This window comes from Scatophagus argus, chromosome 13 (assembly GCF_020382885.2).
Source record: "Scatophagus argus isolate fScaArg1 chromosome 13, fScaArg1.pri, whole genome shotgun sequence".
In the NCBI taxonomy this organism is placed as follows: domain Eukaryota; kingdom Metazoa; phylum Chordata; class Actinopteri; family Scatophagidae; genus Scatophagus; species Scatophagus argus.
Genome location: NC_058505.1, coordinates 20,845,421 through 21,133,778, shown reverse-complemented (window position 1 = coordinate 21,133,778; position 288,358 = coordinate 20,845,421). Strand labels below are relative to the sequence as shown.

Sequence of the window (288,358 nt, the reverse complement as noted above, 5' to 3'; positions counted from 1 at the left end):
TCATGTAATCCATTGTTAGCCTAAAACTACTGATTATAACCACTTTAAGGCATGAAATTAAATAAAAACTTAAAACTAATATAGACATGTTTAAAGTTTTAGGTATTCAGTCCTCGGTTTTCGTGTTATATTCACCAGGTGGAGTTTGCTGTGGATGAGTCCGGCCTCTGGCTCCTGTACCCTGCTCTGGACACAGAGGGTTTCCATCAGGAAGTAATCCTGCTTGTACACCTCCATCCTCGAGACCTGCAGCCAATACGAAGCTTCCGCACAGGACTTCGGCTTGGTCGCTACGGAAACAGCTTCCTGGTTTGCGGTGTGCTTTATGCAGTGGACAGTATGGATCGTCACTATGCTAACGTGACATATGCCTTTGACACACACACGTTCACACACACTGTGCCCAGCCTGGCATTCACAAATATGCATGCACACACCTCCCAGTTGGCTTACTGCCCACTAGACAAGAAACTGTACGCATGGGACAATGGACATCAGATGATGTATGATGTTGTCTTTGCTTACTAGCACAATGAATGGGCACACAGATGGAGGACATTATGGTTAGACTTACAGTAAGCAATTAAGCATGAGGTCAGAACAAAGCAGAGGACAGAATAAATAAAATAAGAAATGAACAGATTTTTTAACAGTGTTTTGTTACCAAATGACTGTGGAGTGACATGATTAGTGAACATGTTTTTATGTTGACCTCAGCTGCTGTTTTGCTTCTCGTGCCAAAGTCTTTACCAGCAAGAACATCACTAAACTCACAAGAGAAGATGAGGTGGAAATATAAAGGACAAAACCCCACGGGTCATATGAATGAATGTACAGTAATTACATGTATACACATCTTACTCTGGTTCTCCAAATTGATGCTTCCTCTCTGATTTACGAGAAAGCATGTATGAGTTCAGCACTTGGCAATAGGAGTTATTAGTATCTTGTCACATGAAATTCATCTAGTTTGTACACAATATTTCATGTCCAACACTTTGAGATTGTTGCGAGACTTGAATTTGTCTTAAAGGGGAACTTCTCAGACTTAACAAAATCTGCTAGTCAGAGGGAGCATTATGTAGTTTGTACAAACAACCATATAAACTTTGTAAAGTGTGAGACAATAATGTCTATAACCCAACTCAAGGTCTGTTTATTAGCTTGTTAATAACTTCCAGGCTCAAATGGAGGTGTGAACTTCGAAAGATTTGGCCAGGCAGGGTGAGTCAGAAGAGAAGATGTTATTGGTTGTATTGTGGGATATGCAGGATCTAGTGTTTTTGGGACTAAAAGTTAATTTTTAGCCACCTTCTTTCCTCTAAGAATCCTGAACAACTATGCTGCTGTGTTTATTCATTAATTGTATATTCACAACATCAAATCACACGTGCCCAGAAAGGTTTATGCCACTAAAAATCATCTTCCCCTAACCCCTGGTCATTAAGCTACTGTGATGGTGCCATGTCAGAAATATAACGTCACGTAAAATCAGACTTGTGTCTAACATACTATGTTCAGCTCCAGAGTAAAAAGCGATCCTGATGATGATGACTGAAGATACAGATATTTAGATTTTAAGTGTTGTATCTAACCTCAGTATAATACCAGTATTTTCTTGTATGGTCTTTCTTATATGGTCACAGTCTGTACTGTATGTTTTTTTTACTGTATGTCTGCTTACTGTGTTGCATATTTACCTTCACTCCTGTCCAATAATGTTCCTATCATAGGCTTTTATTACATCTGGGAATAGAAGCTCTAACACTGGTACCATTAGTGCTTCATCTACCATTGAAATTGATTAATTTAAAACCATTTCAGACCAGCACATGCGTCATGGTGCTTTGCTTGTGGAAAAAGGATGAGGTTTATTTCAACTGTTTAATTACAAGTTTGCTTTTTTGTTTTGTTAATTTATAATAAAATATTTCCAAAAAAATGGATGTGAACAAGGTCTTCCCAGTCTTCTTTTTCTTTCTTTCTCCCCAGTTTGTCTTGTGCCAGTCCAGCCGGCTGTGGACAGGATTCTTGGGGTTGATTTAGTTTTCCTGGAAGCAGCAAAGCCACTGGAAGGATCCCAGGGTGGAAAATGAGCCCCAGCCAGATGCTGGTGAACCTCTGACTGGGAATGCTCAGGACACAGACCAGACCCTCTACTTGTTAGAGAGTCAAACGTAGGTTCATTAAAGACCATGGACTGGTGTTGGGTTAGTTAGATAAGGCTTCTTCACAGAGACCCAGTCCGGTGTGATTCAGCATGGATCAGTTCAGTCCTTATCAACACAGACTGAAACTGCAACAGTAACACGTTTTCTGAGCAGGCGAGTTCACAGTGAGTTAATAGTTCTGCTTCATGGACTAGTTTATGAGCCCTTTGCTCCAGCCCTGCAGCTTCTGACACATGGTTAGTAATGGACTCCCCAGAGAACTCAACCAACACACACAAACAAATGCTTTCCAGGGAAATATTAACTGCAAAATAACCTTATCTTAATAGTGCATCTTATGCGTGCTGTGGTTTTGCAGCAGCTGCAAATAATGGGATACAGTTCACATTAAGTAGGGCAACAATGAGACTATAGAAACACATATATAACATATAAACAGCATAAACAACACACTGACTGAATGCATTTCAGCAGGAATGTTCCAATAAAGCTGACTGGATCATCTGGAGATGACACCAAAAATTACATAACCATCATACTGTCATGTTTATGTGGTGGTGGTGTGTGTGTGGGTGGGTGTGTGTGCGTGTGCACGTGTGTGTGTGTGGTAAGTGACCACCTAGCAGGATGCAGAAGAAAGGTGCCCATTCACATCAACTGTATACTCCACTCACCAAGCTGTATGAAAGTGTGTATGTGTGTGTGTGTTCTCTAAAACCAAGTCTTTAAACCACTTGGTCTAAATGTCTGAAAGCATAGAGACCACACACACACACACACACACACACACGCATTCAAACCATCTATCTTTCCAAGTTCACAGAGAAGAGCATGTGGTTTATAACACACACACTCACGTACTGTAATGCATAATGTCTGGTTTAAAGATAGCAGTGGTATCTGCACTCACATTCCTGGCTGCCACTGAGCTAAAAATCTGAACAAAGAAAGAAAAAAAGGGAGAGAGGAAGGAGAGAGGTTATCGTGGAGATCAAGACCTTTGGTCCATAAATACACTCACTCAGAGGTAATTGTGTTTTTCTGTAGATGTAGAAGATCTGGAATGAAAAAAGGAAAAGAGAAAAAATGGTGGATGAAAAGAGCTTCAAAGAGAAAAAGAGGCGGGAAAGATAATGGGGGTAAGAGATACAGAGGCAAGACGGGAGAATGAGAAGGATGCATGAAGAGGTTAAACGTCAGAGGTCACAGTGAAGGTGCTGGAATGAAGAACAAACAAGATCATAAAACTCAGAATTCAAAGTGAGACCACAGAGAGCTTGAAGGGCTTTTATTGACACCAACCAACTGATCAGCCTGACTTTTAGATGGGATGTGAGAAATTCACTCAAAAAAGTCTCATCTCATATGTGTTTTTACATGACTGGACGTAAGTCCTGATATCAAAATTCACTGAAAGTACCAAAACCAGAAATGTTCATTTTTGCAGAACAGGCCATTTCAGAATAACTTTACTGTATATTGTGGGACTATGATTATTGGTGCATTCATGTGAACATCTCTAAAATATTACAGCTGGTAAATACAGGGCAATTTTTTAAATTTATATATACATGTATTCATAAAGGGCTGCGTGGTGATGTAGTGGTTAGTGCTGTCACCTCATAGCAAGAGGGTTTGGGGTTCGAATCCCGGTCTGGGCCCTTCTATGTGGAATTTGCATGTTCTCCCTGTGCCTACGTGGGTTTTCTCCGGGTACTCCTGCTTCCTCCTACAATACCATAAACACGTACATTAGGTTAATTGGCTACTCTACATTGCCCCTAGGTGTGTGCGTGTGTGATTGTCTGTCTTTGTGTGTCAGCCCTGTGACTGACTGGTGACCAGTCCATGGTGAACTCCGCCTCTCGCCTGTAGTCAGCTGGGATAGGCTCCAGTCCCACTGTGACACTAACGGATAAGTTGTGTAGAAAATGGATAGATTGAGGTAGATTTTAAAAATATTTTTTATTTTAGAACTATTTATGTATAAATATATGAAACCTGAACCTGAAAAGTAACTTATTATACATTATAACATATATATATATATATATATACCCACTGAACTGCAGTGGAGTAGAAATATAAAGTAGCAGAAAGTGGAAATACTCAAGAGGATTACAAGTGTCTTAAATTTGCACTTAAGTACAGTATTTGAGTAAATGTACTCAGTTACTTTCCACAACTGGATTCACTCAAATGCCAGACTCCTGCACGCAGCCAGGCATTTAGCTCAGTAATTTCTTGAAATAGCAGCTCACTGTAGTTTTTAGCAAACATTATTTAAGTTGGAGGAAATTATATATATTCTGAGGCAGAGTAATCCACTTTTGTACTCTAGGGGTACTCTCTTGGGGCAGTTAAGTCTTTTTTTTTTTTTAATCGAAAGTTGCACAGACAGGAAGAAACAGTGCATTTGTTGGAGAGTTTTTTTGCATAGCATCCACATTTGGTCCCCTTATGACTTTGTGGTAGCGGTATGACCACAAATGACTTTGTGATTTGTGGTAGCAGGATGGTGTAGGTGGGACACGAGAGTCAAAATAAACTACAGTGTGTGTTCATGGTGATGAAGTAACAGAGTGGCTTACCAGTGTGTTCTGTCATTTGTTGATGACAAGAAAACACTGAACGACGCGGCTTTGACTCAGTTATGGTTGGATGTATCTGAAAGAGTGATGAGACTGAGCACAGGGCTACTGTGGACAGCTTTGTCACTTGGTGTGAGCAAAGCCATCTGCAGCTAAATGCGACAAAGACTAAGGAACTGGTGGTGGACCTGAGGAAGACCGAGGCCCTGGTGACACCCATCCTCATCCAGGGGACTGCGGTGGACACTGTAGAGGAATACAGACACGTGGGAGTGTACAAAAAGGGCCAGAGCCGACTCTATTTCCTGAGGAGGCTGAGGTCGTTTAACATCTGCTGGATGATGCTGAGGAAGTTTTATGAGTCTGAGGTGGCCAGTGCTATCCTGTTTGTTCAATAAACTGATTCGGAAAGCTAGTGATGTCGTGGGGATAGGGCTGGACTCTCTGACGGTGGTGTCAGGAAGGAGGATGCTGTCTAAATTACACGCCATCTTGGACAGTGTCTCCCACCCACTCCACGAGTGCCACAGGAGGTCATTCCTGCTTGTGGCCATCAGACTTCACAATTCCTCCCTTGGATTGTTAGACACTCACTGTATTTTCTGTTCTATTTTGCACACATGCTTTTATATTATTTCATGTTTATTTTTAGATTCTAACTATATTTTTATTATAATTCTTTGGCCTGTTGATTTCTAATCTTGGTTGGAGCAACTGTGACAAACCCAATTTCCTTCAGAGATCAATAAAGTATTTCTGATTCTGATTACAATTCTGAATAACAACTCTGCAGAAAACCTGGCAGTCTTAGCTGGAATAAATCTGTTCGTGTTCACAACACAGATGCAGCAGCACCAGAGCCTGTAGGTCTTTGCCAGAGGCACTTAGCAGGTCGTGATCAACTTTTCCTACATAAGCACTGTGTCTGTGAGCAGGAACTGATCTCCAGTGCTCCCAGGGGAGCTGTACACTCGATGATAGACAAGCTGGATACGTCTGCAGGTTTGTGATTTGGTAAATCAAAAGTGTCATTTTTCTTTTTCTTATAATTGCCATCATTGGCCTCAAAACTTTTGTTTAGCTACTCCCAGATAACAGAAGATGATACACAAATTTGGTATTTATGTCTGAAAATATAAAATCCTAATTTTCAGTAGCATAGATCCTCATTTCAAATTAAAATCCTTTCTTAAGTCAACATGAAACTGTTGAAAAGCAGCTAGAACCTGTGGAATGTGAGACATGAGCCTTGATTTTGTTTTTGGAGCATTTTTTGTTTTGGAGCAGTGTTCTGGAGCAGGTGGCTGAGGCACGTGAAGGTGATATAACAGTCGAGGCATGATGGAATAAAAAACATCAGTGATTTTCCGCCAGTGATTTTCACCGGTGTTCAAACATAATGCCAAGTTCATTTTGCAGTTCACATTTGGAGTGAGCAAAACCCATCCAATCCAAAGCTCTCATCATTTCCATAACTGCACTGACAACAGCAGAGACATCCTGCAGCCTTGACTGCAGTCGTCCATCATTCTGAGCAGTGTGTGATGTAGATTTTCCTTGGATCCACGGGGAGAAGTAGCCACTTGTGCACATTACAGATACTGGAAGTGGAAGTAAGTGATAGATAGGAACATTTTAGATCATTTTTGGAACATCTCTGTGTACAACCAGGACTGTTTATATATCTTTATTCTGATTGTTTATATCTTTTATTCTGATTGTTTTTTATATTTATATAGTGTTGTTTTATATATTTACATATATATTTATATATATTATATTTATAGCAATAGGTATTTTTGTTTTTGGGCTTATACTGGGACCAGGGAAACTAATTTTCTTTCCACCTTATGTTTCAACATGTGTGAAATGACAATAAAGCTCCTTGAACAAGCTGTTGGTTGTTTGTCAGTCCTTCCCCCCAATAATATCTATCTATGTATGTTTGTAAGTATGCATGAATGCATCTATCGATCTATATCATATTTACATATGTATATATGTGTGTCTCAGAGCAGGTCCTCTTACACAGAGTCTGCCATGTTGCACCACAATAGCCCAGAATGGACAAACTGGCTTTAATGATGGCCTTTTGTTTTTTTCAATGCAATCTTATGGTGTGGTCTATAAATAGAACACCACTTTTATGGGGATTTTGCATGTCATTAATAATAAAAAATGGCTGCAAACAATACACAAAATGAATTAAGACTTTTACATGTTATTCACAGAGCATTTGGTTACAGCTGCTTTTTTCATGTTCTATGTTTCACATTTGTCACTATTCGGGAGGGTGAGGCACGGATCGTTCAGCTGGTTGCAGTCTGCAACAACACATCTAGATGCCACTAAATGCTATACACTGGAACTTTGAGAGAATGACCCCCCTGAGCAAACGGTGGAAGCCAAAATCTACAGTCCACATTCTTTGGAAAAATACATTCTGAAGTTTATATGACGCTTTAATGCTCTGCTGGTATGTTCAAAATGTGCAGTCTTTGGTACAAAATTAAATACTGTTTGTGTACAGATGTCATGTCATCAGGTAGATGTAGTTTGTATACATTTAAAGAATCTTACTCAGATAAGCCAGATTTGAAATTAAGAGGCCAAAGGTTTTATAGAGGTTAAATATTTTGGCTACATATGATATGAGATACAGAGGTTTTGCCTTAGCTTCCAGCCAGACCTTCAGTGCTGGTGGAGAGGAAATATTAGAAAGCAGAGGAGAACTGAGAGATGAAGAAAAGAGCAAGCAAAGGTGAAAAGAGGAAGAAAGTGGTGGAAAATAAGTGAAGGGAAAGGAAAAAGAAAAGCAGGGATGAGAAGAGGAGGAGAGGGAGACTGGAGAGAGAGCTAATGTGTCCTCCAGACACTGGATTTCAGCATCTGTTTTATTGCTCTGAGTGTCTCAGACAGACAAAGAAAAAAAACACAACTTAATTACTGACAGAAAAAAACATTTGTGTGGTCCATACAAAACGATGGAAATATCACAATAATAACAAGCAGTTCAGGTATCTTACAGAGATATAAGATTGTGAGGAACCGGACAAAATGCAGAAAATCATTGGTCACTGGAAGATGTTAAATCACAATCAGTCGCACACAATGGAAAATCCTTTAGTCTGCCTTGTCAGTCTGCAGCCAGAGTTTGAGAATGTAGTAAGAAATAGAAAGACTGTAAAAGCTTATTCTGGAAACTTGAGTTCTTGCATGATTCTGCAAATATTGCACTTTTGTCAGACTCCCACAGTGCACTGCCAAAAACCTCTTACGTTCTTTAGAATACTTGCTGAGACCACTGGTGGTGAAAATCACCTTTCCTGTAAGTCCAATCAGAGCAGCAGATCTTTTCTGAGTGCTTTTAATGTAGAAATCCTGCTCGGTCGTCCCATGAGCCCAAACAGAGAGACCACAGAGTCACAGGGTCGAGGGTTTGAATGTGACTCACATCCTCCATCGTGTCACTCCTTTGCTCTCCTGCCGTCGTTCCTGTAACTCTTCACTGGATCAGCTTACAGGAAGCAGGTTAATCAAAGTCACCTTTTAGTCTGATGCAGACAATAAGCAAAGCTAGAGTGTGATACATGCGCATGAAATCTCTGTTTATTTATGATGCTCCTAACCAGTCCAGGCTGCAGCTGGACACATCTGTTGTTTTCATCTGATCTCAGTTTTTACCCACACAAAGGCAGGTCCTCTCTGGTCTAAACTCACTGATGCTGCTTTTGTGCAGGAAAGTGAGAACAATAAGTTCAATATGAAGAAGTTTATAACCTAAAAATGTGCTTTAAAGTGGTCAAAAAACCAAAGTATAATCTAAACTCCCTTTCCAAAGGTTTGCTTTACTCACAACTCAAAACAATCATTGTGTAAGTCCTCACATTCAAAATATTGCAACCAGCCTTCTAACCTGACATTGTCATGGTGTCACAACAGCTGACAACAGGTGAGTTCTAAGATCCAATTGGTAACATCCTTGACAACTTCATATGTATGTCAGTGATCAATAGTTCTGTGTTTTCCTTTTAGTAAAAGTGTTCAGATGCAGTTTTATTAAGAAATAGGTGAAATGAAAGTAAAGCAGAGTTTACAGCAGAGCTGGGAGAGAAAGCTGAGCTGGTGGCTGGAAGGCTGGAAGGCAGACTGTCCACAGGAGAACAATGGACCACGCTGGCAAACTGACTGCAGAGTAGAGCTCTCCAGGACATTTAATTACAATGCATCACATGTCCAGTGCAGTTCAAAAATATTTACACTGAAACTATAGATGATATCTGACACATAAAGGAACACATGAGGTGGTGATTTATTAAAGGAACAGTTCACCCTGAAATCAAAGATACATATTTTTCTTCTTATTTGTAGTGCTATTTATTTATCTAGATTGTTGTGGTGTGAGTTGCCCTCTCTTGAATATAATAGAACCAGGTGGCACTTGACGACATTGCTGCAGAGTTTGAGCACCACAAGTAAAGGCAGGCATCTCTGTAAGGCAGGCATCTCTACATAACCAACTGCTAAAAAAATGTAGTTCTGTGCTAGAGTGAAACGACAATCAGTCTGTATGACCTGATCGCATGTCAGTAAACACCAGCTGCTTACATCAAAACTCTAATGTGTGTGTTTCCCGTTTTAAGGTGCTGTACTGTTGCCAAAAGAACAGATCAAACAGTGTACCAACATGCGTAAATGGTAGAATGATGCTATGTTTAGCTTAATTACTGATTTGCAAGTTGAACCACTTATGTCAGCAGACAAATCTAAAATTAATCACTCAACAGAGAGCTAATCACATCCTGGCTCTGTACTTGCACAGACATGAGAATAGAACAAAAACTGGAAACAGCTCATAACATGTGCAATGTTAAAGCATTATTAAGGCTATAAAGCTGGAGTTGAGTGAAAATACGGTGGCTGAACCCAGAAACTCGGCAGTCTGCACCGTCATAAAAATAATTATTTGCTTAACACGGTAATGCTACTTACCATCATTAGAAAATGTGAACTCTACACAGAATCTTGGGATGATTAAATCGTTTAAACACAGACTGTCAGCTGCCTAGAATAGGATACAGAGAAAGAAGTAAAAAAATAAAGAGCGAGAGACAACAGAGGTGAAGAACAGAAGGATTTGATCAACGTTAGCAACTTGGCACCTTTTCTACACATTTATCAGAAGAATTCTCAGCATGTCCATGAAAGGAAAAATCCAGGCATTGTGACAACACTTTGACAAAAAAAAAATAAAAAATAAATCAAATCACTGAACATTTTATATGTTTCCAGCAACATCTGGCATCTGCATCACTGCACTTACTTTTATAACTGCAATCGTTCAATGTCAGCTTTATTAGCAGACAAGCCATTAGAAATGTTCAGGAGCATTAAAGTGTGAGCGCTGGCCGTCCTGGGACTCCACCGACCCGTCTCTGTTCACCAGATCAGTGAGTGTAAACAGAACCATTCACTCCAGTTAATAAAGTGTGACATCTACATGTACAGTATTCGTCTTACTTAAAACACTTAGACAAGGATTTCTTAAATCCTGCACCTTTTTGTGTGCTTATAAGTTTCAAGTTAAACCAAACTATATTAGGACAAACGAGAAGGATACAGACAGTTAAACAATTTGTAGAAAAAAAGCAACTTGGAGTGTTTGAAGCAGCAGCATTGTCTGCCAGGAGGAGTCCAACGCCCACTAAAATGCCCACTTTAGCTATCAAGCTCCTTCCCTAAGGAACCAGCTTCCGGTTTCGGTTCCAGAGGCAGACAGCCTCTCTACGTTTAAAAGTAGATCTAAAACTTTCCCATTTGATAAAAGTTACAGTCAGCGCTGGCCTAGACTGGCTTCTGTTTATGTTGCTATTGGCTTAGACTGCCAGGGGATCTCCCATGATGCACTGAGTCTCTCTCTCCTCCTCTTACTCACCTTCTCTCCCTCTCTCTCTCTCTATCTCACAACCCAGCCAGTCAAGGCAGATGGCCGCCCACCTTGAGTCGGGGTCTGCCCTGAGCTCTCTGCCTTCTAAATGAAAGATTTTCTTTGCCACTTTTGCCAAGTGCTTGCTTGTGGGTGTCTTGTTGGAAAGTGTGAAAGTGAAAGTTGAACTGAATTAAAAGACCTGTAAAAATCACAAATTGAACCCATGTTCTGCAAAACGACTTTAGGTTTAGCCTCTGTCTCAGAGAATATACAAGTGTAAACTGTCAGACAGAGAGTGTCACACAACTATTAACCGAGCTTTCACATCACATCCTACTACTTGTGTAAGTCTGGTGATATTCTATATTTTCCCCACTGTCAACACCCTAACAGGTATTGTTTGTGTATCATAGCATGTGCTTCTGTGCCACAGAGCTCCATTGTTGTCCAGAAACTGTTAAAAACACATCCGGGAGCTCCAATGTTGCACTGGGGGACAGTAGGTTATTCTGACTCAGTGCCAGGCACAAATACTCACAACAGCACCAAATGTGTATCAGTCCACCACTGAAAAGAGTCGCCAACAAATGCACCGTTTCCTCCTGTTTGAGTTACGTTTGACAAAAATACAGTGCCCAACGTGCCTTGCCCTGTTTTTGATGATTTGCATTTTCGGTATGAACTAGTGGCCTTGGAGATGATAGATGATTGCAAACAATTCAGAGGTGTGAAACCAGGCTTACATGAAAGTGCAAATGAGTATGAGAGGACTTTTTCTAGTTATTTTCATCTGAGACTTTGTAAAAGCAACTTGAGCTACACACACATGCTATCTAATCACTATTAACCAGACTACATTCTTCTCGTACTGACTGAGAACATAAACTCCTTAGGAAACTGTTTACTGAGGGAATAAATCAACTGAGAAGTCATTTTCCCTAAGCTTACAAACAATCAGAGTTCTTTCTGAAACCAGTGAAATAACCCCCTGCTGGACATTAGAATTAGTTTAAGGCTCATTGATTACATTGGCTTCAGTTTTCAGATCCAGTTGCTTTGTCATCTTATTGTAACATGTAAGGTTTGTCTTTGATCAGCTTCGTTGTTGAGATACAGCAATTATCAACAGTCAAGGTCTATGACAGTGTATTCTAACCACATTGTAGTTTGTTACTGTTTAATGGCAGATTTATGTTGACATCTCAAAACATTAGGCATTTACAAATACGGTATATAACATACTGTAATTATTTATGTATATGACAATTTTTCAGTCATTAGAAGTGGACATTCAAATGCTGCAGCCTGTCAAGAGCACGTCAAAGACGAGAGGTCTTTCAGAACATTTCTCTTCCCTCTCTTCCTAAAGGGAGATCATTGCTGATGTGGTTAAATGGCAGTTTTCACTCTTCCTTGCAGTATCAGAGCATCCTGAGTAGCTGCACATATCCCAGTTATGGTCTCAGGTCTCTCTCTCTCTCTAATGTTGGAAGTCCCCTTTGATTGATTCCTAATTTCAGTACTTATGAGAGCATGGAAAACTCAGAGCACATTCCCACTCTCACTTTCCTCTCTCCTCTTTTCATTTTCACACATTTTTGCCTTACCTTATTTAAACCCTTTTCCCACTTCTTTTACATAATCCTCTCTTTTTGTTGGTGGTTTTCAGCCCCTCCTCCTCCTCTCTGCAGCACATTTCCAGTTTGTATGCTCCAGTTTTCCAGGCTTGTGTTGGACAGGACATTTGAGTTACAGTCCAGCGCTGGTGGAACAACCTCATTTATTACCACTAACTGTAACAATCCTCATACTGTGCTTTGATGCTCATTCAGATTTGTTGGCACCTGCTGACACTGTCATGCCCAAATAAGAATCTGCACGGCAGTTGCACTTGTGTTTTAAATCAAAATGCTTAGACGATGTGAGAGCTCATAAAAAAGATTCTGTGCATGGCATGTTGTTAAAAACTGTCAGGATACGGCTTAGTTGACACTGTGGGGGGTGTCAACTGATGGTCTAACTAGAGTAATATATATATATATATATATATATATATATATATTTATCATGATTCTGTTATCTAACATTGACTATATCTAAAGTTTTATCATTAACACAATTCACAACTCTGCAAAGTATAAAAGTATTTCAAAGCATAAAGAGTTGCTTAAAAAAAGTACAAGTCAACTGAACAGGTCTTAATTCAAATCAGAACATAATTTCTAATTGTTTTATATTCTATAATACTTTACTAAGAAGCCTCCATATGTTGTTGTTGTTGTTGTTGTTGTTCCCATATTTGTTTGCTGATGCTGCTGCTGTTGTCTGTTGTTACAAGCTCAATACTTCCTGCTTCGGGGGGCAGAACCTTCTCTGCTGAAAAGTAGTTCTCAGGAAGCCACAGAGGGTGTAGATGTTTACTTTGGAGATGACCTGCCATCTTGTGGCAACCATATGTTATTATAAGTAATTCAGCAGGGCCTTAAAGCTGGAGAAAACGACTTATTCATCAGACTTGGTCTTGTCCATGCATTACTTTTTCTAAAACCATACAACTGCAAACTTAAAAAAAACATTAAGCCATCATCTGATTTAGGGTGATAACTCTGATGCCTGTTTGTTCCATATTTGACAGGCAAGCTGAGTCACATCAGTCACCAAATCATCAACAAAAACATGAAGTGGACCCACTGATGGGTCACAAATGGTCCTGTATTTAAAATCCTTCATGAATAAAAGTACAGCAGGATCATCACCAAAATGTACTTCAAGTATCAAAGTAAAAGCATTTATGCAGGAACATGTCCACTGTGAAGTATAAAAACTCTGAATGATAGTGATTCATCAGTGTGCAAGCGGAATTTGATTGTTTTAGCTGGTTCAGGTGGAGCAATTTTGATACACTTCAGTAGTGTCTAGTGGTTCTCAACCTGGGGGTCAGGGACCTTCAAAAGGCCATGAGATGAATAATGGGACAGGAAACAAGGTTTGGTTTTGACTTCATTCTTTGGACTTCCTGTCGATAAAGGGTCACAAGTTAAAAAAAAACAAAAAAACAAAAAAAAAACCCCAAAAACAAACAAAACAAAAGTGGAAACTACTTGTTTAATCTTGTATTTTATAAGCTCATCCATGTTTTTGTTCATTGTGCTAAGAACTAGTGACTCCAGCTGCTGGATAAATGTATTAAAGCATTTGGATGTGAAAAGGTACCTTAAAACTATACTTAAGTAGAGTACTTGAGTAAATGTACTTCATTATTTTCCACCACTGGTCACTATAATTTTGTATTGAGCATCTTCCTCCCCACACTGCCCTCACATATGCTGGATGATGGATATACAGTAATAATATGATATGAAATATTGACAGTAGAGGACCAGCTTCTTATGGTTTGTTTTTATTGTTTTGTCCCTCTCTGTAAAGAGGGACGTTACCTTTTTATATCACAGCACTAAGAATTTTCTTTTAGATGAATTCCACTATTGAGCTTCGGCTAAAATAGAACTCACACTCCTCTAAAATTATCAGTAAAACCCATTTGACATCGAGAGATTCTGATCGTAGGATAGTTAGTCTGCAGCTGTTGCAGTTCTGCCTCTTTACAAACCAAAGCAATATAATAAATCACAGTGAATGTGAAGGAACATGATGGATTCAACATAAGAACTATTAACAATTCATAAAAATTCTGTGGAACTTTGTGGAACTCTTTTTGTATTAATCACCGTGACTGACAGATTCAAGTGACTTTATCTGTGCTGCACTTGTAGAAAACATTATGTAATTTGAATTATGAGTGAGGAATGTGGTCTGGGTTTAAAACATCTGCTTGTCAGCATCCGGAGTCCAGAACAAATAAATCTGTTGAAATTCATCCTGATGCGATCTTTGCATTGGATCTGCTGTCTGTCTGTCTGTCTGGATCTGAACCCAACTAAACTATCAGCTGGAGCGAACCAACAGTCCCTGCTGGATGTGAGGAGGAAATATGGGAACAAGAGAGCAAGAAAGACAACCAGCAATGACAAGTCAGCTGTCTCACTTGAGTTTGGACAGAGACAGACAGAGACAGCATGCACACACCAATGCAACAAGACATAAATGTTACTTAATCTCACACACATCTGTAAGATCTGTAGGACTAATTTGCAGAATGGTAGGAACAAATTAGGCTTATTGATACATACAAATGCTTTTATTTTTCATTTATTTACATCGTGTGTGTTACTGAACAGCCATCAGGCATACTTACAGACTTAGAAACAGGTTGTGTTAATTGGATCATCCTTGTATTGGGATATTACTGGTATAAAATACCTTTGCTCTAATGCGTTCAGTATGGACCCCGACAACCTTCAGTAAGCTGTTACCCCATTGCTGTTAGGGCAGCAACTCTTAACATATCAGCAACCATTCAGAGATGTCTTTAAATTGTCTTATTGTCTAAGCAACGGTCCCGATTCCATGGATACATAATGTACACTGATAGGACAAGTGCTTTCTCAATTGAGATGATGTAAGCAATGTGGTATTTTGCAAGCAAATGTGTGTAATGTGAAGGTTGATGACTCTTTTGGAGCTTTATTACTTCCTTTAGCTAAAAACAGAGCTGAAGGAGAGTACATATTGGACTTATATCTGGCCACTTGAGGGCAGTGGAAACAAGCTGCAAACACAAAATTGAAATATTATCACCATGATAACATTTATTCCAAGTGAACTTGTTGATTATTTACACATCCAGCAGTTACTAAGCGACATCCTCATTCATATGGAGTCATGTTTGTGTCCATTTAAGTTCAATATTCACTCTCTTTTAAGCTCTGATTTTGGTCTGCACCAACTCCTGAGTAAAAGATCTGTCTCTCCAGCTGCTAAATACTTCCCTATGTTCATCACCTCATCTCTAACTGTGTCTGTCTGCTGTTTGGTGCTGAGCAGCTAGTGTCCAATGGGACACTTCGAGCTTTTTATGGAAAAACGTCTGCCTGTTGTGGCTGAAGATGACACTGTGAGAGCAGTGAGAGTGATCAAAATCAGCAAAGTGGTGGGCCAGACAGCTAAACAATGAGCTGGAAGTAACTATAAAACAAAGAATTTTAGAGTTGCAATTCTTTTTTTGTCAACTTCCAACATGTCCTCTTGTGATTTTTTCAGGGCCCATACTTTTCCTAAATAAAAAAAAGTTCTTCTCATCACTTCATTTGTTGTTGTCACACTGTGTGTGTGTGTGTGTGTGTAGCACTATTTCTGTATTTTCAGCTGTCGGATCTCGTCCACTCTGTTGCGATGCAGCTGGAAGGCGGGAGTGACCCAGCGACCACACGAACACTGATCACCGCACCAGCTGAATGAGCCCAGCTTAGAGCTACACTTAGGACACAGCAGCTACAAACACACACACACACACACATACACACACACACACACACAGGAAGAGAGAAGAAGGTACCTTAAGTGCAGATAAAGAGACCAGTATGTTTTCAGTAGCATGTGCAGCATTAGCAGGCAGTGACAGGAAGATGATGATTCTCTACCTGTGTCTGCATGTGTGTGTCTGTGTGTGTATAGTACAAACATCTGTTTACATAATCACGTTGTATCACATGTCAACAAAATGCAAATCCCCACAATGTAAATCATTAAATATCAGGGTGTACACTTGCTTTAAGGTTAGGCTGAGGTTATGGTTTGGTTAAGGTAAGGGTTAGGATTAGGCAAGTAATGTTTATTGTTATGGTTAGGTGGTGGCTAAGCCTCCAGGAAATAAATGTAAGTCTATGTAACATCCCCAAAAGTGATGGCAACACAACTGTGTGTGTGTGTGTGTGTGTGTGTGTGTGTATTACCTGACCATCCATCACTCCAAGTAAAGCTTGTTCCATCCACTGCACCGGTTCAATGAAGTAAGACGTACACTGGACGTCTCCTAGACAGTAACATATTTCATGTCATCACTTACGATAAACTGTACATCCACTGTGGGTGATTATCACAATTTTCACAGCAGACATTTTCATTTACAAGAGTAGAAAAGGTACACAGCTTCTAATACCATCAACAATGGCTCTGTTCCATTCAAGTGTCCTCGTAAGTCATGGCAGCGTGACAGCGAGCCAGCATGAACGCTAACAGAACCCCGAAGCTAACGGTTCGGTGTAGCCGTGAATGAACTCGGACGCTTGCCCTTCATTTGGAGACTAAAATCCTCAAGTTGACACAGAAGGGCATCAAGTTCAAATTCAAGTTGATTACATCGCAAACCACAGCTCCGACCATCTGTTTACTGTTGTAGCCATACCGAAGACAGCATTTTCTTGAATTCTTTCCAAGAATATTTATTAGTTTAGTTATTTAAATTACCTCTGATCCTCTAAAACATTGTAATTGTATGTGTGTGCTAACTTTATGTTTGGGAAAGTACCCTGGCGAGGAATACATCAAATCTGCACCTGTTGCAGCCTGCCTCATTCAGTTTTTTCTGTCCTTCCAAGAGGAATAATCTTGTAATCAGAGCGCCTGGTCTGAGATCAGCTGTGTAGTCTGTGCACCATTGCGTAAACATCACAACAGGCCAGGACAAAAATGTCCTGCCGAGTGAGCAGCAAAAGCAACTCACACATTTCCAAAGTCTTGTATTCAACATGTGCTTACAATCATTTTATTACTTGCAACTGTGATTTTCCTGGACACGTCAAAATGCCTCCTGAGGCACTCCAAAAAGGTCTTTTGCAGACAAGTTTGAAAAACAACAATGCTGATTTTTAATATTTTGTGTCAAATGAAAAGAAACTGACTTAAACTGTCTAACTTGAGTGGCTTATTCGAATAATCTGAGTGTGCAGAGATTTTTTTTTTCTTCATGACACGTCTGCCATGAAGGCACATGAAAATAGGATGCAGCTGTTATTTGTGATTTGTGCCACTTCTCCCTGCAGTGTGAACACAGGCATAGTAGCTCTTTTGGAGCTTTCGTTCACATGGATGGAAGTTTGCTGTGTCCATATTTTAGCATGTCACTTTTGCAAATGATTACCTTGTTGATAGGTGGGACAAATCAGTAGGTCAAACTACAATAACTAACTTGCTTTCAGCACCCACCTTGCCTGCCTGCTCCCCCCGCGCCCCCCGCGTTAATAGGGTGCAGGTGAGTTTGAAATCCTTTTGGCCGGATGAACAGACAGTCGTCACGATTGTGCTCTTACCAGAGAGGTTATTGGTCTTCTTGTGACCAAAGGCTGACGCTCCTTCTCCAACTGGGTGACTGAGAATGCTGGAGTCACGAAACAGAGTTCTTCTGCAGAGGACAAGGCGAAGCTGGAGTCACAATGTGTACTTCTTAAAATGTTAAATTATTCCTTTAACCATAGTGAAAACAATGTTTAATGAGGTTTAATGAAGAGGGTTCTTTTGAAACAAATGCATCATTGTTGGCACTCAGCAACGGGTGTTTCCTTGTACCTGACATCAAAATTCAAGAAGAAAATGGCAAGGGCAACAAAAAATTCAAACTTGGACATTTTCGACTGCTCCCATGTGGGGTAAATACGATATCATCTATTCAGCCACTGTATAGACTTTTCCACCTTTCACCTGCACTTCCTGCAGCGGTAGGACACTTCAGAGGAACTGGAGTGGGCAGGGTCAACGGCAAACAGCTCCCTCGGAACATGCTGCAACTCTGCTCACACGCACGCATGTACAGATGCATGCACACACACACACACATACATATATATATACATACAAACAGAAAAATGATCAATAAATAAAATTATGAGTTGTGTAAGAAAAGAGTGTGTTGGCTGGACGTGTTTTGATCAAACAGAATTATTTTGTGTGTGCGGTTACCAGGGTACTTCTCAGTAACTTTGGTCAGTCTGTACTGTTTGTACAGAGGACTGGAGGCATCCACTTTACAATGCATGGCTTCATACAGACACAACTGCTCCTCAAAACCGCTGTTGACCCTGAAAACACATCAAGGCACTGACATTTACCTCTTCTGTGTACAACAATAATGTCAACCATTCCAACAACATACTCTTAAAAGGTATGACAAATTACAAAACAAACTATAATCTTCATTATAGATAAAGTAAAAACTGCAAAAACACTTTGATCATACTTTCCTCAAACTTGCAGTCATTATTTACTTGTATAATGTGTTATTGTTGGGCCTATTGAAAGATGAGCAGAAGAGGGGAGACAACAGTCATTTCCATACCCACCACTAGAGTGTGTGTTCCGTGTTGAGCAGCTGTGAGTATTCTTCACAAGACCACATTGGTGAATGCAGAACAAATATTCTCTTTGTGCTTTTCCGGTTCCAGATAGTGTGTATCACGTGTGTGTACAGTAGTGTATCACGTATGACAGCTGGTTGTTAAACTAACCACCATAGACAATCTCAGTTTCTCAGTCTTCGTCACTCTCTGCCTCTTTGAAAAAACCCCCAAAGCATTTGAAAACTGATTTGGCTGTGGATTACTTTGGCAATGCTAGAAGCATTTAGGTCAGCCCCAACACACAGACACACACGCACACACTTACTGCACATCCTGTTTGACTCTCTTGAGTCTGCAGTAAGCCTCGGTGAAGCCCAGCTGGTATCTCTTCATTAGATAAGCAGTAACGATGGTGGCACTGCGACTCCGACCAGCCTGGCTGACAGACGCATGCACACACACACACAAATGAAAAATTTGAAAGTCTTTCAAAATACGAAATAAAATCAAAATGTATGTATTCGTTCATAACTTAAAGGTCCAGTGTGTAGGATTTAGTGGCATCAACTAAACATTCCTTCACCTCTTCCTCCCCTCACGGTACCTGTTAAAAACGTGAAAGGCCTTCTTTAGAGCCAGTGTTCGTTTTGTCCATTATGGGCTACTGTAGAAACATGGCAGTGCTACATGGCGGACTGTGAAAGAGAACCTGCTTCCTTTGAAGATATAAAAGACTCAATCTAAGGTAACAAAAACACAACAATTTTTAGTTTCAGGTGGTTGTACACCAATGAAAACATAACTATGAATATTATATTCCATTTCTGTCAACCGATCCTCCTAAATCTTACACACTGGACGTTTAAAGACTAACTAAAACACGACACTATTGCCAGCTGATTATCTTTCATCTCCAAAACATCCCACTGAGCACATGTCAAATGATCAGCGCATCAGTCAAGTGGGCTGATGGAAGGAAACAAGCGAAAGACAAAAACAGAGTAGTGAAGAGCACACTTTGACTCTTACCAGTGGACAAGTGCAGCTCCGCCTCCATCCACAGCCTCCTGAATGAACAGGAAGCATTCGTCCATGTGACTCAGGAGGTCAGAGGTCACCTCATCCAAAACATTAATCCATTTCCTGTGGAGGTCCCCATTGGCAGGAAGCACAGGAGTGGGGTCCGTGGAGTCCACTGACAGGATGTGAGTGACGGCTGCATCAGCCAATGCCTTGCTGTCATTGAGGTCTGCCGCAGTGCCAATGTACAGACCGGGGTCCACCAGGAGCATGACTACAGAGAGAGACCCAGAGCTGAGGTTAATATCCTGTTATACACTTATGGTTTTAAAAAAGCTTCTTAACTTTTCTTCTGATCACATTTTTACACATGACTGTTACAACAGCTGTTATCTACTTAACGAACATTAAACCTTCTACCCAAAGAGGAGAAGTCTCAAGTATCTTTACTGAACTTTAGAGGTGTGTCTGTTTAGTTTTTTTTTTTTTTTTTACAATTTTATACAACATTTGTTAGATATTTAAGTGAAAAATGTGAAAGCAAAAGGATTTCATTTATTTGATAGAGATGAGCTCTATGCATAGCTTCATTTATAGTCTGTGCGCTTCATTTAAGATGATGAGATATGAATATACTTTCATTAATATCGTGGTTCTTTGATATGTTGATGCAGGAAGTGTGCAGACATAAATTGTATATTATGTCTTTATTTTTCTTAATTGATCTTTCTAGTGTATCGTGTAGGCCTCTTCCCATATGTCATATAGGCTATATAATTATTTCTATTGTACAAGTTTATGTTTTTACACAATCATCTAATATTTGTAAACTAGAGGTTTCACTGTCAGTCAAAGCTTCCTGACCTGCCGCGTCATATCCGTTTCACTTCTGATCCATCCTCACGCTGACTGTATGAATACAGGTTGAGAATGACTTAACTACTACTTACCAGAGTTTCGACGTGGCTTCTTAATGCACTATGAACCTACAGACATGTCCTCCGTAAACCTTACAGAACCGATCAAGATAAAACAAGGCCATCCAAAACACTGCGTAAAGCGCTCTACCTTGACTTTCTAATGAAGCCTGTATGAACTGAACCGATGTATCAGCATTTAGTGCATGGTGCTCCATGTTGCCAGCCTGTACACAGTGTCAATGTGTGGATACGACAGTTCGCTCACCTCGTCGGGTAACTCAGCTCTCAGTTGTTGTCACCCTCCCAATAAAACGCTCGGTTATTTCAGTTGCTAACTACCTTTACTCTGTCGTGGACTGAATAATGAGCCGACTATACTCACACAGTGTTAAATAAAAAAAAAGAGAGAAAAGAAAAGGAAAACGTGTGGTTTCAGAGGTGTTTGGTTCGTCTTTCATACTGTCCGGGCGGCAACACACGGTAGGACGCTTTTGTTCCGGTGTTAACCCGAATTACAGTGCATCCGGAAAGTATTCACACCCCTTCGCTTATAAAATTTTTTGTTATGTTACAGTTTCATTCGAAAATTGATTCAATTAATTTTCCCCCCTCAAAATTCTACACAAAATACCCCATAATGACAAAGTGCAACAAGTTAGCTTGATTTTTTTATTGACACCCTGTGAAAAACACTTTGAAGTCCCTTTGGCAGCAATTACAGTGTCAAATCTCTGAGTATGAGAGCGACCATTGGGTTCTTGGTCACCTCCCTGACTAAGGACCTTCTAACCTGATCACTCAGTTGGGCAGCCAGCTCTAGGAAGAGTCCTGGTGGTTCCAAACTTCTTCCACTTACAGATTAGGGAGGCCAGTGTACTCTTTGGGACCTTTAATGCGGCAGAAACCTTTCAATCAATCCTGTCCAAACTGTTTGTCTCACAGTTTGGATCTTGCAAATGTTTGTTCTTGTGCATCCTTGTTCTTCACCTTCACAACTCCCACTATCGACCTGTTACCCAGATACGATTAACAATCAATTTGCACTTACAGTTTATAGACTTTGTCAGTTCCTGGTTCACCTCTAATGGACAGTTAGAGAAAATTCAGTGCTCCTCACATTCACATTAGCAACATATTTGTGTCTACCTCATACTTGCACACACTTGCACATGCATGCTGCTATATATGTTAAAACCGGCTTCTTATTTAAGGTTTAGCTTATTTAAATGTGTAGTTTTATATTCTTTTATGTTCTATTTTCTGTTTAGCTTATATTCTATTCGTACTTTATATTTTTATATTTTTTATAGTCACTCACTGCTCCCGGGACCTGAGTCCTAACCATAAACATGTGAATGTGAGCTGGTATGACAATAAAGTTCCTTGAATCCTTGAATCCTTGAATCCTTAGAAGTGACATTTGGGTAAAGTTGAATATATTTGAACATGGAAGACAATCTGGAAGTTTTTCACATGAACATTACGTTACACCATTCTAATAGCAATATTGATGACAATTGTATTACATCCGAGGAAGAAATTGGTAGTCATTGTATGTGGGGATGTCAAAAGCTCCAGATGTTCTGGAGAAGGTCCTTGGAATGATTTGTAGAAAGTACTGAATGGGATGTGTAGAAATATTCTGTTTATTAGAAAGAAACAAAGGCCAATAAACAGTTTTGAAAAATAAAAAAGTGAGAAAGATAGAAACAAGATAGAAGAGAGAGAGACAAGCATGGTTTATACTCACAGATCTCAATCAAGAAATCCGGGAAAAACAGAATTTCACTTTACTTTTCGTAATTACTGTTCAAGCTATCTCTGTTGAACAAGATGAACTAACTCCTCCAAGTAAGATATCTGATTGATTTATTTTAATCTATCTGCATAGTCCTACATTGTCAAACATGTTGAGATAAACGCTGACCTCACATTTTCCTATTTGGATCAGGCCCATGTGAAAACTGAGAGTAAACACAAAGAGAACATTCCTTATCCACAAGGAAAACTAACTCCACCATAAAATTGGCTGCGGCTATAAAGCTGAAATAATGAAAAGGAACGAGTGAGGACATTGAGGGGAAGATACCAGGAGGATGAGGTAATGCAAGCAGACACCGGTCAGCAACCCACTGTCTCATCGGAGAGTAATTACAAGTGTCAACTGAGGAAAGTAGGAGCAGTAAAACTGCATAAAGTACATGTGGATCATGTCAGCACCCCACTTGATGGATTTAAAGGGATAGTTCACCCCAGAATTAAAACTAAACAATATTCCTCTTAGCTGTAGCACTTTTTATCCATCTAGGTTATTTTGGTGTGAGTTACAGATATTTTGTGATATTGGCTGTAGAGATGTTTGCATGCTCTTGAATATAATGAAACTGCTTTGCTTGTGGTGCTCCAGGAGAAAAGAGGAGTCTCATATCGGAGCTATTTTCTTTCTACTGAACTACACTGTATCAGCATGTAGAATGAAACCTGTGTCTACTCACTGACAAGATGCCTGTGCTTGTGACAGAGCAGGATGAAAACATTAAGGGCGTCTTTCTCGGCTGAACTGTAACATTAGCTAGCTTAGCTTGAATCTCATCCATGAGATTCTGCCTGGTGATATTTAAAAGAAAATAGTTGAAACTGCTCATAACAAGGTCTGTGGATTATTTTGAGTAACCAGGTTATGATGTTATTGTTCTTAGAGCACCACAAATGAAGTACCATCCAGTTCCATTACACTGAAAAGAAGGCAGACATCTCTACAGCAAATATCTCAAAGACTCTACAACGCACATCAGAACAATCTAGATGGATAAATGACTCTACAGGTAAGAGGAAAAAAAGATATTTTTGATTTTAGGGTGAACTGTCCTTTTAAGGACTAAACTCCCAATCACATCGTCAGGTTGAATGAATCGCTTTCAGTTGTGTTACGTTTGCCAGACGCTCTTTAAATATATGTTTCATAAAGTCTGTCTGGCCTCATGTTTCTCAACACCTACTAAGAGTGTGAATGTGTGTGTGAGGGGGCTCTCAACTGCCCGCCAGCATGCATCCCACAGTCTGTACATGGTCATAGTGTGGGGTGCTAATAAAGTTTTATGAGCTCCTTTAATCTGACCTTCTGACCAATCACAATACCTCAGTGTGACCACACCCCTCCCTGAGGGCTCATTAGAGGGCTGCTCATACGAATAATTGACTGTTAGAAATGAAGCACATGAAAATAGCAAAGCACATATAGTCAGCCAGACCAGCAGGTGAATGGGAACAGAGTGGGTGTGTTGATGTGTTTGTGTCTGCTGCGGTGACTCATTCACAATCTCTCTAGCAGATGGCCTGTAAGAATATCAACAAACTCATTTATAACACACCTTCTTTTAGACTAATACAAATACTTTCTATATACTACTTAAATAAAGTTAGATCTATAGACCTAATAGTGGTCTTTCATTCAAATGAAATGTCATATAGTTAGTATTGCGCACCTATAATAGGATAGGATTCAGTTCATTTGATTGCCATTTAGATTGCACAGCTGACTGATAAAACATTACAAATGTTTTAAAAATTTTGTATTATAAATGGGAACACATTCAGCTGCCTCTCTCCACACCTCTGTATCCACTTTCTACATTTTTTACCCCCCCACAAATTAATTAATGCAACAATACAGCAGCAACAAAAACCTGCACAAAAAAGAGCATCTTACATGTTGCATAATACATGCATTGCATTTTGTGCATTCAAAATGTTTTTCAGATGATTCCTAGTTCTATGTGAGCACCTCCATTGTAAAAAGTTAAAAGATCCACATGTTTGAGGCTATCTTTTGTATTTCATCCTTTGGGAGGTTTAACCCTGTCAGTTTCTACAACATTCTGGTTTTATTTGCTACTATTGACCTCCTGAAACTCATCAGTAATGCACTGTACTGTTGTAGCTGCCAAAAGTAATGTTCCATTCATTATTCCATACGTATGTCTTGAGAATAATGTGACATTTTTATGTCTCATCTGAGTCAATGCCATAAGGTGAATTAACATAAGATTAAAAGCCTTTGTGATACAGTCAGAAAGTTATGTAATGTTAACATCTGGTCTTTCAGATGAACTTATAAATTAGACCATCCATCCATCCATCCATCCATACATCCTCTTTATCCATGCACAGGTGCGGCGGGGTTGGAGCCTTTCCCAGCTGAAAACGGGCGAGGGGTGGGGTTCACCCTGGACTGGTCGCCAAGCCAACACACAAAGACATACAATCACACACACTGACAGGGGCAATGGAAAGAGGCCAGTAAACCTAAACTGTGCCACACAGGCACAAGGAGAACATGCAAACTCCACACAGAAGGACCTAGACCCAGATTCAAACCTGGAACCCTCTTGCTTTAAGATGAAAGCGCAAACCGCCTCACAGACTAAATCCTCTGCATAATTTTACGCAAAAGTTAGAAAGGTGACCAACACTAGTTTAAAAATATCTTATTATTTAAGTTAAGTTTATTATTTTATTCATGTTAACCTATGGCTGATGTTGACACACATTATGAACCACTTCACCAGAGAATATTACCAGCACTGTTCATGTTCATGGTTCTCATTCTTTTCTGTTTTCAATATTTAAAGAAACAGAGAGAGGTGCATCATATAAAGTAAATCAGTAATTGTTCCAAAAGATATTTGATTCACTCAAATTACAAAAGATGGAAACTTAAACAAATTACAATGTGTTCAAGCTGTACACAACAATTTCAGTTCAATGCGATGTGCTTTGACATAGCTCAGTTGAAGCTGAGTCTGAGAGTTCATTCTTGACCTTGGAAATTATAGTTTGAGAAATAATCCTACCTCAAGGTACACTTGTTAGCTTTTCCAGAGCTTTCTACTGCTTGTCATATTAATCAGTGGATGGAGTGTGCTCTGTTGTCATGGAAATGGTTGAGCCACAATCACATATGGAACTTCACTCATGTGAAAACAGGTGGTTGATTTGTATTGATCGATACCTCCACCCATATATGATAAAGCTTGTGTACTTTGCAATATTAGTCACTTTGGAAGTAAAATTACCCAGTCTCCTTAGATGACTGCTCTGGTCTTTACTAGTTTTGATGTCGAGAAGAGATAAATAAATCTCCAAATTGAAATAAAGTAAATGCCTCACCGAATTGACCCCTCTTATTCATTTACTCTCTTTGGCTCTTTCTGCTTATCCCATGTAGACACTTTTTATGAGCTGAACAATTGAAACTCCACCGCAGAACTGTCAAAAACCACATGACATCAGCTTTGGTTGGCTTAAGCAATTCATTCCACAAATTGGCTGGCATAGAAAATGTGTCCAAGAAGCAACAGGTAGGAGTGATATCATATGCTGAAAAAACACTTATGTATTGTACTTGAGTATTATAATGTTGTAGGTTAATTTGCCTATGACTTCATAGCAGCTTCCTATTCACAATTCCAGTGTTGCTTTCTGTAAAGCTTTCTAGACAGCGATCATTTATACTGAGGATTCATGTCCTGAGATTTTTGTTGATTTAGTGGTTCATGATTTTCAAGTGTCTGCACTAAGCAAGTAAAATGTAAAATATTACAAGCATTCTAAAATGAAGAGAAAGTCCTACTCTGCTGCACTAACATATAAATGCTGTTAAAGTAACTGGAGTGATTTGTCATAAGTTACTTTCCTTTGCGACTCTTGAAAGAGACTCCTGTGCGTAGGAGTTCGTTTACCAAGTGTAGCAAGTTTAAAGACAATCCGTCTTTGTGGTTTTTAATTAGACTGTGGGTGTAGTATGAGTGTGCTTGTGTGTGTGATGCTAATTAAAAACGTCCTGTCTCAGTGGCTTTGTCTCATATATAAGACCAACGGACTGACCGACTGATAGAAGAAGACAGAGAGGCGACACACAGAGAAGGTGACCACTGACGCTCCTTTTGTCTATCGCAGTTGTTGTTTGTTTCAGATTCTGTTCAGGCAGAGTGTTGGATGAAGATGATGATGAAGAGGATGATGATGAAAATGTCACTGTGGTTTCTATTTCTTGGCCTTGCCGTGACCAACACTGCTGCTGGGCCAGGTACTGTATTTATATATTTAAAATCCATAGTCTGGCACCTTGTGGTAACAAAACAATGTGCACAGGTTGTGTTTTAATTTACCCTTTAATATGTTCATAATGCCTTATAGCATATACCTTAGCTTGCATCTAATAATGTATTATCATAGAACTATTGTTCTTACGATATCCAATAACATCCCTCATATTTTGTTAGATGATATAGTAAAGCATCTTTATTGCAGCTGTAATATCATCTGATTATTTACTTTACTTTACTTTACTTTATATTATTTGTTACAGTTATAATACTTTGCAGTCAGCACACGGGCCAACTCTTCCAATGATGGTTCTATGGTCGCATCTAGCCAAACATATAATATTGTACTCATAATACCTTGGGATGTCTTGCAGTCCATCTGATAATACCTTACCTTAATAATGTTATGACACCATTTAATACACATGCAATTTTACATCAATGAAAACTAATTAAAATTCTACACCGACGTGCCGTCTCTCTACAGGCAGCTGTGTGGGTCGCTGTGGTGAGAATTTCTCCAGAGGCCAGCAGTGTAAGTGCGACTTTGACTGCCAGCAACATAACGAGTGCTGCCCAGACTTTCAGGCCATTTGCACCAATGGTAAGCTGCTCAGTACAAGACACACAAGATAAGATTACATAGACTTTATGATACATGGCAGCAACTGTGACTTCCTTCTATTGTACAAGTGTCCATGTCATGACAGCCTGACAGTGAGCCAACACCGAAACTGAAACAACATCATTTTTATTATTTTCAGCTGTGCTTTTCCTAATGCTTCTTTGAAGCTTATTTAATTCTTTCAAAGCATTAAAGCCTTTAAATTATGCCAAATGCTGTTTTAGCTCATATGATCCTCTTTTGTGTTTGTTGCAAATGTTTTTTGATTTGGGTGACTTTTTTTTAGATTCTTTTAGCTTGTTGTTTTGGTTTCTAAGGAACAATTCTCCAGGTTCCTGGTATTTTGACACATTTAGGTTTAGTACGTTCTCAATAGCTTCATCAAACCTGGTTTCCAACAGTCAGCTGCTTTTGAGGAAAATAAAAGGTCTGCTAAACCCACTCTACACAATTTGCCCAGCTCTAAAAGGTAGGCAGACTAAGTAAGCAATTAACAGATGAACTCAGAGCATTTAGCAGCTAAAGCGTTCATCATGTGGACAGAAACGTGAAACATCTGCAAAAGAATGCAAATGTTTGTTACTGGATGTTTATTTAGTCACACGTTAGCAGGAGTTATCTGCTTCCTGATGGCCAGAGATGGACAAACGCAGCTAATTTCCGACAGTTTTGACAGGTTGATAATGTTTGTCTGTGTTGCTCTCAGCTCAGTCCTGTCAGGGTCGCTGTGGTGAGGCCTTCAGGCGCGGTCAGCTGTGTGACTGTGACCCACAGTGCATCAGCCATAGCACCTGCTGTCAAGACTACCAACTACACTGCTGTAAGGGCACAATTACACATTATCATATATATTATATATTTAACACAAATTAGATTTAAATTATATACTAAACATGATTATACACAATGGCTAATTGTGCCTTAGCAACACATGCTCAATTGCAGTCAAGTTTAAAGACATCTAATAAAGTTTTAAGAAGCTTGGGTATGGACAAGATATCCTGATTTGAATGTGTGACACAGTTTCAGTGGTGTAACACGAAATAAACCCTGAGTACTTTTGACCACCTTGTCTCTGTTCACAGACGCCAGTCAATCAGTTTCACACCCCAGGACTTTACAGCCTCTGAGGGCTGCAGCTTCAGGTTAGCAGCAGAGCCTCCTTTTCACTGCCGTTGTTGCTTTTAAATTTTGTGTTACTGCACCAGATATCCATGCAGAAAAAAATATTTCTAACGTGCTCAATTTGTGCACATGTACGCGGACTAAGAGGCAATGCAGTAGGATTGGACAGGGAATTCAATGCATTTTTAAAATTCACAGTCTTTAGAAAAGCTTGGAACATGTTGTAATTTTTGATTAATTCTGTTCAAGCCTTCCTGTGTTCCTTGTTATTCTCTATGCTAAACTGATGTTAGATAACAGGTGTGTCCTCACAGTCTCCATATGACTGATATCATTCTCTTTTTTTCTTATTTTCTCCTCCGTTTTCTCCTTAGGAAATCGTAAATCAGAGAAGAGCAAGAAAAGGTCCAACAGTGAGAGCGAGGAAATCTACACAGGTAGGTGTTGTTCTGATACTGAATTTGTTATTGATGCAGAATGAGGGGGGGGGGGGGGGCAGTGTATCCAAATGAGATTTATTAAAAACACAGTCAAAGCCTTTTCTCCTATCTGTGCATTCAGAAATGTGTTTTTAACAAGCAAAGGAAAAAGACAGGATACCAACTGCACAAAGCAGCCTGCTCTGATGGCCCTGACCCACAAGGACAAACTCTGGGCTCACTGTATATTTTGAGATTGCTTTTTTGATAGTTTGAATAATTTTACATTTGTTGAGAAACTTGCACCACAAAAGCACAATATCAGCTAAGGTGGGTGCTGCATCGTTCAGTATATGGACGTCTTTAATGGAGGAGCGCCTTCAAAGTCTTGTTTCAAGACCTTAAAGGAAGCGTTAAACAGTCACTTTTCTTGCCGAGAGTTAGGTGAGAATTCTGATATCACTCTTTGGAAGAAGCTATGCACAGCTATGCTCACGCGAAAAGACTTGATATTGGGAGAAAGAGCTAGTCTAGTCATAAAATCCACCAAGCAGCACCTCTAAAGATCACAGATTAACATTAGTCAATTAATGTTGTGTCTCATTTGTTTAATTTCCACAAAAGTATTGAAAGGACATCCTGCGGTTTTAAGGAGGGTTTTGTGCTCGTGCATTTTGTGGCCATAAAATCGAGGGAGGCTTCATGGGTAGTGGCGGAAATTTATTGTAGACATGTGAGTGGTAAACAGATTTTTTTTTCACTTTTTATTATGCTCACACTATACTACAGAAAAGCAACAGAATGTTTCATCAAATGAATACCTATGAATACCACAGATGGAAGAAGGTCCGGCTGGCCAATAGGGTTGCAACGGCAAACTGCTGCAACCTGACTCGGGTTCAGCGAACAGCTTAACACAGCCATCTGACAAAGCCATGGCTAATTAGGTTTTATCTTCACACCCCAAAGCTGACATGTCTGACTTTCTGTTGTTTTGTTGTTTGCATTTTGCTAATTGCTTTATCACTCACATTATATGCCACTCTGCTTAATTTGTACTCACTAACACATCAGACTATAAGAACACCTGTACTTTTCTACTTTGTCTACTAAAAGATAAATGCTGTTACATTATGGTAAATATAATCATTATGTTTTATGTAGCAAGGGCTCCCTGCCTGCAGCACCCTGGGGCTCAGTGTCCAGATTCATTAGGTCTTCTCAACCCAATGACTGGCAGCTCCACTGGCACCGGCCCTCTGGTTGTACCAGCCAACACACCACAACGTGGTTAGGAATATCTCTATTTCTTATTTTCAAATTTCATTTTTTACACAAAAGATGATATTGTTTTGTCTAATTGGATAACGACAGAAAACCTTCTTCCCTTCTTTTTTTCGTAACAGGTATGAGTGACATACCTGTTGGTCTACTGCCAATGTCCAGTGCTTCCTCTTATGGTGGTTCTCCAGACTCACCAGCCCCTGGCTCCTCTCTGCCCCTCTATAGTGCTCCATCTCTGGGCAGCAGGCCCTCTGGTCCTGAAGCCGCTGGTGGAAAACTTAACATCCAACTGGTGCTGTCACCTGGGGGAGCGGCCCCGCCGGTGGCAAGTCAAGGTTAACTAAACAGAGATCATTTTGAAATAGAACATTTTTTTCTCTTTTCAATTGTATGTATGTATATATATATATATATATATATACCGTATGTGTGTGTGTGTGTGTGTGTGTGTGTATACTAACTTAACTTGCATTTGACCACACAAAAATGTAACTGTATTTTGGCCTCAGGAGGCCCAGCAGGCTCCAGGCCCAACACCCTGCAGGATGTAGCACAGGGACTGGGTCTCTCTGTGATGGAAGCAGGTTCTGAGGGACCAGGGACAGGTAGGACAAGTGGTCCTGTATATGTGTGTGTCTATGTGTGTCTAAAATGTTCCACGTTTATTTTTACATATAACATCTAAACAAATGCTTTGACCAGATCTGAATGATGTTCTCGGGTGAGGTAGAAGGCAAAGTGTTTTGGTTTTTTTTTTGGTTTTTCTTTTATCCAGTGACCAAACAAAAGTATTAAAAATAAAACAATGGCACACTGAGTCTGTTTTAACAAAGTGATTTTAAGTGTATGTGTTTGCAGGAGTCTTGGCCGATGTTGACCTCTGCAGTGACTCCCCCATCAATGGACTGACAGCTCTCAGCAATGGGACCATACTGATATTCAAAGGTCAGTATCAATGTGTTGTTGTATTGTAATATTTTGACATGTATTACCAATGTGTGATCACTCTGGGATAAAAGGTTATTCTACAAATACAGAACTTGGAAGAAATACGTCTTTAAACATACTGTGTCGGTTTGGTGTTGATATATGTTGCGTGTGTGTTTCAGGTGAGCTTTTCTGGTCAGTGGACCCAGTCAGTCGCTCAGTTGGTCATCCACAGAGGATCACAGACACTCTAGGTGTCTCCTCTCCCATTGATACTGTCTTCACACGCCCCAACTGCCATGGAAACACCTACATCATCAAGGTACAAATATTACTACAGGCTATTATTACTACTGCTGTCACCTCAACCACTGTGTCACTGCGTTATTTCCCTCACACACTGTCTCATTTGCTTTGGCGCATGTGTTAAAATAGTCTCACCATTCTTTATAGTTCTATTGTATGTCTGCACAAGGATTTCACTCAACCAAAACCATTCATTAATGTTTCAAAACCTCATTATTGTGTCAGTAAACCAGCCAACAAAATAAATAGCCGTTTTGTCATCATCCAGTCTGTTGACACCGACTGCTTACTGTGTTATACATTGAGGTCAGTTTTGTCCATCTGAATGCTTTTGGGTATTGCAGTGTACAGTGGGTAAAAGTTTACTGGGAAATTTCATTACTTTACAATACTGTAGTACACAGAAAGAGATGTGCATGTTTGTAGGTATACAGTAAATTCATGTGTGTAGCGATGTGTGCCAAGTTTGTTATTCCATTTAAAGTCATATCCAGTATTCTGTAAATTTGTGGTGAACACCAAACTAAGAGTTCAGAGATATGCTGTACACACAGACGAATTGCACCACCTGATCTTTACAAAAATGAAAAGCACATACAGATTATTTTGTAGTGGATCTCTACTTTTTGAAAGCTTATTTGTTGTACAAGCACATCTTTTGTCACACAAACTGTCTCTAATATCTGGTAAATAATACTTTAGATAATGAGGGAAAACAGTGTGGGTGAAAGTTATTTCTGAAAAACACTATGCCATCTATGAAAATATGATGTGTTATCACCACACAAGATCTCTTCCCAAAGCTCCCCGTGTTGATGGAGGTCTGAGTGCAGTAAGTAATTGTCCTCTTTGTCACTGCTCCAGGGAGACCAGTATTGGCGTCTAGACGGCAACATGGTGATGGAGCCGGGCTACCCCAAGCCTCTGGCAACTGAGTTCCCAGGTCTGACGGGAAGCATCAGCGCTGCACTGGCAATCCCAGCCACCAGAAGCAGCCCGGAGACTGTGTTCTTCTTTAAGAACGGTGAGAAATGTGTTTTTTTTTTTCATTTTCAGAGGTCATACTTCAATAAATATCTCCATCCACTTTAAACTTTGTCAACATATGTAAAACAAACAAACAGCTTGGCTGTGGGGAGGCATTGCTCCCAGTGTCTAAAACTGCCTTTCACCCCAACGCGCATTGGTGTGCAACAGCCCTAATGCTCCTTGCAGCTTTAATTATGTAATGAATGCGGTTTCATTGTATGACCTCAATGTTATTGTCCAATTACAATGGAGTAGAAGCTGTGGCCAGTTGGTCTCGACTCCTGAGCCAGCTACAGCTAGTGGTTTGTTGTATTGGTCAGCTCTTATTTTTGAATGTGTGAAACTTAAAAAGCAAAGAGCTCTCTTGTCTCTTTCCATTTATAAATGAACAGAAAGAGCTCACAGAGACAGTCTCCTTGTTGCTGTTTGAGTTAATGGACATGGCCTCGCTCTCCCTGTTTGTCCTCTAGGAGACATTATGCAGAGGTTCACCTTCCCACCAGGAAGTACTCCACCCTGCAGCAAGACTTCAAGAAGCTCTTCTCAGGGGCGTTTGACTCGCCAGGCTGGTTAGTAGTCATTAAAAAATTAACAAAGCAGTATCCCCAAAATGTTGGACTATGCCTTTAAAAGGTACAACATTGGTTGAGAGAACGTTTCAGCCAAAGCTACACCATATGGACATGGTTTCTGTACAGTAAAGAACATCCACAACAAGGCCCTAACAGCTTGGTTCTCATAACAAACTAACCACTTCTAGTATTATAATTTTACCATTTGTCATGGGATAAAAAGTAGACTGCAAAAAAATAAATAAATAAAAATAATAATAATCATGTCATATGGCCTTAAGTTTATTTAGTCAAATTAATCAAATAACTGTCAAAGTGGCCTCTTTTTTTTCCTCACTAAATTTACTTGTACTTAAATGTTGCCGTTTTCCTTTCTAACATCCAGAGGTTCTTCTAAGTGGAGAGATCAACATCAAAGTGTCCCTGAAAGGATTCCCCACCCCAGTTACCTCCGCTTTGTCCATGCCCAGCCGTCAGAGGAGAAACCAGTACGAGCTCTACATCTTCTCTGGACGTAAGAACCACCCAGACCGCGTTTTTCAGTTATTCTCATTAGAAAGCAACAGCATTGAGAGCATAGTTTGCTAACTGTGGCTGAGCTCAAAGTATGTCAATCTCTGTCTATTCTGCAGCCCTCTACTTCAGAGTCCAGATTTCAGGCAACCTGCCAGCGCTTGCCAAACCTGACCCATCTGCAGCCATCACACCCCAACCCATCCTCAGCCCTGCTGACATGGCAACCGACTCCGCCAACATGGCTCAGAATGCGAACCAACCTCAGCCAGCTCCAGCCAACTCCATCCTAGTTTGGCTGCGCTGCCCATAGAAGCAATCTGAAAAGGCAATCTGGGGCCCTCTGCTGGTATTTTCTGCATTTCTCCTCAGTAAATATGTCTAAGAAAGAAAATCAATCAAATACTTTTTCTGATATACTGATGTCATGATCTTTGTCAACTACCAGTAGAAAAAAAAAGCACACAAAAAGGTAATTTTTATTCCCTTGGATTTAAATGTTTTTTCCTTAAGTCAAAATATGGAAACAAGATACAATGAAATTACTACATGATTGCATTGCTGTGTAAAGCCACAGCCATGTTCAATGGCTCTCTATCCACTCAAACCCACTACACTCCCACACTGATTATGAAAAAAAAGAAAAAGAAAAAGAAAAGAAACCATGATATCACTGCTATCATTCTATCATTATTCGACTTTATTATTAAAACAAGTGTAATAACAACCCAAACACAGAGTGGAATAAAGATACTAACAAAATTACAAAACAACTAAAAGCTGACTGGATTTGACAATCAATGTGTATATCAGACAAAGGACCAGAAACATAACAAATCTCTCCCTGTAATAGTGCGATTATAGATTTTGATCAGACAGGATATTTACTGACATACTGAGTGTCTCAACATTCTGCTAGAAACAATGTGTGGAACTAAGTGTCATCTTGTTATTTCCTCGTTGGGTGAGATGACTGAGAAATGCCACCCGTGACATTATAATTAGGCGAAGCCCCCTCTGCCCACGGCTCCTCCCCTTCCTGCTCGGGAGAAAGTTCCTGAAAACAAACAAGCAGTTAAAGACAGACAACATTCATTTGATTATTCCCGTAATTTCTATATCCATGTGTATGCTGCTCTCTGCTCACTGCACTTCAATAAACAGCTTCATCATTACCCTTTGAGCGACTCGAGTTTATTCTTTGTGCGGGTACAGTATCAGTGATTATCAAGCAGAAGCTAAGAACCCTGCAATGTGCTACATCACCTTTACTGAGACGGTAACGGCTCAGGCCTCCAGGACTGTTCACATGTCTTACCTCTGCGGCTAAGTAGGGTCCCCCTGCCTCCTCTGGTTCCTCTGCTTGACAGGCTGCCGATCAGAGGCTGACTAGTCACTGTGCGCCGCTGAAGAGCGCTGCTGGTGTCTGTCAATAAAACCGGTGATGAACAGAGAGACCAGGTATTAGACTTTCAGTGACAGAGCAAAAGTTTCTTCCCTCCTCGGTGAACATGTATTGCAAATTCCTCTCACCAGCTTCCAGTATCTCTCTGATCATTTTGTATACAACACATATGAACACACAGAATATTTTCGGGAAAATCCCTTCACACCTGAAGGGCTTGAGGTAACGACAGATGAAGCAAGCGGCTGGTGAGACGAGTCAGGCAAAACAGGAATAAGTAACTTTTATGTAAGAGTCTGCTGCTTCTAAAGAATTATCCGACCACATGGATGTTGCTCCGTGGATGTTGTAACTTACAGTGTATTTCTCCTCTGTACTGTGAACTGAGCATGTATCCAGAATAGGACTGAAATGCATCTATATAATCAAAATTCAATCTCATTTTGGCAGCTGCATAATGATGATATGTAACTAAACTAAAGGGTCTTTAGCAGGTGAACCGAGAGGTCTGTGCCAACGTGTTTCTGTTGATATATTACTGGGCTATTGGTCTGACAAAACAATTTCAAAATATCACTTTGAGCTTTTTTCACTTTTCTGACAGTTTTATGGACAATTGGTTGAAATATGGACATATTTCAATAAAAACCTCAAATTCATGAAAACGACAAACTGAAAGCTTGTATTATTGTATGTGAAAGCCAACATGTTAAAAAGGTAAAAGTGACACAGCACTGTCATTACACTCACTGAAGTTTGAGAAAAGAAAACTCTGGCTTGGATTTATCGTGAAAATCATGCTATCAGGGTTTAAATTATGGTCAGGCGAGTGTATAAATTACCAGGGTCTTGGCTGGTAGATGGCAGTGATCCATCATCACTTTGCTGTCCTGATGACTCCATGTCTGTTTGGCTCTCCAAAGAGGACTCCATACCAGGACTGGAAAACATAAACACGGTTAGATTAAGCTTCCTCATAGAACCTGTTTAGAACCTTGGAATCTGTTTCTCTAATATCAAATCACAGATTCAGCTGCCTTCAATCACGACATTTCTGTCAGTCTCACTGATTTATGTAAAGACACCTCACCCCTCTCCTTCCTGCTCCATGAAGACTTCGTCGCCATCATCTGCAGCAGAAGTCATAGTAGTGGAGGCGGTTACCATGGGAACCGACTGGGATGCCATGTTGTCACCACTGTCTGAGGGTAAAGACTCTGTGAAGACCGTGACTGACAGAGTGCAAGAGTAAGGGACAGTAAACACAGTATATTCATCAATGTGCAGAGCATGAGTGTGTGTGTCCTACCTGGTGCAGCCACTTGTAAAGGTGTGGTGGGGACACTCCTTCCTCCTCCGTCTTCATCATGAGCAGCCAGGAACAGGGGAGACTCATACATCCCCAGACCTACACACACACAGCAGCAGTAGTAAGACAGACAGGAATCCCCGACAAAAATTTGTGAACATCTAACTGTTTAATTAATTCAGGTGTGTGTGTGTTACCTCCTTGAGAGGCCAACTGTCCCAGGTCAGAGTGTGAGGCTGACGTCGGAGGCAGCAGGTCCTCTGGAGGTCCAAACCTAAACCTGGTGGACAGACCTGCTACCTGAGGAGAACTGAGGACATGAAAGACAGACATGTGAGTTACAGTTTTCACTGACTTCTTCTGAATCTTCTTCTTCTTATAAAATTGATTAATAAGCATCAGTAATGTGTACAATGTCCACCTGGGCAAATAACAGAACAGCCAGAACAGTCTGGTAAGCTCGTAAAATTACTTCATTTTAACGTGAGGCAATCTTAAAAGCCAAGAAAAGACAACTCTCATGTCATATCACAATATAAAGATATCTAGTCTCATTTCACAATATCAATACGATATTAATATACAAGCCAGCCCTGGTTTACCCAATAATCTTTGTGTGTGTGTGTGTGTGTGTGTGTGTGTGTGTGTGTGAGGCTGTGTGGTGCAGATCTTACTGTATCGCCTCAGCAAAGCCATCAGTGCGGTGTGGGACTACCAGAGTGGGAGTACTGGGAACCATTCTGTCATCGTCATCAAAGAAATGTTGCTGCACAACACACAAACACACTGTCTCACAACAGATGCAGATCAATATCACATCGCCTTGTACACACACAGTATGACCTGCCACATATGCCGTATATATAGATACATTAACATAATGTAATCATTATGTATCTCTTACCATGCTGCCTATTCCAGGGGTTAGTTGGGGTCCTCGTCCTACGGATGGTCTGCGCAGCTGAGAGGGCTGTCTCTGATTAACAAACACACAGCATCACTGGCAGAGCCTTTTACAGCTTAGTCATGAAATCATTTACCATGCAGGACATAACCAAGGCATTGATCTATATGCAAAAGCACTGTCCTTCAAACAACTTGGCTGGTGTTTCTGATGGGCGGGCTGACTGATTGCCTGCTAGGATGTTTGGACAGAATCCTGATCATATCTTGTCAGTGAAGCTAAAGCCAACATTAGCACAAAGATGATGTTATCTCTTCATTCAGTCTGATCAACCTGTGTGTGTGTGTGTTTGTGTGTGTACCTGTGTGTGCGGGGGTCCCAGCTCCGGAGCTGTAGGTTGGATGTAGAGCCGCGGTGGGAGTGGGTGTGGGGGCCTACGTGGGTGGGGCAGGCGGGGTGTGAGGGAGGAGAGGGAGGATGGGGAGGGTGCAGAGGAGGACGGGGTCGGGGCAAGGTGGATGGGATCTCTGGGGGGGTCGCACTCTGACGTGGCACCACTGCTGGCTTCACCTGGAAGAGAGTGAGTCACATTAACGTGATGCCAACATGAGGACCAGTAAAACCAATCAGAGACCACTGTGGGTTCTCACTGCTGTGTGACGCCTCAGAGGGACGCTGGGAATCTGAAGAGGCTCCACACACGTTCTCCTCAGAGCTGGGGGCTTCCGATGGCTCCTCTTCCCCTCCCTCTTCTTCTGCACCCCTGCTCGCTTCATTACTCTCCTCTCCTCCCCTCATTCCGCTGTCACCAGCATCATCCTCATCTTCATCATCCTCCTCTTCCTCCTTATACTGAGACATACACAGAGAGTTTGGTTATTTGCTGCAGATGACAAATCAAAGCTGAAAGTATAGTGAGAAACAAAACAGCACCTCCTCATCTTCTTCCTCCTCCTCCTCCTCCTCTTCCTCCTCTTCACCTTCCTCCTGCTTCTCTGCCCCATCTTTGCTCTCACGGCTGTCACTGTCCGTCTCGATCACAATGACGTCCCGAACTATAGCAGGGCCCTGAGCGGACATCTGATCACAGGGGACAGACTGAGAGACGCCTTCATCCTCGATGTCTTCATCATCTTCAGCTAAGACAGGGAAACTCTCCTCTGGAAGCTCCTACACCCCAAAATCAAATATTTTAATAACCATCATCAGTATAATTCACTTTCAAACAAAAACAACCATTTCTGTGGTAGTGGAGAGGATTTACAGCCATCATGCACAACGACTAACATCTCATCTCGAGCTGCCATGACCGGACGATTAATCAATTAATTCACATTTCAAAGCAAACGTCAAACATTTGCTGGTTCCAGCATCTTAAATGTCACGATATGCTGTTTTCCTTTGTCATTTATTGGAGTCTTTGGGTTTTGGACTGTTGGTTGGACAGAATAAGCAATTTGAAGCTGTCACTTTGGAAATTTGGAACTTTCACTTTTTAATTGACATTCTATAGATAAAACAAGTAGTGTGAAAATAATACTCAGATTAATCGATAATAAAAATAATCCATAGTGGCAGCCACAGTCTGATCTGCAACTAACAACCATTGTGACTTTAGTTTAAAGGGGAGACTGGAAATGCTGTCAGATCTTACATATGAACCAAAGGATTTCATTTGTTATCCAGTGTATTAATATGTGTACTATATGGACAAAAGTATTGAGACATGTTTGAATTCAGGCTGTTGTTCAGGGGTTGGACTCAGTCCCTGACTTCCACTGAAGGGAAATCTTAATGCTTCAGCATACCAAGACATTTTGGACAATGCTATGCTTCCAACTCTGTGGCAACAGTTTGGGGAAGGACCTTTTCTATTCCAGCACAACTGTGCCGCAGTGCACAAAGCAAAGTCCATAAAGACATGGTTGGATAAGTTTGGCATGGAAGAACTCGACTGGCCCACACAGAGTCCTGACCTCAACCCCATCCAACACCTTTGGGATGGAATAGAGATTGTGAGCCAGGCCTTTTTGTCCAACATCAGTGTCTGACCTCACCAATGCTCTCTTTCATGAATGGGCAAAAATTCCCACAGAAACACTGCAAAATCTTGTGGAAAACCTTCCCAGAAGAGTGGAAGCTGTTTTAGCAACTCCTCTCAATTCTGTCCCAATACTTTTGTCTAGATAACATAGCTTTCAAATGACAAAAATTTTTTGAATCCCCTGCAAAGTTGCTTTCACTGGCAACTGACCTGACTGTCATCAGGTGAATCCTGTTGTTCTCCCTCATCCCTGAGCTCTCCTTCAATGTCTTCGTCTCCTTCCATCTGAAACACGACGACACATTACACTGTTGTAATAGCACAGTTAATAATGCATGAATGTAAAGACACAGACAAAAGAAAAAAAAACAGATCATGGCAAAAAACAAAAACAAGTTGGTAGAAAAAAAACAAAATAAAAACAATCGCTTCCTGAGTGCCAAGTTTTTGAATCTTGGCTTTCTTTGTCAGGTAACACAAACCTGCACATTCTAATTCTAAGTGTTAATCTACTTTCATCCTGATATTTCAGAGCCAAATGTTGGATTTATGTGCAATCGAAAGGCTTAGAGGAAGTTCAGGCAGAGATACTTAAGGATTTAGGCTTTGATTTGTAGTTCAGCTTCAGATTTTTCCCCATCACCACCATCACAATACAAATATGTTATAACTTGTATATGTCCGGCCAACAGCCCAAAACAAACTCGTAATCATGATCCATAGTCTAAACTGCAACCTTTTTTTAATTTTGAAATGCCTTGTAGATTCTAGCCAGACTTGAAATAACCTAAGCATTTCTCCATTAGCACCATTAAAACACAATATTACATTCAAGATAGTTCTTTTTTTTTGGCAGAACCTCCTCATCATTGTTTATAACTCGTGCTATCATTTTTACAATATATCACCTGATGAAGAGCCACATGAAGTAATTTGTCCAGTCACCATAGCCATGTAGTTGGCTGCATCACTCTTTTGTTTTGTTCATGTAGTGTGGATAAACCAGTCAATGAGATTATGATGAAATGTGGAAACAGGAAGTAGATTTTGGATGCCCCAAAGATTGAGCACGGTCTAAAATCCACACCCCTATTTGGTGCAGAGCTGTTTAATAGGCCGTGACGTACAGGTATTACAGGCGACTCTGCGCAGGAGTAAGTGGCACGCCATACTTCTTGCCTTGCTTTCAATCAAGTTTACTCCACTTCATGCTCTCTCACAGCGGTAAACATGGCGTTTGCTCTGGCTGGCTGCTCCAATCGCCATGAAAAACACTTTCAGCATTTTTACAAATTCTGAATTCTGTACTTTAGAAGACAGAATAGGAGCAATAATCTGGAAATGCAAACATTATCCCACACTCTCTTACTCACTTTTTACATACTAATGCAGAACGGGAAATAACTAAAATCAAGTTCTGTACTTTTCCATACTCTGCTTTACCAGATTTATCTGTCCCATTATCCAACCCCTGAACCTCTTTGGGACAGCAACAAAAAATAAGATAAATCTAGTACATGTAAAACACACTAAGCATGTGCGATCTCAGTATCCCATGGAGAGGATACACAGAGAATTAAAGGGTCGCCAGTGATGAAGATGACGCTTATGTGTCTCTGGCTTTTTCATGCTTACCTGCAGTGCTATTGATGGTTTTAGTCTGAGTTTCTTAGTGATCGGAGGTGTGTGTGAACTCTCTGGTCTGCTCTCCTCCTCTTCCTCCCCCTCCTCCTCCTCTCTGCCTCGCTTTGAACCTGCTTTAATCATGCCAAACACACAAAGGACAACACCAGGATATCAGTTAACAAAATTTAAACGGTCTCGTACTGCCTGACTGCCTTGTGAAAAAGGGACAGCGTTTGTCTGGGATGAGCACCTTCACAATCACAGCTATCGGTGCTCTCCCAAGGAGGGTATTCAGCATGTGGGGGATACACCACAGACCAATTTATGTTTTAACCATTTAAAATTGTGAAGGCATGTCTCTTGTTTCTTTGCTGTGGATGTGTTTTATGGTCATCTGGAAAGTTGCTGGGCTGTTGCTCACCGGCTCCAATCAGAGAGGAGGATGTAGATGGCCGCTCTGCCTCCATACTGGGGCCTGCATCTTGATTTGCTGCCTGCTGCTGTGTGGGCTGGACAAATGCTGTAGCCTGGCTTATTGATGTGGGTGTGTTCACCAGACTGGAGCTAGTAGAGTGTACAGGGGCTCCTGCAGTCATCAGCACTGCAGACAGAAACATGACATCACGCTGTGGTACATCAAACAGGCATAATTTAACTATCAGCTACTATCAGCTATACAGTATACTCAACCTCTTGAAAATTAATGCTTTACTTCGGTCTGCTTTTATGTTTAGGTTTATGTTTAATCTCTCACCCTCTTGGCTGTCAGTTTGTGTGGTTGGCATGACAGTGGCGGTAGGCGTCGGGATGGGGACAGTTGCTGGGGTAACCATAGGCCGGATGCTGGCACGGGGTGTTGCCTTGCTACCGGAGGAGGGGCTTGGCTTGTTGCTAGGAGATGAAGTACTTGGGGTAGGGCGGATGTTGGCAGTGGGAGGGTCAGACAGGCTGGAGTTGCTAGGGAAACCATAAGTTATTACAGGTTTTATGCATACAGATTTCATGTGCAGTTAGTTTTTTGTGTTTGTGAACAACTTAGTTTGCACTTTTAGAACTCAGGATCAGTCCATCCTAATTCTCAAAAATGTACATTTCAGTGTTTGTGGTGTCTGTGTATGTATGTTTGTTTTCATTAGTTACCTTCCCCTGTCTTGGGGAGTATTCTTCAAGGATATCTGTCTCTGCTCTGCAGATCTGGCCTGATCACCCATCTAAGGACAGATACAAGTTTGTGCAATAAGATGTCAGAAAAACAAAAACAACAACAACACAGAGGGCTATTAGATTTAGACAGCTTAGTTACAACATTTTAAGAAACAAAAAGTGTAACATCTTGAGGAAAAAATGTCATAATTTCTCAACAAAGTGGTTCTATTTTTAGAGGAAAAATTCTGGGGAATAAAATCATAAGTTTTCAATTAAATGAAGCTTTGATATTTTGCAGAAAAAAGGGGATAATCTTAAAAAAGATGCCAGTATTTCTAAGAGCAATGAGTAACAACATTATAGCATAGTAGCACACAGGCAGGTCCTGGCTGCCTTTCATTATCATTTTCTTTAAGCACACTGAGCTTTAATCATTCTCAGTTGCCAGGACTCTGCTGTTCCTGCTACATATAATTATTGACGCATTCATCACATAGCTGGTTTTATTTTCATTTTTATAACATCAAATCTCTGAGATAGTAAAGGTGAAACCTATAACTTATGTTAAAACTTGATTCTTGAAATCTGAGTTTTTTTCTTGTAAATTTCCAACTTTCTCCATGAAATGTTTTGACTTTAAACAATCTTGGACAGCACCCCCTCACCCCTCTAGATGTGACTCTAGTACTTCGTAGTACAATTCAAATAAAACATCACGTTTTGAGAGAAGATCAAATTAAATTCTGTCCTTGAAGGTTCCATATGATTACAGAAGGAAAGAAGTGTTGTTGTTGTTGTGTTGTTGAGAAAGTCTCACAGCGTGGACCTTCATGTCAACGAGCCAGCACGATGCATGTACCTTAGCTCCGCTCTGGTCCTGCGGTTCCTCTCTGGGGTCAGAGTGTGCTTGTGTCTCTCTCAGTTCTCTCAGCTCTCTGTCCAAGCGAAGAAGTCGTCCTTCATACTGAGACTTCAGGGCATTCATTCTCACCTCCAGTTCCTCCTTACTCTGTTTCAGCTCTTCTATCTCCTGAGTAAGCTGCTCCTTGGCGCCTACAGGTTAAGGTTCAAGTTACAAATTCAATACGCTCTTCAAAACCAAAATAAAACAAAAAAAAACAGAGCAGGTTCTTTCATTTAGTTGTACTCTGTCAACATATCTTCAATTTGGCTTCTGTGTGCTTAAGTACTTGTGGAACTTACTGTTTAGTTGGTTGATTTTGGTCTTGGCTCCCATGAAGACCTTCTTGGTCTTTTCCTCTTTCTCAGCCATCTGCTGCCTGAGCTGCTCCTCTCTGTTCTTTCCCTCAGACAGCTTAAGCAAAAACAACACAGCACTATGACTGCTGCTCCCCGAGTGGTGAATGACATTATTAAGACACTCAATTGCAAAAAAAAAAAAAAAAAACCCACTGTGCAGCTGTTTGTATTAAACCGCCAGGATTTTGATACAGCCCACCATGTCGCACAGGTGAAAGGTGGTGAAACATTAAACACACTGTCTTTGTACTGTTTTTCATTGAAAATATGTCAAGAAATTTTAGGAAATTAAGACATTCTGTTTTAGTTACGTTTCACTCAGCGTCCCAATGTTTTTGGTACCAAGGTTGTAACAATGGTTTAATGCTGCACTCTTGGCTGGGTATCACTTGAAAAAGATTTTAAGCTCAACAGCTCTGCTTTAATAAGGAAGAATAAAATAAATGAACCTGCTGCCACTTTAGACAGAGACTGTGTAAACATCTTAAACTATAGAAAACTTCCATTCAGTTCATGCAAGTTAGTATGAGCCAAAATAAAGCCATTAATGTATGGGTGTTAACAGAGAAATGCAAATAAAAACAATGTAAAAAAAAATTCAGGAAAGGATTAGGAAATACCTCTTGCCGGAGTCTTGCTAGTTCCTCTTGTTGTGCCTGGTTAGCATCACTGGCCTGGATGGACTGAGAACTCGTGTTGGCCTGTGTGGCTTGGCTAGCCTCAATAGCCTTGTTAGCTTCAGTTAGCTGCTCCTGTAGACGCTTGATGTCTGCCTCACGCTCTCCAGCCAACTAAGGATCAATTAAAAAAAAAAGCAAGCATGAAGCAGGTAACGTGCACAAGAATATGCGAAGGAGGTATGCGAAAATGGAGAAATAAAAATATTCATGACACTTGTACATCAGTCTATGAATGCATTCCACGACTCAATGTTACTTGCGCATGCAGTGCAATTTCTAGTTTAAAAATAAGTCAGCAGAAAGCTTTTTCCAACCTTCTGCAGGCTGTCCAGTTGGCCTTGAAGCTCAGTCACCTGACAGGATGTAAGCACAGACACAGTAATTCATTTACATACTGGGGGGAAAACAGAAAAAGAAAAATCACTGGTTTAATACAGCAAACTTCTGAAAAAGCCAGAAATGGACAGAGGATATGTAAAGAAACTGCACAGTTTGACTGGGCTTTCACTAAGCAAGCTTCCTCGCAGAGCTGTTACTGCAATTATTATTCTGTTAATGTACTTGAACATTTCAAAGTGCATATAGGACACCACAACGGTCCTGTGGGTATCACCTTTGTTATTTGGCTGACTTTGAACAGAGGCTTTCACTCAGGGAAGAGGTGTTGCTGGATGGATGAGCAGTTTAACCTTACACCTTATTTACCTTACCTTATTAAATTGTGCTCAAATTTGACTGTTTGCTGAGACTGTTTTCTTACTTTTAGATTAGTCAACTAGTCTAAGTTTGAACTGCCTGTTTAAATGTCCGGGAAGGTTGTTAGGAACATCCCTACTCAACGGTAATGCAAATGTCATTTATTGTACTCGGAAAAATCTTGCATAAAAACTGTTAGATGTGTTTGATTTATAAATAAATTTATGGCAAGGGCATTTACATTGGCAATTACAGCTCAGTAAATGACATTCTTCATAGATGAGCGGCATACTAGCAGATGCTACACTTCATTTGAGTAACTGCTGCATGCTGTCGAAACATTAAAAACCTGAAACAATGTCTGGATTCAGTATCTCAGTGTATATATGTGTTATAAATATATGCATAAATATAGTCAAGCACTAAAAAAAGATACACAGTAAAGAGAAAGAAGATTGCTCACCTTGCTCTCTGCTTGGCTGAGAGCAGTCTTGAGGTTGGTGACTTCCTGGTTGTGGCTCTGCTGACTGCTTTGGTGGGTCTGCTGTAGCTCTTTCTGATTAGCGAGGTTCTGCTGAAGAGCCTCTTTAGCCTGCTGGAGCTCCCTCTGGATCTGCTGAATCTGGTTCTGACGGGCCTGAGCTTGAGACTGTACTGATTTTAATTGGTTCTGCGCCTTTAAATTAGAAAGGAGGACATAATTAACCAGATCATGTGGGTATGTTGTCAGATGTGGGCTGAATTGCTTTACTTCTTTTGGTTTTGGGGTTATCAATATTACAACCGGATCAAATGTCAACTACATAAACAACAAACATGTTTGTATATTCAAAAGATGTCATCATCATTTGTTGCTGTGTTCTTTTACCTGCTGAGTGAGGGACTTTGCTTGCTGAAGCTCTTTCTGACTCTGGGTCAGCTGGTTCTGATTTTGTTGCAGCTGAGTTTGGGTCTGAGAAAGCTGGGATTGGACCTATAAAAACAAAAGAGTTGACAATCAATCAAAGTCAGTTCCTCATTGCAGGATTCTACATGTAGAGCTAAAATAACTTAATGTACTTCCCTCCTCTGCCTGGTGAAACCTTCCATTTTTCTGTCATTAGCAGCAATTAACATACAAAGAAAACATTGTATCTGCAGCGTCCTGGTTAGATCAAATACAGACATAACTGCAGTTTACATTTACTTGAATGTACTACAGTACCTCCTGGAACTTTTCCTTGGTCTGTTGGTTTTCCTTCTGGGCCTCCTCCAGCTCTTTTTGGGACTTCTGGACCTGGTTAGGGGGGAAAAAAAAAATCTAGCGACAGTTTCCAACAGCATGTTTTCTTACATGATACTCTAATTTGGTTTTGCATTATTGTACGCCTTTTAGTGCCTTTTCTGATGACTGAAGAGAGCTGCAGTAACGGCCTGGTAAAGCATCTCAAAGGAGAGAACTCAATATTTGGTCATGTCCATGGTTTCCAGACTTCAGGCACTTCAGGATTTTGTGTGTGTATGTGTGTGTGTGTGTGTGTGTGTATATATATATATGTATATACACATATATACATACACAAAATGCAGCAAAAGAACAAACACAAAAGTGTCTCTTAGTAGGGTAGTCTTACATAATAGATTTCATTGTAGTGATTATGTTTCTCACTGATACACCTGGCAGTAAAACAGTCAATTGTTCACAGTTGCTACTTAGCTCAGATAGTATGGAGAAGGTGAAAAATTATTTAAAAAAGTTAATATTGGTCATATAAAGGTCTAAAATATCTTCCTGCTCACCTCCTCCTGTTTGGTCTTCACCTCCTCTTTCAGTGTGTTCAGCTCCTCTCTGGCCTTGTTGAGCTCCTCCTGGGCTTTGGTCAGCTCGTGCTGCACCTCTTCACTTGAACTTGCCTCACTTCCTGCTTTACCAGCTGTTTCCTCAACCAGCTGGAACACACACGAGTGACTCTTTGAATTTCCATCCATACAAAGCTAGTTTTCCACTGCACCGTTTAACATCACTCCATTACACAAACTGCAGTCCCACCTTGTCATGCTGGGCTTTGAGCTCCTCATATTGAGACTTGTAGCGTCTACCAATCTTCTTGACCTGAGTGATGGTCTTGTTTTTCTCCTGGATGTCATTGATTTTGGTTTCCATGTCTTTCTTCAGAGTGTCTCTCTCAGATGTCAGACTGGCCACAGAGTCTCTGAGGGCTTGCAGCTGAGACTGAGCTGAGTTACTGCTGGCACTGGATCTGATGCACACACACAACAAAATCTGTTAGCATATGCTGAGGGATACATCAGTCTGTCACTGAGCACAATAGCTGTTGGAGGGTCTACTCCGGTTGTTTCAACTCTCAAACTACAAAGGTCAGGTACAAAGCACAAGACAGAGATGAAACCTAAACAGATATCTATTATTCTATCATAAAAGTCAGTTTCTGGATTCAGTTAATACATTTTTTATTAGTTGTGTGCTTTTTTTTTGGTTAAAATCCTGGGTACTTCCGTGTTTTGGCAGTCTATGCATTATGTATTTCAGCCTGATGGTGTTCATGGTGTATACTGTCTCAGTGTGTGTTCTACCTTGCCAGCTCAGTCTTCAGCTTGGCTGTCTCTTCAACTAGCTGTGCGATGCGCCTCTGCTGGGCTTCTCTCTCAGTGGCAATTTTCTGTCTCTCCTCAACATCGCCGTCTTTCTGTTGGCTAATCAGTTGCTGAAGAGGGATAGTCAGACCAGTGTAAGTCAAACTCATACACTGACGGTAGAAATTAGTTACTGTATTACAAAAAGAAATACAGTGACAAAACAGCAGACTGTACTGCGTAATGCAGCGTGTAAGAACTGTGCCATAGACATTACCTGTATTTTAGCTTTCAAACGTTTGACGTCTTCTTCCAGTATCCTCTTATCAGCCTGCAACGAGCAATTTTTCTCTGAAAGCTGAGACAAAGACTGATGTAGTGGATTGATGTCTGACTGGAGCTTCGTAACCTGACAGAGGAAGAAAGAAACGGCGTTATTAAGTAAAGGTGTAAAAGATTATCTCTCAGATGCAACACAATGATGAACTTCCTCTTGCATAAAAACACTGCTCTGGAGGAGTTTGGGCATCAGACAAACATTCATTCTATCACTGTATTCAAAGTGGGGCTGCATTAGAGCAGTAAACTGCAGCTATCAACTAACTGCATCAGTGATTTGTACAACCAGACCAATATATCTAATCTGGTAAGATATCTATACTGGCCTCACAAATATACTGGTATCCGAAAAAGCTTGGGGTTATTCACAATTAATAGTTTACAGTTTCACTGCACTGATGTCACTTCGGACAAAAAAAGTCTATTGATAAACTGGAAAACATCCTGCCCTCTTTATAAATCTTTGTCATCCAATATACAGATATCAGAATTTTTTTTACTTTTTTACTTAATATCAGTATTGCCCCACAAATCATCAGTCGGGCTCTACGATTTTGAGATTCAGACAGGCACTGATGAAATAAGGTTATCCAATTAGTGCATCACAGGAGGCATGGTGTTCCTCAAAAGTTCTCAAAGCTAGCACAGAGTTAGCACAAGTCTGAAGGTTGTGCTGCAAACTAGCAGAACAGCTTAATATAGGTTAGATTGTAGATTTGCCTTTCAAATGTACTATGGGGACAGTTTCACAACCTGTGATGAAATTTTAGCCTGAGAGGGTCAGCTCATACTCTGCTCTTATCATAGATACAAACATTGTAAAAAAAAAAACAACAAAAAAACAAAAACAACACAGCTTACAGCAAAAGGAGATACAAACTGTGACATGCAAAACTTGAACCTCACTTTAGCCTGAGCCTGCTGCAGGTCTTGTTCCAGGTTGTCTTGGTCTACTTTCAGCATCCTGTTGGTTTCTTGGAGAGCACTGATAGTGTCTATCTTCTTCAGCTGTTCCTCTTGTTGGGCCAGAGTCTTCAGTGTGACCTGAGCCACGGAAAGCCAGACAGACACACACAATATTAACACACCATTTTATCTTGTTCAACTTTTATTCTTTTTCTCAGCAAGCACTGCTCATTTTTCAGAGTCATAACTAACTGCCCTGCTGACGACAATGCCCTTGTCACATTTTAGATAACACGAGTGGCCACCATCCCTAAAGTTTTCTGTGAATCACCTTCTGCCTCTGGTTTCCATAACTTTATTTCGTACCTGCACTTTCTCCCTTGCAGCGTTCAGAGCTTCCTGTAGCTCCTTCACTTCTCTGTCTTGGTGTTGCACTCGCTGTTTGTGGCGAAGGGCTTCTTCCTCGGACGCCTCACATCGAGCCACAGCGATCTCTTTCTCACGCCGTACAAACCTACAGTGGTTTGTACGGCACACACACTTCAAACTCAATCCAAATGAGTTTACACTAAGATAGTTTTAATGTGTTAACATTCTCAAATCCCTTCTCACAAGTATGAATGCAAAAACACACACAGCCTGCCTTGGTGTTGCAGTGTTACCTGAGTATTTCTAGTATCTGTTCAGTGGTCTTCCCTTCCTCGCTGAACGACAGGTCAAGCTGCGGCTGCTGCTGTTGCACCTGACGACTCCTGGAGGCCATCTCATCCATCTGTTGGTGAAGGAGCGCATTCTGCTTCTCCAGCTCTGCACAGTGACGACTCTTGTTGGACAGATCCTCCTGATGGAGAGTCAAATTGTTACGACCAATCAGAACATTTACCGAAAGCAATGTATCTGCAGATAGCCCCTTAAAACACAGTCATTTTAAGAACAATTTTCTTGTAGTAAGTTGTGTGAAAGGACCCAGGGATGCTTAGTGTCTCAGTTTAGTCATCCTACCTTCTGCTGTCTCTCCACTGTGTTCCAGGCTGCAGTTTTCTCCTGCAGGAGGGACGTGGTCTTGTTTAGTTGCTCCTCTAACTCCCTCTTCTGTGCTGCTTCTTGCTGGGATTTCTTCTTCAGCTCCTGCAGGGCCTCCACATCAGCAGCATGAAGCATTAGCTCCCGTTCATACTTCGCTTGCGCCTCTGCGGCTAACTTTGTCTGAGAGGAAGACAAGAGCGGAAACAGTTGAGTTAACACAGCTTTCAGATTCACGTCGAGTGTGTTGTACGGAGTGTGTGTGTGTGTGTGTAAATGTACCTGCAACAGGCTGTCCTGCATGGCCTTCTGCTCCAGTGCAACAGCAGCAGCAGCTCTCTCCAGCGCCTCCTGCTGCTCTGCCTGGCTGGTCTTCAAATTGCGGTGCAGCTCACACAGCTAGACAAGACAGCAGGAAACACAACTGAAGACACTTGCATGTTGGCATTTTACAGGCTGAAAAGTCACACGCAACTGAAATTGCTAGCCAAGACTGTCCAGGACAACTAATCGTGATATAGTTTGCAGACTAATTTATTAGTTGATTTTGCTGAGGTGTAGGTCAACCCGTTTTTCCTGTTTATTTATTCCTTTACAGATGAATGAAGTCATTCTAAAGAACAGTATTATGTTATTTATACATTCTGGGCATTTCTGACCATCCAAAGCAACCAAATTTACTATATTAAATGAGAGAAAATGGACAAATCCTCTCATTTGAGAGACCATCAATGCTGGATGGTTGACAAATTTCCTTGATAAATAACAAACAATGAACTTTCTTTTCAATGAATCTACTTATCAGCCAGCACTAATGAAAGATCTTTTAAAATATATAGCTCAATGGGATGCCACTGTGTCTTAAAAGTCAGGACACTGAGCATGGAAAGTCCCAATTACTGACTAATTGTCTACAAAACTACTGATTTTTGTTTTTTACTGATATTTGAGCCTGATACCAATTTCTGTATTTGGGATTTTAAAAAAAATAAAAAAATAATCACATAATCATATACTGGTCAATAGTATTTTTGAGCTGAGCTTAAACCATGAAGTTCTGTAGAGCTGAGTGGAGCTGCAGTTTTTACATGATGAATGACTCTTAACACTGTTTTCACATTATCATTTCATACATATATTCTCAATATATCTATATCAATAATAATCTCAATTTAGCCGCTTTAAGTTATTTTCTGTCTGTTGATTATATTCTGTTTCCCTCTGCAGATAAAATGTGAATGGAAACTCTAGTGCACAAACTGAGGAGACAGAAACTAAAATAAGTCATATAAACAGCCAAGGAACAGCCAGTGTGATATTTTGGGGCGGCTATTTCGTCTAGTCAGTTATTTCATAGACACTTGCACCAAGGAAACATTTCCACAAAGGTTCACCAGTATAAATTCGTGCAACAGGCTTACTTGTTTTTCCACTGCATCTAGAGCCTTTCTCCCTTCTTCCTGCTCCTGCTGCTTCATTTTCTCCACCTCTAAAATCCTCTTCTCCAGCTGCTTTTGCATCTCCTCGGATTCCTTCAGCCGGATCTCCAGAGGGGAGCGAGACTAAAGGATGGAGGAGGGTCAGGTCACGTGTGTGGACAGGTGTGTAAGTGTAGTAGCCAGAATAAAGCGATTGAGAAGAAACATAAGATGAAAGAGAAAAGCAGAGTAGCTTACAGAAACCTTGAGAGGCAAGTGTTGTTTTTATGGATATAAGAATGGCAACACTTTTTTCCTCCTCTGCCAAATATTTTTAACTTGTTTTCAAAGATGGAAGGGAAAAAAAAAAAACAACTAATACCAAAATTGTTTTCTCACTTGCCTCTCAGGGCTTCCATAGTCTGCTGGTGCATTACAAAGAAAACAAAAGAGCTGTATACCTCCTTTTCTTTCTTCAGGCTGTCTTCCAGAGTCAGTACCACAGCCCTGTACTGCTCCACACTAACATTAGCATTCTTTAGCTGCTCTGTTAGTTCACCGTTTTGTTCCTCAGCAGTACGCAGGAGACCTTTCACCTCTACGAGCTCCTGCTCTGATTGGCTAGGCTGCTGGGAAGCTGCTGGCAGCGGAGAGCGAACTGAGAGCAACCAGAGACACAGGAAACAGTTACAAACAACAGCTGTTTAGCATCAGTATTAGAGCCTGAATTTTTCAGAAGGTCTGATCTATTGTTGAGCACTTCAAAAGATGAATGATGATTTTTGCAGCTCCTTTTATTGCACACATACTACAGATACAGTTTTAGTTTTTCTCTTCTGAGTACAGCTGTTTACCTCTAAGTGGCGCTCTGAGGCTTGCAGCTCGGGTAACTGGGGTGGTCGTAACAACCTCGGAAGATGAAGTGGAAGCTAGCTGGGTTTTTAGAGCTGCCACCTGTTGTTCAGAGGTGCGTAACAACTCCCTGGTCTTCTGCTGCAAAGTGTTCTGGGTCTCCAGCTGTTTCTTAGCTTCTAGTAACTGAGCCTGGCAAAGCGAGGAAGGTTACAGAACTCCAACAACATTTTTTGAAGCATATAGAGGAGAATACACGTGCATTAAAAGTATTCCACATACGTCCATGCTGCGGCCAAGGCTGTGTCTCTGTGCTACTTCCTGGTCCAGCCTAGTCTTCATTGAAGCCAGTTCTGCCTCCAGATGCTCTATCTTGTTGTTCAGCCGCTGGCGAGTGTCTGTGTCTGTGCGCTCCATAGTCAGCTACATCAATGTGAAAGAGGAGCATGAGAACGGGAGGCATCATGAGGAGAAAAAAGGATTTTAAAGTGCAATAATGACAAAGAAAAGCCATTTCATCTTTGATTGTGGTCATGTTTAGATGTAAGGATCAACAGTATGTAGTTCTCTCACTTCCTATGATCTTACCAAAAGACAAAACACACTTGCTTATTGCATAGATTAAAGAAAAACAACAGGCATGTGTTTCAGTCATTCAAAGGAGAACAGAAACACTTTTGCATGATGTGGTACCTGTATTGTCTTGAGGTTGGTGAGCAGCAGGTTCTGGTTACGTTGCTCAGCCAGCATGGCCTCCTTCTCTCGACTGAATCGACTCTCTGCTTGTCTTAACATGTCTCTCTCTTTAGTCAAGTTCTCTACACGCACCTGCAGACACATCGCAAAATTAAATCATAGTAGTGAGCAATAGTTTGCAAGCAGTATTCAGAGATAAATAACGTAGACACGATGTCACAGCTCAGCTCATATTAAAGCTTCTCTTCTTCCTCACCTCTTCAAGCGCCAGTTTCTCATTGGCTTGTCGCAGGTCCTGGCTCATTGTGTGGATGACGTGCTCATAGCGCTGGGCCGCTGCAGCCATTTTCTGGCTCCTGTCCTGTAGGGCAGAGATCTCTCTGCGGTAAGCTGATACAGTCTCCTGGAGCATCTCGTACCTGACATGCATAGAGACACACAGAGCAAACACATGCTGTTTAAAAATGATCTCCAAGAACTGAAATATGAGGCGGCAGCAGCAGCACTGGACCTAACAGACCTCTTGTCGCTGAACTCTAGCTGAGAGGTGAGCTTGGCGTGGCTGGAACGGAGCTCTGTCAGCTGCTTCTGGAGCTTGTCGTTTGTTTCGTTCAACATCCTGTCATTCTCTGCCTTCTCCTTCTTGTAGAGGGTAAAGGCATCATTCAGCTGGAAAGGCAAGACATGCATACATCCACTCAGAACAGCTCCTGAAATTGAAGATTTCTTTTCTTTTTGGCCCACATTTCATATGAAGAACAATATGTACCGCCTTGCTGTTGTGTGCCACACACACCGGTCAAGTTGTAGTTTACATTCATGTCTGTCCGCACTCACATGGTTTATGTAGTGACTGACTGAGAGTTTTGGATGTGTGGATGCTTCACACACATGTTCAACCTGGCAGCACAGAAGAGCTCTAAAGTGAGCACAGTTTCTAGGTGGTTTCCCAAGATTAGTGTCACCAATTAAGCATCTGACCAAATGTGAAATATGGTCACAATGCACCCTTCTGTTCCTGAGTTGGATGATGAACAGAAAACACTATGAGGTCACACTGAAAATGACATGTGACTTTATAAAATGCCATCACTTAATCATTTTATCCTATTAGGTATTTCTCTGAAACTGTCATATTATGTATGAATTATTGAGTTACGGACAAAAATGTGTCTTGTGAGGTTACTGTGATCTTTGACCAAAGTAAATTAAAATCAGTTCATCCTCGACACCAAGAGGATGTTTGTGTCAAATCCGAGTAAACAGAGGTGGAAGCATATCAGTGCAGATTTAAGTGTGTGCGTATGTGTTTGTATGTACCTGTTTTAAAGCAGCTTTAGCCTGAGCAGCCTGCGCTGACTCAGCAGCAGCAGCTCTCTGAGGAGTAGAGCGAGTAGCTGGGATTGAGGGCCTGACAGGTGCGGGGTGCAATGAAGAATCTGGACCTGCAGACACACATGAAAACTTGACCTCATTCTGTGAACAGCATTACATCCACTGCTCAAAACAAATTCTCCCTAAAAGCCCTTAAGCGTTGGTGTTTTGGCGTCACCTTGAGGCGGCAGGCTGAATCCCGTGCTCTGTGTCAGCAGGACCTTGTACATGTCTCGCTGTCTGGCGCTGGAGTCAGCCAGCTGTTTCTGTTGGTTCCTCTGCTCTCTCAGCTGCTCCAACTCCTTCTGAAGCTTATCCACACTGGCCTCCAACTCTGACACACTAGAGGGAACCAGAGAGATTGAGCTAATGTTTCCATCTCATATAGCTTCACTCCGAGTCAACACTCTGTTAAAGGACTGAAGGTAAACCGCTGCAATCTACTTTCATGCAAATAGATGGAAATAAGAGTGTCGTTATCAGGACAAATAATCAGATTTACCTAAATAACCAAATGTTACTTTTTTTTTCTTTGAACATCAGTTCTAATAGGTTGAACTATTTAATTACAATATGAACAGTTAAAGATTCTGGGCTGGTGGCTGATTTGGTGGTTGAACTTATGGCAAGAGGTCACCAATGACTGTAGCTAATGTCAGTCAAGTCTGTATTAGGTTAGATCAGTCACAGATTTATCACATCTGTAATTTGACTGATTTTATTTGTGTGATGTATGTTGTATAAATAACCTCACTTATTTATTTAATTTTCAATTCAATTTAGATTGTAAACCAACAACAACCAACCAATAAATAAAAATATTCCTAAAAAAAAAAACAAAAACAAAAACAAAATAAAGATTCTACAGGTTCTACATCATTTGAACGTGGCTTTGGGCCAAAGTGCCAGCCACTGGCAGAGTCAGTCATTTGTCAGTAAGCCTTTATTACCGTGCTGATGTTATGTTGCTCTGCTGTCTGTCTTTCTCCTCCTCCAACTCCCTCAGCCTTCCCAGCAGGCTTTGGTTCTGCCTCTGTAGCTCCTCCACGCTGCGGAAGCACAGCTGGCGTGGGCTGGTGACCTCAGAGGTGCTTGAAATGTTGGCAGAGCTGCCATCGTCCTTGGTCACTCGATTACCTCGGGTTTCCTCCAGCTCCACCAGAAGAGCACAGAGCTAGAGACAAATGAGTGAATGAGTGTGTTGGATCATGAAGCCATAGATTCTGCTAGAGATGTTGAACAATCACATTCACAGACTCAAAAACAAATCAGAAGAGACCAATTTAACTGCATCACTTGAAAGCATGTCTTATGTGTGTACCTGTGTAGATGTATCCTCTAGTTGTCTCTCTGTCCTCAGTTTTTCTCTCTCCAAGCTTTCACAGCGCTGCTTGGCCTCTTCTTTCTCTTTCTGTAAATTGTAGATCTCCTAATGACAGAAAGCAAACAAAATACACGTTAAACTTCATATGTTCTGTTGTGTGAGTCAATCTGATTAACACAGAAGGAATGTGAGGGTGTCCCGGACCGTTCGAGCCTGTTCCAGCTTGTTGCACAGGGAGGCCATGGACCTCTGCATGCTTTCGTACTCCTCCCTCTGACGTTTGAGGACAGGAGCCTTGGACTCGACCTCCTGGACGATCTCATCCAGCACTCTGCTCACTCTCCTGGTCTCCTGCTTCTCGAGCTGAAGCTGTGTCTGACACTCGGCGTACGCATTATACAGCTGATATAGGGAGAGAGGATGAAGAATTCATACTTACTGCAGCACACGCACAAACTCGTAGTGTGTCAGGTAGACTAGTTACTTCATTACAGACATATAAAGGTAGCAGAAAGCCAAGTTCTACACACTCCAGTGGACATTATTGGTGGTTTTCATGTTTAAGGCTGAAAAAAATGCATGAATACCAGTAGCTCTCTTGTATGCATCTCAAATATTGCAACATGTCAGTTAAAATCACAGTTAGTTATTCATGGTTAGTAATTACATAAATGAAGTGTATGATGATGATTTGATAAATTTAGTGTAAACAGTTCGAGGATTAATACTGTTGACGGTCTGATCGGGATCGTGATTGGTCACAGCAATGAGACATTGATTCTGTTTGAACTTCTCGCCACAGCACTGCTGCGTTTTTGTTTTTTTTTTGACAACCCCTGCGGTCCACACTACGATAGCCTGGACACTGTACTCACCCTCAAAATGACTGGGACGCTCTGTGTAAAAGACACCGTTCATTGCACGTATATAACGGTTGGATTACTTAACAGGCTACTATGCATATAATTGGCACACAACGTCATGGTCAGAAACGTGCTCATCCTCATATGAGTTTAAGCATGTCGCACAGCTGTGGTATGTCCCATTACACTCACATCAAAGAACTTCATGCCAGGCTTGACGATGGCAGCGATGGCAGCTGCTGATGGACACATGGAGTCCAACTGCTCTTCAGTCAGAGGCGGCACACCTGGACAAGAACGCACACATTTGAATAAAGGTCAGGTCTGTGCAGACATACATAAACACAAACATCAAGTACGAATGATATAAAGTATCCTCTGTGCATGTGTTCTTACAGCAGTGTTTGGCAGCAGCCTTCACTGTGGCATTTTCCAGCTCTTTTTCCATTTTCTTGATCTTTTCGCGAAGCTCTGCCTCAAACCGGGTCTTTAGTTCCTCTCCCTCCGACACCTTCTTTTCTAGAGCCTTGTTGGCTGCGAACACAGTGACATCACACACAGAGGTCGTCGTTAATACTTTACTGATTCACAGTGGGGTTCGTCCATCCCTGTCCTGTTTGATATATTAAGAGTACAATTGTGAGCAGTGCTCAGTGCAAGCAACGGTCATTTAGAAATGTTTTGTTCCAAAGTGAGAAAAATCTGGACTAAATGGTAAGAAGCAACCACCTCCTCATCTTATGACATGCATGTACATTTAGCGCCTGCGCAACACTTTTCTGAAAGGCTGGAAAAAAGAAAAATCAGGAGTGATACCTTCTCCAGTGTCTTTAACCAGCTTGCTGAGCTCTTCCACTGCTCTGCTCAGTTCTTGGTTCTTGTTCTCCATGTCTGTTGCTGCCCCCTACAGGGAGAATACAGACATCACAAACTGACTGAATAATAGAAATATTATATAATATTTGCCTGCAAAGTATAAAGTAGCAGAAAATGGAAATACTCAAGTAAAGTACAAGTACTTCATAACTGTACTTTATAGTGCTTGAGTAAACTGTATTTAGTTACATTCCCTCACTAGTTTTGCCTCTCATGAAATTGAGGCCAGTAATTTCACTGTGATCTTGCTGATAAACAGATAAAAGACAAGTAATAATTTAGATGTAAAGTAGTATTATTTTTAAACATTTCGTCAATATACTGCTTATATCCCCTGTGCCTTGCAGTGATTCTCACCTTATACAGTGAAGACAGCTTGACATGAGCGTTGAGCTCATTGCGGTATTTCTCCTCCATGGCACTCTGCTCGTCTTTAGCCTGGATGGACATGAGGCCACATAAACACTCTTGATGATTAGCTAAGACACCAGAGCAGTCAACAGTCCCTGCTTTGAGGAGCTGGGGGTCTTTACAGGGGTGAGAGGACCCTTAGCTGTCTTACACAGCTGACTACAACCATAGTGTTCAAAAGCAGTCATACAGAATGGAAATCAAATGAGAGGCAAATACCTGAATCTTCAAATTTGCCTGTCCATGAAACTCCTATGTGAAGACAACACTGCTGTGTCTATATTACCTGTTTCAGTTTGTTGTTGAGGTCTTCAGCTCTTTTATTCTGACTTTCACTGGTTTCCTTCAGAGAAGCGAGCTGACTTTCCAGTCTGGTCACCTGTTGAAAAGTTATTCCAAAAGGCATCAGATTTTCCTGTCATCTCCCTGACTGGTTCTAACAAATAACAGTCCTCTCTGGTTTTCCTGTGACTTCCCAGCAGGTTTTATTCTTGCAAAGGTCAATTACATTTAGGAATACAGATCAGCAAGACTCAGCAAGACCAGCTCCATAAGCTGGTCTTGCTGAGTCAACAGGGATACCACTGACAGACTTTTGTACACACTGCACACTGTGCTCAGTCTAGTAATTTTAACGTGTATCTTGTCTGTGTGTTACCAGCTCCTTGCTGTTCTTCAAGCTGCCCTGAAGCTCCAGTATCTCTTTGCCTTTCTCTCTGTTGGTGCTCAACAGTTCTTCAGTTTTGGCCTTCAGTTCTGCAGTTAACCACTCGATTTTGTTCTCCAGTAACTCCTTTTCCTGCTCCATGCGCTTTTCGCGGTGCTACAACATACAAACACAGGACATACGATCACAAAGAGTTCAGAAAATCACATTCAGTGGTGAACTGAGAATTTACTATAATAATAATAAACTGCAGCTTCCAAATGTGCTTTAACTTTGAGCTGTGGTGGTTTAAGAGAAATCTGATGGGCACCTGCACAGAAGCCTCAGATGACTGTATATCATCCAGTTTTAACTGCAGCTCCATCTTGACTTTGCTGGTCTCGGTCAGCTTCTCATTCAGGCGCTTCACATCCTCTGTGAACAAAAAAAACAAACAAAAAAAACCAAAAACACACACACAAACTTAAAATGACACCAAACTGTATCTCAATGTCTGAGAATCAAGGGTGTGGCATGCTGCACAGATTGTAAAGGCCCTTGGGGCAAATTTGTGATATTGGGTTGTATAAATTAAAACTGTATTGACATGAAAAACAGAAGAGTACTATAAACAACTGTCTAAAGAGAAAAACATGCACATTTATAGAAGCAAACAGTATTTAGATATTGTGTAATCAGTTTATGTCTTTAGATTGGTTCTGTGTAAGCATATCTGACATCTTACCAGTAAGGTTTTCCACCTCCTGCGTTCTCTTCTCTAGCAACCGTGCCAGCTCTCTCTTCTCTGCCTCAATCTCATACTTGGCCTTGGTTTGCTGTAGCCACAGCCCCAAACACACAAACACACACACACAGATTACAGACCGTACTTGAAGTATAATGTGATGTAATTCCACAGGTGTGTTCATACAAAATAAAAGGTCTAATTTTGTTTTCAAACGCTAAAAGCTCAGATTATGCTTGACGCTTAGCTTAGTGGTCGGAGAAACTGCTCCACACATTCTACATTTCAGATTTGAACGACAACAAACGAGTGATGATGTGAGAAAAACATATCCATGAAATCTGCTTCTCACTTAGATAAGAATCATACATGACAGATTAATGCAATTACATTTCTTACTTTCAACACAATATGGATCAAAACTGAGTGCACTTCACTTTCACCATTTACAATTTTACTATTATTTTATCAAGGGAAAAATAATGAACTATCCTTTATTTTTTTATACTTGGGTTGAGTATTCTAAAAGTAGCATATTCCAAACAAAAACAGAACATTAGCTCTACATCGTGAGGTGCATGGGAATGTTTACCTGCTGTGGCGGTTTCTCTTCAGAGGTCTCTCCCTCTATTCCCTTCAGAGCGCTCAGCTCTTCATCTGCACAGAGAGAAGAATTAAGACGCTGCTCATAGGAGACCCAGAGAGAAAACAGGACAATGCATTAGTCCTTGATTTTAAAATTAATCTTTAATGATTCCACATGTTTTAAAGCTAAAGCTTACAAAACCATCTCTGCACAGTGTGGTAACAGTTTAAAGTTACAGCACACCGGCTTTGAAATGAAATGACTATGAGATTAAAATAATGACTTTAAGTTTTGCATCTGGCACTCAGCTTTAAAAAGACATGTCTATATTGTAAGCTAAATGGACCTCATCATTGATGTATTATTGGTGAGTATTATTTTGCAACTATACATTAACATGGAAGATGTAACTGTTAACTGTATTTAACAGAACAAACAGTAAACTATCGGCCTTGTTCTCAAATAACACGCAGCATGAGGACCCCTGACACTGCATACGAACAGGCTCAAATGACTGTATCCAAGACCTTTTAATGCTTCAATGGTCTGCATTGTAACAGCACCTTTATATAATTAGAAGAACTGTTCCCAGAACCCATGAGAGCACTGTGGCCATTTTAAGCAAACAACACAGCATAGAAGATCATTTAAGAAACAACTAAAAATCACACTTTGGGGAACTTGAACTTGAAGCTTGAATGGTATGGAAATGTGTGTTAATACTATGATGGTGAAAACTCACTGAGTTTTTTATTTTCCTCTTTGAGTGTCTGCAGGTCTCTGGTGGCAGACAGGATCTGTTCCTGACTCTCCGCCAGTCTTTTGTCAATGTCAAAGTACTGCTGTTCTGTAAGGGCAGAAAACATTCAACAGAAATACATGAGTGTGCAGCTCACATTTCATACAGCTCAATAAACACCGAGTGCCAGTAGTTTAACAGTATGCTATATGCTGAAAAACTGCAACACATTTTATAAGCTGCAGATACTCAGCTTTATGCAGACATTGATCTAATGTGTGTCCCTGTTAAATATTTCATACACATCCAGATCTCATTACGAGTAGCAGCAATTTAACATTAATGACCATCATATTGTAATGAAGATATTTCGCAATGTAACTGAACTATAATTATATATTAAAAAAAAACAAAAACAGGAAGGATTCATGGGAATCATGTTTTTTTAAAATCAGAATGAATCCAAAATTCATAATTGTGAATTCAAGTGAGCCGCATTCAAGTAAAGCTTTGTGGAAAAAAAACGTCATGCCAAACTTCATTGAATTGACAGTAAGGCAAAAGCAAATATATAAACACAGCAGACCTTTACTCATATTTGGGAATTGTTCTTTAATTCGGCATTAATTTTACACACCTCACTACTAATTTCAGAAGTAAAAGGTTATGTTTAAAAAGAGTTGGGATAATTGTCTTCCGCCAAATTTAGCCTTAACGTGACACAGTAGCTAAAGTTAGCGGCCGCTGTGACCACGGTGGAACAGGTACGACATTGCTTTTTGGCCCATATTTCCTTCGTACACTGCTGTTCGACATGGGTTTTATATCTAACAAACCTAATTAATTTCTAATGGGTTGAAGCTACCTACCACTGTCTGCTTTGAACCGCTCATGCTGCGTCTTGAGCGCCTCGTTAGCATTCTGCAGCTCCGTTACAAATTTCTCGAGCTTGTTCTGGGCGCCTTTCGGGAGTTTATTCAACTCCGTCCGCTCCAGAATCTGCAGCAGGACAGCCGCCATCTCCACCTATCCCCTAATAAAATAATAGTAAACAGACTCCAAACTCTGCTAAGATGATTTCGTACTACATGCCGTTGTTCACAAACCCGATGAGAACTTGTCAAGAAAGTGACAAAGTACTTTCATACAAAAGACGTTGTATCCTTTCTAAACTTTCAAAATAAAGCAATCATTTACGAGTTAGATCCAACAGCGAGGTGAGAAACAATCGCCTACTATTGCTCGGTTGCCATCAGTGAATTTGCACTGATTGAATTCAGAACTGCTGTTTTTGTTGTAAAACATAATTTGGCAGGGCTATGACTAAACCGAGCCAGTTTAGTTCCTCCACCGACAGCACTGCAAATATTTCTTGTTGCACTGAAATGCTAACCGTTACGATAATTTTATCCTTAACTCTAACACTTAACTCTGACTTAAATATATTCGTCATTGTCATCGTCACGTACAAAGTAAGTAATGCCTTGTATGTAAAGGTAACCACTAGTTTTATTGGTGACTACAACTTTTATTTTGAAGCAAAGTTAACAATGTTCTATTAGTTGCTCATTTTTCGTTGTGTAACTTGACCACTCGACCTCGCATAACCCACTACGACAGAGACGCGCGACGGAAATACGTCAATGAAAAAAGCATTGCTGTAAATTGAGTTTTTTTTTTATTTGCAGTGCTGACGAACCACTGCCAGCTGTAAAGCTGTCAGCGTTCTGGTTCATATTTTAACCCAGTCTTTCTTCTGTCAGGTATTTTCCTTAATGGTACATGTTGGGTTCTTTAAGTTGCCGGAACTTTATAAAATGCAAATTGCATCGTCTCACGTTAGCCAAACTTAGTAAATGATTACAGGCTAGCTAAAGTTAGATGGGTAAACCATTGACAGTATACAGTCTATGGGTCAGGCAGCCTTTAACCGCTTAACGTTGACATTAAATTTTACGTGGTTTAACTACTTGTTGCTTTTAATTCACTCAGCAACTGTTTGTGTGCTATATCACCTTTCTAGCTCTATCCACACAAGGCAGCATGGGCCGGGGCTACATAGTGGAAGATGCTGTGGAGGGATATCTGTCCAAACTCTGTGAAATACGAGCAGGTCCAGTCACTGGTCTGCTTATTGGACAGGTAAGATTCTACAGTAACAGTGTCTTGCTCAGTGATCTTGTCCTGTTGTTTGACTGTCTTCTGCCCCTATTGTAGCATCAGACCAAATGTAACAGTTTGCCATCAAATCAGACAGTTGTCACTCACTGCAGTTACGTTTTGGTCATAATAAACAATTCTGTTCATGTTGGGATCTGGCTAATATATCTGTGAGTGTTGTTTGATATGTTGGAGGGTTGTGTCTCATGACTTGTGGAAGAGTGTTTGTGTATGTACGTAGAGTGAAGAGGTGGTGATTGGTATGAATGACTAAACATTTCAGAGCTCAGCCCAGAGGGATTTTGTCGTCATGGCAGCTCGAACACCTCAAAGGGAGGAGTCCTCTTCAACAGCTGGAAACTCTCTGGACAAGGAGTGGGTGACTGAGCATGCTCGACAGGTAATCAGAGACGAGGGATGAGGATCCATCCCAAGACCGCACTGGGACATACTGTGTCGCTACAGGGAGCTCATATAGTCAGTTAATGATAATAATCAAACAAACAAAAAAAACTATAACAGAAAGACTTTGACAGAGTTAAAATAGTTGTAAAATATGTGTATAGCTTCATTTAATGATAAAATTATGGAATCAAACACATAGAGCTATATATGTATTTTGCAATAAACATCCAGTTGCGTCCACTGGAGTTAGACGGCAAAACTGAACAGCAATACAACTATGGTCTTTTACACTGTTTTCAGGTGTCTCGAATGCTGCCCGGAGGCCTATCTGTATTGGGAGTCTTCATCATCACTGATACTGATGCCAAGGACACAATAACCACACTCCGACAGGTAAGATACATATCAACACGCTGAATTGTACGCGATTTATATAATTTTAAAGCTGCATTAAGGGGCCAGAAAATCATTAAAATCAGCTGACAGTTCCACAGCCATTACATGTTTCTTGCTTACAAAACTGTTGTGACCAGTTTGTTAGTGTAGGAACAACAACCTCAAAAGCACAGTCTTTTAGTTTTATTTAGTTTTTATTTAGTTTTAACCCTGGAGCAATTCAAGGGTGTTGAGACAGTTGAAGGAGTTGCAGTGGTGCAGGCAAGACAAAATAAACGTGTGAACAATAATTTCTGTCTGAGCTTGCGAGACAATGGGCCAGAAATTTGCAATATTTCTCAGCTGGGGAAAAAAAAATACAGGAATGAAAGATGTTGGTCCAGAGTGACACCTGCAAGGGAACAAAGACCTTCATTACCTTAAGGACAAAGCTAGCTAGGGCAGAAATAAGAGCTTCAGTTTTGTCATCTGTGGGAAATAATCTGCCATTCAATATTTTACAGAATCTGGTTTTTAGTTTTTAGGCTTAAATATGTTGTGTAATTGACTGTCATCTGCAGAGCAGTAATTGGAGATCAGAGGCTTACTACTATCATGTGCATGTTTCAACTCTTCAGATCTTTGTGTGTGTGTACTGTCTGTGTGTAGCTGGTGTTTGCGGTGGACAACCTGATCTCCTCAGAGTACCCCTGGAGCCCTGAAGATGATGATGTCACAGAGCGCGTCACACTGCACGTCAACCCCAAAATCAGAAAGTATCCTTTTGTGCTGTTTTCTCATTGGATCAGGTAGCTACCAGAGGCCATGCAGGGATATTCTTTAACCCCACACGTCAGAACTATCTGCAGAACCTTTGATGTCAAAGATCCCAAGGTCAGTTGTCATCTTTCAGCTTCCATTTGCATTCATTACACTGAAGCCATTTCATATTCCTTTCATAAAGTACTCAAGCCCCGCAAGGTTCGCAAAGATTATTTTGATTCAAGATTTCACATGGGACTAGATGAGTTGACTGGACGTGATTTGGGTCAGGAACTGAGGATTCAAGCTCATGACTGACACTCAAGTTGTTTGAACTGACTGAAGAGCTCTCAGACTTGATATGATCTTTAGTTTAAGCACACCTTGTGGTGTTGTTATCAATCACATCGATGTCACTGACTGTTGCAGAGCATCCCCAAGCCCGCAGACTGGAAGTACCAGTCAGGTGTGTGTTCTTCCTGGACCATGGTGTCATGTTGTTTAAATGTGGACATGTTGGTACCCCTACCAGTCAACACAACCGGTACAGAAAACATGGATAAATGTCTTAAGGTTGGTGAACACACACGCACGCACACGTACACACACATACATCAATTAAATACAGTTTCAGGAGCTTCAGTGGAACCGTTCTCAGGTTATTTTTTTGTTTTGTTTTAGGAGGAACTCAAAGTGTGGGCACAACAGATTCAGAGTGGAGTTTGTCTGATCGATGGAAAAAAGCTACCAGAGGACGCAGAGCTGACAGCCGGACAGGTTGTATCGGTCTAAACACCACATTTCGGAAAGTAAACCTATGAAACTTGTTTTCAACTCAGGAAGACTGCTAACTAAGCCATATTTTGGACCTTTGCTTAAGGGCACATTAGCAGTCATTATTATATAAAATACATGTTTTTAGGCCATTTGCAGACTTCCTGCTGTTCTAACTGCTGTCTTGATGTATTATAAAGTATTTCACAGTCTGTTTGTGTCCGATAAGCCTTCAGATTATTGCATCTGTTGCTCAAACTGTTTGTAGTCGACTGTCATCCTCTCACCAGTACAAAATTAATTGCTACATACATGAGAAATTGATGCTTAAAGGTGCTCTGTTTCCAATTGAGAGCAGTTTACGTTTACATAAAGGTAGATTTCAAAATATCATTAAAAATGATTTTTTTGGGATAAAATTCTAAAATTACTACCATGATCTAAATTTTTTATGGAGATTGGAAATCTATTTAGCAAAAATGTACTGAAGCATTGTGGGCCAGGTTTTTGATTAAAAATCTGTGTGGAACGTTTGTGGAGGACAGTCTCAAGATGCAGTGTAATTATAAACCTGTGTCCAGCACAGACTGCCATAATTTAACAATTAACGTAAATATGATTAAGATATACTAAAACCAGGAAGGAGTTTATGTAACTGCAATAATGAATCTAACTGGGTTTGTGTGAAACGCAGTGGGCAGCATGTGATTCTAACCTACTGTGTTTGATGTTTCTCTGTAGAGGAGGAATGTGAGACAGGTATACACAGCTCAGCTGCTCCTAACACCAGTAAGACATGTACACACTCTCAAACACACACTGTATAAGCACTATATTGCATCGGCAATAACTCCATTGTGAATGCTGCCTTTGAATTTGTTTTAAAAAAAATGATGGCGACAATGAAGCTACTAAATCAAGTTGAGTGTTTATAAAGAGGACCATGATTTCATGTGTGTTAGGATGACCAGAGGTTAACAGATGTGGTCCACCGCTGTGGAGGCAGTGTGTCAGTCAGAGGAGCGATCCACAGCAGAGCTTACCTACACAGCAACAAGCCAAAGGCCAGGCTAGCCGAAAAGGTAATGCTTTAATTCAGTAGTCAGTGTCAAATGAAATGGAAAGAACAGCAATCATTTAGTCATAAAATATTCACTGTCAACAGCTGCTGAAAAGGGATGTGGTTTCTACGGTGGCCACGAGGGTTCAGATGCTGCTAGAGGAGCTGCTGGTATCAGAGGAGGAGAACAAGGGCAGCAGCAAAGGCAGACAAGAAGGTATACACACACACACACACACACACACACGCACACATGCACACATACAAGCAACAAACAGGGTTTGCTCCATCAATCAAAAACTTTTGGGGTTGACCAGTCCCATCCAAGAGTTAGAGTAGGATTTATATACTGATAGGAAGATGTGCAATGGAAACCCAGCTGTGTGCAAAGGATTACCTTATTTTGCAAAAGCCAGTTTACCAAGAGTTGTGCTTTCTGGTATGAACCAGAGCTCACTCTGTCGCCTCCAGGGGACTGTGCTTTTGTCATCAGGACCTTTCTGCTTTTGGATGACCTGCCTGAAGAAATAAGACAACTTTAACTGCATTTAAATCACTATACAATATTGCTATTTAGCTTAAATTCACTCACTGACTTGTTTACCTGTGCTGCAGTTACACTACAATTTTAGGATAAAAATAAAACAGGAAGTAAAACTACACCAGACCCAGCACCGTCACCGTCTACTCGTGGCGTGGTAAGATTCTGCCAGGTGAAATTTGCATGCTAAAGTGACTAGTGGGCTAACAACAGCTTTTAAGGAGTTAAATTAAAATATACAGCCTGTTATAACACTTTGCTATCACTATAGGTAGTCAGTACTCAGTCAAATTGCACTTCAGCAAAGTCTCCTTTGCTTAGTATTGATAACTACAGAAACATTAGGTGGCAGTATATTTAATCCTGGAGTGCATTTCTTTTACATTTGCAGAACATCTGTCACATTTACACCTCTACCAAATAAGTTCACACAAGCCTGATAAATCTCTCTGTATTTCACAGTACACCAGAGTTTTAAAATCTGTGGTGACTTTCCCATGCAGGCAAACTGGTTTTGATGCTTTTTCCTTGAACCACTAAAGGTTAGTTTGCCAAGGGAGGAGAAACTATAACGACAGAGTAGGCTACACTAAATGGCAGGATAGTAGATTGTATGGCATCTTAAGCACATTGATAGTGTCTGTGTAATTACTCTCACTGCCAGAAGGAGGAGACAGAAGTACCGCGCGGCAGGTTTAAATACTTCTAAGAATGTACCAAGTATTAGTATTCAGCTTCTCCTTTTCACTTTACCTCTGACTGTTTATGTCTCTCTTTCAGAGCAATTCTGTCTCCCTCGCCGAATCTTCTGTCCTATAAAAGTGAGTGGGCCCGTGTGTGTGTGCGACTACCAGTTCGGTGACGAGGGACAATCTGAGGTGACTGACAGGCTGAAGGAAATGCTGGACATTGACGCAGCTGAGGAAGACTTGGACACCAGGCAGGAAGTGTCTGCTGAAATCGTAGAGACAGACATTGCAGCAGGTAGGGAAGAAGTGTGTGCTTGCACAGCGTCTACTATGTGGTTCATGATTTCAGTTTCTAGTGTGGGATTTTCACACCAAAACGCGTCGTTAATTTAGAGATCATTGGGTCACATACTAATTTTCATTTCACTGTTTCAAGGCTCACCAGGGTCAGTGTGTGTTTTTGTCATTTAATTCTAAGAAGCACATATATAAAAAATGTAATGTATTATGTGATTTTTGTTTTAAAATACAAAAGTTAAAATTGAAATTTCTTTTTCATGCCACCCTACCCACGTATATGAGTTCAGATTGCAAAACAAGGATTCCTATTCCTCTCATATTTCAACAGACTCTTACCATCCTGACTGTGACAATGTGAACTCTGAGTCCTTTTACTGTACAGTATCAGTACACATCACTGTGTACTCATACTGTCTGTTCTTTTTTTTTTCTTTTTTCTTTTTAACAAATTACAGACTGTCCACATTCAATCACAAAATATGAGAAAATCAAATTACCAAAAGATACACAGACCCAATAAAATGGTTATCAATAGTTTTCGATTAAAGATCCACACAATGTAATGTACAAACCTAATGTTGACTTGCGTTAACTCCATGCAGACATTTAATGTGTAAAAGAAATTACTAAAGATCCCCTTCAGACATTTTTCAAGAGGAATAAAAATATTCTCCTTCGAGTAATAAATTTGTGTCTCATAAGGTACTTCCACAAAAAAAAAAAAAATTAATTTATCCCGGGAAACCTCCTCTCTCAAAAAACTGAACTTCTGTTAATATTCAAATTTGTCTCCTGTCAAATATTGATTTACTAGAAACAAGACATTTCAAAATTCAAAGTTCATCCTTGGTGTATGTGCACTGGAGGCTCAAGTTTCCACATCACACGTGCACATAAATCACTGTGCACACCGAAGGTCGAACATCTAGCAATAAGTAACAATAAGCAAAACACATTTTGCCCGAAATCTTAAAACCTTTTCTGCTGTCGTGTCACATTCACATATACATTTACACTTTCTCAGACTGCGGGAAAACTACATTTATACATTAAGCCACTTTATTCCTACAAATCAGTAAAGCACAGAATGGGTCTCTTTTGTTTTTTTGGAAAAGCTTAGTTTTCGGTCATGTATACACAAAGATTTCAGAGAGGGATAATATTATCGTGGCAGCAGTGCAGGGCATTGAACCTCCTGTGTATTTAGTCCACGTGTCTTCTGTCTTTCAGTCGTCAGTTTGTCTGAATTTTCTGTGTCCGTTTTCCTGCTGTCTGTCCCGTGTTCCAGCTTCGTTCTTCATGAACTTTGGTCACCTCCTAGATTTCTTCTTGTTTTGTTAGAACACTTTTGTTGGGATTATTTTTGCTGAAGTCAGCCTATTTCACCTGAACATCCGGCTGCTTTTAGTTATTTTGTGTATCTTTGTCCGCCTCTGTTATTGCCTCCAGTACATTTAGTAGAAGTTAACTTTTGTTTATGATTCTTTTCATGGATCCTGTGTCTGCGTTTAGGTCATCTGAGTTGTTACAATATTATAGCTTATGTAAATGTGTGTTTCCAGAGCCACCTGCTGAACTTGTTGAAGCCCTTGAACCCAAGAGGAACAACTATGTTGGTAAAGCACTTTTCACTGTTAATGCCTACATTACTGTACTAAAGTAATCAATCATATACCAGTCGCATTCATCACTTTTTAATTTATTATGAATTAACTACTTGACATTACAATGATCTGTCCCTGTGCATGTTTGCGCAACCACCATCCTGATTCCTCTCTATGTCGTTTAGGTGTTGCCATGGCTACTGCTGTCGCCCTACTTGCCACTGCTGCCTCGATGCTCTATCTCAATGACATGTAATACACTCATATGCAAATAAAACATATGTTAAATAAAGATTTATTTCTGTAAAGTGTAAAATGAATCAAAAAATGAATTGTTGCAAAAAATTTGGGATTATTAATTTGACTGACTGCAACCTGTAGCCCATTATTTTTAGTGAGCCCTTTTAAATTATATCAGTATTTTTGTCAACAATGTTTTGAATTGTGTATGTGAAAGGTGTTATCCATTGAAAAACACAAAGAGAATAACCAGCATGTGCAGTAAGACAAACCATTACAGCACACCAAGAGAAGTGCTGTGCATGGGAAAGAAAGGGGACCAGGCAGGGGGTGTGTTTGCATTTTGGCTCTGGTGGTGTGTGTTTTCCTCAAGCTCGGGTCCTCTACCAGACGCCTGGGAGTTTGAGGGGGTTCTCTGCAGCATCATGACTGTTCCTGGGACTGAGCTCTTCCGGACAGAGACCATGTTGGAGCCACTGTTTTATCTATATATAACATATACATATAAGTGCAAAAACAACCCTTTAGTGGCTACAAGTAAAGATTTTGGCTGAAATGCAGCTTAGGGCAATGAAACCAAATCCGACTTTCCACTTCTGTGAAGTTGAGAAGATAATGTCTGATTTTTTGTTTTGAGGTGAACTTCCTTTATGGGGACCAGCAGTGTCCAACCAGACCCCCATTCTTAACACACCAATAGATACATGTCTCCATTTCAGCCACATTTCCATCTGGACCTGGTACTTTTATTCACTGTTCATCAAAAACACAATATTAGTAACATACTTAGTAAAACAGTATAACTTTTGAGTGCTTGTAATCAAAATTTAGCTTCATGATGGTTTTAAGGATGTTTGTTAGCCTTCATTTAACTTCTGTCTGGCTACAGTTGTTGTTTGTTTTGAGTGAGGTGAAGTTCCCACAGAGAGAAAGAGAGGAGTAGATTTCAGGAAGTAATGAGTTGCACAATCAAAGATTTATGTGTCTGAATGAAGAAAATATATGCAAAACTCCACCCCCTCACAGGAGGTGGAGTTTGGACCTGGCCATGACCATTGTTCGATTTATCCAGAGCTCAAGTGCAATGCACCCAGGAAACCAGTCTGCTGCTCAGCTCTGCTGAACTTCGACCGCACAGAGAGATATCAAGTCTGTCTGTCAGTCGACCTTATCATTGCACTATTCTGAGAAAAAAAAGCTGTTTTAACCAACCAGAGAACATGTTGTCCAACTATTGGTGAGGGGAGTTTTCCTGATAAGGACGTCATCTCTCACAGAGTTCCTCTTGGGAGCAGAGCAGTCTTGGAATCCCTAGAAGATCATCAGCAAGCCTTTGAAAGCTTTTATTCCCCTACCGAGCAGAAGCATCATGCTAAGTAAAGATCCTCCAGATATTGAGGTAAATTATCGTTCTGCTTTTCTCTTAAAAGGTTTCTATGTTTGCTGCATTCATTAACATACTGTGTATCCTTGCACATAGTGTAAATCTACCTCAGTCTCATAGTAGAAACATGTATCTATGTTCACTAATCTTCCTAATATCAACTGACATTGCACATTCTGGTACAGAGTATCAAACTTGTTAAATAATACTGTTTGAACATGTTGATGGTTGTTCTGTAGACTTGCTCACTTGCTGATCACGTGTTCTTTTGCACACTTCGCGAGTTACCTGGCAAGCCATCCTTTTATGGGACACTTCATTTAATCTCGTTTATTTGCAAAGGAACTCCTCTGGCAGGATCTTTGTTGTTACATAACAGTGATGAAGAGAAAGTCTAAATATGTGCTCTATGCAACTGTCTGAAAATACCACAGTAGAACAAAGTCATCACAAATGAACTTGTTCAGCAAGTCAAACAATTCCGTGCACTGTAAGTCCTTACAAGAGGAGTACAAAGATTTTTTTTGTTTTGTTTTGTTTAGGGCTAAGCCCCCATTGCTTGAGAGAAAACATTAATCTGAGACCTTTCGTAGGGTAACTGCACATGTTTTTACAAGTGGTGGACTTATGTAATGGCTCTGATCTCAGCAAAAAGAAAAAAATGTTTTCAGTCTAAAGAAAGGTTCAAATATTCACACAAAGTTCTGTCCAGCCGTAATTGTGGTACTTTTTTTTTTTTTTGGCAGAAACATCACAGTTAGATTGCCAAGTATGAAATCAGGGCAAGATTTCAAAAGGTCTTAAAGGAGTAGCAAATTAAGTGGGCACTCCACTACTTTTATACATGAAGTTCAATTCACTGATCATGCGGAGCATTACTCAGCAGCAGAAAAGCCCCTGTAAGTCCCCCAACTTTATGTAAATGCATTACTAAATCCTTTAAATGCATCTGAATGACTCTGAATACAGGAGAGCTGAGAAATGTTGAAATAAACTGAAATGCATTTCACAAAAGTCTTGTAACACGATCTCATCAAATTGCCAATAGCACACTGTTGTGCTCCAGGCTGCTTGGCTGCTTTGATGCTTTTAAATAAAATAATCCATATCAAACAGACAAAAGAGAGGCAAAAGTTCTGACTTGAATACTCAATAGTTACCTCCTGCTTCTGGCCACACTAATACCACTGATTCATTTGCACAAGAAGGGTGACTGACTGGAAAGTTTATGTTACTTCTGCACCAATGGAAGTATCATCAGGCCTACGTGGTCCACACACCTTTAAAGTTCATGAAAAGTTGCTGTTGTTGGTCAATTAGCCAGGATGATTTCTAGACTTCAACACTGAAATCTGCCTGACAGCAGCTCTGAAGGCCAATAGACTTGGTGAGATATACAAGAGAATATTTATACACTTAAAATACTGCTTTTTTGTCCACAGAACAGTAAGCCATGTTCGAGCTTAAACAACATACTACTCTGACATTTGTACAGTAGTAAAAGAATGAACAGCACTATGTACTCCTAATATGGCTTTTTGATCTGATGCAACATAGGTTGTGTTGTATAAGCTGTAGATAAGTGACATATGGTCAGAGTGGAGGTATGAGTATGCAGGTATAGGGATAGCATGTAAGATTCCGTATGCATGAAGCAAGTGAAAATGTAATAATGCCAGATAATGCGCATAAATAAATATATAAATAAACCAGATATTATTACTAGAAACTGGATATGAAATCATTTGATTTTAAAATTGAAAGCAAACTGATGACAAGATAAGATAAGATAAACTTTATTGATCCCACAGCAGGGATCATTTCAGCTCATAAGAACAGAATAGAGTCCAAAAAGCATAAAGATTGTTGAGATCTGTCCCAAATTCAGATTTAATAAATTCAGATTCATTTAATCGGTAAGATAATTATGCATAAAATTGCCTCAGATTGCACCAGTAAAACAGAGCCTGTCACATGTAACTTCTAGAGGTTTTGTTGGGTGAGATGTGATATGAGAGTGATTTTAATGTTAAACTAGCCTCCAGAGCAATATACTGTAATATGTTAATATGTTTAGGTCTGTAATTATTTCATACCTGGAATCAAAACCTGTAGACTTAGTTAGACAGCTTATTCCATTGTGATGGAAATTGTGTATGTTGCAGTAACAATGACATAATGTTTACTTTTACTTTATACTTAATGTGGTTAATCTGTAGCTTTAGTTATAGTGACCAAGTAATGACCTGGTGCACTGACTGTTATAGCCCCGTTATAAATAACATCCTGGGTAAAGAAGAGGGCAGGAAGAGATCTTCATCTCACAAGAGATAAACCTGAATTGGGGTACTAACAGTTATTACATCCTGTCTGTTTTTCCTTCAACCTGTGTTTGAAGCTCCAAGAACAAACAAAGAACTTTGAAGTCTTCAACCAGTGGGGCACAACTCTGAACTGCTTGCTGCCGTGTGGTTCTGTGTGTTGCCTCCTCTCTGTAGAGATTAAAACATTTTGGTGCATGTTATCTTCCAGATTTGTTGTGTTTTCCTTTGCTTAACTCACTACATGCAGAAATGAAATTGCCATAACACCATATAACAGAAAAGAGTCATTCAGTGGTCTTAAAAGTAACCATGAAATCAGAGAGCATCTTAAGCATCAGCATTCTTAATTGGATATATTTCCTGTTCTAACAGGATGTTCATATGGGAGCTTGATTTCGTTGTTTCTGCTCTCAGGTATTCATGCAAAGGTCACATAACCTCAGCACATCGACCTGGCAACTCACCATTATCTTTATTATCAGCTTAACCCCAACCATCCAAGCAAGCAAACTTTCTCAGACGTTCCATAGTCTCAGTGTTTCTTCAGCAGGAGTAGTTCAACGTTTGCTTCAAGTGACAGACTTTTGGTTTAGGAAAGGATGTAATTTATAAAAATTGGATTCCATTATGATATTAAATAATACTTAAAATGGTAATTTGTCTTTTTTTTTTATAAAAAGCAATTATCTTTATAGTAAGGGATGACAAAACTGGAATATAATGTGAAACATTTTAAGGTTCGTGTTATCCTGAGATTACAACTAATTATTGTGTTATCTCAAGATAACAAAGTGGTTTCCTTGTGATAGTGATAGTAGACGGTAATACATTCTGCAATGAAAGAGAAAATGGCTATGACTTTCTGAGATAATAGCTTGTGATCTCAAGATAATAGGATAGAAAAATTAGATAATAAATGTGAAAAGCATTTGCGACACCTTTGTAGTCTGTTGTCAGGGGTTGTTACCCACAAATAGAGTCTACAAATGATAGACTGTGATTCTGTTTGTATCTGTCACAGTGTAAGAATCGAGAGTTTTAATTGATGTGTTGATTTATTTCACCTTATTTTGCACAGAACATCCTGGCTCTGAATCCTAGGGTGAAGACTCATGCTCAGATCATATCCACTGCGAGCAAGAAGAAGGAAAAGAAACACTGGAAGAGAAACCCTGAAAGGAACTGTGATGTAAGATAAATGACACACACACACACATCTGTGTTGTGTTTCCATACTTCAGAGGACATTCCATTGGCTTATATTCATTTCCTTAAAATGTAATGATTTATGTGATGTATACTTGTGTTTTGCCCCCACAATGTCACAGATTAATGTCCACACCACATGAATAATACACACACACACACACACTTACTAGTTTTGCATAATTTTGTATTTTCTTCATCCCTTTTTCTTACTTTTTTCTCCTCTTTTCCCTTAAATTCCTCTTCATTGTTATATTCCCAGCACTCTTTCTTTCTTTCAGACTTGTGTGAAGTTAGAGAACAACTTTGATGACATCAAACACACAACGCTGAGCGAGCGCGGAGCTCTACGGGAAGCAATGAGGTGAGAATGAATCTTTGCTTCCGCTTTGTGCCACTTTGAACTGACTTGTAACACACTCCCGATCTCACAACCCCACCTAGGCACATTTAGTAGGCCGGAGATTCTCCATAAGGAAAAGCTGTTGGTTCATTAACAGACTTGTTCTGCACCTGTTAAGTTTCACCACCTTGACACCTTGAGGAAGGAATTTTTTTTCAAGCTTTGGTTAAACTGTCAAGTAAAAGTAAAATCTGTGTTTAGGTGTCTGAAATGTGCAGATGCTCCCTGTCAGAAGAGCTGCCCTACTAACCTGGACATAAAATCATTTATAACAAGCATCTCTAATAAGGTACTGTAAAATAGATACATGCAAACACATTCATGCACACAGTCATTTTCAACAGCCAGTCTCAGAAAATGTTAAAGAACAAACAATGAATTAGAAGCAGCAGCACCAATATCATGATCTTATTATTCATGTCTGTGTGTATACCAGAACTACTATGGGGCAGCGCGGGCCATCCTTTCTGATAACCCCCTGGGTCTGACCTGTGGAATGGTTTGTCCCACATCAGAACTGTGTGTAGGAGGCTGCAACTTATATGCCTCTGAGGAGGGACCCATTAACATTGGAGGGTTACAGCAGTTTGCCACAGAGGTAATATTTGTAGCTGTCAAGGTTTCTTTGTGAAACATATCATGAACAGTTTCTAAAATTTCCTTTTGAAAAACAGACCTGTTGTGTTGCGTTTACAGCCACCAACTAGGCTTACTTAAACTAAACTAAACTACAACACAGCATGTTCCCATCATTGAATTCATATTCTCAACTGTATGTATGTATCCATGTACTTGAATGTTTTTAATTATTTTTTAAAAGTTAACTTAGCATAATGTATTCAGATGCATAGCTATCTGTGCTGATGTCACGTAACGTAACTATCCGTACAAAACTCAGTCTGTTTTTTTAGACAAATAACACGTTGTGTTAGTTAATGTTAGCTAGTGTTAACAGCCTTAGATAGATAATGCTGTGTAAGCTGTGTTACTGAGTGCAGGCGGTCAATGACTCACAGTGTTTTGGATGAGTTTGTTAGTGATACAAAATATTTTAAAATTACACGTCATTGCGTTATGATTCTGGCCACGGTGGGATTTGTTCAGCAATAATTACACAGGTTCACTTTAAATTCAGCCACGTCAAGACTGAGGTGTGTATTTTTATTTCAAATTTTCAATTTGTGTGTGTGTGTGTTTTTCTCCGTAGGTGTTTAGGAGGATGGGTATCACTCAAATCAGGAATCCTGAACTCCCACCAGCCAATGAAATGCCAGAGTCTTACCACACCCCTATAGCTCTCATTGGTTGTGGCCCAGCATCAATCAGCTGTGCTTCCTTCCTGGCTCGTCTTGGATATGATAATATTACTATATTTGAAAAACAGAAGTATATTGGAGGGCTGAGGTAACATATAATCATTGTCACATATCATCATATCATGTCATGTCATGTTATGTCATGTCATATCATATCAAAGATTTTAAAGTATGTTAGATTAAGGCGTATATTATTGTATTAATGAACTCCTTTGATTGCATTTATTGAGAAGTCAGTATTTATTGTAGTGTTAAAACTATAGGAAACACAGTGCCAATAACAATTTAAGTCCCCAATAAAAACAAACAAATCAGTTGCTTTTATTCAGTAAGACCTACCTATATAGGTGATTTTAAAACAAGCAAAAAAAAAATGGAAATTGCTTGTTGTTAGTGAGAGAGTGTTCGATCGAGACTTGTACTGCAGGCAGTCTCCACCAGAATTCACCAGAAATGCTTGAGGAAGACAGGCTCACTAACAATGTGGAGAACGAGAATGGCATCATTTAGATGGCAGTTGGAGAGATTTATGAGACAATGTTAAACAAGCCGAAAGGAAAATTCAACTTATAAATAATGTGTTTTGCTCCCTGCAGCATGTCAGAAATCCCTCAGTTCCGCCTTCCCTTTGAGGTTGTCCAGTTTGAAATAGATCTGATGAAGGACTTGGGAGTCAAGGTATCAGACACATTTTTTAAGGGCATGAAAGAGGATCCATAAATGTTGTTAAGTAATAACTAAAATGGACTCAGTATGTACTGAAATATAATTTGACAGAAAATGACAGAAGATTTGGACTAATTCATGATACTTGACTTTCATTAAGCAATAAAGACGTGTTAAGAGCTTTTGAATAATTTTAATCAGCTCACAGTCTTGTTAAATGTGTGTTTGTACACACCAGGTGGTGTGTGAGAAGGGTCTAGATGTTAATGGAATGACTCTGACGACCCTCAGAGAGGAAGGATTTAAGGCCGTCTTCATTGGGATTGGTGAGGGCCTCTTGTAAAATATTTCAGAAAATAGCTTTTGTGCAATATAAATATAAAGGTTTATCCACTGGCTTTTTCCTCCAACGTATGTGTGACTCCAGGTCTCCCCCAGGCCAACAGAGCTAAAATCTTTCAGGGTTTAACCATGGATCAAGGGTTCTTCACTTCCAAAGACTTCCTGCCCATGGTGGCCTCAGCAAGCAAAAGAGGTACTGCTGTAGACACTCACACAAAGCACGTGGCACATCAGCCCTTTAGAGGAAATACACAGCACACACACAGTCTGGGTGCTGGTGACATCACTTCAACTACCACATATATGCAGTGGTTAAAGAGAAGATCTAGCAGGAAGTGGACTACTTCAGATATAAAACTGTTTTCATATGGCAAAGACAATCTGTCACTACCGTGTCTCTCTATTCCTGTCTCACTCTGTCCAGGTATGTGTCAGTGCCGCTCTTCTCTTCCGGAGTTAAGAGGTGTAGTAATCGTTTTGGGGGCCGGTGACACCGCGTTTGACTGTGCCACCTCGGCCCTTCGCTGTGGAGCCAAGAGAGTCTACGTCTGCTTCAGAAAGGGTTTCACCAACATCAGGGCTGTACCTGAGGAGGTACGGATGATCAGGGATAGATGGATGAACAGACATATAGGCAGATGGATACGCAGACCTTACATATATGTTTTTTTCTGTCAGATGGAGTTGGCTAAGGAGGAGCAGTGTGAGTTCCTTCCCTTCCTGTCTCCACGTGAGGTCATCATGAAAAATGGTCGGGTAGCCGGTTTGCAGTTCTGCCGCACTGAGCAGAACGAGGAAGGTGATTGGCTTGAAGATGAGGACCAAGTTGTCAGGCTGAAGGCTGATTACATCATCAGCGCGTTTGGTTCCATGCTAAACGATACGCAAGGTAATTAAGCAGTCATCTTAGAAGCGCACTAACGGACCAACACTTAGTCTTTTTGCTTCAGGCTCAACTGATATGAGAGGTGAAAATGAATCAGAAAATGTGAGTAAATCTTTGGTTTCTGCAAGGTGTCTGTGTGTTTGTATTTGTGTGTGTATTTGTATTTTTATTCTGGGTAGTGGTAGATTTCTACTACAGATGATTTGCATACCATTTGATCAATTATGATCTTTTTTACTGCATTTATTAAACACAGGATGACTAACATAAACTTTTTAAAATCAACCAATATGGATTGCCTCAAATTCCCAGTATCTTGGCCCAACAGACTGGAAACGTGTTATGAAATATATATTTGCGTTGTTACATAACAGAAACAGAGTGTTTGGACTTTTCAGATATGTCACTGATTAATGCAGTAGGTGACTGTAGGACATTAAAGGGGTGATGACATGCTTTCTTACGTAACCTGATTCATATTCTGTTTGTAGTGACTGACGCCATGGCTCCAGTGAAGCTGACCCGCTGGGGTACTCCGGAGGTGAACACAGACACCATGCAGACCAGTGAGCCCTGGGTGTTTGCAGGAGGAGACATTGCTGGTTTGGCAAACACCACAGTGGAATCAGTGAACGATGGCAAACAAGCCTCATGGCATATTCACCGATATGTTCAGGTAAATTTGCTTCAAACATTCACCACATCTTTAAAATCTAGGGCTGCATCCTAAACCTGCTCTCCTCATGTGTTCAGACTGACTGAAAGTAGGCCTTCCATAATGTTCTGCTGGGCCCAAATAAACTGTAGGATTAGTGTGATAAGTAAAATATTTGTCTCATCTCTATTCCTCTTGTAGTCCCTGCATGGACAGACAGTGGACCCAGTTCCCAAATTGCCTTTATTCTACAGTGCTATAGATCAGGTGGACATCAGCGTTGAGGTTTGTGGAATAAAGTTCCCTAACCCATTTGGCCTGGCATCTGCCCCTCCCACCACCAGCACAGCTATGATCAGAAGAGCATTTGAACAAGGATGGGGCTTTGCTCTGACCAAGACGTTCGGGCTGGATAAGGTATATGCTATATGCGCACACACACACATTCAAATAATGTAAGGTACCAGGCAAGCACATAAAGTGGCACATTAGCCTCCAAGGTAAGGCTCTGGGTGATTTCTTTACTCAGAAATTATTTTACAAAAGGCTTACATGATAAAATAATAGATGAAATAATCTGATAAAACACAGAATTGAATTACACTTGAAATGGAGAGGTGGGGAAGTGGAACGAGTCTGTAATCATAATTGTACAAAAGTTTCCAAAAAAAGCTTATGAGACCCTACTTCTCATTTGACTTATCACCTCAGTAAACAGTTTCCTGATGAGTTCATGGTCTTAGTCACTAGTCGTATTCAGTACAGGATGGTGTTCATTTTATAAATTATTGTCCTATTCAGTGTAAAGCAGACGGTAAAGCAGAGTATATTTTAGGGTGTGGCTACCAAGGTGTGTTCTCCAGGTCTCAGTCAGTTCCACACAGGCAATACATATCCCTCCGTGTTCCACCCTCGCATCCAGATATGGTCTGTTCTGGCTCCAAAAACCCAAGATGGTGACAGCCATAATGCCACCCTCAAGATCTCTCAAAACTGTAGTCATGAAACCAGTGGATAACACTGCTCAGACCATGATTTATCATATATATATCGATTTAGGGAGTCAAAGGGTCATCAGCTTCACACATCCATCACTGTCATTTCATCTGATTGGCTTCTATAAATCTGTCTCTGCAGGACCTGGTGACCAACGTGTCTCCTCGTATTGTGCGAGGCACCACCTCAGGTTATGTGTATGGACCAGGTCAGGGCTCCTTCCTCAACATTGAGCTCATCAGTGAGAAGACAGCAGCATACTGGTGTCAGTCAGTCGCTGAACTAAAGAAAGACTTTCCTAATAATGTAAGTTTTGTTTTTCTTGACCCTACAATGTTGATGACAGGCAGAATGTTGTCTGTTATGTTCTTGTTGCAAGACAAGATTCAGATCTACCTGCATTTGTATGTACATTAATGTGTAATAACAGTGACTGCTTATGTAACAGTGTTAAGGGATTTGTGAAATGTTTTGTTTGATCTAGGGATGGGCAAAAAATATTATATTGATATTTTGATATGTTTTGCTACAAGATTAGTGTCTCAAGTTTTACCTTGCTTTATATTGTGATACGACAAGCTTTGTCTTTTCCCGGTTTTAAAGGCTGCATTGCGGTAAAATGATGCAATTTTCTAAACATACCAGACTTTTCTAGGTTTCTTAATATTTGCCTTTACCCATTTAGTCAACATATCCACATTACTGACAGTTTATCAAAAATCTCATTGTGTTTACATTTTGTGAAAGTATCAATAGTCATCCCTACAATACCTTTGCAATACTGAAGTATTTGGTAAAAAAAAAAATATCACATGTGATGAATGAAAGAGTGAATCAATTGATGGGGTGACAGTCTTTTGCTGTCTCACTTTCAGGTGGTGATCTCCAGTATCATGTGTAGTTACAACAAGGAGGACTGGACAGTACTAGCCAAGATGGCAGAGGTGAGAAAAAAAATACATGCCAGTTCTCAAATTTCCACCATTCACAGTGCAGGGTGTAATTCTTGTTATTTACATTGCTATTATATGAACAAGTTACGACTGTGTGGATAGTGAACTAAGTGTGTGTTCAGGAATCAGGAGCAGATGCATTGGAGCTGAACTTGTCTTGTCCTCACGGGATGGGAGAAAGAGGCATGGGACTGGCCTGTGGACAGGTAACAAACACAAATACAATTGTGATCTACAGCACATACACAGAGATTCACTTAATATCACTGTAATATCAGTCTAATATATATTTATGATTATAGTGCAATCTTTGACATCCTGTTTTGCCATATTACAGAAGATCACATCTGGCACATCTTTTTACAAAAAAGAGTTTAAAGCTGCTCAAAACAGTCTGAGGTGCTGAATGATTTGTGAATTGATGTGTTGTTGTCTTTGTCACTAGGACCCGGTGTTGGTACGTAACATTTGTCGATGGGTGCGTGCAGCCATTTCCATCCCATTCTTTGCCAAACTGACACCAAATGTTACCAATATTGTCGACATCGCTAAAGCTGCTCATGAAGGTGACACAGCTCACCACAGCACACTCTCTTGTTTTTCTCTCTTCCATATCATGGTGCTGTAATTTAGTGTTTCATTTTATAGTGTGTAGTGCAGATAACTTAAACTCAGCACTCATTCTAAAACGTGATTACTGCACACATGTTGATTCTCGTGTTGTTTCATAGGTGGAGCAGATGGAGTAACGGCCACAAACACAGTCTCAGGCATGATGGGCCTAAAGGCCGACGGTGCCCCCTGGCCAGGCGTTGGAAAGGGCAAACGCACCACATATGGAGGGGTGTCTGGTAAGGAAACACACAAGTGGTACTTACTAATACAGTGGTTATAGAGGGATGCTGACCCTCACGCTAACATAAAAAGACACCAGTATTGTCCTTTAAAAGACTCTTGAGTAAGCTTAAGTGACCTGATGTACACCCTGAACCAGCACTTACTGAGGGTCTTAGTCATATGAACAATGTGTGCAGGTAATGCCATCAGACCCATTGCTCTCAGAGCAGTGTCGGCCATCGCTAGAGCGATTCCTGGTTTCCCAGTTCTGGCCACCGGAGGTATTGACTCAGCAGACACTGGGCTACAATTTCTTCATGCCGGGGCCTCAGTGTTACAGGTGATAATATTAGCGTGACACCCACCAGGTTGACAATCATTATTATTACTATTATTGTTGTTATTATTGTTATTAGTAGTATTAGTCAGTCAGACACTGTTGACTGTTGATTACTGTTTAACATCGGTGTAGATAACATTTGGTGCTTTTGCTACATTATGTTTGCTATTTTCTGACATTTTTTGTTGTTTTTCAGTAATTTTTAAAGAGAAACACTCTTTGAAGAATAGAAGCTGACATGGCAAATCACATTCTTTATTGAAGCTATAACAAGTATCATATTTGATGTGAAGTAAAATAAATCTTCATTGTTTGGTGCTGATTTTGCTTTTTGGATTTTTTGATGTTTGTCTGAGCACAGGTGTGCAGTGCAGTGCAGAACCAGGACTTCACAGTGATTGAGGATTACTGTCTGGGTATGTAACTGTGTTTCTCTGTTCCCTGTCCTATATGCTTTTTTAAATTTAGCTTTTTATCCTGCTGTGAACAGACTCAGAAACAGTTTTTATGTCAGAGCCATAGTTGCACTAAATGCTGTTAAATCTTGAATTTACATGTGTGCAATATTCTTTATGTGCAATAAGACTGGAATTCAGGAACTTGTAGAATCTTTGTCTCAAAGTCTCTTGTCAAGATGGATTTTATGTTCTTTACTTTTTACTTACTCCATTTTAGAGTCTTCTTTTTTATTTTTAGATTGCCTATTTATTATTACATTGTGATTTATTTGTTTTACCTAATATTTATTATTTATGGAATAGATGTAATAGATCTTTACTGTTTTTATTAATGTTCCTTTATTGCATTTATCATTGCATCTTGCATTTGTGGAAATGCACCAGCAGAGGAGCTTTCCTAGTTTCGTTGTATGCAAACATACATTGACAATAAAGGTATTCAGTTCAATTCAATTCAGTTATGTGCACACGCTTTGTATACCCTCAACTTACCACCAACCTGATGCTCTCCTGTATTCAGATGCTACTGAGAATTTGAGAAATTGAAACTATCTGATAATACCGATATGATTATTCGTATAATATGTGTGTTCAGGTCTGAAGGCTTTGTTGTACCTGAAGAGCATGGAGCTGAAGGACTGGGATGGTCAGTCTCCTCCAACAGACAGACATCAGAAGGGTAAACCTGTTCCCAGACTGGAGGACCTGGTTGGAAAGGTACCAATACTCACTACCAATGATGCTATTGTTATTACAGTGACTTCTAATGCTATTAGCACCATTGCTATGTGGGAGAAGTAAATCAGAAGCAGCTCGATTATCTGTTTGGTCTTGAAGATTCCTGTTAGAAAAGACAGCACTCATCCATGAGACTTTTTAAGTTCACAGAAGTTTGTTCAAAGGTTTCACCAAAACTCTTGCATTTGAGTAACTTGTTCTCTGTCTGTGTACATGCTTGTTCTTTTTTTCAGTTTACATGTCTGCATTTTTGCAAGAGATACATTACAGAAAAAAATACTAACAATACACCCATAAACCACACAACGCATAACATCGAGCAGGGGTGCCTATGGCTATGCCTGTTTTCTCTATGCGGGGGCCAAAACTGAAACTTAATAGGGGAGGGAAGGGAACTTTGAGGAATGGGATATACCACATAATTAAATATAATATTTAATTAACTAGCTATATTCATTACCTGAACTGCAGCTTTCACTCAATATTAATCTATATAGTTTGAGTGAAAAGAATGTGGAAAGGCAGCACTTCACTTTATTCCAAATCATCCCAGAAATGTAGTATCAATGATCATGACTTCTCTTTGTTCTGAACCAAGAACATGTAAGTAACCAGTTAAGTATTGACTTATCCATCTAACTTGACTTCCAAATCTTCTGATTCAGCAGCCTAACACCTGTGGATGCACATAGTGAAAGGTCCATAGCCAGGCCAGCAGAGATCAGAGCACTTTGGATTGTTTGTTTTTTGTGGGGGTTTTTTTAAGTCTGGAGGTAGCGATATGAGCTCTGTGGAGGAAATTTAATTTAATAACTCTTAAACTCTTAATAACTCTCTGCGTAGAGCATCCCTAGCTTCGGTCCATACCTCCAGCAGAAGACAGAAGTCATCGCAGAGTACAAGAAGCAGCTTAGAGCTGCTAGTAAAACCGATGCAATGGAAGCCAACATCAGCCGCATCAGCGCACCTAAAAAACCTGTTCCTGCTGTCAAGGTACACACACATACACACACGTTATTCCTTTGGGTGTATTGTGCTTTGTTCTGTGTAATAAGTTACACACCAAAAAAACATTTGTGCGTGTGGTGCGTTTCTAGGATGTCATAGCCAGAGCTCTGCGCTACATTGGAGCATACCAGGAGCTTAACAACTTGGAGCAGGTACCTGAGACAATTACACTGTTGACTTCTTGACAAACTGTCCTCTCCTGATAATTACATAAAAAATGTGTGAGGTTCTGGTGTGGTACTCATCTAGTCAGCAAAGTAAAGGGATCCTCTGCAGAGCCTTTGTGTGTCCATGTGCTACTATACATTAGGTGGAAACAAGGGAGTAATATAACTGATATTTACTTACTGCAAAGGTCACAGATAGTTACTCTAAAACAAAATGAATATAAACGGTTCATAATCACAACCCTCTTCTGTGTCCTCAGGTTCAGGCTCTGATAGATGAAGAGATGTGTATCAACTGTGGTAAATGTTACATGACCTGCAATGACTCCGGATATCAGGTCTGTCAACCTGTCTGTCTGTCTGTTTCTTTTTGGCATTCATCTCTTCCTTTGTTTTTAAGACTTGCCTGCCTCAGTCCTGTAGCTTGTCTTGTTTACTGTCTTGCCAGGCTATAGAGTTCAACCCGGAGACACACCTTCCCACTGTGACTGACAGCTGTACAGGCTGCACTCTGTGCCTCAGTGTCTGTCCAATCATAGACTGCATCAAGATGGTTGCCAGGAAAACCCCATATGAACCAAAGAGGGGTGTGCCCATCAGTCCTGTCTGCTAAAGGGAAAGACAAGCCAAAATGTTCCACCTATTTAATGATGGCGATCATATATAATGAAGTTCTGATTTTATGACTAATTAATCTGCCGCATGAGGCTTGAGACATTTGTAAAGCTGTTGTGCACAGGTAATGCAACTCGTGTAGACTATGAAAAGAGTGAAAAAAGATGGAAAATGTGTTTATCTGTTTACATGTGGTCTTGATTTTAATACACTAGCACCAGCAACATCAGCGGAGCAAGAGGTGACCAACCTCTTAGGTCAAGGTTGACAATAATAGCATAAAAATACATTTATTGATAATTTAACATAATTCAGACTCAAATTACTTTAGTCTTGGTGGATTTGGTTTGTAGTTATTCCATTTTATCTTTAATGTGAAGACAGAAAATTTCAAATTTACCGGGCATTTAATGTATTTTAAAGGTACTAAAATGAAGGAATGAAAGGCATCTTTGACATGATGTGGTTTGATACTGATATAATCTGTGATTTAAATAAAGGTTTTTCGATGCAGCAAATTGTCTGTGGAGCACAAACAAATGATTCTTGTAGCAAACAAACACAAGCAGAAGCAGGAGTTTAGTAGTATGGCATGTAGGATGGGACATACTCATAAGAAGTACTCAGATCTTATACTAAAGTAAGTTTACATTTTTAAAGTAAAAGTACAAGAGCTTTATTATATTATAATCACTGATCCATCAATATGTGTGAAGGTAGTTTAACTACTTCATATTTTCCAATATAGCTTGTGTATTGTGAACATCAGGAATCAATAAAGCTTTATCTGAATCTATAATGTTAAATCATCATTTATTTGTGGATATATAGTTGATATTGTCAAACTAAATCTGCAAAGTAACTAGCAACATGTGTTGTGAAATAAGTCAAAAGTACAGTATAGTATTTATCTCTGCATTGTAGTGGAGTAGAAGTATAAAGTGGAAATGAAAATACCCATGTAAAATAAAAGTACCTCAAAGTACAGACAATAATGGAAGAGGCATTCAGATCCTTTACTTAATTAAAATGGAGAAATGCTGCTGGGATAATTGGAGCCTATCCCTGCTGACAGTAGGCGAGAGGCGGGGTTCACCCTGGACTGGTCAGCAGTCGGTCGCAGGGCTGACACACAAAGAGAGACAGACATTCCCACACTCACACCTAGGGACAATTAATGTGGAGTAGCCAGTTAACCTTAAGTGCATGTTTCTGGGACTGGGAGAAAACCCATGCAGACGCAGTTAGAAGATGCAAACTCCACGCAGAAGGGCCAAGAGCCAGAGTCAGTCCTGGACCCTCTTGCTGTGACGTAACAGTGCTAACCAGCGCACCACTGTGTCATTGTACAAATTTTCTATTAAAAGCACCGTCAGCAAAATAGACTAAATAAATGATATGGAAAAGCTAAAGTAAAATAAATCACGGTGTAGAGTGTGAGTCAAATTACACAGGTATATTATATTATTTCCAGTCACAGAATTCAACTTAAGTACAGTGACTTTACTTTTACTGTCTGTTTTCTGTTACTTTCTATGTCCACTCCATCACTTTTCAGCATGCTGCACAACTTGCAGGTATTGTACTTGTAATGGAGTATTTTTACATTATGATACTGCTACTTATACGTAAAGTATCTGGAAAGGTCATCCACCACTTATTATTGCATTATTTTTATTGGTGCTTTAACATGTAGGTAGATTTCATACATTGTATGTAATGTCTGAATCTGAATAGATGTCAAATAATGTGGTGGAGAAAGAAAATAAAGTATATCCCACTGAAATGCACAGAGCAGCACAAAATATGTACTCCAGTAAAGTACAAGTACCTGAGAAGTACAGTACTTGAGTAAATGAGGACTCCAAAGGTTATAGAACAGAACACTACCGTTCTGTGTTTCCATTCCAATTCTGTTTTTTTCAGTAGAATGCAACTCTGTAGTTATTCTGTTTGTAAGTTTCTGGCTTGCAGTCACTTCATAGCGAGAAGAGCTCAGTGAATCCACAATTTCCTGCTTACACTTACGAAGCCACGCCATATTTTAACTCTTCATCAAACAGTCGTTGATTTCTCTTCAAATTATAGAGGTAAGTTACCACAACGCTGTTTGAAACAGTGACTTCTATCCTGAGGACTGTCACTTGAAACAATTATATTTTGATTATTTTAACACTTCATTTGACTGTCACTGAGAGATTCAAGTTATTTTTTTTTCTATCAAGGAGTAATGATGGAAAATAGCTTTGCAAATTTCACAAGAAATACATTTGGGATGAAATGAAGAGAAAGAATAGAGATAACAGAGTCCGGTTTGGAGAAGGATTCAGATTTCACTCTTCAAAACATACACGTATCTTTCAACAGGCAGTTAGAGTATTTTGATGGTTTGAAATGATTTTCTTTAGTTATGTGGATTAAGTTGTGAATATAAAAGTGAAATCAATTCAATTCTGAGCCCTGACAGTCAGATTTATTTAGCTATATACCTTTTAGTTTTTTATTTTTCCAGTGAGTGTGACAAATGACAGTTTACTTTACCGCAGATCTACAGTTCATTGTTGAAAAGGAGGAAGATATAAAAGATAATAAGAATGTGTCTAATAGATACATGGATTTTAAACTCTTCATGCTCTGTTTTAGAAGGACATTAAGGTCGTCTGAATTGAGCTGTGGGTCCCAGTTGGTCCCGGTTGGCCTCCCAGATCCTCCCTGCGTTGCATCGCCTAAAACTATAGTAGGTTCAGAGTACACAGCAGATTACAGATGGCAGTTTAATTATATTTTTCTAGACTCAGAAATCAGCCATTACTCCTGCTGCTGAAGTAGTTGTCCACTTCAGGTTTGTGTTGATTTGGTTCACCAGACCTCACTCAGTGGTGGAAGAAGTGTTCTGCTAAATCAGACAAATGTAACAGAGTAAAAAGTACAATACTTAGTTGACTGAAGTGGAGTGGAGTAGAAGTATAAAGTTGTACAAAATAGAAACACTCAAAGTGTCTAGTGGTAATTTAGCATTGATGGTTAATCTTCCTTAGGGAAATGCAGCATTTTGGTTCAGAAATGTGGAATGAATGCATATACTTGTTCATTATTCAATGGTTTATTATATTTAAAATTTGATTACTTCTAACAAATTACTTTATGCTGTTTGCTTTCTTCCAGTTTGCTGTGACTGTCCATCAGTCATCAGCTATGGCACGACGAAGCAGTCGCTTGCTTTCAATGGGCTACTATGACGAAAATGACAGACCTCGGATTTCATACAAGGAGACCTTATACAAGTAAGCTGAAGAGTGTGTGTGGATGTGAATGGTGTGTATGTGCTTTATCTGTGGTGGAAAGTAACTGAGAACACTTGCTCAAGTACTATACTTTGTGTTACTTGGACTTACTATAGCTTAGCACTTAGACTACTTACTTAGTGTTTTCATTATGTGCTTCAGTATTTTAAACTTTTACAATTCAATTTTACATTTCACAGGGAAATATTGTAGCCATATGCAAGCAAAAAATATGATGCCTTTCTGCAGATTACAGTACATAACATAATTCCTTCTCCATTAGCTACACATTAATAACCAGTAAAGTTCCATGATATAATGTATAACAATATAACTCTGCCACATAATGACTATTTCCACTTTTAAGAACAATTTGGTGATAATATTGTACTTTTGCTTAGGTGAGACATTGAGTGTAGGACCTTAATTTGTAGTTGAGTAGTTTTATTGTGTTCTATTGCTTTTTTTACTTAAGTAAAGAGTGCTTCTTCCAACACTGGCACATGTGGTATGGTTAAGGTAATGTATAGCACCTGGTCAAAATCTTCACACCTCTGTCCTCTCTCATTTCATTGCCTCTTTAAGGGTCTTTCAACGGAAGAAGGGTCGTCGCAAGTCTGGAGCCAACATTTCAAACAAATCGCTTAGCAGCACAAGCATTTGTAAGGAATTTTAACTGAAAATGCACCAGCTGAAATAACAAAGACATTACCTCTTAAATACATATTTTCACTGTTATCAAGCTCTAAACATCCTGTCTGTCTTCCTGCAGTCTCAATCCGGTCCGGCCTTCGCTTTATCATCCTAATGTGTTTTGGTAATTCATCAAGAATCACATCTAATACCACATCTTCCTTGAATTGTCTTGGCTGCACCAAGACAATTCAAGGATGAGGCCATGAGATTTGCAGTATAATGATTTTAGCTTTGCATATCCCTACTAAGTGTTTGTGTCTTTCTACTCAGGAGGATGCCTGTGCAATTTGTATGCTTCAAGCAGGACCCATGTCTCTCAGCGTTCAGGGTGGCCAGAGAACGTGGTACAGTACTCATTCTTATTATTTCAGCTCTGCTCCTGCATTTGTAATGCTATTGTTTGAAGCACTTGTCTGCCTCCCCACTAGTAAATGGATCTTTTTTTGATTTAAAGGACAAAGCTGAAGCCGTTGTTCAGATGATGCAGGAGGACAAAGCTGAAGCTGATGTTCAGATGATGCAGGAGGACAAAGCTGAAGCCGTTGTTCAGATGATGCAGGAGGACAAAGCTGAAGCTGATGTTCAGATGATGCAGGAGGACAAAGCTGAAGCTGATGTCAAGATGAAGCAGGAGGGCAGGAGGACAAAGCTGAAGCTGATGTCAAGACGCTGCAGAAGGACATGCTAATGCAGCTAAAAAAGCTGCAGGAGGAGCTGCTTCGTCTGAGGGAAAAGCTTCTTGCCTTATTTACCTGCCTCTGTGCCAAAGATTCTTAATTGAAATGTTTAAAATTTAGAATGCTCAGACTTAAAGTCTAAGTGTAGCACTTTTACAAATAAATTTTACAGTATACCAGAGATTAAAGTCTGATGTCTCTGGCGTGGTGTTTTACATCAACAAACAAAGATTGATTTACAAGTCATCAGGGTTAAATTTGTAAAGTTGCAGATTGATAGCACCCCCGGCCATTCAGAGTACATTTGTATGTACAACTTCAGGGTCCATGAGAAGATTCCACAAATGTCTGCAACATCAACATGTTTGCACGTTTATTTTAAGATAAAGAAAGGAGACTGAAGGGAGCTGTACTGTCATTGGCATAAACAGCCAAACTGCTGTTGCATCTTCAAGTAGGTGCTGAGCTATCAAGATATTAAGAGTACATTACAGTACATTTACTTAAGTAGTGCACTTGAATAAAATATGTACAATACTGAAGACAAAGTTCAAAAGCAGAAAAAACCTGAAGTGTGGGGTCAGGAACAACCTCTGTAACTCGGTCCTTGTCATTGCAGCTGGTGCTAGCTAAACACATCTGAATCTGTGACCAAACAGTTGGTGTTGAAATTGCATTGTGGGTAATGTAGAGCCCAGGTTTTGAGAAGGATGTAGAATGTATAGAATAAAAATAACTCTACACCATCAGTTTTGACCATTTTTTAATTTTTTAATTTTTTCTGTGAGTTTGAAAATCTTATATGAGCGTAATGCTAAAGCATTTGGGTAATCTTTCAAAAAATTTTGTTGAAACACTCTCTTTATCACCCTTCAGTGATGCAAAAAACATCAACTGACAAAATGTCTAAACTATGGGATAAAAAGTTGTATTAAGCTGTCTCTGTTAGCAATGCTGCTAACACCTGTACATGGCAGTTGAGCCAGAGACACGATCATGTCCTTCATCTGCATTCGTGCTCACTATACCACATACTGCCTGCTGGTTTAAATTAAATTAAATTTCAAAAAGGCATCATATTTTGCAAGGTCAGTGTATATTTGCATGTAAAACATTACATGCTGAAAATGCCAAAATGGACTGACATCAGATAAATAAAACACCATCTCATTGTCTGCTCTGCCAAACATTTTTTCTGGGTTATTTGGCAGATGCTGAGAACGTGACTACCCTCTTTCTGAAATGTGTTATTTTAGACTCTAAATGTACATGCAAGACAAATTCAGTACCACAAAAGGGCACTAAAGATGCATTAAAAAAAAACAAGGTCAGAAGAGAAGAAACTGATGCTAAGCAATACAAACACAAGAACGAGAGGCAAATATTTGTAAGGTTTTGTTAAGCAAGATTAGGTGTGGGAAAGAAGTGTTAGCAATAACACACTAATAATCATTGTGTTATTGCTACCTTAGAATGAGCCTTTTATATCTACAAACAATGTCTCCTTACATGGGGTCCACCTGGTTACACCCCAGTGTTTCTACAGTAGAAAGTCAGTCACTTTCTGAGATATCCTAAACGGAAGGTGGCGTTAGTACCTCTAACATTACTGTTAGTTGCCAATTGCCATTAAAAGAACAGGACTTCCTTCGTTGATGAAATAGGTTGAGTAATCATATTCGAGTTTGTTTGAAATGAAGGCACACAGCACCTCTGGACGATAAGAAGAAGAAGAAGAAGAAGAATAGATTTAGTTTTGTTTGGTTTTTTTTCTCCAGTCTGGCCAACACTCCAGCGTAGTAGGTGGCGGTAATGCACCTTAAACGTTAAATGCCGCCCGCCATTAAACCAACAGGAGTAGAAGAAGAAAAAGAAGTAGAAGAAGTAGAAGAAGAAGAAGAAGAAGACGAAGAAGAACGCCCATTTTGCTTTTTTCAAGGCATCGAAGTGCGCTGAAATATCATCAGATAGAAGGACAAAGAGCTGCAATGGACGGGTAAATTAATTTATATTCCAGCTACTTTTTCTGGGTGCATTTTCCACGATGATGCATGTGTTATAGACGGAATGAGCCGCCCCCCTTGCTTAACCTAACGTATGCTAACTGTTAGCTCCACTGTGAACCATGGTACTGTACAACGTTTTTGCGAGCAACATGACGTTATGTACATTAGCTAACAACACCAAGTCACAGTCTCAAAGTCTCAGATGTGACAGTTTATTATCGTCTTGCTTGCGTGGAAACGTGGAAACGTACATTTACGTCATATTTTACTTGTCATCTGGGTTCTCTATCATCGGAAATGTCAGAATTGGCAGGCTAGTTTGCAGAAGGTACTAGATCAATTTGGCTGCCGGTAAGAGTGAAATGTCTGTTTATGTGTTTATACGATAATGGCGACGACAGTTATTGTCGGTTATCATTAGAGTAATAAGCCGTTGGCCCCGTGTGTTATTAATAAGACATGTCTTGTGCTACGCGCACCTGTCAGTTCTTTGTTCAAAAATAATGCATGCCACACGCGACCTCTGCCGGCTTATTGTATACAACGTTATTCACTCCTTTATGGAGACTTTACCGTCAACTTCGCCCACAGAACGATACTAGCATGTAGGGCTACAAAATGATGTAATGAAATTGTTTCTCCAAAAAAATTATTTAGTTTTAGTTACATTTAGTTTTCTAGTTTGATTTTGATATTTGGAGCGGACTAGCCTCTACAATGGTTTTATTTGTCTTTAATGCTCTTCGAATGACAAGTTGTAGGAAAGAACTTAAGACGTAAATAATAACATAAGTTAACGATTTCAGTGCACTAAAATACAAAGAATTGCTTTAAATGAGTTATTTGAATCTATGAAACGGTTGAATTTCTTTAGAACCAGAAGTGTTTAAGAAGTAAAAAATAGCATTTATTGCATGATTTTTCTCCAAAACGTCATTTAGTTGTTCAACTTTTGCATGCTTTGAGTAATATACCACAATGTTTTCATCCAGGTTAAACTCTCACCAGTGTCACCATTCTCTCCTTCCTTTTGGTCTTAGTAATCGGGTTTCCTTGAGAGTATGAAATAACGTTTCCTCTTGTTTTTTTCTTTTTCCATCTCCTTGCCTTGTCTCCATTGGCAGTGATGTTGCGGTTGGTGTGAAGGCAAGCAATCTTATTAATTAATCAATTAATTAATCACTATTGATATGACATGATATTGTTCAAAAATGGACTACATGCACAGTCACTGGATTTAGGATACAGTGGGTGAATAGAAGGAATAGCTTGCTGGAATTGGCTGTGAAGCTACAAGATGGTAAATTAAAAAGTGTTTAAACTTTGTATGCTTGTAATAAATGCCAGGAGGTGTCATTTCATTAAGTTAAAGTAAAACTGTTAATTGAGATGTAATTGTTTTAAAATCTTTTGTTTTCTGCTTAATGTCACAGTGAGTAATAACAGAATATCAGGTGATTTTATTACAGTGCTGTGCAGTAGAGCAGGCAGACATTTTACAATATAATGTTTGACATATGTTTGTGAGTATTATGTCACTTTGTATATAATAGCAATATCTCAGAATTTGCCATATGTTGCAATGAAAATGAAAGTTCTTTTTTTTTTTTTCCCTTTTCCTTCTTTATTTCCAGAGAGGCTCAGATGAGCTCAACATGTACGGTAGCAGCCCCAACTCTATGACGGGTACGAAGCATAATGTTTTTAGTGCTTGGAGAAGTGTTCAGGAGGTGAAAGTCTGATCATGGAACCTGAACCTCACTGGGTCTAAAAATGATTGGGGCTGTCTGGGAGTGAGAGATACACCTGACAATATGGTTAGAATCATGTATAAAGAGAGCTGGATCTTTACCGTGGAAAGTAAACATCTTGAATATGATTAAAACCAGCACTGGACTCATAAGTAGGACTGAGAATGTAACCATGTTCCTGTATACCTCTGCTATGACAGTATATTCAGTCAAGTCCTGACAGCTGACAGTGAGCCAGCATGAACAGTAGCAGCACCCTGAAACTGAAGCAGCTTAGTAATCACTCATTTCAGTATTTACATTTGTGCTTTATGTTACTTTAGAGTCATGGCTTAATGATAATGTAATGCATAATGTATTTGTCTGTGTACACGTCCATGTTCAGCGAACGGCAGTGACAGTAAGAAACAGCGTCTGGATGAATCCCCTCCCTCCAGAGTTCTTCACATCAGGAAACTTCCCAACGAAGTGTCAGAGACTGAAGTCATTGCTCTGGGACTGCCTTTCGGAAAGGTCACCAATATACTCATGCTAAAGGGGAAAAACCAGGTAAACCATAACAGAACAGAACCATTAGCAAATATTTTGGCATGAAGATGAAACAACAGTATTGTAATCACATTTAAGTACGACTGAATAATATCCACAATTCTATACAAAAAAAGGACAGTGACACATGGAATTGGAGGGGATTTATTCCTTCGTTTAAGGTCAGTAATACTGTGTTCCTCCAGGCGTTTCTGGAGTTGGGCACAGAAGAAGCAGCCATTACTATGGTGAACTACTACACAGCTGTCACACCACAGGTCTGAAATCCGTCTGTGTCCATTCATGTTGTGCATTATTAATCATTTCTGTTCTTGTTGTAAGAGCTGCTCTCTGAATTGTGTGTTATATTGCTTTCATTTATTTAGGTCAGAAACACTCCAGTATTCATCCAGTACTCCAACCATAAGGAATTGAAAACAGACTCTGCTCTGAACCAGGTATAAGCATTTATTTGTACACAAAGCACTGTCTTTCATCCAAACTGGGTTTGACGTGTATGTACTTACGTGTATCTTACATTTATGCAAGAGTAAATTCCTTTCCTCTGTGATAAATCCATTATCTCTTCTTTGCACCAGAGGGCCCAGGCAGTGTTGCAGGCAGTGTCAGCAGTCCAGGATGGAAGCTCTCCATCTTCTGACCCTGGAGTTTTAGACCTGGCTCCGCCCCCCAGCCCTGTCCTGCGAATTATCATTGACAACATGTTTTATCCTGTGACGCTGGATGTTCTACAACAGGTAAAACCTGAATGCGTAGTTTAAATCCACCATCCCAATTGGCACTGCAACCCTCTTAAATTTTGCTTGAGGGCTTTCAAAAGCCCATATCGGTTGACCTCTAATTGTGATAATGATTGTGCGCCTGTATAGCCTTAAACTAACGTTAAATATGAAGTTTCAAATCAAGCATGACTATGACTGTGTTATTCTTTATCAATTTTATGATTCTTCCAGATCTTCAGTAAATTCGGGACCGTGATGAAGATTATAACCTTCACCAAGAACAACCAGTTCCAGGCTCTCCTGCAGTTCAGCGACCCCGTCAATGCACAGCAAGCTAAACTGGTAGAATCACACGCATCGCTGAACCAACAACCAGTCCAAAATAGCAGTGAGAGGTGGACAGGTTGTTAGAATTCCACAGTTACAGCTTCCCAGAGGCTTTGACAGTATGTCATTGGCTCAGACTGTGGGATAGCCTTTACTGTGTTGTTTCTAGGAGAAAGATGGTAAAACAACATCTTTCCTTAGTATTATTATATAGCTTTAGGAGCAATTTTATCACATACTCAAGAGTTTCTTTGACACAGCTCAAAGTAATGTGTTTTTTTTATGTGAAAATCTCTTGTTGAAAGTCTAAGTTTAGAATTGAAATTCTTTGTATTGTATTAACCAGTGTTAGTAGTATAATAACCTCTCTCTCTAAATATCAGTATTAACCTCACAAATCCAGTGTCAGTCGGGCTATACTTGACCTAAACTGATAAAATGCTGTTAAATAACTGTTGTAATTCTTTCTCCCTCTTGAACTTTTTCTACTCCAGTCTTTGGATGGACAAAACATCTATAATTCATGCTGTACTCTACGGATAGACTTCAGTAAACTGGTCAACCTCAACGTCAAATACAACAATGATAAGAGTCGAGATTACACCAGACCAGACCTTCCCACTGGAGATGGAGAGTCAGCCAACAAGGATCATTCTTTGTTGGGTAAGTACACCTCTGTCTTCATCCATCTTCAACACATCCAATTATAGCTCCTTCCAGGGTATCCGCAATATTTCACACCTGTGGCCCCCCCTCATGCACTGAACTACCCCTAGGTCATCCCCTCTGCCAATAGTGCTGTTCAGTCATGGACTGACCCCAGGTGATAAATGTGAAGCCAGAGACAGCTCTCCTGGGAAAGACACTCGTCTATGGCTCAACATCGATCTGACCATTATGTTCCACCTTTCCCACTCCACTTCTTTTTGTATGAAAGGTTCAGCGTATTAAACGCAATCCCAAATTATTGAAGGAGAGGTGTGTACTGTAACACAAACAATTCAGGATGCCATGATATTTTCTATAGGTGGCATTTACTCTATCATCTCCATTTTCCATACAACTGTCCATTACTTAATTATTTGAAATGAAATTATCTTTAGAATTATTCCGACAGTTGTGAAAAGTGTGCAGGGAGAGCCAAACAACTAAGAGGCTTAACATGAGGTTCAGCTTTCCTAGAGCATCACATTTCATCATAATTTAGGATCAAAACATCATCTGGGCAAGTCAGCATTTACAATATTGTTCAAACCAAGAGATGACAATGACATATTTATGGCTCTGGTCAGATTGACAGATGCTATTTGCTAATTCTGCACTCTGAGCTTACCGTCTTCTGTATATTAATTTGCCATGTGCTTTGGGTCACTTGTTCATGCTTTCTGTTCTATACACCGTACCTGGAAGTGTGACAGCTGTTTTGTTCACTTCCCTGCCTGGTTAATGTCAGTTCAGCTTTCCTGCAGAGCAGCTGTCCCACACTCAACTCCCGTATCAACCTACATTCCTGTCATATTTTACTTGGAGAAACTCCACATTTTAATGCTTTTATTCATTATCTGTGAAATGAAACCATTTTCACACAGTCAGAGACTGTAAAAAACGTGTGCATCCTCAAAAGTGCATCGGTTGAGTGAGTGAGAAATAAATAAACAAGAAAGAAATCCAGTAACTCCCTTAGGAATAAGTTTCTTTCCTGCGGTGAGGTGCATCAGGTTGATGTCTGTCGATGTCTTGAGGCTGCTGGTGTTCTTTAGTTTGGCTGCAATAATGGTTCAAAATTATCAAAAGCTTTCGATGTGGTGTGTATTTAGTACATCTCAAGCTCTATTTCTAATGCTTGTGCTAACATTAGGGCTAAGTGTTTTGTTGTAATTTAGCTAAGGCAAAACTTAAATGTACAGTGAAATTTGCAATTGTTGATTAATTTGTAGTCTTGGATTAGTTTAATTAAGATAATCAAAGGAGACAATTACGGACAGCTAATACCAGTGTCTACAGTGAATTTTATATTATGTGACTTTGGGTTGAACACTGCAGGAAAGGGATTCTTTAATTGGACAAAATAATACATACTTCAGAGTATTTTCAGAGTTTCGTGCAAAGACACATTGAGCAGTGGCTATAAAGTTAAAGCTGGGATTGCTTACACAGACTGCATTATAGATAGTGGACTGGGCCATTGTGACATTTGCCGTAGCTTTCTGAAGAGCTGTGTGGGTGGCTGCAGCCATCGCGATGCTGACTTTGTCTGACTCCACCTCGCCCGCTTAGCTTGAAACTACCAAGCTAGCTTAGACTAACAAGCTAGGCTGTTGCTATGTTTACACCACAGACTGTATAATAAAGTTCGCACAGACAGTGAAGCATGAGTTTGACCTCAGATTAATTTGCCCAAACAGTCAGAATACTCTACTTCATATTAACCCAAGCAGGCACCAACAGCGTTTGTCTGGTTGTCTCTGTTCAGTTTTGAGCTAAATTCAGCACTCAGCAGATTGCAATTCTTTCTGTTGTCTATTCTTGTCTTTTCTTTGTCCCATTTAGTACATTTCCCCTCCATTCAGCAGTCAAATAAAAGAGTTATATCACGATGACATTACATATCAACAGCTCCGCGCTGCTCTCCAACCTCTGCAGAGGAGGAGAAGAGACCGTAGTGAAAGAAGATAATCCACTTTTTCCATTGACTCTGGTGTTTACTCGACTGGAAGCTCTGGGCTCTGTCTGCCAGAGCTCAGCAGCTCTCAGCAGCTGGCTGCGACCTGGCTGCGAGCTGGCTGCAAGCTGGCGGAGTCATTCGTGAAGCCAGAACACCAGAGCGTGACCCTCAGCTCACTGTCTGGTGCTGCAGTTGACCTCACAGCAGACCATATTATTTACCCCCGTATTTGGATGAAATATTTTCTGAAATTCACAAATTTCATTCATGACCTTAATCGTGCATTACTTAAAGCCTTAATATAGTTTAAAAATTTAACTCTACAAAAATTGTCTATTAATCACAAGATTGTTAGCCTGGTCTTGACGCCTCTTTCTTTCTTTCTTTTTTGTTTCTGTCGTTCTTCTGACAGCAAATGTCAAAATGCTCATTAATGCTGATGCTTAATTTTACATTACTTTAATAACTTTCACTGGTTTCAATATGTTCAACAAAGCCCTGCCATGGAGATGAACCAACATTCGTCCATGTGCTGCTGCACCCTCTCACAGAATGCCCACACAGCCTCACAGGAACAGCTGGGGGTCTGGCTGCATGTGTTGAAAATAATGGTGACATCTCAGAGTGCAGTATTTGTGATTAAGCAATTAACAAGTATATTCCAAGTCCCATGTGTGTACTGTATTGTACTTTGGCATGCTAGTATGCTATCATAACTTAGTTGAGCTTAAAATCATTGCATGATCTGTGCAGATAGAACAGAATTTGATTTACTTTCTGGTACCTTTCTGGTAGCATATCAAAACAGGTTTTAGGTGTAGTTTTAGATAAATACTTGACGTATTGTCAACATTTACTCACAGTGGCACAATACTGTAGTCTGTTACAGTTTAATGTTTTACTGACTTAGGCTGATAACTGTGCTCTTGGTGCTAGGTTAGATGAGTGTTTTGTGGTGTAAATCTAGTTGTCATTGTCTTGTAGGTACCCCATCTGGAGCGCTAGCTTCCTACTCTAGTGGAGGAGGTTACTCATCTTCTCTCTCCCTCTCACAGGGTGGAGGTACTTATCCTTTCTTTTTTTAATTCTTTATTCTGTTTTTCCATCACTCTGTCTCTGCTGCTGTCCTTTTTCTTGTCCTGCTGTGGTTTTTCTGAATATGCCAGGGCTAGAAAGTAGTCTCTGAATGGCCTCAGTGGTTGGTTGATGTTACAGCTTAATTAAATGATGAAGCAAATACTGACCTTAGGATGGATTATTAGCCAGTGGGGGTGGGATTAATTCTTAGATACATACTGATTCTGTCTTGAAAGATTGTCTTGATAAAAGAAAAGTGCATAATTAAAAAATGTAAAAACCTAGTCTCTCAACATTATGATCACAGTTTTGTAAGACCTGGCTGTACAATCCTGAGCCAGTTTGATGTTGAAACCTAATAGATGTAAACATCTGCTTGTGTGTTTAAGTTCCGAAGAGCTTATTCCATCAAAGCGTTTTTCCTGAGGCCAGCACATGTTCTTTTTAACTGTTTGCAATGAGAACGCAAATATGATATTGTACACTGTGCTACAGACACTGTGACGAGGCACTGGGCGCTAATTCCGCTCCAAGTGCTGTGTGTTTGACAGATGTTCATCTTACGCTAAAACTCTGAATTCATCATTTTTAAATCATCCGTCCAATTGCAGTAAAGAAATGGCAGAATAAATACCACAAAGACCACCCACCACACCCTACATGTTCAAGTGGTGAACACCAACTACAATAGAGGAGAATAATGCTGCTCTCTGAGTACAAGTAATTGGCAATTACTCTGCCTTGTGCTCATTTGTTGATAACACAAACAGTCTGTGAAAATAGATACTTGCAACACATAAATTAACAATTACTTCCACAGATATTCATAGTGACCAAAGCATCTCAGCAGGGAAAACAAATGACTTGCTGGACACCACAACTAAATCTAGATCACCTCTTGAGTTTTGGTGAGGATTGATGAGCGTGAGCAAACATAATGGAAGTAAATTCACCTGTTAAGGGATCGTTACAAATACCCTGTGTTTTAAAAGTAGCAAGTCCTCATGCAGTGAGAAAACCTGAGCAATGCATAGAAATCAAACTTTCTGAAGCATCAACATGCATTGATAATTGTATTATAATTACCGGTATGATGTAGCCCTCTGAATTGGATGGGTACAGTGCAGTTTTCTTTTTACCTATCTGTTCTATATTTCTATATGTCTTTTAAGTGGCATTAATTGTAAACAGATTTTTCATTCAGTCCTTTTTTTTCTTTGTTTAGAATTTAAAAAGTTGGACAAAAAAGCATTCACAGTTCTTTTAATTATCAACCTTAGTTTCTCATCTAATGAAGTTTATTGAAGCTGAATTATCACATGAATAGAATGAATGAATTCCAGGCCTGAAATGGTTTGAATACAGTTGAGTATAGGCTTTTCTACCTTCATTTCAGTTTTCGGTCTTTTGTCTGTCTCAGTATTAAAATGTTTTTACTATGCTATCCTTTACACTCATGTACATGTATTTTTTGGGGTGAAATAATATTGTTTGCCTTCTTTCCTTTTGGGACTGTTTCATAGCATTACAGTATTTTCCTTTGTGTTGAACTGTTTCACAAGGAGTAACAAAAAGCAAATCTGTTTTTTAACCTATTATTCATTTAATTGTAGTTAAGAAATCAAGCCTACAAAACAAACAAAATTTTTTTCCTTGGTTTTAAGTTAATGTGGTTGTATGTCACTTAGGTATTAATTACATTCAAGTGGGAGACTGAATAATACACTGAGTACATAGTTGGCTTAGATACTGATGAGTTATCAAGTACACATCATGTTCAAAATACTTAGGTCTAAATAAGAGCATCTGCACTTCAGTGTAAATAATGTTCTTTACTGAAGTGTATACCCCCAGGAAATCCCATGCTGCAGCGAGTTCTTTTGTCCCCACATGCCTGTAAATAGTAATTGATGAAAAAATATTTCATTGATGTAAGGTTGCTTAGATTTTGTTGCAAAATAAGGATGAAAAACTCCTTGGTTCATTTGCTTGAAAGTTAGCCATCCTTAAACATTAAGCGTACTACCATGGCATCAAGTACATCACCATTTCTGTCTGATTAGTTTCTTTTTTTTTTGTCATTCCAATTTCTGGAGTAGTAAATAGTGCATTTGCTACATGCAGTATTATTATCAGTTACAATCTTGCATCTGTTAAAAAAGAGATACGGTGTTATTGTTTTTTTTAGTGTTGTGTTTTTAAATCTGCTTTTCTGCCCTTGCATGACAGCATGTGATTCTGAGGTGTGTGTGTGGTTTTGTACTTCCCTCACAGGGGCCATCAGCCCGTTGAGCGCCGCAGCGGCAGCAGCCGCAGCCGCAGGTCGCGTTGCTCTGTCCGGGTCCGGAGTGTCAGGGGTCCTATTGGCGTCCAACCTAAATGAAGAGGTAAACTAACCAATAAGTATAATGTGAATCATTATTTTTAACCTCTGCTTTAAGCCACTCGCTTCAACTATTGAACAGACGCTGCTGAATGATTTTCTTGAAAATAGTGTGAATTCCTGCGTGAGTGCGTGTTTGTATGTGTCTTTTGTCCACTACACAACGTGATTTATTATGTGTCTTAAACCTAGATTTAGTTCGTCTCATATAATTCTAATAGATTGAAGTCACAGGGCAACTGTAGGTAGGTGTCAGGGCGTAATACATTCTCTTTAGTATATAATGTATTACATGCCAAAAATAAGCATTAAAATACTTTAAATACTGGTGTTGTAGGTGTTTCTTCTCTATGCACTAAAGACTCACTTTAACCCTTTTTTGTTTTTGCAAGCAAACCGTTATGCTTCAGAAAATCCTTGTAGGACAGACACACCCCTTGTTAGAGCATATACATATATATATATATATATATATATATATATATATATATATATATATATATATATATATATATATATATATATATATATCCTGTTTTTTGTATGTTTCATGGTCAGCACTAGAAATTACCTAATGGTCAGTTCACCTTTCTGAGACACGTTCAGACTGGAGCATCCCCCTGTAGCTGCACGTAACAAAATGTATACGTGCGTGTGTGTGTGTGTGTGTGTGTGTGTGTGTGTGTGTGTGTGTGTGTGTGTGTGTGTGGACTCTTCAGACTGATTTTTGTTCTCCATTGACTGTCATAGTTCCTAAATGTAAATGTCTTCAATATTTTCAAGCATTTTATGTTTGAGCACGTTGTGTTTCCAAATCAAATTTTAAGAATACTGTTATGTTTTGAACTTTTGGTTTTCTCTAAGCTGATCACCTATATATTTGTATGTTTTATATTTCTGTTTCTTTTGTCAAGTCTCAGTTTATTCTCTAATTGTAAATGTAGGTATTGCTATACCTACTGGGGATGGGCATTTTAAATAATCTTCTAAAAATGAGTACTTGCATTAAATTATTATAGAACACTCCCAAAAAAAATGGCGTAAGAATGCAGAACACAAGCAAAAATGCAGGTGGACGTTAGAGTCAGCAGCACATCTTAAACTCCACTGTCCTGACCTCTTCTCCACTCTCATAGCTGTTGTTCACTGCAGTGGTAGCCTGTCCTCTGATTTAACAACAGCTCATAGCCATGCCCTCTTCCATGAAGCTTAACAGGATCATTTTTCCAGTAAATATTTTCATGGCGAGCTGGCGAATCTTGGCTGGCGCTGATCTTATCCTAAGGCTACATGCTAACACAGCTAGTTGAGAGATTTTTTGTCATTCAGGTGTCTCAGCTGCTTTGTCCTTGTGCTTAATGCACAAATAGTTAGCTGTCAAAGTAACGGGCAGATACAACATTACGGAGCTCACGCTGCACCTTAAAGTGGTTTACTTTGTGGAAACACTTCCTAACAGCACTCATATATCTGCTGCTGAACACTAAATGTTATGTACTGCAAAGTGTTTTTTTCTATATGAGTGTGCAGATATTCATAGGTGACAGTTACATCACTGCACCCAGTCAAAAAATGTAAACTCTGAATATAGAACATGGTTAGTTTACTTCGTTATTTATTATGGAAAAAGCTGCAAGTACTCAACACCTTAGGGAAATTCAGACATCCAAATCAGGTACTCTGAGACTCATGCCCACCCCTATTACCTGTACTTATTGCCAGTTGTTCTCGGTTTCTGTGTGCTCCATCTATCTATCCTCCTTTCTCTGTCTGTTTTTGTTACTCTGGAGAGGAGTGGTGGTTTTTCATACTTATGCCGCCTTCTGGTAAACTCTTGTTGCAAACAGCTGTATTCTGGCTGTTTGTACTGTCCTCTCTGGTGACCAATCAGCTTGCGAGCAGCAGCTCCCGCATATACTCAACGAGTATGGGGAGTACAATCCAGTGGCGAATTAGAGTGTGGTGTGTGGCCGTTTCTCATGTTGTGAGTGATGATTCCAGGTGATTATATGTCAGTCATTTGTTCGTTCTTTGTCATCACATGAACAGACATCTATGGTCAGATTACATTCATTTTCATGCTGTACGTGTACTCTGATTTCCAGGTGGCTTAACAATAGAAACCCTTAAGATTAACATTTATTGCACTTGATTTGTAGTTTGCCAAAGGAAAAAAAAAAGAGAATGCTAGGAAAACATCTGCCAGTGATGTTAGATTATATGACATTATGTCTTATTTCCATCAGTGCTGCAACAGAGCTGGACAGGAGAAAATAATTTGGTTAGCTTAGTTAATATGTGGTGTGCCTCATATAATACCTGCTTTTGTCACACAAGTGCAAGTCTAGATATCAGTGATTTTCAATATTGATTGCAGTGTAAATTAACGTGTCACAAACTGCTCTTGTGCCAGCAGTGGACTCTGCCTTCATAGTTCACTGAGGGATGTGTGAATACATTTTTACATTAAAGTAGACAAATTAAAGTTGTTCTCTCCAGTTCCTTTACACATATCTGTCAGTCCAGTCTGTCAGTCCTACACAGTATTCCACAGTATTCCCTTTGGCACCTGTTAGCTGCTCAGCCATCTGCTTCATGGTACTGCCTCCTTACGTTGTGATGTCTCCTGCCACTCACTCTGTCATTCAGTTATATATTTCATGCTTTATTCATTTTTTTTCATTTTTGAATTTAGTATTTTCCACCTCCCGACCATCCGTTTGCTTCACTGATAAATGCATTCAGCAGGTTGTGTGTGTGTGTGAGTGTGTGAGTGAGAACAGAACTTGAAGAAATATGCATGTATGACTGTGTGTGAGTGTGCTTGGAATCGATCCAGAAATCATTCAGACTCCGTTGATGTTCCACTGATGCTCTGTTTACTGACCTCTGCTTTGATTTTTGTCCTCCTCTCCTCCTTTCTCCCTTCCCTGCCTCCTTCCTGCCCTCCTCTGCTCCTCCCTTCACACATTTATTTTCTCTCCATTTGGCCATACACCCTTTAATGTTACACACTTCTCTTAAACACCCCCCCCTTTCTTTGGGTTTGCTGTTTTGACCCCCCTCCCCCTTCCAAAAACAACCTAAACAAAAATCCCTCCCTTGCCTTCCATCTTTGCTCAACCCCGCATCATCATGGAAACCACCACCTCCCCCCTCGTCCAACGCTGGACGGTCTGCTCTCTGCCTTCGTCTCTCCTCTTCCTCCTCCTCTGCTCCTCCTCTTCCTGTCCTCTGCTCTGCGGTCTCTCTCTCTAAAGATGGTCACGCCTCAAAGTCTCTTTACCCTCTTCGGTATGTTCAACCTCTACTATTCTATCTGTATATCTCTCTCTGTTAATCCAATTTTGTTCACTTTCTTCAGTGATGTCGTGGACGCACTATTCCTCATATCTTTCTGTATCTCCAAGTCTCCCTCTATCATATTTTACACTGCAGAGTTAAAATTTTCTCGTCTCTACATTGAAAGAATAGTGAGTCTGACAAAAAGTCTGTGTGGTCAGCTTATCTCTTAACTAATGAGAACAAAGGCACCAAAATCATTCATGTGTTTTGCTTTTATGTATCAACCCATGAAGACAAAACCTGATCATTACCTACAGATTGGAGCTCATATTGTGGACACAGTGTAAGAAGTGTCTTCTTACAATAACAACAGCCCCGTAAAGTGTTACTTACTTTGACTGCCCGTTGTCAGTTTCTTCCAATTAAATGACAGTCACATTTATTTTGTGCTCATGTTAAAACAGTAGTTATGTGTCCATATGAACATTAAAACAGGTTTAGCATGTGTTTAGCTGCTCTCTTTCTAAAGTGATTTCGGCCCCTGAATTGCATTGGCTACCATTCACGCTAATGGCTTCCGACACTGCGTTTCGGTCAATGCATTCTGCCCCTTTTGCTTTCCACACATACCGTTTAGCTGCATGCGAAGCCAAGCGCGTGCACATGCTCAGACTACAAATGGAAACCCTGAATGTTTCCAGTACCAAAATGTTGTCACAAGCCAACAGGTTCAGCATTCATACGCGTATATCTGTTTGAAGAGATTGAACTGATTTCAACAGAAGTGATGGGAGACAAAATCCACAGTCCTCATGTTAAGCAAAAATATATTCTGAATTTATATGTTTCAGTCTGAGTTGAATAAATCAAACGGCTATCTTCCAAAGCTAGTTGTTTAGATGCAAAATGTTCTGTTTGTGTTGCTATCTCTTCCCTCCATGCAACTCAACAGTCAGACACTGCTCAGGAAAACATCAAGTGGAATTTGATGTCAAAAAGATTATTATTTTGTAGAATATTCTAGACCACTGAAACCGGGGGGCTTAACACTTTAGCTTAGTTTTCTTTTCACAGCACTTTAACTAAATGAATAGTAAAAAAAAAAAGAAGAAACCAAAACACTGTGCTGTGGTCATGCTAGCTTCTCTGTCCACATCAGGGTGTTTGATGGAGGGTTGGGCTCTGCTCCCCACACACACACACACACACACACACACACGCACATTCACTGTGTGGTGGAGACAGTGAATCAAGTGAAGTGAACGTATCTTTATAAAATAGAAAACCAGCATTTCCATCTGCTTTGGGCGCATTAGACGCAAAAGATAAGTTCATTAAAGCACATACGAACAAGTAGTAACAAAAGCTAACTGTTTGTCTTAGGCAGAATTCTTAAAATTCTGTATACGTTTGGTACTGCTGGTTGAGATGGCCGCTGCCCCTCCAAACCAGCGTCGCCTCTGCACCTGCAGGCAGCAAATCCACATCAACAGCAGGGGTATTTTGATGTCCTAACCACACCGACCCCTGCACCTGCTTAAAAGTTCCTCTCAGAGTTAAGGAGGATGGGAAGATCACAGCTTAAATCACTAGTGAGTGTAATCACATATTTGTCTAACTTTTCTTCTTGCTTATATCTAGCACGTAATGTGGAGACGTAAAAATGCATCGATTTTTCGTCAAATAACAAAACTTTCTTCCCCACCAGACCGCACAACACCCACCCCTTCCCTCCATAACAACAGCACCCGAGCCCTTCAGAAAACCAGACGAAAAACCTGGAAGTGTCACATAATGTAGATCTTGTCCCCCACCACTTTCATTGGAAGCTGAACCTTTTTATTTCTCATTGCGCTCTTCTTTTGCATTCGAAAAGAGCCACGCTGAAAACATCTAAATCTAGCGGTTTTCTGATGTACTTCGTTAGGTGGCATTAGGGCAAACCAAAAGTTTTACTCGGTCAAAGATAGTACATTCACACGCAAAGAAACAACACATGTTTTGGAGTAATTTACTCAATATTTTGTATGCTAAATTCAACTTAGTCTGTTTGTTAATTGGAGAACTTTAGAGCCCCAAATCTTGTAGCTTTCATTAATAGACATGGATCATTGTAGTGTGTATGTTCTCAGCACATTATTGGTTAAGTTGATCACGACAGTCCAATGTACTCACTAAGACTCATTCTAGCTCTCAAAACCCGTGCATCTTTTCCTTTTTTGTCTTTTTCTCTAGACTTTCTTATGAATCAAGTGCAGTCATAGTTCACTTTTTTTTTTTTTATTATTTTATTCTACAACTTTGCAGTCGGGACTCAGTCACCTACACTAGAGCATATCAGAAGGTTCACATTAGACTGTCAACCAGCCCATAATATTTATGTTTTGTCCTTACACGTTCACACACTTTTAGCTACTCCAGGAGCTATATAGATGTTTAAAAAAGTCTAAGATAATCTGCATAAAAAGCCTAGAAAGAACTTTGCTCTTATTTCTATATGTATTGAGTATGTTTCACACGATAGTGCGGGTGTTTTTAAAAGGTTTTTGTAGATGTCATCCATGCCCTACCCTGTCCAGTTTATGGTTTTGCTCAAGCTGGATTTCTGAATCATGCACACACTGTCAAGTGAAAACACTCGCCACTCAGTCAGATGCCACACAGACACAAGTGTGTGTCAGTTGTAAAGCTGAGATGTCTGACTTTTCTCACTGGTTGACAGTCTGAACATAAAACTTCTGGGTTATAAGCGTTTGATTGAGTTTCTAGTGGAAGTCAAATGGGAAGATTCCATCTTTTCTTTTCGTTTGTCTTTCTAGCACTAACTTTATTCCTTCCATCCTTCACACCTTTCCTTCTTTTATCTTCGTCGTCTCCATCTCTCCTGCTCTGTCTGTTCTGTGCTCCACCCTGCTCTCTCTCTCTCTCCCTCTCTCTCTCTCTCTCTCTCTCTCTCTCTCTCCCTCTCCCTCTCTCTCTCCCTCTCTCTCCCTCACTTACCTACCTTCAGGGGTCTATGGTGATGTCCAGAGGGTGAAGATCCTCTACAACAAAAAGGACAGTGCTCTGATACAGTTGTCCGATGGCAACCAGGCTCAGCTGGGTGAGTTTTTATGCTTTTTTATTATTATTTTTTTTTAATAATAATTAAATTATATATATATATATTTAATTGGGTGGCAAAAAAAGACTGATCATGCCATGGTAACTTCATTTGTTCAAATAAGAGAGTGATTGTTAAAATAACATGCACACATACACCCATCCAATCCAGTCCAATCCAATTGGCCTGCACATCTTAGCACTTTATTTTTCTTATCGTCTTTCGTGTTACAGCTTTTGTTCTGTACACTCTGTAAATGTGTATGTGTTGTCAGGCTGTCATACTAAACGCTTGTTATTTTCTGTTTTTACTCCCCTTTAGCTATGAGCCACTTGAATGGTCAAAAAGTGTTTGGTAAAGTGATGAGAGTGACGCTGTCTAAACATCAGACTGTGGCTCTGCCCAGAGAAGGACTGGATGACCAACTATTAACTAAAGGTAAGAGCCTATCTGTAACCTGGCAGGGAGCTTGTCTTTAAACATAATTAATTTGTGGTTCTGCTTGCTGAATTGTTTAAATGAACAGAAAAATATATTTGCAAAACTCAACAATAAATGTATTCTTGTAATGTAAAATTGTATTTGAAAGAAGGCGGACGAGACTGCAACTTCACCTAGCCTAAGAGAACAAATATTTACTTTTTATTTTGGGGTAAACTGTCTCTTTAAATCAGCAGTTTATGTGTCAACGGCCAGATTAGACAGGTCTAAAACATTTGTCCCAATAGTCAGTTCAATTCAGTTCAATTCAAAAACACTTGGTTTGTCCCCAGGGGACAATTAAAAGGCACACAGTAGTTCCAGTAATCAGACAGAAGTCAGAGAAGCACTGATACCTATTTGACCTTTTGGCTTTAAATAGTGAGAAAGCCTTTGACCAAGTAAACTGGACTCCAGCATTCCAAACATAAAATTCATTTAGAAGTCATTTTGTACTAACAATCATCGATCCAACAACATTGCAGGACAACAGGTGCAGGATGACAGCAGCTTCTCAAAGCGTCACACTGTCTCTTGATTGCATAGCACGCTCATAGGGCTCGCGGCACCTTTCCAGCGTTGGCTCCAGTGCGATCGTGTCTGCAGTTGTTGTTCAACCAATCAGAGACTGTGTTCCTGACTTGTCGACCAATTAGAGGCCGCGTTCATGTGACAACTCGTATACAGTATTGCAGTGATGATGGTTATGAGTTCAACACCCCGTTGACTGCGGTCACAGCTGGATTAGCATTTTGAATCTAGCATATTGCAAGTATTTCTGCTTCTAAACTTAAGAGCAACATCACACAATTTACATTTAACTGTTGCAATTTTGGAGGAAATGTTCCCACACCTAACTTCATTTAACTCGCTGCATTTTTTTTTCCCCACTTCAGACTGCTAACTTTCTAACTGCTATTGTGTTTATGGAAATGAACCTGTAGACCAACATGTATAATCAGCCACAAATATTCTCATTGTTTAACCATTGACGTCTAGGAGTGTTATTCACATTTTTTATTATCTTAAAGATGAATTTGCACTTGAAGTTGTCATCATGTCAATACTTTGTTTTCGTTGGCACAGATTTTTCTGGCTCGCCCCTCCATCGCTTTAAGAAGCCAGGATCCAAAAACTTTCAAAACATCTTTCCGCCATCGGCAACACTTCACCTCTCCAACATCCGGTAATACTGTGTTTGTCAAACACATTGTTTAATCAGTGTTGCAGATGCTTTGGCTTCATGCTGATTTGCTTTAACGTGATGGTGATTTGTCTGTGCGTGTTCAGGGATGGAGTAGGAGAGGATGATCTACGCCTTCTCTTCTCTAACAGTGGGGGAACTGTCAAGGCCTTCAAGTTCTTCCAGTAAGAAACAGTTCAGCGAAGCTCTTTGTGGCACTACAAAGAGATGATCTGACAAACCAAGCTCGTAATGAAAGATCAGTGGCTTGTGTCATACTTTGGACCGAGCTACCCTAGAAGTAAACCGTCTTGTGCAGACAAAGAAAAATAAAATCCAAACTTTTACTGTTATTTTCCGCAACGTTCAGCTGTTTGTCTCTGCTCCTTCCTCATCAGGGACCGGAAGATGTCTTTGATCCAGATGTCATCAGTAGAGGAAGCGATCCAGGCTCTGATAGATCTTCACAACTACGACATGGGAGGGAATCACCATCTGAAAGTTTCCTTTTCAAAGTCTACCATCTAACCCTCACACTTGACTCCTAAACCTTTAAGATCCGTGACGAGCAAGGAAGTCACCACCATTTGTCTTCTTTTTGACATTTTCTGTTAACCTCCCCTGCACTATTCCCAGACCTTTAAGTAGTACATATCTTATCACTGAAATGTGCTTCAGTGTCCAAAATGTAACATTCAAAGTAAAACATTTGAAATGGTTTTCAGTTAAAACACTGAGAACATCCAAACTCCACATAGTGCATTTTGTTGATCAGTAGAAGCAGCGCATACGTTAGTCTTACTTTTAAAGGTAGTTTGAAAAGTTGGCGAGTTCTTGTCCTGACCTGTGTGACATTTCAAACGGCAACTGAACACCAGCTGAAAATCGTGTTTTTGTATTTGAACTTCTCACCTTGCTGCTTTGAAATAAAAGCACACTCACAGGTGAATCAGTACACTGTGACATCGGCGTTGGGTGTGGCTACAGGTGCAACCAAGCCACACCTCTGACCACACCCAACCACATCCATCAGTGATGCTGGTCAGAGACGAAACACACTTGAATCCTTTAACCAGAGAGAACAATGAAACACTGCTGTTCAGCCAGCTGATGCTCTTTAAAGTTCTTAATTTAATCTTTATCATTGCTAAGTGCAGGTTGCTGTTTTTATATTGCCCTACCCAGTGATCACCTGTCACTGTTACAACAGTCTCTTTTTCCTTGGATGTTTTTGTTTAAGCTCCGTCAATTAACCACCTGTTATTTTTATATACGTTGTGTCACAACTCCAGTCACATAACTGCTCTTTTCTTTTCTGGTAGGCGGCCATCAGCTGCACACACACACACACACACACACACAAACATTCTCAGTGTGCTGGCTCACTCCTCCAAATCTCATCCTGCTCATTTTTGTTTTTTGGTGCTTTCAGAATCAAACATTCAGATATTTCACGGAGTAAGTATAGAGGAGGAGGAGGCGATTCGTGCACGTTTTCCCATCTGCAAAGTAAATATGTGCAGTTTAACTTGACCAGCACCCAAAGTTACTTTGTAGGCATTTTAGCAACCTACAATGAAACAGCTTGTAGCTTTTACAAACTCGCTGCACTACACAGAATCACTTTAAATGTTGTTCATACACCAGACATCATGAAAGTTTGAGGACTTGAGTACTAAAATAGAGCCCCAGTGTGTCTGTGTGTGTGTGTGGAGGGGGGGGCAATTTCAAAATTTCAAGAGGCAGCTTTTTATTTCATTGACTTATAGCTGAACAATCACTTTGAAGAAGTTTATACATGACTTGATTAAAAGCAACAATTTCATCATGGGGATGTTTGAAGACAGTCTGGGAAATGTGAATAGTAATTTGAGGCAATTGACATTGATGTTTCTTATACAAAATGGAATGTATTGATATTGATACTCTGCTGACGTGAGAACAGTGAGGATCCGAAGGTGTAGCTTTCCTTGAAGAATAGAGCCCCCTGCAGTGTTCCTCTTCAGATTCCACCCCGTCTTTTATAAACCACTGCTGTGAGTGGGTGTACACACATAGACAAATGTGGCTGTCTGCTTCGGCCTTGCTACAAACATGTGATTCTGGTCTTGGTCTCCGATTCTGGAAGGAGACCTATTGGGACCAAAGTATATTTGCCTTTAGTCTGTGGTCTCATTTGTGTCTTTAAACAGGTTATTTTACTGGTAATGTTTGTTAAAACAGATTATTTTCTTAATTATGTGAACCTTGTCTTCCCAGTCCTCTGTTTGTACGTAACAATTTGAGTTTATCTATCAAGCAGACATGCACGGAAAACTGGGTTAACTGTTTCAGCTGAGCTCATCTCCAAAGTGAGTCGTCTTGTTTCGCTCATTTCTGGTTCTTACAGCTGCGATGTTTTTACTTTAGGAGATTGTTGTAAATTTTCTACTTGAGTTCACTTTCTTTTGTGGTTTCAGATTGGCCCAAATTAAACCTGTCTTTTCTACCAACAAGCCCAAGTTAAATTGTGTGTGTGTGTGTGTTTGTGTGTGTTTGGTCTAGGTTCAGGCGTCCACTCTGTATCCTACCCGTCAATAAACTTCTCTCGCTCTGTTCAGTTCTGTCTCTCTGCTCTCGCTTCTTTCTCTCCACTATTCCCTCTTTCAGCTGCTCTGCCTACATTTCTGCTGAGACGTGAAGGGACAACAAGCCCAACCGTCTGTGTGTTCAGAGAGTTATCAGGTGGTCATATCTTTGCCACACTATCTGAACCTACAGCCATGCAACGCCACAACATGGTTGTTGTGGTCTTATTGAGAAAAATCTACTCAACAAAACTGCTTCTTGCTGCATAACCCAACTACAGGATGTGAACCCTCAGGTTGCAATACAGTATAGCAAACCTTAAAGGGATAGTCTGGATTTGCATAAACTGATCGGTTCATCAATTAAGAATATTTTATTCATAGTGACATTACTATATATCAGGTGGAGATGCACTGTGGAGGTGTCATTTATTGTATGTCTTCAGATCAGACATCGAGTTGAGAGCAGTTACCAAAATGACTAGAAAACTGGCACAAATTAATGAAGATTTCAATGCATTGTATGTTTTAGGTCAGACCAAACTGCTCACACCATAAAAACCAAAGCACAAATTCAACCTGACCTGCACTCGTGCGTTCTGTCGTCATCGCCAATGACACCACTGCCCTTAAGCTGGGCACTTCACCTGCTGCTGCCCCGGTGGAGCTGCTTGTTGTCCAGGGGATCAGACAGGACACTTACAGCTACAGTACACCACCTACCCCTGCAAACATAAAGGTTACACAATCAAAACAAGTTTTTGTTTGAAGGGATAAAGTTTGAGAGCGTTCTTCCCTGTTCTCCCCCCCACTATCAAAAGCTGAGCTTGTCTCCTAGGCAGATGTTATGCCATACGCTCTACATTTAACTGTACCTTGAGTGTCGTCGTGAGTTTTACATTATAATGATGATGATGCAGGTTCCAGTATGTTGCTTTGAATCGAAGGTTGTGCTCTGAATTGTGCATCACGAACCTCCTCCATCACATCCATGTCTCATTCTTGTGAACACCATATCTCAGTAAAACACAGGGAAATTCATCAAATTAGGCACAAACATCCACTTCTACCAGTCCAGGATGAAGTGATAAGATTTTGGTGGTCAAAGGTCCCTGAGTTAGTGTATCTTTGTCATTTGGTTTTCTTTTCCACCTTCAAGCTGCTCGTTGTGTAGATCTTCTGTGCTGAGTACCATGTGAGCGATGGTTTTGTTGTTGAGATCAGAGAGGTTGGGGTTTGGAAGACGGATCAATGAATTTGGGAACAGTGTGTGTAATGTGGGACAGCTTGTTCTTGTTGGAGAGAGACAGCATGAGAAAACGGGGTGCAGTAGACTGACATGTATTGAATTCTGCTTTTGCAGAGCAGTAACAGAAGGTAGGGGACAACAGAGAGTGCTTTGAGTTGGAAAACGGCAGTATTCAATGCTACGTTCATTGTGCAGGGTGATTGCATTGTGTTTGAAACTGTCAACCTGCTTGACTGCCTCACTCAGAAACACATTTATTGTCATTGAAGAGGGCAAGCGTCTGATAAATAATAAAGACCGACACATGAACACTTTTAATCCCATTTTTACTTTAATACAACCTGATAGTGTCCTTACATTGGTCCCTTTCTAACTTGGTAAATACTCATATCTTCCTGGCCGCAGTTTGGAGGCAGGCTTTCTATTATTTGCAGTCTCCAAGCATAAGTTCAGATAACCCCAATTACACCACCAAGATTATATTTTCACAAATTTGAAGAAAGCACAGAAATATTTCCTGCTTGTATAGGTGTATTTGTATTAAATAACCATATATGTCCCCCTATTCTGTTCTCTTTATTTTCCTGTGCATATGTTCTATGTATGTAGGATGGAGGAGACTGCAAACTTTTATTCAGTTGAGCAAGATACCTTAAATTACCTTGATCTTCGATTCTTAAATAGACCACTCAGCATAACAGATGAACTGAACTGAACTAAAACAGATGGAGTGTCTCTTTAGATGCAGTGTTGGTGTCACTTGCAGTTTCTCTTAGATCCACCAGAGGTCAGCGTGAGCCAAGTCCTGTAGCCTGAAACTCCCAAACAGCTGTGCTGCCAAGAGAAGACTAAACCCCATGAATAACACAGTGATACATAATGGAAGTAAACTCAGTTTCAGGCACTGAAAGTGGAAATTTGAACATAGGATGAAGTAATCTGTTGATTCATCTATATCTTTCTGTTATCCGACAGGGTCATCTCCCAGAATGTTTCATAACTAAGCCGTTATTATATGACTTCGCAGGCACACACACACACAATATGAAGGGAGAATAAAAGAGGATAGAGTTACAACGAAGGCGACTGTATCTAGGATGAGATCATCAGACAACTGTTGTCTCGTACAGATGGTGGATGGAGCTTTAAGCCAGGTGCTGCTCTGTTGAACTCTGCAGGAGACACTGATGTAACAAAACTCTGGCAGCCATGCTGGAGGTCTGTAGCTCTCAGGACTGGTCATCTAGCAGACTTACCTGTTTAAACACACACACACAGTTCAGAACTGATCATTTCAGCAAACAACCAACCACTACTCTAGGGTTGAACATGGGCTGTGTGCTTCCACCTCCTGTTTACACTGTACACCCATGACTGCAACCCCAGACATGAAGAGAACTAGTATGCAGACAACACAACCAACAACAACCATCAGGCCTACAGATGATGAGAGTTCATATCAGGAGGAATTCATGGTGCAGAGAACAACTTAGTCCTCAGCTTTGACAAAACCACCAAGTTCCTGAAGGAAATAGACATCACCCTTCTCCACACTGATAAAGGACAGAAACAACTGTACTTTTTAAATAAAACTTAAAAGCTTATATTCTGCCATGTTCTTACCCAGGAGCAAAAGAAAAAATCTTAACTGGAAGCATCACAAACTCGTATGGTTGGTGTATGACCGAGAACAGGAGACATCCCAAGCCATCATTGGTACCCATCTACTGAACATCCATGATACTGGTGAGGTCAGGTGTCCGCACAGAGCCCAAAGGATACTAACAGACAATACTAACCCCATACACAGGTTGTTCACTGTGCTGGCTTCTGCCAACAGGTACAGAAGTATTTGCTGGTGTACCACCAAACTACCGAGCAGCATCTCTCCACAGGCTCCTCTTGAACTCGTCCTTTGTGTATATAAGAATGTAAGTTTGTTTAGTTGTTTTGTATAGCTGCCCAAACCAGATTTTAGTTGAACTTTTTTTTTTAAATATAATTTTCAGATACTGAAAGCTCAATAAATTTCCTCTCCCTTGTACTGAGGCGAAGGCGACAGGCAAATAAAACCTAAAATGTGTGACGTAAGTGGTGTCATTTTGGGCAAACTGATCCTTTAAAATCATGTCTGTTGACCACATATTCACAATTCTCCTCAGGTATTATGTTTTCTTAATGGTTGAAACAGTCACTACCCAGATGATTAACTACACAGGCAAAGAAAAGACACTCAAAATTTGACCCTGTACATTATAAACTATATATAATATTATACAGCTCTGTGAGCTCTCAGCTGACCAATAGCATGTACCCTCACTGATGACCTCAGAGCCCCTCCCCTTCTGTGTGTGTGTGTTCAGTGATGTAGATGATCCACAGATCCGTGGTTGATGTGTTCCTCCCTTCCCCTCCTCCTCCATACCTCCATTTTCCTCACACATATAGTCTTTGGTGGTGAGGGGAAGGGGAGAGTGGGAGTGGAGGAGGAGGAGGAGGAGGAGGTGTAGGCCATTAGTCAGTGGGGTGAAACACACACACACACACAGTCTTGTTTCCATCACTTTTGGGAACATTATGTAGACTTAAATTCATTGTCACCGCCTAACCAGAACAATAAACATTACTTGCCTAATCCTAACCCTAACCTCAGCCTCACCTCAAAGCGAGTCTTCACCCTAATGATTTACATCATGAGGATTTGCAATTTGTCCCTGTAAGAAAGGCGGGTCCTCACAATGTGATTGTGTAAACAGACTTTTGTCCCCGCAACTACAGGAATCCGTGTCCACACATAGACACACACACTCACACACACGCACACAGAACAGAACACTTAGAACATAATGGCAGTCATTCAATCTCACTTCCTCCTCCAGCTGATGAGAGGATGTACTGTATGTTTCTGCTGTAATGAGAGTTTAGCAGACAATTCAACGCTTTCTTCATGATTTTGGACATTTCTGGTTCTGCAGCTTTTGCAGCTGTTCACATTAAGAGATTCTGGGGGGCCGGGGGGGTTTGAGATTGTATGTGTCGCAGCTGAACGTGGTTCAAGTCGGTAGGGTTGATGAAAGCGTAAGACATACATAAATGTCCCCTTTCTTCAATGGGATGACCAGATCTCACACACTGACCTTGAGTTTAAGTACCAGGAGTGCGTCCTGGGTCTGTTCAAAGTCAGATGTGACACCTACTAATCCCAGGTGTCCAAACACCCAAGGCACTTTACTCGATCACTGAGACCACAACGCAGAGAAACCTGCTCGCTTCCGTGATCTTATTCTTTTAGTCACTACCACAGGCTCATGAGGATAACTACCGGACTGGAACTAAGACACTTTAACCTTTTTACACCAAAGTTAGTGTGAATACGCATGGCTTTTAAACACAAGTAAACTCAGCTAAAAATAGCTGATTTTCCCATTGCCAGTGGAAGAGCCTCACTCTCAGTGTCACACACTCCAGAAGACAGGGAACAGTAGAAATCAGCAGATCATATACCTCATCAGACTGGATCCACAATACACAAAAACATATTTTACACAAACTCTTAGTCCAATCCAAGTGTCCACATTCACACCCTCTGACTTTGAGACATTGATTGAGCATATCACTTATTAGTCTGTGTGTGTTATACAGTATACGTTTAAATTACATGCAGACATAATTTACACTGAAATGTCGTGTCTTCAAAGTCAAATATTGCTTTATTACTAATGTTAACGCTGGTTAACTTCAGTAACATCCGCGCCTAAGATGTTATTGAAGAATGTGATTAATGTTCCAAATGGCTCTCATATAACGTTTAATGACATTTGATGATGTTTAACATTACAGATTAAATTGTGATCAATTTTGACATTTTGTGAGTATTTTTCTTAGTGGAGTAATTGACCCCCCCGTTACAAGTCATATAAATATAGGAAATATAGCAAATTGTTATCATTTCACCACTGAAATAACAATGAAAATGATAGTGAGTAAGCATGACAATGGGCCATATTTTACAATAACACCACATATTTGATAACCCTTTGCTTTTATCTGCATTACACATGACCCAAACAGCCACAACATTTTACTGTACATCAGGAAGAGGCTGTCCCCAACAGGCGTAAGCTGGTGAGCAACAGCAGGCACCGATGGTATGTCTTTCTGTGTGTTTGTGTTCGGTTTAGCCTTTAACTAAACTCACCACAGACCTCAAAGCAGTTAGCAGTCAAGTACGAGATCACTGGTTTGAGAAGCAACACACATGACAACAAATCCACTTTTTAATCCCAAAACCTTAAAAAAATAAACTCTTTGTTTTTCCACTTTGACATGGGGTCTTATGACTATTGACTCTCGTTTGGATCCAGCCTTAAGTGAACAACTGCGGTTTTTGGCTTCATTTTTCAGCCGCAGAGGTTGTAGCTTGGCTATGCTGCATCGATTTTGATGTTGTTGTTTTTTTTTGTTTGTTTGTTTTTGTTTTTTTAAGGACTGTCCATTGTGAATCCAACAATGTTAAATCACAGGAGCAGTGCTGTACTGTTGTAATACATCCATGGACAAGTCAACTGAAAATGTCATCTTGAAACTGCCACTCCTGTGAGTATTACTGAGTATTTAATTCAAAGTCCACTGAAGGAGTCATGTAAAGAACATATTATATTAATGAGGTCAGCTCCATCTTCAGCTGTCCATCCATCTGTCCATCCCTGCGTCTGTCTGGCCACTCGGCTATCCATCATCCCTTCCTCAGTCAGCCAATCGATACCTGATGTCAGGATGAGGTAAGTGATGACTTCAGAGTCATTAGGCGATATGATAGGCTGACACAGTGCCATCAGCAGCCGCTGCTCGAAATGGATGGACCCCAGACACCCCGTGTCGTATTTCACTGGTTTCACACACACACATACACACGCACACACACACACACACACACACACACACACTGGCCCAGTGAGGATCTCAAATCTCCTGCCATAGAAATAGATTTTTCCCCTGCAGACCACACAGGGCTGATTCATATCTCTATTGATTTAGAAGACGAGATGAACTGAATGGGATGCAATGAGATTGGCTTCAGAACTAAATGAGAAATTAATCAAATCAATCTGTTCAAGATACACACATAGAAACAGTTACATATATAACCAATTGTGAGAGAAAGACATATCAATAGTGTGAGGCTATAATCTGGAATGAATTATGAGATAATCCTGCTGAAATTGTCATGAGTCAGAGAGGTGAAGGTTGTCACAATATAAACTGTGCTAATGCAGAAGCTGGATGTTTCCAGGAAAGCACTCAGCTGTTTCCACTGCTGACTGGTTTGGCTGCTCGTCTTAACAGTATTCTACTGGAATTCATCAGGACGGAAACTCGTAAACTGTTCCAATCAAACAAAGCAGGACAACGAGGCTGCCTTTTGAAGCACCAACAGCAATCTGTGATGCCTGACACACGCTGTCCTTCCATCTCCACCTCCACCTTTTTGCTGTGCTTAACAATATCACACTACTACTTGTGTTGGTACTGAATGTAAAGCTATAAGCAACAGTCAATTATTTTTCACAAGATGATGCAAAAAAACAAAATAATAATAATAAAGAGGACTGAAAGTCAAAATTTTAACCTACTTTTAATATTTCAGTAGTGTTTTCAGCATTTTTATATTGTAGCCTGTTTATTACAAATGATGTACAGTATATTATATATTGACACAGTGTTGTGATTGTAGTGTTTCAGATTTTTAAATGTATTTTGTAGCCATGTGGGCATCACAGTGGTGCAGTGGTTAGCACTGTCGCTTCATAGGAAGAGGGTTCCAGGTTCGAATCCCGGTCTGGGCCCTTCTATGTGGAGTTTGCATGTTCACATGTTCTCCCTGTGCCTGCGTGGGTTTTTTCCGGGTACTCTGGACTTCCTCTCACAATCCCCAAAACACATTACACATTAGGTTAATTGGCTACTCTAAATTGCCCCTAGGTGTGAGTGTGAGAGTGTATGGTTGTCTGTCTTTGTGTGTTGGCCCTGCGATTGACTGGCGACCAGTCCAGGGTGAACCCCGCCTCTCGCCCGTAGTCAGCTGGGATAGGCTCCAGCTCCCCCGCGACCCTGACGGATAAGCGGTATAGAAAATGGATGGATGTAGCCTTGTCATTACAATATAAAAATTAACTTGATGCAAGTGTCTATGTCTATGCAAGTGACTACAATGTGACAGTACAAAGGGCTGCTGTATGGAAACAGCGTTAGCATATCTAAAACAACAACGACTTCAGCAGCCTCCGCCATATTTAATGCAAGTTGAAAACACACTATTCTACTTTACATTTCACTGTGACGCACACACACACACACACACACACACACACAGGATTACAGGGCTGGTTAGTCCATCACTTGAGACTGAAACATATTACCCTCTGGATGAATTGTAATGGCCCCTAATTTTTTCCTCTAGTGCCATGATCAGGACAAATTCAAAACTAATCCAACACTTTGATTTATGACTAAACAAATTACATTACCATCAGCATCAGTTGTACTTTGTGTTTAGTGCTGATCAGGAGTTTAATTTTACCCAAAAGAAAGTGAACGTGGCAAAGATTACCTGCTAAACATCAGGATGTTAACATTGTCATTGTGAGTTTAACAGCATGCTAACATTAGCATGGTGGTTGAGGAAATGTTACATATCATATCTTTAAGAATGTGACTAATTATCTTGATGTCAACAGTCATGAAATACAGCGTGATATAATGAATGTGTACAGATTGAAATGATCCATTCTGTAGCCTGTAACGAATCAGTAAACAGTGTTGATCTCTAAGTATATTAAGTGAGTTTTGGAGCACAGACTGTAGGAATTAGACACCAAATCAAGCAAAATAAATTCCCACTCTGAGTCATGTTTCTTGTCACTTGTCCATATTTACTGGTGTTGATCAGTTAGCTGGTATGAGTTTGTGAGGAGGAAGTGACTGTCCCCAACTGCTTCTTTTGGCCAGTTTAGCAGGACTCGATTTATGTCCACTGCTACCGATGAAGAAAGCTGTATAACAGTAACAGCAGATCACTAGAATGCACACTGACCGAAAATTGCAGCCTCAACTTTTTTTATTCACTCAGATTATTTTTAAAAAAGGCGGCCAGCAAAACCTCCACTGATCCTGTGTGTTTGTGTCATGTTGTCACAGATGTTTCATCTGTGGGTGCTATGAACACTGAGGGGACACCAGCTGCAGTGGAAAACAAAACTATGAAAAAGTACTCGGTACCAAAAGCACACAAGTAGAGTCAAGTGAAGCCATATTTAACAGTAATGTGCAGTGGAAACAGCTTTTGATGCCTTTAACCGACGAAAGATACAACGTTAAATATTGTTTCTCAAGATTCTGTCAAATCTGAACTTCAGCAAATCTAGAAAAATCTAAAGATTTTTTTGTCCCTCCAAACATGGCAGAAATGTGCATCCTCATCAGCTGGAGCAGGATGTGAGGTTGAATGAATGACCATTATATTCTCTCTCTCTCTCTCTCTCTCTCTCTCTCTCTCTCTCTCTGTGTGTGTGTGTGTGTGTGTGTGGGCAATTGATGCACTGGCTCTCAATGTCATGTTTCTACCATTTGTCTCCCTTGGAAACAGAGAGAGAGAGGGAGACTTAAAACCCCAGAGCAAACAAGAGGACATCTGGACCTGTCTGTCTTCCTCTCTCCTCCTCTCTTCTCTTATTCTCCTCCTCTTGAATTCTCCTCTCGTCCTCTTTCAAACCTCCTCTGTCCTCCTCCTGTCTTCTCCTACTACGTGCCTTCTTCATATCTCTGTCTCTCTCTCTCTCTCTCTCCCTGTCACTCTCTGGGGGCTATCAATCACAGGTGCTGTGACGGCGGCCAGGCTGTAGGTGGTCATGCCGACGGCAGATGGCTCTTTATCGCTGGAGCCCTGGCCTCTCCATGACAACCGCAGAGAGCAGGAAGTGACACATCCAGCCAAGTGGAGAGAGATTCATCTGGACAGGAGACACACACACACACACACACACACACACAGAGTCACGTTTCCATCACTTTTGGGGACATTACATTGATTTACATTCATTTCCTGGAGCCCTAACCACCACATAACCATAACAATAAACATTACTTGCCTAATCCTAACCCTTACCTTAACCAAACCCTAACCTTTTATATTTTCTTGCCATCAAATCCGTATCTTCAGGAAACATATAGCATGACATATTTCACAACTTGACTATTTTTATAACTGTGCTTTAGGGACCTAACACTGTCTTGTACAGTCTGTACTTCTCTGTGTCTACAATCAAGGTCTTGATCCAGGTTAGCACATTAAGCTGCAAACACATATTAAACAACGAACAACATATTAAGAGACATGTTCATTTTGCTCCTTTGTAGTAGATTCACATATCTATGTGGTGTTTTGGGCTGCTTTATAGTAATTATGCAATTATGTGTTGTGAATTTGCATCTGTTTATGGTACGTTGTGTCTCACTGCGGTCATCTGATAAATATACAAGCAAAAAATGTTAACAGTCACTTCACACAGAGATCCAGAGGGCCAGGGGCCTGTGCCTAGTAGGCTGTAATTCAATTCGTTTTCAGTGCCCTTTATTTATATGGCGCCAATTCACTACAAAAGTTATCTCATGACACTTTCCAATTAGAGCAGGTCTAGACCAAACTCTTTAATTAAATTTCGTAATACAGAGAACCAAACATTCCCCCTTGAGCAAGCACTTGGCGACAGTGGAGAGGAAAAACTGCCGGTTCTAGGTGGGGGGCCATCTGCCGAGAGAGAGACGTAGTAACAGCAATAATACCAGAAGTATTGGAACTGTACATAATGATACAGAAGGTACTATGGTGATTATGATAACAATAGTAGTAACAATAATGATGGTAGTAGCTGTACAGAATAGAACTGAAGATCTTTGTGAAATGCAAAATGTAATTATGTAACTTATCTTAGTTTAGAATTTATTTTGATTTAATTTGTTAAGAAAGACTCATTTTAAGTGTTCGCCATTTAGAGGGCCGACTGAGATGACAATGTTATGTTTTTGGTTTTTTTGTTCCAACCTTCAAGTGGCATGTAACTTACGATACTCATGAATAAATGACGGTAAAAATGTATAAACGACTCCTTCTTGACAAAAGGCAAAAGAGCTGCTTGCATGCGCACATTTGAATAATGTCGAGCTATAGGTTTGCGCTTTGAAAAAATGGGTTTATTCAGCTTTGGACAGGTTCGGGCCAAATTCTGTCAGGCTCGGGTCTAATTTTTGAGGCCCGATTACAGCTCTTGTACAGAGTAGTAGTAGAATTAAATAGATTAAGACTAAACAGTAGTAATAGCAGTAGGTTTCAAGCAGGACTGCAGCAGGAGGTCCAACCACGATCCATGGGAACATGGAAGGAAGAGAGAGAGCTCATTGCATTGTGGGAGATCCCCCGGCAGTCAATGACAACTGAATTTCTCCGCTGTGGGATCAATAAAATTCATCTTATCTTATCTTAAACCTATAGCAGCATAACTAGGGGCTAGCCTAGGCCCTAACTATGAGCTTTATCAAAAAGGAAAGTTTTAAATCTACTATTAAATATAGAGAGGGTGTCCGCCTATAGTTGCTTAAAACCTCCGGTTCAAGTGTGTGCTTTTTCAGGAGAGGTTTGACTACAGCTGCTTTAAAGGACTGGGGTACATAGCCTGTTATCAGGGACAGACTGATCATGTCTAATAGACAGGTGCTAAGTAAGGGTAGAGCTTCTTTGAGCAATTTAGTTGGGATGGGGTCTAAGAGGCATGTTGTTGGTTTAGATGAAAATATAAATGAATTTAGCTGAAGAAGGTCAATGGGAGAAAAGCAGTCAAGATAATTATCTGGTTCCACTGCTGTTTCTAAGGCTCCAGTGTTTGAGAGTAGATCCATTGATGAACCAAAAAAGCCAGTTATCTATCACCTGATTCTGGCAATCATGTATCTTCTCTGGCCAGCTATCTAGCTATGTCAGTCTTACATAAACTGGCTTCAAATGCACAGCTAGTGGGTACTAAACCAACCCCTTACTTAAACATACAAACACGCCAAAATGGTCACTACATCCTTCAGTGGTTACTTGTCACTGTCAGTGTCGTGCTAATGATTTTTAAAACAATATATTCATTGCACCAAGCTATTTATCAGATTTATTGCAGTGAATTCAGTTATTTCCTATTAGGCTAGTGTAGGTGTACAGATTGGCCTCTGTACCTCTTCATTGATAGATTTGTTCCAAAATGATTGTTGAACGTTAAAGGAAAAAGATGATTGCAGAGAGAACATTTTTTTCTGTGGTTCTCAATGATATCTTCTGCCATCACTGTCACTGCTGATGCTACTAAGATCATTTACAGTTGTGTTTAAGTCCAATATTCGCTCTCCTTCGCTCCGCTACATGAGGTAATTTAAGTCATTGTTTATTTTACAAAAATATTGATTAATGCAGCTTTAATGGATGAGAGTGGTGATACTCAGTACTTCAGTCATTGTCTTGGGAAGACCAAACCCAATACTACCCAATACCCAATATTTGTCTCTCAGTACTTTCCATCCTATCTGTGGCACATTTTATAAAGGCTCAGTTATTTCCTAAAACAGCTTGTCATTATTTTGCAGTAAATGTTATTCAAACAGGAAGAAACTCTGTATATGTTGGGAACTATTTTCATTGGTGGATTAATCCACATTAGTGAGTATGTATCTGATGTATTTTAATTGTAAAAGGACTATACTTCTACAGCCTAGCCTTTTTCTACTTTAATGCAGAAATCATTTTATTTAATCTCATAATTGTTGTCACACTCACACATGCAGTCCCACACTGATGGCAAATAACGCAGCCACGCAAGGCACTAAGCTGTTCACTGATTCAGTGTCCTATCCAAGGACACTTTGACATGGACAGGAGGAGCAGGGGATCAAGCCACCAAATTTTTTGAACAGTAATGGAGCTCTATGGCAGAGATGAATAAGATATATTAGGCGTTGAATACTCACAATACCAGGTTTTTGGGGTTTTTTTTTTTTTTTTAATAATGTGGTAAAGAGGACACAAACTCTAGTTTTCTGGGTTAAAGTAACCTTTCTACTACTATTTCACTTCCTAAAGCCTTTCTGCCAGAAGGTTTTCTGTAAAAATATATAAAAGTTCAGCATATAAAAGCAGCAGTGAATTTATCTAAAGTCTAAGTGTAGTGTTTAGAAGACACTGACTGCTGTATTGTCTGATTAGCAGTGATTTCAGTGAATATGACTTTTCTTGATTTGAATATGACTTTGTTTGGAATCAAGGTGTTCATTCTCTATGATTGGAAGAACATTTTACGTTCATTTAAAATTGCCTTTGCTATCCAAAAAATTTTTGCAATCAGAGTAGAGGAAGCTAATATTTTAGCTATCACACAGATTCCTAACTATATTTCCTCTTGGACAGAATAGAAATTGTGATTCTAATAACTTTCTGAAGCTAAAAGGCTCCCAGTCATCTGAACAAGGATTGAAAACATTGTGTATCTTGGGTTTGCAATGGTCTTTTGTTTTTACTTTTGTTTGTTAGCTTGCTAGTTGGCGATGTAGCTAGCTTGGCAGGTTTCTGGTACTTATGGTGTCTTCAAGAGGTGCTGATCCTGTTAGTGAGTTATGATGCACAGCGTTATTGAAAATGTTAGAGTCTATAAACATTAATTTGTCACTCTTTTTCTCCCTACAAAAGACAAAAGCACAAAACAAAATCTACTAGGCAACACTCACTTATATTGTCAGTCACCAAGCAACATGGTTAAAAACACGACCTGATGAGTTTTATTTGGTGGTATTAGCCCAAACATTATTTCTGATGTGCAACCAGGTCAGTGTAAACTACAGTGCGGAGGCTGCCAATTTGCTGTGTAATGGTATAATCTGTTCCAAGTTATCTCTTGTCTCAGTGTCAGTTCTCTTAGGAGGTGATCACACTTATACAGCACCTTTACAAAGCACCTGGCAACATACACTGATTCAGTCTGCAGAATGGCCTCACATGAATATGAACACAAGTGTGTGTGAGTGAGGTTGTGTTTACTCCAGCAGACAGTAGAGAGAGGTGGAGTGTGTGTGTGTGTGTGTGTGTGTGACAGACGTCTGGCCTAATCGCCTTGCTGGAGGAAGTGGGACGTGAAATCCACCAGCCACCCTATACCACACACACAAGCACACACACACCCAGCATGTAGTCTTGTCTTCTAACCCCATTTCTCCTTCCAGGAATTTAGAAAATAATATTGTCTGGTTTACCAGATTTCCTGCAGAGAGGGTCCTTACAAAAATTACAAGATCCGGCATATGTACACATTATAAAATATACATATACGGTAGTTTCAAGGGTCCCTTTGTAGATGTTTGAAGCTCTGATTAATATAATTATATTGATTTTGACAAAAACAATTCCAACTTGAAGCAGACTTCAACTAGTGAAAAGCCACTACATAGCAGAGCCTACTCTCTTTGGGCTTGCTAATGCTCCTTTCAGCAGTAATGTTAATGTGTTGAATAACTGAGCATAGCTCCACATTGAACAGTACTGTATTAAGACAAAGCCTGCCTGCGTATCTTAAGGCTCTTCAGTCACCAGCAGCTCTGCTGACATCATATCTCAGTCTGTATCTACAGAATATCACCAGTCACTGTCTCACCAGGCCGTGCTCTGCCAGCTAAATTGTAATGAATTTGCAAAGATTAGGGAATATTATTATTATTGTCCAATATACTGTATTTCAAGTTTATAACACAAAGTTTTAGATCCAGATGCCAAATCAGAAAAATCAATGGGCAGCCCATCAGTTTTACACAGAATTTCAGTTTACTAATCATGAGGAGTGAAAACAAGTTGTAAAATATCTTCTGTGTCTCTAGAGGAACTTGGAAATGTATAAACCAGTGTTTTGGGGCTTCATCCATAATTGGGAGTATAAATCAGGATATCTCTGGCTCCACTGCTTTGATTTTGACCATTCTTTATTTACACAATTTACACATCACACATCAATGTGCCTCTTGCTATTCCACAAGCATTATGGAAATGCAGTGCTAGGCAGTGTGCCAATGCAGCAAGCTGAAGCCTCCCCCTCACACTGTTTGTTTAGATGTTTATACAGATACAGACTATCACAGACAGATAATAGGCGGCAGGTAAACTATCCAGTTTGTGGAAAGAATAGAGGCTGGCCCTGCTTTTTTTTTTTTTTTTTTTTTTTTTTTTTTTAGCAATGATAGCAACAAGTCTCCAAGCCTTACATCATCACTTTGGTTTGGACAATATTTTATAATCTATTGGATGGATTGGAACAAAATTTGGTACACATGGTTCATGGTTCCCAGAAGATGAATTCCTAAGACTCTGGTTATTCTCTGACTTTCTGACAAATGTTTCCATTGCCCAGTTGGAAAGCTGATGAAACTCCCATCAACCTCGGCTGTACCTTGTGTTATGCTAATCAGAAAATGTTAGCATGTTAACATAATAAACTACCAGCCTGAAACCAGCAAATTGAGGCACTGTGAAAAAAAACAGAATTCAGTCATTAGCAAACAAACTGTGTTTACTGACAACAGTTTCACAAAGTGTTCCTGAGCCCATGAAGTTTTTGATACAATCGTGCCTGAGCCTTGGCCAACCCCCGCTTGTGAATATCTGAGCCTTTTGAGAACACCCCTTTTGTAGCCAATCATGATACTGTGTATCAATGTATACCAATGAACCTGTTTAAATGTGAAATGTTTCAAACAGGTGTTTTTAGAGCAGTCCACAGCTTTCCCAGTTGATGATGTCAAACATTATCTATGTACTGTTTTCAGTTGAATATACAGCACGTCAAAGAGCAAATAATGATATTCTGTTTTATTTATGTTCTAAGCATTGTTTTTGGCTCAGAGCACCACTACCATGATGACATGCAGTACAATTCCAGGAGAGAATAAAGTGAATGGGTGACCACATGACCTGAATCAACCAATGACCAAACAGAAGAGTAATGCAGCCAACTGGCTCCTTTGCTTCCAAGGCCAAAAGCCAGAACATACACACTTTCTCTTGTAAAAAAAAGCAAGATGGATGGGCAGGGTTTGTGTTGACTCTGCGTTTTAGGGTCTCTATTTGTGGATTGCTCTTGTGACAGTGTTTTAAAAGAAGTGCAGGATCTGTGTACTGTAAATGCATCATCTTTTATGTAATGAATCTACAACTTTTTTGACTTTTCCAGATTATCGGGACACTTTCTGTGATACGAAGAGAACTAACTAGCTCGTACATAGATTGTTAGTCTGATAGATAGATAGATACTTTATTGATCCCGAGGGAAATTCAATTGCCTGTAAGCACTTATACAGAACAGAAACATACATACAGTTTACTGTATTTACAGTATATTCTGTATATGCAATGGCAATCCCATCATGTCTGAGTTTGGCTTTAGGCTGGTAGTTACAAGGTAGGATAAAAGAACAACAAAATCACATCCATATTGTCCAGCCTCCCTCCCTCCATCTCTCTCTCTCTCACACACACACACACACACAGTGGGGTCTGGCTGTCAGTTCGTGTTTTGTCAGCAGCTCCAGTGGGAGAGAGGCCATTTCTGACGGCTGGCTGGAGTGGTGTGTGCGCGCACACACACACACACACACACACAGAGCCCAACAATTTCCTGTTTTCTTATTTCATTTCCATTTGACCTGAAATGTTGGTTCAACTTTCATTGTTTCCTCTTTAATGCTGACGCACACTTCTCTATGACCACAATATCTAATATCACACATCTAATCACATAGTCTGGTTTAATCACACCAGACTGATATAATTATATACACAAAAGTAATGGGACACCCGACTATTACACCAACAGGAACTTTAATGACATTGCATTCTAAATACACAGACATCTTTGCAGCTACAAAAGCTTCTACTCTTCTGGGAAGGCTTTCCACAAGATTTTGGAGTGTTTCTGTGGGAATTTTGGCCCATTCATGCAGCAGAGCATTTGTGAGGTCAGACACTGATGTTGGATAAAAGGGCCTGACTCACAATCTTTGTTCCAGTTCATCCCAAAGGTGTTGGATGGGGTTGAGGTCAGGACTCTGTGTGGGCCAGTCAAGCTCTTCCACACCAAACTCATCCAACCATGTCTTTATGGACTTTGCTTTGTGCACTGGGGGCACAGTCACATAGTGACTAGTAGAGAACTTCATCATATGGTGCAACCACCATCACCTGAAACTCTGTATCATCCAAACCAATGAGCTTGTGGTGAACTACAGTGCTTCAAATACACCTGCTGCGGATCCTAAAATATAGATGCTTCACACACATTCAGCCTGACAGCACAGATGATCTATACAAATCAGCAGTTTCAAAAGTCATCTCACACTCTGCCTGAATTCTCTCTTACTGTGGAAAGGCACGTCAATCGAAACAGGAGCAAAGTGAGGAATAGGAGCATTGACATAAGACTGAGCTCTTCCAGAAACTCAACTTTTGGTTTCATGGTACCCAGCGATTTTCCACGACTAGTTGTGCTATTGCGGTTATGGCGCATGCTTGAGGTCCAACAGTCTAGGTGATGGAGTACTTGCTAGATGCTATTTCACTGCTTGATAGTTGGTGACTTTGCCAGTGTTTCATGAGAAAGGAAACACAGCGGACAGATCTGTCAGGCCTCAGCGATGCAAACAATGAAAGAGTGTAGTGTAAACCTACCTTTCATGAACTACACACTGCTACCTTCAGGGTGACTTGAGTTTGCTCATTTGCTCTGGAGAGATGATTATATTTGATTTTTTTTTTAAATTTACTGTGAAGTTTTCACTTTCAGTTTTTACTCCAGTTAAGAAACCGCTGTTTATAATACAAGTAGACAGATGACAAACAAATAATGAAATGCAAGCTGAGGTTTGGTTTCCTAGGCGAATATCAGGATTCACTTTTATTAAAAGCATCATAGCTACAATTCATCATACATGTCTTCAAAAAAAAAAAAAAACAAAAAACAAAAAACAACAAAAACACCAAAAAAGAGGAAAAAAACATTTACATGGTATGTCTGTAAACTTCAAGGCTAGATAAGAATTTTGAGGTAATGCTCTTCAGCTTGCTGGCTAAAAGTAACAAAAAGTCCATTTTTTCAAGAAAAGTAGCTAAGTAATAAAGGTACCTGATTATTTTAACTCTTAAACACCAGTGCATCAACAGGAACAGAGTGAGACAAAATTGATTGCAGTACTTATTTGCCATCATTTACAGTTTTAGTTTTGTTTTTCTATTCATACGACACTTGTGGTTATTCATATAGTGTGTGTATATGTGTGTGTGTGTGTGTGTATATATGTGTGTGTGTGTGTGTATTGGGAGAGTGATGTTGGAACATTCAAAAGCTGCCTTGGTTATTGCTGTCTCAGCATTAGAGAGAAGAACGAGGGTTTTTGATGGGGAGGCCATCTTCCAGGGAGCCAAAACTGATCTCTCCCCTTCTGTCCCTCTTCTCTCTCTCTACATCTGCTGGGCTGGCTGTGATAGCAAATGTTAATAAGACCTGGCCACAGTGTGTGTGTTTGAATGCACTTTCAAATATTTGAATCACTTGTGGCGCTTGATTCATCTCGGACACTTGAACTGGCCTCAGAAATGGAAACAAATCAAGCACCGCATGCACCTTTCAAGTATTTAAAACTTCCTCAGCGACCAGAGTTGAACTTCATATGGAAACCTGTGAATTTCCAACTCTGTTGAAAATGTGTCTCAGTCCTGTTTTGGCCAGGCCTGGTGTCAGTGTGTGTGACTAGAGAAACAGTCTTTAAAGAGAAGGTCACTAGGGAGCAGCACTTGGTCTGAACTACCGGGATATGAAGGAAAACAATAAAAATTAAAATAATAAAGAAAGGATTTTAATGTGGCAGCAACCAGGAATATCAACCATCTCATGTGCCCCCTTAAAAGAATAAACCTGAAACAACACATCCCTGTGTGGACCACCACTCCAAACCCCTTCACAGAAACCTCCAAATGAGAACGGCTGGTTTTGGCGGCTTGAAGCGGACCAATCAGAAGGCCTGACTGGTGGCAGACCCAGCCCGCCTGCTACTCCTGAGCCTAAACCAGCTGCCTCGAAAAGAGTGTGGGAGACAGGATTCAGATGTGGCAGTGGAAAGATTCAAGACTAATATTCAGTGTGGGACTGGGTTTAACAGTATTGGTTCTGCGCGCACGCACAAGCACACACACATACACTAAAAGGAAAACAGCTGCAGGGATGAGACCTCCCAGAAACAGTCAAATCACAGAGAGGGTTCAGGGGGTTAGTGTGTGTGTAGTGGTGGACTTGTGAAATGTGTGAGTGTGCATGCGTGTGCAGCTCATGATCAAGTATGTGTTGGGATATGAGTGTGTGTTGTGGTAGTCAGTGTGTGAGACTGAGTTTTAGGCCAGTCCGGGTTCGTTGCCCTCCTCAGAGTCTACCTGGTCTGATATGTGAGAACTAAAAAAAATCGGCTCTGAGACCGAACAGTTCAATCATCTCCATTACCCACAATTCATTTTGCAGCAGCTTTGTCAGACAGACAGCCGGATCAGCTGTAATGCCATTTTTCTCGAGAACTGATGTTGGGGAAAAAGCGCCACTAGCCGGCGTCTCTCCTCTTTTTGATGAGATGCTGCCAATAACCAACAACAACCAAACGGAAGAAGGAGGAGGAAGCAAAAAATACAAAATAAAGATCTGAGAGCTGAAAGCAGCAATAATAATTATAATAATAATAGTACTATTGGAACCTCGTAAAGTCCTATTTGAGGGGAAAGTGTGGATGCACCTTTCACAGTGCACACAGGCCAACCAGAGAGAAAGAAACAGTCTTTGAAGAAGAGCCGAGCGGCTGCTGTGAGAATTTTCCCTGACTACAGTAACAATCAGAGAGATTTTACTTAACGCACACACACACTCCGTCCTCTCTGACGCATAGTAAATATACCTGGCTGAAAAAAAAATAACAGAGTGAGAGAGAAATCATCAACAATGTAAAGGAAATAAACAAACAAACAACAACAAAAAAAAAAACAGGATTCATAATAGTTTGGGTATTTGTGGTGGAGGCCTGTAAACGTGGTGAGCAGGGCAGGAGAAGGGGAAGTCAGAGGTGAGGAAATGTCCAAGGCCAGTCAGTTTTGTGTTTTAGTTCAGTCACTCTTGTCCTTTTGTGGAGACGACGCTGCCGCCACCTCCTCCTCCTCCTCCTCTCCTACCATCGCTCCGTCCTCCGCGGCTGAATCCTCACCTCTCGTCTCCTCCTCGGCTTTCACCTCCTTCTCATCAGCCAAGTCACTGTCTCCTCCTTCCTCCTCCTCCTCCTCCTCCTCCATTGTAGCTTTTGGCCCTGCCTTCTTCTCTTCGTCTCTCGGGGGATTTGTGGTCACGACATTGCCCCCCAGCGCGCCGGCCATGGCGCTCTGCAGCTCGGCCAGTGTGGAGGCGGTGGGGAAGCCGGGCAGGCTGAGCCCCGCAAGGCCTGGAGGTAGAAACATGGAGGGGTAGAGGAGGCCGGGGGCCATGGTGGAGAGGAGGAAGGGGTTAAACGCCAGAGAATTAGCAGACATGCCGGCTGCAGCTAACAGGGCAGCTGCGTCACCATTGATGGAAGCCTCAGCTGATGGATCAGCAGCTGGGATCTGGGGACCTGTAGTGACATCATTAACAGACTTCTCCATTTTCTCTGCTTCTCCTTCATCCTCTTTCTCCACCTTCTTTGCCTTCTTCACTACTCCTTCATTTCTCTCAGCCTCCACCTCTGCTTCCTCTTCCTCCTCCTCGTCCCCCACCTCATCACAATCCTCTCCATCTTCTTTTTCACCTCCATCTCTCTTCCTTTTTGTCGCCACCCTCTCATCAGTCTCGCCCCCCATTGTTCCATTGGTGTTGCCAGATGCAGAGGTGACAGTGGAATTGGATGCGGCAGCGGCGGCGGCGGCTGTCGCCAGGTTACCGCCAAACAGCCCACCAAGGCCAAACATGTTAGGGAGGGCGGCTGCCATGTTGGGCAGTCCTCCCATTCCAGGCAGCATGAGGGGCAGCATGGAGGCAGCAGCAGCGCTGGCGGCAGCCTGCTTCGGGTCATTGGGTGGAGGGAAGGCCATCAAACCAGCAGCCAACTGGAGAGACTGGAGGCTCTGGAGGGAAGACAGGTCCATCCCTCCAAACAGACTGTTCAACAGCAGAGGGTTGATGCCTCCTGTGTATGTACACACACACACACACACACACACACACACACACACACACACAGGCTTGGTTAAAAAGAAAATCTTTGAGGACAACCACATTCACTAACTGTATGAAGACAAATGCTTCCTATCTACTACACAGATTGTGATTTCAAGGCCGTGAAGTGTGTGACATGATTCACGAGATAATGTGGAGAAGGTAAAATTAAATGTTTGGGTGTGATGACTGGATGTCTCAGCATTAGTTTGTACCTGCAGATGAAGCAGCAGTGGCCAGGGATGCCTGGGCAGCCTGAGCCGCCGCTGCTGCCTGGGCTGCAGCCGCTGCCTTGGCAATCTCAGATTTGGGTCGCCGTCCTCGACGACGGACACCCTCCTCCCTTACTACTGGGCCGGTCAGAAGGCGATCAAACATTGCCTCTGGGAGGAAACCCTGTCAAGTGGAGGATATCAGGTTAGAAAATACTTGGCTAGTTAGCCATTTGGGAAAACTAGGCACCAAGGGAATGTATATGAAAGTAATTATGCAACAACTTCTATTCATAGCCAGTTTCTTTGGAAATATTTTGTACGGGAGCAGTGAAAATGATAAGCAAGTTGTTGCACAGGTGCAGATCTTCATAGGTTTTGTTTTGGTAACGAACCGACTGTTTGACGATGTCTGTCCAATCAGGGGCAACAGAGAACTCGGGATTCTCCAGTAACCATCTGGGAAGCTCTTTCATTGGTGGAGCCATGGCGCCGCCCATCTGAAGAAAGAGGAAGATAAAAAACAAAAATCAGTTCATGTAGAAAGACACACAGTTTCAACACGTACAGAGTAACCACGACAAGCCACTTGTCCTGAAATATCATCTGCTGCACGATATTGAGAATCCTGACGTCGGCTCACCTTGCGTCCATTGCGTCGGTTGACCACAGGCACTCTCTCTTCTCCTGTCAGGGTGTTGATGTCAATCTTGTTGGGATTTCGACAGCGATGGCGCTTCTGTTTGGGCTTAGAAAACTGAGACAGCAGTAATTCGTCACTCTTCTGCAGAAGGGAGACACAACATCAAGGTAGGGGTGAGTAACTAGAGAAGACTGCTCAACGAGAGGAAAGCAAATAAAGTCAGAGGTCAACGACTAAAGATTGAATGAAAAGAAAAGAAAAAAAAAAGAGCATTACTGGTGTGAATCCAGCCATGTCCATGGTGTATGTTGGGTGCTGCCTCAGCCATTCTCCAAGCTCTTTGCTAGAAACTGCCGTCTCTTCCTCCTCCAGACTGCCAGAGGTGAGGGATCTGGTACTGGGACTCTGCTCGGCCATGGTGAGGGGTCTGTGGGCACGGGTGGCACCCTGAACTCCCTCCACACCTGAAACCTTTGTCTCCTCAGCATCATCCTAAATGTGCAACAGGGGCACAGAACAGGGGAGAAGAAGAAGCTTAATGCAGATACTCTTACTGTTTTCGGTGTCGGTGCAACTACTAGCCATTGAAACGCTCCATACCCCTCCTGCTCTCTTGTTGCCCATAAACAGCAGCTCCAGACCCTCTACATTTTTCCTACGGCCCCGCCTCCTCTTCGTGATGGGAAGGTCGGCTTCCAGTGAACCGTTGGCCCTGTGACCAGAGGATGGGGCTTGCTGTAGCAACTCCATCTGGGCTTTGAGGGAGGTGTTAGTCACCAGCGAACTGGGGAAGCCAGTCAATGAGGGAGAGGCCTTGTGATGATGTATACCCTGAACAACAAACCAGATGAGTTATAGTTAATACTTAATACTGTTTGAATGTAAAAAATCACTGTAATGTTTGATTGTTGGTAGTTTGGCTTCTAATTAAACATCATACTAAAGGACTGAGTGTATTAATGTTATGGCTTATGTGAGAGAGCACCTTGGTGAGGTCTATAGCCTGGCTCTGGGACTCAGCAGCGGCGTGGCTCTCTCTCAGCTGAGCAACCATCTCCATCAGATTACGCCTCTTGGCTGCCCTCTCTGCCTCAATCTCGATCTTTCTCCTCCTCCTCCTCCTCTGTCGAGGCACGGTCAGACTCAGAACGTCTTCCTGTAACATCAGGTCATTAGTTAAACACCACTGTCTGCCTAACAACAGCATCTCATCAAAGAGCTTCTCACAGTGGTATTGTTATTGGTAAAAATGAGCACTGACGACATTATCAGTTTCTTTATTTACAGAAACAATTTATTTTATAAATGTATTTATTTACAGAAGTTAAAATAAAGTTTTGAATCATATTCAAACTGGAACCTAACTCATTAAGCTTTTCTTCATCAGTCTGAAGGTGTGTATACGTGCACCAACACTCACATGAACCTGTGGAGATAGTGTTTTAGCTTCGCTCCCACTGTAAGGAGTATGGATGCCGGCCATTGTCAGCTCGGCCAGACTCCGCCTCTGCAGAGGGCTCTCTGTCGCCGTAGCTACGGCCGCTGTGGTTGCTGCAGATCCATGCCCTGGCAACAGGTTGCTGGGGAAGTCAAAGATGTGGCGTCTGTTGACAGGCCACTTGCCCTTAAGAATTGCCTCACAAATGTTATCCATCCTGTTGATCATCACTCGATCCTGAGGGGTTTAGAGAATGGAGAGAGGTGATGGACTATTCCTATGCGGCACAAGTACAAGTATAAGTTTTAAATTTTACCTTTTAATAAATGATAACTAGATGATTATTACCCAGCTTTAATTAGCAGCTAGCCCTCATTTGGCGACTATCCGAGACTCACCTTAGGCCAGAACGAGAAGCCGTAGGTGCGCTCCTGTAAGGCCTGCAGTGCTGAAGTTTCCGGCAGGTCATCGGGGCAGAACCCGTCTCTGGTTTCATTTTGGGCCGACGTGCTCACAGACGCAATACTCTCTTCATCAAAGTTCTTCTGCTCTGATGCAGCACTCGCTGTGCGGAGACAAAGTCATGTCACTCTTAATGTAAAAACGGTTTTCACATCATTGTCACACTCTATTCGCTTGCCCATAGACTTTGGATTCACTACAAACACCAGTAAGTCATGAGGGGAAACACCAGAAATAAACCGTTGTGTGCCCCGTAAACTGGCTAACAAAAAGGATGCCAATATCAACGCAACAAACTTTCCCCTTACCTTCAGCTTGAGAGGACTTCTCTGATTTGTCATCTTCATCCATCCTCTCTTCATCTTCCTCCTCTGGGCTCTTCTCCGTGTCTGACTTTGGAGATTTAGGAGACTCAGGGTTCTCCCTCTCCTCTCCGTCTTCCTCCTCTGCAGTCTTGTGGCCTGGTTGTGGTTTAGGAGAGGAGTCAGGATGTTCTGGAATCTCAGTGGTCATCTCCTTCTGGTCCCTGAGCGAGTCAACAGGAGTCAAACTCTTCTTCTCTTCCGTTAGATCTTTTTCTTGGTCATCTCCTGGCTTGGGCGTCTGCTCTCCCTCTCCACTATGCTCGCCCTTTTGTTCTTCCTGTTCCTCTTTTTCTGCTTTTGGCTGGGCCGTCTCCTCTTTCTTCACCTCCTTTGGGGAAGCAGCGGTTTCATCTTTCCCTTCTCTGACCTCTCCCTCATTTTCCTTCTGTTTGTCAGGAGTTTCAGTCTTGGTACATGGAACATCACTGACATCCCCTCCTTCAGTTTCCATTTTCACCTCTATTTCAGATTTCCCTTCCTCAGTCTTCAACTCCTTCCCTTCTCCCTCCTCCTCTTTAGCTGCATTAACAGCAATTTTGGCAGCAGCGGCAGCGCTTGCCAGTTCTGCAGGGGTGAGGAGGGGTGCTGGGGTGCTTTCTGATGCTCCCATCCCGGCTTTGGGGATCTCACCATGGGCTCCCATGTAGACGCCAGCCCCTCGCTGGCTGGTAAAGCGCTGGTGGGCCTCCAGAAAGGCCAAGGTTGGGTCGTTCAAGATGTGATAATCTGTCCTACTTACTCCGTGCTTAGAGGCCCCTAGGAGGAGGTCCCGGTCATGCCGGCCACACTCCCACCACTCTGGAAGGTCTGTGGAGGGCTGGCAGAGCTTGAGGCGCTCAGAGAGCAGTGGATGCGGGAGGACCTGCTCTCGTATGCGGCGGAGCAGCTCAATGCGATAAAGTGTGCGAGAAGCACGCTCCTCGGTGATGGGGTCGATGATCAGGGTTGGGTCAGGAAGTTCTGATGAGATAAAGGACAGAGGCAGAAAATCAACAAAATATAATGTCAGACAATTTTACTTTTATCAAAGTTATTAATTTAACGACTGAACTTAACAAATCGTAACAATGAAAAGATGCCTTACTGACTTGCAGTGATCAGCAATATACGTTTCCTCTCACCTGTTTCCGTTTTGACCTGCATTCGGCAGACCCGTTTACACATTGCAATGAACGAGTAGTAATATTTCTCCAAGCTTTCATCTGTTTTCTTGTCCAATCGAGCAAAGGCCCTGAACTGCGTCCAATCAAATTTCTGACGCTGGGTGTCAAAGACAACTCCGAAGGTGGACACTACACGGTAGAAGTCAGCCTCCTCACGACGAGTCCACCTGACAGAGCAAAAATAGAAAACAAAAGTGTGAGAATAGGTGCAACTACCCAAAGTAACATCTGATCACATGTTATGTGGCATATGTGAAGGCTGCTTAGTAAGGTATAATGATGATGTGCGATCAAATGCAACACTACCTCTGTCTTCTCTCCTTGTAGTACATGGCTCCATCAGCCATCAGGGAGCTGGCAGTCATCACTGGTGATGCATCTGGCATGAACTGCCCACCTTTGGTAAAGTAAGCACTTCCTTTAGCCAGATAGGGGCTTCCTTCTGTCATGAACACCCCTGTTCCATCTTGGATATAAGTTGCCCCTCCTCCTGTATCGGTAACCATGGCGATGGAAGGCAGGAACTCCCTGCGTCTCCGTCTGCGGCCATCAGGCCGGTTGAGGGCCTCCTGTCGTAGCTGCTCTCTGCGGTTGGAGCGCTGGTAGGCAGTGATGAGGCGGCGCAGACGGGCAGTCAGAGCTGAGGCTGCTGGCCAATACAGTCGCTCATTGGAGCCCGAAGTTGCACCCACAGCAGGCACACTTTGGCCGTTTTCACCTGATTTAGCTAGGAGAAGAGAGAAGGAGAAGAGCAGAGAGGGAATGAGGAACATCTCCCCGCAGAAACTTTTCACAAAAAGACTGAACACTTTCAGCCTCTTTCTCCATCTCTGTGCGAATTCAAAGTTGTTTACCTTCAGCTTCACCTTCCGCAGTGTCATCTTTATCATCCAGAGGAGAGTTGGTGAAGTCATCCATGTCATCTTTAAAAGGCATACGAAGTGGCTTGTACTCTGGATCCTCATCCTCGCTGTAGAGGTTGGAGGGACATGAAAGGAATTCAAGATGTGAATTTTATGGAAGAACAAATATTTCCCATACTGATCAATTTCAGTTTTTAAAAAGCTTTAACTGAAGGAATTTTCAATAACTTCCAGTGGCATATTTGAGAGAAATGTAAGATAGTGGTAAAAACAACTTATTTAGTAATGGCAACAGCATAAATAAACAAAAAAGACACATCAGACGAACAAACGTATGGGCTTACGTCTGTTTCTACTTACATCTTTATTAAAAATCTACAAGAAATGGACTGGAGAAAGGTATTAAAATATGACAAATCACAGACCAAAAACAGGGCTACATAATACCAGAGGGAGGGGGAGGTGGGAAGCTGCTTTCTGGTAAGTGAAGCCTGCTTTCTTACCCCTCTGCGCCATCTGCCATCATGTCGGAGCCCCTCTGCTCAGCAGCGATAGCCTTGGCGTCCGGCATGCCCACCCTCTCCAAGAAACACAGGGTGGGGTCAGCTCGCATTGAGTTGTACTTCTCATAACCTGAAGAGAAAGAGAAAAAGATGAGCGATACAGAAGCTTGAAATCTGTGAAGGCGGAGAGGCTATAAAGTGGATTTCAATCAGTAACGAACCAATGTGCTTCAGACAGAATGAGACTAAAAAGTTACAGCTACAAGGCAAACAAAGTTGTGCTTTCTAGCTTACTTCTAGACAGACACAGTGCTAAAGTCCAACACACACTTTTAACACATACACACACACCATCCAATATTAAATGAAGGAGTAGACAAAAACAGCAGCAGAAGGGCAGACCCCAGGAGCCAGCTGCTGACAAGACAGACAGCCTGTGTGTGTGCGCGCGCACACTCGCCTCCGTTCTGTACGTGTGTGCGCTTATCCAAGTCAGCCTGCAGGTGCTCATTTGTGTCAGAGGGAGAGACAGAAAGAGAGAGAGAGAGACAGAGAGGGAGGGAGAAAAAGAGTGTGTGTCATGGCGTCTGTGAAAGTGAGCTAGTGGGTGTGAGAAACTATGTGTGCGTGTGTGTGTGTGTGTGTGTGTGTGTGTTTGTCCGTTAGGGGCATTCAGGCAGAACAGATTAGAATGTGCAGATCCTACTGAGACACATCGGGAAGGCGAGAGGAGCGAGGGGGGAGAGGAAAAATGGGAGGAATGAGAGGAAAGTGCAGGAGAGGAGAGGGTGGGATGAGGGAGAAAAAAGAAAAATGAGAGGCAGAGAGGAGCTGAGGTGAAGAGGAGGAAGATGAGTGGAGAGGACAGAAACATATCGCCTCTTCTTCAACCTTTCATTCATCTCTCTTTCTTTATTTCTCCCTGTCACATTTCAATTAGGAAAGATATGATGTATTGTTCCTAACACACTCTGTTATACTCATACACACACACACACAGAGCTCAGCGCCCGCAGACAACGTTAATCATCAGGGCCTTTATAGGCCATCACTTTTCTGTGTGTGTGTGTGTGTGTGTGTGTGTATATATACATACAAAGCTGCCTGTGTGTATGTGTTAGTCCACCCCCAAGGGCCTCTAGAGCGAATGAGGATTATGATTAACTATGGGTGAGCTCTTTTGTATTTCTGTGTGTGTGTGTGTGTGTGTGTGTGTGTGTGTGTGTGTGTGTGTGTGTGTGTCCTAATTGAATCATAGAGGGTGGCAATGATGGAAAAATTATGACAATTACTCCAAATTAATATGAATGAGGTTCTACATCCACAGCACACACGACACTCACACTCATTGGTCTGTCATTGCGAATCACATTCAGTCAGCACCCAAAGGTGGGTCATTTGAAAATGAACGCAGCTATTTCAAGCAACAATCCAGATGACCAAGTTAACAGCTAACAGAGAGAAAAGACTTTGTTTTACCAACTTTGAGATTAGCTTTGTTTAACACCTGTAGCACAGTGCAAAGCAGATACAGGCGCGCACAGTCGTGGCCAGTGGTGAAACCAGCCATCAATCACACTCCCAATAGCACACTGAGTCTGCCAGCTGCGTACCGCTATCACCATAGCAACACCAATCAACCGGTGGCAGCAGAAGTGGGTGGGATATGTTGGTGTGTGTGCGTCCTCGCCCAGTTTCAGTATGATATGTGTGTGACTGCTTGCATGATGTTTTCTGGGCTGGAAGTCACTGAAGTGTATCTGTGAGTGTGTCTGAACGTGCTGACATGTTATCTGTATGTGTGTGAGATGTTCATTTGTATTCACTCGTTGGCTGCCATGTTGGGAGATGTGGATCTGTATGTTCAGGCGATGTGTGAGGACGCCGTTGTGCATTTCCTACCATGTTTGAAGACACCGATGAGCAGGGCTTTGTCCGCATCGCGGTCCCACCAGTCAGCTGGGACCTCGGCATGGAAAGGCTGAGGAATCCAGATGTCCAGCTCACTGTGGCAGAGATAAACATATCAAATCACTGATAATCAAACTAAACTGCACGTGTTCAATTTGCTTCAGTTAGAAATCAGGCTTGTATTTCGATGCAGAGCAGGGAAAAGAGAAAAAAGGAGAAAGAAAATCAGATTATGAGCCATTTGTGTTGTAATCAAATTGTGAGTTTTATCAGCCACCAACCAGAGATAAATACAAATATACAACATGTTTAAGAAGTATTAAAGCAAGAAGAGTTTTTGCCATTTGTGGTCTTGTTTAGTTATATTGTGGAGCTTGTGCACCCTCAATATGCACCATGTTGTGCCTCCGTGTTATGAATAAATCTAAATATTTCCCCTTCCATTTTTGACTGAGCTGTAAGTCACACAAACTACAGGGAAAAAAAAGGAATTAAACTAGGGCTGCCGATGTTTAGCCCAACATCGTGCCTGTATGCTGAATTTTAACACTAGGTGCTGCACTTGACTCAGCAGCTGCTCCAACTGAGCCATTAAATGGGAGTGAAGTGCACCACAGTCCATCAGGACAGCCGTGACACATCGTGTTTTTATTTCTCACAACCACCATTCAACTTCAGCGGTTTTTCTTCTTAAGTTTTGTGTCAGATACTCCCATAAGATCACTGTTCGCACATTCATTTCCACATTCCCTCATGACCAAGGCAGCTGGTTTCATTTCATCTTGGAAGTTTTATTATCAGTTAGCAAGCAACTGGTTTTGTTTCCAATTTGTAACCTCTATTTCTTCTACCGGTACTCTCATTACAGACTTGCATAACCCAGCCTACACTGCCAACCTCTCATAAATGGACTGCATGTATATGGCACGTTTCTACTTTGGTATGAAGCTAACTAGAAACGAGTTAATAGAAACACACCCAAGTGGGATTTTTTCATTTTGACGTTTAAAAAGTTTTTTCAAATTTGCTTGGAAAATTTGATGGAAACGACTAGTGACATGTTATAAATCACCTTTCCTATTGTCTCAGTTGTTTATTTTAATTGTACAAGTGTAATAGGATATAAGGCAAAACTGTAAGAAGGCGTCTCAGTTCAACAGACAGTGACTTGCTGAGTTACATATTGATGCCACTGTCGCCGTACCTTAACTCAGACTATGGAGTTTACAGGTGTTGCACTAACATATTTTTAAGAGTTCAATCAAAACCAGTAATCTGGTTGAGAACAGAACTCTAAATACATGTAAATGACAAACTTAGAATAGTTGCAATGTTTATGGTTTCTGCAGGATAGATTTTGTTGAGGCATATAAAAAAAAATCCTCCAAAATCCTCCGTTATAGAAAGACGAAGGTAGAAAATGGTGTTTCCAGCTATTTATGGAGAGAAAGGGTACAATATACAATGGAAGCAGAAAGATAGAGGGTGACAGGAGGAGAGAAGAGACCAGGGACACAGTCCCTTATCTCTGCAAACAGCAGCATGCCGGCCTTGGCAACACACACATATATACGCGTGCGCGCCAAGACTGGCATGCTAAATCCCCCTGGCATATGTTGGCACGATGGCACCCCGTATGCTCACGTCTGGCATGTACCGACAGACAGACACACACACACACACACACGCCTGCCACAGTAGCCTTTGAGAGGAGGGGGGGTGGGGGAGTGGGAGACATCAATATGAAGTGCACGTGCTCCACATTATAAATGCATTCACATCTGGGTGAAAGGGTGATGAGAGGGGGATGGGACATGATGAGAGACTAGAGTGCACTGCAGCGAGAGAGGGAGAAGGACAGATGGCTTGAAGGGTGTCATGTGACAGAGGAAAAGAAGGAAGCAAAGTAGGAGTTGTCGGAATGAGAGTTACAGTCAAGGTGAACGGTATAGTTAACCCTCTTCATCAACAACCCTGCACTGCAAGGCCTGCTGCCAAATGATGATAAGCAATAGCTTGTCAAAACATAAAACTGGGTCAAAATCGAGATAAAAAGCTAATTCTCCCCTGATAAAGTAACTGTGTGTTTTATCTGTCAGAATGAGAAGATCCCTGCCAAAGAGGCCACCAGAGCAGACAGAAATACACCCTAGTAATAATTCATCACATATTCATATAAATATCCATCTCTCAACTCACTTTCATGATGCATCCAATGCATGAAAGCCTTTCCCCACTGACTGTAAACAGCTAGTTACTCGTGTTTGAGGAAAAATACTCACTCGCTGCACAGGATAGATGATGTTTTGAGGGTTGAAATTAACATCAGGTTGCTGAATAAGTGGCATATATTCATCAAAAATGGTGGATGAATAAAATCTGTAAAGTCATCAGCAGTAATTCTGTGTTTGACAACACAGAACACAAATGGAATACAGACTTTATGTCTGTGCAGACTGATGAAATGAGTCCTCTGTAGTGTGGTAAAACACACACTGTTTACCTGGCACCAAAATCTGTCCTGTGTGAACTGATCACAAGTGGTCACTGGAGGCACATGTGGAATCTATCACTAGGTGTGAGCATATATACAGCGGTCCATTTATGATCACATCCTGCAGTATGACCAATACAGCCAGCCTTTGAATATACTGTGTTTACTAACCTGGAGTCGGCTCCTTCCAGGATGCGCTCGGCCTGGTCACCAATGACTTCTTGTCGCAGATAATACAACATCCTCACCCTGAGCAACACCCTGCAAAACAAAGTGAAGTCAGTAAAACAGTCCTTTACAGGAGCTGACTCATTTAGTTTAACACAGACAAAAAAAAAATAACCAGGACCAGAATAATTATTAACTGAATAATAATAATTATTATATTATTAATAAATAAAAAATAAGTTATTTTTGTTTTTATTCTGCTGTATTCTTAGTATTTCTGAAATCTCCTCATAATACTTTGATATCGAATAACTCATCACAAGGGGGTCAGTATTCACAATGGACTGGTTCTACTGGAAGACATGCTGTAATAAGTAATAGCAGTCGTAGTATTAGTTTGCTGGAGCACTGTGAACACGAGCTTGGACTTTTGCTCTAGAACTAATCAGAGGGAAAATGTCCCGAGGGTTTCTTCTGCTAAAATAGTGGTCACAGAAACTAATTCATCACTGCATTTACACATTGTCTATTACGGTTGAATAGATGGGGTTTTTTTTTCTCTGGATGTTAGTTAGAATAATTCTTCCAGTATCTCCCCCAGTAAAATGAATCACATCAGTCAAAGCTCAAGAATGACAGTCAGATTTGATCTCCTGACATTGGAAATGCTGCTATCTGGGAGATCTGCTTCACTGTAAACATTTGTCACCAGATTTGTCACCAGGATTTAATGCCAATAACGGCATTTGGAACAGAAGACAGAGGAGAGGAGGCGGGGGTTGGGAGGAGGAGATGAGTGGGAGGAGCTGAGAGGTAGAGAATTGAAAGGACAGAGAGCTGTGCTGGAAAGGAGGGAACTCAAAGTTTGAAGAGGCAGCAAAGACGGGCGGGGGGAGGGTAAAAAGACAGTCATTTGCAACTCATTCTGCAGAATGTGTGTGTGTGTATGTGTGTGTGCTGGTGCATCAATGGCATCACAAGTTGCTGTGTGTGTGTGTGTGTGTGTGTGTGTGTGTGTTTGTTGGCAGGCTGTGTGTGCTCATCCATCAATGTGCCAGGCCTGATTAGCCACACAACGCTGTGCTCCAGCCTAGCAGATGGCACCACATAATCACCCCCAAGTGTGTGTATGTGTGTATGTATGTATGTGTGTGTGTGTGTATGTGTGTGTGTGCGTCTTTCACCCACTTCCAACAGGTCTGCCTGCCTAGCACCTGGCCTGGCACATAGCCAGCACACACATAAACAAACAAACTTCCCCCTCAAGAAGAAGAAAAAAAAAATCTTGGAATTGAACCTGGAGGGCAAGGAAGCATATCTCCCTGACAACAGGGAGAACTGACCACAGAGCAAACTAAAGTGTGTGTGTGTGTGCGTGTGTGTGTGTGTGTGTGTGTGTGTGTGTGTGTGTGTGTGTGTGAGAGTGAGAGAGAGAGAGAGAGAGAGAGAGAGAGAAGGAAGACTGCTGAGACTGCCCTACAGTTTTAGAGGAAGACTTCAACCATCCCTTGAGCCACTTCTATGCATATCTTGGTTTTTAAAGTCACATTACTTTGGTATCCATGAACCTTGGTAATGTGAATGCTTATTAAATTATTTTAATAAGCATAAAAATGTGTGTGTGAGTCTGAATGAGAAAGACCTACTTGTTACAGTGATGTTTCAGGTGTCTCTTGTAGCTATCCTCTTGCAATAAGTGGTCAGGATTGCAGTTGGCCAGCCAATCAGCTCGCGGGGTCTGTGGGGGCGGGGCCAGGGGCTTCCCTTTCTTGCCCTTTCTGCCCCGAGGGACTGGGGTAGAGAGGCCTGCAGAGAGGGAGAGAGGCGGGGGAGAAGAAGGCATTTAGGCGATGGTCGGCGGCATCTACAAAAGACAAGCTGAGAACCTAGATGGAACGTTGCCAGAGTTATTTACATAACCTGTACCACCCATGTTCTACCCAACCATCTGACATGGGGTTATAAACCAAAACTACGCTGGGTTAAGTTATCCGAGAATCAAACATCAATGGTGCCTGTTATGTGTCCGTAGCACAGATTATGGGAAAACGCACCTGAAATGTCTGGTCAGACTCAAATCTTGTTAAGCCTGTATTTTATTTGGGAGAGGCACTTGACATTTGAAAACTTTTGAATTCGATTCATTTCAAATTAGGATGTGACCAAGAGACAGGCAGTCTAATGTGCTCAAACGAGTGTAAAGGGCCCCTGTATGACGAGTCTTAATGGAGGTGTATGGAACTAAGCATTTTCTTCTACATACCCTTGTATACATTTAAGTGCTACCCAACTCTACTTCCTAATTTCTCGCCCACCTATCAACTACATGGCTAGAACCATTTAAAACTATTCTAAAATTATGATTGCGTAATAAGTCTGCTATTTTTCAGATTCTCATAAATCATTCGAGTCATCCTTCAGATTTCTTACTGGTACGCTCTCAGACTGTTGTGTTTGTGATTACATGTTGAAAAGCTCCTACTGTACATATAGTGCATCTTCAGTGTAATACACAGCATGTCAGCAGGCGCACGTGTGTGTGTGTGTGTTTGTATTACCAGAGTGGTTGGTCAGTGTCTTGGTGGTCCCATCTTCACTTGGGGTGATCAGGTCCCAGATGAAGCTCTTGATGTTCTCGTCGCCACGGTAATGCAGCAGGCAGTAGGCCAGGAGGGCTCGGCAAATTGTTTCCACATCGGCCTCCTTCAGGGGGCGCTTGAAGCGACCATGAGCCAGAATATCCCTCCATCGACCCCAACTAAAATCAGACGTGGAGAAAACGGGAAAACGGGAACTTGGATTCAAATCTAAAATATTTAATATACAAAATTTCTTTAACAGTACACAGAGTTGTCACTCTAGAAAAAAGCACATTTAGAAAATTAAGTAAATGACTTAATTATAGTGCTAAGATGAATATATACTTCGTGTTTCTTTACTAAAATGTCCATCTTCTTGTTTGGATGCTCCAGAATATTAAACTTCACTCTGGAATGACAGTTTTTATTTCTGAGCTATACTGCTGTAATGGCTCGCAGAAATCTGTTATTTCATCTATACGCATCCACATTGTTCTGTCTTGCAGCCCACATCATTATTATCATAACACATCATTAAGTGTTTTTTGTATTGTTATAATATTTCCATATATCTGTGTGTTCCAGTGTGGAACAAAAAACTGACACACATGTACATCTCCCCTCGTTCAGGTTCTGGGCTCTGGCTTGTACTTTGTCCACCCTGACCACACCGGAATAAAACAGCCAAAAAAAAAGAATCAACTTGTTGCCTGATTGAGTTCATCTCCCTTTCAACTTTTTACCAGTCTGCTGACTTAACCATTAGTGTCACTCCAACAAACACTACCCGGGTATTCCTCTGTGTGTGTTTCATGGATCACAGCTCAAAGACACCCCCCCCCTCCAAAGAGCAAGTGACCCTAAAGGCTGATGGGGTGGACAGCATCCCTCAGACTTGTTCTCAACTCAAATTTTTTCCACTGCTGCTTCCCAATCGTCACTGAACCATGTGAACCAGTCTTACTCCCAGTGATTTCAGACATGGCGGATGAGGGCGAATCAGAGAGAGATGGTTGATGGGAAAAGACAACAGAGTGCTGAGCAGAGAGGACAGGCCCAGTCAGACAGTGTGTTTTTGTGTCCTATAGCCTGAGGCCACAAGACTAGACTGTAACAATAACAACGTCGACATCTCACTAGCGCCACTGTTCTTTCTTATGAGTGAGCGAGTGTGCGCGTGTACACACACACACGTGCACACACACACACATGCATGCCAAGTCAGCCATGAAAATGGGCAGGCTCAACCAGTAATCACTATCTGTGGTAAGTGTGTCAATTTGCCTCTGTGTGTGCAGTAGAATGTACTCGTCTGCCTGAATTTAAAGGCTCTTATCGCGTACGAGCAGAGGTCTGAGTTAACATGCTCTTCTGTCACTGTACATATTAACAGACACTCAAATCAAATATTGTTATTTATATCTCAGAAATTATATTATGATCTTTAAGCATTTTGTGAAGAGAAATTTAATATGTTTGATTTCCAAGGAACAGGTGCCTACAAAGAGTTATTTTCAGTGGAGTAAGACGGTCGATTCTGCGTATCTGAGTTACAAACTTGTGTATATGTGTCAGCATGCTCAATAAGCATGCTTAGTATATATATGCGTGCATGAATGGGTTTCCAGGCACTCCTGTTTACTGCCGGTGTGTTGATGGTCTTGAGTGCAGAGATTTCTGTCTACTAAATCACTCCATATGCAGGTCTGCATCCATTTACTTGTCTGCTCCATTGTACACAAACAAACACAAGCTGAGTGGTGAACTCCACCCAACAGTGCAACTCCACATTCACCACAACCAAAACTAGGTTTGGTTTCTGTTAAATTTCAGTGAGCTTCTGCTCCTCCACAGTCCTTTTATGTTTTACCATTCATAACAGCTCCCTCAGGATGTATTTATACAAGTTGTATGAAAGTTGTAATTCCACTTGTATTTTTTTCTTCATCAAAAAAGCTTTTCATTAAAAGATTACATGCCCTAAGTATAGTCTTTTCTGTAAATAAGTCAGTTGTCACTCTTCTGGATTTGAGTAGAAATCATGAACGTGACTGACCCGTAGACGAGCAGGTTCTTCTCCACTCTGAAGCACTCTGAGCGGGGATAGCCCTGTGTTTTGTCTTGGGGCCGTCGTGGTTTGGATGAAGGTTTGCTCGGCTCGTCTTCGTCGCTCTCCAGCTCAGAGAACTCCAGCATTTCGTCCTCCTTGACACTGCTGTAATGCCGTGTCTGCTTCCTCACCCTTGGTGTGTCAATCACTAGCGTGTTCTGGAGATGAATGAATGAAAATGTTAGTCGGTGTACTACAACGTTTTTCCTCTGGGGAATGTTTTTTTTGTATTATGTACAAAAAAGCTGGATTCAATTACAGATGGTCTGAAATCCAGCAGCAACAATATGCAAAGTGCCTTCTGCCTTACTCCGGTGAAGTGGCCTATTTGTACATTTCCTGTTACATCTAGGCCTAGTGTGATCTTTGTGAAAGCATGTTCTATACAAAATCTGATTAATTGGATATTTGGCCCTGTGTTTCATTCCTGATGCTGAGAAAATTGGTGCCCAGCTCAAACATAAACTGGCATTAATTATGTTGTCTAATGAATTACATTTTTGTTCAATTAATTTGATTTTTTCCCCCCTTGCAATCCTATTAATATGCGCAAACAGGGCAGTAGTTAGTTCCACGATTATCACAGAGCACTGCAGTCATTTCCATTTTAACATCACACAATAAGAAATCCCAGGGGAGCAGCCAGTATTCATGCTCGTAGAGCTGGATTAAGTGTTCCAGTGGAGGGTTCTTTACAAGAGAGGCAGCGAGGGAGCACAGAGACGAAGAAATCAGGAGGGACAAATACACAAATGAAAAAAAGTGAACCAATGTGAAAGCAAGAATATAAAGATGCCTGTTAGCAGAGCACTCAACGTGTATGTAAGAACGTGACTGAGCTTAGGTTTCTGTGTGTGTGTGTGTGTGTGTGTGTGTGTGTGTGTGTGTAGACTAGCCTAAGTGATATCTCTGTACCCTCCAGGCATCTGCGCTCTGTTAAGTGGAGCTAAGCAGCTTACTCTCTCTTGCTCAAACACACACACGAGAGCAGGGAAACATGGGTAATTAAGGAAGAGAGGAGATTCCCAACTGTCAATATTAATCTCTCTCTCTCTCTCTGCTTCCCTCCTGATCTTTCTGTCTGTCTCTCTCTCTCTCTCAGTCTGTCTGACTTTCCTCCTCCTAGCTTGTGGTGATATTAATGACTAATTGCCACTGCTAGTCCCCTTTCCATAGAGGGACACCACCATGTGCGTGCCTGTGTGACTTTGTGTGTTCTTTAGTACTTTGAAGCACAGTGTGACTGTTCTCTCTCTCTGGCTATATTTTACAGCGTAGCTACTCGTGATTTCAGGCACAACATTAAAACTGCTTCCCTACAGGAGTATGGGCCCCTCCTCATACCACCAAGGCAGCTCTGACCAGTCGGGGCATGGACAGAGGACCTCTGAGGGTTTCCTGTTGTTATCTGGCATCAGGACATTGGTAGCAGAGTCCTGTGGGTTGTGAGGTGGAACATCAATAAATCTGAAGCTCAACTGGATCGAGATCAGGGCAGTTTGGGGGCCAGGTTGGCACACTGACAGTTATGGCTGATCAGCTTATGCGCAGTTGCAAGTGTATGTATGTCTGTGTGTGTAGTACCCGTCCATTGATGGCATCCAGGTCCAGCTCAGCCTTCTTGGCCCATTTCTGCCAGAAGTCCGGATCCTCCAGAGAAATGTCTGATCGGTTACCTGTTGCAACAAAACTGGCCTGAAGGAAAGGGGGAAAATGTTGGTCAGTGGACACGTATTAACACTTGTTCAGAAATCACTTTGACACATTCTAAACTTTACACTCGGAGCGACAAATTGTGTGAGACGGAGTTCTTGGCAAAAGGCTGAGTAAAGTTTGTACCTTAGCAAAGGTGGAGCCCTTGCCCTCAGACTCTATGGTGATGGTGTGGGTTCGTCTCTGAAGGATCTGGTCAATGTCTTCCTCACAGAATTTTGACCCTTCGTCTTCCTCGTCCATTAGAGCTCCATATGCTCCTTTTCTCAGAAGGTCCTCGATTTCCTTCTTGGACAACTGCTGGACCTGGACCAGAAACGAAAACATTTTATTCCACAGTAAAAAATTATTGCTGCCAGTGTCCAACGTAAGAACTAGCCTTCTAATACATGGTAGACTGAGCTTTACACACGATTCACTTACAGGGAAAATCTTCAATAGACACTGCATGGTAGAGTGAGTGAGAATGCGTGTTGTGTGGTGTGTCTCACCCCGCTGTTGGCGTTCTCTCGTCCACTCATGCTCTGGAGGACAGCCTTGTCGAGTCCCAGCTTCAGACTGGCCTTGTCGAACATCTCCCTCTCATAGCTGTTCCTGGTGATCAGACGGTAGATCTTGACCGCCTTGGACTGGCCAATGCGATGGCACCGAGCCTGGGCCTGGAGGAGGAGGAAGGAGGAAGCATCCAGACACTCTGAAACACTGTTCTACAGCAAATCTGATTCACGTGTCTGTTCAGTCCACACAAGCATATTCAGCTGGAGATGTGAGGTTCCAGTGCAGAGTCACGATAAAGTCGAATGAACCAGAGCTAAATAAAGCCAGTAGGGTTCACCCAACAGACGGTTTGAACTCCAACTTCTCAGTAGAGGGGCCTCAACAGTTGCATGCTCATATAACAAGCAAAATGGAGGCAAGGCATTGTGTGGTTTGTACCTGCAAGTCATTCTGAGGATTCCAGTCAGAGTCAAAGATGATGCAGGTATCTGCTGCAGTCAGGTTGATGCCGAGTCCTCCAGCTCTTGTGCACAGCAGGAAGACAAAGCGGTCCGAGTCTGGTCTGGAGAACCGGTCGATGGCTGCCTGTCGCAGGTTACCACGAACTCTGCCGTCTATACGCTCATAGGGATATCTGGAGACAGTGACACAGATTGTCAGTGACATTGTGTTGCCATTATTCCTACGATAGTCAACAGTGTAGCAGAGATGGGACAACTTCAACAGAGTGATACATCATCTCACGAGTCACATTCTGCCAGTTAAATCACGTCAATAATTCAAGATTATTAACATAATATTTTGGAATATTTGTATTGTATGTATGTCTGTGAAAAATAAGGTGGATCACATTTTGGAGGTAGAGTGTCAGATACATATTAAGCAGATCTGCTTTACCATGAACATTGAGCATCTTTGGTCTAAACATTTCTTTTGAGATGAATTAACAACATCAAATTCAAGAACTTTTCAAAGACTTTCCAGTCTTTTGTCTAAAATATCTCCACAATCTGCACTTCTTAAGGAAACATTGATTTACTCACCGTTTCTGAATGAGGTAGTCCTCCAGGATGTCCAGACAGCGGACCATCTGACTGAACACCAGGACTCTGTGTCCGCCAGCCTTCAGCTTGGGCAACAGCTTGTCAATGAGCACTAACTTGCCAGCGGCTTGGATCATGGCTTGGAGTGCCATATCGGGTACATCTGCCCCGTGGGAGTCCCTGAACTCCTCTGCAATCTTTTCTTCGGCTCCTGGATGAGGAAAAACATCTCAAATTCATCAGGAAACAAAACGAAGAGTTTGCAGAATCTTAATACATTTCATTTCATTTCAGAAGTGTGAGTGTATACCGTTAATGAGGTAGGGGTGGTTGCAGCATTTCCTCAGCTCCATCATGGTGTTAAGGAGGTTGGGGACACTGGATCCTCCACCACCTCCTCCTGCACCTCCTTTGGACAGGAAGGAGAAATTCTTCTCCAGAATGGCACGATAGTATTTCTTCTGGATGTTGGTCAGCTCGACCTGACAACAACAATATTGGATCCAATTAATTTTCTATTCCTGAAGCACCTCGCAACACAGAGTTTAACAGATTCTGACAGACGAGTGCGGGTTTACTGGGCTTTACTGAATTTTTAAGAGCCAAAGATCAGCAGAAGTTCTGAGACACCGGTGATGAGAACGCAGTCTTACCTCAATGATGGTCTCCTCCTTAGGGGCGAGGTTCTTCTCCACATCCTCCTTCAATCTTCTCAACATCATGGGCTTCAGAATGCCCTGCAGTTTTTGCACCTGAGAAACACACAGATGAATAAACAATGTTAAATAAATGCACTGTGAACAATGTAGTCATTTTTAACAAAAAGTTAACCCCTTCCTGTTTCACAGATTGAGTCGTCCACCTACCTGTTCTTCAGTCTTAAGGTCTCCAAATTCAGTCATGAATGTCTGTTCAGACGGGAATCTTTCTGGTTCAAGGAAGTTGAGTAAGCTGAAGAGCTCCTCCACAGTGTTCTGCAGAGGAGTTCCTGTCAACAGAACTTTGTGCTCCTGGAGGAGGGGGGAGAGACAGGAAAAAGATATTTAGAGTTTCTAAAAATGGGACACAGGATATCACAGAGACTTTAACTCTTCAATAGAAGGAAAGAGGGATTGCAATGATGTGCCACATTTAATGGGCTAATTTGTAAAACTGATACTAAGTATTCTCAAGTTTCTGCAAGAAAAACTATAAAAATCTTACTAAACAAAACATTCTTTATTTACATCACCCTGCACTCAATGTGCCAAGAAACTACAAACACATATTTTCTAATCTATTGTAGGCTTTTTAAGGCCTTGATTGTAGCTGTGAGTACCACTAAGACCATCACGATAGACCTGAAAAGCATGATGTGTAAAAGTAATAACTGCTTGCAACCAACAGCTTTTTCCCAGCTCCTCCTTTTCTCTTGCCATAGCCAACTACTCACCATGTCCATCATTTTGAGTCCTTCCAGTAGTTTGCAGTTTCGGTTTTTGAGGCGGTGGGCCTCATCTATCACCACACAGCGCCACGGCACGCTGCGAAGCTCCGGACAGTCAGCCAGAATCATCTCAAAGGTTGTTATCACTGCGTGGAATCGATACACTCCCTTTATTATCTTACCCTGGAGTGATAAAGAAAGAAAGACAAAGAATGAAGGTCAGAGAGAATAGTATAAAATGTCTAACCCCGTGGGTCTGAGATAGTATGTTCACCTCAGTAACTATGCCTGTTCTCCTTACCCAAACCATATATAAATACTGTATATATAAATAATTTAGAAATCATCTCAGACATGGACCGAGTGTAGGTCTATGTTCTTTCTGTATGCACTGAAGCAGGCAGTGCAGCAGAGAAGGACGGTGTCAATTGTGACCTTGAGGATTACTTCAGCCTGGATTAGAAACAAACAGCTCGCAAGGACACTGCTACAACAGGGTATTTTGTTCTTCACAGGCTCACTATCATGATAGTCACACTGAGAGACCATGCACAATAGGAGCTTATAGTATGTGGCTTACAGCTAGATGACAGTAAAGAGCTTATACTCCATAGATGCACCGTCTATCCGACTGTCTGAGGAGCTGTTCAGATCTGCCAACTGTTTCACACAACAGAATCACATTTCTGGATAGCTGCATCAACCTCACCATCCACATTCTGTTTAGTTGCTTAGTTTATTTCTAACTTACACTTAACAAGCTGCCATGTAAGCTGAGCTACCATCCATGCTGCACAAATGACTAATTACACTCTAACAGCAAGTTAAACTTACTTCATCATAGTCTGATTAAGGTCTAGTGCTCAGTTCGATCTGCAACTGTACCACTACATACCCATACAGCTAGGCTATGTTTACCTACGGCTATGCAATCTGTCACTAGAAAATTAACATTTTATGATGTCTTTTCAAACCTTTTTCAGCATAGATCGTGTGCATCTAAGATTGGAAGTTAAAGACAGTGCTAAGTGCTACTCTCGAGTCTCTGTATGGTTCATTTGTTTCCTTACATGTTAATTATGTATCAGTTGTGAGAATAAAAAAAGTCCCCTCTTCATCTGCGTTATCTTGTTTTGCAGCATGGGCAGCGCAAATGTGTGAACTATCATGAAACTGAGTGATATTTTTACCAATGATGAATGTACCCGTTCCAACTTTAACCAGCCTTTCTTTAATATAGAAATCATACCAAAATAACACTGACTGCTTTTGGTGAACCGCACCCAGACTCATGGTGCAGATGACTGACACTGTAAAAACACCAAGAGCAACTAATATCATTGTATATAGGGACAGATTAGCAGCCGTGTATTGCCCTTTTTACCTGTGCATCTCTGTAGTACATCTCGTAGGCCTGGATGGTCTTGCGGCTGGCCTGGCTGCCGTGGTAGACCACAGCATTGAGTTCGGTCCAGGTCCTGAACTCCCGCTCCCAGTTGGGGATGGTGGAGAGTGGGGCAATGACCAGGAACGGCCCCTCAATGCCCTTCATGTAAATCTCATAGAGGAATGTAATGGACTGGATGGTCTTCCCTAGACCCATCTCATCAGCCAAGATACAGTTACGTCTGTGGAGGACGAATGATGCGGACAGAGCAAATGAGACATTACAAACAGATGGACTGTGGAGGATCTGCGTTTTAGATTATCTTAATTTCAGTGTCACTAAACTAGATAAGACCCCAGTGTCCAAAGACTAGTTCCCACTGTGACCCTGACATAAAATTCCAGGATTTTTATATGACTAAATTAATTTATGATCTAAGAAACTTTTCCCTTTTGGTTCATTTTAATACTGCTTTTCCAAATGGGTGAGGCAGTGATCCGACTAAAAAAAAAAAAAAAAAAAAAACCTGACAGATAAACTGGAAAATACCTGCTGGAAAATTGGATTCCCTAATTTTTTTCCAGGTCTGGAATACACCTCTGATAATTTAGTGTGCTTACCCACTAACAGCATGATTATGGGTGCATGAGAGCACAACCGACAAAAACATGGCCACGTATTCAGCATTCAGTTTAATTAGGCTCTTTAATTTGTCCTACTGAATGAAGAGGTTTGTTTAAAGACTCTTAAGGTACACCGCTTCAGGGCCACTTGATGTCCACTTAAGACTATTAAATGAGGTGCCATCACATGCACAGACTGGAAGGAGCATTTAGGGACCAATTCTAACAAAATAAAGTTAATGGTGACTTACGAGTTGTACCAGTTGAAGGTTAGCCAGTTGAGGCCTTCCAGCTGGTATTCCCTGAGTGCGTTGCCGTTCCTGTATTCCCTGGAGCCCTCCAGCTTTTTCCAGTCGGCTGCAGGAGGCCGATCCTAGACGGACATAATATTAAACAACACTGAGGGTTATCAAATCATTCGTGCAAGGATGTGTTTTGTTTTCATTTTTAAAGGTAGTACATGGATTTGAATGGACTGTAATGACTTATACATGGGACTGTGGTAGAGTTTCCGAGTACTCTTGTCAGGCACTAAACTGTTGAAAAGTTAAATTGTCGACCAAGAACATCTTTGGGATTCACACTCTGGATGCCTGCCACAAATAGCCCAATAGTTTAGATGGTTTCGTGTCTATCCTTGAGCCAGACTGCTCCGTAATGCAAAAAAATACAAATCTATAAATGGAAAATAGAAAAATCTGAATACTGCCTCACTCAATACACTCAACAAAATATTAAGACAACACTTTTGTTTTTGTTCCTATTTTTTCCAAGAGTTGAATTAAGAGATTTAAGACTTGTTCATGCACATGAAAGACTTAGCACTGTGGCATATCAAGATGTTGATTAAACAACATGGCAATTGCACAGATGTGTCTTGGACTGGTCACAATAACTGCTCTAAAATGTGCAGTTTTATCACACAACACGAAGCCACAGAGGTCCCAAGCCATCTCCAATGTTGTTTCAGAAAATTTTGGCAGTACACCCAACCGGCCTCACAACCACAGACCATGCGTAATCACGCCAGCCCAGGACCTTCGCGCCCGACTTCTCCACTTGCATGATGGTTTGAGACCGGCCATCCAGACAGCTGTTGTAACAGTTGCACAAGCAAGGAATTTCTTCACAAACTGTTAGATATCGTCTTGGGGAAGCTCAGCCGCGGCCTTGCCGTCCTCACCAGGCTCTTGACCTGAGTGCAGGTGGTGGGCAAATGCTTGCCTTTGACGTCATCTGGAGAAGCGTTCTCTTCACAGATGAATAACAATTTACACTGTGCCAGGTAGATAGCAGAGATGACACTGTGAGGGTGAGCGGTTTGCTAATGTCAACAACTGAGAACAGAGCGCCCCACCATGGCGATGGGGTCATGGCATGGGAAGGCATAAGCTACGGACAATGATCACAGGTGCATTTTACTGATGCTGTTTGAATGCAGGGATATCGTGACAAGAGCCTGAGGTTCCAATGTCATGCCATTCATCCTCGACCATCACCTCATGCAGCATGAAAATAGCCAGCCCCATGTTGGAAGGATATGAGCAGTTCCTACAAGCTAAAAGGCACTATTATTGCATGGCCTGCATACTCAGAAGGCATGTAACCCCCATGTTTGGGATGCTATGGATCCACGTGTCTGACAGCAAGTTTCAGTTCCTGTAAAAATCCCGCAGCTTCACAAAGCCATTGAAGAGGGGTGAAGCAACACAGATAAGTGCACATTTTAACAGCCATTTGACCAGTCCACACACCTGTGACAACATTCATGTTTAATCTGCATTTTGGCATGCTGGCATGTTAGGCTGATGGGCCTTGGCAAAAGAGAAGAGTTCACTAACATGGATTTTAACAAATTTGTGCTTAAAATCTGAGAGACATGAGTCTTTTGTGTGCATAATAAGTTTTAAATCTTATGATTTAACTTGTGAAAAATGAGAGCAAAAACTAAAGCGTTGCCTTTACATTTTTGTGTAGTGTAGATGGACAAAGAAACAAAGAAGTGATGGGTTGAAAGACCACAGCCAGTCAGCTGCTTCTGTTGAGCATTAAACACACTGTTAGTGGTTTGGCCTGGCCGCAAGAGCAGGGCGTGCGTGTGTGTGTGTGTGTGTGTGTGTGTGAGCTTGTAAGACCACAAGAACGTGGTCCTGTGGAGAGCAGTTAAGGGAGCTGTAAATCTGGAGGAGGAAGGCGCAGGCAGCAGGCCAACACACACAAACACACGCCTACTGGGAGGAGGCAGGGAGACAGATCACCACCAATGAGCATTCATGGACACACACACACACACGCACACAGATACTTGCCACTCTTTTGGTGTTGGGTGTGCGTGCTGCAATGCGTTCATATTCCTCTATCTTGGACTGGTCAATGTCGGCCTTCAGCTCCCAGGTGGAGTCTTCGTAAGGCAGACTGCACCATTTCACCAAATATAAGGTCACGGTCTGCACACAAAAATAAGGTAGGGGGTAGGTTGGTGATAGTGTGTGGATAGGGAGAGACCCAGACCAACGAAAGATGATAGGAAGGGATCAAAGTACCTCTCCGTTTTCATCTGTGCTCTCTGAAACGTCCAGGACACGGTCCACCTCCACATAGTCCGGGTTAAAAGGCTCGTCATCCATCTGGAGAGAAAGCAAGAGTTCTACTGTTAGATCAGGCAGACACTTTTACAGTAGGCTGGGTGTGCTGCATGTATTATGGTGAGGCCAGATGATTTCATGTTCACAGTGTATTGACTGAGACAGACATGTTACATGGCTTGAGCATTTGCCATAAATGTGGTTTTCAAATTGCCTATTACCCTTTTCCCCTTTCGAAAGGTTTAAGCTGTTGAGGGTCTGATCAATCAGTGTATGTTAGTGTACATGTGACGCTTACTGTCTTCATACAACTGACTTCAGCAAGACAGTTAAGACAAATAAGACTGGAAACAGATACAAAAAAAATCTGATTTTCACACCTGAAAACTATGAGCAGTTTTTAATGCAGAACAACAAAACTGTTAAGCAAGTGGTTTAAACCTTATATTGTAGTTACCTCAGAGCTAACTGCAGTGTAGCATAGGGCTTACCTCAGTGATAAAGCTGTTGAGCTGTTGCTTGGCCTTAAACCTCTTGACTTTCTGGTGTATTCTCTTGTCCTTCTCCAGCTCCTCTAAATCTGCCCAGCGACAGTGGAGGTATGAACTGAAACACAAGAAACACAAAAACACTTAAAAAGCAGTTCACACAAACAGTGCGTGCAGCACACCTTAGTACAGCAACACACTACTGATTACAGGCCCCTCAACTAGACTGCATCAAGTTCTTAATCAATGACTAGATGTGTAGGTTTTTATTAATGTAAACAGATCAACTACCTGCTGTCACAAGCAGCAGGCTATATGTGAACCAATACCACACCTGTGCACCTTTGAGGGTCATAAGAATCTATTTTTTTGAATGCCTGTTGTCACTTCACTGCTGACTGGGTCCAAAGTAAAGCTCAAACAAGTATTTGAACCACAGAATATTAATTGCAACTATTTTGAGAGTCACTTAAAAGATGATAATTTTTTTAAAGAAAAAAAAATAAATTGTAAATAAACAAAATTTCATTTGTTCTAGTCTCTCAAATGTGAATATTTGCCAATTTTCTTAGTCTTAGCAAATAGCAAATCTTAGATAGCAAATTAAATCTGTTTTAGCTTTGGACTAGTGATCAGACAAAGACACCACCTGATAAATCTGGGATATTTTGGAATGGTTTATGTATTAAATGATTAATCACTCAACAATTAAAAAAAGAAAAACAATTTGTTGCAGCCTTAGTTGAAAATGCCAAAATAGGAGCGTGCTTAGATGAACCTTATGAATGAAAGAGTATTAGCTGTCTTCCAAAGGTAAAAAGTAAGTGATCTGCCATTATTTTAACATTGCCATTGTTGCCATACACGATTAGCTCCCACCTTAACTTAGCATGTCAAAAAAAGAAGAAAAATCGACTTTAAGGTAAATTAAAATAAATGCCACATTTCATCAAACCTTCAGTAATAACTGTCCCAAAATGACTCTATATAAAAAAGAGCCTGTAGACTTCAGAATAACTATCTTGTTTATCAGATCTGCAAGAGTATAAGACCACAATTATTTGCAAGTCATGTGGTCAGATTGGTTTATTTGACATGCTGCTTCTCATCTGCAAAACCCTTTTTTGTTGCCCAAAGACAAATCTGACTGGAGTTTGCAAGACACAAATGAAATATGACACTAATATGATAAAAGCTGGACAAAATAAAATATGGGTTTAGCACCATGATAAACTGTACTACTACTACTTCCATGTTGATGTTAAGAGTGGATCTGCACCACAAATAAATGAGTCATCTCATTGTGAAAGAAAGGGAGTAAGGCTTTCAGGTTCAATATACTGAGCTTTTAGTACTTGTGGACCCATGGACACCATGGTGCATGTGTGTTGAAAATAAGTCTAAAAAAAGAGGAAGCCCTGCTGTGAAACACAAAGGAGGTGGAGAGGGGGGAAAAAAACGTGTGCCACTCACAAGCCCTTGAACTTGACGTAGAATTCCTCCACCTCCACCTCTTCCCCCGACTCCAGCTGAAAAGAAAAAAGGTTTAATAGTCACAGCAAATATAGCAACTGCACAGTGAAAGAGCAGAAGTGGCTTCTCATTGTTATACAACATGTGGTTGAATTAGTGAAGTTGCGCAGAAGGAGGCAGTCTCACACCGACATGTCAGTCAACACTGAATCTCACTCTGCTCGACATCCTCACACTGAGGGAAACTACTGTTTCATTCATACCTCGTCAGGCCAAGTGTGAGTAAGGTTGAGGAGAAAATTTTTAAAAACATTTTTAATAGGCTTTTGGGGAGTAAAACATGAACAAATTTAACTTCAAATATATTCACAGATTAATAGTCACAGTGTGTGAAAGGGGAAATACCGAAACAGTCGCTCTTTCAAGTGCAGCCGTCCACTTCCATTCACCACTACTACTGTAACACACACACACACACACACACACACCCTACACCATGCTACTACTACTGTAATGTCATGAATCATCAATCACACACACACCCTGCCTGAGGAAATGCTAGCTTGGCGTCTGGCGTAGCTAGCATTGTGGTTTTGGCTGTGTGCCAAGCCTGGGGTCAACTCTGAATGGAGCTGTGTGTGTGGGGTGGGGGGGTTGGGGGGGGTGGAGGTAACCCATTGGCAGCTGGCTAGCAAAGGAAAGTTGGCTGGTGACTATATGTGCGTGTGTGTGCATTGGCTCTGGGATGAGCTTTCTTTAGACAAGCTGTCTAAAACAAAGCTGGGTAGAGAAACACACACACACGTAGTCAATCAGATGCACACACACACACACCCTCATACACACACCAAGTACACACAAATAGTGAAATACAAGAACACTTGTCTCCGTTTACCAAGTGAATACACATGGTCTGAGCTGTGTGTATGTAATCTGCTCAGGCCAGCTGTGGAGCGGCTAATCAGGTGACGTAAACCGTGACTCGGGTCCAGTGTGTCCATGTCTCTGTTTCTTGTGTTAGCATGTTAAGTTTGTCTGCATGTCTCTCACCGGTTTCTTGGTGGTACGCATGCCCATGATCTTCTCCACGACAGGGCCCTCAGCCTCAGCCACATCCTGGAAACACACAGAACAGCTTAAGTGCTGAGTTCGAGCTTCATCCAGCCTGATCCGGCTGCTTACACAGAATCCGCCTAATAACCACGTCAGTAACAGCCTGACACCCATTGGTTCTCCAGGCAAAGCTGACTATATAAATGTAAAAATAATATATTCAGGGCCTGATTATTTAACATTCATCTAAATGCAAATATATACATCTTGCTAAATAATTCTTTTTATACAGATGTCACTGGACCAAATCTACCGGTAAACGGAGCTGGTATCACAGGATTTTTTTAAAATTCATTTTTATATTTAAGTGCACCAGACTTAACCTGACCAGACATTTGGTGCCATTTTTTGGTACCCGACTGTTGATTGTTTGAATATTAGTGCTCCAGACACATTTAATTTGTTACCAAAAAAATGACTGACTTAAGAACTGATTTGGAAAAGATGCAGAGATATTAATTAGAAACTATTAAGAAAATATTTTCACTTTTTAAAAAGGACAGGCAACCGAAGGCAGCTTCTTTCTCTTGACATAATCATATCATTCAAGTCATGTTTTAAGTCTTTAATGTCAGCCACTGGCCATACTCCCTTATTAAAAGCTAAACCAATAACAGAAACCAACACTATACCTGCTGTTGTGATGACGACGATGGAGACTTAGGCGCCGGTGAGTCGTCGCCACTGTCATCGTCCTCTGAGATCCTAAACTCCAGATCCTCTGTGTACCTCTTCCTCTTCACCTGACGGCTAGAACGACGCTTCTGTTTGTCAGAAAGAGACAAAATGGTGGCAACATTTTGTTCAGCTGCAGTTTTGCAACCCTCGCAAAAATACCCACATGAGCAACTGGATGACTTGTCATCATATCCCTGACACTTTAGCAATTAGCAAAATAATATGCACTTTCAGAAAAGAGAATGTAGTGACACAACAGGCATCATATTGTATAGTATATTACACCAACTCAGACATGGAGAGTGGGAACGACGGGGCTGTGTACGCTTGTTCACCAGAAGTCCTCTTCCAAGAAACAGACTTCATTTTCATTATTCTGTTCCATATGGTCCAGCATGCCCTACGTATCAACTTTGATGAAAACATCACCTCATTTGTTGGGCTTAAAATGCTGCCAAATAATGTGTTTTTTTTTTTAAAAAAAAAACCTGGTGTAGCAAGGGTGATGTGGAGAGGCTGAAGAGGACATACTGCTGCTAAGGTGCTTTCATATTTGAGAAAGAGCCACCACTCTTTATGCAGCTAACAGCTAAATGTTAGTCTGTTTACAGAGGCCACCTTATGTGCACATTTCATTTACACATAAATATGGATGTGTTAGAGGAGTGGTGTTCTGCTTTATGCTCCAGACAACAAATTTCATACAAAACCAGCGCTTAAAAGTATACATTTATATGTAGATATTTCAGGCTAAATTACTCATTACCAAATATGGAAAAACTGTGTTTCAAACAGTTTGAAATACTAAAAGAGTATTGGTAGAAAAGTTGTTGATGGCGCATCATGTGTACTTGGCTGTGGGACCTGTCTGGTTGGTCTGTCAACAAGGTCGGTTTACAACACAAACAGTAGACGCCTACTGGCTCACCGCCTTCTATCTTTGCAGACTGTGACACTGAGGGAGAAGTTTAATGGCCTTCTGTTTTTTCTTTTGCTGGGCGTGTGAAATCCACGCTGCATCACAATATTAGTCATGCCTATGAATACTCTGGAGTTTTCTCACATGCTTGGAAAAGTAGAAACAACTGTTTTCCTTGTATGCAGCTTGTACCTGTACACCATCATCATCGTCCTCTTCAGGTGGTGAGGGGGGTGGAGACTTCACCTCCACGTCATCACTGACTGACGACTCTCTCTTCCTCTTGGAATCTTTCTTAGCAGCGCTAGCTCCGCCCTCGGACTCAACCTTCTTACTGCTGTAGAAAGAGGAAGGAGGAAGGGAAAAACTTAATATTCTCTCTCTCTATCTTTTGTTTTTAAAAGACCATTCCTCAAAGTGTTACATTCCTCCATTACAGTTATAATACATTCATGTGTGTGTATGTGTGCCCATCTGTCCCAGGGCGGTCGCCATGTTTGATTTATCCATTTAGAAAATCATTAGTGTGCCTCAGGCTCTGGCACACAGGGGGTTAATATGATGAAAGACTGAGGAGGTGGAGGGAGCAAGATAGAGAGATACAGGCACAGAGAAGAAGAGAGACACACAGGGAGGGAATGAGGGAGAGAGGGTGAGAGAGAGACAGGCAGACAGAGAGAGGGACAGAAAGAGAGAGGCCCCAGAGAGCAGGAAGGGGGGGAGGGGTTGAAAGGCCCCCAGGCTTCCTCTAATCTCTGGCATGGACAGAAAGAGGAGCTGGCTCTATCTGTGAGTGTGTGTGCACAGGCAACACAGAGGCAAGAGGACACTCAGCACCCCTCTCCTGTCTCTCACAGTCTCTCAGTCACTTTACTGCCATGACCAGTCACAAAGAACAATGTAAATGCACTTTACAGAACACTGCTTTTCAATTACCAACATAAAATTTGTACATTCTCGAATAAAAACGCAGGCTGGAATCTGCTGGTCAAATCTGAATCCTTTTAAATCCACAAGTTAAATTTACATAGGTTTGGTTTTTGAAGTAACTAAACCAGCAGCGTAAGAAAATAAATGTTGTTCCAATATGTATCATACTGAGAAATTCATTGTGTACAGCTTATTTTTCACTGCTTCATACTCGAAATACAACATGGCCCCAAATTCACATAAAATATTGTTTGAAGTGTCTTTAAGGTTAACTGGAAGATCGTGACTCTTGAAATTTAGAAGAAGATCGTTTCACTAGAGTAGACGGGTGACTCTGCTGGTCTTGCTTGACTGGAAAAGCACAAGGCCATTGATGATCATATATGTATTCCTTTTCCATTGGAGGATCATGTTATAAATCATAACATTTAGCCATTGAGACAGGTTTTGTTTATGTACCCACTATTCTCTTTCCACACTGGGGAAGACGTCATGGAATAAATTTCGTCACTGTTCAGGAGGTGAGCCACTGTCTGATTTGCCAGCCATGGATTCTCTCCTGGCATATTTTGTGCATCTTATATTTGGACAAAAATGAAAAAAAAAAATCAATAACAATGTCAGCTTCTTACACTAGGTCTGTCCAACAACTTACTTCAATTTTTGGTGAGTTTTATTTCTGTTTCTGTCAAGTTTGAATGTTTTACAGAGAATTTATAAGACAATTAGGCTAGTCAGTAAAAAAAGAAACTTAATTTCAGAAGGCGCACGATAGGAATTTTCTGTTTTAATAAGGAAAATTGGCGTAACAATATTTTCTTTCTTGACAAATTGAGTTTATTTTGTTTATTTATTAGACTAAAAAAACTGCACACAAGTACGCTAATATGTCAGCAATCGTCGGTTGCTGGGCTAAACCATACCTGGGACTGCATCCACAATGGAATTATGAGCAATCACAATACAACTGTACTGCTGTTTACAAATGTTGATTCTTAAAGTATAATTTATATACAACTATATTTTTAGGCCACAAGGAGACAATAATTTCACTCCACTAACTTCTGATAAAACAGAACATCCAGAAGTTGTGTATGTTGTGTTCTCTCACAGTCTGAGCCTGTATGTGCTGCCTTTTCCCCTACGTTGCCCTCTGCAGTACTGTATGCCTGGATGTCTCTCTCTCCTACTCAATGCTTATGTCACTCAGCCTCTTTCCTGCTCCGTGCCTCTCTCCCTCCTTCCCTCCTGCACGATCTCTCTCTCTCTCTCTCTCTCTTTCTCTCTCTCTCTCTCTATGTCTCTCGCCCCCGTCTCTGTCCCTGGGGCCCTTCTCCTTTCATCCTCACGCCAAGAGCAATCACCATCTCCGTGGTAACGGCTGGTCATGTGACCTGCACCTGTTCCTCTGGCTGGTCGCCACACGCTGGAGCCATCTGGCCACACACACACACACACACACACAAGCACAAACTACACTTCTCCACTTGGCTGCCTTCTCCCCTCTCTTCCTCCTAGCTTCTTCAGGGCCTCACATCTTTTCTCAGTCCCTTCATCACCTCCCTATCTCTTTCTGCTCAGTTCATCTCTTCAGTCCTCTTTCTCTATTGTTTCTACTCTCCACTCTCTCCTTTTTTATTTTTCATCTAGTCTAGTGCTCCCAAAATACTTTACCTTATTGAATCAATCAACTTGTGTGACAATGAACAGCATCACACCATTCTCTTCATTCTGATGGAAGCAACATAAACACAGTTTGACAAAAACGTGGGTGTGGAGAGACACATAGTACAACTTTAATTAGCTGTAATCTATGTTTATATACAAACAATGTTTGAATGCTAACAGGACAGTGTGACAGTGTGGAGGAAGTCACTCATAGTGATGAACCTACAAAGAACCATCATTTAAAACTGCAGCTTGACTTTCAGCTCATTATCTTGGTTCACTCTTACAGCACTGTTTTTCGGGCCGCAGCAGGCAGCTGATTCCAGAGAAAAAGCTCTAAAAACCCACTGAATACTACTTGCTAAGCATCAAACGACACACAGAGACTGGCTGCTGAACAGAATGGAGCATTTAGCAGCTGAAGAGACAGATCTTTCCTTTGGGAGTTGTTTGAGACCAAAAACAGAGCTAAAAGAGATACAGAATTTGCGTTATTGATGATAATGTTGCTCTGTAATTGCTGATTGTGTGAATAAGGAGGGTCAAGTTCACTATATCAACTCATGAAGTCCCATAGTCATGGTATCATCAGTCATAAATCATAATGCCAATTTACCATAAAATCCTCAATGTACATTAAAATACTGTTGACACTGCTGTTTACCAGAAGAGACTATTTCAAGTTTCCCTAAGCACTTGAATTGCATGACAGGTAATCAATCAGAACATGATATCATATATCTTTTTTTTTTTTATGCAACATTAGTGCATTTTATGTATTATGGAATCTGCCATATGTTTAAGGTGGCAAATGCATTGGACTCTCCGGTTACACTGTCAAGTAATGAAACCCAGAAGACTAAAACAAGGACATAACAGGAAGAATAAAGTTAAAAAGGCTGATGTCAGGTGGCAAAATCGATCAGCTATAGTCTGTGTGATCTAAAAACCTCTCGGGATACACTTTATTTAATTCTTTTAATTAAGCTTTAAACTCGAACAATGGATAACTCTAAAACACGTGAACGGAAATCAGGCTACATTAAGGTAGGTCTATCGGGAGGGACATGAGGGTTTCTAGAACACCCTGCCAAAACGTGTTGCCTACGACTTAAAGTATTAAATCCAAAGAAGCTAACAAGCCAATCATGACGTAAGCATCTACATAAAAGGTTAGTCATGTCCAGGTGTACACACATGCTCTTCTCCCTCCCTCCTCAATGACACTCATCTGTTTTACACTCATGGGCCTAGCATTTTCACTTGCTGGACAGCTGTGGTGCACTGTGTGTGTGTGTGTGTGTATCTCATGTGAGAGAGGAGTTGAGATGCTCCTTTCACATTGGTGGGGGGAGGATAAAAAGGACAGGAAGCAGAGCTGTGGAGTAAAATATGGGAAAGAAAGGGAGAAGTGAAGAGGAAGACAAAAACAGAGGGAGGGTGGGGTGTAAGGGACACCTGCTGACGTGATGAGTCATACCACTGAACCCCCATGCACACACACGACCCATGGCAACAAAAGCTAACACCAATGGCCAAAAGGCAACACACACACACTCATGCACACATACACACACCTTCTGTGTGTGTTCAAAAAGTGCTGTATTTGCACACACCTCTGCAGACAAAGCAAGGTACCTGCATGCATGTCTGACTTCTTTGTGTATACTGCAAACAAATCACCCCTTCTCACACTCACACGCATACACACACTCTGAGGGAAGGGTGTGGCAGCTGGGTTATTTATAGATGTACTTCCTCTGAGAGAGGTAGACAGAGAGGGAGCGTGAGGGAGAGAGGGAAGGAAAAGAAGGAAGCAAGGTCAAAGGAGAGGAGTGAGCTGACTGGACAAGTAAACCGCCTGATTCTTTCTGTATTGTACATACAAGCACAACTTCATAAAGATCTGAAACTAACAGTGGTGAATGCATCCGATTTTCATTTATTGTCTCTTAATTAAGATCAAGTCGGCCCATGCAGACTATTCTTGGCAGTGAGGGACATTTAGCCCTCTGAGCGAGTCAATCCTTACATTGTTTGTGAATGATAAGTCCTAACTCAAACAAAAAAATGCTGCTGCAATCCAATGATGCCGTATACTTTTCCTGGGACAGCAGTATCGCCAATGTCAATCACAAATTATAAATCCATGAATCAGCCTGGAAATAATCATGCAAAAATACACTGTTTACAGGTTCAAACACTGCCTCATAATCATCCAATCAGCACCAGAAGGAACTTCTTTGAGCTAACGGTGCAAATTTCATGTTCAACATGTAAAGAAACATAAACAAAAAAAACAGGGACCACATTTTATTTGGTGTTTACAGCACCAGGAACATGACAGGAGACATGGGTGCAAAATATATTAAGATATTTATCCCAACTGCAAATCAGATGAGGAAGAAAACAGTACGGGTCATCACAAAAACAGGCTTTCATATTATGATATTTGTCATGCACAGAGGGTCCTATTAACATGGTTCCAATATGCCTGGACACACTCCTCTGTCCAATCCTATACAAGTATCTGTGGTGTGCTAAACCCTTTGGACATATAGGCAACAATTTCAAACTATGTAAAAGTAGCTGTTAAGAGCATGCATAGTACAACTGGCAACTTGATGTTTAACTTATTTTCTGACAAAACTGAGCTGTAAAGGAAGTGAGTGAAGACTGAAAAAAGCCTGTGTTCAAAGAGTTAAGAGCACAAGCTAAACATCCTGGTTACGCCAATTAAATGAAGGCTTCATTCTGCTCTGTGGTGGCTTGTTTGTTCATACAGAGATGCAAATACACAGAGCAGAAGGAAAACACTGTAGAAAAAAAACAGAGCGGTACGGGCCACAAGAAATACTCTTGCACATTGTGGCTTACTTCTCCACCCACTAGTGGAAATCTCACACAAATCCCCCAAAAATGCAATGGAACGTATGTGCAAGCCAGTGGCCCTCAAAGAGGATTTTCTCTACACCAAGCAAGACATTCATCAATTTTCACTTGAAAGCTTCTAAAATCAAGCTCGGATTCTAACAAATCAGAAAGAAAGCACAGAACAGTATCAGTTCTTAAGAACTGGGAAGGAATTTCTACTTCTTAAAGTCAAAGGCCAACAGTAATGCAGAACTTTTAAAGACTTATTGAAGACTTTATTACAGAGTATGAACCATGACTAATGAAGACCTTCAACTTCATGAGCACCATGTCAAATTTTACTTAAAAATATGGAAAATGAGTGTGCTGATGTTCAAAAATCAACATGAGACAGCAGGAAAAAAAAGTAACTCGTCAATCCTAAACCCTTTGCTTCAATTAGAAAGACAGAGAGGAAGAGGGAAGGTGGGGGGGTGGAGAGGAAAAGATGAAAGAATACACTCCTCTTTAACAGGAAGAGGTTGGATTGGAGGGAGGGGAAAGAAGATGAAAGAATGAAAGAGAAGATAGTTGATGATTGCAGCGGTCCACCATTTTAGAGTAGCAGTGAATGGCCGGCAGCCATTATTATGCTAAATTAACCTGGGAGCTCCAGGCCACCACTCAAGATGGAGGAAAGCCTGACAACAGATAAGAGCTAGTTTACCAACACACATATACACACACATACACACACACACACAAGAGGCTAAGAATGAACTCCCCTACCCCCACATTTCCTCTGCCCTTACACACGTGCACATTCAGACACACACACACACACACACACACACACAGTCGTGGCTGTGGAGTGGTCAGCAGCATGGCCTTCATTATCATTACACGCCATTTTCTGCCACAAAGATTACCAACGACCCCTCCCCCAACACATACATACAAAACGCCTGCCCCCTGCCTCACACACTCATTCCAGGCCCGCACATTCCCCGCCTCTTTTCCAGTGGCCGCTTCATGCATGCGCACGCACACACACCTCCCCCAGCACTGACCCCTGCCTGCTGCTTTGGCCCTCCCTCTTCCTCTGGATAAAAGGGGCCATGAGGAAAGTGGGCGGTGGGCTGTGAGGTGGTGGGGTGGGGTGGGGGGATAGAGATAGATAGAGACAGAGAGAGAGAGACGGAGGCTGTCCTGACACATTCCTCAGTCCGATCAAATTTCCACCTTCACAATGAAACCACCTCTGACTCTCCCATAACACAAATACTCAACTCTTTGGCTCTGTCCAATTCTCTGTCTGATCTGACAGTCTGCAAGAGATGACGTGATAAAGCACCCACACCAGGAGAGTGCACAATACAAGTTGAGAAGACAGGAGGACTTGGACAAGTGTTGCCGTAAAAACTGAGAAGACAGAGATGTGATAAAGCCAAAGAGGAAGAGCAAGAGAGGAGATGAGAGAGTGATAAGACTAGAGTTCTCTGTGCAAACAAATTCAACCAAAGCTGACAAACAAAATGATAAATGCTACAAGTTCCAAGTTCTCTATATACTACTGCAGGAAATCTGAAATCAGCTGATCACGCTCCTTACAGAGTTAAATGCTTGGTATGGAAAATAAGCACAAACAAGTAAATGGAAAATAGGGTGTTAAACAGCTTTAACTGTTAGGGGTAAAAGACACAAACAAGACCCATAAAATGACTAAAAACTACAGATGTGTGTCCTCCATAGTGGTTGCTGTTACGTTGTAGTATCGCTTTCAAAGAGAAAAATAACTTAGCACTATGTTCAGATGACTAAAATGTCACAGAACTGGACAGACTAATTAAGTGATCTCTCTGTAGCTAAGTTCAACAGATCTACAAGAATGCACCCTCAGCTTTTTCCAGTGGGTTAACAGACATGGTGCAGCTAAGCTGAACAAAACTAAAAAAAAGAAAAGGTGTGGGACTAATCTTCATAAACGCTTTGTTTTGCAGTGGTTGTAAATGGCTTAGGAATCTTTGTGTCACCCCACAGCAAACTGTTCAAATAATTGTTCCTTCTAGACAAAAAGATATCAGCCAATTTGCTGTTTGATTTGATCCATTATGTTTAACAATAAAGTCTCTTTGGCTTTTCCAGTAGGTTAACAGACATAGTGGTGAGAGAAGAACAAGGTAAATAATGTTACTTTACACCTGACCTGCAAAACTAAGAAGACAGTAGTTTTGACCCTGCTGATCAGGACTTATAGAAGAATATGTGATTGATCCTCAGATCTGTCTAGCAGTTATGCTCCACTGAGCCCTGTGATCACCAGCTCACACACACACAAACACACTGTCTGTGGCAGTCTGGTGGTTCACAGCTCAGAGGTTGTGACCCCCTCAGTTCCCCCTGGTTGGTCACATGAGTGATAGACCTAGTGTGTGATTGTGTGTTTCTGTCTTTGTGTTCATGTATATACAGTCTCACTAGGAGTCCTTCCGCAACTGAAATAAATATGTACATTTCTTTTCTTTGCAGTACCAAACAGTCTGCACTACTTGGAATATTTACAAGAAATCACACATGTTGCTACCACTGTGAAGTTGAGAATCAACAGACTTCCTCAGCTGTTTTCCATCCGCTGGTATCCACTGTTTACCACCTGACCTGTCTGCCTCTCATTTCCGCTTCAATGCATACACATGGAACTGAAACACCGCACTTCCATTTACTGGTTAATGCTTCCAAATGCATCTTTAAGGTTTTTGAAAAACACTCCTGTAAGTGCTTACACCAGCTGATGGAGTTTTATCTCATTTTATCTCGTAGCATACACATGTTCAACAGAACAAAAAAAAAACCTCTTACCTGGTTTTCTTGGGGGTCTTCGTCTTGGGCGTGGAGCTCTTGGTTTTCTTTTCCTTGGGCTCCTTGGGCTCTTTGGGGGTCTTGGGTGTTTTAGGCGTCTTCGGGGTCTTGGGCTCTTTGGGCTCCTTGCCCTCTGCCTTCTCCTTTGGTTTCTTTTTTCGCTTTTTCTTCTCCTCCACCAGTGGTGAACTTCCCTCTAAAAATCCTGTGCCAGAAACCTGTTCACCTGCATCACTTCCTGTTCCAGGAAATTCCAACTTGTCTTCCTCTCCTTCTACCTTCTTTCCCCCCTCTTCTTCCTCTCTGTCCAGTACTTTTGCTTTCTTCTTTCTCTTCTTTTTTGGCTTGGTCTCCTGGATGATGGCCTGCTCTGTGCTGATAGGCTGGCCAGGGGCACCAGCGACTGTGGGCCTGTCAGGAATCGTCATGGAGGCGTCACCTGCTGAGTCGGTGGGGGAATGCTGAGAGGTGAGGGAGAAAGAAATCAGTTAATTTGAGGTTTAATGCAACTTAAAGTTACACTTCCTTTATATATAAAGAATTTAACAGTATACACAAAATAAAATTGAAATGACCAACTTTACAGACATCTTCCCCACAAAAAACACAAAAGACGACAACAGATTTCACGTCTGAAACAAAGGCTGGAAACCAGATCACAGTCCACATGTCCAGATGCTGGCCAAGTAGCAAAAACATCCAACATCCATCTTATATCACACTTTCAAGTACTTTGGGTGAACATCTCAGCCTTTACAAGTTGTGATGAGTTATGAGTTTTGAGAAACTAAATGACTAAATCACTTGTAAGAGTCATCAAGATGAACTAACAACGAACACCCATAATTTCTGGATTCATTCTGAAATGTCTTTTTGCCCAACCTAGTCTGACACACAGAAGTATACTGGGAGTATAAGCCTGCCTTTAGCCAACTACTTCAGATTGACTTCTGCTCCCCTTCCACTATCTGTGTGTTACCATTTTTCATGGGTGCCATTGCTGCACCCAAGGCTTAACGGATAGGCTTTAATTATTTAAACAATTACTCAGTTATAACATATCCCTCATTATTTACTAGTTGATCAATTTATCATTTCTGCTCCAAATTAAAATAACATCAAATATGCCTCAGTCTGAGCACATGGCATGAAAAGTGTCAAAAGCGTTAATGTTGTGCTTCAGCATTGGTTCAGCCGTGCTGGCCAGTCAGTCAGTCAGTACTGCTATGCTGTCTGCAGGGTGGGGGCTGAATGTGTCAGTAATGGCAGACTAAATAGCAGAGGGGGAAGAAGGGATGCATCCATCCATACATGTATACCTTCTACCACCTCCTCTCTCCTTGACTCCCTGTTGCTACAGTTTCCTCCCCCCTCCAGCAGGCTAACCTTAGTAAACAAACCGGCTGACACCTCATTTTTCCTCCTACTTCGCTCTCCTGCAGACTAAATCCTCTTTCCTTGCTCCTTCTCCCTTCACCTCCTCCTCCTCATTGCTCCCAAGTAAGCTTTCTGTGACAGGCAACTGGTTACCAGCTGTTGGGAGCCTCTCCAGCTGCCTCTCCTCCCTCTCCCTCTCTTCCATCCCTCCTTCATTCTCCCTCTCCAGCTGCTCAGGGTCCCAGTAGCAGATGGGAAATCAGGCATCATGACACGAATAAATTATCTCCATACTTCAAAAAGGCGCAGCGAGGGAGTATGTGTGTGTGTGTGCTGTACGAGCGCAAGAGAGAGTATGCCTTTGAGAGCGTGTGCATGTGTGATGCACATGGGCACTTCAGCGTGTCTCAAAGTGTGTCAACGAGGTGTATGAGTGTGTAAGCATCAGCAAGTTTATAGCAAAATGCCATGGTATCCTTTGTGCGCACACACACCACACACGCACACCTGTCATAGCTTGGCTGTGTTCGGGTGGAGGAGGAAGGAGTTGGGGTGCTATCACTGAAAGTCCACTTACATCAGGAGAATGCTAATGCATGCATACACAGGCACACACACAAACACACTTTCACACCAAACTACTGCAAGGTCACACACATCACACAAACCTCTGCACACAAACACCTGCTGACACACACGAAAACTGAACCATTTAGACACAAACAGGGGAAGTGAGGGAGAGTGGGGGAGATAGCTAGGGGAGCGAGAGCGAGATGGAGAGACAGTCACTGTAAGAGCGGTGGGAGAGAGGGAGTTGTACGGTGCCAAGAGATAAATCTGTCCTCCTGCCAAGCTTCCCAGATAATCAATCACACGAATGACAATGGAGACACACACAGTGCACACATAAACAATCACACACGCTCGAGTCCTGCGTCATGTTTGGTGTTCTGCAAGGTAAATTTAGCTTGCTGGTGTACTTTGTTGTACTGGTTTAAACTGAGTTCTCCATTCAGAAGAACTGAAATGTATATATATATATATATATCTCAAAGCTCTCTTCTGAAGCACCACCATAATCCACTTTTACAAACAGATTGTAACACTATCACAGACAACTGAATTTAATGAAAAGGCACACAAATAAGCCAAATGAATCACACCAACATTATGGCTAATATGACAGAATCAGGGGAGATGAATGGTTTTATTTCTCAGAAGACAGAGGGGAGAGTGTGAGAAGGAAGGTGAGTGAAGGGGGGGTGAGGAAGCTTGAGGAGGAAGGGGCAGCTGGGAGAAGAATTAAATGAAGGGTTAAATCTAGCAGGCAGAAACACTTAAGACTCCCAAAGGACGGAGTGAAAGGAAATCCTGTTCTCATCCTTCAGCATCTCCCCTTACTCTGTCCATCCATCCACTCCAACCTCCATCATTACGCCTTACACCAGCTAACAGTCTTCACCACTGAGCAGGTTACAGTGTGGTCAGTCACCAATCTGCTTTGACTTCAACTCTGAACTGTATTTGTTTTAACACTAGTGACAGTGACCTTTCATTTCTGCACTGGCTGCCAATTTGATATATTGTGATTCTCTCTGTATATGAAAGATATGACTATTCCCTTTCTCATGCAGTCATGCAGAGGTTCACCCATGGCCAAGCTGCCAGAGAAGGCCTCATGGTGTCAAACGGAACTTTGATTGCTTCATAACTAGTTATAAATGTATTATGTGATTTTAAGTCAAGTTTTCAGGGGATTTAACAACACCCATTTTCATTTCTTCCTTTATTTTGCTATGGTATTTCTTAGGCCTGACAGGCGATTCACTACAGCCATATAAAATTACATACATTTATTTAATAAGTGGGGTTTTCAAAATAACGCGTTAATTTCTATTAATTAATGGCAGAAAAAACTACAGGTTAAAAATCTTAAGTTAATTACATTCCATGCCCTTTGACCAGTTCCGTCCAAAGTGGTTTTGTAACACAGTGGAGGCAGGCCAGAACATGTTGCTTGGTCCCAAGAATGGCTTATTTACATTTTTAAAAAATACAAACAAAGAAACACACAGACAGAGCTGTTGACAAGAGCATTGTTCCCGGCAATTTCTGCGGTTAGGAAAAACCATCTGAGTACTTCAAGCCTAAAAGATCATCTTAACGAAAAAGCATTTTGCAGTGAACCCAACGCCCCAGGCTAGCAGCTAGCTTCATCAAACCTAAGCCTCATTACAGCAGGCGTTCAGACACAAACTGAGCAAGTCCACCTGTGACTGACTAAGTAACTCCCTTGCAAAATGGATCGCAATGGACTGAAGACCAGTTTCGGCGGTAGGACGCGGGTTAGCAGAGGCTTTACAGGTAGCATCCTCTGACACAACTTACAAGCAGAAATATTTAACACTTTCACATTAAAAATTGATAATTAGATACATTTTTTGACATTTGACAGCCCTGATAGTAAATAAAATGCACAGTTCAAAGACTAAAAAGACCAAAAATTCATATATTGATGGAATAAATTCTAAGAAAAACATTTATTCTTAATTTTGAGAATGGAAACATTTGTTTGTACAGATAGCTACCGCTCGGTTGAAAGCTCAGATATCTCATACAAAGCACAAGTGAGTGTGCAATGCCCTAAAACATTTAAGCATAATTCAAGGCATGCAAAGAAGGAAGTACATCCTCTCCATTCAGATACTGTGGCAGCAGTTGCATGTCTCAGTTCTTTTAAGGTGAGGCGAGGTTCCAATGAAAATCACTCAACCACCAAAACCAAGATGCATCAGCTTACAGAGAACTGGCTTGACAAGGTGACCACATTAGTGCTCTTTATCGGTCTTCAAAGGATGATTAAATATGTCATCTTTCAGAGCGAGGATGCAGCCAAACTGATGTGTTGTGGCTCTCCATAGGTGATTTGCATTTGAGGTGTCTGCTATTCTGACAAGACTTATGACATGCCCAGCTCAGAAACATGCATCTATGCATCTGTTTTGATGGACAAATAGTTTAAGTTCACTATAGATATGAATTTTATATCCATTTACACCATGTACTTATTACTGCACACAGAACTGAATTTTGATGGAATTTTGTAGGAAACTAAGAATTCGGTTAATCGGTAATTAATATTTTCATTTTGTTGAAACCCATACAAACAAGAAGGAGTGACTTAAGATTAGAGAAACATTTCCTCGAAGATGCAGAAGCCATGGTGAGCTGGATGGTATAGCAGCTCACTGACAGCATGCATGAACGGGGGAGGGGCGAGACAGGCATGTTATATGTCAACTAGAGTGCTGCACGCAACACACTGTGTGTGCGTGTGTGTGTGTGATGTAGAATAAAGGTCAGAGCACAGCACTGTGCCAGAGCTCTGACCTTGAGCTGCTGACGAAAGCACAAGTGTGTGTGTGTGTGTGTGTGTGTGTGTGTGTGTGTGTGTCTCTAATAACCATGCTTAGTGAACAGATGGAGCTTAGAGTACCAGACATACAGTCATCATGACTGACTGACCAGCCTGGTGTGTTTGTGTGTGTGTGTGTGTGTCTCTTTCTAACAAGTGCATCATGAGGCACAGAGAGAACTCCCTTCCTGTTCCGCAGACACACAACATTCTGAGTAGGCTTCTAGCTAGGCTATCCTATTTCCCCAGGCCCATTTGCCATCCTAATCCAGACCACAATATACCACACTGTTGGTGTGTGTGTGTTTTAAGTGACAGGGGCTGCCGGGCCTGCAGCTAGAGTCGGGACGGTGAGTGTAACTAGCCCAGGCGAGGAGCATGGCTCACCAGTCAACCTGGCATCTAGGTCAGGAGTGCTGGATAAATTAAGTGTGACGGCTGAAATGTCAACCTCAAAACGCAGCGATGCAGGCTTGAAGGAGGGGGAGCGGTGAGCAAAGAGAGAAGAGTAGTGTGAATGAGAATGGAAGGGGAAAAGGGGACTAGATCTGTGTGTGGCCACAGGGCTGCTATTGTGTGTGAATGGGTCAGTGGAGAAAGGGGGCTTTGAGCAACAAAACAAGCTAATGGAAGCCGAGGGCACGTGACACAGGCAGTGGCAACCGTGCACACTCAAACACACACACACATACACACACACACACACACACACACACACACAAACATAGAGATTGCCATTGAGAACTGCAAACCTCTTCCCACCAGCCCTCCCTTTCTCGTCATCTGTTTTGCTAGAGATCCTGGACTCGAGATCATTGCTCGTTTTCCCACTTCTTCCCTCTTAATTTTTTCTCCCTCCCCCCGTCTCTTAATCACCCCCAAGATTTTTTCCTCTTCATTGTGTCCCTCTTTTTCAAACTGTGTCGCTCTGCACATCCGGCTTCACAACATTAACTTGGAGATGACACTCTTGAAATATATAAGACAAACAGTGAGACAGACAGAGCGACAGGCTGAGAAAGAGCGGAAAGAGAGGAGACGAAGAGGAGGGAGACAGGAAGGGAGGTTTCCTCTACGGAGGAGGGGGAGATGTGGGAGCAAGAGGGAGGAGAGATTATACTGGTGGCGCCTGTGTGTTTGTGCACGTGTCTATGTGTATGTGTCTGTGTGTATTGCACACATGTCTCAGGATATGCAGCTCACAGGAAACAAACAGCTGCAAAAATCCACCCCCCAAAAACACAACCATGCACAAAAGGCCGACAGCACACAAAAGACAACACACACACTGATATGAACACACACAAACAAAACCCCACTGAACCAATGCCCAATGCACCGCTGTGCTCTCAAATGTCATGTGTACACACTCATACACACACACACACAACTTCCCTCACACTCCAAACACACACATTCCCCCACCCACATAAAAAAATAAACCTTCACATGAAATACACCCACACATGAAAACAAATGCACATTGTCTTGATCTCTCTCACACTCATACATCAAAGTGTTTGTTTGACGGAGACTCACCTGTACGTGAGGCACTTTCTGTGGGGTAAGAGGGGGTGAGGAGAGCGGGTGGGAGGCAGGAGGCAGAGATGCCCACGGGTGGGAGGCCTGATTGGGGGGAGAGGGCGTGCTCTGCAAGTGATGAGGGTGGGGGGGCAGGTGTGTGTGCTGCGTCTGAGCATTCTGTGCAGGCGGTGCTAAGCCCTGGTTTGGGGCTGGAACTCCATGTTGACCGACAGGTGGACCCTGGAAACCCATGGGAGCAGGCTGCAGGGGCTGCCCACTGCGAGAGGCCTGCTGCTGGGCCTGTAGAAGACGCTGGTCTCCCCCCTGACTTACTGGAGCTTCATGAGGCCCTGGGAGTAGAGGTACAGAGAGGAATACAGGATCATGTCTAGCACCTTCTACAAAGCCTGTTCAAGGCAGGAATGTTGAACGGTTATAATGTCTTGCCATTCTTTATGAAAAGTACAAACACAAAAGGGGGAATTGTTGTTCTGCCGTTAAGCTGGCTACTGAGGTAGTAACAGCGCCGACAGTATATATTGACAGTATATATATATTTGTATATATATTGACAGTAGATATATTTTTACATACACACACTGAATTCGTCTTCTGCATTTGACCCATCCTTAGTTGAACACACACATGCAACACCTGGCATATTACATGCAGTGGGCACACACAGAAGCAATGGGCAGCATCAAGCGCCCAGGGAGCATATTGGGGGGGGGGGGTTAAGTGCCTTGCTCAAGGGCACATCAGCCGGCTAATGGAGGGGGGGAGCATTTTTCGCATAAATCACTCCACCACACCCAAATTTTTCCTGCCCGTCCGGTGGGGGAATCGAACCAGCAACCTTCCGATCACAAGCCGCTTCTCCAACGTCTAGGCCGCGGCTGCCCCCAGGTCAAAGGCACTACACATTGGTCCAATATTTCCCTTTAATTTTCTCTGTTGGTGTTGTTATCAGTACAGGGTGTAGAAAACAGTAATAGCTGAGTGCAAGTGCACGAGTGTAGGATTTTCTAGAAGTACGAGCACCTAAAGAGTTGATTGTTAGTCAAATCGTGTTCCAGTTGTAAACTAGCAGCTGGAATATTGCTGTTAGTAAGCAGCTCTGAACAGCTCATCTCCCTCATCCATACTGACTAATAGCTCTGTTTTGGATCTACACAATGGGTGCAGGGTATGAAAACATATTTTGTTATAATTTATTAATATTTCTATTATATTGTCTAATTTATTTGTTAGTTTAATAAAGCCACAAAAAGCAAAACTAATGATGGGACAGCATCAGCTGTTCTGTGCCTACCTTGCTGTTGCTGGAGCTGAGGCCGGTTTGGACCCAATTGTGCACTACGCTGTGGCCCCATGCCGGGATACATCTGTCCTGTACTGGGAGGCATGTTGTGGGGCTGCTGGTGCTGAGGGTGTGGGGCAGACAGAGGTGTTTGGGGAGGTCTCTGTGGATGGGCCATAGCGTTGGGTGGAGACTGCAGGGCTGTGTATCCTGCAACCTCTTGGGGTCCAGCTAGTCCTGCACTAGGGGGTCTGCCCTGTTGAGGAGGAGGTGTTGGGGTTCCCAAAACCCGCATGGGGGACATGGATGAGGGGGAGGGGTAAGATCCCTGAGCTGGGGGGGCAAGGTGGGACTGGGGCTGGTTTTGGGGCTGCTGCAGATTCTGGGGATGGTTCAGGGGGTGCATAGGCTGGCCCTGCTGCCCTGCCTGCTGTTGCATTGGGGCAGAATGGGTCTGATGGGGCTGGGATTGATGAGGTGGTCCAGGGGGGTATCGCTGGCCCTGTTGTCCTGCTGCTGGGCCTGATCCCTGGTTAAACCTCTGGCCAAGCTGCCCTTGTCCCATGGCCTGGCTGGCATTAGCATTGATGTTTGCATTAGTACCCTGGGCCATCCCAGGTCCCATGGCTCCATACTGGGCCTGATAGCCAGGGTACTGGGCACCACCAAACCCACCTATGCCTTGTTGGTGCTGATGCGGGTGAGGAGCCTGTCGGGAGGGAGAGTGTGGGTATCTGGGTGTGTGGCCCATGTTGGGGTATCCCTGTGGTTGTGGTTGGGGCTGAGGGTGTCTCATCTGCCCCGTCCCCATTCCAACATGTCCCAGGTAGTGAGATGGGTCCTGAGCAGGTGGGTGTGCCATGCTCTGTGAAGGGTAGTGTTGGTTCATGCGAGCTGCATTGGGTGTTGGTGGGCCTTGTATCCCACCATAGTTGCCTTGAGACATCTGGTAGCCTCCCATCTGGTTGGGGCCGCCCCCTGGCTGTGTGGGAGGCTGCTGATAAGCTGATCTGCTCTGCTGCTGCTGCTGCTGCTGCTGCTGCTGGCCCCAAACTCCACCTCCACCTCCTCCTCCCCCAGCATCACCAGGGTACCCATGGTGGGGGTTGCTAGAGTTAGCTGGGTTATTATGGTAGTGGGAAGCCATGCCATTCATGGCCGTGTTCACATTTGTCGGCCCCTGGCTGGGACCATTCTGGGCCATCATTCGTCCTCCAGGGGCACCAGGTTGATCGTAGCCTGTGTAAGGGCCATGGTCGTACATTTGCCCCATTTTTGGCTGCCCTGGGCTGGGACCAGTGCCATGGATCATCCCCTGGTGGAAAGCACGGTTCCCTTGGTGCTCATGATTCAGAGAAGAATTAGCTGGCTGGGCTAGAGGGTTGGACTGGGCAGGGGTCGGTTGCTGAGGAAAGCAGTCCCCTAAACTATCTAGTCCATCTGAGAACAACCCTGCATCGTCCCCAAATAAACTCAACATCCCTGGGTCCGCCATGGCTGGGTGTAGGGGCCCACAGATGGAGGGGACTGGATAGAGGGAGGTGTTGTGTAGTGAGGAGCTAATCAGCTAGCTGCTAATTTGAAGCTTGCCACTCCATGGTCCTCATTAAGGTTCCTGAAGAGACAGAAAGAGGGAGGGATGAAAGAAACACAAATGCTAGAATTAACACAGGTACACATAAGACCAAAAGCTGAACTGTGGTCAACGTACTTCTTTGTGACTGTTGCATCTAAATGTGTCTAACTTACTGCAACTGTTCGCCTTGCAACAGTTGGTCAATTTATACCGAAGTTCTACAATGAGTGAGTTGTAACATGCAGCCTTTACTATCAGCTTGACCGCATTTCGTCTATAAGCAGTCTTTCGTGAATAAACTGCAGTACCAATACTGGAACACACAGTGTGAAACTCTTGCTGATGTAAATGGACTAACATGGATGTCGATAAACCTCAGCAGAATTGATGAAGTTTGAATAATGTGGTGTTTTCATACAGGCAGTTAACAGTAAGATGAAGTAATCTTTAGCAATAAAAGTGAATTATACTGTATAAACACAAGGGATTTTCAATCAAATTACATTGTTAGATGTGACAAACAACAACTATGTAGCTATAAAACACTACTTTTGAATGCCATGGCTATTTCAGATATATAAGTTATGGAATACCTTACTGTATTGTTATAATTAATCAAAGCTGTAGGTAGTAGTTACTTAAAGGCACAATATGTAGAATATGCTGTTGTTTTACGAACACAAAATTCAAATTCCACCAGTTGATTTAGAGAGCAAATGAACAAGCAGCAGTGGTCGAGCGAGCTACACAGTGAATGAAGAGCATGGCGGTTAGCTGGAAGAGAGCAACACATCAGAGAAATAAAACCTTATTTTTGGTTGTGTTTCAAAACATAAATAAACACACACACCTCTGCATAGCCCTCTGGATTTTTGTATGAAAACAGCTGAAGTGCAAGCGTCATCTGATCTCTCTGTTTTTGCCTGTCTACGAGCACCTCACACAGACCTTCAAAAGTATAGAATATGTAGTTTCCCCTAAGCACTCACCCCGTTTGGATGGTGAATTATACAAATTAATTTGTCTGAACATTTTTAAATAGACTTTTTACCTGCTGAGCAGAGGTGCAATGGATTAACTTGCGTGTTTAGAAGGATATTCAGTTGTAGCAACCCCTGAAAAAAAACATGCAACCCATTGAAAAAAAAAACCCCTTCACATTCACACACACTTCACATTAGCAATGCCCCCAAACCCTCCCCCACCTCCATTTTACTAGCAAACAAAAGAACCTCTTTCTTTTCCAACACACAGTCATTGTGCGTGTGTCTGTGAGTGTGTATTAGAACAAAAGGGCCCAGCAGATGCAACTCTGTTTGAACAGCAACAGCTGCCATCCAGCCAACAGGCCAGAGAGCTTTTCTGTACACCAGTCAGGCAGGGGTTAGCTAGCCAGTCAGCTGGCTAGCTAAGCCCGTTTCACTCGTACAGTCCATCTCTCAAATGTTCAGGAACACTTCCTGCATGGAGTCAGGTGTAAAAGGAATTAGGTATTGATGATATCAGAAATCTGCACAGTCAATTTTCAACCGCAAGACCAAGCAATATTTTCAGGGAAAATGCCTAAAGCAGCTAAAGGGTTATGTCTGATTAAAGACGCTTTCACGTAGAGCAAGCAAACCAATCACAAGACTCTGTCGATGATGTATCTGAATCTGCAATTAAAGTTTTAACATCAATCGTCTAATAAAATTGTTGAATATTAAACATACTAAAGAATTAACATCAAAGCTGGCATCAAACAAAAACAGCTCCTTGGTGTCATGTTCCTGTAAATAATAGAGACATCTTCCACCATGTACACCTGGCCTTGCCCTAATTTCTTCTATTGAGTTTTATGGCAGTTGGTCTCTGTAAGTGTTGCATTACCATCTGCTGGACTGTCCCTTGGCTCTTTTATTCCAGCACTGCCATTGTATGTGTAAAAAGGTGTAAGATGAAAATGTTCCTGAAGACAGCTGCGTGAATGAACGGTGAAAACCATCCCAGAAATTTACCTGGATCTGTGTGTTAAAGAGGCCTAACCTTCAGTCAGTCCTGGCAGATATGTAAAGACAGTGGAGTCGATCTTGCTGGGTGGGTTAAAAAGAAAAAGAAAAAACATTCATACAAGTCTACTTCATGGATTAACCATGTTTGGGTGGTTAAAAAAATCTGAAAAACTGAGGACTATTGAAGTGTGTGCCAAATCATCATCATCTGAGGCACTGAGTGGCCAGCACGACACCCTGTCTGCACGAGTGAGCGGGTGAAGGTAGGTGGAACTAAGCATGCATGAGCGAATTTGTGTAGGTCATATCAGAGACTGGGACAGCAAGGCAGTGGGGGAGGTTTGCTTGTTGCTTCTACCTACTGAAGAAAAAAAAAAAAAAACCCACCCAAAACAACTTCTACCGCTAGAGTTCCCCTCCCGCCTTCACCTTAATTCTTTCTTTCTTCCTCCACACTGAACTCCTCCCTCCCACCATTTTCCTCACCCCTCCACTTATTGGTTCACTACAGAGCCCAGCAAGTATAAGGGATAAAACATTAGACTTTATATTCACCAGAGAAGGTGTTATTAAATTAAATAAAAATTAAATAAAAAAAGGATAAATATGATGCCCTAAATTTAAAAATTACAACTTAAAAAGTTTTATGGTGTTAAATGATTGTAGTATCAGGAACTGAAGTTACAGGTTGTTGTGGTTAGGGCGTTCAGTTGTAGAGGAGAAAGAGCATCTGAAGTGTAAAGGCTGCAGAAGCCTTTCTCGATGCAAATTGGTAAAAAGGCACATCCTAGACAGCGCTCCAGTCCATCACACAGCCATCGCCTTCTCAGTCACCCCAGTGCTGGTCACTGTAAAAATTGGGATCATATTTCCCATAAACCATACCGCTTCATGTAACAAGCGGGGCTGCAACTAACAACTGTTTTCATTATTGATTCGTCTTCCAATTACCTTCTATAACTGTCTATAAAATGTGAAAAAAATTGTGAGAAATCCTCATTACAATCTCCCAAAGACAAGTGTACTTGTGGCTTCTTTTGTCCATTTTATCAAAATTTTTAGTAATTATTTTTCTTTCGATGGAAAAATTGTTGTAGAACCAGTAATAGAGCAGATCTTATCTTCTTCAGCTTTACTTGACAGGATAAAAATGTTGAAATTGATTTGTACAATAATTTTCTATTGCCAGAAACTAGAGACTCATCTTTAAAAATATCATTCAATGAGGAGTTTCTGGGCAACAATAAAGAACTCAGTCTTTTCATTTAGTAGTAAGCTATCAGTTACTATTGGCATGACATAGGACCACAGTAAAACAACATTCCTCAACCTCAAGTCTCAATAGTGCTTGGTGTGAGCATGCATTCTTGTTGTGTAAATAGCAGTTAACAAGCCCTTTTCTCCATGTTCCCCTGAACTATAAACAAGCTGCCAACACAAAGACAGGTGCTGCTCAACTCTTTGCTATATTATGATCTGCAACATGCAAGGGCAGGCAAGGCGTGCACAGACACTTTTCCATACATTTCTTTGTTCTTCTTAAAGCCTCTACAGTGGTACTAAGGCACAGCTGTCTATTTAAGCAGTGATTCTATGGATGCATGTAATGCACTATAAACTCTGTGAGCTAATGGCTCGATTGCTAAAACAGTATGGGCACCAAAGAGACCAACACCATCGTATTTTCCACAGTACCTGAAACACTGAAGACATACGCTAGCATGGAACAGTATTCAATAAAATCGAAAATAGGATCATCCACCAGTTAAATCCCTAATTTGTTCTGTACATCTGAATTATCAGAGATCTACTGCATCATTCAAACATTTTGTTTAGTACGACGACCCAACAGAAACCCAAAGCCTCTACAGTTAGAGAGATTCAGAGACTCAGCTGTTGCCAATAAAGAAACCATGTTAGACTAGTATATCAAAGTAGTGTTAGCAACCGCACTGTTGAGTTACATCACTTCCTGTGCATTTCAATCCCTACCAAAAACAAAAAAAAGGCATGTGCAAATGTGTTTGGCAGGTGAGAGTAATTGAGTGTAATTTCACATCCTCTGCAGCAAGCTACTATGAAGGCAACTGATTTCCTGTCAGTTCAGTGAGATGCACACTACATTAGACCATGAACTCGACAATGCAAAAATGTATTGCTGTATTAGCTGTATAAGCTTCCTGTCTCTTGGTCTCTTTCTGAAGTGTTGTTCATCCCTCTATTCCTGAGTGAAACTTCATGAAAAGTTGTGTGTGCATGTTTTCTGCTCTCTTCAGCTTGGTTTTCTACTCCCTCTGCCATTTCAACCAAAATCGAGCTCTCATCTCTTTCTCACAGCAGTGCATTTTCAAAAGGTTGATATAAAGCCATCACCCCACCCTACCTCTTTGAAAAGAATTTAACACTATCAGAAATGAACAAATTTCAGCTTTATTAAAAACTGGATAACTGTTGAACTGAACATCTAAAAAGACAAATAAATAAATATAAAATATTTTTAAAAAGTGAAATAAATCTGTATCATAGCCTGATATATCCTTTTTTTCTGTTTTTCAAGCTACTGTTTTCCATCAGTCACTAATTCCAGTTGAGAAGTTGACTGCTAGAGGCTACAAAGCCATTGGCCACTATCAAAGCTGAGTTGGTAGTTTGTAAAATGGCCTGATTCATCAGCCAAATTGATTAATAGGTTTACCTCTGACACACACACACACACACACACACACACACACACACACACACACACACAAACACATGCACAGTTGGGCATTGACGCCCAGCTGTCGCTGCAAAACGAATTGGGTGAACGGTCAGTGTGCCGCTTTAAACATCAAATCTAATCAAGGGATGAGGCGTTTAGCCGTCCACACTCCCCTCCCCCTGCCATAAAACACATGCGGTGGGGAGTCCAAAGGTGTTAAGACCGCTTCCATACTAACAGCCATTGGCAACCACAGACCACCACACATCTGGAAAAAATACAGCGCTGTCCACCCTCACCTGGGAACATACTGTGGAGCACTGGCCAACCAAGTACATTCAAGCACACATACTGGTACTGTTCACCTCACCAGCATCACAATAGAGGAGCAAATGATTTCTTTAATCCAAGGTGGCAAACTGCCTCAAAGAAGCATCAAAGTGCTGTGTGGCGTCTCTGCATCTGGTAAGCCTTCACACTAGACACTGTGGTTCTGATTTCATTTTCTCATTGATAGCTACAGCAACACATTCACACCAACACTGCCTCATCAGTCATCTAAGCATCATAGCTAATTATTATCAAATCAGACAAAGGTGAAACAGAAGTGTTTAAAAGCTAAATTTAAGTCACAGCAATCTGTTGCTCTAATCACTCATTTGATAGAGAAAGATTGTTGATTACAATGTTGTCACTGATCTTTACACGGTCAGACAACTTCACAACAGTCTGACAGGCACAGTACAGCAGTACAGAAAGCACTGCTCACTCTGGGTAGCATTTATGAGGAGCTCTGTTGTTGTGTGTTTCTGCTGTCAACAGAGATAAACACAAGACAGCAGAGCCGAAACGATTATCCAATCGATTAGCTGATTGACAGAGAATTAATCTTTGACAGTTTTAATAATTAACCGTTTTATAAGCAAAAATAGAAAAGCTAAAGATTCACTCGATCCAGCACCTCAATTGTGATTTTGTTCTTGTTTTCTTACTCTTCTATTAAACCATATCTTTAAATAATGTTTTGAACTGCTGGTACCACAAAAACATTATGAATAGGTCAACGTGGGCCTGAGTGACTGTGATTTGACTTTTTTTTCCTTTATGAAATTATTAATCAATTAATTGAGTAAATAAATTGACACATTAATCGACAGAGTACCAGGTGGTTAACACAGTTATTAGATACCGGCAGCAAATCAGACCCATGGGTACCTGTCCTGCCTGAACTGCCCAGTGACACCAAGAGATGATATAGTAACACAACTGAGAAGTTAAGCTCACTTATGTGGTTTCACAAGACCTCAATGATGTTTATCAGCGTTTTCAGAGGTTACATCCTGTAAACGATCAAGCTTGAAACAACAGGCGTAACTCTCGGGGGAGACAATGGCTTGACAGAAAAGAAAACAAACTGTCGCCCATGTGCAAAAGACATTTGACCTCTACCTTATTAGTGGTGTACCACTGGCACTTTTTCAGGTGATTCCAAGGCATCATTAAGTGAGTTGCCTAATGCAGAGTAACGTCATGCATGCTGTTGTCATGAAATGAAAAACCTAAATAATGTCCAAATATTTTCCTAAAAGACAATCCATCACATAACTGTAATGAAAAGGTACTCAAAAGTAAATCTACCTGAGTCTACAGATTGACATGTTAACACATACCACATTATCACTGTAAGACAGTGTTCCCCCTACAATGGAGTTGAAGCAGTCAAGGTGAACCATGCAGTGTTGTTTTCTGGGCTTTTTTGTTTTTGCACATGCATAGCTTCACTTTAAAAATCATCTGAAAATTCAACATGTGATCCAACATGCTATTTAGCTTATGTGTGACCCGCATCACCCTGAAGGTCGACATCCACTGCCATTGATTCCTCCAGTTATTCTTTGTTGATTGTCCTTTTTGTTCCAGTTTTAACTTGCATCACCACACACAATATTTTCAATGATATGTAGGGGAATCCTATCCAAATCATATGTAAATGCCTCTGTGAGAGAGTCAGTTGTCTTTGAGAATGACGGCTTTCATGTGTTTCAAAAAGTTAGTACCAAGTTCCAAGGCGATATCAATCCATCCTGGAGCTCCAGTTTTGAAGCGAATCCTGCTGTGTACTGGTCTTTGTAGAGAAAGCAGTCCTAAGTAAAATGGTCAACTTCGCACACACATAGTATAGAGAGTTTCCAGTTGTGGGGAAATTTCCATCAAAAGCTAATCCACTGAGTCTTTTCTTACTCACATGGTGGGAATAAAACAAGACTTTTATGTTGACGCCTAAAGCCAAGCTAAGGGATATTGGTGCACGCTTCATGTTAGCCGCGTTAGTTACCGGACATAACTCCACTACAATGAATGTCTGCACACCAATCCACCTGCCCCTCACCACAGTAAGCACATTTGTTCACAATTAGCTCCACAAGTTCAAACTCACTTGAAACCAGAAGTAATCATGAAGTGGCACATACAGATTTAGCAGACTTGATAAATGAACAGTGCTCCCCCCAGAAGTTAGGCCTTGGAGCAGACTGAGTGGCAGTCTCTTCCTCATATCTCCAATATTTGGCCAACAGTAAACAGTTATAAACAACAGTTGGCTTCTACCTCATTGAACCTATTCCTTACTGTTTGCCTAGTGAGCTAACATTACTTCATAGTGTTAACTTGTGATAAAAGTGTCAAATATTCAATGTCCCTTTATGCACCATGAGGGTAAAGAACACTGTTGCTGTTAAAAACAGAAATCTCTTGTTTCTAATCTCAAAATACATGTTTTCAATATTCGCTAATGGTCAGACCCCATGGGCTGCCGGGCTTGCAATACACTGGCTAAAACCCTGAATGAACCAGCAAGGCCCAGGAATTCACACTGACTGTGCAGCTCTGTCAAACCACAATTAGAGGCCATCCGTTCAGCTGAGCCGAAACCACAGAATATCACTGCCAAGTTAGAGCAACTGAATGGCCTTTCTGGCAGCCAGCAACATTACACTGTAGTGTATTAGACATGGGCCTTCATTTGACAGAAACCCACACAGACCTCACATGAAAACACCAATGCCCAGCCAAAATCAGAAAGATCATGTAATGAAATTAACACCTAGATGTATATTTACACTACTGGAAAGCTGACCAGTGTTGTGTAGTGCAATGTACAATATCTTACTTGTACTACTTACATTTGTTGGCTATTTAACATTGAGACAATACCTGTAAAACAGTTGCCTGGTCATCGTGTAGCATAATGTCAAGTGTCCATGTTTAGACTCCAACCAATCAGCTGATGTAACTAACCGGTCCTCCAAGTCTGAGTAATGGTGTCGGTCAATGAAGTCATCAAGATTTAAAAACCTGCAGGCACACTTGTCCCTTTTCCGCTCATTTTTGAAAGTCTATGTTAATTTTGATATTTTCTTTTTCAGTATGAAGAATCTGGAGGACAATTTGCATGTGATGGCCCCTTTTCTTCAAACACCAAGTCAGATCTTGGAACTAAGAAAGATCCCTCCCTTATTTCTTTAACAAAACATTTAACAAAACAAGGAATATTGCTGATTTAATCTGCCATAACTAACTTTTCACACCATACTTCATCATAAACAGGTCCAAATCACTCTGTGTATGCAGTATTAATGTGGGGTGAAGGAAGGAAGAACGAGGAGAGATTAGCCAACAGTGGCTCAATGCAGTCCTCTCTGCGCCGTTGAAAGTTTGGCAGCTAAACTGTCTATAGCCTCCAGGCTTTACTACAGGAAATCTCTGCCATGTCAACAATACCATTTTTCCACAGAGACACAGACACACAGGCACAGACAAACAAAACAAAGCCAAAGAAACATACTACACCAAAAGCTTAGCAGACACAACGTAACTAGGCACCTGAAGAAGCGAGTGATCTCCCTCTTCCTCTGGAGAACACGTGTGCACCCACCCACCCCCATTACCAAGAGGATCTAAGCCGCTATAATTTATACCTTTGTTCCCCAATGGAGGACAGCACGCAGGAGCTGGCTAGCTGTGTGTGTAATTACACTCAAGTGAGGGGATGCAGGGCCGTGTGTTTGGGGCTGGGATTTGAGGCCCGGAAGGAAGGAAGGGGGGGGTCCAAGAAAGCGAGAGAAGAAAGAGAAGCAGTGAAGCTAGAGAAAATCTGGTTATTTTACGCACGGCTGCTTCGTTAATGGACAGCGTGTGTGTGTGTGTGTGTGTGTGTGTGTGTGTGGAGTGCGGAGTGTGTGTGTATGTGTGTGTGTGTTTCGGGGAGGGTTGGGTCAGCAGGAAAGGGCTGTGTTTATCCAATCTGTTCCCTGCCTTTACCATGTGGTAGGAAAAACCACTGGCCGGCTCCCAGTCAGATCCCCGAGGACAGAGAGTCCGGCTGAGAGACAAGCACAGGACAGAGGAGAGAGAGAGAGAGAGAGAGAGAGAGAGAGAGAGAAGTAGGCCACAGGGGGTGGCCAAGGAACCTGCGAGTAGTGTGCAAGTGTGTATGTATGCATGTGCTCACTGAGCTAAAGAACCTGTTATAAAGGTCTCTGAAACCATCTAGTCTTTGAAAATCACTTGCATCTGTGAGTGTGTGAAGAAGTGACGGATGCAGGAGCGTATGTGATGATGACACACGATAAGAGGAATGGAAACGACGAATTACAGAAAACAAGGAATTACAGCCTGGAAAATAGTCTAAATGTATTATTATGCTATCAGTTAGTGTGTATTCTCTGCATTGGTATTTCTTTGTATAAAAAGTGCAAGCCTTCCTTACTAATATAGTCCATAAATTCTATTATAAAGGTTTTGAAACTGTAAAAAGTTCAGAACCCTCTCAGAAATGATCAGCCCTAAACCTTTCAGATTCGAAGACCGTACCAGTTTATATTTTGTCTAACCAGCATGGAAACCTATTCACGTTCTCTAACACCGAGTTGTTCTCAAGCAGCACTGTGTTCAATACACTGACATGAGATCATGAGTCTCACTGCATGATCTCTTCTGGCTGCGCCGCAGTTATTAAAGGCTAACCTAGACAAGGATATTTAGTGGTGATGATGAGGTGAGCAGTCTTTCGGGAAGAATGCAAGCCTGATAGACTCAAACAGTGACTCTGTTACAGCTGTGGATCACCTAAAACTTGTGATACACATACTTATTATACATACAGTACAACACATGTGATGGAGAGAAAGGATTTACTGCCATTCAAACAGTTGTGAAATGCTTTTTGTGTTCCCTTATGATTACCTGACTTGTCTGCTTGACTCATCTACTAATGTAGAAAATGTATTCATAATCACTTTGAAAGGGCTGATCCAAGTCATGAAAGCTACGCAAGACATACTTGCTCACATCCTGACACGCCTTTGCAGGTGGTGAGATTAACAACCGATTTTAAATCCTATTGGGTTGAGGTCTTAAAGGTATAGCATGAGCCAAAGTGATGTCTCTAACAGATCTGTGAAGCTCTATCTTATGCTGCACTTATATTCCAAACATTCACCATCTATATTTCATCACCACTGAAAATCCATTCAATGCTTATTCTTCAGAGTATTTCCCCTCCCACACACACAATATCTGAATTTTGTAGTTGAGTATAGTGGGCTTTGCTGATAGGCAAACAGATGATATAACGATCACTAAAGGGATGATCGATGATTGCGTTTTTCCTCTCCATTATTAAAGCATCACTAACTTACTATCACAACTATTTTCATAAGAGGTTATAAAAATAATCTCTGAAATCTACTCCCAACTGTGCATTTAGAGAGGTTTCTGATAGAGTGGTATGCCCCCCACTGAGCGTCATTAATCGGCACGAGTGAACTTTAAATCCTTAATTATAAACCAGTTTACTGTCTCTTAAGATACCCCTCCCCCCAAATAGCAATGGTAATGTTGAACAGAACAAGATGCTGTGATGTTGTCGCACTGACCAAAGGCCCATTTTTTTCATAGCCTGCACATAGACTGTGTAGTACCTTTAGGTTCACCTTAGGCATTTGTGTAAAACTCAAATAAAAACTCAAAATAGCCTCAAAAACAAGATGTCACATTTTTCTTTGACAAAAACCCTGTGTCTAGACTGTAATTGTAGTTCTCATTTTGATCCATACTAGACTTTCACTAGTGTGCTGTGATGCAACAACCCCACCCTTCCCACCCTGCACTGGACGACATGACTGGACGACATAAAAATGGAAACGATCGGTCAAGAAACAGGTTTCTGATCTGAGCTATATAATACCTGTACATTGTGCTCCATTCATACAAGAAAGCTGTTCATCTTATATTTAACTATGAGGCTGCTGTAGGGTCTGACCCACAGTCAGACCATTTCAGATGATGTAATACTGACCCTTTCACGATTTTATTCCTGTGTGCATCAGACTGGACTGTTTCGCCTCAACTATATCTTTAATTTGTCCCGTGCAATGACACATGGTCACATCTCCTCCTCTTAAATTGCGCGGCTCTTAGAAGCAACTGGCAACATCAGAGGTGTATTCTTCGCTGCTCTTTTTTGTGTGAGTATTTCAAGATCGGTGTTTGAATTTTGTTCTGAAATTCAACGTGGAGGGTGTAAATCTAAATGAAAAATCAGAGATCAAACTTTTGCAGGTGAGGGGGAAATTGTGGTTTAGTGATGCAAATGAGTTATCATAGTGGCTCACTACCTCTGTTACTGGCTTTGGGGAAACCCCTATAACTCCTGTGAGATTTTCAAAGGGGTAGACTTCTCAAAAACTACAGGATTCGTTGCAAGCTGGAGTCTAAAATCACCAGCGGTTTTGGACTGTTGAGCGATTTGTCATCCCTGTGCAGAGAAAGTAAGATGAAACTTTGGAAACATTTCTGAACAATAAGAACATCGTAGACAGTACTTTTCTGATTCACAGTCTAGATTTTCATACGTAATATGAATAAGATACAGGTTCCCAAAGAAGGGGTTTTCATGATAAATTTCCCACAATGCTGAAAACGGTGAACTATCCCTTTATGTGAGACAAAATAAGAAGGCACACACAGAATATAGACAAGGCTACCCCACACCTCCCTAATCAATCAGTGCCACTGACATGCCCTTTTAGACCAATGGGACAGGCGGGTCTGGAACATGTCCCCCAGAGATTGGCCAGTTCCTTTCCATGCCCCGCCTGCCCGTCTGCTAACAACCAATTACCTTCCTGAGTCCTTCCGATAAAGATGTGGGCTAACTTCTCCCCTGGGACACATACAAACACCCCTCGTTCCAGTGCCAAAGTACTGAGCAGGATCAAAAGGTCTTTCAATGTGGGCTCGAATCCAGCTCAGTATCTCCACAGCTCTTCATTTTTATTTTTTTTATTTTTCAGCACAATGAAAATCCAGCTGCTGGTGCTGGTCATTCGAGTACTAACCTTAGCTATCACAACACACACACCGACAAACAGTATTATTTTAGAGGTGTGATGGGAAGACATTTACATTTCTAGAGAGATACATATTTCTTCGCTTTGAGTTAACATTATTTATTATTTTCTTTATTGTATTATTTATTCTCTCTCCCCTCTCTAACCTTGCATCCATCACCATTTTCCTCACTGGATGTTGATTCCACAAGCAAGCAGCACTTAACCTTTCGTCACCCATGTGAATCTATGGAGGGGAGAAATGGTGATAGAAAATGAAGAAAGGTTGAAGGATGCATGGATGCCACAACAGTGCCATTATACTAGGGAAACTGATGAGATTTTCGTGGCGCCACTTTTCAGCAATGGGATTCATCAGCAGCTGATGACACAAAACTCCCATATATTTTCATTGGAGTGTCCTAGGTTTTAGGTTTGTTATTTGTTTCCCAGCAGCAGCAAGGGCCAGTAGTGTACACGAGCTGACGGATGAAGAGGGAAAAACAGGATATGCCACATATCAACACCGAGTCGAGGTCAAGGATAGATTAAAAGGCTTGCACACATATGGGTCAGAGATGTACTTGACAAGCCATCTCCTCTATCATGCACACAGAAAACACATACAGCCCACACACAAACACTTGAGAGCTGTATTAACGCCAGCCTTTCCTCTAGGCACAGCACTTGGTCCAGAAGGCCCTCACTGCAGGAGGAGGATGGGGGGATGGGGGAGGACAGTGCAGGGAAAGAGGCAGCAGAGGGAGAGACAGGTGAGAGGGAGAGATCAGAGAGACAGTGATGACACTCAGTTTTGAATGTCACCACAGTGCTAAAGACCCCCACTAACCTTTTGGCTGGAAATGAGAGGACTGAAGAGAGGGGGAAGGGATGGGAGGAAACGGGCAGGCAAAGATGGAGAGAGAGAAAGAGATGCAAAGGGTGAGAAATGAAGAGTGGAAAGAAGAGGGAGGGAGCTCATGTATGGGCAGAAAGGGGGTGGGTGGGTGCGTGGGTGAGGGGTGGAGGTGGAGCAATAGATGGCAAGATGAAAGAGAGGGAGACAAACAACAGCACCACTTCTCAATTCTGCTAACAGGGCTGCCATCCACGACACATGATGACAGGAGACAAAATGGCCACCCTAACAAACACCAGTACTCTGGCTCAGATACCCAACACCAGGTTTTCAACACGTCACCATCCAACAGGAGCACTGTAGCATCAGGTGCTTCATACCTTATAAAAGAACAATATGTCAGTGCAATACTGATCTTTAAACCTGGTGGTCAAAACTGTAAACCTCTGATGTTTATGTCTATTTTTAAATTCAGATGTCTGACTGGGGGAAAAAACTGCAGTGTGGACAGGCTTCAGGAAAGTCCAGTTGGTAAAATGTAACTCACATTGACCTCAAAAATATAATTTAACAATTCCTGTCATGTATGCGAACTATTCAGTTGTATCACTAATAAATCAATTTCCACCAGCCATGGTTTAGATTTTCCCCAGAAACTTGCAGCCATTGCTTCCTAATTCACTAAAGTGAATGAAAACCTGTGATGAAGTGATGAAACCTGGTCATAGTGCTTTCTGTATTTATCCTTCCATCTATAACATTCAGTTTTAATAAAAGTAATGTATTTGCAAGTTTAGTTGTGTAAGAAGTGAAATCAAAGACAATACAAGTTTATCAACCTACAACTTTCAATTTCTACATACGACACACTATAAGTGGGCTTTCATTGATGGTCAGATGCAGTATCATAATAAATAACAAAGTTATACATTACATTGCTGAGTTTCTTTATGTTGACAAGAGGGTATAACCCCCTGTTTTAGGCTCTGTATATGTCAACTTCATCAATTAGCGGCTACAGACAGCACAGCCTGAGAGAACGCTCTATCTGTTCTTAAGAAGAAGCATTGGCAAAAAAAGTCCCCAAAGGACGAGCTGTTGCTCAGCTTTCACTTTGAGCAGATTATTGTTAAACTGAGGAAAATGTTACAAGAGACTTTGTAATTGACTGAAAGCTAACCGTGTAAGTAATGCAGGAGTATAAAACTGATTTTGCAAAGTTTCGGGACATTTCCCCACAGCCACAGCGGAATTTCCACCTTTAAAGTAATTAAAAGTACTATTCAGTTAAAATATATTACTTTGAGGTACAGAGGCTGTTCCTTCCAGTTGAGCAGTTATTCCAAATATTGAGCTGCACTGTTCATGTAATCACAATCAATTTAGCAAATTTGAAAGCGAGCTTTTGATAAGAACTAATCATGGGCCCCATCACAGGCCCACTGCTTTCCTTCAGACAAATCTGTGTTGAGATAAGGTTCTGCTGTTTAATGTGACAAGTTTTGTGAACTGTTAACTTCAGTGAAAGGGCCGTTTCAATCAATTTTGGAAGATACCCCCCCCCTACTTTCTCTAGTCAAATGAGCAAAGCACACTGGAGGATAATCCTGAGCAAAGAGAGTAAAATCAGATGAAATGGACAAAGACACAAAGACATTAACAACATTTTCATAACCGCCGCAGGACAACATATGTGTGTGTGTTTCAATCAGTGATGGGTTAAATGCAGAGAAAGAATTCCAGTGCATGTAAAAAAAATATACTGACAAAATAAAGTTTGAAGTTTGATTTTTAACATCAGTACAAGTTATAATGCTCCCTGCATGCTGTCAGGGCACTACTGACTTCTCCTCTTCTCTGTCGTGCACACATGCACACCTATTATGCCTTAAACCTCTCCTCGTCCTACACTTTTTTTGAAGTTTTAATATATGTCTCTGAGCTATCCTGAACTACAATGAAAACAGTGCACAAGATCTGCAGAAGATGGCATACTACGAGTGAAATGTTCAGATAAGCAAAGCTGGTCACACTAATGATTCATAGGTCAAAATAACAGGGAACAGCTCATTAAAAATATGACACATTGATGGACACCTGTTCCAAATAAAGTGTCTTTTTCATTCTTCCAAAAGCTGAACTGACTGAATGAACAAGGCCATGACAAACACAGCATGGCTAAATCTTTATGGTCACATGTATTAGCTCGAATGTGTTCAGATAAGATAATGAAGACGTACATATAGAGAAGGAGCATCAGTGAATGGATATTACCACCAGCAACTGCATTGTGTGATTCTGTGAAATCTAAATTAACTGGTGAATCTTAATGCTGCATTTCACAGAATATGAATCACTTTCCTACATGTGGTGTATCCTCATATCGTAGCCCCAGTGTATGGTAGCAGGGATTTCCCTGGGTGTGTGTAAGGCCATGTCGGGGGAATGGACTGAAAATGGTAATCAAGAAACTTTTAAATATGACAAAAAAAATCTAAATATTTGTGACTTTAGAGTATGGAGCACACAGGATAAACAAAATTCGTAAATATTTTCAAAAAAGAAACAAGAGACGAGGTTTTGCTTTACACAGTTAAACAGGACTAACAAATCACACACAAGCGATAATTTAAGGTCACTGATCGTCTAACTGTTAAGCAACATTTAGATTACGAATCAGACAGCATTTTCTCAGGACCAGTGCTAATTGTCGGTAATCAAGGAGAAAGATAAACATACATTTGCAGTAAAACTGAAAATCTTTCATGTTAAAATTTTGAAGTAACTACAATTTATTTAAGAAGTGTACTTAAGTACAATTACAAATAAATTACAATTTAGAGGTACTTTTACTTTACTTATTTTATTTACAAACTTACATTTTATAATACTTTACACTTTCACTCCACTACAATTTGGAGGCACACACACCATAACTTATACTAGACTAAATTTATTTGATCTTTTTACTTACTAGTTAATTTTCAAATTCATATTATTTAGTATTGATAGAATATACTCATGACATGTAACTAGATACTGTTGTGGACAGGACACTGAGCGAGGCCTAATCTAATACTCCAAAAAAGTTGACTATCAGACCAATAATCTGTCTAGTCCTTATTGAGATTACAGTCCGTCCTCTAACATTTCAAAAGTTAATGCCTATATTATTTTGTACCAGTTTTTCTCAATGCATCATGCCATGGATTTTCAACCCCAAGGGCTACCAACAAGGCGAAGACAAGCAACTCCAAGGTCACCAACACTCCCCACCAACTTCTAGGAATGCCTACTTCAGTTTGGACAAAAAAACAAGCTTCTCTCCTAAAAAGGAATAAAGCCACCATCAACCTTCCTGAATTAAGCCATCACAAAAAAATCTGAATTTAAAAGATATGAAATTCAATAGTCAGATCAAACCTGTGACTACATGTCACTCAATAAAAACGGGAGGGGACGATGTTTCCAAACTCCAGTTCAGTCCAAACTGTCTTTCTAACAAACTCGGGCAGCCTTGTGGCTGAAGGGGGAAGAGTGCCTCAACTTCAACCACAAGAAAAGACAGAGAGACAAACGGGAAAGAGACCAAGTAGTGCTGAACATCTGTTATGTTGTGTGTGTGTGTGTGTGTGTGTGTGTGTGGTCGGGGCCTCTTATCTCTCCCTCTGTGGCCCGCTAAACATGACTAGCTGCCATCTTGGCTCACAAACACAAGGTGGTGGGGGTAGCAGCTCCTGGCTCCATTGCATACAAGGGGAGGAAAATGACGAATCGGCCCATGTTCACATAATGTGGTAGACTTAACAAAACCACCAACTCAGAATGAATGGCAGTGCGTGTGTGTTTTGAGGATATGCCGTTTAGTTTTTTCCTTTCCGGAGACAGCGCAGCTAAAGATGCGTGAGAGCGGCAGGGTGACCATTATGCAAGTTGACCGATTACAGAACACATAATGGAGAAAGAGGGCACGATAGCGCAAGAACACACGCAATAGTCAGGATGTAAAGAAGGGAAAAACGCAACCGTCTGTGTTTAGAGAGGATGTGTTGCTGTAACTAGCAAGAAGTACAAGGACACCGGCAGGTGTTCTAAGCTGCGTTTTCTCCCGTCCACATCGAGTAACAAGTGTAGCCATAGTGGATCCAAACTTCGGTCACCGGATACAATGTCACTCACAAACAAGCTCCCATAACAAAAGCCAAAAGACTCGGCGTTACTTTGTTTGTTAACCTCGCCAAAAAGTGAAGCATAAGATGTGAAAAGTTAATTTCACAGCCTTGGGAGGGGGAAGGGGGCAATAAGTGGTCTTCGCTCTCACACAATGGGGATGAGGGCTGGCTAGCAGGCTAGCTGAACTTCTGTGTCCTAGCGCTGGGCTAATCTCCAGCGGCTAGCACAGCTAATTAGCCTATCAGCGGCATTTCGCACGTCGTTCCGGACCATGGAACGATTCGCTCATCTCGATTTTTATTTCAGTAAAACACTTTCCTCTCCACTTCAAATCTGCACACGGTGACGACATACCTTTTTCCTACCTTCTAGAGGGGTTTTGGTAATGTAAGATGTGGCAGAAACAATGTGAAAAACACGGTTGTATGGAATGACCGCCTGGCCTCACAGCTCCCCCTCCTCTCCTCCACTGCTCTGTCCCTTCCGTCCATAAAACTAGCGACTACTATGGACACTTCACACTATACCCTTTCCATTAAATCACAAGTATTCAGGGGAAACACAACTATTATGAGTACTTTTGCATAGAAACATTTTAACAGATCGCAGGCGAAGCGTTTTTTGGCAATATATGCCAAGTATTCTCCGCTGGGAATCTGCCTCAGAAAGCTCCGCTCAATCAGTCGGCCAGTGACTCACCTCTACGCTCGAGCCACCTCGTGTCTCCTAGAGGCTTCAACACAATTAGCTAACTGGGCTAACAGTCACACTTCAAAACTAAATTAAGTCAATATTTAATATTGCAAAATTCAACAAGTTGTCGGAGAAACGGACTCAGAAAGAGAGAGGGTCTCCGTGATGTGGTGGAAATTTCTCTTTCCACTTTTCAACTAACTAATGGGACTGTTGTGCGTGTGTGTGTATGAGCGATGCAGCGGGTGGCAAAGCTAAACTTGCTATTGTTAGCATGTCGGCATGGCAGCTAACGTTACATAGACCTTCAATGACTTTCTACTGAAATGAAAAATAAAACACAAGCCAAAAAACAGCAGCCCCGACCCTAAGCTTTCCAGTGAGTTAGCTCTGAATGAAATGCCCGTCGGGCTGAAAATCCAACTCGCATGCCGGATTAGAGTCCGATTGCGTTAAAAAAAGTACGATAAACTATTAAGAATTTAAGTTAAACGATTCTAATTTGTCATTAGTGGTTACAATGAAACCACTACATTCGTACTGAATTCTGCTTAACAAAATTTAAACTGCACTCACTCAAAACGGGCATTTGTTAGCTTACCCAACAAGCTCGGTCACTTCGGGCTTTTTATCAAATCAACTCCTCGTTAGTATCTCCGCTTGCTTGAAAAAAAAATCCACCGTGGTCCTTTTTCGTTTGGAATATAAATAAACAGAGGGAAAAAAAAGTTCAAGTTTGTTTTTCATGAAATATTTCTCCGGCGTGTCTAACATCCGCGACCTCGCCGAATAGTGTGCGTTGCTCTTCTCTCCTTTGTGTTAATTTCACTCAAATCGAGTTTAATCCGATCGATCCCTCGGCTGGTCGCGCTCCCGAGTCCTCCCCTCCAGACACTCGCTCACCTTCCTCGGCCAGGGGGGGCGCGCTCCCGAGGACCTCTCATACAGATAAACAGGCGGCGTGCGCGGTCACTGACCCCGTCGTGGCTGTGTGACGCTGTGAGCTCTCATAGGGATGGTAAAAAAAATACATAGACGTCAATTAGACTAGAATTTGGTGTTAAAAACTGAGTTCAAAAAGTCAGAAACATTTTTTCCTATCCCAGTATCGAGAGAATACTGTTCTTAGCTAGGAAACATGGTTTAGTGATTTGTCTTAATGTATCATGATGAACCAGATAGAAAATAATCCAATTTTTTATTTGATATTTTGCTAAATAAATAAATGTTTGAGGCTTTAACACCCATGTACATATTTCTGCCATAATGCTCCCACAAGTCTCCGTTTCTCATGCTGAGGAAGATGATTTGTACATCCTTTCTGTGTGTATGGTTGGGGAAAGCAAGTCTTTTACATGTCAGGAAAACTAAAACTAATACTTATGTGTATATGTTGAAGAGTTGGTCAAAAGTTTGGGCTGTGAATGGACGTTGTCCAAGACTTTTCATCGCCATGATTGTGCACACAGGAAACATGTCAAGCCAACAGGAAATGGAAACTTCATTTGAATATTTGTGCGCTGACTATGATAAACATGAGTATAAGTTCTGTAATGTCAGATATGTTGGGGTGGGCCTCTTTTCTTTTATCTTGATATTAAGAATACATTGTACTGAAAATATAAATGCTGTCTCTATAGTTGTCCTGTATATTGAATCCATCTAGTGTTGAAACTGAACCTGGGGAATGCTCATCTAGATGGACTGGTTGAAAATTTAGAAAAGATTATTTACTTATTGTCTTATTCTGCCAACAAAGCTGTCTGTTGTAGTGGAGTGGTTTTGCATTAATTAAAGGACAGGTTCACATTTTTTTTGTCTGTAATTGTTGTCTTAAAAGGGACCTTAATTTTACACATCTAATCCGTTTACAGGTCTTCGGGAGTACTAACCCACTGCACATATGTAAAAAAAAGCAAGTGATGTCACTTGAGTCAGTGTTGTTGGGGCTAAAGACCATGTGTTTGATAATGTAAAAAAATAAAAATAAAAAAAATAAGGATGTGAAGTTAGAAAGAAGTTAGCTTACCAGATCTCTGTAGCTCACTGCTCAACTGTGCTCAAGGCTGGAGGCTCAAGGCTACGTTAGCCATCACTAGCATCACATACAAAGATCGCTACAGTTACATGAATCGAGTGGAGCAGTGTTGTGGGTAATGCTGATGGCAGGTTTTGACAAGGAAGAAGAATGTCTGGAATAAAACATATCTCTAGTTCTGCTGCGTCAATTTTGGCCCATTTTGAAAAGTGTCCTTTGAAACAGATGATCCCATCTAAATTGTGCCGTGAATTACACATATAATGTTTGTCAATTTAAAAGATAATTTTTCATGTCAAGAAAGTTACAGTCATGTGTGTAATTCGTGGCAAGATTCAAACAGGATCTTAAGATTATTTCTCCTCAATAATTACCATTCATATTTGGTTTTCTGGAATAAGGTCCTACAGGGGCTGCAGGAAAGGGAGGGACTTTGCTTCTCTAAAATGTTAAATCAGAACAGTTCTTACAAAGCTCAGATGAGGTCTGTCCCAGCTCCTCTCGGTAAATACAAAAAAATATGGTGATATTGTAATGGTGATTATCACCTGAGGTTAAGAGGAGTAGCAGGGAGACACTTTAACTTCCACAGAAATTTTAAGTAGCTACAATACCATGCAAGATTAATCCAGCACAATTCAGAAGAAATATGACCATAAAATAACTACACAGAAAAAGCACAAAAGATACAGTGCGTTTAAAATGGTGCCTTTCTATGTCTAAAATGATGAAATGATGATGATGCACATGAGGGAACACACACACACACACACACCGCTTTGTCTACTTTCAAACTTCCTCCTTTCTGTTAAAAAAAACAACACGTCTTACTAACTTCCTAATATGAGTTTGTAAGTTGCAATAGAATATGCTATAGCTAAAACTACGTTAAAACATACTTTGCTCACAAGAAAAGTTTTACACGGAAGTCATGTACAGTATATTCTCTTAGTCATGGACCAATGTTTGCCACACATTCACCACAAATCAAATATATTTGACTTTTCTGTTGAGAGATTTCCAGAGATATTGGAACATATTTTGCTTTCTTTCAGACAGCCCCTGGTGTTTCTGCCTCAATTTCAATATGTTTTGAGAATCAACATGCAGAGACCTGAAACTTGTTTGACTTAGGTAATCTGTCACTTTGAACATTGTGTCTGCTTTTATTATAGTCAAAGTTATGTTATCATAGCATGATTGTGAAGTTGAAAGAGCAGATGTGAAAAGTCTAGACTGCATTACTGAAAGCCTTATCTGCATATAACTTATTTTCCTTCATACACTGTATCCACCCTGACATATACCCTGTGATACACTGTGTTTTGCTAACGCAGTGGAAGGATTGATCGGTCAGTGCGTGCAGTTTTGCAGAATTTAGATGTTATTTGTTGATATTTTTTAGTAATTTATTCTCCTATTTATATATTTAAGTTCCAACAACCCTGTTCTGTTTATCCATGTCAGTTAACAAGCACCTCGTGCAACTTAAGCTGTGCGCAGAAGTAAAACATTTCCCAGAGAGGCTTTCCAGGAAAGTAGAACACAATCAACGAGCTGATAATGACTCTGTGTTGCCTTTGGTCAGTGTTGTTGACTGTGGTGATATGTACTTTTGGTGTACATTAATGAAAGATAATTAATTACATTTACTCGAGCAGTAGTCATTTTATGCTTCGACTTCTACTGCTACATTTCAATGGGAAATCTCTCAAAAAAGTATTTTTATTTACTATGGTAAAAGTTTCTAATGCTAAAATGCTTAACCTAAGTAGTTTTATGAATCCGGATTAGTTATTACTGTTACCTTGTTTCTAAAGGGTCTGATAGCTCTTCAACCACTGATTGGACCATGTTTTCAATCCCGCAGCGATTATAACTTTGCAGTCAACCTACACTGGGTGGTCTGGTACTCAAGATAATAATCTAGTGGAATAAGACATAGATGGTTTGATAAATTACTGGTTTTACAGTCAGTATTGTTGCCTCTTGCACCATTTAACACCTGTACTGTGATAAACTAATGATGCTAGAGTTGTAAAAGACAGTTTTCATTGCCCTAAATGAATCTCCCTGAGATATTTTTGTATCAAATGAAATGGACTGCATTGAAGACAAAAGGTTTGATATGATGAATTCAACAAAAAATGCTGCGACTTCTCAACGTTTCAAACGTTCTTTCCTGTTCATCACACTAAAATTGTTTTCTCTTACGTGTAGAGAAACATTCTCCTGGGCAACCGATAGGACCTTCATTGGAAATCCACCGTGCGCTGCAGCAGTCTGTTTCAGGAGAACCAGTTTTCTGAAGGAGAACATAACGACAGATGAAACTGGTTTTTACTCACCTTCAGCTGCTTTTTCTGAACACCTTCAAGCATGTTTTACATTTTTACTGGTCATGTCTGTCTTTGATATCTGACTTTGGGAGCTATTACATTTAATATATTCATTTGTTATATTTGATCAGTCTCTGCCAGTAAGTCACCCCTTAATACTATACTGCTTAAAAATATTAACCTTCACACTCAAGGTTTTTCTTTTTTTTGTCGTTGCTCACCTGAGGTCTGTAGGTGTGCGTTCAGAAGCACTGGAGGGAAACAGTGTGTTTAGAGTTCAAACACTTGGAGAAAACATGACAAAGGACACTGAATCTATTCTGGGGGCTTGTGGTGAACACATTGCTAAGGCACTGTTTTGTTTTGTACATTTTACTTTGTCTCCCATTTGACAACAAAACAGCGTTACTTGTATAAATTCTAAGGATTTCTGGACATGAGCAACCCTATCCTTAAGTTTCAAACTGCATAGTGGAGGTTCTTGTCTGCAGTACACAAACACTCATTCATTTGTGCTCATCACGTATAGGAGCTGAAATTAATTTGAAAATTTCTATTATCCAATATGTCTTCCAAGGAGGTACAAATATAATGTTTCAAAGACTCTACAAGAATAAACTGCTGTTTGTTCTGATAGTTTGGAGGAAAAATTTTGTACATCCATTAAGGGTCCAAAGCAGGTAAGTTTTTCTATGGAACTATGTTTTACAGCAGAAATAGCCCATTGAAAAAAATGTGAGGTCTGAGTTGACTGGTGTAACTGGGGATACTTTCTGGGAAATTATGCTCAGCTGGGGTTTTTTTAACAGAAATTTTCCAATACTGTTGGCACCACAAATTAAATTCCTTTGAGCACCATCGCATAGGCCTTTTTCATGGAAGACATTTTAACATTACTTAATTAATAATATTAAAAAGGATTGCATTCAATTTAGCTTTCCTACATACAGGACCCTGCCATTGTGCACACTGATCCAATGGCATGGTTTACTGGTACCACCTGAATTCAATTATTATTAATTGAAAATCATGTTGTTTATCATTAATAACTTATTAACTTTTATAACATAAATTACATCAGCAATAAGTCAAACCTTAAGAAAAAGGTTTGCTGTGGAAAATTTCAAAATGCTGAAATTGTTTCTTTTCCAGCAAAAGTCAGTAAATGATCTGCAGTTACAAAGGGCAATACGTCATAAATAAGTGGCGTGGGCAGTTGTAAATGTTAACATGTTGTACGCAAATGAATTACAGTCTAGATACTGTGCAGGTTTTAAGCCACACTCACAGTGTGGTTAACAAACAATTATCATGCTAAAATGCTAAACTAACATGGTGAACTTGATCTGCTAAATGTATCAGCCAGATGACATGTAAGTTAGAGAGCCAGACTGCCTTAGAATAACCTCACTGGGCTCCGACAAAGTGGTTAAACTGTCCACTGGCTGGGTTCTCCTCATGAACTAAGGAGCTAGCTCAGTCCCATACAGTTCATAATTGTGGGCTGAATGTGGCACATGCTATTGACACAGCCATCCAGAGTTAGTGGTTGGCTATGGCAGCTTAGCTACTCACTTGTTGTATGCAGTATCAAATGCCATCGTCAGGTTTCTCTCTCAACACTTCCAAAAAAAACCAAAACAAAACAAAAAGTAATCTCAAAACCAGTAGATCAGGGGAGTAGGATACTTTTTTAATCACAGCAAATCCCATCTGTCTGATCTGCAATGAAAGGATTTTAGTTTTACAACACTGTAATGTGAAGAAATGTTTCCAGGCTAAGCGTTCAGACACATTTACCTAGTTTTACAGGTCGCACATAGGAAATCTAAGTGTTCGGCTGCTTGGCACTTTGCAAAGCAGATGTAATGCTGGAGGATAAACAGCAGCTAATGGATTTATGCTTATCAATGGCTCATTACTGCTCTTTAAAGCAACAGCAAATTATTTATTAATTATTAGAACAGCCAACCCTTATTTCTAAATTATTATAAACCCTTTCTAAAGTGTCCTGAATTAGAAAGTGGTATTTAATTAAGCTACAGTTCACTGGCTTCATGTTGTCAGGTTAGCATGTAAAATGCTTGTTATAACATCCCAGCAAAAACGCTTACATACCCTGATGCCTCAAAAATGTGGTGACATAGGCACTTCATGTAGGGTATTGCTAAAATGCTCATGCACATACAATGAACATGCAAACATTCCCTGACTACATACGGGTGGAAAAATGTTTCATTCATTAAGCAGGCTCTCAGTTCCGCTGACCTTCATCAGGGAATACAATCTCCATGACTGCTGAAGGTCGAACGGCACGGATCCAAGGGCGCACATGTACCTCCCTGCTCAGTTTCGTGGATAAATCAGAGTAAAAGAGCAGGTGGACCCATTATGACGGATTCCTTCACATGGTGAAAAGTCAGCATGGGAAGGTTGGAGTCAGAAAAAAGAAACGAACAACAAGACAGAAAATACAAATGCGGCTTTTCTTTTCAAACACTGTATTTTTTTTCCATCTCCACATAACCATCAAAATGACATGTTTAGAGTTTAGAATGTTTTATTATACTTTATTGTGATAGCATTTTCAGTTTTTCTTTTTTTTTAAGTTTTATTTTTTCCAAAGAACAAACACGGCAAATAACGTTAAGGGGGGAGGAGGAGAGGCAGGAAGAGCGCGAGAGGAGGGCCACATAGATAAGATAGATAGATCAATCCATAGATAGATAGATGTGTCAGGTTTGGCTTGATCCTCCCCCCCTCTGGGTCCACACACACGCACACACGCACATACACACACGCACACACAGACACATACTACATTTTGCTTTACAAAGAATAATCATCATCAGAATAAGATTAATAACTGTCTGAGTATATCTAGGAACAAAAAGAAAAAAAAAAGAAAGAAAAAAGAAAAAGAGAAGAACACACTGCAGAGGAAAACAGATTCACGGCTGTGAAACCCCAAAAATAAACCTCCCTACAGTTATATGGTTATCCTGGAGAGGAAACAGCTAAGTGTGATAAACAGAAATATATGTATGCATCATGTATGTATGCATGCATATACTGTATGCAGGCTGGGTGTGTGTGCACATGAAGGGGAAGGAAAGAAAACATGTTAACACGTGGGGTTGGATTTATTTCAAATGCCCCAATTCATACACGAAGTTCAAACTAGGCCTTTTTCTACAACTTTACTTTTGTCCCTAAGCGTGCACCTGTGCATGTGTGATGAGTCGTCAACTAGCTGGTTACTGGTAAGATACCAATCTGCAGATAAATGGTCAGTTTCATTTCTTTTAGCAGCTGTCCAAATCTCTCACAGTGGTGGAGTTAAGGCAGACAGCTGACTTCAGGACAGATTATAGGGGCTTACGAGAGTCTTTTCCTTGATTTTTGTTTGTTTGTTTTTCTGACAAAACACAGGTAAACACAATAATTTGGCATAAAAAAATAAGGAAAGATATAATGTTACCACAAAGTCTGAGAGAGACAGAGAAGAGGGAGTGAGAAAGATGGGTGAACAATAACCGAAGCAGTAAAATATGATCATAATAGTTAAATGATGTCTATTACACTGGGGATCCCGAAGCAAAAAACATTGCAGCAGTCATCAATCAAGCTCTAAACAGCATACATTATATATCTGCCAGCTAATTCATGGTGGAAATCTTAGCTTGCTTAAAAAGGGAGGCGCCTTGACATTTTCAGTTGGAGTCTGTTCTCCACCAGGGACTCTGAATGCCTCTACATGGTACTGTTAACAGCCTGTTATCATTCATACTTGTCATTTAAAAGAAAGGGCACCACCGACCCTAATGTAACAGGGCGGGTTCAGTACCTTTGGGTTTAAATGAGAATTGTTAAAAATGCTTAAAAGCTGCTTCAAAGTCCAAGATGGCCTCCTTTCCAGCCCCTGGTAAAGAAACAACTAGACCGCAACAACATGCCAAAAAAGCTACAGATACTTAAAGAAAGAGCCATATATACACAGAAATGTGCCCATTAAATATAGTTAAAAAAACAAAACAAATCTCTATTTCCAATCTATTTTCCTCTTTTTACTTATTAACTTCATAATGGGGGCCACTGCTCTCAACATCCCTTAACGTTTCTTTAACTTTCTTGCTTTGCTGTTGTTCCAAAAAGGATCCATGTTCACACTCAACAGTTTGGTATTTTATTCTCTCCCCAAACAATTTAAAACACTTTTTTTTTTTTGTCACAACCAGTTTGTAGTGTTCATTAAATACAAATTACCTGCAAGTCAACAAATATGACACAAAGACAGAGAGAGAACAAAATAGCATGATGAAGAATAGGGACAGGATGCAAAAAATAACATCATTTGCACTTTGTTTTTATAGAAACAAACAAAAAAAAATACAGAGCAACTTGAATGCCTCCTACACCTTACAAAGTGACATACTGGAATACCTATATCATCCCTATACACGCAGGCACAGCATGAAAACTGAGTCAACATGTGGAAACATGTCCCGCTATCAACGTGCTGCGTCATTTTCTTTAAGAACATGCCCAGATGTGTGTATAGACACAACACGGTGCATGATTTATTCCATACAGTCAGTTGTTAAGAGTGTGTTTAATCTCCACCCAAAATCCTGCCTCTATCTGGACAAAGTCAAATCACCGTTAACGAAGATATACTGTTTGTTTTGATGCTTTGTTTTTATGAGCGTCAAAATGAAACCACTGGAAGAGAATTCTTCACATTCCAGCATTTTAAAATAAAAAGATTAAAATCTGTTTATCTAAGCAAACAAAAAAAAGGTGAACTGCAGAACTTGTTGGCTAAATCTGCAGGTGAAGCTGACTCTGTCCTCCTGAGACTGTAGGAAGTCAGGTTGGTTTATGGAGACATAGTCTCTAGACCCTAGGATATGGTCAGAAGACTAAGGAAAGACTGAGAGAAAAAGACACAGTGAGGGAGGGAGGGAGGGATGGATGACAGAATGGAGCAGTGAAGAAAGAGAGAGAGAGAGAGGGGTTAACAAACTGTTAGTGGGGCCTGGACAGTTCTGTAGAAACGCAAGGGAGGGTTGGAGAGGGCGAGGGCGAGGAGGAGGAGGAGCAGGGAGTGTGTTTTGGGGCTTCAGCAGCAGCCTCCTCCAGGCTGTTGGCCTCCATGGGTACCAGACAGTGGCGAGTTGTTGGGAGGATGCTGGGGTCCAATCTTAATACCGTTAGCCTGTGGGGAAGCAAACAGAGAAAAACCAAAAAGAGACAGAAATTAGGTCGGGGGATGGGCAGAACAACAGAACATCCTAAGAACATCTCACTCAAAAACAATGAAAAAACTCAAGTCAACAGGTAATCACAACAAGTGAGTAAACGTATGATCAAGAAAGCGTGTTGTTTTGTGGACTGTGGATTTACTTTTCACACTGTCATTTTATGAGTACATTTTCCTCCTCCAGAGATGATGTGTTAGAGTTACACCTGGTAACAATTCTGTCACAACTGTCTTGCCATTCACAGTAGGATGCTTTTAAAATGTACTGATGTGATCACAATTAGGTTCTGAGAGAGATTAGAAATGACCATACTTCTGATTTTCAAACTAATTCATAGCCATTTTTATAACTAAAGTCAATTTTCAGCAAGATATGCGAGACCTGATGTATGGCACGATTTGTCCCTTGGATGTTTAAAACACCAATTTTAGCCTGTTTGACAGTTTTGTTTCATGATGATGGGCAATTATTACCTATATGCGTGTCTCTTAAATCTAATTTAATTAATTAGTTTAATACGATCTCAATTAATTGAACTGATCTTGCGCTCACATGGTTAATATTAATAGATAAAGTTGGGTCAAATGCCAATTATCAAAGTACTATAAACAAATGTAACCACAGAAAAGCTGGGATGAGTACTGCAGTTTGCGCTGTTGACCAGCAGAACATCATATGATCATGCCAGTGTTGATGTTCAGGAGAAAGGAGAAGAGATGAAGCTATCATATTAGCTTGCGTTGCACCATCCACGTTTACGTAACCATCCTCTGGTGCAGCTGAAATTGTTGCAGAGGCATGTTTACAGTAATGTGAGATGTGGAGTCCATGGTATAAATATGTCTCCAGCCAGCTTGTGGGCACAGCTGAATGTGACAGGCCAGTTTTCAGTAACAATGCTAGGCTGTCTAGTTGTACCACACGACCGTGCTGGGAAATGAGTAAAATTGGTCCAGCAGTAAGAAAAACCCAGACTCATATAGACTATACAGACCAAAATATTGGTCCACCTGACCCATTACATCAACAGGGCCTTTAATGACATCACATCACAACATATGGTGTTGTATACTGGACAGAAAAGCGTTTTTGAACAAGGACACAGTGACACTGATCTCTGACCTTCTGGATATGAAATGTCAACACTCCATCATTTTAACCTATTCAACATTTATTATTATTTTAATTAGCATACTATTTTAATGTAATGGCCAAAAATGTGTTTTATGAGGTCACAGTGACCTTAGACCACCAAATTCCAATCAGTTCATCCTCGAGTCTGAGCGAATGTTTGAGCCAATTTTGAGGAAATTCCCTCCAAGTGCTGCTCAGATATCACATTTGTGATAATGGGGCAGATGGGCTGACGATCCAAAAACATAATGCCTCAGGTCACTGCTGTCGCCGGCACGGAGGCATAAGAAACACTGAGGAGTGAGCGTGTCATTGCTTTCATGGTGAGACGAACACTGCAAAGCGCCTGTAGTGGCTTCTATTAGATCACATCATAGAGAAAGCAACAGGTGCTGCTGCACTGCACAAAGGCAAAGGAAACAGCAGCAGTACTGAAGGACATGAGGCGAAAAAAAAAGAAAAGCACATATAAAAGAAGAGAAACAGAGTGAGAGGCACACAGGTGGGTGGTAGAGAGACACAGCTCTTTCATCTCTCTCTCTCTCTGGGTTTCATCTCTCTGTGTGTCTGTAGCACAGTCTGCCCTGCTCTCTCCCTCTCTCAGTGTAACTCCCCCTCCTACACTCAGTAGCAGTAGTGCCTCTGGGAAACACTGTATGCCTTTAAATCACATTTATTGAGCTAAGGCCATGTGTGTGAGAGAGAATATGTGTGTGTGAGTGTTTTCTCATAGTGGCTGCCAACATTTCTAGTGGGGCTTCCCCTCTCTCCCTCGCTCTCTCTTGCAGCCAGTCAGCTGATGTGGTTTGGCCAGCCGGCCTGCCTTCATTCCGTCTTACTGTTACTAATAAGAAAAACACTCGCTGGCTGGCTGGCTAACTCCAGTACACTAACACTTGTACTTGCCGGCTGGCTGGCTGGCTGGCTGGCTGAAGGGCCAGATAAATTCCAAAACACGTGAGCACAGACCAAAGATGGTGCTGGTTTCTGTATTATCACGCAGGCATACACATGCTGTATCCTTTCTTTTATCCTGACAATCTGACAGCTGAGTGATTTAGCACGGACGAAGAAAATTTTGGAAAACGTGAATGCTTCTGGGTAGCCAGGTGCTGTGCAGTGGTAAAGTCATTTTTATAGTCATATGATAGTCATTTCATCTCAGCGTGTAGGAACAGGAAACAACAGTCCAAACCTGTTGTCTGGACAACAGGCTTGAGACATTTTCTGATAAGGAGATACAGGCTTTTCGCTGTTGTTTAGACATTTCCGTGTATGATTCCGAAGGAGATCGTTATGAAACCATCCTGAAAAAGCCAATGTGGACGCATGTCATTTTCACACATAAAATGTGTTTTGGATTTAGCAGGGTTTACAAGCAAGTAGTAGGACTACCAGTTGCTGGCAAGTGCATACTTGCTGACAGCCTTGGTGTCTTGACTTTCCTGCCTGCATAACTGTTCCACTGAGAAGATAACCATCTGGTTGACTGGATAGCAAACTTACTGACTGGCTGGATAGACAGCTTAGTGGCTGACTGGCTGGCTGAGTGTTTGTTTTCTTGCTGAATGACTGAGACCTTGTGGGATGTGAGGAATTTATTAGCTGGCAAGATGCCGAAAGTGAGAGAGAGAGAGACAGAGCGAGAGGGAAGGAGAGCTGAGGAACGAAGAGAGAGCGAGTGGAAAATAGAGCAGGGGAGAGGAGGAACGCAGGGAGTTTTGCTTGGCTGGAGTCAAAGGAAGCAGACAAGAGGGTTTTTTCCCTTTCTTTTGAGAAGAGAGGGAGCAGGGCAAACCACACACGCTGTAGGAAAACCACAAGAGCCAGAGGAGAGGAAAAGATGGGAACAAAGACTGGAAGAGAGGAGAAGACAGCTGAAGAAAAGACAACAAGAATGAAGTGGTTTGAGGAAGAAGGAAAAAGAGAGGCAACAGTGTGTCTCACCTCATTGTTGATATCAAAGACTCCCTCCTGGATCTTTTCGTAGATCTCCTTGGCTGTGTTGATGAAAGCCTGAGAGAGAGAGACAGGAAGTGGAGAAACAGAATGAGAAGAGGAGATTCTATTTAAATTTGTATGTTGATTACTGAATGAGAATGCTCAGCTCTTACGGAAGGCTCTTTACAGAAAACCCCACACACCAATAGGAATGCAAAACAGATTCAATGCAAATTTCAGATGTTAAAAAACAACACAAACAGGCTTTGACTGTTTAACATTCTCACAAAAACATGTCTTTGCTTCACTACAAACCTGGATATATCACAAATTTTAAGATTTTTGAACGTGTTTTTCTACCTTCAATGCAATCATTAGTTCGCACTTGTGTCAAATTGTTACGAAGACAGTCTTTATTATACAGCTTTATTTATCTTTAAAGTTATGGCTGAAAGTGTGACATGAATATAATATCTCATATAGGTGTGTCAAATGCTGGTAAGGAACCCAGACATTCCACATTCAAGAGTTGGCTGCTAAACAGCATTGCATTCTCAATCTGTGTCATTAGAAATACACGCCCTGCGGACAAACAATAACCAAACTTGGCTGGCATGGTACAGATAACAATGGCTGCCTAGGAGGCTAACAAACTGCACTCAGGGACTTTGAAAACCTGTGCATCACATATGTGATTTATAGCAAATGGGATAAAGCACACATTACATACATTAATTAAAGTCTGGCTCTAATGTGTAAAAGGAGCATGACACAAAGTCTGCAAAACAAACAATAACAAAAAAAAAATGGTAAATAAAAATAGTAGCTTTTAAAAAAAATAGTTCAACATTTTTGGAAATGCATATATGCTATTATACTGAGCGTGAAATTAGAAGAATGGTGTGGATCTCAGGAATGTACACTTAGCAATCAGCTGAAGACAGGGTACAGTTACTTTAGCATGAATAAGAAAACAAAGCTCATTTAAAGTTCACAAATTAAACACTTTATCTTGTTTAATTTGTACACAAACAGAGAAGTAAAAAAGTAAAGACGTGATTTTACAGGGATTTACGTGCTGGTATGATTTCTTGGAGAACCGCAGTGTTTGTTGTCAGATTTGGCACAGTTAGGCCTGTGTTGAGACCAAAGCCAAAACCTGTGATCCCCACCTTCCCCATGCCTCAGTGTGGCATTGATGGAAATCTTATGTCACTGGAAGCAAATACACGTTTCAGCCTGAACAATAGCAGAGACTGATAGTGATATCGATGTATTGGATTTTAAAAATCTGCGGCACGTTTTTACAAGAACACATGAAACAAACACTCCTCATATGGATTTGTTTTTTTCTTTTATGGAGACAAAGATATGTGATGAAAAGGACATTTCACGGTGTAAAAATCAACTTGTCAGTGCTCTCTGTTGCACAAACTACTTAGTAGTGATACTCTTTCTATACGCAACATCGAAATATCCGTAACAACAATATGACTGAAGGCCTTGTTAGGAAATACTGAAACCTTGCAGAGCACATTTGCTTCTTCAAGTCAGCAGTGGTTACAACAATAAGACCTGTGCAGACAACACACTCACACCAACACACAGCTTAGCCTATGACACTGGTATTGATGCATTTCTCCCGGGAAAATCTCTTCGTGTTTGTGTCTCAAGGGTCTAAAGTGGAGATCTTACATCAGATCACAAACACTTAAATCTGTGAAGGAACAGTGAAACACTACTGCCTCCACACACAGCACTGTCCAGCAAAAAGAAGTGTGCCTCTCAGCTGGGTCTTTAAAGGACTGAAAATATGTCTTGAACTTCTAACTGACACCCAGTCTGAAATAGACTGAGGAGCCCAAGGGTGCCTCCAGTGCACTCCGTTCTGTTCACTCCTGTCCTCTTTCCCTCCTTCATCATGTGACTGCATCCCCTGTTCCTCCACACTTCTCTACACTTCCTCTTCTCTAATATCTTGGAATTACTAAAGCACAAGAGAGATTAGATAAGAAAGATAAAAAATAAAGAAACAAGAACAGACATGATCAGAGACTGCAGAACGGAGCTCAGGGAAAGAAGCAAGGAAGGACGGAAGGAAAAAGATAGGAACGGGAGATGAGAAGATTCTTACAGGAATCTCTCTCTCTCCCTCTCTCTCTCTAAGGACCATCCCATCAACCCGGTGTCCACCCACAGACCCTGACGACAAACTCAGCGCACTGATTGGCTGCTGGATGTCGCTGAGGGGAGGCAGGGTGGAGGTTATGAATATGTATGAACTCTAACTGGTTGATATACTGCTGAAGAGAGAAAGGGAGATGATGGGGGGGTTGAAGGAGGAGGGGAGGAAGAACTGAATGGGGAGGGAAAGGGGAAAAGGGGAGGAAAATAAACTGAAGGGGGGATGGAAAAGTGGGAGGGGGGTGAAGGAGGGGGGGGAGGTAAAGAGCAAATGATGGACGTCAAGGGATGAGGAGGGATGGAGAGAGGAGAGATGAAGGAAAGGGAGGAGAGGAGCAGTATCAGGAGGATTCAGAGGACACTAATGAGACAAATTAATCATACCACACACACACACACACACACACCTCCCCCCTCATCTTAACCCCCACAGAGAGCTCAACTCGACAGTGGTGTGGGTGTGGGTGTGTGCGCTTGCATGATATAGGCCAGGCAAGAGAGGGTAGAAAAAAAAAATCAATGTAAACAAACACACACATACACACTCGCTGCAGTGGCCCTGGCTGGCACACTGTGCGGTGTAAGATGGGATTATTTATGTGATTGGATAAGTGAGAAAGGGGTCCCTGAGGACAAGGCCATGCATTCATTATACTCAACAACACCAGGGGTGTGTCTCTGAGAGGGGCGGAGCAGTGAGCCCAGTATGCTAACTGTTCTTCATGATGCTAACATGAAGCAGGCCAGGGTTAGGCAGCAGCTCAGCAATCCATGATGCTACAGATAAACAGTCAGGTCTGCTGGGGGTTTGCTCTAAGTGTGACACTCCCTTCAGGTGGAGCCTTTAGACTTCAGATGGACAAGACAGAACAGCCGTAATGGGTAAGAGATTGTACACTGACGACGACGATTAATTAGATTTTTATCATTCATCACAAACTCTGTTCACCATTCAAGGCTGCATTGTGCATTTACCTTCTAATGACTAATATTTCATTCATAATTCACAACCAGCAACACTAAGTGTTTTGATTTTGGCCTGAGACTCTTACTCTTCTTCCGTGATGACAGATCACCTCAGTGGTGGTAAGGAGGAAAACAGGGCTGGAGCACAGCCACTAAGGATGCTGAGGAAATGTCCTCAGTATTGTTTCTGGCAACCTGAGTCCCTACAATTACACACAACGGTTGTGTTTTTCCAGTGAATCCAGTTAGGGAATGGCTGACTATGCCACTAGCAATAAAAGCAATAAAAGTAGAGAGGTAATTGCTGAATACCAACACAATGAATGGCTACTGCAGAAAATGCTTACTATAAATAGCATTCACAAGTGAGGTCTAAGTTCAGATTTTTTTTACGAGGCAGATATCTTTTTGACTTAATGAGTACTTTAAGGTTAATGCTATTATCGGTATGCTAACATTATACCCATCCATACTGGTGTAGACTTTAATCAAAATATCTCATTAGAAGGGTAGACTCGTCTCCTTTGCATTATTGATCCGTTCTATTACAATAAATACGAGTCAAGTCAAACTGCATAATATCAGAGGCGGGTGACACGAATTGAACTAACTGTGATTCGCAATGCACAGCTGATATAATCCAACATATGTGGTCCAACCCTAGCATTACAGCCTGCTTAAGGCTTGGTGATAGTCGACATATCCTGCTTGCTTTGTGTTCCAAATAATGAGCGGTTCAGCTACAGATGTCAACAGTCAGCACTAATATCTGTGAACCAGCACAAAATATGTGTGTAATATTGGTGTGGCTCTTGTTACATAGATTTCCAAGTGAGGAAAAAGCTGTTACAGTTGATGTTGACCCGCAGGGAGGAATATGTATTGCAGACATGTTGAGTTTAAAGCTTTTTGGAACCCAGAAAGGTTCAGGTAAGTTGCTATTTAGTGAACTGATGCTAAAACAATTTGTGGAATCTACTTCACTTATTCCAGACACACATTCAAAGGTAGCATGAATGAAGCTATCAAGGCTGAATACAACGACGGCATGTGTGTGTGTGTGTGTGTGTGTGATTACCTCCTCTACATTAGAAGCAGTCTTGGCTGAGGTTTCCATGAATATGAGGCCGTGTTCTCTGGCAAATGCTTCACCTTCTTCTTTCTTCACCTCTCTCCTTGACTCCAGGTCACTTAAAACACATGCAAAAAACACACATTATTGCAATGAGATCATGTATTTTAAATCAGGAAAAAACAATTTACCTTAAGGTTTACCCAAAACACTGGGAAGTGTGAGGTCTGATGGATTTCAAATCAAAGAAAATTAGTTTCAAGGTGTTTTTAATTGTGTCAGTTTTTTTTGGACATAACGCATAGTATTTTTCTTACGTAACACTGTTATGCAAGCGAGTACTGCATGAGGCTTCAGAGTTGTCAATAACCAGCTGAGGTTTGTTCCAGAAGCAACTTCCACATTTTGATGACAAGACTCTATATGAACCACAGCACAATCTGTTTCACAGGGCCTGCAATTCTATCAACAGCACTCTTTTGACATAACTTTATCTTATGCAATCCTATCTTATGCAACAGCGGGCACCAGAAGCATTGTGAATAAATAACGCAGGTTTGAGGCAGATCTGAGTTCATTTAAATAGGACTACTTCATTTATTTAACTTAAAATCAGATGCAACAGTTTACTTAAATCTGAACACAAGGCATATGTGTGAGGTGAGCCTTAACAGTCTCCCAGCTAGCTGGGGCAAATTTTAACACAATGCTCTTAAACGCCACTATTTGGCTGTTCCATCTTGTTTAGGGATCCACTCTTATGTATGACAAGATGTAACTGTGAAGGTGCAATGTATTTTGCCACAAATACAATGTTACCTCTTGTTGCCAATAAGCATGATGACCATATTGGAGTTGGAATGTTGGCGAGCGTCCTCTAACCAGGTCGTCAAGTGGTTGAAGGTGTCCCTTCTGTTAAAACAAGCACAGAATCTAGTTTAACACTTAACATCAAACATCACAGATAAAGCATCTGCTACGTCTGCATATTGTAGATGTAGGATGTAGCGATTGACATCAAGGCCACTTCCTCCTGCAAAGTCTACAACCAGGGGAAAAAAAAAACAAGATTAATAATTTTGCCTGCTCCTCATCCAATCATGAACCAGGGTTAGGGTTCATCCTGTTCATCCCACCCAGGGGTATGACCCAGAATTTATACTCATTTGACCACCAGGGCACAGGTAAATTTTTTACTTTTATATTCCAGTACATGTATGATACATTCAGCAAGGTGGCAACTACTGTGAAACAACGGTGACTTGTGCAGGGATATAAGCTGGTGTAGAGCAAGGTATGACCTAATGGCAGAGTTGGACAAAAGATCACAGGGTCACGAAAATCATTAAGATTAACCCTCTGGGGACCATGAAGATCATCAAATTTCATGCCAATCTGGCCAGTAGTGATCAATATATTTGGCTCTGGATGACAGTGTTGATTGGATGGAGAGACTAACCTGCTGCCAGTGGGCAGCTAATGCCCCATTCATACTATAGTCATCCGATCTCAAAAGAGCAAACAATAAATACATCAAAGATACATTACACCTCAGGAAGTGGCATTTACACCTTCTCATATGTAATCTGGACTCCTCCCACAGTATAACTAGGTCGGTAAGTCTGTGGGAAAAGCCACTTTCTGCCGTTGTAGTAATTGCAGCTAAAGTTAGACTAAAATGACAATGAAATCATACATTTGTTCTCTGTCTCATTAAAGCAACAAAGAAGACAGTTCCAGACATTTGTAAGTATTAAATCAAATCCATGGCACTCTAATGGCCCTGCTGATCTGACTTACCCTCTAGGGCCAAGAGAGTGTCGAAAGTTTTCCCTTTGTTGATTTCTAACTTCTACTCTAGTTCCAAAACACTTTCAATTCAACATTTTTTTGGGATTAAGACCAAATGCCTGCAACACTAATGCTATTCCTGTCAGTCTCAGCTGTGTGTTTAGTGCTAACTAATAAATGGCAGCATACTAACAAACTCAGATGCTGAACATGGTAAACATAATACTTGCTCAACATCAGCACGTTAGCATGGTTGAGTTAGCATTTTGTTCAATGTAATACCGTGCCTGTGTACAGTCTGCAAGTGACAACTTTCTATGGTGAAGGAAGGATTCTCGTAATGGGACAGGCTGAACGAGGGGTATTTTTAAGTTTTTAAGTACCTGGACGCAGTCTGATCACAGTTTATCATTCCAATGTCAAAATTCACAATGTTCATGAATGCAGCAAGACCTGAGAGTGTGTAGGATCCATCTGATTGGCCGTTACCTTGTGATGTCATAGACTAGCAGCGCTCCAGCTGCTCCTCTGTAGTAAGACCGGGTGATGGAGCGGAACGACTCCTGACCAGCCTACAGAAACACATACATATATTAATAAACAGAAATAGAAACGTGAATAATTGAAATGACTGCAGACAGCCGCTAATCCTTTGGTTTTCTAACAGCCTAATCCTGCTGGAGTTTGACTCTCATCTGTCAGTCCTACAGGTCATCCCCTCACCAGTCCTGGTTACCTACAGTCCTATACGCATTCCGTACCAGCCATGATTCTCTAGCACAGTCTGGCTCCCACTTGTCCGACAGCTATGGTTTAGAGAGAACAGAGCAGAGCCTGTAAATGGATACAATGGACTTCTCTCTCTCTCTTTCTCCATCTATCTCTCACAATCCCTTTCTTTCTCTCAGCTCATGTGCCAAACTTCCAGTATCTCTGGGTATGAGCAATACGAACGGTCACATCAGCTGTGCCGTCACGTGATTAAAAAAGTAGCATTAACTGCATGGCACGCGTGCAGTCTCTTTAGCCTAAAAGATCACCATGTTCACATTTACCCCTCACTCTTTCACCTCCACTATCTCTTACTTGCATCACTGATCTTTTCATTCTCTCTGCATGAATACCTTTGACTAACCTCTTTCCCTCACTTCTTTCACCATCTAGCACTCTCACCACCATCCCGCCATATCTATTAATCCTCTGTCTCCGTCCAATGTACAGTAACAATGTTCTCTGTGTTTTGTTCTGGCCAGAGCAGAAAACAAAACAGCACTATATCCTAGCAGCTGCAGCCCTGTGTAGCTCTGACCTCATCTGAACAACCAGACACTCAGTCAGCGGGTGAATCATTCAGCAAGTCAGAGGACCAGGCTGCCAGTCTGTCGTCCAGGAACCTAGTCTTTTGGGCAATGAAGCAGTCGTTCACCGAGTCAGACGACTAGTCAGTCAACAAACCAGTCAGTCAGTTAGTTGGTCAGCTAGAAATCTGGTCAGATGGTCAGTGAGCCACAGGACTAGCCAGTGAGTCAGTGAGACAAACAGCTAGTGAGATGGACTCTAGAACAGTCAGTCAGTCATTCAGGGAGCATTCAACCAGTCTGTAATGCTATTAGTGAATAAATGATAAATAAGGGTGAAAGAGAGGGAACACTGTGTCTGTCTGCCATCTGGCCTCCATGCTTGTGTGCAGAAACACACATACGCACACACACACTTATTCATATGGGGTGTACAGCCTACACAATGATCTGTTTTTTTTTTTCCTACGCATTTGGTAATGGTGGCATATTGTGAAAGGCCAGTAAGGATCAGTAAGCCCTGCTGGCTTTGATTTTGACCATTTAATCAGAAGCTTTATAACACCTGGACCAGCAGGCGAGGACAGTGAACTAGCTGGCAGGATGGAAAACCTGCAGCAGTCAGGCTTTTACAAAGCTGGTCTGACATCACTGTCGTGGGCCCTTTTCTCTTCACTGCTCCTCTTGCGCTTGGAGCAGCATTTTTCCATAGAGCACTGACTCCACCTGCTGGCCATCTGCTTAACTGCACGGTAAAAAATAAAACCCATATTTTTTCTTGGTCTGTCCCCACACCCACACAAGAAGTTTTGGGTAATGTACCCGGTAACGTCAGCATGAGTGGATTGTGTCAGTAGTTAAAAGCCAATTGTGTCCTCTGTCTGAAACATGGTAAGACACGGTACACTTAACTCACACCGGATGCAAACCTTAAGACCTCATCAAAGTGGTATTCAGACCAAAGAGTTTCCTACAATTCACACGTGGTAATCCACCACACCAGTTCACTTATGGGATGTTTTACACTTTAACTCTTTTAAAACCACGGGGATCACCGGTGACACCGTGATGGTGATGTAGTATATACCTTTTTGTTTCTAGGTAACTCAACATCACTGCTTTTTTAGATTACATTACAAATCTTAGCTACTAATTGTGCGTTTTTTAATACTGTCATCTGATTGTAACTGTAATGCTGTATGCCATCCTTCAAAGCCCAACTGCAGTAACCACAGTCTTGTTCAGTCTGTTTATGGATGAAGTTTCAGCATCATACTGTATTATAGCCAATTTTATTGTTAAAAGGGAAACCTGTTTCCCCTGGGAACATTTACTCTGTGTATTATCAGCTATCCCATTCACAGTAGATAACGAGAACAGTTTGGATAAAACTGTGCTAGGGCTAGCCAGACAGGACAAGAGAGCACCCTGACATAAGTTTATAGACTGACGATCCCCTCCCCCCTTCTCTATACAAGCAAAATAAGTTTACATTAATTTTATAATTACATGTCAAGCCATTTTAATAAGTCACCTAAGATGACTTAAATTTTTCTGAATTACTCATATATTTCAACCTTTTATATATGCAAACAATAAAACAATTGATTACCATTATAATGTAGTAAGAAATCAAACAAGATTATTGAGTTTATTAGATTTTCTCAGGAAGAAGACACTAAGATTTTAGTTACTGTACTTTGCCTTTCCACAACCTCTGTTTAAGGTATCACAAGGGCAGGGCAATTATGCTACATTATGCACATGTCATGATAAAAAATGTTGATTATATGATTACATAATATGATATAATATGATTAAAATTTACTCCTATCACTAGTTGTGACCTCTAATGGCCACATATCAAAGAAAAAATATACAGCAGATGTGTTACCGTATCCCAGATCTGCAGTTTGATCTGTTTGCCATCTATAGTGATCATCCTCGCTCCAAACTCCACACCTAAACAAACAGAAAGAGACGCACATATTAGAATACGAATTAGGAACAATTAGATAATGACTCAATCAGTCTGGCTGCTTATTAATGAACCTCTGAACCTTCATCCTCTGGTGTCATAAAGAGCTCACCAAAAATTAACTGATAGTGACGATGATTAGTAGAGACTGGAGTGGCTTATATCATTAACTGTGAAGGTTGGACACAAACAAGAGAAAAAGGGTGGTCTTCAGATGGTCTCAGTCCAGTTGTTTGATCTGGACCAGAATTCAAATGACAGCTCTCATACAAGCCTAAATGAACCAAACAGGCAAACTACAGTTCGTTTCAACTGTATCGAACATGTGGTGTGAAAGTGAGCCTTAATGACCTCATATAGCATTTCTCTATTAAGGTTTTCTGTAATGCAGTTTTTACTTGATGGATGCCAAAACTGACCTGTGATCAGAGCTGACATGGAAAAGATAGGTGATAATGGCCAAAAATGGTTGCTTTGTATAGCACACATCATAATATTTCCCTTTATGGCATAAATGGAACTAGGTGACTATAAAGATTTAGTTTTAGTTTCGTTTGACATTGTTAGATAAAAGACTGCTAACGTAGGCGACCAAAGGTTATTGCTGGTAAAGCAACATAAAACGCTTCATGCTTGCCTGTGACATTTTAATAAAGAAGGTACTCTGAAGTCAGAAATTTAAGGAGCAGTGATCACAGTCTGATGAAGCCAACAGAAACACATCATCTGTAAAAAGCGACAACCCGGCTCACCCAGGAGTCTGAGATCCTGGCCATGAATACCACAAACAGGATCAGAAACAAGGGGCAACTCTGGAGTCCAACACGCACTGAATATGTGTTTAAGTCTCTGTCAGTAATATGGACACAGCTTTCACATTGGTTATACAAGGACCAGATCTGGATTCGGTACCCCAGGATTCCCCGGGGTGGACACATGGTCATAGGCCTTCTCCAAGTACATAAAACACATATAGAGCGGACGTGCAAACTCCCATGATCTGCCCAACAACCCTGCAAGGGTAAAGAGTTGCTCCATTGTTTCACAGCCAGGATGGAACCCACATTCCTTCTCCTGAACCTGCAGCACCCTGGAATAAACTTTACTGGGGAGGCAGATACTGTCCCCAACCTCAGCGATACTGATGAGGCATGTCAGCCAAGACAATCACCAGAGCCCTCAGCATCTCAGAGGGAATCTCATCCACCCACCTAGCTTCTAGAGAAGGTTGCCAGGGATACGGATGATGCTTCACCTCAGACTTCAGAGGACGTGTTGGTCAGATTCTGGACTGGCGCGTTTGAGTTTGTAATTAATAAATGCTTTATTATGACATTGTATTCATTTAAAAACAAATACATTTGTAGTGATGTGGTCACTTTAGTGTGTGGAGGAGAGGCGCTCTTACCGATAGTGAGGTCGTGAACTGGCTGAAACCTCTTGTCTGTGAACTGTAGTAATAGACATGACTTCCCCACACCTGAAAAAGGACACACACATGATTAAAGAAGGTCTAAAGCAGCAAGGCCGGAACAGCGATCGCAGATTCACACGTACAAGCACGAACACACTGCAGATTAAATGTCACATGTGCTGAGAATAAAATACCACACATGCCAACATCATTAGAAAATCTATTACTTTTCCCATTCTGAGCTTCAACACAAAGCACAGACACGCCACTGTTTGTAGGGAAAACCCCCAGCATGAAGTTACAAATGTACAACACTAATTAATGCCTTATACAATTCATTAAAGTTTTACATGGCCATAATGGAGTCATCATGCAGTTCAAACAACCCCAGCAGGGAGTTTACACGTTATTTTTCCAAGCTATATTCAGTCAGCTCAGTTAACTCGAACTAATGGTTACTGAGCTAACTGACCAGCTGGATTCTTTGTATGTGTGATGCCACTGTTGTTTTTCCTGATGGTACTGATGAATCCGCTCATTACTAACACTGCTCCACATATGACTTCAGTTTTTAATGTTGCAGACTGCCACAGATGCTCCAACACTCAGATGGACAAAGACTGTCAACATTCATTTCTGTAACCTTACAAAACTGGATTTTATTTATTAAAAGCATCATGTCATGTTTGCATGAAGATGCAATATGTCAAATAAAACAATGAGCTGTTGTTTCCTTGACGCACACTGCAAAAACAAACTCGTAAGCATTAGAAACACACAGAACAGGTTTGTGCAGCAGCAGCTCTATTGCAACCAGTTTCAACCTCACTGTTCCTCCCTTGGTCTGTTGAACACAGCTTTATCTGTGTTTCACTTTCACTGTGAGTGATGTGATTATAATATGATACTCAAACGCTCAAATTTAGACTGAAACTTGAGTTATCGGTTGGTGTGATTATTTCAACAAAATATCTGAGTTAACGGTTGGGTAAGACAAAAGAAGAGATTAGAAGATGCCACCTTTGTATGGGAAAGAGTTAAGGGTATTTTGGTGAGACTCAATGATTCATTGAAATAAATAAAAGACAAAAATAAGAATTAGTTGCAAGTCTCACAGGGAATTGGAAAAAATTATTGTACCAACATGACTCCAACTTTTGAAAAATTCTAACTTGATAACTCAGACACCTGAAGCCAGAAATTAATTTGCTGCAGTCCAAGTGTATTTATCAATCAGTGCTGCTGACTTGCTTGTCTTCAGCTCTAAGCCTGAAGAAATAATGTTTCAATGTTTCAGAGGTTTGAGGTTAGAGAGCACATTTAAGTATGCCTGTGTGGGAGAGAAAATAATAATAAGCAATAGATGGGAGGAGGGGGTAGGGTGAGAAGAGAAAAGAATGATGCTAATGAGATGGCCAGAAAGAGAAACTGACAAATATTCAAGGAGGTGACAGAGACGGACGTGGTCTTCCTCCTTCGCGGTTTCCAAGGGTTACCATTGCCAGGCAGCAGCGTTGCTGGGCAGGCACTGTGTTATGATGATGAGAGATGATAAAACATGGAAGGATCACAAGGGCAGTTATATAGTGGTTAACAGTCATATCGTCACCTCCATCACAGTCACAGTGCGTGTAGTCAACAAACACTTGCTAACATCACACTCTTCTACATAAAACACAGGGGAATCATTGAGCAATCGAGCGTTCCCTTGCTATGTTTTCTCATTTTGCATAAATGAGCTAAAATGAAAACTGGTAGACCGTTGGAGCACTGCACAACTTCCTGTTTCTACCCAAGAGATAACAGCAGAGAATGAGCAAACTGTCTATGGGAGCCCACAATCAGAACCTCCTTATTTTTTTTAATATGATTTTTATTTTATAACAGCATGATAATAATATGATAATAGTAATAACGGCAATAGTTCGGCTCGTTGACATGATCACATCATACCACTCACATGGTAACCATGAAGCAGTGAAATATTGTGATATTGTTATAGGCCCATTCTGCCTACCCCTCCCTGATGTGCTTACAAAACCAGTGAGAGCGGCTACAGTCAGTCATCATTAGTGGAGAACTACGTAACATCTTACTGTGCAAGGTCTTGGCTAAAGCCTCTTGCTGAGGTAATAATGCCTCAGCAAATCACAGGCTATTATCATGTATAAGTAATTCAAATTGTAGAAACACCTGCTGGGCTATCAGAAAACTAAAAGCCAGCCAGGTGACTGAGCAGCTGGTTAGACTGACTGGATGACTGACAGGTGGATTCATTTAGCTGCTCTGGCAATGCAAACACATATTGGATTCAAAAGATGTGGACTGATGAGATAAGTACTAGTCTGCTGTAAGTGGTAGGCTCACAGCTACTAAAATAATCTACATGCTAACCATGACAAAGCTTTGACAGAAAAATCAGCCATGAGCAAGATGTTCCGCAGCAGCACCTTAGGCCTTTAAAAATTACACTACACTAGGTCACAAATATTAAGAAGTGAAGATTTTCAGAGGACAAAACAGAGGCTGATTAAAAAAAAAATGTAAAAAAAATTAACTGCTCTTTTGTATTTGAGTAACTACAATGCAAGCACGATTAGGCACAGTGGAGCTTTGAGCTAACGACAATGACAACATTAACATTTGCTGATAAGCACTGAATGCACAGTATAGCTTAGGCTTACCGTATGTGCATGCCACTCGTTTTGCAAACATTTTATCATTAATGTCATCAAAATTCTAAGAGTTCATCTTTGGGAAACTTGAATATCAGAACTAGAAAGAAGGAAAGAAAGAAAGAAATAGATACTCTGGAGAAAAACACTGAACTAACCAACCAATCCCAAAACAGCCATCGCTACAGGCCCCTAATGTGGCTAAGAACATACAAATAAAATGAAAACAAATATACTGACAGTAAATATAAATCAATCTGTTACTAATGTTAACAACACCAGCTGAAAGAATGTGATTCACAGTTTCAAATGGCTCTTATAAACAAGTTTTTCTTTTCTTTTTGTTTTTGGACACTGCTTAACCTTAAGTGTGTTTTCTTACTTTCATACAAACTGACAAGTTTAAATTTGTTGTTTCAACATCAGCAAAATTAGTCATTAGGAAGATCCATCAAGTTCTTCAACTCATATCTTGTGCTGCAGATGTGTTGAAGTGTTCAGAAGGCTGTTCTGTATCTGTACTCGTTTACAGCAGTAATATGAAGCTTAGCAAGGTCAGCAGATTGCACCGCAATCCCCGCTGAGAAATCTGACCTGAAGTCTGCCCAGATGAACCGTCCTCCAACAGTAACCACCGAGGTACCTTCAAGCATGACAACCGACACCCAGCCACAAGACTGGAGCTGCCAAATGACGGACTGTGTGGTCAACAGTCAGAGACTGCACAGATCAACCGACCAGGGACCAGAATGGGCTCGTTTTCAGTGCGCTCAGCCTGGACCGGAGACCAGCCGGTCAGTCTCCCGCACCTCAGACTCCGATCTGGGCCGTTTTTTGTGTGTGCCACACAGCAATGCAGGCAATAATGTCACAGCCGCACACTAACATGTCTTTAGCGTGGAATGTCCTCACTGTGAGTGAAGAAGAAATGTAAGGCCAAAGAAAACTGTGGGGTACCGTGATGATCAGCTGTTCTCCGGAGTTTGGAATAGAGGCTTCAGAAATCTGATAAATTACCTCAATTCTGGAGAACTGAAAGCATACTGTAAAATGATGAGAGGAAATTGTAAAGTTTAATCATTTCTTTTATTATGAAAGTAAAATTCTGCATTGAATAAAAGTTGATTTTTGTTTGTATATGCTGTCAATTTTAGTTCTTAGAAAGAAAATCGGAACTGGCAAAAATCAGTATTGGCAGATTATACTCGCAAACAAAACAAAATAAATCAGAATTTGCCAAGAAAATTGCAATCAGTGCATCTCTTGACTTGCTTTCTGAGCTTCCAGTCTCAAATATACATTAATATGCAGCTTCCTATGGTTCATGTCAGTGGCCAAGTCATCAAACAAACACACACACACACACCAATATACACTGTAATCAGGTGAAAAACAATTTATAATGCATTAGTCAGAGTACAGTATTGTCCATGAGGTGGTTAACATAGTGAATCTGGGCAAGTCAAGTCACACGATAGGGCTCAGTTAAGATGCCGTTTGTCATTACTAGTTTGGTGCGCCCAGCTAACCACTTAAACTACTCACAGTGCTGACTAACACACTGGATAATGTAGCCAGGCTGTTCACATGACAGGGACGAGACCTAACATGCTGAATTAAATAGTGTAGCCTCATCACCAACCACAAGTTCAAAACGTAAAAACAAAATAAGAGATCAGAAAAGCAAAGGACACATGGCTAGGCATGAAAGAAATGTTTTTGTTTACAGATTTATTTCAATTAACACACATTAATAAAGCGAGACCACTAAGTCATTCAAAGCCAATGTGCTTGTCTAATCCACAATGCACTTCAAAATTCTGAGAAAGGGGTCAAACCTCTTTAAAAAGTGGCAAGTCTCTGGACAATTGCAGACCTACAGGCAGCGTTCCATAGAACAGAGTCTATTTCTGGAGCTTTAAACATGAACACAGACTATAATTTTCTTTCAGAGTCAGTCTGTCTTTTTGCCAACCAGATCAGTGGACAGGCTGGCTGGAGAAAATCCATCCTAATACAGAATTCACAACTTTTATTTCAACTGACCAGAGCCTTTCAATCACTCTCATCATATCATCACAGAAGAATGTCCTTGAGTCACTCCAATACTGAACAGGGGACTGAACAGGTTTTAATTTTAAAAGTATTTTTACTAAACGTTGTTTTTTAGTATTTAAGTATGATTTGATGATTTTATTAGGCAGCATACAGGAGAGAGCTGGCAATTAGTAGAGAAAGAGGGAGAATGACATGCAACAAAGTTTGCCAGTCGGAACTGCTTTTATACTGTAAGCATCTTGAAGCTCTGGACCAACAGGATGCCCCAGTCAGTACTGATCTCTAAACAGTTTTCACATTTTGGAAATCATCAATGACACATCGAGAATCAGTGTCTAAACCAAAGAAAGAAAGAAAGAGAATCCTCGTTGCACTACAGGCTGCTTCTGGTTTTAAGGAACATATGTTTTTAAATGACTAGAAAACAGTAAGATGTAAAGGAATATTTTGGATTGTAACTCACAGGCTCACCCGTTTAGTTTAAGGACTTAATGTAACACCTGATGTGTCCCTAGAAAATTAAAGCAGCACAAAAACTGAGAACATAATTTTATGCAACTAATGCCATTTACAACTACAAATGTGCATACAAAACTACAGACAAAAAAACCTTTTTCTTCCTCATTCTCTGAGTGCAGTGCTGATGCCTATCACAGATCTGAGCCAACCCGATGAACCAAATGGTGGAATTTTCCTCCTACTACTGGTTGTAGGAGTCCTACTGGACAACTCAGAAGAACGACCTGTCACACAGTTCAAACAAACCGGGCGTGTGTTTGAACAGTCTGCATCGTGCACGTCAGGATTTAACTGCGACCACCAAAGCCTTTAAAAGCAGCAATACGGCAACAATTCAAACCAGAGATTCTTCTGGATAATGTTACTGGTCTTGTTTGTGTGATACTCCATTTTTGTTTGTGTATCAAGACCCCACGTGGCAGGTAGTCGGGTACAAACAGACACATTTAACTGAAACATGTCAAACTACTGCAGGACATGAACAGCTTCAGATAATGAAGGGCTGATAACATCTGGCTGTACAAAGTAGCACACAGTGAATGCACATTAGTGTGCAGGGGGTCCACATAAGGACCTGACAGGTCATTATATAAATTATTATAATATGAGGGTGCACAGTTCTGGCAAAATGAAACAGATACAAAAGTAAAATAATAAATATAATAATTTTAGAAAAGTTAAGATATAAAATTTTACAGCATTTCTACCTCTAAAGCAAGAGGCTATTTGGTAAACAAATATGACCAAGCCATTTTATTTTTCTCTAATTCTTCTCCTCATAAAAGCTGCTTTCAAGAAAATAAGAATTGTTTATTGGTGATAATACATAGGGCTGATCAGTGCTGAAGCAATCTCTTTACACTAACTTATTAGTGATGGTTAAGTACAATACGATTTGTAGACAATTGGACAAAAATGATTTCATCTCCATTTTAAGGATGCAGACACTGGATTTTTGCTGATATCCTAAACTCATTTTGGCTGATGTCAGTACTGACACATGCTCACATGTCTGTCCTGTCATGGGATTAACATTCTTATGCCTACTCTTCACATGAGATACGCGGTCATACAGTGCTGTTCAAAATGTACACGCTGACTTGACAAATAAGAAAACCACAGTATTCATTCAGGGGTTTGTGTCATATGTGCATAACTAAAGCATCTATTTTTTTCTATATGTCTTAACATTTTAATCAACTATGAAGCAAAATATCAAAGATACGTTAGTTACAGCCTCAAAGATGGAAAAAAAAGGTTATGCCAGCATAAGTTACCAAAGCAACTTTTTTTCTGGTTGGTGTCAACTTTGGGGAAAAAGAAATCTTCTGAATTAAGTCTCCCTCTCTATCTGGATGAATTTGATCTAACTAAGTCACTTACCCAAATTAAAGAATGAATCCAATGTTTAACAAAACCTGACTGACTGCTTATTCAGGCTTAAATTACCCTAAGCAAACAATTAGATAACACCCCTAAACACAGTCCATCAAAGGCAGCTCACATTATGAAGTCAGTCATATTATAACACAAAATAATTCACAAATGTACACTCTATAGGCTATGTTTCTGCCCTATTATGACCTGCGAGGTTATGTTGAATACATGCACTACATTAACCAGCTTAATTGTTGATCTATATTGACAGAAATCACATGATCTAGAAATAGCCAACATATCCAATAAAACTGGCTACTACTTCAAACATTTGCTGGCCTGCAGCTTTGGGTACCGTCATCATCATCAGATCTTCATTCCAAAATGAAAATCACGTTTTTACAGAGATATATAATTAAATCTACCACCACGCCATCCCCGATCTTTGCAACAAACTTTTTACAGAAACCTTTATAATGAGCAGGTGAGCCAACTGGGATTGTGGTTGAAATAAGGTTTGCAAGCTTCTGTGAATCTCTGACAAGGTCCCAAGAACTCTACACCCATATTAGTGATATTCACAGTGATAGGATAAAAAATGTTTCAAATCTTTAGTGCCTCTCAAAAAGCGAGAATGACTGTAGGGCGATTAGTCAAATTTTATTTTCAATTATGAGTTTCAAATAAGAGGTTTGAGATAAAACAATTATTGTGCTGAATTCCTTTTCAAAATGATGCTCCTGTTTTGTCTTGAGTTATAAATCCAGTGTGCTTTCACCCAAAAAGCCAAACTCACTTTCAGCCGGGTTGGGGCATGTGCGGTGCAGTTAAAGCACAAGTGCAGTGCAAGTGAGCCATACCTCTGAAAACCAAGTCAAGCAATCTGCTGCTTGGATGCTGGTGCAAATCTATCTGCTGTTACTATACTGATGAGCACTTCAGTAATCTTTTATCACATTGTATACAGTATATCACATAAAAACAACATTATAATACACGTGATTTATCAAAGAATTATTTACAATAATAATAGAGTTTTATTTGTTTTTCAGTTTTATTATACTTAAAGTTCAAGAAAATCTACAGTTAAAAAGATGTGCGTTTTTTTTTTTAAAGCTGAATAAATACATGATGATGTACATGATAGTTTATATATAACAGATTTTGTGATATCTGAGATGTGTCATGGACACCAAACCAGACAATATTTTTCCCAGGTTGCATTATAAAAGGATGTTTAGGGGTACTAAAACTGCAAAACTAAAACTTATTATCATAGTGATCATTGGCACTTTCTCATTTTGCTAAAGATTCCTCAAAGCCTCTAAGAAACGCTGACCACACAGGATCAAAATAGAAAAATAAACTCTGCTTTGGACGTGTATTGCTCAGAGTATTTCTGGTGAAGGCACATATGATATCAGGCTAGGACCTTGGCTGCAGCTCTCTTCATCACTCGCTACTAGAGATAAACAACAACAGCAGGCAAAACATGAACCTGTTTCGCAATAACACTGTAGTTAACTTGTAGCCCACCACAGCAGTCATCTAAAATAAACACATATGCACAATGCAAATATGTTTTAACAGCTTACACTATAATCACTATTTCCTGATTTGGAAGTCTATACAAAACAAAAACGTGGAATGAAAATATTTCCTAATCATTTACTGATTGCTTTCTTGATTGGAAACGTATTTTATTATTTGGATCAAGTTTTTGATTTGGTTTCCTGTACTTAATAATCCGAGCACATTTCTCATTCTACCTCATATGACTGTCTGTTTTTCCAACACTGGTGCATCATCATTGTAATACAGCAGTATTGCAAATGCACCTGCTGTCATACTGCAAGCTAACTGATCAGGCCCCTCATCAGGACAGCCAGCTAACAGTTAACAGGTGACAACATTTAATACAGCTTCACTGGTTCTCCACACAGGAGGCCAAACAATAGCAAAACCTGCAATGTTCCAAAAACAAATAAAGACAGGAATGCCAACAAGTCCAATTTATGCAACAGATATTTGATCATAACAAGTGATCTACGCCATTTTAGGTAATATTAGAGGCTATAGCTTCTGGCCTTCTGTGGGAAGTTACGCTAATGTAAACTATGTTTTTTGACGATGAGTGCACATCAAAAAAGTGAATGGACTGTACGTGTGTTTGTTTATTGGACCAAGGTATAATGTACCGTTAATCTGCTGCCACGACAGATGTTTACTAATTATTTAGTGGAACAGCTCGCGTTAATGCTAGATGGCAGTTAGCTGAGCTAGCAAGCTGTGGCTAACACCCCCACCCTCGACGCAAACGGACAAAAGGCCCAACACTGATATCCCAGTGTCAACCCGGCTCGGCTATACTAGTGTAGGAAAAGATTGTGTCGGGGTGGCTGTATACATTTCTAGCACTGTCAGGGTATTAAAATGTTATCCAAATATATTAACAGTGTTGAATAGGAGGTATCATCCCACCCCTTGCGTCTCTGCTTTTACCACGTCATTGGACTATCCAACACTGCGGAAATACAGCGCTAGCTAACCGTTTAGAGCTAGCTAAATGCTAACAAGTCTAGCTGGCACTTGCTGTTGCTTACCCGTGTCTCCGATGATGATGTATTTGAAGAGGTACGCATACGCCATGGCCCCTGTTTTGTACAGTGAGTTGTCTTGACCGTTACACCTTCGCTAAGCCAAACGTGAACCGTGTGAAAAAGATAGCTGACAGCTTCTTAGCCCGTTTTTCTCTGTCGGCGGTGAGGAAGGAACAATAAACAGCCAGAGCCTCAGCTCTACGTCACACGGCCCGCCCTCGCCACGCTACAACATGATGTCTTCAGGGTCTCCTCGGAAACTTTAAGGCGTCTGTGATTATGCTCCCTTTTTATTAAAGATGAGTGAATAAGAATCCCTTCTTGTGTGAGTTTTTATACACCGAACAACTAAGCCAACCATTTGGTAACATATCATTGTAAGAGATAGACTACATCAAACTAGTACACTCATAAAATGACTGGTAAACTGGCACAAGACAAGTTAAAATCACTCTGGCGGCCTCTAGCGAGTGTATTGCTCATTGCAGCTCGCAGCTCACAAATCAAAGCTCGAATTACAAAAATCGTTTTTTTCCCCCATGGTTTCTCTAAAAATGTGTTGTATCACAAGCTATGTGCTGTTTTCTTTGGTGAGTTGCAAAATGTTTACGTAGATAACAAACCATGCCAACTGGTGGTGGTGGTTAAATCACACCTAATGTGATTTAACTAATGCTGTCAAATGAATGCCTCTGAAACAGTGGGGTAGAAATATGAAGTGGCATAAAAAAAAACTTGCACTTAAGTACAACGCTTTAGTAAGTGTATTTAGGTACTTTTTACCACCGAGTATAGCCCAGATAGTGATATGTACTTAAGGTAAGTACAACAAACACTGACTGAAAAATCATAGCTGCGAGTAACTGCTTATGTTTCTTCTTGTAACCTACGATGAAACAGCCACATGATGGCAGCAGTTGTACAGAAACAACATTAGTTACAAACATAGATAGGTAAAACAAGGAAAAAAAACACAAAACCTACAGAACCATATGAAAGGGAGTCTTTACTGGCAAATGAAGAGTTAAAAAAAAAGCAGCAATAGCACAACAACTTCTGCTGGTGATCTACAGAGGCTCATCATTTAGCTACAGCAGAGAAAAACAAAGTGTCATGTTTATGAATTGATTTTTTTTATAGATAGATAGATAGATAGATAGACTTTATTGATCCCACACAACAGCAAAGAAGATGGCGCTGGCGAAAACAGACTGGCAAAAGATCTCCAACATCCTGCTGCACACGTTGAAGGATCTCAGCTTCAACGTCCTCATCTGTGGCCTCAGCTGGGCTAAGACCAGTCTCACCGGGACCTTCATCACATGAAATGTGAGGGTGACCGTTGGACAGGGGTTGATGCTGAAAATGTCCTCCCTGGAGGAGGAGGAGGAGGTGGGAGAGAAGGAGGGGCAGATGGAGAAGTGCTGTACAGGGGAATGCTGGGGGGTGGGTCGAGCCATTTGGGACAGTGTGTGAGGCTGGGGGTGCCCGAGGGGTGGCAGGGGGTGAGCTGAACCTGTTAAAAACTTGTTGAACTTGTTTGCTCTGTCCAGACTCCTTGATGTCTGTAAAGGAGAGGGTTGAGGCTGCACAGCACGATTTTGATATACTTAAAATCTGGAGTTCCCAGAACTCCTGGATGAGATCACTGTTCCCTGGAAAGAGCGTCCATAGTCCAGCAAGACATCCATTCAAGGTGCGCCTTCCCTGGATTTTGACGGGATGGATAAACACACCATGGCCCATGGAGCCACTGGTAGCAGCTCACCTCTATCCACGATTGTCAGCTGCATTATCCAGACCACCTACCCATGCTACCAAAGTTGACTACTTCCAGTCTGCCATGACTGAGCGGGCTTACAGGGTGGCAGCCTTGTGGGTGAGGGTGCTTATGGTCACCTCCATGTTGCCATACCAAGCAGAGCTTTTTGATGACATTGCCAATGTACTGGACACCTCCGTGTGGAATGAGATCACCACAATAGCAGATATCTCACTGTGTGTCCAGCATTGCACTGTCTGAGCTGCGGGAACATACATGGGAATGTTGGTACTACAGGAGGGAGCAAGATGGCTTAATCTCCCACAAAGAGCAGGAGGACATCTTGAACATCACTGTGATCCCTGAGGGCGTGTTTGTCTCAGGATTACACTGCCCATACGCACACCCGCCAGAAGTAGTCACTATGGAGGCTAGTCTTTTGGGCTGAGGCGGTGAGTTTGGAGGGATAACGGTGAATGGCGTTTAGGGTGCACGTCTCCGTCATGTCCATGTAAGTTATTTGGAGCTGTTAGCTGTGTTTCTAACACTGGAACACTTTCTGCTGTTCATCTGGGGGCATCATGTGTTGGTGGGAAAAGACAAACATGGCCCTGGTAGCTTATATCAACCGTCAGGGCAGTTTTCACTCCAGACAATTGTACACTCTGGCAAGCAAACTGATTTTGTGGAGCAATGTGCATCTCCTTTGCACCCAGCTGGGGCAAATCAGAATTGGGTATGGTTTTATTTGAAAAGCTGTGGACCTATTTGCTTCAAGTGAGAACACTCAGTGTCCGCTGTTAGTGTCCTTGCGCAACGTGAGCGCTCCACTGGGTGTAGATGCACTTGGGCACAAGAGGCCACACATCCAACTTTCTGTGTTTCCACCACTGGCTTTGATCCCTCTGACCCTATTGAGGGTGTGGGCGAATCATTTATTCTTGAATCTGATTGCGTCTCCCCAGCCATTCGTGCAAACTTTAGTTTACTTCCATAACCCTGGTTCTTTGAGTAGTGTGAGTGAGACCACCCTTCTAGCCAGTGGAGTGAATTGCGAAGAGGTGATCTTGTTGTGATCAACGGGTGATGCTGGGTCAGTCATTTATAAGGAGCAGGGTCCTGAGGCAGACATCATGACTGCCAATCACTTAGGACTGGCAGAGTGGTACAAACGGTTCTGTGAATATGCGAGGGGGTATATTCTATAGTGAGACACCTCACTCATGCTACTCAGAGAACTGGGGTTACGGAAGCAAGCTAAAGATTTGGCAGGCTTGTCAGTTTGGATCTAATGTATATAATGTCAAACATTTTACATCAATATTATTCTAAAACAGCAGCAGTTTAGTCAGGTCTAGGCACTACTTGCTTTGGTTTAAATAGATCACTTAAGTTATTAATGCATTAATATCATAATCATGTAAGTTAAATTCCATACATAAGTATGTAAATACGAGCAAACAGGAGATGAGCTCAGTGAATGGTGGGTCAAGAGACAGGACTCTGAACCTCGTGTGGACCCAACTTCTTTTGACCCAAACCACGATTTCTTTCTTTTACCACCATTCTTAAATATCCACAATATCCACAAGAGATGTCAATCTACCTTGTGTGGGACTCTTGACATTGGGATTTTTTGTGAGGTTTTTCATTTACACACGGTAGCTGGCCTTCTCATAGTCAGTTTACTTTTAATTGTTTGAACTGATGAGACCTGTAGTTGTTTATTGGCTGAGTGCGGGCTCTGCTGACACCCTCTGAACAAATACTTTAATTTATTCATACATTTTATTAATTCATCCATCTGGGTGGAATTTGCATAAATTAGGTGCCCCGGCTTCCCTCTCCCTAAGCGTATGAACTGCGGTCTATGTTCTGCTTTTAGATCCACAGTGTGGAAACAGGGGAGCTCGCCTGCATTTAGATGGCTCCAAGGCCATTTTCCCGATAAAGAATGTGGGGCAATTAACACTAGCAGCCTGGAGGATACAGGTTAACAAAGAAAGAAATTAAGACAGGAAGAGCTATAGGGACTATGGACTATTAATCTTTTTGGACTTCTTGTGTATACTTTTCTGTAAATAAGCCAAATAACAAAATACATATTGTCCAGTGGAGATTCAAGAGCAGACATTCCTCTTTGAAAAGTGGTCTGACCACTGTGCTTCTTGAAAATCTGTGCCAAAAGAGAATGTGGGTGTGTTTAATAGTTTCAGTATCCACTGCTGTGCATCTTGAAGTGATCACAGAGAACAGTCCGGCTTTTTCTTTCCTGCCGTCCTGCTGTTTTCTGCCTGTTTTCTTCGCCCAAGGGTGGGTCTTTCTGTGGCCTCCAACAAAAACACCAGCATGACCTTCCTGCCAGCATTCAAACACACACGCATACACAATACCAAATGAGTACCCACAACAGCACAAAGGTTAAAAGAAAATCTAACTGGAGCTGAGAAACATCAATAATAGAGTGAAATACACTAAATGTTTATTTTCACTTAACAGTCATGAATAAAGGGAGCCCAGATGGAAAGTGGATGAGAAACAAACACTGACCTGTAATTATTTGGAAGAAAGCCAGAGTGAGTGAGCACACCTGCGGTCTGCAGAGTAAAAGAGAGAGAGGTCAAAAGGAAGGCAGAGAGGAAGAGAGAGAGAGAGAGAGAGAGAGACAGACAGACAGACAGACAGACAGACAGAGAGTGCAAAGATAACAGCAGAGTGGAGAGAGAGGAAGAGGAGGAGCAACAGAGAGTTAAGAGAAACACAGAGAAGCAGAGAGCTGCATACACATCAGCAAGTAACTGTAAGAAGGCAAGGGAAAGAGAAGACACAATAAGGAACAGAAACACAGAAACAGGGGTGAAGAGAAAAGAAAACAAGAAACTAAAGCAAGAGAAGACTTAAAGAATACACTGAAAGGCTGAGGGAGTTGTTCTCAGCTGGGAATCCATCCAGCAGACTGCAGAGACTTCAGTCTGTGTCCAAGAAAACATACAAAACCAGTGTGACTGGAAGTGTACTGGGAGGACAGACTGGTTACTACCCACAGGGAGCAGACTTCCAAGCATCATGGCTGACAATGTGAATGAGGAGTCAGATTATAAGGAGTCGGGGAAAGATGAGCTGGACTGGGGCTACGAGGAAGGTAAACAGGTCTTTATCAGTATGTGGAGGGATGCTGGAAATATGTGATGTTAGCTGAGGGTCCAGGTGTGTTTTAAATGTGTTTGAATCCAAAATTTTATGCACTCTGTGTAGTCTTTGGTTGATGGGCCAGCTGTTTCTTAGTGTAGTCCATTCTGGATTTGTGTTAATGCACAATAGACATGCATAGTTCATTTATTTGTTCGAACAATTATCTCTTATCTTTTGCTTGGCCTCTCCTGCAGATTATTCTAATACATCTAGCTTTTTATTCACGAAAACAGTTAATGTGCTGTTTCATAGTATTTAAAGTTAGGAGGGTGTCCCTTGTCCCTCTGCTGTATAGGAATAGATGTGCTTTATATCAAAGAGATGATGAAATATAGGATGTCATATGCTGTTGAGTACCTCAACATTATGTGGAGAGCATACAGTGCAAAACACAAAATGAATGATACCATATCTGGTTTCTTCCCATTTTGAATTTTTCCATTTTGATTTTTCCTTAAAGCAGTACCTTGGGCTCTTCCAATACCAGTATCAGGAGTGCTTCTAGTACAGCCTAAAATGCTGGATTGAGTATTGTTTTGATGTTGTGAGTCTATGCACTGATCCAGTAACACATAATTTATTTGCCAGAAATGGGACCCTGTGACTTTCCGCAGCGTCCCATACACCTGTACTCTGGTAGCAGATTGTTTCTCAGAATCAGCTGATATAAAGTTCAGGTATCAAAACACGAAATGAAACTGGAACATAGAAACACACGTAGCAGTCCTTGGTCAACTTGGTTTCTGTGAAATTTCTGTGAACTTTCTAATCAGAGAGGAACACAGCCTAAACTTGAATATATTCAATATCCATTTCTGATATTTTTTATGGACTGTCCATGACTTTCATTGACACATGGAATATAGAGAAGGATAAGAATATTAAACTTACTGTCATGAAGTGATGATGTAATGAGCTCATGTAGTTTGTGCTGTTTCACTCTGTCTTTCTTCTATTGCTGCCTTTACTGAGCCTCGAGGAAGCACTGTGATACTGAACTGTAAAATTCTTACTGTAAGTATACTGAATGGTAGATACATATGTTAGACACTAACATATGGCTTACAAATCTGTGTCCTTTGGAAACCTTTTGTCTGGAAAGTGATGTTTTCTGAAGTAAAGGAAATTATAACTGGATGTCCCATTTACACATTTGAACTTTTTAAAACATTTTAACTGGTTTCTCTTTACACACTCCATCATCCAGAGAACCATTTTGTTTTAAAGACCTTCTAGAGGACACTTGTGGTAGGAATGAACTCTAATGGAAGCATGCAGCAGGAATTAAGTCATGGTAAAAACTCTACACAGCAGTAGAATATTAATGATCACATACAACTAAAGTCCCGTGAGAGGTCACAGCTCCCCTAAGAGAGGACAGTCCCCTAAATTTGCCTTGACTTCAAGTGAATCAGATACATGACCTACTGTCTGACCTACATGAAAAGACAGATGCTGGACCAAGGAATGCAGAAAAAATTCATTTTAGTTTAGTGCCCAACAAGTCAAGCTGTTATGAACAAAAACATTAATAAATAATAAAAGGAGTTTATAAATGCTGGCGTTGTTATGTATGAGGTAAAATCTCTAGTATACACTACTGAGCAACAAACAGGACTGAGGTAACAAGGCAAATCTGTCAGACAGCTGCATGGGTTTGAGCTGACAAAGTGTAAAGCAATGTCACAAATCAGTGTAATCAGTTATCATTGCAGTTATTCACAACTTTCTTCAGCCTGTCTGAGATTTCATTTCATTTCATTAAATTCATTGTAAGTTCTTACTTCATTGATTGCATCGCTACCATTTTACGAACATTAACAAAATAAAATGTAATGGATTACTTTTCACTATGGATTACTTCCCACAATTAACATGAAGTCAACATGAGACAGGAATATCATTGGCACAATACAGTTACGGTAGTTTAGAAAATAAGGCTTCGTTCATAATGCTTTTATTAGCCGAGCCACAGTCCAGCCTATCAGATGTGGTTGTCTGTGATTGACTGGCTGACTACATCAGTGATGAAGTTACACACTTGGTCCAGCTGGCCAAAAGTATTAGTGTTTCCCCACTGGCTAATGTGCTTTCAAAACGAATTCATGCCAGCTGTTCTCAATTATGTCACTGCGGTGACAGAGCTATTGGAATATTTTACTATCTATTGAACCTGTACAGCTCCACACAACTCTAAGCACAGGTCTCAAAAACACTCACAGGCTTTTATGAACAGGCGAAGTTTAGGTACACAGGTGTGCAGTCTGGTAAAGCAAACACATCCAAAGGAACAGGCAAAGGCATGGTCAAATGGGCAGATCAAAACACAAGAAGAAATGCTGTAAAGAACGACACTAGGGTACATTAACAACTGGCAACTCAATACACAGCAACCACAGCTATATCTACACTGACAAAAACCAGGCACAGGTGAAAACAATTAGGTCACTGTAAAGACTCAAAGTGGTGGGGAAAAAAGGAACAAAGACAGGAAGTGAAGAATATAGATAGAATGGGTGTACCAAATATACCAATACCAAAATAAAACGAGAAACACCAAACACACTAAACAGTCTAACTAGGAGAAGTGTCAGATTCTCAATGTTAACATATAATGTGAATTACCACTAACATGCTAGTTGAAATCAGCAACGTGATCAGAATCAGAAATTCCTTTATTTGTCACAATAATGTTATCTTAACAGATTCAATTCAATTCAATTTTATTTAAAGTGCCAATTCATAACAGAGTTATCCCAAGACACTGAACAGGTGTTTAAACAACTCATTCCAAAAAAAAAAAGAAGATAATCAGAAAGAAACAGGTCTCAGGGCAAAACCCCACACTGAGTAAACATTTGGCGACAGTGGTGAGGAAAAACTTTCTTTTAACAGGCAGAAACCTCGAGCAGAACCAGACTCAGTGTAGACGGCCTTCTGCTCAGGGCCATTCACGAGTCCACTCTGGAGTTAATGTCAGTCAAATAACACACGCATGTCTTATACTGAATACTGATACTAAATATCAGTGTAAACAACAAATATGGCTATTGTTAGTAGTCACAGTTGTCAAGCTACTATGTTAATATTGGGAAACTTTAGATGCACTTTCTCTTCCTTTTTTGTACAACTGGCTCCAGTGATATGGAGCCAAATCAGGGCCAAAAATGAAAAAAAAAATATCTGAACCCAAAAAATTTGAAACTAAAAGAAACAACACTTGAATGCAACTGCAACTGCAACTGAAGAAAATAAGACCTGCAATATCGTGAATTATAAAAGTAAAAATTGAAAATAGATAACTCATTAAATAGAATTTCAGAACTGAACAAAAATTATATTTAAAATGAAAAAAACTAGTTAAACTAGTGAGTACAATGTTGTATTTTTCAGTTCAAAGTTCAAAATCAAAATTTCAACTTTCAATTTCAAATCTTCTTTTTTTTAATCAATGAAACTTTTGGCCCTGATTTGGCTCCATATTAAGAATATATTCACTTAGCCTTGTTTTGCACAGTGAATGTACAGGCAGAATGCAAGCAGGTAGGCAGGTACATAGAGTAGGTCCAATCATTTCATACAAGCAGAATGAAATGATTGGCTTTGTTTTGTACAGTCCTGTAACAGTCCCAGATGCCAGACTTCTTTCATAGAATTTGATTTATTGATCGCTGTTGGGATGTTAAGAGATTTTCAAAAATAGCAAAAAGAAACTATCAAATAACCTATTAAAACTAGCTTTAAATCATGCTTTTCTGTGATGTAGACAGTTACGTTATAAAAACATTGTGACAAATAAATTAACTAAGTACAATCAGTAAATCAACTTGATTATTAGTTGGTATCTCACAGATTATATAGCAATGCGATGTAGCTCTCATACCACAAGTTATTTCCATAGCCCTACCAGCCCTGTTACAGCCCTGTTATTTGTATTGTAGCGGCAAGTGAAACCCTGACAGCCTTTAGTAAACCGTTGTCAGGGCTTTGGTTGCTGAGGAAGGAGAGAATGTGACGGGTCCTCTCACCCTCATTGCTATGGAGTAAGCAGTCAGCCAGTGTGGAGTGCCTGTCTCTGTAGCTGCTGTAGAACGGCATACTGTGAGGAGCTGAGTTCATTTTCTTGGAGGGACATGGGTTCACTGGGCTTTCCAGAACATGATACTCACCAAATGTGTTTGTTTCCTACCTCTGAAAGCACACTGGGCTCTGCACATCTTACAATGCTTTCATTGTGCTGGCATAGTGATTGTGGTCAGCAGAGAGCTGAAGTGAATCTAGCCCATGTGTGTTGCCTACCTCTTGGTGTCATTTGGTATCAGTTTCTCTACTCTTAGCTTTACTTTCTGCCAATGCAAGAGAAAGGAAGTTGACAATAACAGTCTTGTAAACTAAACTTAAACAGTTTTTATTCCACATCTTTTGCTCTGTACATTATCTCAGTCTTTTTTTTTTTGGTTACAATTACACATACTTACGCAATCATTTTTCAAATTTTCGGTCTGCATTACTCTGACAGTCTGACCCTCTTTTTGAAACCACAAACTGCATAAGCACTTTAAACTCTCCCTTCCCCCTTCTGTCTCTCTCCTGTTTGTAGCTAATCTCTCACTGTCACATTCACATTGTGACAAGAGATCCTGATCACAAACTGGTCACTGAGGGACAGCAGAGTGGGGATGAATGAACTGGTATTGGGAAGAGAAGGCTAAGCGGGTGGAAGGGGGGGCAACAGGCTACCAGTCTAGACTTTAGTGAGACAAATGATTTGTGTTTCTAAAATGTCTCTTGCACAATACACCACACACACACACACACACACACACACACACACACACGAACAGAGGAACTGACCTGAATTTAAATTATTATTTATTTGAAAGGTTGATGAAAGTAGCATGGGAATGAAGAATGAGGTTGAGGGTGACACATGGACTGCTTGAGAAAAAAACTGTTCTTATAAAACAACCTCTTACTAACTCGTGAGCTTTCAATCTCATGTCACTTCATCATGTCAAACTTACTTTTCCTTTGCCAGGGTCAATGAATGAATGTTCATGCTCACTATCACTTCAAAGGCAACATAAAATAGTAGAAGTCAGAACAGATACTTAACAGAGAGTCTTCAAGCAATAATGTGACTTTTATAAAATGTATTAATTTGCTGCCTTATTACTACTTCAATCCATGCATGTTCAGTACCTTTAGCTCTGTGATACCCTTGGAGCCAGGTGGAAATAGTTAGCCTAAATCTGTTAGCGACTACACAACTATCTTACTGAATTTGGACAATGTAGTTTATGTAGGTATTTAACTGACATGTTGAAATAAAGAAAATGTGATGGTCACATTGTGGTTTAACCAGTAGAAACCACTGGTTAGAAAGGAACACCTGGGCCTGGTGACCATATGCAGCTACTCTGAAGTCCTGCACACGTAGTAGTGGTTTTTCATATTTTTCTAACTCTTGTTTGTAGTGTTGTTCATTTTAGCTAAGTCAAAACCTACTAAACACTTCCACTGAAGAGCGCTATAAATAATGTTATACTAAACCCATGCAAATCTTATTACAGTAATTCAAATGGTCTCCTATTATAAAGTTTTCATTTAATGCCAGTTTACAGGTGTGGCAAACAAAATTGTCTATATATGTGTTGTTCTCCATGGAGGTGGTCAGATGTTTGACATTGCTCACCACCACAACAGAATCTAGTACAGTGGAAGTTTGATTTTCTGTTGTTTTATGTAAATGAAAAAATGGTGGTTGAATAAAACAAGACGCCTGAACCTATCATTTTGAACTCTGTGGGCATCTTTCCACGTTTTCTTATATTTCACAAATCAAACAAGTGGATCCATCAAGAAAGCCAAATTAATCCAAAATGAAAATAACCATTAGTTCCCTCTAAATTTCAGTCAACTTCAAAATAATTAAAAAAATAAAAACTAATAATTTTCCAACTACAATGTCTGCTGGCATATTGCTCCAAGGTGTCACTGTGATTATTAACAACAAATATTTTCTTATGAAAATGTGCCCCTTTGCTTGCATTTTGCTCACTGTTTCGCAGTTACTCTAAACTTGTGTTGAATCATTTTGGTTAAAAGTGGGGACTTTTATAAGGCAACGCTCAACAATCAGCATGTGAACACTTATTGTCCAGCTGCTAAATAACATGTACACATAAATTGTGTTTTGTGCATTTGATTGTTTTCATTTGTAGGTGTAGAATGGGGACTCCATTTCCCAGCAGCCAATGGCGAGTACCAGTCTCCTATTAATTTAAACTCCAGGGAGGCTCAATATGACCCGTCCCTCCTGGATGTTGGCTTGTCACCAAACTATGTGGTGTGTCGAGACTGTGAGGTCATTAATGATGGACACACTGTCCGTATCATTCTCAAGTCCAAATCAGGTGAGTCCGAGCAGACATGGATGTATCAGTACTCACCAACAAGTGATAACATAAGTAAGTAGCCCATTGCAAATGACCACATTTTTATTCCATTTTGTTCTAACTTCTGCTTCCTGTTTGTGCTTACCCACAATGCCACGGGTTTCCTGTGTTGCCAGTGGTTACCGGAGGTCCGCTGCCTAGTGATCACGAGTATGAGCTTCATGAGGTTCGATTCCACTGGGGTAAAGAGAACCAGAGAGGATCAGAGCACACTGTCAACTTCAAGGCTTTCCCTATGGAGGTGGTGCAGTCACACACACACACACACACACACACACACACACACACACACACAAGGCCATGACCATGGAGTGGGGTAGACTTTCAGAGCAGACTAACAGACTAAAGAAACACAGTGTTCATATGTTTAGACTTCTGGCACTGACCAGTTTGTTGAATCCTTCATGATAAAACCTGTTTTATCTTGTCTAACTTCTAACTTCTAAGTGAAACTTTTGACATCTGAAGCTGAAGTCACGAAGAAGCTGAAAAATATTATTTCACAGGTTGAAATCATTGACCTGAAAGAAGCATATTAATATATATAATATATAATATAATATTATTGCATATTAATTATGCAAAGTTAGATTAGAATTTGGCAAAAAAATATTGGACATTTTGATTTTCTGTTCAAGGTTGAGCAAGAGGTAAGCTTAACACAAGAGTTAACACCAGCATTTATGCTAAGCTAGGCTAATTGCTCCCTGCCTTGAGCCCTAGACTTAAAACACACTCTTTCTCAGAGGTTAAGTGAATGTGCATTTCTCAAAATGTTGAGAATTTTTTCCTCAAAGGTCAGAATTTTCAAACCAAGTGCCATCTCTCAGACTGCATGTTCTGACACAACTATCTGACATTTAGTTAAAATTAAAGGTCAAATATGAAACCTTAGAAATGCCATAACTGCTACAGGAGATGATACTTAATGCATCTTTTTATTGCTTCGTTCTTGCATCATTCATGGGGCCAATGTGTGAAAGTACTACTTAAATAGTTTTTAGCAACTTTAATAACTTAGCTTAACATGTTGACCAATGCACAATTTTAGAGCCAGCCTTTAAAAGAATCAATAGCACAATCAAAGAACAGGATAAATTACTCAGCTTGCTCAGTTTAGTGAGCATGTTATGATAGGAGCCTTCCGAAGTCTAATGTAAGTAATATTAGAAAGCTTGCTAAAAACTGTTTTAGAACTTTTTTTTTTGGTCTTTCTAGAAGATGTAACAAAATATTTGTAACCCTTAAAAATGATATCCTCAGCAGAGATCACTTGGAGCTTAGTGCCGCAAAACGTGCTGAGTCATTGTCGGCTTTCGTCTTTCCAAGGGATTTGTTGACCAAGCTAAAGAACATTGCCGGCCTTATCCTTTAAAACTGGAACAAAAAAGAGAGCTGTCTCCTCTAAAACTACTGATGACAAGGTTAACTCAAAGACCACTGACATTTGATAATATTTTAATTTGATTTATATTTCCATCATTTCTATACTGCAGTGAGATAAGTACCATATTATCAGTCTTATGTACACAACTGTACTCTATGTCTGTCTGCGTAGACAGTAGAAATTTTACATTCCTTTCCCCTTACACAAGTCAGCTTAAGAGCCCATACAGAAAGCCCTCAGTCACCTCCAGCTGATAGTTTCTCACTCACTTACTTAACTCTGTTCCCTACACCTGTTTACAACAATGGCCTCTCAATTGCTTTGTTCTGTTGTCTCTGTCTGTCTGTAGCTCCATCTGATTCACTGGAACAGTACTCTGTTTAACACTTTGGAGGATGCTCTTGGGAAGAAGAATGGAGTTCTCATCATCGCTCTTTTTGTGCAGGTAAACATCCACATCAGGAACCAGTAGGCTGATCATATGTGCTTCTAGGACTGAAGGAACCTTCTCATAGTTTCATAGGTCTGCAAACCCCCCTTTTTCATTGTTTTCATGCTGTATGGACTTTGAACAATCATAGCTCCAAGAACTCAGTATAGTTAAACTTTTTTTAGCTCCTAATTTCGGTACTCTAGCAGCACAAGAAGAATCCTGAGAGATATATGTGTACATTGATTGGATAAACACACGAGCCAGTGCACAAAGTCAAGCACCATTTTTAAAAACCTGTGTGAAAGGTTACCCATGTAAACAACTACTGGTGACAGTAGCCTTAAAAAAAGGTACAAAAGACAAACAGTTAAGCTAGGCAGCCACACACCTTCACAACAAACAGATCATGTGCCTCAGTCAGTAATATTGTGGCTAACCAACAAATAACATTAAGCTAACTAGCATGCTGCCATCACTGGCATTTTAGGAATTGAACTGACTTTCGACAAACATCATTGGCTTTGTTTTATTCAATTTTACTTTGTATTATATTGAAATAATGTTAGTTGAGGAAGGCCTAGTACCTGTTTACCTGTTTAATACCTGGTCCTGCAGGACCTTTGCACAGCATATAAAAACAAACAAACATAGAAACACACACACACACACACACACACACACACACACACACACACACACTGTTTGCCTTTTTCTCCTGGCCCTAATTTTTTAAAATATTGACTTATTCAGCACACTAGCAGCACTTACAATTCCAGGAAGGAAAAGTTAGTGCTGTTTTTCTAAATGAGTGAACAGATTCATTCCAGATTAGCTTGAGCCAGCCTGTGCAATAGTACAAGTATGACATAAGTTGGAAAACACCTGCGGAGGCATTCCTAAGAAATAGCTTTTTTAGAGAGGTTTGAAGGAAACATGCCCACTGAAAAAACACCAGCTGACCGACTCCTTCCGATTTCACCCGAAACAGTCCTGGCCTCCTAAGCCCTCAGTATTAACACAGTCACCCTCACACATCCTGTTTTTGACTGCTCCTGGAGTTTGTACTTCCTGTTTGCTTCATGCAGGGATATGGAAGATATAAACTAAGATTTTCTTAGCAAGGAAACATCGCTGTCATTAAAACAATCACCGATAACATTTTCCTTGTAAGATGCATTGATAAGTCCTATGGCCACTAACTGACTGCCCACTGAAAACCACAATGTGTTGTGTTTTTATCAGGTTGGTAAAGAGCATCTGGGTCTGAAGGCCATCACTGAAGTTCTACAGGACCTGCAGTACAAGGTAAGAATAAGACAGAGAAAATCAGACAGATTAGGTGGTAGTTCATTACATCAAATGAGGATGACATGATGACAATAATAATTATTACTGTTAACTATTGTTTTGTTTTCATTAGGGGAAGAGCAAGATAATCCCCTGCTTCAACCCTAACACTCTGTTACCTGGTGAGCAGAAAAGAACATGATTTCTAATTTATAATGAATATCTGTAAAGCCTTGTGAAAATGAATCTCTAGATTTATTTAGTTTTAGGTTATACTGCCAAGGTTGAATCAAGATGGCAGCATGTTCAGTCGCTGTCATCCAAATCTGAATCCTTAATCTGAACTAATGAATCCTAATCCTTTCGAGTCCCGTACTGAACCTTTTCAGTTAGTTTGCTTAGTGAAGAATTAAGAAATTTCTTATTTACAAAATTTGTCCTGTTATCATCACATTGGAGATAACTATGCTGCAAGTGTGCAAGGCTTTCACCACATAATTTGTCACTGCCCTGTAATTTCTCATTACCTGATGGCAAAATTGCTGTTGCACTGCATCAGATGACAGAGCTGCAAGCGGGATACAGTTTAACTCTGGTGGTAGAATGAGGGCCTGGAGGGGTGCAGACATCCATGCTGAGTATGCACGTACACCCTCTAAAAACAAAGTTTAATTCACGCGAGCTCTGGAGAACAAAAATATTTTATTAATTTGGCAGCAGGTGCACAATAGACCCTATGAGTGAAACCGGCAGGCACATACGCAGGCATTTGAAGGGACAGTGGCTCAAAGGTGCATTTATTTTTGGATCTTTATGTATTTTGTGGTGTCTTATGATTATTATTGAATGGAGCACCTGCTTTACACACATCTTTCAATTTTTGATTTTATCAGGTTGCTTTCATGTTTCTTTAAGTATTCGAATACATGAGATGTTAAATCTGCCCTCAGATCCTTTACTGAGAGACTACTGGGTGTATGAAGGATCTCTTACCACTCCACCTTGTAGTGAAAATGTGACCTGGATTCTCTACCGCTACCCTCTCACCATCTCGCAGTTACAGGTAAAACTTAAATATTAAAAAGACTGCAGTCTTTTAAAGGGTAACTTCACCTATAGTGGCTGGACCCTGTTCTTTCATTCCTACCTAATCAATATATCAACTACCCCACGCAGTGTGAATAGCGGCACAGAGAATTATCACCAAACTCAGCCCTTAACCCCTGTTCAGCACCAAACAGCCACAGGTTAACGAGCAGCAGGTGGTGTTCATCTGGATTTGTGTTCGCTAAAATATTACCATATCAACTTTATGGATCATAAATGCTAATTGCTAATTATAGCAACAGTAACAAGGTTAATCAAATTATTATTTTTCACACCTGCAGTCATCTGACAAATTAAACTGGAAAATGCAGTATATGGCTGTCAACATCTACGATGTCCTCATTTCTTCTCCGTTCTCTCTTTGTCTAAACCCCATCCAAGATATACATACAATCAATGCTGTGCACTTTCGTACCACAAAGGACCACTGACCTGAGGCTCCATGGCATTCACCACAGTACAGGAAGCCTTTACACCCACTGCAAATCGATGTGTCTGTCACATTGCCTTTAATAGTTACTTAAACTTTAATTCAGCCTTTGTCTGACTCATGGCTGTCTTTAAGCAGGCTGTTGTGGTAAACCCCTGACATTTATTTCAGTCTGTCATCACTGCTGCCCTCTGGCTTGCCGACCCTTTGAAATGCTAACAGAGAGAATGACTTCTGGCTCCTGCCTCAGGCTATGTCTATTTTAATGTGGCTGACTTCATACCATCCCACAGTATGTTTTTACAGGGACGATGCACATTAATCCCAACCAAACGTCATGGCAGTTTTTGAAATAGTGATGAAATTTAATCTATTGGATACATGTACATGGGCATGAATTGTGCTCTTCTTTTGTGATGTTAAAAATAAAATTTGTGCCCATGTACATGAATTCTAAAGATTAATGTCGGTAGTATTTTACAAACTGATTTTGTGTTACCATACAAACAAAAAACAAACTCTATTCCCAACTTTAACCAAAGTGAATCCTACTGATTTTGTGACAAATTAAAAATGTCTCTTCCTAACCATAACCAAAGTATTTTGGTTGTCTGAAACTAAACACAGATGGGATGTGAACCCTGGATGTTGGTGTGGCAGTCCTGGACTTTTTATGTATGATATAAAAGCTAAAATCTGAGAGGCATTCAAAGTGGGATGTCATCACTTATGTCTTAATATATTTGATGTTCCTGTCCAAGGTTAATCCTTAGCTGCAACATCAAGATCAAGTAGCTTTTTCTACTAAAAACAGAAACAGACATCACTGATATCATCATTGTCTGATGGGCTATATCCATCCATCCATTTTCTATACCGCTTATCCGTCAGGGTCGCGGGGGAGCTGGAGCCTATCCCAGCTGACTACGGGCGAGAGGCGGGGTTCACCCTGGACTGGTCGCCAGTCAATCGCAGGGCCAACACACAAAGACAGACAACCACACACTCTCACACTCACACCTAGAGGCAAGTTAGAGTAGCCAGTTAACCTAATGTGCATGTTTTTGGTATTGTGGGAGGAAGCCGAAGTACCCGGAGAAAACTGATGGGCTATATTTCTACACAAAATAAGTGAACTTATAATAGGTTTTCTGTGGGTCCTGAAAAAGTCTAACATCTAAAATCCAATACACAAAAAAATTAAATGAAAGAATTGTTTAAGTCAAAGGAAGTAAAACACATTCACAAGAACAAACCAAAAATTAGAGAAAAGTCTTAAAAATATGTGTTTTGTATTTCCTATCACATTAAGAGCTATCTGTGGGCTACAGCAGATTAAATTTGTCTACATTTTTTTTGTCAATTTTGTCAAATTGGAACTTTTAAAAGTTTGCTACCGTAAATTAGCTATGAGCAGTTCCTGTTTGTAGTGTACCAATGTACTGATTTCATTCTGAAGGAAACTTTTAAAAGCTGTGATTTTCTTGTCTTTTATCCTATAGTTTGTGAGTGGATTCACATACTTTTATTTTCAACGAACATCCAAGGCAATAATCAGGAAGTGCTTGTTACACTGATTCAGAAAATATGTGTGTCATGCCTGTATGCTCAGGAAATGCCCAGTTAACTGTCTCTATGAGCTGTGTGGAACAGCTGCTGCTGTAATTACTGACTGTGAATCAGCAAGTCAAACACTGATGACTAACTCCCTGACTGTCTCTTTCACCTCACACAGGATCTTGACTTATCATATCTCAAACTGCATATCTCACACTCTAGATTAGTGATATTCTAATCACACAATGATTAGCTTCTTTAACTTCTTGAAAAACAGTATATAGGCCAAAGTATCCAGACGCACCTTTTTATGGGGCTGCTTTTCTGGGGTTGGGTTGGGCCCCTGAGGGGAAATCTTAATGCTTTAGCATACCAAGACATTTTGGACAATGCTATGCTTCCAACTTTATGGGAAGACCCTTTTTTTAAAAAAAAAATTCTGTTCCAACATGACTGTACCCCAGTGCACAAAGCAAAGTCCATGAAGACATGGTTGGATGACTGGCCCACACAGAGCCCTGACCTCAACCCCATCCAACACCTTTGGGATGAACTAGAAGAGAGATTGCGAGCCAGTCGATCCACAAATGCTCTACTGCATGAATGGACAAGAATTTGCACAGAAACAGTCTTCCCAGAAGAGTGGAAGCTGTTATAACTGCAAGAGGGGGACAGACTCCATATTAACGTCTATGTAATTAGAATGTGGTGTAAGGGCCAGGTGTAACGATACTTTTGTCTACATAGTGTAAGTATAGTTGGAATGTGAATCCTAAAAAAATGTAGTTATAACACCAGACATTCAGTATTATACTGCATTGTACTGCATTTATTACCTTATTTGACTTGAGAATGAGTAGTGTAGGAGCCTATTTTCTGTATCATGTTTGATCTGTTTTCCCATGAATGAACACAATCCACAGCACAAGTTCTTCAAAACAGGTCCTGCTTCTCTCGAACACACGCCTCAAACATCCGGCCATTATTGACTGGAGGAAGACCTGCTGTGAACTGTTCATATCCACATGAAAAGTGTGTGTGTGTGTGTGTGTTTGTCATTCAACAGTTGCTATGCCTACACATTTTGCTCTTTGACAGTGGGCTATAAATCTTTCTTCTGTATGCCAATAGCACGACAACAAAGAAAGTGTTGTCAGTTGTCATGTTTGTTTTGGTCGATGTAATCAGCCACTATGCAGTGCATGTATGTGAGCATGATAGTATCTGTAGTGGCCGCATTTACACATGAACAGGATGTCAGTTTTAAGATCCTTTCTGTCACTATTCTGATTTTAACATTTTGGTGTGAGTGAGAAAATAACTAGAGACGTTGTTTCTTGAAGAAAAAGCTCATACTGGAAATATGGGCTGTTTGTTCACCCATCTGTTATGCTTTATTTAGGCAAATGTTGTGTTTATTAAGAACTCACTGACTCAGTAGCTAAGAACACTCTTTCATCAGTGATGTATTCACTGGCTTTCCACAGCCAACCTGTCAGCCGTCTTCAGGTGATCACATTTCGTTCCCACACTATCATTATATCATTACAGGGTCTTTCTCTGTCATTAGGGAATTAGGGACACCACATGGGTCCCACTCTTCTAATCTCGCCCCGGCCAGGTTTCTTTTACTCAGTACTGAAAGATTTATGGCCTGAGTGTAGAGCAAATATTTGAAGTCATATGCAGGATTTGAGTTATTCTGGATATCAATAGAAACTGTTATGAAACTAAAATCTGTCCTCTTGTGTCTGTGCAGATTGAAGAGTTCCGGAGGCTGCGCTCCCACGTCAAAGGGGCGGAGCTGCTAGAAGGGAATGATGGGTTGTTGGGGGACAACTTTCGTCCCACTCAGCCACTCAGTGACCGGACAGTTCGTGCCGCCTTCCAGTGACTCTCACTGTCCACCGCCAACTCAGAAAAACTAGGGGACCTTCGGATACAAATTTGGAAGGTAACGGTGTTACAGTGAGTTCTGACCGCCCTGTTCTGACATACTGTAGCTGTGGTAGCTGCATTGAGATAACGAACATCTCAAGGGTAAAATAAGAACACCACTGTTCTCTGTATTTTTAGTTAGTTCAGCACATTTCCTCACAAGGAATGGACTTTTAATGGAAGTAGGCACACTGTCCCTGAGGTATGTGGGTCTTCTGAAACCACAATGTAATGGATCAAGCCCTGGAAGAACTAACCCAGTTCAATTACTAATCTGGGACTAGCCTATATACAATATGTAGAGTATGGAGGAAGGCCAGATTTAGCTCAGCAGCACTGCAGCAGGAGGACAACAGGAGCTCAGAGGGAATGAGGAGGATAAAAATGACTTTGATACTGAAGGTTCTTGTTTTGAACTAAAGAGAACACAAAGTTTTGTGGCTATTTAATTTTAATTTGAAAGTGTCAATTTCTACCTCCAAGATGTACAAAAACAGATTATGAGGGGTCTGCAAATAAGTTCTTTGGTAATATTCACCTTCTCATAGTTAGTCTGACACAATGTAATGTCAGGGAAGGAACACAGCCTGTAACATGTAGCAAGATTTCGAATTTGACCTTGGTAGCATCAGTAAACATTTATCTCACATTATATGCTTTATTTGTGTCACTCGAGGGATGTTTAATGTGCGGTAAGCAGCAGTTGACTTCAATAAATCATTTTCCATGTTCAGTTTCAAAAGGTACTCCAGTGATTTAGAGTGGCCAACATCAAATCAGCAGAAGAGGAGAAAGCCCTGACTTATTTTTCTTTTTGGATTTAGTTAGATCTTTCCCGACTTCACAGTTTGTAACACAGATTTCCTGTTTAAAAAAATCAACAGACACTAAAGACAGCATCAGGGAGTTTTTTTTATTTTTATTTTTTTTACAGCCAAAGAGGCTCATCCATTCATTCATTCACACTCATTGCAAACTTTACAGTGTAAACCATAGACAACAAATCTTGCAAGTGGGTGTTGTCATGCAGTCCCTGTATTTTAGGAGTCATGATCACACAATGACTAACGCAGTTGGATTACTTGTGTTTCACATAATACAGATATATTTTGCAGTGCCAACACCTAACAGTGAACTCTGCTCTGAATGTCTGTGTGAACAGTGCAAAAGTAATTTCACAGAGCGCCATTCATCAGGGTTCTTCATTAAGAGCAGGCTGATATAAGTTCTATAACCCTGAGATACCACTGTTTGCCAGTGAAAACCTCAACTGACTTCACTGTAGTTCACATCCAAGGGGCAGACGGGCGCGAAGAATAGGAAGCTTACATGGAAGTGGGAAAACAGAGTGTGTGAGTGTGTGTGTCAGTGTGTGTGTGGGGGTGGGGAGGTGAGAAAAGGGCGAAAGGGAGAAAGGACTATTGTTTACTGTGGAAATGGATACTGATGTGGTCCCACCAGTACAAACTATCGCCAGTCGATAAGAGCAAATACTGTGGAACTAAAGATCCTGCTAACATGCTAATATGCTAACATGCTCACAGCTATGTTTACCATGTTAACTATCTTTATTGTGTTAGCTTGCCAACATCTGCCAGTTAGCAATAAACAATAAATAGTACACATAATAAATAGTTTATAGAGCCAAAGTTAGGTCAGCCATTGATTTGTGAACTACCATTTAAAGCCTTAAGTCTGGCATTATGACCTATGCATAGACCCCTTTTTTTAAATTTTTTTTTTTTTGCTTTTTTTTGGGTGGGTGGGCCAGTAGTGACAATATTTTGACAAGAGGGTGGAGCTGCCAAGGGTACACAGTACTACACTTCTATCCTGACTGGATCTGAATGACAACCTGAGGACATTCCGTGTGTCAATCCAAGGTGGACACACCCTAAAGAGTACCCTACCCTACCCTAATCATCTTAGACCACAAACCACAAACTTGGATTCACTTTTGAGACCAGGAAGCTGCATCAACTTATTATACTGTATCCACTGTCACATCCAATGACAGCTGAAACCGTGTAAAAATACCTCATGTCAAAACAATAGTTACATACATAATAAGCCATTACCTGTGAGTTGGAAAAAGTAATTTTGTATCTACCAGATCCAGTTTAATATGGCACTGCAGATGTAAATATCATCAACTTTTTACAGAACACCCAGCCACCTTTCTCCACAGTAGATTTAACTGTTTTTCCTGTATGGAAGAAATGCAAAAGTTGTAAAACTGCTAATTTAAAGTCACATACAGAGCACAAAAACATAGGAGCAATAAAAATTCAACCTCTCACTGTCGGAAGTTTTACTCGGGATGTCTGGTTCTCTTTTAATCTCATCCATGTTTCTCTTTCTTTACAGGAGAAAGCAAAAAGGTGTAAACACAAGAATGGAAGTAGAGGGAGGAATGGAGGGAGAATTGATGTGGTTGTAGATCAGCTGCACCCTGAAGGTGGACAAACAAACTATTGATCTCACACCCTTGCTGCGTGCTTTTCTGTGTGTGTGTGTGTGTGTGTGTGTGTGTGTGTAGATGTAACCTCTCACTCCCTCTGTATATGAGTGTAACATCCTCCCTGTGCCTGTAAGCATACAGTAGAAATATGAGTATTATTGTGCTAATGTGTGTGCGTTTAGAAGATAAGAAGATTTACAAGTAACCCATCTCTGCTGTCAAAACAAGAGGAAACACGAGCCACAGATGTACCTGTACACACACACACACACACACACACACACACACACACACAGCTTCCAACACTCAACAGACGCACATATGCTTCACACCAATAATGTGCAAACACCTGAGGCTGAGCGTTCTGTCTTATTGACTTAAAGTGCTGCAGGAGACCTGCTGGACAAGTTTAACACACAGTTCACAAACTAAACTCCTAACTTCATATTTTGTTTTCACTCAGTTGAAAATGAAGTGAAATGAAAATAACTTCACATAAGCAGAAGAAGACAAGCCATCTTTTCTGGTCAGCCCTCATTTAACCGTGTAACACCAAGTAACGTTCACTTTTTAAGCTCTTTTGTCAAGAGATGCTTTAGAATCTGTCATATACCGAAAATACTGTCATCAAATCAAGTCAGTGAAATTTTAGTCCAGTTTCTTGTTGAGTGCTGTTATCAGCTCCAACCACAAACTGACAAACTGTAAAATTCTAGTGGTTTGCTCACATCACAAGTGGCTTTCCCCTGCATATCTCCTGCTAGCTTAGGTCTCACTGAACTGTGGCAGATTTTTGTTTTTAATGGTGCACCTAAACTTTCATCACTGCAAAGAATCACTGTGTTTGATGATTTAAATCATAAGCTAGCTCTACTTGACAAAACTTTCCCAACCAGAGTGTGGTGGTTGGCCAAAAAGGTTAATTAAAAGTTCCACTCTGCCACTGCAGTAATGGCGATGGAATTCGAGAGTGCAGCCAAAGAAACTAAAAAACTTCCTTGAGTGCAGCATATATTCTCTGTTTGCTCTGTAATGGCTAGCTTTATGTCAGACTGTTTAGGTTATATTCTGGTGTTGAAGCGTGAACACTTTGGCTGAACCACATCTACATCCTACCATTCACTCAGAACAGATTTGGTCAAATGAATTCTGGGTAGTGACTTCTGGGAAATTCTCCAGCGTATCTTCCTGCTTTAGACAGTCAGATATGAAATTAAAAGAAATGTTACGCTGCACCAGCACATGACCATCCAAAGCCTTGTGAATTTCAGTCCAACTGCAGTCAAACTGGGTGAAAACACAGAGTAACACAACAGTTTACATGTTTTAATATCGCTGTCTGTCTTTATAGTGGCTTGATTTCAATTCACCTCCAGATTCTCCATCAATCAGTCTTTTTTTTTTCTTTTTTAAATAAAAATCTTCAAGTTTAAATGACATCATCAGAACATGTAGACTGTTAGCAGTTTTAACCCTCATTAACGTCATTGGAACATGACTCTCATCAGTCCCCTTCATATTATTTTAGGAAGCATTGCTTTTACATGTTTTTTTAAACATATTTACAGCTGACATTAAAATCTATATCTGTACATGGTAACTGGATAACACAAAAGGCATATTCACGCCAGGTGTAAATGCATTCAGACTTCTTTGGGATCAGAATGAGATCAGATCAGCCAGACCACATCGAATTATAACATTTGTACTGTGTGTACACATTCTTGAGAAAAAAACATTTCAGAGCAAGTTGAAAAGTCAACTAAGTCTGCCTCTTCCTGGAAATGTAAAGTTCACAAACTAGCAAGACTTTCCTCACAAAAAAGGATGTGTATGTGTGTGTGTGTAGTCTTCGAAGGTACTGTCTGACAAAATGAGCTGAAATAAACTGTGATAACTGATGACTGTTACTGTATAGCAACAATAAACTACACCGACTTACCTAAAACACTGGATTGAAAGTGTGATTAATTAATGGATTCCTTCAACTCTTAAGTGTTAACTGTGTAGGTGATATATTGAGAAATATGAATAATAACAACAACTCAATAAATGTGGACACGACATGTTCATTCATTACCACAAGTTTATCTTGGCTCAATCCCACATACAAAAGTGTGAATTCATTTCTTTCTTAATTGATCTGAGTAATATTCTTAAAATCTATAGTGATCTGCTGTTTTTTACCCTTTTCAAGAAATGAAATTGTCTGTGAACAGTTTATATGTATATATATATATATATATATATATATATATATATATATATATATATATATATATATATATATATATATATATATATATTTAAGATAAGATAAGATGAACTTTATTGATCCTGCACTGGGGAAATTCACTTGTCGTGGCAGCTCACAAGAACAAAAGAAGAGTGCAAAAAGCAAAAAAAGTAAATATAAATAAATAAACAGTTACAAAAAAATATAGAGGTAAAATAAATTAACAATTTACAATTTAGAAGGTACAGTAAACATCCTTAGGAACTATTGAGTTTGGGGAATCAACTATTCATTGTTAGTTTTGTGGTTTTGTGGAATTACTTGACAAAAAAGAAAAACACCTCTCTCATCCTTTGAGTAAATACAGAAGATTATCCGTTCAGTCAGTTGTGTCTGGCCAAGCAAATCAAATGCACCTCAGGCTTGTTCACATATTTGAAGTCAAATTCTGGTAGATCAGGGTGTGGCTGTTTAATGCCAAGACAACTCAGGCTGGTGTTTACTCTCTTTAATCCACTGGGTAAGTGTTTTAGTCCTTCATGTGTCACATGCTGTTTTGTTTGAAAAGAGGATTCAGGAGTGAAAGAGACAGAGGATCACACTGTAATGTGCATCTTCTCATGTACCGTATGTTAATGTAGAGTGGCACAGTATATGGATACTGTGCCACTTACCCACACTTTGTGTTTATTCAGAACTCACCAGGATAAATCACAGAGCTGCAGTCTTTCTAATTATCTAAGTATCTGTGTAAGTAGCTGCTTATTTTGTATAATTAGTGTAAAGATGTTTAATTTTTTACTAAAATACACAAAGAGTCCATAAATTGTTATGTACTGGAAATGCAGCCATTGGTTTTTCTCAATGGCAATGCATTAGCATTCAGATATTATAAAGCTCAATACATAGATAGATAGATAGATAGATAGATAGATAGATAGATAGATAGATAGATAGATAGATAGATAGATAGATAGATAGATAGATAGATAGATAGATAGATAGATAGATAGATAGATAGATAGATAGATAGATAGATAGATAGATAGATAGATAGATAGATAGATTTTTTGATCCTGAGGGAAAGTCAATAGTTGCATGGCTTTCCAAGAACTGAAATGTATAGTTTATCTTCTTTGGAATTACACACTACCATGCAGATATATTGTATAGAACATAATCACATAAATTAATAAGCAAAGAAATACATCAATAAAAGTTAAATTCACATTTAACTTTGTTTATTGTTTGTCTACACAAACACACACACACACACACACACACACAAGGGTCCTGAGGTATAATAAGCTGGCCAAAGGAGGAGACAGAGGCCATTGACAGGAAGCTCCTCACATGCATGGAAGGTTTCACCTCAGCAGATATAAATGGTGTTCTGTGTGTCTTTCTCAAGCTTGGGTCCTCTACCAGAAGCCTGGGTGTTTATATATACTCTGTATATATGCTATATACAGCATAAACAACAACTGTAATCTCTGTCCAGAAGAGTGCAGTCCTAGGAACAGCTAAGATACTGCGCAGAACCCTCAAATTTATATATTGCTGTCACGGGTGTGGACGCGAACTTGAAACCGCGCCACCATTATCCGATCTCTACTGCACAGACTCTTGAGCTAACAAGCAATGGCAGATGGCAGCGTTCATCTCAGATATTTTGGGTTCACTTTTGTACAAGAGGAGATGCATCATAGATCTTTAATAAGTCAATAGTCAGAACCAAGGAGCACCATTCTGCCAGAAGAGATACATCTCAAAATTTACAATGCATCGTTTAATCTATATAACACACCTTTCACTGAACAGGTGTAAGTACCCAACATGACTAAATCCTAACATGTTAATACGAGCAAGTAGGTATACAATTTCCTGTATTTAAGGGTTGTCAGTTGGGTTACTTGAGGTCAGGCAGAGAACTTGGGGCCACAGACAGCAGTAAAATTTTGAAGATGGGTTATGTCTGTCCTTGATATTTAGCATAGTTGTTTGCGGAAACTGGCGACACGCTGGCAGGGAGTAAACCAGTGTTACTGTGCCACACAGGGTGTCTGTCTCCTGGACTGAAACCAGAAGATGGTTCCACAGGAGTGGAGCCTGGTAGCTAAAGGCTCTGGCTACCATTCTACTCTTGGAGAGTGGAAGGCACCAAAAATAACCCTACATCCTGGGAGAGTAGAGTTCTAATTGGATAATGGGATACTATGAGCTATGATTGTATTTCATTATTAAGGTCTTTGCAAGGGGAGAGAAGAAATTTAAATTTTATTCTGGATTTTACAGACAGTCAGTGTAGGGAGGCCAATATGGCAGAAGTATGATCCCTTATAGTTCTTTTGAGTACACATGCTGCAGTACTCTGGATCAGCTGCAGAGTTTTAAGAGACTTATTAAGGCAGCCGGATAACAGATGTGTGATATTCCAGCCTGGAAGTAACAAATGCATGGATGATTTTTTTGCATCTTCCTAAACAGGATGTGCCTAATTTGTGCAATGTTACGTAGGTGAAAGAAGGTAGTATTTGAAATGTGTGTTATGTGTGAGTTAAAGGACATATCCTAAGCAAAGATAACTCCCAGATGCTTACAATGGGACTGGAGGTGAAGGTGAGGCCATATATCAGTAGGTAATTTGTCTGTAAGATGTTCAGGGCCCAACACTAACAGTTTTGTCTGAGTTTAGAAGTAGAAAATTGCAGGCCCTCCAGGGTTTTACATCCTTAAAACATGCTTGAAGTTTGCTTAACTGAAGTATATTGATTTGATTCGCGTTTATTGATCATATATTGAGTAGGATTTTAGTTAAACCTTGATTCTGTATTGAACTGTGCTTCATTTTCACATTTTGGTGTAATTAGTAATGCAGCAAGGTGGAAGTCACTTTAAAAAGGCCTAACTAAATAACAACAAAAACAACAAGAACAACTTAACATCTATTTTTTTTCTATAAAATGTTCCAACTGCAATGGAATGGAGAACAACACGTGAGTTCTGGAGCTCATGTGTTGGGATGTCTTCTCTTTATGGCACTGATGTTTCACAGTGAACACAGAACACATTCCACTGCAGGCCTACTAGACACTCCCAAGGATCACAGCGATTATTACGCACTACTATCTCAAGGAGACAAGACACAGCATCACTCCACGCATTCTAAGAAGCATCTCGCACAAAGTTTATACAAAACAGTTCTTCAGAAATATTTCTTTTCTGCATGCAAAGACTTCTAACCAGTCTGTAATTTAGTGTTTACTGGCAAGTTTCCTCGAATTCAGGTGAGTCTGCAGGCCCAGTTAATCGACACTTCTGTTTTGTCTTCTACTCATTTTGAAATGACATTTTATTAGTTTTGAAAACATACTATTTACACACTCACAATGCTGATATGGGTGTGGAACAAAACATTCACCTCTATCTAAGAGTACAGTACAGTTATTGGTTGGATAATGTCATGGTTGTGGTTCAACATTACTGGGTTCACAGAGCATAGTGTTAGTCCTGGGTAACTGGACTCACAAAGTCATGTAGTGTGAAGGCCAAGTAGTGGAACAGATAATCAAATTTAAATCGTCAGTACAAATACATAAACCAATCTGCTAACCTATCATTATTTTTATATACACGTTGTTGTGCCAAATGTACAATGTGAGGGTTTGTAGTGATAAAAATTCTGATGGTCTTGTCTGTTAGTGGTAGGGCAGACAACGTTGTAATGCACTGTAAATAATGAGCATTACAATTTGGTAAGTGTGTATTTCAGATAGTATTTTATCTGCTGTATCTTTTTAGTTGCAATGGACAGAGGAGACGGACCCCACATCGGTTCTTACCAGGGCAGTCCTCACCACGGTGGTCCTAACCACAGTAGGAACCTCACTCATCATCTCACACAAACATGTCTGATGTTTAATATAACAGGGTGTAGGGCAGACAATGTTGTGATGTACTGAAAAATGTAAATAATGAGCATAGACAATGTGGTAATGTGGATGTAAAATGGTCTTTCGTTTGCTGTATGATTTCAGTTATGATGGACAGAGGAGATGGACCCCACATTGGTCCTAACCAGGGAGGTCCCAATCAAGGTAAGAACTTCACTCCTCATTTAACACAAACATGTCTGACATAATGTGTAAAGATATGAAGAGCATCCACACACTCCAAACCAAGTAACATTAATTTGTTGATAAATGAATATTGTACAAGTGTGTGGTCCTGTGGTTGCTTTCCTGAGTAGTAATAATAACATGACATTGTCTAAATGATCTTGTAGATGGACCAGCCCTTTCCACAGTATTTATTCGAGCCTGTCGACCAAATTCACCCTGGAACGATTCCCAGGCTGCGGCTCGCTTTTATGAATGGAGCAAATGCTATTGCTGCATTGGTGGGGAATGAACTGGAGCACCACAATATTGACAACATTATCAATTTTGACAATGAAGGAAATGATGAAGATGATGATGAAGGTGATGATGAAGATGATGAAAATGATGATTGGGCTCAAGACGAGCAAATTGACCTTGGAATGATTCCCAGGCTGCAGCTGGACTTTATGAATATAGTGAATGCAGCTAATGCCTCGCTGAGGCAAATTATGGATCAACTCAACATCGTTCTCAATTTTGAAAATGATGAACATGATGGTGAAACATGTCTGTTCATGTCTTTAAATAAATCAATGGAAAAACATCCTTTTTAGTTTGCATCAAGTTAAAACTTTTGGTTTTCTAAAAATTTACATTGTTTGGAACCATAAATACCTGACATAAAGTTTACAGGTCTTTTTATATAGGTTATTCCTGTAGGGAATATAGCTCAGAACTGAACCAGCACCCATCCAGGCCCTTGGTGCAAGTTTATAATATCTGTGGCTCATTTCAAGCTCAATACAGCAAAATAATGTGTTTGACTTTGACACTATATTTTGCCTTCTAAGCAATGTAATGGATTTACTAAGTAATTTTTCAGTAAGTACTACCAGTCTTTGATATATATATTTTAGATTTTTATAAACCAGTAAAAAATATTGCTTACTGTTTCACTGGCCTGGTAAATTTTGTCATTTCATGATTACATTTTTTTAAAAATATATATTTTATACAGCATAGATTAGGGTTTGAGCACTACTATTAGCAACCCTAAAAATGTAAAAAGATTTTGTAGCCTGATTGGTATGAAATCACACCTTATATAAATTCCATCATGGTGAGTTGCACATCCAGGGAACATGTGCAGCATGTGTTCTCTTACACGCAGGTGGGTTGGCTTTTACACATGAACGTGACATAAACAACATAACATGCTGTAATGTTTTGTTGACCAACATTTTAATGATGTTGGCTGAGATCAGATTAGATTATTGCCCATCATAATAAAACCAATCAGGCTACATGATTCTGAGAGATAACCTGGTCATGTCGGCGTGTCAACATGATGTGGTTTGGAGCAGCTGCTGGATCAGATATTCTTAGTAGATAGATAGTTGAGCACCAGAAATTCCAGAAAATATCAAAACGCAAGTTAATCACTGTTCTCACACAGATATGAACCTCACACACATCTGTGCCAACACTTGAAAACACTTGTCATTCCTTAAATATTTAATCAGCTGTTCCTAGTCCCTTTGTTTGATGATTTGAAGAGCACATTGCTGGAACTTTTCTTCTGGAGCTGAATGTGTTGAAGTGACACATATCCGGAACATCTGGCCAACTGACTGACAAGGCTAATCTCACTTGTTTCCACATACTGTCCTCTCTGAACCTTTGTCTAATGAGGCGGAGGTTTCCATTAGAAACCGGTTTTACAGCCAGTAAAGCAGCAGATATTTTCTTGGTGGTAGACAATGAAGTTCAGGTCAAATCCAGTGCAAAGACTTTTCAGATTCCTTGATCTGACTGAGCTGTGCTAACAGGAGAACAGCCATAACATTGTTCAACGTGTCTCTTTCCAAAAATGTCAGGAAAATGGCTTGAAGAAGATCTGTAAACCCCAACCTTTGTCATAATCACCACTTATCAGTATCCACCACACCGAGATTAGACTTCATTGATCCACCGCAGCAGAGCCACATGTTACTGCAGCACACACACACAGGCTAAGATATATTAAGAACTCTGTATGAAACAATAATAAAAAAAGAAATGAAAATAGAGATTAAGAAAGAAATTACAGAGATGACATAAGAAAATGCTATATAATTCCCAACAGTGAACTGTGCAAATATTTATGAAAAAAAAAAGACTTCCAGCATCAAGAGAACAATATAAAAGCACAATGTACAACAACCCAGTGGTAATGCAGTATTGGTATATAGTGATATAAGTGATAAAATGCAATGTAAACTAAAATAATGGTATATGTGTTAACTATGTAATAAAATTAGTTATAGCAGCATGAATTATACTAACCTTTGCACCGGAGCTCCTCTTCTCCGCACACTTCAGTGGACTTGAATATAGGACAACGAGGTCAAAATGTAATGATGCTTCCCTCTAGTGTTGTTAAAAGGCATCACGGCTCACATCTCAATGCGTTCTGGTCACTGTTCAACTCACTGAAAACGACAGCACACGGGTGTCAAACTCAGTTTCATCCCGCCACATCAGCATTTTGATTACCTTCAAAGGACCAGTTGTAAAGCCTAAAAATGTATCTTGTATACACAATTGACTATGAATTCTATTATTATTAGTTTTAGTAATGTCTTAAAAACTACCTCTGAAAGCAGAGGTCTAGCAAAATAAAAGAAGACATTCAGGTGTATAACCAGCCACACACCTTCAGCAGACAATGCTGCAAAGCTACACCTTCTGAGAAACATTTTGATGATTGTTCAGCCACAACAAATCTGGCTTTCACTGCTGCATCATTTTCTGCTGTAACTTTTGATTCTTCCACTTCCTGGTGCCTTTCTTGGTGGCTAATGTTAGCATACTTGGCTGAGTTTGGTGTCAAAGTCAGGTTGTAACTTGAACTGGAATGGAGATTGTGAGCCAGGCCTTTTTGTCCAACATCAGTGACCTCACAAATGCTCTCCTGCACTGAATGGGCAAAACTCAATCAGAAACATTCCAAAACCTTGTGGAAATCCTTCCCAGAAGAGTGGAAGCTGTTACAGCTGCAAAGTGGAGACCAACTCCAAATGAATGTTTATGTATTTGGAATGACATGTCATTCAAGTACCTGTTGCTGTGATGGTCAGGTGTGCCAATACATTTGTTCATATAGTGTATGCATGTGCTCTCCTTGCGTTTGTCGCCAGTTTTTATGTTCCTTGGTATCATACATTTTAGCATTTAATTGTGTGTTTTGACTGCTTTGTCTTTCCTGCCTGTTTTTTTTGTTTTTGCCTTTGCCTTACTTTCTGGACTTGTTTGCAACGGTACTGTAGATTGGCTTTTTTTTTAATTGTTTTGGCTGTGTGTTGAGAAATTTGCGCCTTTCTTCACAACAATTCTGTTTAATTAATTTGGGCAGTTTCCTTTAGTTTTAAGTCTGTTTTAAACCAAAGTCACACCTTCCTACAATCTGTCTGTAAATATAAATTATGCAGCTAGTGACAGTTCCTCTGGTGACCAGCAGGAGGCTGTGTTATGTCATGAAAGAAATGGATGAACCTGTGCTAAGGCTGGTAGTGATGAACAGGAGGACTGTCTGAGATAACCGGTAACTGATAATCGGTTTCAGAGCAAGTCTGCCTCCCCGATTGGGGACAGAACTGTCTGGATTTAACAACGCAGACTGGGGCACCAAAGGGTTTTCATTTCTATTACTTGTTTTGTATAGGTATACATAGCATAGTAACCCTGGTCTACTGTTTGATTTTGACTCATACAGTGCAACAAATACAAATACAACAAAGACTTTGCATTTGAGGCTTGAATTTTACATGCTTTAAAGCCTTGAGCCTTCAAACAGGTTTTTCATTGAAGTGTGTGAAAAACTCAACCAGGGAAAATGTCAGTTATTTCCAGTGCACATCAAAGTGGTCTCAGACCTTGACGTGTCATTTCCTTGCTGCTGGTATCCTGGTATCCAAGCTTCAGAAATGATTCAGGATGACTGGACTTCAGGTGCAAGTATATACAGTTTTTTCTTTATTGATATATTTGACTCAGTAATTTTCACCTTAGGTCCTTCTTTGTGGGGCTACTGGATTAACGTGATGACAACTGCCATCTGACATGTTTGAAAGCTCCAGAAAAAAGCCAGTGTAAGCGGATTCAAGATTTCTCTCTTTAAATATGGAGGCTCCGTGATTATTAATTATTTTTGGGAACTTGGGATCCTCGAATCATTTTGCATTTTTGCAATACAACACAATACAGTAGGTTCTTGCTGTTGGCTTGTGGTCCACCATTATATTTATATTTCTATACAGTGGATGGAAATGAAACTTCTTTCTGAAACCAGTTTAGTCACACTCTGCTGGACATTAGACAGAACACAGTTTTAAAGCATTTCCATAACAGTTTCATTTGAATTGGAAGCTCCATTACAGTGGAGATAAAATTAAAGCATAGTATGTCTACTCTTAGAAATCGAAAATATTATGTTTGCCCATATGAAACAAATGCCTCACAAAGGTATAAAGACAAGGAATATTTAATAATAAGTAAATATAAGTGAGAAGACTGCAGGTTGCAAGGTTAATATATATGTAACAGGATCAGGTTCAGATTAGGCTAAGGGTTATGCTTATAATTAGCATGGACTTAAAAATATAAATGGACACATACAAGTTTTTTTAAATACAATAAATTAAATGTGCATGTATGTGTGTGTGTGTGTGTGTGCACATGGTAGTTTGAATTCCCCTGCTGTTTGTTAACTTGGCCATCTGTTTGACCCTCTCACACTATTGACCCTCTGTGTGTATGTGTGTGTGTGTGTGTGTGTGTGTCCATTGTGCCCTTGGCCTAGATCACATTAGCATGGACATCATCAACTCCTGAATGACCACAGTACAAAAGATCATGAGGGGTGAGGAAGAAAGAAGAAGATGAGGTGGAGAGTGTGTGGGGAGAAGGGGGGAGTGAAAGTGATGTGGAGGAGGGGTGTAAAAATGAGAAAAATGGACTCCGACAGTTCATTAAGTGTTTGATTGTACTGTCGATGCTTTGCAGGTATCTGCCATAAATGTCAGAACGAAATGGTTTTGGCTTCATAATGGAGGTTAGATTCCTAAAATGGTTTGTTGTCATCTGTATGTCAGAATCTTTGGAGTCCGGTGAGATAAGACAGGCTTTGATTAGTCCTGCACTGAGGAAATTCTCAACGTAAACTACTGCAATACTAAACTGCAGTGACTTTAATCCATAATGATATATCTGACTGCAAATGTCCTCTCAGGGTATTTATCCATTATTCCATGTTGACAGTTAGCGTGATTGTTAGCTGTTCACTTTCAATGCTTTGGGTCGAGTCTGTCAGCCGGTCAGAGGCTGTGTTTCTGACTGGCCGAGTGTGGCAGCTCGGATCTCAAAGGCTGTGCACTTTGGAATAATCTATTTACTGAGGCCAGTTTACTTATTAATCAAGGTGCACTGGGTCACTGTTTCTTTATTATTTTCATGTGAAATTTTAGAAGAAGTTCAGTTGAACGGTTTTTGTGACAAATTAAAACACTCAGTTGCTTGACTGTGGCACTGCTACACTCTCATTCACGAACTCTCCTGCTGAATCACATGGTACACCTGGCGGTAAAACTCTGATAGGCGAGTCCCGTCCTGTATTTGGTTTATTATCAAACCAATTTTTCCATTAGCCCAAATTTTAGTGGGTCAGACTACGCTGTGCAGTAGCTGTTGCACCACTTGTTTCTGATGCCTCGTGTGCGTTTGTGTGATGCTGAAGATGATGTCTCAGAAGTTTCATGTTGCATTGATACGGTGATCAGCAAACAATCCCGCCTACACTGATGGCGTTTTCTGCAGTGGAAAATAGAGCAGAGAAAAGTACCTGTTACCAAAAATGAGTCAAGTTGAGTATAGTCAGGCAGTACAGTGCAGTGGAAAAAAGCTTCAAGTTTACTGGTAGGGCAGACAAAAGGTGAAGTTAATAATGAATTTTAAGAGCATCTTCTGCTAGATCACAAGGTGAACAGTTTCAAACAGTTTGTGAACAGGTAATAATAATAGTTCGATTATTTATTTTTTCCAACGGTCGCGCAAATTTCAATGAAAAAGTGACAGCCCTAGAGCAGACCAATGGATTTGTATATAGCTGTCAGAGGAAAAACAATCAAACCAGTGTGCATAGTCCCATTTCATGAGCTCGTACAGCTGATATTCTTACTGAGTATCTAAAGAAACTTTTGCATTAATGCAACACATTTGGCATACAGTTTTCCAAATGTATTTTCATACATGCTGACTTTATAAATACGGTATCCAGAATTAGACTGGTCCTGTGCTCCCAACTTGTGCAGCAGGCAAACAGAAGGAATTTATAACTTTACATGCTAATGTTACTCTTTTTTCATGCTATTATCACCTACATGAGGGAGGCAACATTTCCTGTAGGGCTTACTTTGTGCGTTTGTTGTAATCTTGCTAAGCATTATCACTCCTAGTACCCAGAGGTGTGGACTCGTGTCAGATTTGAGTCATAAATTTGATGACTTTAGACTCCAAATGACAAAATCAAAAAAGATTCGGACTTAAACATTAATGACTCGTGATTGACTTGTACTTTAACCACATTGCCACACCATACGCTGCACTGTGACTGTGACTGCCGCTATCTGTCACCATGACCACTCATTTGTCATCTAGCGATCGTTCATCAACAGAAATGCGTGAAGCGCTCAGTGAAGATACACACCCGTATCAAGAGAAGCCCTCAACAGAGGCAGAGAGGCAACATGTTGCAAAATTGTTAGTTAGTCGTTAAATTGTTAGTTAGTTGCCAACTAATCATGCTTAATTAATCTACTGGTATAAAATGAAACACATAACGCAAGCTATCTCGATTTTTGTTTAGTCCAACACTGTACTGATGTTCCACCAGTTTATTCGATTTAGTCCAGCTAACCAGGCTGAGTAAAGTGCACAGAGCAAAAACTGTTTTTCCAGTGGCTTCCAGGTCTTTGAGCAGCTTTTTCCTTTGAAACAATGCTGGTGTTTCAACATATTTGGTGACTTTTTTTTATTTACAACTAAAACTATATTTTTGCCAGACAGTAAAGTACTAAAAAAAAGCTACTTTTGGATACCAGTTGCTGGATATATTAGTATTGGATCAAAACTTAAAGGTAGCCAACCCTGCTGACCAGAGTGGATGTGGATGGTAGATCTCCCTGGTCTGATGTGCACTGATGGAAAGCTGAAAACTTTGTTTGCTCACCTTACAGAAGTCTGTAAGAGAAAGGAGAGAGGTCTGGAGCAAAAACAGAATGAACGAGACTTCCTGGTAAGGTTTGTCATCAGTCAGAGCTGTCACACAATCACAGCACAGGCAGACCTCACACTTCACACCTGTATGCTTTTATACTACAGGCTTGTATGAATGGACAGGACACACCCTGGTTCTTCAGGCTATCAGAGGTCTGTGGAACCTTTTAGAACCTGTGACTGCTGAGTCACAATTCATGATTTACTTTTGGAGCAGGAACTGGAGTTTGTGACTTGTGAAATCAGGTCATCACATGTCACATCTCTTGAGGTGCTACTGCTGTCAGGTTGTATTATTGTATGGATGAAAAATTGTCTATTTGGACATAATGATATATTAATTTAGCCTCATTAAGAGATTTCCCAACATTTCATCTTATTCAGATTTATTTAACTGAACCTGGTGCAAAGGTCATTGGTAGATCACTGTGTTTATGAAGCGGTCGAGGTTTGCTATTTTAAAAGTCTATTTTCAGATGGGATAAAGTAAACATCAACTAATAAACATAATATATAAATTCTGCCCCACTGAGTCTAGCAAAAAAGAGAACTTGACTCTGTAGCATGGCTGTGTGTGTGTGTGTGTGTGTGTGTGTGTGTGTGTGTGTGTCCATTCCTGGGGTGCAGTGGAGCATCCCGGCAGCTGATAGGAGCTGAAGTGTAATTGTGTCAGAGCAAAGACCCAGAAAATACAGAGAGACAGACAGACAGATAGAGACAGGAAAGGAGAGCGAGAGATCCCCCCCATCATCCTGAACTTAGCTAAATGTCATCCATCAAATCATTTTACTATTTTATAGTTCATTCTGCTGCTCACAGAGTGCTGCAGAACATTTCTGTTTGACTCACCAGCCTCCCACCCATCTCACATGTTCAAGACTACAGGCGATCCTGAACAGAAACTAATAACATGTACTAATTGCTGTTGATGCATTTGTTTTACTAAAAGATTTATTAAATAACACAACTACCGTAATACTGAAATTGTGCACATTACAAGTCGGTTGTTTTACACTCACTCATGCTGTAGCCACACATGAGAGCAGCCCACCCCAACCACAACAGGCTCTTAAACACACAGTAGCCCTGTGTCATTTCTGCCACTAGGGGTCTCTCAATCAAATCAGTGTAAACGAAGACGTAGTTTCATGTTGTAGTGAAGTATTGTGGTCTCATGGGTGTTGTTGTTTTCACTGTTAAACAAGCCAGCATTGGGAATGAAATCTACCTGATATGACTCAGGCAGCAATGTTCACAGGGGTTAAAGTTTTATTCACAATACGTCCATTGACGTCCACTGACTTCCTTCCTCAGTCTCTGACCCTTTCCTTACAAGCGTTTAACTAAAATTGCAAATTGTTCTGGATTTGAACATTATTTCAAACATTTGGGATAGTGCACAAGTCCACAAAATATATGACAAGCATCATAATGTTAAAGGAAATGTTGCATACCTTTAAATGACTTATTCAAGGACACCTCAGCAGTTAGCTCTGATGTTTCTCTTAGCCACAGCAATCGGTTGCCTGATCAATACAAGTGTCAAGGTTAAATAAAAGTTTCATCTGGATCTCTATTGTGAAGTTAAAGCTGCATGAATCAATATATTTATGTTAATAATGGATCAAATGATTGTGAAAGGGAGCATTTAAAGGGTTGAAAACATTGAAAATTATCATTCTACAGTTCGCCCCAGCTCTACAGACCATTTTATGTTTTTTAATGTCTACCCCCTCAAATAAATAAATAAATAAATAAGACAGAACTATTACTTCTGTTTCTCATGAGTTGGTGGAGACCAACCCAGCTTAAAAGAATGAATGATGATGTTGTTAATGTGTCTGCTGGATGCATAAACAGTGAACTGTGCATTGGTAACGCTGCCAGTTGCGTGTTTAGTAGGTAAAAGTAATGCAGTCCAATGTAACAGTTATGCAATAAATCCGATTTTCTTGAAGTTTATAACGTTCAGTATTTGCAGAAGGTGTTGCAAAGTGCTGTTGATTCAACTTTATGATCATTATTTCTGTATTTAACCTGCTGTCTTCTAAATAAGGGTGTAACTGAGTTGTAATTGTTCAGGAGAAAGGGATGAGGGCCCTTCGGTCCTCCTGTAGGTGTAAAATGAATGTTTATTGTGGTTAGAGCGTTAAACGGTTGGCTTACCTCTGGTGGTATCTAACCATGCAGATAGTTTTGCTTTTATTTATGCCTCTCTAGTACAGTTCAGGTGTAATAATCCACAGACTTCACGGTCAGAGGAACTGCTTTCAACCAAAAAAAGGTCCTTATAAAACTGTTAAGTGTAGACAGAGTGCTCTGTGGCTTTGATTAACAGGGACATTGATTAGGGATGCTGGTTATAATTTAATATTTTTCATTATTATTATTATTATGAGTTCCACAAACAAACTTGTATTAACCTCACTTATACTATAGTTGTCATAGAGTGTATCTCAAAACCTGGACAAATATAACCAAAACTATTTGCATGGCTCCATAATAGTAAATGAGAAAAAAAATCTGTTTGCAATTTCATATGGTGAACAAGTCATTGAAAATGTAGCTCTGTATCACAAGAAAACACATCTTCATTGCAGCACTCTTTCACTGATTCCTCCTCTACGTCTGATCTAGCGCCACTGGCTCGATGAAGGCAACCTTGCGGGTTTTCTAAACTGTATGAGAACGTCCCGATTTCAAACAACGCACGCAAATACACACATGCTCGCTAACAGGGTCATTACACGTTCCCATCGGCCTGCATCGATCTCCTCATGTCTGAGAAAATAAATACAAATAACAAGAGGGAGGGGAGTGAGGGGGTAAAGAGAAGCAAGCTAATTTGGTTCCCTTCATTTCTTTCAGCAGCTGCTCAGTTAGGTGATGTTTGGTGTGAAAATAGCCTCTGTGTGTTTGAACACAACAAACAAAAGAGGAATTGATAGCAAAGAGAGAAAGGTTATGATAAAGATATGGAATAACAGTCAAAACACATCATGTGATTTGCTTAGTTCATTTTTTTTTATCTGTGAATCCTGTTTGAAAAAGAGAAGACCTCTGACAAAAGCCTAATTGACATCTCGATGATGCACATTTTCCACAGTGACGGTACAGTAATAATGATATCAAGAGCTTTGTATCATAATGAGACACCAGGAAATGTGATTTCAGTGTTTTCAATTGAGAAGCATTTAGCAGGGTGTCATGGTCCTCATGGAGAGAGACTGTCAAGCCCACATGTTGACTGACATCCACCCCTGCTGAGCAACACATCGCCAGATGTGCCAGAGGGTCACATGATCAGCGAACGAGCCGTGATAATTGTTTCCTATGACATCCAAAAGTGTTTGTTATGAGATTAACAAAAAGACCATATAAAATGTAGAATCGTATGAAGACATTGTCTAAATATGTAAATGAACCCACACTTGAAATAACCGGAATGATTAAGACTGAAATCATGGTAATAAAGTGTTATGTCATTATTTGTATTTTCAGAGTTTTATTGGATATTAAGTCTGCCTTAATGTTATAGTTTTCCATCCATCCATCCATCCATTTTCTATACCGCTTATCCGTCAGGGTCGCGGGGGAGCTGGAGCCTATCCCAGCTGACTACGGACGAGAGGCGGGGTTCACCCTGGACTGGTCGCCAACACACAAAGACAAACAACCACACACTCTCACACTCACACCTAGGGGCAATTTAGAGTAGCCAATTAACCTAATGTGCATGTTTTTGGTATTGTGGGAGGAAGCCGGAGTACCCGGAGAAAACCCACGCAGACACAGGGAGAACATGCAAACTCCACATAGAAGGGCCCAGACCGGGATTTGAACCTGGAACCCTCTTGCTATGAGGCGACAGCGCTAACCACTGCACCACCGTGCTGCCCTTATAATTTTCCAATAACACTTTTATTTCATAGTGCCAGTGTTCATGACATAATGCCATCAGTCACCTTTCAGCCAATCACATGACCCTTGTTTGTTAAACAAGTAAGTCCAACAATTGCTGCCTGATTTAGCCAATAAACTGGAAGTCAGAACGACAACAATGTCAAAGTAACTGTGGATCAACTGACTGGCGGCTGTGGCTGTGAACAAACACAGGCTGCGAGTGCTAAATGGATAAATTATGACATTATGAAAAATGCCATGAGGAAATAAAAACAGACTACTGAAAAAGAGCATTTTGAAATATAATAGAAAAATATATCCAGTAAAATTCTGTGGCTATCATTTTCACAAATTATTGGTCTGTTTGTAGATTTGCTTCTGGGTGTCGTGGGTCTCTCTTATCTCAGTAATCTGTTCTAGTCAAACAGAAAGGAACTGAAAATGTACACATATATATCCACTTACTGAGAGACCTGACAGGTTAATAAACATCAGAGTGAATATTGGGGGGGTTTTTTATGATCATTTCAGGCTGACTTGTGGCCAGCTGACAGGAACTCCTGAAAAGCCAAAGCTACCAGTGAGTAACCTGTTGCGTGAGAAGCCAAAGTCCACACAGAAAAGTCGTTTTGTCGCCTGTACTACTTCTGATTTGAGCACAGTCATGTCAGCATGACAGTAACAGAGACTGACCCTGTGTGTTGTTTCTACATTTGAATAACTCAGTTAAAGCATTGTGTGATGCTTCAGCTGCTGCCAGTGATGGTCTTAAAGGTCGGACTGGTTTTTATTTCTCAGAAAGCTAAACACATTTTGTTTTCATTCTTGAAAACATAACGTCCTGACTGCAAGGCTCTGGAATAATCAGAAATAGTTAGCTTAATTTAGTTTCTTGGACCAGCTGAAAAAAGATACTAACGTCTTTTAGAGTTAAAAAAAATTTTGATTTGGTGATTTTAATAGTTTAATTGTCACATCCTTTTAAAATGTATTGACCAATCATTTCAACATATTATGATAAATTGTACTTTCAATTCTCGCCCGTAGTCAGCTGGGATAGGCTCCAGCCCCCCCGCGACCCTGACGGATAAGCGGTATAGAAAATGGATGGATGGATGGATGTACTTTCAATTTTGATTTCAATCATATTTAATTTCTCTCAATTGTTGTTGTGAGTATTCATTTTTGAATATTTGGTTAAATGTACAAACTATTGTTTTGGTATGCTTTAGGTTTTTAAACATGGTCTAACTGAATGTTTGACTCTTTGCCAATAAATTTGAAGGAGCAACATGTAAAATATGCCAAGAGTTCAAATACAGCTCCAAAATACAGGGGGACAGCATGTCTCCACAGTAGCTTTCAGCCATTGCTCACCATATTGTTTGCTGAAGTCATCTCTGGCTGTAGCTAAAGCCACCATTAGCTCAATTAGCACATGGAGCTAGGGGCCCAATAGCTGACTGGACTGTGACCTCTGATCACCAGGGAACCACTGCAGGCAACAGGGCTCAGCTCAACTGGGCTGTGCAGCCTGCCAGCCACCATGGCTGGACTCTGGACTGGGACCAGACACAGCCTCTGAGACCAGAGTAGGATAGTTTTACAGTAAGGGATACAGTACAGATGTGATCTGCAGCAACTCACATGAGCACTTTGACTCCGGGGACGAGAAGACACAGCAGGCCAGGACAGGAGAGATTTGAAGTGGCACATAAGCAAGAGAAAGTCAGGCATCAGGCGAGACCAGCATGTAGAACTGGAATATTTTTGGAATTTATATCAAGCAAATCAGAGGTGAGTGTGTGGTTTTGGTGAGTTCAAACAAACAGAAAATTACACTGAACAATGAATTTACCAATGTTCAGTAGTAAGAGGACACGTGCAGATGACACATCGTTACATTAGCTGAGAGTTGATTCCTAACACGTACAGTTGAAACACTGGTAGAAGATGGTGCACCTCTCTTACAGCGTCTCCACATTGTGCCATCATGACATAATCCAGGATGGACGGATTCTTGGCCTCTTCCTGTTTGTCAAGTGGTCAGTGGTTTTACAATTACTCTGACTTTTCAGAGATAAGTGCATATTTCCCATAAACCCTCAGTCCCCCCACCATCTGTCATCGCCAGAAACACTGAAGGATTTAACTTCACTTATGGCTTCCCCTTCCTGTTGTGTGTCACAGCACAACCCATCAGATTCCTGTCTCTAAGTCGAGCACGCTGAGGTGATCAGCAGATGCATCCAGTTGTTTTGTCTGTTTGTGATCGTCACATTACAGTAATAATGTGGGGAAATGAAAATCAACTTGGAATTTTATCCTTTTTGTTTTGCTTTATGTTCCTCTTCCCTCAGTTTCTTGTTGGCTCATATTAATCTACACTTGCAGTATTTTTACTGTGCCTACCGTGGCATTTAAGTGCATTTGAATTGATTTGAGAGAGAAAGAGAAAGAGAGGGAGGGAGGGAGGGAAAGGAGAGGAGGGCGAGGGGGATGGGAGAATGTTGCCATGACAACTGCCATAATAATCATCCTAATGATTGATGTGCTGCGCTCCATTTCTTCCCGTTTGGACTCTCTCTCTCTCTCTGTTTTTCTCTCTGTTTTTTTTCCTCTCAGTCTGTCTGTCTGTCTGTCTGTTTTAGGCCACGTTCCTTGTTTTTCTGTGCCATTATAACAAGAGAGACTCGTGTGGTGGTGAACATGCGGGCAAACCCAAACACACAAATCATTCATTAGAGTCTTGATGAGACAAGGAAAGATTGCTAGTTATTAATTAATTACTGTTTTCCTAAAAGAAATCTTCTACTTGTGTACAGTCGTGAACAACCTAAAATTGAGGCTTAGACAGGAGAAGATTATTGTATGTGAAGTGATGTGGCCTGTTTAGAGGCCTGAATCAATCTTTCTGTGTCATTGCATTAGAGCACTCAGGCGTTTTGTGTGTGTGTGTGTGTGTGTGTAGTGTCATAATAGACAGCCCTGTAATATACTGCTCACAAATTGGTCCATAAATGTTGAAAGGGATTTACTTTACTGGCCAGTCAAGTCAGTATCAGCAGCCACATGATTTTGGACAAACTGGAATAAAAGAACAACAGCAAAGTGTACATTGTGTGTGTAGCAAAGCCTGCCATGTTCAGTGCACCTACTGGAGCTGGTTTGGCCTTTTGAATGTGAAGTGATGACATCTTTCTGAAAGCTTGGGTTTTTTTTGGGGTTTTTTCTGTGATAAGAGAGACACGTGCTGTAGCTCCCCCAGCAGAAATGATAGCACTGCTTTTCCATCCTAAAAATATCTGATGTGTCCCTTTAAATTCATTTGGTCAGTGAGATTGAACATTTAAGGTTTTAATTACTGGATGATCTCTTTTACCTGTTAAAATTAACAGGTAAAGTATTACAACTTTGTTACTGAATACTCACATACCTTATGTGACACGCCTACCATATGAGTAATCTCATTTTAGTATGACGTCCTCCATGTCCTCTACCGTCTTACAGAATCCTTTAACCTTCAACAGTAGACATGGGAGACACACATCATCAAAGGTCACGCTTCAGACTGTGCTTTTCTCCTCAGTCTGCTGGATATATTAATATTTCTTATGTTCTATAATCTCTTCCTACCCCCTACAAACATCACATACTATTCTCACACACTTGAGATCAGTTCTTAAAGGTTTTGTAAAGTCTATCATTTCTTTCCTCTTCTTTACAAAATGCTAAGTGTTTTGTGTCTTTTCTCTGTTTGCTGTTGCTCCTATGTGGCTTTTATACCCCCTTTTATGTTCTCTGTTAACATTGTGGCTAAACTTAACCAAAGTGCTGTTTCATGTTCATCACATTACAGAGATTTTCTTGCAGGAAGGCAGGAAGGCTCTGGAAAATTGTGTTGTGCATATATATATATACATATCTGTATGACATAGCATCCAATCAAAACTTGACCAGCACATGGAGAAATTAAAAGTAACTGTTAACAGAAACTGTAGTTAAGAACCTTTAATTTATTCTAGTAGTCACTTTGACTCACATTTAATTTAAACACAAATAATGCAATTTATAATTTATTTTTCTATTTGTGTAGTGCACCTTGTGTGTGTGTGTGTGTGTGTGTGTGTGTGTGTGTGTGGGTATAGGGCAGCCTGTCAAAACGAAGTACACCTCATCATCATATTGTTGTCTATGCAAACTGACAAGCTGTCAGCAATAGTATTTCTCCCTCTCTCTCTCTCTCTCTCTCTCTCTCTCTCTCTCTCTCTCTCTCTCTCTCTCTCTCTTGCTCAGACACACACACACACACAGTTGTGTTTCCATCACTTCTGGGGACATTGCATAGACTTGCATCAGTTTCCTAGAGGCTTAACCACCACCTAACCGTAACAATAAACATTACTTGCCTAATCTACCTTACCTTAAGCTAACCTGAAAGCAGATGGTCTGCTGGCAACAAACAAACAGGTAACAGCCAATGAGAGGCGAGAGGCTGGAGTCTTTCTCTTTACATTAATGAGCATGCATTACATATTGTGGATTTTGTGAAAATTTGTAAAAACTGCTGCAAAGATTTTGCCTATGATGCGGTTCAATTTTATTTTTTGGTTTAAATCTGAAATTTTATCTCATCTAATTTCAAATCTTGGAAACAAAACATGCTCAGGTTATGTTTAAGACTGTGGACTGTGTGTGTGTGTGTGTGTGTGTGTGTGTGTGTGTGTGTGTGTGTGTGTGTGTGTTGGGGGGGGGGTGAATGGATTACATTTGACTGACAGCACTGCCAACAAGCAAGCAACCTCACAACTGTCCTGACATTTTGATTTAAATCATGCTTACATCCTGATTGTTTCATGGTAGTAGGAGACATCACCTTTTTCCAGCTGGCTCTGTCCACCTCAAGCCGCTGCAGAGAGCTCAGTCAAAAGCTCACAGACAGAAATCTTGACTGTGTTATAACCCAAACAGTCCAAACATCCAAGGCCTTCCTGTATTAAGTATTGCTGTGGTTAAACTATGCTAGCAGGTGCACACTGACCCAAAATATTTTTTTCCAAAACACAGTCATTAGAAAAGGAACTGGTGTAAAATGATATGTTTTACATTTTACAATACATTTTTCTGAGCACAAAAACAAACAAATCCCAAATGACACTTTGTAAATTCTCAATGAGCTGTATTGGCAAATGATTTCCTGTCATTTATGAGTGAATAGCTCAGGAAGTCTCTGGTGAGCATGCTCCTGATTGGCCTGAAGAGCGACTCTACTGCCGGGGTATGTGCTTACAGAACAGCCATCACTGAAATGAATGGGACAACCAGCAGTTTGAGTGTTGTGGCAATAGCAATCAGGTCATGCAACTGAAAAGGATACTCAGGAATTACAAAAATAACAGCTGGAAATTTTACAGCACGTCACATGCATTCAGAAGTTACTTTCTGTTTTTGTTTGGAACCATTAGGTGTGTGGGGACCACTCAACCCAGCCAGAGAGGAAACAACTGTGGGAACAAAGGAACAGCAGTCATGGGGTCCAACAGGGTCCAATAGAAAAGAACATCCGATACTGTGAACATTTAGTTGCCTATTCCTTAAATATATGATGATTTTTTTTTCCAAATATGATTTCCAGAAAATACAATATCATGCTGTAGGATCAAGGATCAAGAATCAAGGAACTTTTATTGTCATACCAGCTCACATTTACATGCTTATGGTACGAAATTAGGACTCAGGTCCCGGGAGCAATAGGTAGGGTATTTTATAAAACAATATGAAATGAAAAGTTGAATAAAAAAAATAGAAACATAAGCTAAGTAAAAATAGAATATATAGGCTAAGAGTAGGATATATAGGCTAAGACAAAAATATAAAAAACTAACCATTCAGAGAAAGGAAATAAATAAATAAGAAGCCAGTTTAGCATGTGAGCATATTTAGCTCTGAACCAGAGCTAAAAACGGCCTCTGAGTAGATAAAATAGGGCTTAGTCCCAGGAGCTCGAGAAGCCGCTGCTCTACTGTGCGCCACCAGTCAGGCCAGTAGGGTATTACACCCACGTTAACACATTTTTCACATTTTTAAGGTATTATCTATTAAAACTAACAACATCGAGTGAAATAATACGCTTCTGTAGCTTCCATTTAACTCAGCAAAGGCTCATTCAAGTAAACTACAGGGTTCAACCCAATCTTCTTCACCACACGTGAAACTAAAGACAAATCTGTCTGAGTAATGAAGCCAAAAGTGAGAGGATGAGATATCACTCAGGGGCATTCACATGATGGATGTCCTACATAATGCAGAGGGCCAGGTAATGCAATAAATAAACTCTGCTCAGCTAATACACCCTTATCTTAAATTTGATAGCCGTGTGTGTATTTTGTTTGGATGACATTTGTGTTGTTCAGACTACTCCCTCAGTTTTATCTAGCAACAAACAGCATCATATGGTATCACTTAAACAAATGACTGTAAAGTCATAATCTGTTTTTTTTCTGGCTTTGTAACAGGTATCATATTTTTCATATTGTGTAGAGAGATAAACTACATTGTGTTGTCTCAATGCATCTCTCTTGTAACACTGTCCCATTTGAGACAGTGTTACAAGAGAGATAAAACATCCCTCTCGACAGTGTGGGCCACAGTTTCTCTGACTTTCAGTTGGAGGCAAACAGAGAGCTTATAAACACCAAGGCACAGATTAAACAGTGATTTCTCTTACCATTCCTGACATTAATACTGACTGATGTGTGTGTTGATTCAGTTTAAACTAAATTTCAGGATCGGGCTAAATATGCATTGTACTCATTGTACTGCGCTCATTGAATGTGCTTAAAGCTTGTGGCTGTTCGGTATGCTGCACTGTACTCGGTCACATGAACAAATGTAATCAGTACCAGTTGCGTGAGTGTGTACATTTTTAAATGGCAGCATCAGTGCCCCCCTGCTACATTCATTGAGCTTTAGGGAACCTTTAGAGGAGCCCAGTTCAGAGCTGGAGTCACGTCAGTATCCATTCAGATCACCTCAAAATGCTTCAGTGCAAACTGCAACTCGTTTCCTGTCATACAGACTTTCCTGTCAGCCATTTGGGTTAAGATGCAAATGGAAAATGACAGCAAGTACATGATATGATTTACAGTGAAAACTCTGGGGAATGTTACAAAGTGAGGAAATTTAAGGAGGGTTGTTTTGCAATTGACTTGTGAAGACCTCACATTCAAATCCTGTAACGGATAAGTTGTGGGATGTAAGCCACACTCCTAAAGAATGTAAACTTGCAATAAACAGAGAAACTTACTAAGACAGGCAAAGTATTATGCAAGTGTGCATAGTCAAACCCAAGTGTCAATTAGCTGAGTAAAGCAACAGATTAACCCAACTTATTCTCCAATAAACACAGCTTCAGTCACTGGCTGTGCTTCTGCTGATGGGTATGCAACAAGATGGAATTTTTATAACCTGTGAGAGAAGAAGCACTTTTATCAAGAAGGGATTACGTCATGTGATCAATTTCATGTATGACTACTTCTGACTGGCCTTGGATGTTCCATTGGAAGCATGCAGATTTTAGATCCAAAACACTGACCTCAAGGTAAGACAGTACCAGATTCCAAAAGGTTGGGGTGCAATGTAAAATGTGAATAAAAACAGAATGCAATCATTTACGAACCAACTGAGTTCACTGACAAGACTTTCATGAAGTGAAACCTCAGCTCATGACCAACTGAGCCTTTCGAGGTTGTCCCATCATGATACTGTCCCAACTTGCTTGAAATGTGCTGCTGGCTTCAAATTCAGAATAATAAAATAGAATAATACAATGTTATCAAATGATGTATGTCACAAGTTGCCAAAATGTTTATGGATCATCTGCAAATTTCAAACCATCATGCTGCTTAACAATGGCTGATAGTGGTGGGAATGACTGACAAGAGACATCAATAGAGTCAGATCAGGTGAGGAAAAGAAAGGTAAAAGGTTTTACCCATTCACGCAGATTAGCATTTGTGGGGTTGGGCCCAGATGTTGGATGGGGAGACATGTCTCAGGGTCTCTGTTCCATTTCATCCCAAAGGTATTTGACGGGGCTGAGGTTGTACTTATTCAAGCCAGTTATTCCACACCAGACTCATCCGGCCATGTCTTTGTGGACCTAGCTTTGTGCACTGGGGTGCAATCAGACTGGGGTGGAGCAGGGCCTCAGAGGCATAGCATTATCCAAAATCTCTTGGTTTGCTGAAACATTAAGGTTTCCCTTCACTGGAAGTAAGAGGTCAAGCCCAACCCTTGGAAAACAACTCCACAAAGAGGTGTGTCTTTATATTTTTGTATACGTAGTTCATGTAGTCATATGTATTATATATATTTGCATATATTGTACATATCCTATAAAAAGATATTATATCAATCAGTGATATCTGTTTTCAACAGGTTCAATGAGAAGGAGTCCAAGTTAATAAAATATGTTTTATGCAGCTCTGTATTTATTTAGCTCTAATAATGCAGTAAAGACCCAGCCCACATTTAGGCCATTCAGCTGTTCAAATCAACTGGCAAGCTGCCGCCGTGGTAGCTGGTAGTTCACGGGGAGGCTTGGTGTTGGTGCTAGTAACTAGTTACAGCCACTAAGTCATTTACACTGCTGCTAGCTACACTGTCACAGCAACATTCAGAAATGAACTCTATTCAGATGTTAAAGATTTTTCTTGCTCCCTTTTTTTGGAAAAAAAAGTAGAAAAAAAAACATTTTAAATGCATTTTTTCTGAAAATGCATGTAAAATTCTCCTGTGAATGAAATGTTCCTGTTCTGGTTTACCACTATGACATAACATAATTCTTTGCTATCTGTGAATCCCCACTTTACCTATTATTATAGTTTATGTACTGAAAAAATGACATACAATCTGATGATGAATAATGCAAACCAAGTTTGCAGTTGTATACTGTAAAACTCACTTGGCATTATATATGGTCTTAAATACCTGTCCACTTTCTCACCTGGATCTTGCTCTCTCTTTCTCTCTGTGCAGACTCTATCCTGATCTCTTTTCATCTTTTCCTCTGTATCCCCATCTCTCCCTCTTTGTGCTGTCAACCAAAAGGTAAACATAACTACCAAATAGAGTATTAATAATATAACAAGTGATAGGAAGATGGGGGAGAACTGAGGGGAAAAAAACAAACAAAGCCATTTCTTCAAGGTGATATGTGAATTTTATAAGGGACTTCAGCATAGCCAGTGTCTTTACCGCATTACATGTGCATACATGTGCGTGCATGCGTGTGTGTGTGTGTGTGTGTGCATGGACAGCTAAACCTTAGCACCTTCCCTGACTGGAAAATGGCAGCATGCAGTACACACTCACACACAGAGATGAAATGATCGCCTAAGTCTAAAATCACCTGCAGTGCTAGCACTCAGTACTGGTGAGTTCCAGCCCATTTCTGTATCAAATAATGAATTCTGTGATACAGTAAGAGTAGTTGCAAACATCGCTATTTATAGTAGACAAAAAAGTGTCATTTGTGGCAACACTTGACAGCTCTAACACAAATATTGAGGAAGTTACATGTGCTCAGGCAGAAAATGTTATAACATCCCAAGACTCCTTTATGTGCCAGTTCATACTTGCTATGCTATTATTTCAATAAAATAACTTTTAAATAAAATTCCAAACCACATGTTTATCCACTATTGAGATATTAGCTTCATTATCATCAAAAGCAACTGTGACTGTTTAGAATTTCTGCTTGCAAAAATTATATTACCAATCAGTCAATCAGTCAGTGCTAACTGACCTGCAAACTCAAATTAACAGTGCACTTTTCCACGATTTGTTTGGTCCCTCATTCAGCAAGCTAAGGTAAAAGACGAGGCACGAAAGTAAGATTAGAAGGAGAATATAACAGAATGCAAATCATCACTGTTTCATGCAAATACTTTATTGGCTCTATGGAAACTGGATTCCAATGAGTTTTGAAAAACAGAGTCGCTATCGTGAGAGAATGATTTGGATTCTGATTTTCTTTCTCAGAGGAGATCACAGAACAAAATAGATATTTTTGCTGCAGCGTTGAAAACTTTATATTTCAGTTCTGCAGTCACAAGATGAACACACAACTTGTCACTTGGTAGATTTTCCACTTGAGTGGCCCATGATGCTGCTTGAGCAATTACTAAAAGGGATAAATGACAACTTGTAGCAGTTGATAATGGTGATGGCTTTACTTTGTAAAAATGTACTTTTCTAAAAATTCACCTGGCTCACATCATAAGCATTACGCCATTATAGAAAATGTACAAACCATCCAGCAGGACAAGAAATAAGCATAACCCAAAGTGGGTCATCAATTGATTTTGCATATGATTTTGTTGCCTATCTTCTTATAATTTCTCATGTAGGTTATCTAAATCAGACCCATAAATGTGCTCTTGTGCTTAAAGGCTGAATTGTTATGGCACGGGCTTCAGGACATGACATTTGTCTAGAGCCAAAGATATGTTTGGACTCATCAATTTTACTTCCAAATTCTGGTATCCTTATAGCACTCTAAACTGGCAACTGTGGCAGATTACATTATTTATAAATGGTGCTCCTGAATCTGCTCCATAGACAGTACAGAATCTGATATATACTATGAAGCCACACAGAAGATACATCTGAAACTGGAAAGAAAAATCCGCTGGTTCTACTACTTAAAAATAGTTTGTTTACCCTTATTTTTTGCCAGTCCTTGATCCAGAACTGCACTACTACAGTAGTCCTAATATTAATACAACATACATTGAATGCTTACACTGCAAAAATGGTCAAAGAGCACAGGAAGCTTTTTTTCAGCAAGAGAAATGTTCTTAACTACAAAATGTACATAGAATTTTTGCTGCAATACATCTAATATTGTGTGTGTGTGTGTGTGTGTGAAAGAGAGAGAGAGAGAGTGTGTGTGCTGTACAGTAGCATAATAAATAACCCAGTATGAAATAATTATGAGATCGGGTGTAAAACAGTGACAGCAGGGAAAAATAGGCCTGAATGATACATCAACCCCCAGCTAAAAATGTGCAAATGAATTCAGTGGACTTGACATTCATCGACTGTGAGACTGTCAGATCAGAGGAGTAGTGTGTGTGTGTGTGTGTGTGTTAGATAAAAAGAGCAGAAATGAGGGAAAGAAAGAGAGAATACGTTGTTTTATACACAGGTCATAAAAGTTAATAAATCCTTGTTTGTCTAGAGCTTTTTCAGTATGACTCGAGCTTCTCCTTTTTCCTTCCTGCTGGAAGCCTTCTACCTGTTGTCCTTCCCTGAACTGAACTGAATTGTTGGCTCGCAGATGCAGATTACAGCACTGACATTAATGATCAAATACATTACAGTACAAGTCTGTAAATATGAAATATTTGTCTACATTCTGAATATCAATCTTTCTTTGAGAGTAATTCTGGTTTAGTACAACTTGGGTGTGAGGTGGAGCAAGCTCCATCAGCCGAGGATAGCTTCAGAAAAAGCTAAAAAGTGAACCTTGAGCTAAAAGTTGGATAGGTTGGGAAAAGGCTTCCTTTCTTCATGAGAGTGAGATGAGAAGATTGATACCCAATAGTTCTTGGACAGATTTCAGAAGAAATGAATTACTGCCAATTCCCAGCAGGGGCGGCGCTGTAATAGGCTCCAGCCCCCCTGCAACCCTGCACTGATAAAGCGGGTCTAGACAATGGGGGGATGGATGAAATTCACATTTGGTGGTCATTTGTTTGGCGTTTGGCGATGGACCAAGGAATTTGCTTGAGAAGACTGTGTGGTGATTTTAAGACATTAAAATGTTTTGAACGGATCTTTAAATGTGTCACAACACAGCTCTCGAGCCATTACAAAAGGAGGAACATGCACACATGTGTATTGGGAAGAGCTAACAGTTATTAACAGAAATGTCAACAGAATAATTAACTAAATGTATGAAATGGGATGATCAGTTGTGTTAGGGAGTGGATGTGTGAATGTGTGCTGTGTGGTGTAAAATAGGATTGTTATGTCATATGTGTGCTGACGATAATTTGGATATTTAGAAAGTGAAACACTAACATTATGAGATGAGATTACGGATGAGGCCGAGACACTCTGACTGCATTATTGTTATTACTATTAATTTTTATATATTACATAGATATTGTGAATTCTTTTGGTCATGATAGGAAAACATGCAAAGTTGAAGAATGAGAGCCAGCGAACGGCTGAGAGAGGGGAAAAATGGGCTCCTGAGCCTAAATGAATTGTGGGTGAACTGGCCAGGTGCGCCCAGGTGCACTGCTGCAGACTCCACCTACCAGGACCTGAAGGGAGACACACAGCACAAGCAGCAGCTCAGGGCAGGACACAAACCTACAGGCTCCAGTGTATCTGAGGACGGGACAGCAATGATTACTAAATGACAACTTGAACCTGTTGCAACTCATTTTCAGAAACTTGTGTCTCAGAGCACAGGGGAAGATGTCGATCCTTTAAGTGAGAACGGCTCAGACTTTGATGTGGTCGATTTAGCTTTCCTTGTGAAAAATCTAGACATCGCGTCAAGCAAAATAGCATTCAGTTCACTGCATTGTCTTACACATTAAGATGCCCTATTTAGTATTTATAGAATGAATAGCTTATAACCTTCTATGTACTTTCAATAGATAACCAATAATCAATGTATTTGTTGACAACTGTAACTCCTCCTGTGAAAAATCCATATGTGGAGGGTGTCTTCAACAGATAATTTAATTCAATTTATTTAAATAGCGCTGAATCACAGCAAGTTATCTCATGACACTTTCAAAATGGAGCAAGACTAGACCAAACTCTTTAATTTATTCTTTAATAAAGAAAGTCCAAACATTCCCCTATGAGCAAGCACTTGGCAACAATGGAGAGAAAAAACTGATTCTTAAATATATGGAAATGAAGGAAAACCAGATTACAATGATATACAATATGTTTTCATTATTCTATTAGTTGACAAATACTGTATCTTAATAAACACAAAATATTTTATCACAAGGTGATGGTGTCATCTAAGTCAGTCTCTCTGCTCACTGTGACTGAACAATGGTATATTTTACAGTCAGTAGGCTGAAATAAAAGGTTGAAATGCAGTAAGATCCTGAAGGCCACGTTACATAGAGTTCATATGGGAGCAGAGCTGTAGACGAGCCCACAGGGCCTCTGGACCCAGCTGAAATCTGCTGATCTGAGTCCAGCATCACCTGACAACACCTCATTTATTCTGATTTACAAGGTGCCAGTCGAGACAAAACCTTCAGTCATTAAAGGAGTGGACATGAAGGTCTCTGAGGTTTTACTTTATAGAAACGTATTAATAATTGAAATTCAGTGGGGGAGGACGGCTATGACAGCCACACTATGAGAAACACCAAGGGGCAGCAGTGGGTACATACATCAGTGACACTTGAGATCTAAGTATACGCTCATTGAAAAGGAATCTCAGTACTGCGTGTACTTGTGTGTACTGTGCTCAGTATTTCTGTGACTAACTTAAATCCAGCCTGTAGCTTAACTCTCTTAGAAACATGCTGAATTAGGAAAATGACTGTTGCACTCTAATATTAATTAATGTTCTTTGTGTACTCACTGATGGTCAGGGTTTTTTTTTCTACAAATTGAAAATGGGCATAAAAGCAAGTGAATGGGACTGTAAAAATAAAAGAAAAAAAAAACTTTTTTTTTCACAATAGGAAACAGCCATCATTAATAGCATTAATGATGGCTGTATAGCATTTGGGTGATCATGTTGCAGGGTCCTGATGATGTGCTTGCTTTCTCCAAACAGAATATCATTAATATTATTAGTTACACCTGTTTCCTTTCTGCAAGTCAGACCGTCTGCTGTGAAACAGGCTGTCAGAAGCAGTTAGTATGGGTATTGATTAGTTGAATGACAGCCATGCATGAGGCTGGCTAGTCTTAGTCTGGACTGGGCATCATTGTGCCATGGGGTCAGTGTTTTGCCTTGATGTTTTGCTTTCAGGAACAGCACAGTATACTTTACTGTACTATACTGTACATAATGTAGAAATGTACCAGTATACAGTTAACCCTCCTCTTGTGTTAGCTTTCTGTTACCTTCCCTTGTGTTAGCGGGTCGGTTTTGACCCGTGTCTTAAATCAGTCATACAATACCCTAAAACAATTATTTATCATCCCATTTGTTTCTTACCTCTTGGTTACCTTGTTAGGCTTCCTTATCCATGAAAAGATTGGGTTTAATATTTTTCTTGTGGCCCCCTGGGCCTTTCTTTTCACAGCATACCCCTCGTTTTCAATATAAAAAAAATGAAAAAATGAAACTCAAGAGAATTATATAAATAAATAAAAAGTTTTATGTTACCTGACTATTACTGAGGGGGATTAGAAAACATCTCTTAATTGTTAAAATAATAATAATAATAATTTTAATATTATTAACTATAACTAACATCCATGGTGTTACGGGTCAATTTCGACCCGTATATATTTACTTCAAGAAAAAGGCAAAAAACAAGTCTTTTTTTTTTCCAAAAATATTACTTTAATACAAATACAAAATGAAAAGCAGAAGTAGTAATAATACAAAATGTAGATTTGCAAGGTCAAACATACAACAACCATTCAAGCAAATCAATCATGTGTGGCAAAAAGTGGCACTTTCAGTGTGTTCTTTACAGAGATATTTTTTGCAGGTGAAGCACAATGTGTTTGTCTTTCTGACCTGACACTTTTTCTTTACAATCAGGTGGTCTCTCTGGGGTTGTGGCTGTTGTGGTTGATGTTGAGGCAGGGCTGGCTGAGGAGGATGCTGGCGCTGATGCTCTTCGTGTTGCTGCAGGCGTGGACGGGGTGCCTGGTGTGCTCTGCAGCTGTCTGACCAAGGCTTCTCTCAATGTGTGCCTTGACAAGGGAACTTCCTAGCTCCTCGAGAAACATTCTCTGCTTGTTTTTTTTGGTTGAGTTCCACCCTTAGTGAATGTGGGTCCACGACACAAATCGATGTACAATGCAGACACATCGAGGATGTTGTAAAACACAACCATAGGCCATCGCCTGGTCATTCACTGGCAAGTGTAGGTGGCAGTTAGCTTGTCCAGGTTGTCCATTCCTCCTTTGTTTTTATAGTCCAGAATGATTATTGGCTTTTTGTCACTTCCTGATGACACAGCTACATCTTTGTGAAGAGTGGACATCAGTATCACATCTGTCGTTTTTTTGGAAAGTATGAAACAGCAGTGGTGGTGTCTGTAAAAACAAACTTTGAGGAAGGTGGAGCCCTGTCCTTCACCTGCAACATTTCAGGGTGCAGCTCAGGTTTTTTTTTTTTTTTTTACTGTGCCCACCATGGTGAGTTTCCTCCTGAGAAGTTCTCGTCTGTCTTTATTTATTTTGTCAAACAGGCAAAAAGAGAAGCCTTTAATTGAAGTTCAAGTGGTTGGAGAAGGAGCTGGCTGTGGGCTGTTGGCTGATAGTGTGTTTATGATTTCAGTTTTGGCACTTATTATGGTTTTATAATCTTATATTATAACTGGGTCAAAACTGACCCTAACAACACAAAGGTCATAATTTTCATCAGAGCATTTTATAATTTAGTAAAAAAAAAATTTTTTATTTTATTTTGTTTAAATAGAGATTCCTGACAAAGTCAAAAAGCCTTGATGCAATCAACAAATTTATGTAGTACTTTTATGCATTTAAAACCTAAAAACGGGTCGGTGCCGACCCTAACACCAGAGGAAGGTTAAATAGCTGCTCCTTAAAATGTGTGCTCCTTAAAATCCATGACTGTGGCTGGCAAAATGTACCTTGCAAGTATTCTTTATTTTCATTAGCTGCAGCTCTGTCCATATAATTTTAATCTTTTTATTGTAGGGACCAAATATTAGAATCCTACCATACCTTCCCATCCCACCTCACCCCTACAACCACCAAACTGCCTGAATTATGTAAATAGTTTTCAAAATGCATGAGCGCAATTCAGTAAGCTCAGTGTTCCAGCCACTTGAGGCGAAGGTCTTTGATCAAATCTCTCCTTAAAGTAAGAGTACTTAGATGAATAGTGTTGATCCTTGCTCAAGAAGGTCCCATATATAAAAGATCCAGTACACATCATAGCCAATGTTTTGGAGATGAATCACGAAGAGGTTTCTTGGCTGCAGCCAAACCTGAAAGCCAGATTTATATGCCTTTTCCGAAATGACATCAGAGCAAACGTAGAGCAGGGTGCATTGGAAAATGTGTGCTGGTCAGAACACTAAGCACATGTGATCATATCACTCGCTTTCTAAACTGTTGAATTGCCAGCAGGTTCAGTAAACACATTAGGCTCCTGTTGTTTTAGTAGTTCTGCATGAAAATAACAGGAGAATTCAGTACACAGTGAAGTGTTACAGGAAAGAACTGGGCTTGATCTGACACTGGACTGGAGACATTATAGCTTACTGTTGTGACGCTTCAACTCAAGACAACATTATTACTTTCACCATATATGGCATAAAAGTGCTATTCTGTTCCAGTGTGTCCAACCGACACCACAACCTGCTTCACTGTCATCCAGAACTTGTTCAAACCTGCAGAATGTAATCACAAATTCTTGTGGAGATTGCATAGTCTCGACATATACTGCATCTGTCCATCTGGGTTTTGGAGAAATGTGCACAAAACATGTGCCGTAGAATATTGCTATTTGTAATGGTGCAAAAAACACAGAGTCACACTTACATATGATACTGTGAATACCAATGTAACAGGAGAATATTTTGGGAAGAAATTCATAGCTGTTTAATATCTTATGAACATCCCAACCCAAGCAGATGATTTTTATGGTCCAACTCTCCAGTTCCAGTTTTAGTATACATACAGTGTTCCTGTTTATATATCGAGATACAGCATCTCAGATACCCTGTTTACATGAAATGCTATTTGTCCCTGATGCGAAAAATCTCACAATATTTTCAATATTTTAACTTTTTCTACCCTTTGCTTAATAGCCTTCTTTTTGCTGATTTCTTCACTTCTTCTTTCTTTCTTTCTTTTTTTTTTTTTTTACATCTTCTCTCACACACTGAAAAGCTTTAATACCTAAAGGGTTGGCTGGTCGGTTCTTACCCAGGAGTGGATTGCTGTGCTATGAATCTATAATGTAATCCCCCAACATGAGGAGACACACATCATTCAAATGCTCCAGTACATTACTATTTCAACCCATCAGATATGTTGGAAAGCTCATGCTTGGAAATCTGAGAACTACAGTACAGTTGGGGTGTGTGTGTGTGTGTGTGTGTGTGTGTGTGTGTTTATGTCTATTTGCTATACATATATATATATCGATATATCTACATCGATATATATATATATATAGATACATGTGTGTGTGTGTGTGTGAGTGTGCATGTGTGTTGACATGCATATATAGTGCAGCGGTACAGTGTGTGGGTGTACATATAGACAAGCCTTTCAGTGTACATGTGTGTTTGATTTGTTTAGTGCATATGTGCATGTGTTTTAGTGTGTGTATACTGTGTGTGTATGTGTGTGACTGTGTGTGGAGTTTTATAGAGAGGAGCTGTGTGTGGGGGAGGAGAATGTGGAAGTGAATTATGCCTTTTTCAGAGGGGAGGGGGGTGCATATATGTATGTGTGCATGTATGTGGGGGATGGGGGAATTGTACACTCTATGTATGTGTGTTCAGTAAGTAAGTGTGAGCTGGTTTGTGGTGTTTGAGTGTGTGTGCGTGTGTGTGTGTGTGCGTGTGTGTGTGTGTGTGTGGGTGGGTGTGTGTGTATGAGACAGAGAGAGAGAGAGAGAAAAAGAAAGAGAAAGTGTTTGAGAATGCATGAGAAATAGAAAAGGCATTTTATGATACCTCTTTGTGTGTGTGTATACTCTGCAGTGGATATGTGCATATCTATGAAGTCCATGGTTATGTTTACAATGTGTGCATTTGAAGCTTATAGCTATTTGTATATGTGGAAATGTCTGAACATGTTATCACTATAACATATCTATATATCTATAAGTATGACTGTGGGCACTTTGTATGTGTAAGTGGATTTCTATATTTGATATGCATGTGTGACCATCTGTTTAAGAGTACTGAATTTGTGTGAATGTGTGTGTGTGTGTGTGAATGTGTGTGTGTGTGTGTGTGTGGGTGGGTGGGAGAAAATCTCTTTGTTTATGTGCATCTGTGTACGTGTGTTTATCTCTAGTTAATGGAAATGTGTTGTTCTGTCACTGACGATCATCTGGACAGGCAGAAAACAGCATTTGTTTATACCCTGGTTTGTATTGAATAGTGTCACAGTCTGTTTCATTGTTTCACCTTCCATCTCTCAGAAATCAGATTATTCATGGTTAATCCTGATGTTTAAATTCATTTGAAGATTTAAATGAGTTGAAGGAATTGTTTATTCCTTTTCAGAAACTGAATTAAGGTCTGTCCTACAATTTATTAGATTTTAAATGGGCAAGAGGGCCTGAGAAGAGTAAGTGAGCCAAAAACAAGTCAAGCATAGTTAAAAGTATAACTGCTCATTTGCAAGGACAAATATAGAAGAAATTCATTAATCTTTCAAAATAGATATAGACTTCACTTTACTCTTCTCAAAGAATACAAAACAATACTGATTTAACCTACAGTCTGAGGATTTTTATGCATGCTGTATTAAATACAAAAGCATCCCTTTTTCTACAAACTGACTTTTTTACATCTACAGAAGCGACAGGAGAGGTTTGAGCGGAATAATCATAATGTGTGTAGATTAAATTTGAATAAAACTCAAATGTAACTACACCCTCAAAGTCTGCCAGAACCCTGACGATTAAGTCAGCACATGTAAAAAACAGTTAGGGAGGGGTGGGAGAATTTGGCTGAACCGAACATTCAGATCCAGGCAAATACATGCCAACATAAATCTGTGATTATATGAAGAGTGTAATAACATAATTTAGTGTGCAGTTCCTCTGGCTTTATTGACACTGAGGGTCAGGTTGTGCTATAAAAGAACCATTTTGTACTACGAGTATTGCAGTACTTCTACTTTTTCAAAAGGCAAAAGGGTTTATAGATGTTTGAACAACCACGCTGTAAGGAGAAGTGAAGAGCAGGATATCATGTTGGTGGGGTGAACGTAATAAGAGCTAGAGTGAGAAGTTCAAATCCTGGCTCCTTTTTCAGCCACGCACAACTGGTAATCACAGCATGAAGTATGTTGGAAAGTTACATCAACTTCTGGACACAACCACTCCCTGTCCAACATTGGAAAGGAGTGGGGTGGGGTGGGGGGTGTGAAACCACTCAAACTTCCAAGCCAATAATTCTGATGAAGCATATTGGCATATTAAGTGCAAAACACAAAGCCCTGACTGACTGATGACAGTCCTCCCTCTTGATGTCCTGAACAAGGACGTCTACTTCAGGACACTGTTGTGGCTGGTAATGCCCCAACACGGGGCTGTCAGTCTATCGGATGAGACAGAGACTGGGTGAGCATGATAGGCAAAAGAGCACCGCAGGTGTCTTCTAGTAGATACAGGTAAGGCAAGCACACATTGATAAGATAAATACAAGACTGATTTTTTTAGTGACCTGAAAAGGTTTCACAACACAAGGTACCAGCTTAGAGCTTTTCTTTTTAAGACTTTGTGAATGGGGAAAATCAGCAAGGAAACAGCAACAGCTGGATGCCAGTCTGGCAGTAAAAAAAATGACAACCTAACCAACAACCTGTGAGAATTCTATGGACTGCCCAAACCACATTGTTCACACCTCAGCTATCAGTATCTCCGACACTTGGCTGATTGGAGTGTCAGGTAGTCTTTGTGATACTTGCATTCATGGTTACAAAATATGGTTTGCTAGGTCAGTTTCACAACAACACACAGCTTTCTATTGTCAATCTCAACGTCAGAGTAAGAAAGGATGAAGCCAAGAAAGGACATAACAGCTGATGGACAGGTGATCTTCAGCAGCCTCTTCAGTGCTTGGCGCTACATGGAGAAAGCTGAAAGGGACAGAAAGACTGCTGATGTGTCATGACCCAAACTCAGACACTCAGCTCAGACAGAGAGAGAGAGAGAGAGAGAGAGAGAGAGAGAGAGAGAGGGAGAAGAAGGTTAACTTTGGCCTCCTTGTCAATGAAGGTGCAGTGCTGGAAGTCAAATGATAGCTTGCATTGCACAAGGAACTGTC

General features: G+C 40.7%; 11 protein-coding genes and 1 long non-coding RNA gene across 19 annotated transcripts in view; 8 read left to right on the top strand and 4 right to left on the bottom strand.

Moving 5' to 3' along the window:
* The window catches only part of olfml2bb (olfactomedin-like 2Bb), a 9,898-nt gene extending 7,946 nt beyond the window's left edge, over nucleotides 1–1,952 (top strand). Inside the window, exon 9 of the mRNA XM_046407744.1 lies at nucleotides 139–1,952. Coding sequence (XP_046263700.1) covers nucleotides 139–528 — 390 coding nt within the window. The 3' untranslated portion in view covers nucleotides 529–1,952. The remainder of the gene's footprint in view (nucleotides 1–138) is intronic.
* A 12,918-nt stretch (nucleotides 1,953–14,870) lies between these two features.
* On the bottom strand, nucleotides 14,871–21,350 carry dusp12 (dual specificity phosphatase 12). 2 transcript variants are annotated; one of them, XM_046407765.1, is made up of 8 exons: nucleotides 21,128–21,350; nucleotides 19,952–20,216; nucleotides 19,248–19,361; nucleotides 18,546–18,664; nucleotides 18,288–18,375; nucleotides 17,900–17,991; nucleotides 16,544–16,623; nucleotides 14,871–16,082 (listed from the first exon to the last, which is right to left on the bottom strand). In XM_046407765.1, the coding sequence occupies exons 2-8, from the start codon at nucleotides 20,212–20,214 to the stop codon at nucleotides 15,939–15,941; spliced, it is 900 nt and encodes a 299-aa protein (XP_046263721.1). In that variant the 5' UTR covers nucleotides 20,215–20,216; nucleotides 21,128–21,350; the 3' UTR covers nucleotides 14,871–15,938. The 2 variants fall into 2 exon arrangements, with proteins under 2 accessions (XP_046263721.1, XP_046263722.1); XM_046407766.1 differs by lacking the exon at nucleotides 21,128–21,350 and adding an exon at nucleotides 20,893–21,088.
* A 5,330-nt stretch (nucleotides 21,351–26,680) lies between these two features.
* On the top strand, nucleotides 26,681–28,518 carry LOC124069062 (proteoglycan 4-like). Its single transcript, XM_046407777.1, has 3 exons — nucleotides 26,681–26,950; nucleotides 27,457–27,573; nucleotides 28,301–28,518. Exons 1-3 carry the CDS (start codon nucleotides 26,860–26,862, stop codon nucleotides 28,465–28,467), a joined length of 375 nt encoding a protein of 124 aa, XP_046263733.1. The 5' UTR covers nucleotides 26,681–26,859; the 3' UTR covers nucleotides 28,468–28,518.
* Nucleotides 28,519–30,546: 2,028 nt separating this feature from the next.
* On the top strand, nucleotides 30,547–34,163 carry LOC124069469 (proteoglycan 4-like). The gene is made up of 8 exons (XM_046408661.1): nucleotides 30,547–30,757; nucleotides 30,932–31,027; nucleotides 31,281–31,367; nucleotides 31,532–31,671; nucleotides 32,520–32,679; nucleotides 33,155–33,253; nucleotides 33,642–33,770; nucleotides 33,889–34,163. Exons 1-8 carry the CDS (start codon nucleotides 30,547–30,549, stop codon nucleotides 34,080–34,082), a joined length of 1,116 nt encoding a protein of 371 aa, XP_046264617.1. The 3' UTR covers nucleotides 34,083–34,163.
* Nucleotides 34,164–34,446: 283 nt separating this feature from the next.
* Nucleotides 34,447–61,356, bottom strand: tpra (translocated promoter region a, nuclear basket protein). Of its 4 annotated transcripts, none has more exons than XM_046407720.1 (55): nucleotides 61,081–61,356; nucleotides 60,215–60,319; nucleotides 59,479–59,543; nucleotides 58,887–58,977; nucleotides 58,473–58,576; nucleotides 58,154–58,318; nucleotides 57,782–57,874; nucleotides 57,442–57,522; nucleotides 57,025–57,112; nucleotides 56,605–56,742; nucleotides 56,401–56,495; nucleotides 55,550–55,747; nucleotides 55,343–55,450; nucleotides 54,972–55,195; nucleotides 54,200–54,363; nucleotides 53,968–54,092; nucleotides 53,168–53,316; nucleotides 52,904–53,066; nucleotides 52,645–52,779; nucleotides 52,234–52,374; nucleotides 51,954–52,143; nucleotides 51,561–51,757; nucleotides 51,103–51,243; nucleotides 49,964–50,080; nucleotides 49,661–49,864; nucleotides 49,321–49,499; nucleotides 49,025–49,172; nucleotides 48,659–48,796; nucleotides 47,691–47,822; nucleotides 47,414–47,544; nucleotides 46,869–47,079; nucleotides 46,619–46,768; nucleotides 46,044–46,115; nucleotides 45,708–45,812; nucleotides 45,303–45,515; nucleotides 44,458–44,496; nucleotides 44,084–44,254; nucleotides 43,407–43,518; nucleotides 43,063–43,256; nucleotides 42,198–42,268; nucleotides 41,812–42,014; nucleotides 41,479–41,658; nucleotides 41,067–41,188; nucleotides 39,642–39,716; nucleotides 38,321–38,557; nucleotides 38,038–38,239; nucleotides 37,749–37,957; nucleotides 37,388–37,459; nucleotides 37,158–37,249; nucleotides 36,681–36,793; nucleotides 36,484–36,582; nucleotides 36,265–36,406; nucleotides 36,017–36,114; nucleotides 35,088–35,195; nucleotides 34,447–34,826 (listed from the first exon to the last, which is right to left on the bottom strand). In XM_046407720.1, the coding sequence occupies exons 1-55, from the start codon at nucleotides 61,229–61,231 to the stop codon at nucleotides 34,771–34,773; spliced, it is 7,506 nt and encodes a 2,501-aa protein (XP_046263676.1). In that variant the 5' UTR covers nucleotides 61,232–61,356; the 3' UTR covers nucleotides 34,447–34,770. The 4 variants fall into 4 exon arrangements, with proteins under 4 accessions (XP_046263676.1, XP_046263679.1, XP_046263677.1 ...); XM_046407723.1 differs by having other exon boundaries at nucleotides 36,265–36,376; XM_046407721.1 differs by having other exon boundaries at nucleotides 41,067–41,185.
* A 457-nt stretch (nucleotides 61,357–61,813) lies between these two features.
* odr4 (odr-4 GPCR localization factor homolog) lies at nucleotides 61,814–69,176 on the top strand. Its single transcript, XM_046407758.1, has 14 exons — nucleotides 61,814–61,974; nucleotides 62,235–62,353; nucleotides 62,655–62,771; nucleotides 63,077–63,169; nucleotides 63,821–63,927; nucleotides 64,009–64,045; nucleotides 64,343–64,486; nucleotides 64,595–64,690; nucleotides 65,429–65,476; nucleotides 65,650–65,769; nucleotides 65,853–65,964; nucleotides 67,069–67,272; nucleotides 68,840–68,893; nucleotides 69,067–69,176. The coding sequence occupies exons 2-14, from the start codon at nucleotides 62,255–62,257 to the stop codon at nucleotides 69,135–69,137; spliced, it is 1,302 nt and encodes a 433-aa protein (XP_046263714.1). The 5' UTR covers nucleotides 61,814–61,974; nucleotides 62,235–62,254; the 3' UTR covers nucleotides 69,138–69,176.
* Nucleotides 69,177–70,183: 1,007 nt separating this feature from the next.
* Nucleotides 70,184–84,938, top strand: dpydb (dihydropyrimidine dehydrogenase b). 2 transcript variants are annotated; one of them, XM_046407740.1, is made up of 25 exons: nucleotides 70,184–70,520; nucleotides 73,908–74,018; nucleotides 74,317–74,399; nucleotides 74,640–74,727; nucleotides 74,875–75,036; nucleotides 75,646–75,842; nucleotides 76,351–76,432; nucleotides 76,659–76,746; nucleotides 76,848–76,955; nucleotides 77,187–77,356; nucleotides 77,441–77,651; nucleotides 78,140–78,324; nucleotides 78,505–78,720; nucleotides 79,441–79,605; nucleotides 80,175–80,243; nucleotides 80,375–80,458; nucleotides 80,698–80,818; nucleotides 80,984–81,103; nucleotides 81,287–81,429; nucleotides 81,791–81,845; nucleotides 82,483–82,604; nucleotides 83,469–83,618; nucleotides 83,723–83,785; nucleotides 84,061–84,138; nucleotides 84,249–84,938. In XM_046407740.1, the coding sequence occupies exons 1-25, from the start codon at nucleotides 70,491–70,493 to the stop codon at nucleotides 84,411–84,413; spliced, it is 3,066 nt and encodes a 1,021-aa protein (XP_046263696.1). In that variant the 5' UTR covers nucleotides 70,184–70,490; the 3' UTR covers nucleotides 84,414–84,938. The 2 variants fall into 2 exon arrangements, with proteins under 2 accessions (XP_046263696.1, XP_046263697.1); XM_046407741.1 differs by having other exon boundaries at nucleotides 74,298–74,399.
* Nucleotides 84,939–85,305: 367 nt separating this feature from the next.
* On the top strand, nucleotides 85,306–88,517 carry LOC124069065. Its single transcript, XR_006845014.1, has 5 exons — nucleotides 85,306–86,505; nucleotides 87,059–87,152; nucleotides 87,602–87,699; nucleotides 88,285–88,361; nucleotides 88,472–88,517. It is a non-coding gene; the product is annotated as an uncharacterized LOC124069065 (long non-coding RNA).
* A 2,418-nt stretch (nucleotides 88,518–90,935) lies between these two features.
* Nucleotides 90,936–111,098, top strand: LOC124069043 (polypyrimidine tract-binding protein 2-like). 2 transcript variants are annotated; one of them, XM_046407749.1, is made up of 17 exons: nucleotides 90,936–91,068; nucleotides 92,203–92,224; nucleotides 92,713–92,764; nucleotides 93,215–93,378; nucleotides 93,564–93,635; nucleotides 93,744–93,815; nucleotides 93,957–94,115; nucleotides 94,332–94,442; nucleotides 94,922–95,090; nucleotides 98,077–98,154; nucleotides 100,444–100,556; nucleotides 103,813–103,846; nucleotides 106,848–106,940; nucleotides 107,262–107,378; nucleotides 108,507–108,606; nucleotides 108,711–108,788; nucleotides 109,002–111,098. In XM_046407749.1, the coding sequence occupies exons 1-17, from the start codon at nucleotides 91,061–91,063 to the stop codon at nucleotides 109,129–109,131; spliced, it is 1,572 nt and encodes a 523-aa protein (XP_046263705.1). In that variant the 5' UTR covers nucleotides 90,936–91,060; the 3' UTR covers nucleotides 109,132–111,098. The 2 variants fall into 2 exon arrangements, with proteins under 2 accessions (XP_046263705.1, XP_046263707.1); XM_046407751.1 differs by lacking the exon at nucleotides 98,077–98,154.
* Nucleotides 111,099–128,402: 17,304 nt separating this feature from the next.
* On the bottom strand, nucleotides 128,403–196,851 carry chd7 (chromodomain helicase DNA binding protein 7). The gene is made up of 41 exons (XM_046407719.1): nucleotides 196,525–196,851; nucleotides 176,552–178,154; nucleotides 175,255–175,589; nucleotides 168,924–169,384; nucleotides 160,806–160,950; nucleotides 159,649–159,780; nucleotides 158,954–159,019; nucleotides 157,904–157,959; nucleotides 156,434–156,548; nucleotides 155,901–155,984; nucleotides 155,667–155,804; nucleotides 153,609–153,730; nucleotides 152,732–152,975; nucleotides 151,354–151,530; nucleotides 150,788–150,931; nucleotides 150,575–150,673; nucleotides 150,232–150,403; nucleotides 149,922–150,132; nucleotides 149,317–149,512; nucleotides 148,872–149,039; nucleotides 148,507–148,686; nucleotides 148,252–148,362; nucleotides 146,614–146,825; nucleotides 144,537–144,736; nucleotides 143,625–143,784; nucleotides 141,982–142,071; nucleotides 139,308–139,411; nucleotides 137,406–137,535; nucleotides 136,894–137,009; nucleotides 136,346–136,766; nucleotides 135,998–136,206; nucleotides 134,820–135,836; nucleotides 134,448–134,614; nucleotides 134,032–134,286; nucleotides 133,597–133,767; nucleotides 133,212–133,442; nucleotides 132,888–133,103; nucleotides 132,612–132,752; nucleotides 132,364–132,468; nucleotides 131,972–132,152; nucleotides 128,403–131,727 (listed from the first exon to the last, which is right to left on the bottom strand). Exons 2-41 carry the CDS (start codon nucleotides 178,032–178,034, stop codon nucleotides 130,679–130,681), a joined length of 10,014 nt encoding a protein of 3,337 aa, XP_046263675.1. The 5' UTR covers nucleotides 178,035–178,154; nucleotides 196,525–196,851; the 3' UTR covers nucleotides 128,403–130,678.
* A 5,933-nt stretch (nucleotides 196,852–202,784) lies between these two features.
* Nucleotides 202,785–228,792, bottom strand: rab2a (RAB2A, member RAS oncogene family). Its single transcript, XM_046407776.1, has 8 exons — nucleotides 228,575–228,792; nucleotides 219,337–219,408; nucleotides 217,845–217,912; nucleotides 215,142–215,224; nucleotides 213,681–213,773; nucleotides 212,868–212,979; nucleotides 208,646–208,714; nucleotides 202,785–205,518 (listed from the first exon to the last, which is right to left on the bottom strand). Exons 1-8 carry the CDS (start codon nucleotides 228,618–228,620, stop codon nucleotides 205,423–205,425), a joined length of 639 nt encoding a protein of 212 aa, XP_046263732.1. The 5' UTR covers nucleotides 228,621–228,792; the 3' UTR covers nucleotides 202,785–205,422.
* A 4,217-nt stretch (nucleotides 228,793–233,009) lies between these two features.
* ca8 (carbonic anhydrase VIII) lies at nucleotides 233,010–252,531 on the top strand. Of its 2 annotated transcripts, XR_006845010.1 has the most exons (9): nucleotides 233,012–233,475; nucleotides 239,750–239,941; nucleotides 240,100–240,224; nucleotides 241,720–241,815; nucleotides 243,046–243,108; nucleotides 243,224–243,272; nucleotides 244,041–244,153; nucleotides 247,944–248,138; nucleotides 250,490–252,531. XR_006845010.1 is itself a non-coding variant. In XM_046407769.1 (8 exons), the coding sequence occupies exons 1-8, from the start codon at nucleotides 233,400–233,402 to the stop codon at nucleotides 248,076–248,078; spliced, it is 849 nt and encodes a 282-aa protein (XP_046263725.1). In that variant the 5' UTR covers nucleotides 233,010–233,399; the 3' UTR covers nucleotides 248,079–248,139. The 2 variants fall into 2 exon arrangements, 1 of the variants encoding a protein (XP_046263725.1); XM_046407769.1 differs by lacking the exon at nucleotides 250,490–252,531 and having other exon boundaries at nucleotides 233,010–233,475; nucleotides 247,944–248,139.
* The last annotated feature ends 35,827 nt before the right edge of the window (nucleotides 252,532–288,358 follow it).

What these genes read in the sequence shown, in the direction of transcription:
- dpydb (XM_046407740.1), top strand. Translation starts at nt 70,491, where the DNA reads ATGCTAAGTAAAGATCCTCCAGATATTGAG. An exon ending in AACCTGTTCCTGCTGTCAAG is followed by an intron (nt 83,619 to 83,722) that starts GTACACACACAT and finishes GTGCGTTTCTAG; the next exon opens with GATGTCATAGCCAGAGCTCT. An exon ending in GCAATGACTCCGGATATCAG is followed by an intron (nt 84,139 to 84,248) that starts GTCTGTCAACCT and finishes CTGTCTTGCCAG; the next exon opens with GCTATAGAGTTCAACCCGGA.
- LOC124069469 (XM_046408661.1), top strand. Translation starts at nt 30,547, where the DNA reads ATGAGTGACATACCTGTTGGTCTACTGCCAATGTCCAGTGCTTCCTCT. An exon ending in GAAACACCTACATCATCAAG is followed by an intron (nt 31,672 to 32,519) that starts GTACAAATATTA and finishes TCACTGCTCCAG; the next exon opens with GGAGACCAGTATTGGCGTCT. An exon ending in GCTCTACATCTTCTCTGGAC is followed by an intron (nt 33,771 to 33,888) that starts GTAAGAACCACC and finishes TCTATTCTGCAG; the next exon opens with CCCTCTACTTCAGAGTCCAG.
- tpra (XM_046407720.1), bottom strand. Translation starts at nt 61,231, where the DNA reads ATGGCGGCTGTCCTGCTGCAGATTCTGGAGCGGACGGAGTTGAATAAA. An exon ending in GCGGTTCAAAGCAGACAGTG is followed by an intron (nt 60,320 to 61,080) that starts GTAGGTAGCTTC and finishes CTGCCCTTACAG; the next exon opens with AACAGCAGTACTTTGACATT. An exon ending in GGCTTTGCTGAGGCGATACA is followed by an intron (nt 36,794 to 37,157) that starts GTAAGATCTGCA and finishes TCATGTCCTCAG; the next exon opens with TTCTCCTCAGGTAGCAGGTC.
- ca8 (XM_046407769.1), top strand. Translation starts at nt 233,400, where the DNA reads ATGGCTGACAATGTGAATGAGGAGTCAGATTATAAGGAGTCGGGGAAA. An exon ending in TCATCGCTCTTTTTGTGCAG is followed by an intron (nt 241,816 to 243,045) that starts GTAAACATCCAC and finishes TGTTTTTATCAG; the next exon opens with GTTGGTAAAGAGCATCTGGG. An exon ending in CCCTAACACTCTGTTACCTG is followed by an intron (nt 243,273 to 244,040) that starts GTGAGCAGAAAA and finishes ATCTGCCCTCAG; the next exon opens with ATCCTTTACTGAGAGACTAC.
- chd7 (XM_046407719.1), bottom strand. Translation starts at nt 178,034, where the DNA reads ATGGCGGACCCAGGGATGTTGAGTTTATTTGGGGACGATGCAGGGTTG. An exon ending in TGCGTACCACCAAGAAACCG is followed by an intron (nt 157,960 to 158,953) that starts GTGAGAGACATG and finishes TTTTCTTTTCAG; the next exon opens with CTGGAGTCGGGGGAAGAGGT. An exon ending in CAGACATCGTCAAACAGTCG is followed by an intron (nt 132,153 to 132,363) that starts GTTCGTTACCAA and finishes TCCACTTGACAG; the next exon opens with GGTTTCCTCCCAGAGGCAAT.
- odr4 (XM_046407758.1), top strand. Translation starts at nt 62,255, where the DNA reads ATGGGCCGGGGCTACATAGTGGAAGATGCTGTGGAGGGATATCTGTCC. An exon ending in CAGAGCTGACAGCCGGACAG is followed by an intron (nt 64,691 to 65,428) that starts GTTGTATCGGTC and finishes GTTTCTCTGTAG; the next exon opens with AGGAGGAATGTGAGACAGGT. An exon ending in AGGCCAGGCTAGCCGAAAAG is followed by an intron (nt 65,770 to 65,852) that starts GTAATGCTTTAA and finishes CACTGTCAACAG; the next exon opens with CTGCTGAAAAGGGATGTGGT.
- dusp12 (XM_046407765.1), bottom strand. Translation starts at nt 20,214, where the DNA reads ATGCTCCTGGTGGACCCCGGTCTGTACATTGGCACTGCGGCAGACCTC. An exon ending in GAAGACCAATAACCTCTCTG is followed by an intron (nt 16,624 to 17,899) that starts GTAAGAGCACAA and finishes GTTACTGTCTAG; the next exon opens with GAGACGTCCAGTGTACGTCT. An exon ending in TTGGAGTGATGGATGGTCAG is followed by an intron (nt 16,083 to 16,543) that starts GTAATACACACA and finishes GTGTGTTTGTAG; the next exon opens with CTGCTGTGTCCTAAGTGTAG.
- LOC124069043 (XM_046407749.1), top strand. An exon ending in CAGCCCCAACTCTATGACGG is followed by an intron (nt 92,765 to 93,214) that starts GTACGAAGCATA and finishes GTCCATGTTCAG; the next exon opens with CGAACGGCAGTGACAGTAAG. An exon ending in CAGACTCTGCTCTGAACCAG is followed by an intron (nt 93,816 to 93,956) that starts GTATAAGCATTT and finishes TCTTTGCACCAG; the next exon opens with AGGGCCCAGGCAGTGTTGCA.
- LOC124069062 (XM_046407777.1), top strand. Translation starts at nt 26,860, where the DNA reads ATGAAGATGATGATGAAGAGGATGATGATGAAAATGTCACTGTGGTTT. An exon ending in CAACACTGCTGCTGGGCCAG is followed by an intron (nt 26,951 to 27,456) that starts GTACTGTATTTA and finishes GTCTCTCTACAG; the next exon opens with GCAGCTGTGTGGGTCGCTGT. An exon ending in TCAGGCCATTTGCACCAATG is followed by an intron (nt 27,574 to 28,300) that starts GTAAGCTGCTCA and finishes TGTTGCTCTCAG; the next exon opens with CTCAGTCCTGTCAGGGTCGC.
- rab2a (XM_046407776.1), bottom strand. Translation starts at nt 228,620, where the DNA reads ATGGCGTATGCGTACCTCTTCAAATACATCATCATCGGAGACACGG. An exon ending in CATCATCATCGGAGACACGG is followed by an intron (nt 219,409 to 228,574) that starts GTAAGCAACAGC and finishes GTCCTTTTTCAG; the next exon opens with GTGTGGGGAAGTCATGTCTA. An exon ending in AGTTCACGACCTCACTATCG is followed by an intron (nt 217,913 to 219,336) that starts GTAAGAGCGCCT and finishes CTGTTTGTTTAG; the next exon opens with GTGTGGAGTTTGGAGCGAGG.